Below are 257469 nucleotides of genomic sequence, written 5' to 3'. Positions count from 1 at the left end.
ATTTACAGATGATGGTCTTTACTCTTTTTCCATTGATTGCTTTACTTACAACGATAAATTTATCTATTGGAGTTGTTAATACTGTAAGTATTCTCTGTTGAAGAATTAATTTATATTAGTAGGCGATTTGTTTCAGCAATAACTTTTGAACTACATTTGTATATGTAATTTTTAAATTGCAGAAATTTTTACTATTTATTTAAAATTTATATAGAAAATATACATACATATATTATATATATCATTTGATATAAAAGTTATTGACGAATAAATGTGTTCCGCTACTCTTTGCATGTTCAACAGATTTATTGAATTTATTCTTAAAAGTGGTTTTCTTGTAGCAAAATATTTCTTTTGGCAATTTATATTGGATTTTTCACATAACTTTTAAATATTTTATGTGCATTACAATTTGTGAAATACTAAATAGTCAAGTTAACGAAACAACGCTTATGATGAGCAAATTATCAACTACGTTTAAAGGTTCAGTATCACATTTTCATTTTATTTACACTTCAATCTGATATTTTAAATTAATATAATAATTAGGGCCGCCGAGAGGGGGGTTAAGCTGGGGTTAAAGTTCCAGGGCCCAGACTACTTGTGATATTTATATTATTGATATTTTATATTATTCCAAATAATAATACATATATTTCTTTAATGCTAACTATTTATTATTTTTCGATTCGCGCATTCTTTGTCTCGTATAATTCTGTTATATCATTGTCTTATTCGATTATTTAAAAAAAATAGCATTTAACATATAGGTATTTTTTTAATAGTTCTGATAGATTTTTCGCATAATAAAAATATATCTATAAGGTTTTTTTTTTGGTTTGTCATATGGTATGGAATTATTTTTCCAGGGCCCAGGATTCCTTTCGGCGGCCCTGCTTATAATACAAACTAATAATTATAGTTTTTGAAATGAAGTATATGTGTATATACATACATACATATAATACTTACGTATATATTAAAAATATATCTTTATAAATTTCAGCTAATGCTGAAACAAGAATTTTAGAAAGAATTTCAATCCAAATCGCCCGACGAGACTTACGAATTGTTTCTTGTAATCTTCTAATAATGGATTATCCTTTATTGTTTGACCTTCTTACAGCTCTGTGCTCATACACTATCATTTTGTATCAATTGACTTACAGATATCAAACATGAATTATTTAACTTATGTATAAACCTTATTGATTTTGTGCGTACATATGAGCCATTACAATTGTAAGTGGCACAAGTCCACTTTTCATAATTTCAAGAAATATTTCGCAAAACATTAAATATAGTGTTTTGTGTTTAACAATATTTAAAATTACTGGTGGCCTGTAATACGCTCATTCTGCTTTTCCAAGATTCCGGGCATATCGAATTTAAGAGAAGTGATAACAATTTGTGAATTGAGTCAAACAGAAGTAGTGTTTTTGGAACTGAAAATTGGACTTCCGCCACTTCAGATAAAACGGCTCATATGTACATATGCTACAGCATACACATACACTGTATAGAGTGAGTAAGATTAGTTGATGGGTACAATTATACTTTATAAATTATGAATGGCCAATTCTTGGGATGCTAGATTATCTATTTGTAGTTCTCTATATTTTGTTTTAATGATAAGGAAGTAAAGCTGTTTATGTTTTTATTTCAAAATCCTTTTTTTATTTTGATAAATCAGGGCTACCCATATACATATGTATGTACATATGTATATGGGTACATATGTATGTATATATATATATATATATATATATATATATATATATATATATATATATATATTCTGTAAGCCTTAATATGTATATACATTGAATAAATAAATGCCATAATATGAATAAATACAATTTAATCAATTTGAAAGTGTATTCATGGATAATTGAAAACAATTAACAAAACATCAATATTGTTTACCGGGCGTTCAATCAATTATTTAGGGCACTTTTAGAGTAGTTTGAATAACTAGCTTGAATTTAATTGAGGGTTCCAAATGTAATATAATATTTAATTTTTTTTTGATGCAAAAATATTGCACACTGTTTAAAGTAACAATTTTTTTTATGTAAATAATCGTTACAGAATATATGATACTGAATTTGATAGATAAAAAAACCATATTATCTTTGGAAATATTACCCTAATTTCAGCGTGATGTTTGGAATACAAAAATTGAAATTGAGGGAAAATTGAGTGGGATGTACAAGGCTTTCGCTATTTCCAAAGCTTTGAATTGTCTATGCTCAGCAATGTAAAACAATTTCATTACAAAATAAAATGCCTATGCTTCTTATTGTCTCTTGTTATATTTCGTGTTCAGTAACATTGTTAGGGAATACTTATATATGTACATATGTAGATGACACTGAATATTATATTTTTCTGTCAAAGTTATTTTATTGTAGGTTTTTAGGGTGATACCCGATTTAGAAGCGGCTTGCGTTCGATTCAATAAGTTGTTGATAGTTTCTCACACTTAACTATTAGTCATTAACCTTTCCCTTACGGTGCCAAAAACATCCGCACGCTCCGATGATATGTATTTTGTACACATACATTGACGTAATTCGTAATTATATTACGGAGGAATACAAAAATTATGAACCTCGTATCTATTGCATTTCATATCGATATTCCCATATTAGAGTCGAGTTGTAGTAAATACATATCACAGGGGAGGAAAGGTTAAAATCATGCTAGCCTGTACAGGTTTTTCAATTTCATATTTGTTTACAATGATTCCAATTTTCTGCCTAGTCATAGTAATACAATATTAATAAGATTTATATAATTATTATTATTTATTTCATCATCATTTGTTTCTGCAGCATAAAACTAGTTTTTTATACTTAGTTTTCATGCTTGATTTTAATTATATTGTTGCGTGGACGTGAAGAGGGGGCCTCCAAGATCGGAGAGAAAGACGCAGGAGGATTGTAGAAGTCGTTTATTGATCTGCTCTCGTCGGCGCTCCAGTTCGGAATGGTTTCCAGGCCGAGAGCGCCCCATATTTATACCCGTTGGGCTCAAAAACTATTGGCCGATGAGTCAGGCGATGCCATTGGCCGTTGCATACGGCTCATTCATTCGTAGAGGCCATTTTGGCGGGAACGAGAGGTCAAGTGATCTGCGCTAGTAAACCATCGGTCCACGAGCGCCACTCACCTAATCTCTACGTTACAATATTTTATGGTTTAATTATAAATTAAAGGTTATTGAATTAGAATCTGTATATGTGCGACAATCCTAAACAAATAGAAATGACTTTATAACAATGAATCTCATCGAGAATTATGTAATATGTCGAAGATGATTTGGGTAGAAAATTGCCATTTTTCTTTTTTGTAGTATTATTTTTTTCTGCGTATTTAAAAAGCGCATTGACTTAGGTACGAAAGTTTTTATCGTTTTATGTGGTTTTCAGACACTTGTTGTAGTTAGATATTTAAAAAATCTATAATTTGTTTGGTGAATAACACAAGGTTGTCTGATTAGATTATTATTATTAAAATGATAATGCATAATTTTTGTCATTGTTTCCAAGAATTATCAGAGCAGATAATTGATCGAAATGTTAACGTTTACGTTGTAAACGTTTATCAAAAGGATATAAGATAACAAAACATTCCATATTTTCAAATCAAAATACATAATTTGAATTCCGCACAAAATTTTATATACTAATTAGATAAATATAATAGTAAAACCGTGTATGCTTGTTCAGTTAAAAATAGAGTAAAAAAAAAAATCACTAAAAAAGCTTGTGTCTGTTTGTAGTATCTCAGTGACAATGCAACCTATTGAAATTGTTTTACAATTACATTTAAATATATGCGTCACATAGAAATGCGTTGTTTTTTTTTTATATCTAAAAAATCAATTTAGATAGGAGTATTGTTTGGAGCGCATCATTATCGTAATTGTAGTAAAAGCGTAATTTGTGAACGAACTTTGTCTTCTTAAAAAAAGTGTTATATATTATTGATGTGACGTTAAGTTACTAATCGTTATGAAACAGTTATTTTGTATTAATTGTCTGAAATATAGAAAAAATAAATTGAAATTTTTAAAAAATTCGCTCATTAAAACTAAGATTATATTAGTGATGTAATAATAATCAAATAACCAAATATCTCTTTTATTTACATTAAACTATGTTTATACAATAATACATAAAATAAACAAAAACAAACTGAACGCAAATGTAGGGAAACTTACACAGGACAAAGGCTCTGCTTCCGGTTGTTTGATTTTGTTCAAATTTCTTTATAAATATAAATTTTCAGTTTTATTCATTCAGTGGTGAGGAAAATATCGCGTGGTCACAACATTTTTTTCTTTTCCGAGTGGAAAAGTTCGAATTGATTAAATTTAATGATCTTTTTGTTATTATTACATTGATATAAGGACTATGTTTAAATTTTCTCGTGAAGAGCAGGCATATTTAAAGGGTCGAAAAATGGAACAAGAGTAAATTGCCACTTCCAGTTGATGGGTGTTCAACAAATTTTATATACAACTTGGTATTAAGAGGGCTGTACACCCGAAACCTTAATTTTGTTGCCGTTCCTTTCTTCAATATATATATATATATATATTGAGTGAATGCGACAGTTGCGCTTCGACCAGATAATACGTATTTTAAATCGACAAAATCGAGGTTTCGTATTCTCCTATTTTCTCCTCCAAAACTAGACCAATTTTTAAAAAAATTTCATCATCGGTATGAGAAAGATATTTTCTGTGCAACTATGCGCGTATTTTTTTTTAAATCGACCGTTAAATAAGCACGCTTGACTCTTTTCGTGGGTGTAAAAAAGAAGCGATTTTATAGATGTTTGGCAGCTCCTGGCTCCTATAAAAAATAACTAATCAAAAAAATAAAAGCACAGATGCATGCCAATGCTGGATATCTATAGCATATTAAAAAATAATTTCTCTAGTGCCATAATTGAGGAAGGAAGAAGTGTAATACGTTTGTATGGACAAGGCGCTGATGTCCAGCCCTCTTAAGCTTAAACTTCTAGATATAAAATTTTAGTTTAATACACTGAAAGGTTTCTGAGAAAAACAACTTCTGGTTGAGGTAAAAATAGTGTATACAATTTGTAATTTTTATTACACGTTTTTACTACTGATTTTTAATTTGAAAATATAAAATCAATGCTAAATTTGTTTTGAAAGAAATATTTTAATTTGAAAATTCCCACCTGTTCAATAGCAGTAATTGTGTGCTCGAGATAAAATCTGTAGTTGCGTAAGCGTAAAACTCGTGATGCTGATTAAAGATCTACCATATGGCGAATTTGGAGTATTTTTATATGACAATCATTAATTTAACGACTTGTTGTTGTTGTTATTATAATAACGAATAGATTCAAACTATGTCCACACTTTTTTTCCCCAAATTATGTATACAGTGGGTGATCAATTGAGTATTAAGTGGGTGATCAATTGAGATTTGTACTTGAAACGTGTTCCTGGTATCGACTAAAATATCAATATGTAAATAAATCAAATATTTGATAAGCCAATGTTTGTAGATATCTGACGTCCCAAAATATTTTACTTAAAATGCTACGTCAACTTGTTAGTCATATTTGAATACGAAGAACTTGGATTTTTTTATGTGTATTTACTTTATTCTTTGAAATACTTATATTCGTTATATAAATATGTACATACTTATATAGATTTTGTCGTTTCACGAAATAGTCTATCAATTATATATGTATTATAGAATACTAGCAACAATAACACATGCAATTCCCGTTCCCGTTCCCGTTCTCGTTCCCGTTCCCATTTGTCAAACACACACACACAGACATTCATTTTTATATATATATAGGTGGAAAATATGGAAAAAATAATACATGGTTCAAAATAACAAAACATTAAATGAACATTATACATAATTATATCGTCCCAATTTGAAATAGAAAAATCTTAATATCGAAAAACAATCGGATTTTGGATTTATGTTGAAGAAAATGAATGTGAAAAATTATGGTAGATACAAGAATTCAATTACATGGCTTCATTTTTTCAAACAGTCGACGTTTAAAATCAATTATTACCTGTCGTTACCTTAAAATTAGGCCCTTCGAAAATCAACCAGATAAATTTGAATTATCAGTAGATACTCAAGTCTGTCTAATTCTCTTAGTACTCGTGTACATATGTACATACATAATATCAGTGGTGTAGTGCTAAAATTTGAGGTGCCGGTACGCTCGATTTCGCACAATTTTTACATAATTAATTTCGACTCTATTTAAACTCCTTCAGATTTAAAAGTTGAAAGACTTTTTACATTACAACAAATATCACATCCAATATTATTAGACTTACATACATATTAACCAGGGATATTTGCGTTTTTTTTCATCCCACATCTCCGTATTCCAAACATCTGGCCAGGAAGACACACATATCGCATCACTATCACTACTATCATTTATTACATTTATACTAACAGATTCTTAATTGATATTATTTTCTTTATTTGACGCAGCACTGTTTTCAGATTCATTTAATTTACTTCGTTTAGCAAAAAAATTTTGTATCGAACATTTCTTTCGTTTTGAAGCCATTTTTATTTAAGAAAAATATTTTTATAATTTTAAATCAAAATTAAATACGTATATTGTAAATGTGTAATGCAGAAAAAATCAATATTCAACATATGGTTAAACTACTTAATGACTAAACATGAATTTTAATTACGGCATAAAACTATTTAACACTGTCTCTAAAATATTATTATTATTATTATCACTGTATTATTATTGAATAGAATTAAATTAACTAATTTTAAAATAGGGATTAACAAGTATATTAAATATTTAAAATAAGTAGAAAAATATTATCGCCCGTTTAACTCAATGGGGAACGAACTAAAGTATCATGTTATTTGTGCCATATGCAGAAAGTTTCACATTTTTTTTCTACTTGAGAACACCCACCCTTATCCCATTACTCCTTAATTTATTGTGTAACTTGTCGTGACCTTACAAAAAAAAATCAGACCCTTTTTTTGCATTGTGCAAGAAATGCATCAAGTGTCATCCATCCTCAAAGCAAAATGCGTCATCTTCAAAGCAATTTTCGCACGATGATGTATCCTTCATTTGAAAATAAAAAGGTCCAGGTCCAGGGTTTTGTTAATGGATCCATGAAAGGGGACCAATATTTAAAGTACGTAGAAAGCGAAAAAAGCGAAAAAAATTTTTCCCAAAAATCTTCACATGATCAACAAAATTCGACCATCTAACTGAGTCACTAAAAAACTATCTTAATTTCTACCGAATATCTTTTCACTTTATCTATGTACATATATATGTACGTAATAACAATAGATAAAGTTTTGTGATCATGCGAAAATTTGAACCAGAATCGATCACTGATCACGTTAATATACGAACGTTCGGAAAAATAAACGTTACACATCTGTTTTTGAGTACAAAATAAAGTAAAGGGGACCTTTCTCACGATTCTCTCTATAGGATGAACAATTTCTAAGAATTTTACCCAAGGCATACCACTTAAAAACCAGAATATACTTGTTTCGAAATAATAAAATCTTTTTTTTTCAAAGCACATAGCAGCGATTATTTTATTAGTTACCCAAAAGTAACATACATAAGAAATAAACGTAGATCCATAGTATCTCATCAATAATTGAATTCATAATATTCACACTATTCCTTGATTTAGGGGGGCGAGTGCCCCCATATGCCCCCCCCCCCAAATTACGTCCCTGAAAAAAATGCATAATATTTTCAATTAATGTTAATCGAAAATCGGGATTTTGGGGAGGGGGCCCCTATCCTATATTTCTATATACATGGATGTGTCTAGATTAGGAATAGATTTTAAATTCGGAAACTGTTTAAAATTGTGTATTTAAATCTTACTATATCGTCGAAGCATAATCAAATGTTATTTTGAAAGTATGAAGTAAATTTAAATCGCTGGTTGATGATGAATCGTCCTATCAAAATTGTTTTAAGCAATTTAGTTTATATTATTCACGGAATTTTTTTTATTCCCATTTTTATTTCAGTAGGTAGTTATTACATATGTAGCTATTGGTATATGCATAATCTTGAGGTTGGAAATAGGCCCGGCAAAAGGGCCCACGCAAATGTTGAAACTTACATTTCGAGCCTAATAAAAAAAGTTAACCGATCCTTGTGCTGTTAAAGCAGGTATTAGTTGTTTGTGTATATCGTAAGAAATTTGTTTTGTTGAAATGCCCAAACTTTAGGTCCCAAAGTGCAATATCCTATAAATTTTTACACTCGTGAAATAATTAAAAAGTTATTTAATTTTATTTAACAGTTATTTAACAGATAGTGGGGCCCACATGCCATCGGGCATGTTCGCTTGTATGGCCAATCCGCCACTGCATATGTACATATTATATTGATAGCCTTTTCTTCCTAGTATTATTTTACAATGAATTTTGATTATTGATTACATATGATAAATTCTCAACATTATCACATTGACGTGTAGCGATTACGTTTTGAATTCTGCCTATTCAAGTTACAATGACAACGCGCTAGTTGTTTTATAAATTCAGAAGTGGATTGGTGTTTGCTGGATACGCACGTGTCGAAGAAAGAAACTAACGTTTCTTCACAAGTAAGCCACTTACGTAAACTATCAATAGATACATACTATTTTATATGATTTATTAAATTATGTTTAATTCAAAATTATAATTTTATCTTGATTTATTATAAAACAAAGCTTATTATTTGAAATAAAAATAATAATATATGCAAAACTAGGGTACCTTCTCCAAAAAACTTTTTCCGAAACCGATCAAAGTAATAATTAAATTGATTAATAAATAATTTATTAATTTAATTGATCTAATAATTTTTTTTTATTTAGAAATTAACTCAGATAGTTACCTTATTTGGTAAATTTAATATAATATGCCGCTAATTAACATGTCTTAGATTATTTTTTGTGAATAAAAATGTAAATCAATCGAGATGACACATAAAGCTTGTATTGGTATAAATTAGTAAATATATAGTTTCGTATTACATAATTTAATATTTTTCTTAATCGTATTCAAAATGACAACGATTGACTTCATAAAATTAGCATAATTGGAAACATATTTAAGTTGAAATTCAAATTATTATTAAATTAAATCAATTCCACAGTTTAATTTTCTATTTTTGGCGATATTAGTGAAGTTTCCTGTTATTCATATTAAAAGCATTAACAGTTAAAAAAGACAATACCCCGTATGGTATAGTTAGAAATATTGAAATAACGTTATTATTAAGATTTCATACAATTTATACAAAATTTTATGCAAATGATATATATTATTTAAAATGTATATCACTAGGTTAATGATAATTCCTAAAGATTTGTATGGTGAATAAATTGTAATGTTGCATATTTGTAATATGTATATGTATTATGTTTCATGGAAATTCATATCTATATTAAAAGGATACATCTGTCTTTATTTACAACATTTACAACACTAGCAATATCCCAATATTAATAAGTTGATAATTCATATCAGTATATCGATTTTTTGATAAGAATTTAGTAATTTAGTAATTTTGATAACAAAGAATGAGAAACAAAGTATCCATATTAAAATTTGCATATTTTCAGGCGGTAGTCCCGCCGCGGCGGAGAGTTTTGACTCTTGGGACCAAAAGAATATAAACTAATCAAAATGGGCGCTGAGAATAAAATGAAGGACTTGGATAAGAGCCCAATAGAAGCGTAAGTACTTATTATTACGTATAATATTGTAATAACAAAGAAATATTTTTCAGAATCGGAATTTTCCAGATCAACATAAATCATACATGTTTTTTTTTTACTTTTCCAGGAATTTGATTGATTAGATTATTAACAATTGTAACGTATCTAAGAGATATTATCTTAATTGGTATTTGAAAATTTATACATATTTTTTTTGTTAGTCGTTTTCATCTTTTTTTTGATTTTTAAATGCTTTTTATTATTACGAAATTATGTTCACAATACATCTTATATCTATTTTAATAGCTACTGATCTACTGATCATTTTATATTTTACAATTTAATTTAATTTGGTTAGTAATCATAGTATTATATTATTCTAATGTTAATCTACAGCATAATAGGAAAAATAGCTCAAAAACCTGTTTACAATCCTTGTTTTCATCTTTGAAAATACTGAATGGTACGATGTTTGAAAGTAAATTGTGATATTGATTTCAAACCTCCTTTACGTTTCACTTACTATTACAATTAAGAGTACTTTTTTTATATCTCTTATCTTTTATGTTTAATTTTATATCTTGAGACTGCAAGATACAAATAAATATAAAATAGAAATTTATTTATTTCAAAAATGTAATTATTTATGATACATAAATGTATTGCCTATTTTAAAAATAAACTCTTTTAATGATTTCAGAACATTTTTAACACCTAAAAAGGAAAAAGGAAAAAAGAAAATGAAGGATAATGACAGTGACACAGATAGTGAAAACGAAAATGAAAATTTAGCCCCAGCCTTATCATATTATCAATTAGTAATTCTTTTTTTGTCAATTTAAAGTCTATTATTAAGTATTTTGAAACATGACATAGTAAAATGTTAAATTATGATTTTAGTTTCGATTTTCCACCGCAACTGACAAAATTATGATTGGACTTGCATTTTTGAGCGCTACTGTTACGGGACTCGTGGCTCCCATCAACACTATTGTATTTGCAAACTTGACACAAGCCATGATCTTTTATCAATTACAAGAAACAAAACCTGAAGTAGCAGAGCTTGTAGTGCCGGCTGACTTTAATTTTCAGCATGAGATATTTTTGTTCGCTATCAGAAATGTAATTATGGGAGCTGTCCTATTGGTTTTCAGCTATCTGTCTACCATGTTTTCGAATTACACAGCTCACAATCAGGTACAATACGTTTGTAATCATTTTCTATTTATTACAATTTTTTAAATGCTGCCTTGGTTTAATTGGGCCTAGTGAAGATATCATCTATGTTTTTAAAGGATGAAATATTATACAAATAAAATTAATCTCATCGTTCAGAATTCATATAAATATAATTGAAACAATTTTTAGATCTTTTCCATCAGAAGAAAATTCTTAGAGGCTGCTTTAAATCAAGACATTTCCTATTATGATCTAAACGAATCTGGAGATTTTGCTTCTAGAATGACAGAGTACGTACTATTCTAGAAAATTATTGTATTCTTCTACATTATGTAGTATATTTTAATTTTTAATCTTATTTTAGTGATCTTACTAAGTTGGAAGATGGTATTGGTGAAAAGTCAACAACTTGTTATCACTACTGGATATCATTTACTGGTTGCATATTGATGGCTTTCATCCGAGATTGGGAATTGACGTTGGTTTGCCTCGCATCTTTCCCAATAACTCTCATTGCAGTCGGTAGTGTTGGTGTGGTGAGTGGAACATTTCAAACAATTCATTAAAATAGTGATCCACAATCGAGCCAACTACATCAATTCAATTTGCTTAAGATATCATCCAGATTGTCGAAGAAGGAATCGGTAGCTTACGGTTATGCCGGAGCTGTTGCTGAAGAAGTACTCGGAGGCATACGCACAGTTGTAGCCTTCGGTGGACAAGAAAAAGAAGTCAAACGTTTCAAAGAGAATCTTATTGATGCAAGGGATATCAATATTAAACGATGTAATGATAAATTATATTTCATGTCTTGAAATTTAATAAAAATGACTGGTTGGTAATATTATATATTATGTTATTTTTACAGGTTTCTTTACTGGCATTGGTCTTGGAGTTTTGTATTTCTGTATTTATTCAACATATGCGCTTTCATTTTGGTATGGAGTTGGTATGGTACTTAAAAATCCGACTGAGTATCCCGTTAAACTTATGGTGTCTGTAAGTAGATTGATATTTTTTTAGTATTAAGGTTATCTTTGCACATACATGTGTACATATATACATAATTTCAATTGCATTGCTTTTAAAGGTGTTCTTCGGTGTGCTAATGGGTACTATGAATTTCGGAATGTCTACTCCTTTCATTGAAATTTTTGGTGTGGCCAAAGGAGCAGGAGCGAAAATATTCTCAGTAATTGACAGCATTCCCTCGATTGATCCGCAAATGGATAGAGGTGTGCGTCCGACTTCATGCGAAGGTAACCTTTCTTTCCGAAATATCATCTTCAACTATCCTTCTCGTCCTGAAGTCAAGGTGAGCACAAAAATAATTGATTTTATGAGTATCTACATACAAACAGTCACATTGAAACAACTTTATTTATTTGTTTTCAAAGATTTTACAAGGACTTAATTTGGATATTGCCAAAGGACAAACAGTCGCAATTGTAGGAGGATCTGGGTGTGGAAAATCAACATGTATACAGCTTATCCAGAGATTTTATGACCCTATGGAAGGAAGTGTAAGTGAATTTTCATCAACATAAATTATACACATTAATTTAATGCTATCAAAATATAATTTATTTATTAAACATTACATTTTGGGCTACGCACACTGACATATATATATATATATAAACATATTAAAAAAAATTCTCTAATAACATAAACAACTAATATTTATCGAGTGACTTTTTTGAATAATTGATTAAAACAACAAGTAAGATCTTCCTTCATCATTTCAGTAGGTGGGTTTGGCTAAAATACAAAATAAAAATCAATATAATGTTAGTCTTGCAAACTGATAAGATTGTGCTAAGCTACCTGTAAAAATGAGCATTCAGGTGGCATGTGAACAAATTGTTCTGTACTTAATTTCATATAAATATTAGAAATCCATCTGTTCCAAAATACTTCAGCCTGTCTCTCATCATCCCATATGCCCTCACTCGATGTCCACCAAACTGCACAACCGAAAATTCCCATCTAACAATAATAAACATTTTCACAAAGTTACATATTCAGCTTTTATCATATCACCTAAACAAATTTACAACAGTCAATACCTTAATGAGGAATATTAAAGTATTCCTCGTCAGCGACGCTTGAATGGTTTTATTGGTTTGAGGTTTGTCACTATTTAGTTGGAATTGGGTTGGGATTGCCATGTCACTATTTAATATGATTAATGGTTCCTTTGCAACGGGCTTCATTTTACCAATATCTGTATCCACAGTTTTAACCATTGACGGTAGTTGCCCTCTCGGAGGGCAGATTGCTACCATTTTGAGACGTTGAGTTGATTTACTGTCTGAAATCATTGATATCGTTTACTATAGTTTGTTTGTTTGAATTATAATTAAGATCTTATTATAATTTGCGTATATGTCACCTTTAGATTGTATTTTTTCACTAAGATCTTTACATATAATAGAACAAGTTCGAAATTGCCTCACGTCCTTAGTTATCAAATGAATATGATTTAATCTCGAGACAATTGATTTTACACTCATATTTAGATAAGATATGGAAATTTATTGAAATCTTTAAAAATATAATATATTGAATCAATTTTGCAGGTAAAAACGGTAGTTAAAGAAAAAAAAGAAATTGTTTACGTTGGATACAATTAATTTTATTTAAAAATTATGGTTATAAGAGACTTTTTCTCAACTATATACATGACATACATTATACATATTTTATCTTTAATTTATAACAGGAAGGCCTAACAGGTAACTCCAATGTGCCTTCCTGGCCAGAAACATTGTAAATTTGATACAAATATTATAAGTATTATACAAAGTACATAAATACATATCAGTTAACATCCACAGAGACATCTATGTATGGTCAAATTTGTAAATTTGCATCATTTTAAAGCATTTCAGTAAATAAATATCAAGTTCAGAGACATTTTATGGTCAAATTTGAAAATTTGCAGCATTTTATACAATTCAGTGAAATTCGAGATTGCTGAAAACTCGAGCTTTTGCCAGAAAATGGGTAAGGTTGCCAATTTTTTGGAACCGTTTCAATGAAAATTAGATAAATTGACAAACCCTGATAGGAAACGATCGACCAGTGGGATTTAAATCCGTGGCCAATCTGTTCAATGCATTATATGCTAACCACTAGTTTATTCTGCTGGTTTTCTGGATTATGTTTTCCCAAACTGAATTGCACATATTAAAAACATTTTATAGACATTGCTAGATTGATTTATGCGAACGGAATTAATACTATTAAAAATTTTATACTTAAAGGTATGTCTTGACAATAATGATCTGAGGGATTTGTCTGTATGTTGGTTGAGGAAAAACATTGGCGTTGTTGGACAGGAGCCAGTTTTATTCAATACAACAATTGGAGAAAACATTCGGTACGGCTTTGACGATGCGACACAAAAAGACATAGAACACGCAGCACGACAATCTAACGCTCACGACTTCATAAAAGTGTTGCCAAAGGTAAAAAATATCGATAAAGACTATATTTGGATTGTATTTTTTATATATTAAAAATTAATGTTAAATTACCTGTGTAGGGATACGACACATTGGTCGGCGAGAGGGGAACTCAGTTGTCCGGAGGTCAAAAGCAACGTATTGCAATTGCACGTGCATTAGTAAGAAATCCAAGGATTCTCCTATTGGATGAAGCCACATCTGCTTTAGATAACACCAGTGAAGCTAAAGTGCAAGCCGCTTTAGACAAAGTATGTGAAATTCATATCGTATAACACTAGTCAAATTTTTTTTTTATGTAAGAATCGCTTGCAAATAAATATCAACAACGCAAGTTGATGCCTTATGATGCTGACAGTTTCTAACAAACCGATACTTTTTTTAAAATGACCCTCATACATTCCTAATTATAATACAAAATGTATATAATCGATTTTTTTGATTTTTAAATGCTTTTTATTATTACGAAATTATGTTCACAATACATCTTATATCTATTTTAATAGCTACTAATCTACAGATCATTTTCTATTTTACAATTTAATTTAATTTGGTTAGTAATCATAGTATTATATTATTCTAATGTTAATCTACAGCATAATAGGAAAAATAGCTCAAAAACCTATGTACAATCCTTATAAATGCTCATACTACATCTAATACATAATATTAATTAAAGTCTCTCTAAAGTCGATGACCTAAGGCAGATTGTGTTTAGGTAATCTGTGTGTTATACCTGAAGGGTATAGACATTTTGTTGTAATCACCGAGACTCTTCACAAGTGTGTTAGTATGGTTAAGTATATAATCGAATAACATGTACAATGTATGTATTTTTTTCAGGCAGGAAAGGGACGTACTACTATTATAGTCGCTCACAGATTATCAACGATCAGGACAGCTAATTTAATTGTCGCCTTACATGAAGGAAAAGTTGTTGAAAAAGGCACACACAATGAATTAATTGCTTTGAAGGGTCATTATTACAATCTTGTCATGGCTCAAACTTCTCCCACTGCTGGCACTGATAAATGTAATTATTTATTATATACATATATGTATATTAAGTTATATGTAAGTTACACAATTACTAATAAAATCGTTTTCGTTCAGCTGAAAGCGCTGTCGTCTCTACCATAAGAAAACCGAGTATCTCGAGTGTAGCTAGTGAAGATGAGGATAAAATTGTTCCACCGGAATATAACGTAAGAATGTTCGAAAAGATTATACATCAAATTTTTGTGTTTGCATGCTTTGTAATGGATATTTCTTTTCTAGCCTGATGAAGAGGATGATCCAGCCGAACCTCCACCTGTTCCATTCAGTAAGATTGCGGCACTCAATAGACCTGAGCTTAAGTACATGATAGTGGCTTGCATATGTTCATTTATCATGGGATCAGCTATGCCAGTATTTTCGGTTCTCTTTGGTGAAATTATCGGGGTAAGTAATTTTTTCATAAGCTAAGTACTCTATTTCAGTGTATTTGTCGTCTTATCCATTAGGCATATTTTCTTTTAGCTATTTTTACTTGACAGATTGTAATGAAATTGTATTATTGATGTCTTTTTGACTTAGTTTAGACTACATATGTATATCTTTACATTAACTTGTAAACCTTAAAATTGGGTTAAAATCTATATCTCTGAAGGGGTGTGAGCATGTTGTAAGATTGGGAACCATTGCTCTATTTGAATGATACTGAGCAACAACAAAAAAAAATACGGAGTAGAGACTATTCAATCTTTATTAAATTTGACCCATTTGAGTTGAAGAATGGAGAGCGCATCACTCCATCTCACTCGCCCACGCTCACTTACGAGCGATGAGCAATTAATATTGTAATTTAAAATCATTTACAGCTCGAATTAGTAGATTCAGATTAAATAAAATAATATTGAGGTTGAAAACCAACCCTTGTAAACATAGTGAAATATATAACTGGTCCAATAAATGCATGATAATTTTGTGACTTTTAAAAATTTTCCAAATAATTATTTATACGTATTTTAAAGCCACAAAATATCACAATCAATAGAAAATACACCCGACTATTGATATCAATATTTACTTTTGATACGGCAATACTAGATTTTGAGTTGAAGACGTTAAAAGCTAAAATCTGTAAAAACTGCACATTTTCATCACTCATATCTCATAGACGAAAATATACAAAAATCATTGCCATATTCGAATTTAGTGAGTCAAATTTAATAAAGATTAATTAGTCTCCGCTCCGGTAAGTAAATTAACTGCCACTTCCGGTTGACGGATGCTTACCAAATTTTATACATAACTTGGTATTAAACTTATACTGATAGATATGAAATTTCAGTTCAATAAACTAAAAGGTTTCCGAGAAAAACATAAAAAACCTTGATTCTCTAGATTAAAAGTACTACTTACGGTTCATATAAAAATTATTAGGTTATAAAATTTATAATTTTTATTACATGTGAAAAAATTTCAGTTCGATTCAGTTAGCGGTTTGGGAGATAATTGAATTCAAAAATTTAAAAAAATGGGGACACCTATAAGAGTACCATTTCCAGTCAACTTAAAAATTAAAAAAAATTTACGTCGTGTCCATAAGAATTTCAGTAACCAATACTAAGTTTCAGTTTGATAGGACTAACGGTGTTCAAAAAATCCCCAAAATACACAGACACACACACACATTTTTTCTAGATCACGAAAACGTGATCAGTGATCGATTCTGAGTTCGAATCAGTCAAAATCTCGAGTTCGAATTTTCGCATGATCACAAAACTTCATCTATTGTTACTACGTAACATAGATAAAGTAAAAACGTGATTTTTTTTTTTGTTCCTTAGTGTAATGAAAGCTAAATAAAAATTAAGATATTTTTTACAACTTTATTGTTCTTGTTCCTTTCAGTCCTTCACTTCGTTTGATAGAGATGAAATAGAAAAAACTACCAATTTGTTTTGTATAGTATTTGTTGTGGCCGGAGTCTTAACTGGCTGTGCTACGTTCCTTTCGGTAAGTTGATCTCAAATAAAATCAGGACTTAGAATGTACCAGAACACAGTTACAGTTTCTAATCTAAAGAAACCGCAACTTCAAATTCAATAATTTTATAAATATATACGATTAAGAGGGCTGTACACCCGAAACCTTAATTTTGTTGCCGTTCCTTTCTTCGATATATACATATATTGAGTGAATGTATATATTGAGTGAATGCGACAATACATATATATCAATATATATATATTGAGTGAATGCGACAGTTGCGCTTCGACCAGATAATACGTATTTTAAATCGACAAAATCGAGGTTTCGTATTCTCCTATTTTCTCCTCCAAAACTAGACCAATTTTTAAAAAAATTTCATCATCGGTATGAGAAAGATATTTTCTGTGCAACTATGTGCGTATTTTTTTTTAAATCGACCGTTAAATAAGCACGCTGCACTCTTTTCGTGGGTGTAAAAAAGAGGCGATTTTATATATGTTTGGCTCCTAGCTCCTATAAAAAATAACTAATCAAAAAAATAAAAGCACAGATGCATGCCAATGGCGGATATCCATAGCATATTAAAAAAATAATTTCTCTAGTGCCATAATTGAGGAAGGGAGAAGTGTAATACGTTTGTATGGACAAGGCGCTGGTGTCCAGCCCTCTTAATAACTTTTTGTAATTTTGAGACAAACTGATTTTTTTTTGATTTTGTAAAATATTCATTTTAAGCCCTGAGTATCTTTTAAATATATGTACATGTAGGTAATCTATTTAACACATATTTTAAACTTAGATATACATGTTCGGCATCGCTGGTGAAAAGATGACTGAGCGGCTTCGTTATCAAGCTTTCGAAGCCATGTTACGTCAAGAAATAGGATGGTTTGACGACAAAGCTAACGCGACAGGTGCTCTTTGTGCCAGATTATCTGGTGATGCTAGTGCCGTACAAGGAGTAAGTAGTTTCAATTGAAAGATTCAGATCAGCATTGTATTATAATTTATATGTGTGCATATATTTTTTATAACAATAAGTGTGTAATTAACGATGACGTAAAATTATAGGCTACAGGTCAGCGTATCGGAACCATTGTTCAATCAATGGCCACATTGTGCTTGGCTATCGCTTTGTCATTGTATTTTGAATGGCGTCTAGGACTTGTGGCTATGTGTTTCATGCCTTTCACTCTGGCAACGACGATTTTGCACAGAACCGTAGCCGTTTCAGAAAATTTCGGATCATCAAAAGCAATGGAAAAGAGTACAAAGGTTATATATCATACTCACTTTTCTTATGATCAGGATATGGGGTAACCGAAGCCTATTTCTTTTACAATTATACTTAACATTTTCAGTTGGCTGTTGACGTCATTAGTAACATTCGAACGGTGGTATCATTAGGTAGAGAAAAAATGTTTGTCGAACAATTCGTCGCGGAACTTGAGCCAGCTATGAAGACAGCAAAGAAGAATACTCATTTCAGAGGACTGGTATATGGCGTGGCGAGGAGTTTGATCTTTTTTGCATTTGCCGGCTCGATATACTATGGCGGCTATCTTATCCAATATGAAAATGTGGAATACAAGAATGTACTAAGGTTGAGAAATTCATTTCACGTTCATATACTGTACATAGAAGCAGTGGCGTAGCTAGAAATTTTGGGCCCTGATTGCAAAAATTTCTCTCCCACTTCCTGGCCAGTTTGTTCGCTCCTGATTATTTCTTCGTATGAATCTCGTAATTTACTAACATTCTCCAAACCCAAAGTGGTTTCGTCTAAACATTAAAGTAAGATCTCGTTTCTGCAATATTTTCGTACAGGAGCGGTTACACGCCTGATTTGTTATTGACACGCCTACTTAGCTTATACATATGTGTATAGCGGTAATTGGACTATTCGTCACATTGGGGTGGTCACAAAGACAATTTTTGCCATGAAAATCGCGAATACACAATATTTGGCACTCAAGTTCTCGTTGCTATGATAGTTATCGTTAGTATGATGGACTTTTCGGCTGCCAGATGTTCCGTTATAGAGATTTTAGTGACTTTGTGACAAGTAATTTGTGACCAGTAATCACTGAACCGTGTATAGCTGTGACGTACGGTGAAATTGTTTCATGGTGCCTACGGACTAAACCAACGACGTCTTCTGGCCCAACTTTTAAAACCAGTAGCGAACAAAATATCAAAATAAAAATTAAATTAAATATCAAAATTAAGCTAAAGAGCGAGATTGAGCTAAAATTAGATCATCGTTGATGTTTTGAATTACAACAATGTTTTGAATTACGACGATACGCATTTACAACCAGAGAAATATTATAATTTCTCTGCTTACGAGCGAAAAAAAATCTTGTTATTATTTCTTAAAAGTCGTCACGATATGCTACTGTATTTCGGCCGTCGATTATACATTTGATAAAAAACCGTCGGTGTCAGTTGTCGGTGTTTTGTCAAAGGTTTTTTTTCCTTTTGTCGAAATAAAATTAATAATCACACATTATCCGATAAATTTTACCTCCGAGATGGATTTAATTATTTGATTTATTTCGACGAGAGAAACAATTGAAATTTCGATTGATGTACCGACAACGCAACGGATTGGCGACAATCGTTGGATCATCCATACTATATGATATATTCTCAGTAACTGTGCTTTACGGGGATGTAAAAATAATAATTCTTTGATTTTTTTTCGATCTTAGTGCGTATCTTCGTAAGTCAAAACATCTTCGTAAACAAAAAGTCGAGGATTACCTGTATGTGATTGTTGATGATCTAATTTTAGGTCAATCTCGAAAATTTATTTAAATTGTGCATGTTCTGTTTTAACTTTCAATATTTAATTTTAATTTTAATATAATGATTATAATTTTATTTTGATATTTGCATTTAATTTTAATATAATAATAATAGTTTTAATTTTGATATTTAATTTCAATTTTTAAATTTAATTTTTATTTCGATATTTTGTACGCTACTGGTTTTAAAAAGTTGGCCCAGCGACCGTTCGTTGGTTTAGTTCGTACGCACCATCATATCGAGCATGGGCCGTGATGCTTTGCATCACTCTGCGCAATGGTAGCTACGCCACTGCATAGAAGTATTGGATTCTAATTTATGTTTAAATTTTGCAGAGTATCCCAAGCGTTGATCCTGGCTACCATTTCAGTGGCTAACGCGTTGACTTTCGCTCCAAATTTGCAGAAGGGAGTTCAGTCTGCGAGCAGAATAATGTTCTTGCTGAAGAGACAACCTAAAATTCAAGATCCTACTACAAATTCCAAAGGAGACTTTGTAAGTGTCGCATTGAAATTTGCCTCGCAAATTCTTTCCAGAGCCCTAACTTTTACTCTATACAATTTCATATCTCGGTATCCTTTGTAAAATGAGACTTTCTGTTGTATTCATAATAATATAGGATGCTGAGGGTCGTGTTAAATACACAAACGTCGATTTTGCCTATCCGACCAGACCTCTCCTTCGCATTTTAAACAGTATGAATTTAAATGTGGAGTGTGGTAAAACTGTGGCACTCGTCGGTGCCAGTGGTTGTGGAAAGTCAACGTGCATTCAACTGATTCAAAGATTCTACGATCCTCTCAACGGAGACGTGGTAAGTAAAACACGCTCACTTTGAAATAATTACTATTAAAATACTATATTTATTAAAATGCGTTTCTATATAATTTCAGAAATTAGACGACAATCCGATACATGAATTGAAATTGAGTTCTTTGAGAAAGAACTTGGGAATAGTATCTCAAGAGCCGATACTGTTCGATCGTACAATTGGGCAAAACATTGCATACGGAGACAACAGTCGTTCGGTGAGTCAGCAAGAGATCATCGAAGCTGCAAAACAAGCAAACATTCACAATTTCGTCACATCTTTGCCGATGGTAACGTATTATTAATATATATGTACGTATATTATCTGGGTAGTATTCAGCAATGCTAATAATTATATATATTTTTTATTAAAAGGGCTACGAAACAAGGTTAGGTACTAAAGGAGCTCAATTATCAGGTGGACAAAAGCAGCGGGTTGCTATTGCCCGAGCTCTTCTCCGTAATCCTCGAGTACTTCTTCTGGATGAGGCCACCTCAGCTTTAGATACAGAGAGTGAAAAGGTATTTTATTAAATATTTAACACTGAGATAAATGATGTATTGAATTCGGGTTTGGTGCAAACGATCGACAAGCGCCAGACAGACTGAGCCACAGATTAACTGGATGGCTGCTTTAAACGCAATTCTCGACTTCACGAATGATAGATTGCACATCAGATGACCAGTAACCTTTCGATGTGCACAGATGCAATTATTAAAATTGAGTTGGATCTTTCTGGCGAGTTTAAGCTATACACCTGAAACCTTAATTTTGTTACCGTTCCTTTCTTCGATATGTATATTGAGTGTATGTATATATTGAGTGAATGCGACAATATATATCAATATATATATATATATTGAGTGAATGCGACAGTTGCGCTTCGACCAGATAAAACGTACTATAAATTGACAAAATCGAGGTTTCGTATTCTACTATTTTCTCCTCCAAAACTGGACCAATTTTTAAAAAAATTTCATCATCGGTATGAGAAAGATACTTTCTGTGCATCTATCGGCGTATTTTTTTTAAAATCGACCGTTAAATAAGCACGCTGGACTCGTTTCGTAGGTGTAAAAAAGAGGCGATTTTATAGATGTTTGGCGGCTCCTAGCTCTTATAAAAAATAATTAATCAAAAAAATAAAACGATAGATGCACCCCAATGGTGGATATCCATAGCATATTAAAAAATAATTTCTCTAGTGCCATAATTGAGGAAGGGAGAAGTATAGTACGTTTGTATGGACAAGGCGCTGCTGTCCAGCCCTCTTAATAAGGCAAAATTCAGAACTTAGTTATCAGGAGCACAGAACGTATACAGGGTATGTGTATGTCGGGACTTCGGGTAGATTTCGCTTAGTGTAAGTGCGAGCAGTGCGCACGCATAAGGTACACGTGTCGTTAATCTGTGATTCAGTCTATCTGGCGCTTGTCGATCGTTTGCACCGCATCGATTGAATCCAATTTCTACAAAGTGTTTTCCTTTTAGGTTGTCCAAGAGGCGTTAGACAAGGCCAAATTAGGCAGGACGTGTATTACTATAGCTCATCGGTTGAGTACGATCCAGGATGCCGATATGATCTGCGTTTTCAACGAGGGGAAAGTGACCGAGTCGGGCACTCACGCAGAGCTGATGAAGTTGAAAGGAATTTATTACAAATTACAAACACAATCTCAACGAGTTATTTAAAACTATGTATGCTTTAGTGTGATTGTGTTAACACTGTGATATCTACATACTTAAGAAAATGGTTATATTTACATATTATGTACACTATTGTTAAGTAATTCAGTTATTTGTGAACAAAAAAAGTGGCAGTGATATTAATCTAAAGAATATACATTTAAATTTTTTTTGAAAATGGAAATACAATTTCAAAAACAAAAAACTGCCAATTATTTTTGTTTTTGATATTGTTAATTTATTTTAGATTTAATCTTGTTTCTTCATACAATTACGCTCCATGCTTTGTGTGATTTCTTACGTATTTATATATATTATATAGAATAAAAAATAGTGAAAATTGATATACACTCATTTTTTAATATAATACAGCCACCCCCACTCCCCTCCCCCCTGGAAAGTCATTCTTTACTAGTAAAAAATTTTGCCTCCCCCCTGGGAAAAGCTGAAATGAAGCCCCTGGTTATTTTGTTTGTCAATTTTACGTTTCAAAAAAAAAATCGGCCTACAGCGTATTAAAATCGCATTTTTTAATTATGTATATAGTTTATATGTATTTTCCTTGTACATTCTGCAAAAAATATAATTCGTTGACAATATTAATAGTCATTTAAGGGAAAAATGATTAAATATTTGAACGTGCAACAAATTTTTTTATATGAGGGGACAATTTTTTTGCGGAGCCTCCCTTTTTGAGTCCTTAAAAATATGGACAAATATACAAACACTGTCAATGTTATATAATATATTACAGTTTTAATTTCGACGGTTTACTATACATATGCATGTGCATATAATGCTATATGTAGGAATGTATTACATGTCAATAATAGTATTCAACAAGATTTACATATACAACACTTTTATATGGAAAGTTTTATCATAAACAAATTCACTTATATTCAGCTCATTGTTATTGTTATCTAGTTGTAGAGCAGGCGACGACTTGGAGAATTATTACAATACTCAAAGAAATTAAAGTATATTTATGAAGATCCATTTTACTAAAGAACTTAAAAAGCAATAAGTTTTATACAAATATATAATACTTTTGATAATAAATCAACAATTTAATCAAAACCAAATATATTATTAAATTGAAATTTAAGAGTCGTTAATGTTAATACGGAGTAAATTTGCTGTGCTCTCGTGTCCTAAAACAACAATATATGTAAATGTGAAACTCAATTAAAAAAATATATCATAAAAAGACAATTACATATATTTTACCATATTTAAGAGCATATTCGTAGGCTGAATACAGAGAAGAGGTAGGTTCAGGATCAGCCCCTCTGATCAATAACCACCGCACGAGCTCATTGTGGCCGTACCGAGCGGCAAGGTGAAGAATGGTATTACCGTCACACCTTGGAACATTCACTGGACAACCTGAACAAACACATAAAATCATCACACACACACACACATCCTCAACGATATAATCGAACGATCTACAAGTTCATACCGGCATCTATCAAATATTGAAGAGTTTCGAAATTGGAATTTTTGTTCGAGATCACCGCATAAGCCGCTAGATAAACGGGACTATCGCCGTAAGCGTTGCACATGTTTAAATCAGCACCATTCTTATCCATATAATGTACGAGATCCAAACAACCGACCACACAAGCTCTCTGAAACACATACATGAATATTAGATAAATAAACAGTTTTATTTATATGGAATATTATATATGAATACATTTATTTATCATATGTTAACAAATCACTTAGAAAGTTAATGTTCATAGTTTGAAAATGTGCTAAATTCATTGTATATTTGTTTAAAATACATTTTATTTTTTTTTACATAGATATCTGTACTCCACCTAGGAAAAAATAACCCAAATCTTTCCTACAAAATAAACAACCTTTTCCTCAATTGCGTCCAATACCAATTAGACCTAGGTATCATCACCACTTGCGACCTAAAATGGTCTGCACATATAAATCATATTGTCAACATCACTTTTGTATGTTATAAAGCGGGTATTCAATTTTCTAAATTTAACTATTTTATCAAAAATATATAAAACTTTCATCAGACCTAGACTAGAATGCGCTTTTAACATATGAAATCCTCATTTTAAAAAGGATAATGCTTGTATTGACAGGGTTCAAAGGAGAATTACAAAGATTCCTTCTGAACTCAAATCACTTTCTTATAATGAAAGATTGAAAAGAATGAATCTCACTACATTGGAGACGAGAAGAACTAGAGGTGACTTAATCGAAGTCTATAAAATTCTTAATAATCACTATAATTGTCATATGTCTAATCTTTTTACATTCAACATAAACACTCACCTCTGAGGTCACTCGCTTAGACTCCAAAAAGATAAATCTAATACATAAATTGATCAGAGATTCATTCTTTTCTAACAGAGTGGTTTCAGTTTGGAATAGTCTTCCCAATGATTTAGTAACCTCTGATAATATTAATATTTTTAAGAATAAACTTGATACTTTTTTTAAAACTAAAGGATTTTTGTAATTCTTCTTTCCCATAATCGTATTTCTGTTTTTTCTTTTCTTTCTTTTATATATTTTTCTTTTTCTCTCTTTTTATTACACAAATTACTGTATTTAGAGAGGCTGAAGAACACGAAATTCATATTAATTCATTAATCCATTCAGACATCTATGGATTTAGACTCGTACATAAATTTTTACATATTGTACATAAATCAAATTCAGATATTTGTGGCAGCGGGTAGGATGATTTTTGCCAATTTGAGGAACCGTTTCAACAATGAAAATCAGATAAATTGGCAAACTCTGATAAGAAAGATCGACTTGGAGACACGAATATCCAAGTCTAACTAGCTGTATTAAAGATTAGCACAGGATTGAACCCGGTAATCTCTCGGTGCATAAACTAAACACCGAGTCATACTGCTGGCTATGTATTGTATACAGAGCTGATATTGATACGATAATACCAAATGTATATTACAAGGAAAGGAGTATATCCATGTGGTGGTAACTGGTGATTCACGGCAGACGGGTGTTGTTCCAGAACTTTAATACACTCTTGAACGTATCTCGGTTTATCGACGCTTTTCTGAAAAATATATTTTGCATTTAATTAGTATTTTATACATATTGATAAAACTAAATACATACAATATAATAAATACATATATTTTGAGGCAAGTTTAGCATGAAGTAAATATTATATATATGTATGTTAGTCAGACTAACATGTGCCATGTAATGTAATTTCATTAGGATGCGATCTTGGAAATAAGAGGGCAGATGCTCATCTGCGATGGAAGTAGTCTCTTCTGTAGGAGTCTTGGTTACCAGTTGTTTTGATGAGGGGCCATTTTTTTTGTTGTTATAAAACTTGTATAATTTTCTGAGTAACCATAATAATGTTACTACTAGAATGCTCCCGATTGAAAATGATATCGCATATAATTCATGGTGTTTGAATTTGGAGAGAAGTTCGTCAAAAAATGAGATGGACTCAGGCCTTGAAGTTCGCCAACGCATCTTCGAGCGCCAAACTCCAATTCCCGCCAACGGTCACTATCAAATACAAACCATAAGCTACCTAACTAACCAAACAGCTGTCCACACACATGTCTTTACAGCCATCTCAACTTCATTAAAATTGTTTTTTGTTTTGTGTTTAATTATCTAGGAAGGTAGGTCTATTGAAGGATACCTATACCTATTTCTATTTAAATTCTTTTTAATTCAAAATTTTATATTGGCTGCTAAGATTACACAATATTTTTAACATTTAATTTTATCATTGAGTTCGCTTCTTTTACGATATTTGATTGTTGTTCAGACTATGTCTGATGATCGGCTTTCGTGGCCTTACGACCCACGATTTGGCCGATATATTTTTGTGCTGGCCACCCTGACACAGTGGTTTGCCCACAAACTGACAGTTGTCGATAACGGTTTGGTGCGTAAACACTGCGGTGTTTACGGGGCCCTTAGCTCCTCGCCACCGAAATCACCAGCTAGAGGCTGGTGAGGGTTGTGACGATACTTGGAGACCAGCTCCAGTATCCGTCCGGTGTGCACCAGAGGAAGCCTGGTCTGTCTTCGTCCAGAAGGCAGACAACTCAGCTACGCGTGGCTAACCTCAAAAAGCACGCGTAGTTTCTTTGTTGACCCCCCCCCCTCTTTCCCCCTGTTTGCTCTATGTACATTCAACGTGGAAATATAATCATTGTGATCAGATTTACGACCTGTTTTCATTATTATATAATCCCGCCTCTTTTCCACATCACGCATCCCACGCGCACACTACGAAAGAGAAAGGGACAGAGCAGAGCAGCCATCATCAACAGAGACCAGACCACTGACGACGAAGGAGGGCACCGTGAGGAGACCAGCCCCGCCTACACTTACCACGAGCTATCTCACAAACCGACTTCAGGTGTCTCTCGAGTTGAGGACTCCTGGCGTCTGTACAATTGTGTTACTTATTTGCTTATCTGGTTTTTAATATCTTTAAAGCTCACTTCATAGGGATTTTGGACAATTAATCTAATTCTAGAATCAAATTATTTCTCCATATTATTTACATTCTTTGTTGGTGATGATTTTATTATTATAAAGGGGATGAACGAATGAGACGACTGGCATGTTGAATGCACGTGTTTTATTTATGACAGCTGAAGGCAGAGTGAGGTAGCTAACTCCGAACACAATCGAGTTGGTCCCCACTCGCAGGGAGGTGATCAAACTCGACCGTGTCGTATAGCGAGCCGCCACAATTACAAAGGGACTTATTTAAGCTAAAGAATCCAAAGATATTATCAAAACACATCTTTGAACTGATGGGTCCACCTTACGGCACAAACTCTAAGTTGATGAAGACTCGAAAAATGATAAAATAACTGAGTACGTATAAGCTCTAATATTAGGAGTGGGGGGGGGGGGGAGTAAACGCGTGTATGAGTAAATATAACGCATGCGTATTACTTTCCAACCTGGGATATTCTCCTGGTACGAGTTGATTTTTCGAGTTCATATTTCGAGTCTTCATCAACTGAGTTTATGCTGTAAGGGCCACCAATGAACTGATATTGGAGAATACAGTTAGGGCGAAAACACACTGAGTGGTACGTGGTTCGTGTTTTTTTTTACATACTTTTAAACATGCGAAAAAACGCGGCACTCCTAGCCCATATACATGGTACACGGTCCCAAAAATCACACTCTGCAGTGCTTTTAGTGATATTTTATCCTTGCTTGACAGTGATCGATAACGGTGAATCACATATTTGAAGAAATGTAAAATAAACACATGTACTCCGCACGCGCAACTGCACCAAAATTCGATTTGGGGAACACCCACTGTCACAGCATGGAGCCAAGTGTAGGAATCTAGCACAACTTGTGCTATTACATCAAAACCAGCGATCTCATCATCGATCCTGTACAAACATGCATAACTCAAGGGCAACGACTCTTTCGACCATTCCAGAAGAAAGAGTTCACCGCTCGATCGTAAAACGAACGAAAACCAACAGTGATGTCATCAGTAGAGGTAGGACCGGAAGCGCGCCGTCTATTGTTCCAATATTGTAAATGCTTTGTAAAAAAGGTTCGGCAAACCTTTAACAATGCATTTACAACATGTGAACAATGAAAAGCGCGCTCTGGGTCCGCTCTTTAGTCATCAGGATACCCTAACACGTGTCTGAAAAGTCGACGTCCTGGCACGCTGACCCCAGAGCTATAAACTACACGTGTACCGAGCACGCGCCTCGAAAATAGGTCAACACGTGTCTCTAACACACGTGTCCTGGAAACGAAGACAAAGCATCTGCGCGCGGCACGCTCCGACCTAGAACGTATATAAAGCGACGCAGCAGCTCCCAACACCAGAGTGAACCTCTGGAGTTCAACCAGATCATTTCTCCGAAGCTCAACCTCTTCGTACATACAAAAACCATTGTAACAATTGAGCAAAAATAAACGATCCTCTTTCAAAATCAACTGAGTTTCCATAGGCCGGGAAACGGTCGAAACCATTAACCCGTCCTATACAAGGACATGAAGTTCCGTACTATTTAGTGTGTTTTCACCAGAGAGATGTAATAAGAATAGAGGGGCCCTTACGAATAAATAATTGTTGTCAATTTTACGCAGTACGTCTCTATAAATACGCTACATCGCACGGAATACAATCGGATCAATTTACTTATAAAAATGTATCCCATGTTGTTTATTGTGTGTTTTTGAATGTATTGTGCAATTTTTACCGATGCTTGCCCATCTTGCGAGTAATATAAACAAACAGAGAAGTTTTTATCAGACATATGTACGTCGAGCACCAAGCGTCAAATACAACTGATGCTAAAATTATTTAGATCTGTCCGTGGACAGAATATCACTTGACAACAAAAGAACACCTAAAGCCACTTATATTAATATTACATTTCTCTGGTTTTCACCCTTAGTCTATCGCGACGGTCTCACAATTGTTCATAAGTCATTTATTTATTTACATGTACGCCATGTACGATAATGTGAGCTTTTGACGACTTTTAGAATAATTTGGGTGAATAAATAGAATGATTACAGCAAATGAAGACAGTTAAAGGTATGTTCATACTTAACAGCACTGCACGGCTTCAGCACTGCACGACTCCGTTTCAAATATGTCATTTTATTACTTTTCTATTCATATCTACCTACACGTCGCGGTCACGTCACGTTCACAGCACTTTGGCCGAGTGCAAGGCAAAATCGGCTTACTTATACATTACAGGCCATGACGATACGGCGCAATATTGCTTACGTCGTATTGTCGAGTACTTACAATATGAATGCATACACTTGCATTCGTAGCTACGCGTCAAAATACAAGTCAGCAAAAATGTTTCGACGTTTATCGAACGAAAAATTATGTATAATCGCGCTGTTGTTGGAAGAAGAAGCTCAAGAAGGCAATAAAAAAGCACGGAGGCGTTTTGATGTGCATCCATGTTAAAAAATAGAAAAACCGAAGGAGAGTTTTGGACACTATATAACGAGCTTGTGGATGATGGACAAAATTTTTTTGAATATTTCCGTAAAAAATTTAAAATATTTTTTAAATATTTGCGCCAAAACCATGTCGAAAGATTGAACAGCTGTCAATTGTCACTATCGATAATTGGTCCAAAACAGCAAAGCGGCAGACTTATGGCACGTAATTCGCGTGTATATTTCCACGATGGCCAAAAAAACGGATACGATACGTTGACGGATGTTGCTGTAAGGTATGAACAGGAAATGACGGGTACTGCTGTAAGCCTGCCGTGGCGTAAACGTGACGGTTGGTATGAATATACCCATACAAAATGCACCAAAGAATACTTTTCGTACGGCCGGATACCTGCTGAAGTCGGTACGTGCTGACTAGGTATGAACAGACCTTAATTGGGTTCGGTGATTACTAGTCAAATTTGAACCGGTCGCTCTAGATCGGTCACACGTGATCACCCGTCACACTAAAACTGGTCACACCCTAAAATCGGTCAACCAGTTTTCTCGTGACCGATTTTAGGGTGTGACCAGTTTTAGGGTGTGACCAGTTTTATCGTGACCAGTTTTAGTGTGACGGGTGATCACGTGTGACCGATCTAGAGCGACTGGTTGTCCTCTAACTGGTTCACATATGACTAGTAGTCCGTTTACCGGCAATTAATATAATTAAGAATAAGTAATAATATTGCGGGCTTTGGTCGTATTTAGTGAAGTTATTTTATTTTTTGAATTGTCATAATGACATTTGGTAGCAGAAGAGACTGAAATGCGATGTCTGCTTGCGGCAGTTCTACTGTACGCTTTACTGGTAGGTCAGTCTTAGCTTTTCCATCCATCTAACACTTGACAATTTCATCCTTCGATTTTAAGTTACAACAAACAAAATCATATGATGTTTGTTTACATTAACATTTTTGACCTTTGATCATTATTATTGAGTTCAATGTCTGAACCTTTTATGTAATATCAACGGAAGTTTCAAAGCGAAACTCACAATTACTGTAACTATCAACTGTACCATTTCAGATTATGACTCTAACACCCCTGTAAAAATGGCAAGAACGGCTCTACTTGTGGTATCAAATTTGTCTAAAATTCCCCACATCCTCGTTGACGTTTGTAAGCACGTTTCCCAGACACTTTATATTTCGGTTTCCGATTCTTCTGTGCCTGTATTCTCGTGCAGCAGTCACATAAACGGAATATATCAACAAGTATGGTACATTTGTGTGTTTGATTGATTTCTAATTCGATCGGTTTTTAATGAATATTTTTTTATAGGCTACTAAAGTATGCAACGAACTGGATATACGAGTGTTGATTGGAAATATAAAAGATTCCAATTTGAAGAAGACAATCGTTACGCACAATCCGATCGATTTGGTCATTATTGACAATCACGTCGGAGATTTTGCCTTGAATCACATATCGAAGCTGCAGCATAATTTTTCCACATTAAATATCGGTAACCTATATTGTGTTATTTTTATATATATCTGTTATTTCTTTTATTGTTTGTAATTTCACAATTCACTTATCTTACATAATTGATTGACATGTTTAACTGGCTTTTCAACCTCTGTAAGATAATTATATTTTCCGATAGGCGATATTGTTAAAAATGTATCACACGAAGTACGAAAAGACGGCAGTGACGGTAAATCGTACGACTATGTTGCATTAGGGGGAACCTTTGATAGACTTCACAATGGTCATAAGATCCTTTTATCTGAAGGTGTTCTCCGGGCGAGTAAAGGACTTACAGTCGGTGTCACTGATGTTAATATGATAAAAAGTGAGGCTTTACTTACATATTTTCCAGCACATTTTTTACTAAACTATATTTAGTATCACATCATATTGCCGTTTATACATTTGTTTCTAATAGTTATCATCATGTGTTATTATCTCTCACATTAGATCTCGTTAAAGGAAGTATTTCATTTTAGACAAAAAATTGTGGGAACTCATTGAACCAATAAATAGTCGGATAGAAAATTTGAGACAATATCTCATCGATATAGATCCGACATTACAATATAACATTGTGCCAATACAAGATGTTTACGGGCCAACAAAAGATGATTCAAAATTAAAGGTGTGTTTTGAAAAAAATTACAAACTATAGATTTTGTGAGGTAGGCTCTGAACTAACAATAAATCAATATAATAAATTAATTTTTAATACAAATTGTTTAAAAAATTTTGAATACCGAATACTTCACTGATTTTATTCCTTGCTGTGATTTATTTTAATATTCAATACATGGTTTAAAAAGTAAAATTTTACTTTTTGTTATATGTATGTATAATCACTTAAAAAAAGCATACTGCATTTTTTCATGTTTGTCAAAAGTAATGAAATATTATGCGACTTGTTAAAAATTTGTTTGTGCTAGTATTTTGATGGATGTTATCAAATTTCAGTTGCTGGTCGTTAGTCAAGAGACAGTAAAAGGCGGTGAGATGGTAAATAAAAAACGCGAAGAAAATAAATTAGACCCGCTTGCCGTGTATTGCATCGATTTGGCAAGCGAATCACAAAATACGATTCCCGAAGAAGAGACAAAAGTTAGCTCTAGCAATCGGAGATTGCGTCTATTGGGAACCGTTATAAGAGAACCCGTGGTAATTCTTTTTAAGTATTCCATATGAATAAAGCAGAATGTTCGTGTATTTATGTGTAATGATATATCATTTTGATAGGAAAATCCCCATTTAGATAGCTCTCCATATGTGATCGGACTTACGGGAGGGATTGCGAGTGGAAAAACGAATATAACAAAGAAATTAGGGTAAGCAATTTAAATCATCATATATATTTAATTTATACCAGGTAACCCCAATGCGCCTTCCTGGCGAGAAACATTGTACATTTGATACAAATATTATTAGTATTATACAAAGTACATAAATACATATCAATCAATATCCACAGAGACATCTATAGTCAAATTTGTAAATTTGCAGAATATAAAACTTTTGCCTGCGGCAATAAATATAGCGAACAAGCCCTGTACCTGGCACCTTTATCGCGAATTTGGCAATCGAGTTTTCGATCTTAAATACAGATTTTAATATTTACTCAAGTAACCATATATGTTAATTAACACATAAAGTATTTTTTTAAACAATAAAATACTTAATATATCCCGTAGTTTTGGCTTAATTGTCAAATAATCATTCTTCATACAATTGAGACGTATCGTCGCCATTGTTCAACAGACGTGACGTCACATAAACGAGGTTTCAGTATGGTTCCACAAAAAACTAATTTTCACTGGTATATATTCATTTTAAGCAAATTGAATAGATGGCATTCAACTCTCAGTAGTATATTCAACCAATTTTGAACCGTAAAACAGTTGAAATAGGCGCACATAAGGCTCAAAATCCCGTGCAAAGTTCATAAATTCTATGGAAGACAGCCGCGCTACAGACTTGTCGCGCAAAGCTTCCATAGAAGACGGCTGCGGGCAAACGGTTAAACAATTCAGTGAAATTCAGCAATTATATATCAATTAACATCTTCATGGACATTTATGGTCAAATTTGTAAATTTTCAGCGTTTTATACAATTCGAGATTTTGCGAGAAAATGGTTAAGGTTGTCAATTTGTTGGAACCGTTTCAATGAAAATCAGATAAATTGGCACACTCGGATTGGAAACGATCGACCTGGAGTCACAAATCCAAGGTCTGGCCAGCAGAAACCAAGTGGGATTTGAACCCGTGACCACTCTGTTCAAAGCATTATATCCTAACCACTAGTCTCTTCTACTGGTTATAACATGCTATAATCAGAGAGATGTAACAAGAATAGAGGGGCCCTTACAAATAAATAATTGTTGTCAATTTTACGCGGTACGTCTCTATAAATACGATACATCGCACGGAATACAATCGGATCAATTTACTTATAAAAATGTATCCCATGTTGTTTATTGTGTGTTTTTGAATGTATTGTGCTATTTTTACCGATGCTTGCCCATCTTGCGAGTAATATAAACGAACAGAGAAGTTTTTATCGGACATACGTCGAGCACCGAGCGTCAAATACGACTGATGCTAAAATTATTTAGATCTGTCCGTGGACAGAATGTCACTTGACAGCAAAAGAACACCTAAAGCCACTTCTATTAATATTACATTTATCTGGTTTGCTACCAATGTTTCCTTTTGGCTAATAGATGGCGCCAAGTCTCTGTGCACTTAGCGCCATCTATTGAAAATTGATTTAATTCATTAATCTTTCTATTGGTGTGTTATATTATCTATATGTAGGTAGGTAGGTAGTTTTTACAATTTTTTTTTTCCATATTGAACAATTATTTGAAAAAAATTCGATCGTATGCAGATCAAACACAGGACCGACACATTTCTTTTAATTTTTTTTTATTTAATAACTTAATATGCCAACACCCATGCGATGATATTTCATCGGGTACAACACTAGTTTAATATAATTATGTATAATTTTTTAATAATCTATTTAATTTGTAGTGAATTAGGTGCTGGTGTTGTAAATTGCGATATTTTGGCGCATGAGCTGTATATGCCTGGGACTCCGATTAACGCCACGATTGCTGAAGTTTTCGGATCCAATGTCATAAATGAAAATGGGGAAGTCAATAGAAAGAAGTTGGGCGAGATTGTATTTAATGACCCTGTATGAACTGTTTTTATTTCATGGTTTTTTTTATCGTGAGCCAATTTTATGTCAAGTTTGTGTACTTTTCAGTCTCGTTTGATAGAGCTGAATAATTTGTTGTGGCCTGCGATAATAGAAGAAGCTAAAAAGCGTGTCCGAGCTTTAGGACAGCAAGGGTATAAAGTCGTCGTCATGGAAGCGGCAGTTTTAATCCAAGCCCGTTGGAAGGAGCACTGTCATCAAGTTTGGACCAGTATTATTCCGCCGGAAGAGGTATATATTTGTTATGTTACTATTTTTTAATGAATGTTATATGTTTTAAATGATTGATGTTTGGTTTTAAGGCGGTCAAGAGGCTGAAGGAACGTAACGGGTTGTCGGAACAGGAAGCGAAAGATCGCCTTTCGTCTCAGCCGTCCAATTCTGAGCAAGTGGCTAATGCCAATATAGTGTTTTCTTCTTTTTGGAGCTATGAATTTACCTCTTTGCAAGTGACCAAGGCGTGGGAAAACCTATTGAAGTGTATAGATAGTAATAAATGCCAGAGTAAATATTGATAGTGTGTACAATATATATGTTATTTTTGTTGAAATTTCAATGATCTAATTAAGGGCGAAAGCACACTGAATGGTATGGGACGGTATGTGTCCTTGGCTTCCTGCTGTGCACGTGCAGAATGAAATATTTTGGAGGTTGCACGCAGAGAAGCGCCCTATCGAATATATTTCTTGTTTCAATAACACGCGTACCGTTTCCATAACATAACACATATTGCCGGATGCTAGCTGTCGCCATGACGCTTTCATGAAAACTTTCATATACGATGTTAATTGAATAATATGTAACTTGAATGATCAATTTACTTATAAAAATGTATCCCATGTTGTTTATTGTTTGTTTTTGAATGAATCGTGCAATTTTTAACGATGCACTTGCCCATTGCCCTTGTCCAGAGAAGATTTTATCAGACATACGTCGACCAACAAGTATCAAATACGACTGATGCTAAAATTATTTAGGATTGTCTGTGGACAATCGTCACTTGACAACAATGTAACGCCTAAAGCCACTTCTATTATTATAACATTTCTCTGGTTGCACGTGTATCTATATATATACAAACAACAAGTTTCTCTTACATTTCTTCAAATATGGGATTCACTGTTATCGATCACTGTCAAGCAAGGATAAAATATCACAGAAAACACTCCAGGGGGTGATTTTTGTGACTTTGTACCATGGATATGGGTTAGGGGTGCTGTATTTTTTTCGCATGTTTGAAAGTATCTAAAAATAAACGCGTACCACGTACCACTCAGTGTGTTTCCGCCCTAATGTTCATTTTTTTATTTCCATAAATGTTTGTATAATTTTTGACTATATTTTGTTATATGTATATACGTTGAATTTTTTATACCTATATGATTATACTATAAATATTATTAAATTTTTATGAATAAATTTCTGTTTTCGATTTTATATGAAAGATAATTTTATTTTTTGTTTTATACATTTTATATGAAAGGTAATTCTTTTGTTTTGTTTTATACATTTTACAACATTCAAATTATTTTACACATACAATTCAAAATTTACAACTCAATCAAGCGTTGAACATGTGATATTTTATTTAGAGTATTTTTTATTTTATCTTTGTCCATATAATGAGGGATTGGTATAATCAAAAATACGTTGTCTTGGAAAAATTCGATGCAAACAATCAAAAACTTTTATTTGCAATAACAATCCACATAAAATAATAAAAACAAGCCTCAATAGTATCTGTTGGCATAGTTGTATATTAATACCAATTTTTCTGTCACACACTACTATTTACATCAAAATGGTGTTAAAAGTTGGTTTGATTTGTTTTCTCGCCATTTTGTCAGGTGAACAAATACACTGCACTGATAAAAATAATGACGAAGCGGCCATTTCAGATACTGTGGTATTTATTGAATTTATTAAATGTGTTGTATATTATCTCGTGTAATATTTACACTTGACATTTGCTTCAGATTTATTTACTCATACAGCACCATTTGAATCAAGATAGATTAACGATCGTTCTGTACGGTTTGCTTCCTCAGAACGTTTACGAGGAATTATTTTCAATGAATATCGACGTAGTTGTGATGAATGGTCACGAAATCGATCCCAACAGCTTTAGTATAACTGTGCCGAAAAATCAAACGGACAATTATGTGCAACGTCAGCCTAGTATGGTAGTAATTTTTGCAAATGATGTACGAGAAGTTTCAATGGCAATCATTAAACTTTCAAAAACTATTTATTGGTGTATCGAATGCAAATGTATCGTCCATTGTGCAAACCAAGTCAACATAGAGGAAGTCTTTTATTTACTTTGGTGGCACAAAGTTCTGTACTGTGTCGTTTTAAAGCATACAGATAATGGTGTAGTCATTTCGGAGTTCACTCCGTATGTAACGTCGATTGACTATTTGAATGAAAATCAGTACGGATGTTGGTCTACATAAGATACTGAAGATTATTACATTGAAGATGTATCACACATTGGCTGTGAACGTTCATGTATATCTTTAGATTTCGATACATTTTCAAAGACAAGATTTCTTCAAACTTGTATCGAAGTATTCAACAACAAATTTAGTACAGATCTGGTCGTATTCAGGGATAGAACGGTGAATCTTAATGGATTTAATTTCAGTTTAGTCGGCGTTCACATCCCACCGACTATGTTAATCGATGAAAGCAAATCCGGCATCAACAAACTCTCCGGAGTAGATGGAAATACGGTTGCAATTATTTCTAAAAAGATGAACCTCACTCTGATACTCATTGAGAATATAAATCGAAACAAACCTAACATAGAGACTTGGCAGAAAAACTTCCTAGACGTTGCATTTAGACGACGAGACTTTTCGGCAAATCCAATATATGCTCAGAAATCAATTTTAGATTTTACGTATCCCGTAACAGGTAGTGGTTTGTGTTTCATCGTACATAAATCTGGTGTCACTTCTCCTTGGGTAAATTTGATCGGCATCTTTGAAAGTGGAGCTTTAGTTATGGTAATAATAGTCTTTCAAATGACCTGTTTAATATATTACTACTACTTGTTAAAATCTGGCAGTGGCCAATATTTAAACAACTTAATACGCAGTTATTTGTTTGCACTACAACTATTTATCTCCTCACCTGTTACATGGTCAGATAAAAAGAATTCAGTTCGTATTTTTGTATTCATTATATTTTGGTTTCCTTTCTTAGTGAATTTCATATTTCAAGGAACCATTGTATCGCTTCAGACTAATCCAAAATCGATGCCAGACATAAATACGTTTAAAGATTTGTACAAATCTGATATTCCAATACAAGGGATAGAATCACAAGATGCAGTGATGCCTCCAGAGTCTGATATGTATCGAGCTTAATAAGAGATTTATTCCGATTAAAGACATGTACGAATGTGTCAATGATGTACGCAATAATGTGAATAAAGCGTGTTGGATTGATTGCGGCCTGGCAAATTTTCTGAAATGGACTATCAGGGACCCCAACGGAGACTTCTTTATCCATATCGGCAGTGAAAAGGTTCACAGCTTATATACTGGGTATCCGTTCACTCGCTCTTCACCATTGAAAAAGAGGTATGAGTATTACATCATCCAAATAGCAGAGAGTGGATTAATTGTCAAGTGGCAAAAAGGAATGACTCCTAAGGTAGTAAAAAATGTTACAAAGGCAAAAATTTTGAATATGGCTGATGTCAAAGGATGTTTTTATTTGTTGATTTGTGGAGAATGTATATCTGTTTTAATATTTTTCGTTGAAATATTACTGAATAAATTTAAAAGGAAAAATTATTTGAATGTTTTATTAAATTTTTAAACATTCCATTATATAGCGAAGAATGTATGCATATTAAATTTACTTATTGATATACATTCAGATTAACCAAAATATTCATAATTTATATTTCTTAAGCAAATACACATTTTTTTTATAATTTAAGTTTAATATTATTTTTTCCAAAGTTTCCTCATTTCTGAGTGGTGATATATATAAATAGCTAAAATAAAAGAGGTTAGTAAAAAAAATCAATTGCGTTTTTCATGGAAGTACTGCTATTCTTTTTGATTCTGTTTCCTCTAAGGTCATGTATTTTTATTTTATTTTTATTTTTACATACATTTATATACCAGGAAGGCCTAACAAGTATGTAAATCCCAATGTGCCTTCCAGGCCGATTATAAACTAATAATAATTTTAACAAAGCATCATAGCGACATCTATGGATAAATTTTGTCAAATTTTTGTCAAAATTACATTTTCGGAGAATTTTTTTTATATAAATCGTCAAATTTCAAGATGCTTAGAAACATTTATGGACAAATTAGAAGCATTTTTATACGAGTCAGTGAAATTCAAGATGCGAGAAATGGGTAAAGGTTGACAATTTGTTGGAACCATTTCAATGAAAATCAGATTAATTGGCAAATTCTGATAGGAAACGATCGACTTGGAGTCACAAACCAAGGTCTGGCCAGCAGCAACTATTGCTAACCACTAGTCCACGCTGCTGGTTAAATATGTACATGTACATATGTATGTTACACTCAATTCGTGATATTACTCATTTCATGTAATTGTTAAAAAAAAAGCTCAGTTCATGAACGGTGCAAGTCAATTGCTTTTTTCATGAAATCAATTATGTACTTTTTTGCTGCCTTTTTTTGCAGTTGTGGTGTCAAACGAAAATCTCAAGACTATTCATCAGTCAGCTACTTATTCTTTCCGGCCATTCCAGCATCTAAAAGTATTCTTTGTGTATATTCAACTCATTTATGTACATTTTGTTATACGTATATGTAAATAAAACAAAATTGGAGCATTCTTTTTCAATTATGAAACTATCTGATAGGATGTCGTCTACATATTTAATGTTAAAAAAAAGATTAAAAGATTTATATCATATAATTATATGTAGATTTGGCCTACATTGCAATATCAGATAATACGTTGAAACACTAACAGTAATGGAAACAAATACAATATGTATGAAATTGCTTCGAAATGAAGAATCTGATAAAATCCTAATGTCTTCATTATTTAACGGGAATAATACCAAAAATTATTCACCGTTGAATATTTCTATCCGAACCTTCAACTGGAGTAATAGTCGCGATGGAACCACTCATTACTGTATATTTGACTTTTATACTCGTAATGGTGGGTGAATCAAAAATTGCCATAGAAGACGATTCAAACTATGATAGAACATTAACAGATACTGCGGTATTTATTTTTAATTTATAAATATAATCATAAATTAATATGTATCTATTTTTAAACAATTTTTTTTTATTATTATTCAGATTGAAATCCTTTCTAAGCATCATTTTAACCAAAATAAATTAACCGTACTTGTTTATGGTTTGCCGTCGATCCTTTTTTATAGGAAAATATTCTCATTCAATATAGACATAGTGTTGATGAGCTCGTTAGAAAAATATCCAAATACATTCACAATAGAAGCGCCCAACGATCCGACTGAAAACTATATACAACGTCCGGCCAATTTGATTTTCATATTTGCTCAAAACTTCACGGAAATCACAAAGGGAATTGTAGACATGTCTCAAACGATGTACTGGTCGGTCAAAGCAAAATTCATAGTTCACACACGCGAAAGGTCAGAATTATCTAAAGTATTCTACCTATTCTGGTGGTACAGCAGTTTGAATTGCATCGTCCTCGAATACGACACCGACGAGCGAGCAATGAAGATATCCGATTACACTCCATTCGTGGCAGACATGGACGATTCTAATGAAAACCAATTTGGTTGTTGGTCAACGATGAACCTGGAGGAAATGTTTGAAGGCGACATGGCGCCTTATATTCATTGCAATCAAACGTGCAGTGGGCTGGATTTCAACAAACACTCGGAAACCATGTATATTCAAACGTGCCTCGAGTATCAAACTAAAGCGTACGACTCCCCGTCGGACGCTTTCAAAGATAAAACGTCGGATTTAGGAGGTTACGCTATATCACTGTTCGTTGTACATTTTCCACCATTACTAATAATCGATCGTAACGAAACAGGTTTACGCAAATTCAAAGGTAAAGATGGATATATAGTGCAAGTTATAGGTGAAAAAATGAATGTGTCTTTCAAATACCACGACCCCGAAGGACCGAGAATCCCTCCCACATTTCAAACATGGGTTGCGGGTTTGATGGATCTATCATACAGGAGATTCGATTATTATGCGAATACAGTCTATCTATTGCCATTTTCGTTTCCTGCTTTGCACACGTCATACCCTGCGGAAGGAAGTGGACTATGCTTTGTGGTGCACAAAGCTGGATTTATTCCGACGTGGGTAAATTTAGTTCACATGTTCGACACGGGTGCTCTTATTATGGTGACAGTTATATTTAACATGACGATGCTCATTTACTTCCTTTTTCTTCTTGACGCTAATGATAAGAAATATGTTGACGCTTTGCTAAGGAGTTTTTTGTATACGATGCAACTGTTCCTCTCGGCACCCGTTAACTGGACGGATAAGAAGAATTCCCTGCGAGTCTTTATATTTATTGTGTTTTGGTTTATTTTCGTAGTAAACTTCGTGTTTCAAGGCACTATTGTATCTTTATTGACGATGCCTAGAACAAATCCTGAAATAAACACGTTTCAAGAACTTTATGATACTGGTTTACAAATAGAAGGATACCCGTCACCAGACGTTTTACTTCCACAAACGTCGGATTTATACATAGGGATTAACAAGAGGTTCGTGGCAAACGAAGAGATGTTTTCTTGCTTGAATAAGCTAAGACGTAAAATGTCCAAAGCTTGCTGGATGGACTGTATGATGATAAAAGGTTTGGAGAGAACTTTTAGAGACGACGAGGGTAGAATGTTTGTACACATCGGTCAAGAGCGAGTTCACAGTCATTATTTAGTGCATCCATTGAGTAGAAACTGTCCGTTGAAACCCAGGTATGATCACTATATAAAGATACTGTTTGAGAGTGGACTTTTGGACAAATGGAGAGGTTTTAAGACGATGGATGCTTCAGATACCATGACAGACAATAAAAAGTTAAATTTAGAAGATGTTCAAGGATGCTTTTACATATTGCTTTTCGGATATTGCATATCACTCATTGGATTCTCGATTGAACTCTTCATTTACTTCATATATAATTTTCATGCTATTATAAGAAAGTGTAAAATGTTCATACGTTGCCGTATTTGCAGAAAAAACAAAAAAGCAAGATTTAACAAATGAAATACATTTAAATGCTTTGAAGTTTATTATAAATCAAATAAAATAGGTTTATTTAATTCAGTGTATAATATAATAATACATTATTTAAAGGCACATAAATACATGGACGGCAGAGATTATGTAAAGCTTGTTATATTACTACATAAACAATGATATATATTTTTTGTAAGTGTAATGTATGTATACTGTAGTCATAATCATAAATAAAAAAAATTATGTAAGATGAGTATTTGAGATGTTTTATTATGTATTATATAATGTATATGTTACAGTTTAAGTGTATCTTCTAGTTGTAATATATTTTGACTAATTGGAATATATTTCATCTAACCTGGTACCAAATTTCGGTATAGCTGAAGTGTATTTTCAGTTGTAATATATTCTGTCTAACCAACGTAAGTTGATTCATATGGCAAATTACATTCCAAATGGTCAAAATATATTACAACTGAAAATACAGTACAACTATAAGTTGTAGTTGTAAGAAAACGTCACTCGACTAGTAAATTGAGTTGGAAAGTCACATTTTTGTTTTGAGCACATTCTTAGAGTTATCGCAATACGGTAATCATTACCTTTATTCGTAATATCTAGCAAATATTAACGCATTATTGAATTCTAAAGCATTCGTAAAAATATCACAGTTGTCAAAACTCAACTGTTATATTACAACTGGCGCACGTTGTAGTAAGTATATTTGTGCTTGAGATATATAATTCACTAGTTGAATTGTTTTCGAATATGAATGATCTAGAATTTTAGTTGGAATATATTATAACTGAAAATACACTTCAACTGTAACATATTGTTACGTACACCGCCGAGTAAGTGCAATCGGATTAGGCCGAGTAGCATCACAGAGACTGTGTGACCGTTATAATTGGTTTCAAGGATTATCTCCAGACTAAGTGCAAGTAGACTAAACAATGGCCACCGAATTGGCCGCAATTGGTCCCTTCTCAGAAGTGACCGATAGCGTGGGACTGAGTGTCGTGGGAATACATATCCGGGTACATGCCTAAACAATAGGGAGGTAACCGGACGTCGAAGATACCCTGAGCGACCTATCCATTATAAGGCGGTACTTAGGCGATATCAAGACATTCTGGACGGAGCACTGCCAGTGTGTGTATCTCCTTAATCACCGATAAATGCTGTGAAACAACTTGGATCCGCCACCCACCCCTACGCAACAATATAAACAAAATGTGTTTGATACATTTTTGTGAAAAAATTGATTTATACTAAGACTAAATAAAATGATCAAATTCGTCTAAATTATTTTGTGACATAATTCAAGTTTATCATCATAATTCTACTTTTGAATCATTGAAATCAGAAAATGTCGAATTTTTCGGTGGATCTGGTGGTCCATTGGGAAAGTGTGATTTGAGGACATCATTAGGACAAATCTGAAAAATAAAGGAATTTTATAATGCTTTTAATATGACACATACTTAAGTTTTTTTTTTAATTATTTTTACACTCACAGTCATGGCCCTCACTTCGGCAAAATTGAAATCTTTAAAAAACGCAGTCTCTTGAAGAGTTTTCAACGTTCTCAGACGACAAATCGGCACTGGATCTAGGAGACGTAGAAGCAGTCGCTTTGCGGCACTGCTCAATTCTAGACCCTCAAGGACATCACCTTCAGAATTGGGATACTGAAAATAAAATGAACACATTTTAACAAAAAATATAATTGAACATTACAACACATCTATATATGTATGTATATATAAAAATAAATGTCTGTGTGTGTCTCGGATAGGCTCCTAAACCATTAAACCGATTAAGGTCTGTTCATGCCTAGTCAGCACGTACCGACTTCAGCAGGTATCTGGCCGTACGAAAAGTATTCTTTGGTACATTTTGTATGGGTATATTCATACCAACCGTCACGTTTATGCCGCGGCAGGCTTACAGCAGTACCCGACATTTCCTGTTCATACCTTACAGCAACATCCGTCAACGTATCGTATCCGTTTTTTTAGCCATCGTGGAAATATACACGCGAATTACGTGCCACGAGTCTGCCGCTTTGCTGTTTTGGACCAATTGTCGATAGTGCCAGTTGACAGCTGTTCAATCTTTCGACATGGTTTTGGCGCAAATATTTAAAAAAAAAATTAAAAAAATTTAAAATTTTTTACAGAAATATTTAAAAAAAATTTGTCCATCATCCACAAGCTCCTTATACAGTGTCCAAAACTCTCCTTCGGTTTTGCATGCGTTATTGTGGCATTGCAACGCATACTGGGTTCAGCTAGTATTATATAAAATATGTATGTAAATTAATACTTTCGATATAATAATTTTTTTATACACTACAGTTAGATATTTTTAACAGAATATTAATCATCACACTTTTAAGGACATTTAACCTTCATCATATGTACAAAATAAAGAATTTTTGCGAATCATCTTATTGTTTATAAAAAGTAAAATCATCTAGACTAAATATTCTCGTTAGGAACATTTCTTATAGTGTAACATGTTTGCCCTAAAATAAAACAAAAATATATACGAAAAGGACATTGATCCTTTTTTAACGCAATGCCTGATGTAAATTGGAAAAACCTTTAAAAGGCTCTGAAACCCTATTAGGATCTAAATTAAGGCACTATGAGACAGTATAACAAATTTGGTGGTCTTGAGTTGAAAACCGTAGATTTGAAGAAACATTCATTATTTTTACAAACCTTTACGTTTCACATTAAGACGTCATTTTTTATATCTCTTATCTCTTAACCGATCGTTTTCATACTTTGCCATATTGCTCATTTTGGTCATCAATATACGTTAATGTATCGTCTGCCATTATTATATACAGGTCTTCTACAGGTCTAGAAAAAACACTCTTCTACCAATATATACGCATTGCTAACAAATGCGTGCATTTTGTGGCGTAGTGATTGTGTATACCGGTAGAAACATAAATTTTAAATGGTTCGTTGACTATTTCGAAATTAATAATAAACCTTACTGATGATTCGGATGCCGACGTTGATTAGGATATACATATGTATGTACTGAGTGATATGGAGATTTATTTATTTTTATTTTAAGTTTGGACCATTGTGGTATTACCGGAGTCCCTAATGCGCCACAATGGTCGAAAGAATACGGAGAGACGATAAAAATAAAAATATATATACATACATTTATACAATGTTACAGTGAAAGCATATTTCAAGTGAAAATTTATCAAACAATGAATTTACAACTTAAAATTTAACTCTAAAAACCCAATTTTTTTTTACATACATACATATATACAAATATACCAGGAAGGCTTAACAGGTAAACCCCAAATGCACCTTCTTGGTCCACATAATTATTACATAGATACATGTAAATCTAAACAATATCTGACATCTATCGTCAGATGTTACAAATATCGTATTAATACGATAAATAATGATGAATAACTTTCATGTAACAATACGAATTTTTATATTCGATAAACAACCACAGAGACATCTATGGGGAGCAATATGGCGAAACCTAAGATATAACAATAACTAAAGATTCGCAACAGAAAATTGGGAAGGAAACGCCAATTTTACAGGAATCGTTTTACAATGAAAATCAGAAAAATTGGCAAATTCTGATAAGAAATGATCGACCTTGACAAATCAAGGTCTGGCCAATAGCGAGACTTAGCGGTAATCGAACTCGTAACATCAAGTACGAGATAATTTAACATTCACCAGTAGACCACGCTACTGGTTAATCTTAAATGAATAGGGCCAACCCTTACTTAACCTAACCTATCCTAACCCTTAAATAATACCAACCCTAACAATCTAATCTTAAATGAATAAAACCAACCCTGAAAATGTAACTGGTTATGATTTCATTGAAACGTCAGTGAAAATATATTTTCACTTGATATATAATTTCACTGTGACATATACATATACAGACAAAAAATACGTTTATACATAATCATAAAAAAATAATAGCAGGTAAAGTAAAAATATCAAATAATAAAATACAAAGTAGGGAATGTCTCGCACCTATAGCCAGCTCCAATATATTTACATGTATAAGAACCAGCCGCAAATACAAAATATGGACCGGATGGAAGAGAGAAGATCAAAATTCCACTCATACATCACATTCAATTATGAAAATAATGATGAGCGCAGGCTACCCGATAGCCTACGCTCACTGAGGTGGAAAATATCACATGCAGGCTCAGCAGCAACGATTTCATTGAGAAGTCTCACAACTGATGCTACTATGTTTTTTATGCTCCTAAATGGTTTCCTTGATTGTTCCGATTTACTGAGTAAGGTTGGTTTCAAGATCCCACTTAGGTATTCTAGACACGTTGCACTCTTTTCACATAATCCTTTCAAAACCAATTCCCTAAAATATTCCTATCTACAGCGTGTTTATCGTATAATTACACGGGGAGCTGAATGAGGTTGATCTATTCGGTATTTCCTTACATCAATTCAGGACTGCCATCAGGAGAGTCTTGATTGATTGCACCATTTCTATTTCTATTTCTATTATATAATATATTCTTCATCGAATTATATTATATCACTTTATGTTTAATTATGGATTGTCCTATTTAGTCATATTTTAGTTTGTATTCTTTTCTTTTTCATTTGTTTGTCTACATATATGTACTAGATATATTATGTATTTTGTAAAAATCTATAATTGGGCTCAGATTTTCTTTTGTTACATTTATTCTTTATTTTTATGAATTTCTACATCTGAGGCCTGTTGATTTTTACTACCCTCTTATACGTTTCACATGGTTTTCGTTTAAGAAGTCATTTTTTTTAAATCTCTTATCTCTTATCCGATCGTTTTCATACTTTGCCATATTGCTCATTTTGGTCATCAATATACATTAGTGTATCATCTGCCATTACGTTGGAGATGAAATATCGTATATAATGCGTTTTAAGTGTCCGCTTTTTTAATAAATAAATAGCTCTTGGAATATGAGCCATTCGATAAATAACTTAAATGATTTGTTATGATTTGATTTAAATTCATTATCTTTTTTTTTATTGTAATAAAATGTTTAATTCATTGCCTTTGTATTCATTGGTGAAATATTGTTTTTTTTATTATTTTTACCTACATACATACGTACATGTGTACCCGGTCTCCGTGACGAGACAGAATGTTAAATTACAGAAAACGCAAATATCGGAAGGCAAAGATCGAAAAAAAAGGGTGCATGGTAAACGGTACATACTCACTTAATTTGCGCGAGCAGGATACAACAGGAACAAGAGGAACAGGCTTTTCCTCCCGTATTAATGTGCGCGCGCAGAATACGGAAGGAAAAGCATGTTCCTCTTGTTCCTGTTGTATCCTGCTCGCGCAAATTAAGTGAATATGTACCGTTTACCATGCACCATTTTTTTTGATCTTTCGATTTTCGATCTTTGCCTTCCGATATTTGTGTTTTCTGTAATTTAACATTCTGTCTCGTCACGTAGACCCATGTGTACCATATAATAAAATTGAACAATATTTACTGCTGGCCTAACGATGTTTCTGCCGGTATACAATTTACGCGCATTCGTTTTCAATACATACACAACTTATTAATAGATAAGACTTCGTGAACTAAAAGATCTGTGTACCTATGTATGTATATAATATAAAAAGAGTCTTGATTTTGTAGATATGGATACTATTCTACTATTTTTTTTTTCCGTTTTGACTATGGAACACATAATATCTGTTATTCACCGGTCTCGAATGCAACCCGAGGAGCACCAACGAATCTTCCAGTCTTATACCACATCTAACATTGGAAGTGTTACGAATTTCCTGCCGAAATTGAAATGTAATGAGCGGTGGATGTGAATAAATTATTGGACGAGTCGCCAGGCATTCTTTCTTCTATCAGCAGTGGCCGGCTTCGTTCAATTTATGTCATTGTCGACGCACCATTATCGTAATTGGATAATGTGGTCCTGGTCTCACAAGTGTCGGTAGCGAGCTGCAGCAGCAGCAGCACCACCACCACTATCTTGCCACTTCCAGAACCTTCTCCCGGGAAAATTCGACCGGTCGTGACCTGAACACGTGGACCACTATCGTCTGTTCCGTAGAATCGTAGATCAATCATAAGTACTTGTGGCTATCGTAACGTAACGGTAAATTAGCTGAATTGCGCAACCACACACATTCGATGCACAAAAACCATTGACCCGATTCGTTTCGATTCGAGAGAACAACCCGCGGCCAAGGGCACACAATGTAAAACACTGAATAAGATATACAGTGTACTCTCGATTATCCGGGTGCGGATTATCCGTGCTTGAAAAATATTAATTATAATTTGTTTCTTATATGATAATGAGATGCACCGATTGATTGCGACCGTTAAGAGGGCTGTACACCCAAAATCTTAAATAGATATATTTTTAGATTAGCCGAAAAGCATTTCTTTTTAAAGAGAGAAATGCAAGTATTATAGCATTAATAATAACTCGCGACAATAGAGGGTATAAGTTATACGGCTGTTTGCAAAATAAGGAAACATCTGGAACAAAGTGGCGATTTCACTTTCTTCCAGATGTTAGACAAGCAAAATGGTGACAAGATATGAGCGGAGTATTTCAAAAAGCGTGAAAAATCGATTGAGCTGAAGAAAATTGAGTCTTTCATTATGTCCATCCCTGCAGTAATGCTTATATCAGAAAGAGTATTTAGTCACACAGTGTGTGGACGAAGGCCAGGAATAACATGAATATCGACTTAGTAAAGGCGGAATTGCAAATAAGACCTCTTTTACTCTTATGTATATATATTTTTGTATTCGAATAAAGGAACCAAAGTAATATTTTCCGCATGTAAAAACTATAAAATATGTTCCGAACGAATAAAAAAAATAAATAAAAATTGAGTTTTGAGCTATTTGTCCCGGAATTGTCTCAGAAATAGTTGGCAACCCTACTTAAGAGGGCTGTACACCCGAAACCTTAATTTTGTTACCGTTCCTTTCTTCGATATATATTGAGTGTATGTATAAATTGAGTGAATGCGATAATATATATCAATTTATATATTGAGTGAATGCGACAGTTGCGCTTCGACCAGATAAAACGTATTTTAAATTGACAAAATCGAGGTTTCGTATTCTCCTATTTTCTCCTCCAAAACTGGACAAATTTTTAAAAAAATTTCATCATCGGTATGAGAAAGATACTTTCTGTGCATCTATCGGCGTATTTTTTTTTAAATCGAGCGTTAAATAAGCACGCTGGACTCGTTCCGTGGGTGTAGAAAAGAGGCGATTTTATAGATGTTTGGCGGCTCCTAGGTCATATAAAAAATAATTAATCAAAAAAATAAAACGATAGATGCACCTCAATGGTGGATATCCATAGCATATTAAAAAATAATTTCTCTAGTGCCATAATTGAGGAAGGGAGAAGTATAGTACGTTTGTATGGACAAGGCGCTGCTGTCCAGCCTTCTTAACATGCGTGTTATTTGAAACACAGAAATGTTTTTCGTTACCTTTTTAATGTTTATTACTATTGCGTCAATTCTTTCAGTTGCTTTTGATCATCGAATAAGTAATAAGTGCGTGTATTCAGAGCAGATTTTTTCGAACATATGTACGTATGTTTAATTATTATCAATTATAATGCTTTGTATGAAATTATTTTCTTTGCTATTAACTCGAAAATATTTCAGATACATACCTGTTAATATAATAACATACCTGTTCGAAATATATGTAGTTAAACAAAAAAATAAGTTAGAGGCGTTCGCGAGAGATTGTGATAGTTCTGCAGGTCCTTCGGAATGAGAAAGTATGAAAATGTCAAGATACGAAGATTTGGTTCCAACTATACTCCAACTATTTATTTATTTATTTATTTATATATATTTTAGCTATCAAGCTAATTTAAAAAAAAATACATCTTAATTATTATACTTAACTCTAAAATTTATAATTAACTTATATGTACTGTCCCTCACAGAGGTGTCTCTTCGCACCTCGCAGGAATGCATCCATGTTTTTAGCAGACCTGACGCACTCAGGGAGGGCATTATACATGAGCACACCCCTGTGAAAAACACCCCCAGCCGTCTTATTCTTTCTTACTCTACTTACAACTAGTTTGTCCTTATTTCTAGTATAAAAACTATGTTTATCTCTATTCCTTATTATATAATCATCAAAATACTTAGGTAATAACTTATGATCTAACTTATAAACAAAAGACAATGTACTAATATTTAGACTAATTCTAATACTCATCCATCCTAATTCATCTAACATACTTCCAATACTCTTAAATCTACTCACATTCAAAATAGCTCTCATAGCTTTATTCTGTATTTTTTGCATTTTTTCTAAATCTTGGCCACTAAACAAATTAAGCACAGTGGCACAATAAACCACATGTGGCAAGACAATTGAATTAAACACTAAAATTTTACTTTTTTTACTTAAAATATTTCTTAATCTACATAATACACCAACTTTTCTAGCCATTTTTTTTATTATATAGTCAGCGTGCATTTTAAAATTTAGTCCTGAATCTATGTATACACCTAAGTATTTTATATTTTCAACTTTTTCAATTAACTTATCATCAATTCTAATTTCATTCAATATAGTTAAACTATAGTTAAATAAAAATTAGCAGAAGGAATACCAATTAGCGGTCAATTGTGTATGGAAACAGCCTAGTTTTTGCATGAAAAATTAGGATTAGTAGACAACTTCAATACTTCATCTGGCTGGTTGATTAGATTTTTTTATATTTTGGAAACAGTAGAACTATATGTAGTAACGGCCACACATCTGCTTAATTATAAGCGTTTTTCTTAATAAATAATGAGTATTAAAATTATGAAACAAAAATTTGTGTTGTTAATATGATATTATACTCGAAACCAAGTCAAAATTTGATGATTCGGATTATCCGTGTTTTTCAATTATCCGTGCCCTCCCTCCCCAGCATTAGTCCGGATAATCGAGAGTGTACTGTATTTTTACTTTAATTCCTAATACCGTGGATTTAGCGCAGATTTCTGTAAAGTTTCATAGAGCACGACTTGGCTGTTCAAACGACAAACAAACCGAATCAATCAAACAAAAAAATCAATATTTGTCTGTCTGTCACGCATGCGTTCTTAAATTAGCGAACGATCGACTTGTAGTGAAATATCTAAGTCTGACTAGCAGCATTGCAGATAATATACTCGGAATAAATTCTTTTCAATCGAGGTCAACTCATGGAATTGAACCCGGTGACCTCTCGGTGCTAGGCAAAAGCCCAACCACCGAGCCATGCTGCTGGCTAATGACTTAACCAGCAAAATAGACTAGTTAGTGATTAGCATATAATGCTTTGAACAAAGTGGTCACGGGTTCAAATCGCACTGGTTTCTGCTGGCCAGATCTTGGATTTGTGACTCCAGGGCGATCGTTTCCTATCGATTTAATGCCTCTAGCGTTATTTCGGAGTCTCAATTTAGTCAAATTGAACCTAAATTGTGCTCACTAAGGTCGCAATTAGTACTTGAAACGCTTATTATTTTGAAAGTTTTGCATATTATGGATTATGACATGTCAATTTCAGACGAAATTATCTGAGCTGTATTATACAATAAATACAGTGAAACTCGATTATTACGAAACTCAGGAGACCGACAATGTTTCCTCGTAATAGTCATTACTTGATATATTTTTATTTTTTTTATTTCAATCGAACATGTACACTCGGCTTTACAGATCGCTCCAAAGCGACGAGTGTACTAAGACAGAGACAATACAATAATACAATCAATACAAGCAATGCGAATTCATAAAAACATCATGCACAGTGATATCTCTGGAGAAAATTTTGCAGAATTTTATTATAGAAATTGGCGAAATCACAAGTCGCTGAGTAACTTGAGATTTGCAAAAGAGATTGGGAAGGAAATGTCAATTTACAGGAACTCTGAAAGGAAACGATCGACCTGAAGTCACAAACCAAGGTCTGGCCAGCAGCGGGACTCGAACCTGTGACCACTCTGCTCGAAACATAATATGCTAAACACTAGTCCACGTTGCTGGTTATGTACATAGGCACGTAGGTAAATTTACTTGTTTTCAGTCTATGATGTGCCCAGGGGCGGCTCAAAGGTGCACCAGCCTAAGCACATTTCTTGGGCACCATAGGCAAGGGGGGCTGCGAGCCCCCCCCCACCTATATATTCAACTTAATTTTTCTACTCGAAGTAACAGTACTGATTGTAAAATATTATAATTTACGAGGAACGCAGGAAGTTGACTGTCAAATATCAACGAATCACGAAAAAAACTTGTAAAGCAGCAAACGTCGTCGGTACAAATAGTAATTTGGAATTGTATTTTATATAAAATACCGCTGAAACATATGTATATACACTGTATACAATTCTTCAATTCATTGTTGAATATAAATTAATATCCTCATTACCGAATTTATTCATAGTTATCCGTATTTCATTTTATTTTATTCATTTTTATACATAAAACGTGCCTATTTTTATTACTAGCCTCTTCTTACTTCACTTTCGATTTTTTCGTCTGACGAAATTTTGAATAAAATTTTGAATAAAATTTAATTTTTTGTTTTAATATATTTTTCTTCAATATAAAAGTTCAAGAACTTTCATGAAATTTTTTGTTTAAAAATTTAAGGGGGGGGAGGGGCACTGAAACCAATGTACATTTACCCTCGGGTAGGGCCTGGCTGTGCCAATATGAATAGACCTTAACGTGTATCCATGACATAACCTTAACTAAGAAGTAAACGATTTGAATGATTGAACATTTGTTATCAAAATTTATGCTGGAATCTATCGGCTCAAAATCGACAAATTCAAGGACAATTTCAAAAAACACAATTTTGCATGGCGCGAGCAAATTTTCCAAGGGTTTTAATACTATTTCCATACCTTCTTTGTAGTTTTACTTTATTTTCCAGTAATAAATTACAACTTCTGTCAATTGGGCTCTGTTTTCTAATCGGTTTTGTTGTACCTGCCAAAAACTTAATTTCGCAATATTTATACACGTCCCATCTAACGAGATAAATCTCGACCCTAAATTGAACACCAGCACACACACACACACACACACACGGTACACCGTGTAGGCGTCCTGACCATTTTCAGGCAGGTTTTTAATCTTTGTTTCACTTTTTTCCCCACCTTGGAGCATTGCTCCCCACCGTGCAATTTAAACCTTTAAAAATCCTATCAAATTTGCATGATATAGTGAGTCGATTCTAGGTATCTAGCCTTGTGGGACCTGGCAGCTAGGATTATAAGCATGACCTTGTTTCCTTATGAATTCCAGGAAATTCGGTGTCGATTTTCCTCAACGTATGGTCGTTGTGTGTAAACAAATCTGTTATGAGGTCTTCTGTAACATTAGACGATCTTTGTGGTTTTAAAGTTCAGTTGCTGAAGCACTGGTGTGTGTGTGTGTGTTTTTTTTTATGAAGCACTCCAGTAGAGTGCATCGCTTGCAAGAGCCGATGCGAGGATCTAAAAAAGGATGCACTTTATATGCGGCAAAAGCAAAGACAGGCTTATTATGGCGAGAGCTCGTTTCAGCTCGCAATGCTCGTCAATACATGAAGATAAAAAAGCTTGAGACGAGAAGACGAGGTATTTTTAGAAAACAGGGTGTATGAGGTAAGTAAGCGCCTTGGGGTCATTGCCGAGCCCGACATCAATATGTATAATATAAGAGGCGAATCCAATTAAAATGATTATACAATCTGCTCCATCGGGGTGTCGTGATAGACAGGTACAGATGGTGTACTTATATAATACGAGTACGAAGAATGGTTGACCGTGAAACTTGTACATGTACATGTACATACAATGTTACAAAATTTCTTGTTACTACAGGAAGGTGAAAATTTTCACCGAATTATGAAACCGTGATCATGACTGATATTGAATCTGTATGTCTTTGTGATTTTTCAGAAGATACTATTGAATTGCTGTGAATTTGCATCACCACAATAATACATTTATTTCCTCCTTTGTTGAAAGCGATTGACACATATGTGAAGCATTTGCAGATAACGAGTGAAGGATTTTTCAATTGAGTACCATTTTGTATGATTAAGTTAAAAGAAAATATTGTTTCCTCACATTATTTTCAGAAATAATGTGAGGAAACAACAGGGTCAATGAAAACTCATTAATGATGTGATATGATTTTCGATGTTTCGTCGGTTTCTTCATTTTTCAGTTGGCTTTTACCTGTTAAACCTTCTTGGTATATCTCTATATGTAAAATGAAATATTTGAATAATAGTCATTGAAGAGGGTTGGCTCATTTATGAAAAAAAAATATAGAAGAGGAAATGGGGTTACAAAACCTATTGAGTTTGAGATGCAGAATCGTGTCCCATAACACTTAAGACTAGGGTTGCCAACCGGCCCGGATTGGCCGGGATTGTCCCGTATCCCGGATGAATGCCCGGGATGAATTGTCCGGGAAATGTTGAGGAAACTATTACATTTATTTTTATTGAAATTTACATCGTGTACATAAATCCGTTGAACGTCCTTCCAACGTACATACAGTCCCAGGACAGAATATTAAGCCACCCCATTGAACCGCGTTCGCGCCCATTTGTAATTCACAATAAGATCTTTTGGGCTAGTTTTTTTTGTAAGCTCATCCTTATTTACTACTCTATTCACCAACAAAAAATAGTACATCATTATCCTTCAAAATGTCCTCAAAAATAAAAGTGAAATGAGTTAGCTCCTGAATTACGTAAAGCATAGATATACGAGCGTTTCTGCGAAGATTTTTTATTATTTCGTTAGCAACACCGTTATTTTTTCTTTTGCTGCAGCTTTACTATATTTTTAGGGTAAGTTGGTGATTAATGTGTAAAAAAATACTTTCATTTATGTTTTAAATTGCTTGTGAGTCTTAAGGGGGTATTCTAGTCTAGAAATTTGAAAATATCGATTTTTTTTTATTTATATTTTCAAAGTATAAACCTTTAAAAATATGTCCTTAAGAGGATTTTTCAAAATTCAAATTATTTTCGGAGATAAAGCTATTTTAGTGACGTGGCATCCAACCGGCGCGTAACGTTACCCGAAACTTTAAACGCGTTTTTCTCGAAACTACTTTTTCCAACGAGTTTGACATGATATCTCAAGTTCTAATGGACCAATTAACTTAAAATTTGGTGTGGGTCTTTTTTTATATATCCCTCTGTGGTCCGTAGCAGAATTATGTAAAAATTTTGTTTTTTAATATTTTTAAAAAATTCAAAACTTCGAAAAAAAGGCCAAAAAATGTTGCCATTTCGCGAAAATTTTTTTTTTATTTTTTTCCGAAGTACGGATCATAGCGACACATATTAATTAGGAATCTTTTCTTTTTTTTTTTTTCGGATGACTAGAAGGGATGGAATCGTGTCAAGATGGAGGCACCCTTTTTTGTACCTCCCCCACTTTACTAGCCTGTAATTTTTTCAATTTTTAATGTTTTTTTTTTCATTTTTGTTATGTATTATTGAAATATTAATAAACAAATAGTAAAAAAATGCATGGCAAAAATGTTTTTAGTTTTTGTTTTATTGAATTTTAAAAAACGCCCAAAATTTGTCCCTCTAGACTAGAATACCCCCTTAAATAGATATATTTTTAGATTAGTCGAAAAGCAATTCTTTTTAAAGAGAGAAATGCAAGTATTAATAAAAACTAGAATGTTTTATAAACATAAAATCGCGACAATAGAGGGTATAAGTTATACGGCTGTTTGCAAAATAAGGAAACATCTGGAACAAAGTGGCGATTTCACTTTCTTCCAGATGTTAGACAAGCAAAATGATGACAAGATATGGGCGGAGTATTTCAAAAAGTGTGAAAAATCGGTTGAGCTTATTAAAATTGTGTCTCTCATTATGTCCATCCCTGCAGTAATGCTTACCCAGAAAGAGTATTTAGTCACATGAAGTGTGTGGACGAAGGCCAGGAATAACATGAATATCGACTTAGTAAAGGCGGAATTGCAAATAAGACCTCTTTTACTCTTATGTATATATATTTTTGAATTCGAATAAAGGAACCAAAGTAATATTTTCCGCATGTAAAAACTATAAAATATGTTCCGAACGAATAAAAAAAATAAATAAAAATTGAGTTTTGAGCTATTTGTCCCGGAATTGTCTCAGAAATAGTTGGCAACCCTACTTAAGAGGGCTGTACACCCGAAACCTTAATTTTGTTACCGTTCCTTTCTTCGATATATATATTGAGTGTATGTATATATTGAGTGAATGCGACAGTTGCGCTTCGAACTGATAAAACGTGTTTTAAATTGACAAAATCGAGGTTTCGTATTCTACTATTTTCTCCTCCAAAACTGGACCAATTTTTAAAAAAATTTCATCATCGGTATGAGAAAGATACTTTCTGTGCATCTATCGGCGTATTTTTTTTTAAATCGACCGTTAAATAAGCACGCTGGACTCGTTTCGTGGGTGTAAAAAAGAGGCGAATTTATAGATGTTTGGCGGCTCCTAGCTCCTATAAAAAATAATTAATCAAAAAAATAAAACGATAGATGCACCCCAATGGTGGATATCCATAGCATATTAAAAAATAATTTCTCTAGTGCCATAATTGAGGTAGGGAGAAGTATAGTACGTTTGTATGGACAAGGCGCTGCTGTTCAGCCCTCTTAAGACACCAAATGGATCTAATGTCGGTTTCACACAAGACCAATGTATTCATATTGGGATACGACGCATGATCCAATGTTCTGTTTACGCAGACGATCACCCCTTTGAGCGACGGAGGTGCAAGTGCAAATCGCATCTCCAGGTATGTAGTTCTGTGATGCTATTTTTAGCGTTCTGCAATACAAGTGCACCATGTTTGTTACATAAATAATTGCGTGTTGTTGCGGATCGTCGGCCGGTCGGTTACCAGTTTGTTACGTGGCCAGCCGTCTTATTACGCTACTCGGATAGTCGCTGCTAGTGCTAGTGCTAGTGCAACGCTTGCACTCGAACCGCATTTCTGTACGTGCACACTGCACACTGCACAAACCATCAGGGCAGCTCAATCCCATTTTCATTTCCTACCTCTCTATTGGGAATGCTGGGATATATGTAGATCGTCGGAAACTATGAGATGAATTTGCTCAGTTAACCCTTTGAATGCTGACCAACGCCGATCGGCGTTTTGCCAACAAGTCCATGGGCCTGAAAACGCCGAAAGGCGTTGTATTTTAAGCATGTACAAAGTAAACGAGAATGCTACCCGCTAAGTCTTTCCAAGTAGCTTTCCACTACCCTAGATAACTATGTATCAGAATCAGAATGATATATTTTATTGTTACAAATCAATATACACTCGCCATTACAGATTTGCTCCAATGCGACGGGTGTACGTTAACGAAATACAGAATACATAAACAATCAGAAATACAGTAATACATACATATACAAGCAGAATATATACATAGCATATAACAATTAATCCGAAATAATAATCATAGAGACATCTATGGATTATTTTTAGATTTTTTTTTGTATACAATTTTTATACATATAATAAATACGAAATTATAGAGATATATATAGATTTCAGATTACTGTGTATAATTATTACAAATTATACACAGGCAGATTTTGTGACAACAGGATTAGATCTAATACCAATTCTCAGGAACCGTTTCAGCAATGATCAGATAAAATTGGCAAACTCTGATAGAGAAACGATCGATTTGGAGTCACAAAACCCCCAAATCTAACCAGCAGTGGCGAGGACTCGAACCTTTGATCTCAGTGGTGCTAAATATATACGCTACCACTAAGCCAAACTGCTGGCTAAGTAGTATCAAAAAGGTAGACTTTTTCAAGAGGATCCGTAAAGTGAGCTATTTTTACATGCTTTTTATTAGTTTCACTGACCATGTATTCACTTTGACAATATTTATGAGCTAATTTTGAACTACTTCCATTCTTTAAATAGCTTTGATATTTTACCGACAAGTGGGACTCGGCTTTTATTTAAATGTGCAAATGTCCCCAATATGAAGCTAGAAGCTAGAATCTGTCAGATCGACGCGATGACAGCTGGCTATCAAATGCGCATTCGTGACACCCCCACTTAACCTTTTGAGTGCTGACGTCTTTTCTGTTGAAAACCCACCACGCTGAAAATTTCGTCATCACTTCCAACTAGAATTATTTGGAAATCCAATTGAAAGCAGGTATAAAAATTGTAGTTAATCTAAAAAAACCCTAGATAACTACCGCCGAGGGTTTCGAATTTTGTAAAGGTGTGTTTAGACTCTCTAATATATCTTGCAACAATATAAAATAAACAAAATAAGTCATGTATGTCATTCATTACTTATTGACATGTCAATAAGTCAATAAGTAATGAATGTATTTTTCCAAAACTAGTTCCGTCTTCTTCATTGTTGCTAAAATGTAATGCTCACAATCTAAATGCCAAGACGCAACCTAAAATACTCAGCAGTTAGGGATTTCCATCGGGAAATTCTGCTATGGTTATAAATTCAGCAATTCCGGTGTAAACCTGTCTTTATAAACATTAACACGGATTACACGACCCATTTCAATGCATTTTTTTTTCAATGCTACCTGGAAAGGCTAAGCGGGTAGTATTCTTGTTTATTTTTTACATACTCAAATACAACGCTTATCGGCGTATTTCAGGCTCACGGACTTGTTAGCAAAACGCCGATCGGCGTTGGTCACCATTCAAAGGGTTAAGTTAGATAAATCGTCAAATTCTGGCAGCGTATAAAATTAAATGATTACTCAATTCCGGCCCAGGCCCTTCTCTACTGGTAAACTGGTTTATAGTTGGTCTGCTGTAGGAAGAGTCTTAGGAAAAATGTATCTGCTATCTCTTACACCGCATCTCGACCAATAGCATTTCGTGTAGACAGTAGAATATTGTACGTGTTAAATGCTATTGGTCGAAGTGGGGTGTAAACATTGGTGTAGTGCTAAATAAAAAATAACCAGGTCGGTGTTTAATTTTTACGACCCCCCCGCTTTTTTCCTTACTGAAAAAAAGTCATATCCTAATATTGGTAGTTCAAATATTTATAAAAAAAAATCGAATATTCTTACTTGTTGAAATTATGATGTATTTTTTTTTATATTTTATAAAAACTTCCATAATGCATCCTCTTCAACATCTTTGATTTTGCAAAACCCGTGTTTGTGTGTCAACAGCAAACATTTGCTTTTAGCAATGCTAAAACCATGTACATATTATGTATACATACAAATGTCAAAAAACTATCAAATTTTAACATGTTTTTTTGTTTTTGATTTTTAAATGCTTTTTATTATTACGAAATTATGTTCAAAATACATCTTATATCTATTTTAATAGCTACTGATCTACTGATCATTTTCTATTTTACAATTTAATTTAATTTGGTTAGTAATCATAGTATTATATTATTCTAATGTTAATCTACAGCATAATAGGAAAAATAGCTCAAAAACCTATTTACAATCCTTATAAATGCTCAAAATACATCTAATACATAATATTAATTAAAGACTCTCTAAAGTCGATGACCTAAAGCAGATTGTGTTTAGGTAATCTGTGTGTTATACCTGAAGGGTATAGACATTTTGTTGGAATCACCGAGACTATTCACAAGTGTGTTAGTATGGTTATTAGTGATTCTGTCATATAATCTACTGGTTAGTTTGTTGGTAATATCTGTAACAAACGGAATATTATATATGGCATGCAGTTTTTTCAAGTTAGTATATATGGGTGTATTATAAATTATTTTTAGGGATTTATTTTGTATTACTTGGAGATTGGAAAGATTAGTATTCGAGGCGTTATTCCATACAGGTGAAGCATAGGTATTTTAACATGTGAATTTAGAGATGACTATTAATTTAAGCTGAGTTTCCTCATTTTATCCATCCTCAAGTGCGTGTGTTCAAATAATGTTTTCTTTCGAAGTTTTGAGTGGTTTTAGATAAAAAAAGCCAATACATTTCACTAAACGTCCTTTAAATTTTGAATGTGCTCAGATTATACCATTCGATTGTGGTCATCGAGTGTTAGAACGAGAGTCTGCTTACAATATTTGGAATACAAGTGTGTTCCTACAGCGAATGGAACATAGCCAGGTAGCTACGTTGTGGTGTAATTAAATTCTGAAATAAAATATTGTATTCGGTTTGTAAGCTCTGTCCGTGGCTAGACCATCCGCTGACCGCGCAAGATCAAGGTTGAGCAAGAGGTGAGTTTTTAGCCCGCGGACGCAGGTGTTGCAAACTAGTCGATGCGCTTCACTATCTACCCTTGGGATTCGCACTTAAATGCACTAAATATCTCGAACATCGACGAGTGTGTACTTATTTTCCCCTAGACACGATCAAAATAGCATAAGAATCCAAAGTTGCATAATTTAAAAATTACTTGATGCCATAATACCGGGTCTACGTGACGAGACAGAATGTTAAATTACAGAAAACACAAATATCGGAAGGCAAAGATCGAAAATCGAAAGTCAAAAGATCAAAAAAAATAAATATCAAGAAAATAAAAATAATTTTAAAGGTCAAAATAAAATAATGAAATATTGTTTTAAAAAAAAATACTACTTCCGGTTAACGAATTCTGACCAAAACCCTACCAGCTCTAAGTTAGTACATAAAGGATAGAAATATAAAATTTCAGCTTAATACGTTCAGGGGTACGGACAGAGTAGTGGGCACAACATTTTTAACCTTTCTACGAGAAAAAAAATCCCACTTCCGGTTCATTAAATTAAGTAATTTTTTTTTATTTTTACTTAAAATTACTATTTTTACTATACACAATAAATATCAAGAAGCTTAAAACAATTTAAAAGGTCAAAATAAAATAATGAAAAAATAATGAAATATTGTTTTAAAAAAAAATACTACTTCCGGTTAACAAATTCTGACCAAAACCCTACCAGCTCTAAGTTAGTACATAAAGGATAGAAATATAAATTTTTAGCTTAATACGTTCAGGGGTGTGGACAGAGTAGTGGGCACAACATTTTCAACCTTTCTAAGTGAAAAAAATCCCACTTCCGGTTTATAAAATTTAATAACTTTTTTTTATTTTCATCACATTGCTACAAGAATTATACTTGAATTTTTTTGTGACGAACACACATGGTTAAGGGGTCGAAAAAAATAGTGGAAGAAAAATTGAACAAGAGTAAACTGCCACTTCCGGTTGACAGATACTTACTAAATTTTATATATAACTTGGTATTAAGCTTAAACTTTTAGATATGAAATTTCAGTTCAATAAACCAAAAGGTTTCTGAGAAAAACATAAAAAACCTCGATTCTCTAGAGTAAAAGTACTACTTTCGGTTCAGATAGAAATATTTAAAAAATATAAGGTTATAAAAATTATAATTTCTATTATATTTAAAAAAAATTCAGTCTGATTCAGTTAGTGGTTTGGGAGATAATTGAATTCAAAAACTTAAAAAAAAAGAGGACACCTATAAGGAGAGGTACCATTTCCGGTCAACTTAAAATTTTGAAAAAAAATGACGACGTGTCGATAAGAATTTCATTAACCGATACTAATTTTCAGTTCGATAGGACTAACGGTGTTAAAAATATCCCCAAAATACACACACACACACACAGACACACACATTTTTTCTAGATCATGAAAACGTGATCAGTGATCGATTCTGAGTTCGAATCAGTCAAAATCTCGAGTTCGAATTTTCGCATGATCACAAAACTTCATCTATTGTTACTACGTACATAGATAAATTAAAAATGGTGCATGGTAAACGGTACATACTCACGTACATACTCACTTAATTTGCGCGAGCAGGATACAACAGGAACAAGAGGAACATGCTTTTACTCCAGTATTCTGCGCGCGCACATTAATACGGGAGGAAAAGCCTGTTCCTCTTGTTCCTGTTGTATCCTGCTCGCGCAAATTAAGTAAGAATGTACCGTTTGCCATGCACCTTTTTTTTATCTTTCGACTAAGGGCGGTTTCAGACTAGCGTTTTTTTCTGCGCGTATACGGTCGTTTCGGCATATGCGCTTACACGCGCGCTACTTTTCGCGCTTCAAAAAACCGGACGCGCGTACGCGGGCTTATTCCGGCATTTTGGTTCGAACCAGTAGTGGTGATTTAGTATCAACATGGATAATACGAGCTTATAAGCGCGTCTACCCTCGTACGAGTTGCGCGTATGGAAAACGACGCGCCTATACGCGCCTACGTGCACTTCAAAAAACGAGATTATACGCGCGTATAAAACGCTAGTCTGAAACCGCCCTTGAGATCTTTCGATTTTCGATCTTTGCCTTCCGATATTTGCGTTTTCTGTAATTTAACATTCTGTTTCGTTACGGAGACCGGATCTAGTTATATGTATGATAGTATTATATTGAGATATCTACATATAGTTGATTTAATGCATGAAAATTTATTTACGAATTTTAAAATATTCGGTTGGTTTTAAATGTAAAAGTATATTTATTTATAACTAGCTGAACCTGGCATGCGTTGCAATGCCAGAATAAGGCATGCAATTCCCGTTCCCGTTTAAAGTGATGGTTGGAGCTATCTAACTCAACTAACGTCTCTTCAACGCCGTGTCGTCATAAACCAACTGGTAACGTGGTTACCAACAAAAACATTTCCTTGGCTACACAATGGCGCTTCATACTTTCGCGTCGGTAAAATCGTAATTACGAATATTATTATTGAGATGTTTTTTCACAGTAAGCTTCCCGGACATGCATACAACAAATCCTGAATTTTCGATCGTAATCGGTTGAGTGGTTTAGGAGTCTATACGAGACAGACAGACAGACAAACAGACATTCAATTTTATATATATATATATATACATAGATCTTTCATGTCACAAAGGCATATTTCAAAATTCGTAGGTTTTTTTTATGTATAGGAAACAAACCAGCAGCGTGGACTAGTGGTTAGCATATTATGCTTTCGAGCAGAGTGGTCACGGTTCGAGTCCCACTAGAGTCCTGCTGCTGGCCAGATAATGGTTTGTGACTCCAGGCCAATCGTTTCTTATCATATTTTTCTGATTTTCATTGAAACGGTTCCTGTTGGCATTTTCCTTCCTGTTGGCAAAAATTGGCATTTTCTTCCTATCTCTCTTGCTAATCTCAAGTTATTCAGCGTATTGAGGTTCGCCAATTTGATTATAAAATGCTGCAAAAATTTCTCCTTTAATGTCACTGTGGACGTTTGTATGAATTCGCATTGTATAAAATGCTTATTTATATTGATTGTATTGTATCTGTGGAGGCGAGTGTTCATGTTCTATGAAATAAAATTAACATAAAAAAAATGCAGCGGTATAGCTCAGTGGTTGCGTTTATGTTTAGCACCAAGAGATTATTGGGTTCGATCCCGGACTAATCTTTAATATACTGCTATTTAGACTTGCATGTTTGTGAGTCCAAGTCGATCGTTTCTTATCAGAGTTTGCCAATTTTATCTGATCATTGTTGAGACGGTTCCTTAAAATTGGCAAAAAATCATCCTACCTACTGTCACATATCTTTTGTATTAATGTATAATATTGTTACGTACGCCGCGGATTAAGCGAATAGAATCCCAGAGACTATGTGACCGTTCAAGGGTTATCTGTTATCGGATTAACTAAGTGCTTGAACTTAGACCAGCAGATATCTGTTATCGGATTAACTAAGTGCTTGCACTTACTTCCAGGATTATATCTGGACTCTAAGTGCATTTAGGCTAAACAATGACCGTTATTAGGCTTTTCTCAGAATCGGTACGGGGAGACCCAATGTCGTGGAAATACATATCCGAATACGTGACTATACAACAGGTAAACAGATTAGACGTCCTGAGAGATCGACCCTTTATAAGGCGGTACGTAGGCGATATCATGTCATTCTGGACTGAGCACTGACAGTGCGTGTATCTCCTTAATCATCAATAAATGCTGTGAAACGACTGTTGGCCTTTTACTTGGATCCTCCACCCACCCCTACGCAACAATATGTACAATTCGTAAAAACGTATATACAAGTCTAAAAATCCGTAGATGTCTCAATGGATTATTTAATTAATTAATTGTTAATTTCGTGTTCTTCGGCTTTTTGAAATACAGTGATTTATGTCATAAAAATGCTGCATTGTTTGTAATTAATTGTCCAGGAAAGCGCATTGGGGTCTTCCTGTCAAACCTTCCTGGTATATATGTACCTATGTATGTAAAAATATGTATGTATGTAACTAGCAGCGTGGACTAGTGGTTAGCATATTATGCTTTCGAGCGGAGTAGCCACAGTTCGATTCTCACTATTAGCTGTTGTCCAGACCTTGGTTTGTGACTCCAGGTCTATCGCTTCTTATCAGAGTTTGTCATTTTTTTTGCTAATCTAAAGTTATTCGGCGAATTGAGGTACTAATTTCTATAATAAAATTATGCAAAAATGTCTCCATATATGTATGTCACTGTGGATTATATTTGTGTGAATTCACATTGCTTGTATTAATTGTGTTATTGTATTGTATATGTATGTATAAGTACACTCGTCGCTCCAAAGAGCGATCTGTAAAGGCGAGTGTACATGTTCGATTGAAATAAAATAAAATAATATCGTGAGATACAAAATACATATGCGTATTCGTAGATTAATTCAAGTGACTAAACAAAAAAAGAATCTATGTAAAATATATAATATATATGTAGATTGATTATTTCAATTAATAAATTTCATGAATAAAGAAAAATCGATATTCGAATATATAAGCATTGATTTTTTTTTATTCATTCATTTCAAATGAATTTAAATATGTATATGATGATATTGATTTCCCGGAATTATCATTAAAACATAATGTGTTTCACATTACGAATCGTGCGAATAAATACCAAACTGAAATCAATACAAAATATAATAATAATCAAAAGCTGTCTTCCACTGTCAGTAAAATAGCAAGCACGACTCTTAACATATTTTTTTTTTAGTTTTCCTAGAAGCATATTCGAAATGCGAAGTCGAATCAAGGTAAAAATTATTACATAATAAAAAAATAGTTTTGGAATCCTTGGAATTTTAATAATACACTTACACACATACGACTGACTATCAGTAATAGAGGTGCAACAACTATAATGATAAACCGAGTATTGTTGAATTCAGAACATACCATCGAGCTTACTAACCCGGAAAACGTCGACTTGACCTCTGACCAAAATATACATATACAATTAAAACGTACGAGAGAATCATGATTTTCACGAACACGTCGCAAACTATCAATAAAGCCAGATTACGATGATGAATAACCATAACGCCGAATATCTACTAGTGGAAGTGTTAAAAAATTGCGCACGCTTTGGCGTCAATACGTGAGCTATCAATCATCATCGACAACCGTTCATAAATACAAATGTGTTTTAATTACACTGAAAGCACTCGCTGATAAAAATAAACATAATAATGAATTAATATTTATTAATTTACATACATATTATAAATATACTGGGAAGGTCTAACAGGTAAATCCCAATGCACCTTCCTAATACGTCCCAATACGTCCCGTATATACGGGACATGTCCCGTATTTCACTACTCAGTCCCGTATTACAATTTGTCCCGTATTTATCCCGTTTTCTCCCTAAACTTTTCTCCAAAAACAGACGTCGATTTCTTTAACACTGCTGTGGAATACATTGATAAGTGGTCCCAATCATTCAAAAAATTTAATGCTTTCGATTGGATGACTCTCAAGCAAGTTCCTGAATGGGAGGAAATATAACGAACCGTTGAATATTTGCAAGTAAGGAACATCGATGTTGGAAACAATGAGCTTCTTTTCAACCAGTTCGAATATTTAAAAGATTATTTAAATAAAAATAATACCAACGAAAAGTGGGACAACGCTGAAATTGAGTATGGAAGAGAAATGGCTGAAGTTTTTTAGAGATACCAAGCATATTGAACAGAAGTCATGTTTAATAAAACTATGTGAGTATATATTTGCCATTCCAGCCCACAATGCCAATGTGGAAAGAATATTTTCCCTGCTGTCAACACAATGGTCGGATGAAAGAAATAAGCTGGCAGTTGAGACAGTTGAGGCAATTTTGGTTTGCCAGTATAATTTTAAAATGACTAGCGCCCAATTTTATCAACATGTAAAAGAGGAAAACGATTTAATTAAAAAAGTTAAATCATCGTTAAAATACGATTGGGCTAAAAAATACTATTTTTTTTAAAATAAACTATTACCTACCTACTTTTCCATGTTTTATTTATGTAGCACTTAAATGTCCCGTATCAATGCTTGACAATGGCAACCCTAATTATGTATTTATTGATTTTTGACAATTTTTTATAAATGGCCAAATTTCGAGATGTCGTTAACTCGAATTTTGCCAGAAATAGGACAGGGTTACAATTTGTCGGAAGTGTTTCAATGAAATGAGATAAATTGGCAAGCTCTGATAGGAAATGATCGACCTTGGAGTCATATATCCAAGGTCTGGCCGGCAGCTCAGCCAGGGATTGAACCCGTGATCACACAGTTGAAAGCATTACACGCTAGTCATTGATCTATGCTTTTCGCTAAATCAGAAGCAGTAAGAACACATTTGCATGATATAGTACAAGTAAATTTTTTATCTATGACGTTATGTCAGTGGTGGGGGGCGCGACTCACATATGTCTTAAGAGTAGACCTCATATAGGTCTTAATTTGTTGCTGATTCAACTTTAATATACATAAATGTATACAGCTATTAAAATATTAAGATTCTTAGTACGACTTAAAATTAAAACCAACTTAAAGTAAGTGCTTCGAGCTCTACATATATATATACATATAAATTAATGTGAATGATTGTAAGAAGCATTTTTCCATTATATACATATGTAGAACCCCAGTGATATGAAAATTTACGGTCGCCATCTTTGGCTCTATTCTAGTGGCTATCTACATACTGGGAGCTCTAGGCTATATGTAATTCTCTTGAGTCACAACGTAGAATATTATATGTACATACATACATACATATATCTGGGAAAACATTTCTTCAAATTTCTGGTCGATTTGGTGAGCAATCCTCAAATTCTTGCAGAATTGAGCTTCAATATTACCAGCCAACTTAGGTGAATTATATGCTGCAGTTTGTTCTCTTCTCCTGTAGCACGTAACAAATTAATAGCTTCGTCATCTGTCGCAAAGGGCATCAAGCTGCTCAGCTATATAGGTATAAGCTTGGATTTGTTTGATCTAAAATATGCTGGAATTCTTGAATTTGGGATCGTAGATGTTTTTTCATCTCAGTGAACGTCGATTATCAGAGATTATTTTAACTTATTTGTCTGGTAGCCTGCGCTCATCACTATTTTCATAATTGGATGTGATGTATGAGTGAATTTTGATATTTTCTATTATATTTGGGCCTCACTAGAATGTATTGTATTTACGGCTGTTTAAAACACATTCGCAATGTTTCTCCTTATATATTTTTAATTATTAGTATATGTTTTTTGACTACTCATATTATTATTTGAACTTTTGCTGCAATTGTTTTATTATGTATCGTATCTAATATGTATTTTATTTCTGTATAATTAATAAATTTTTTGTTTCACATTCATTATATTTTCGACTATTGTGGCGTATTAGGTAATGCCAAAATGGTCCAAACTTTAAATAATAATAAATAAATATATGATGTTACAGTCCAAGTATTTACTCTAGTTCGTTCATAAAAATACTAGTTTGTTCATGATCGAACGAAATGTACACTCGGTGAGGAACATACATATGTATGTGTATATGTATATGTATATGTGTATGTATGTATATGTGAATATATATATATATATATATATATATATATATATATATATATATATATATATATATATATATGTATAGGTGTGTATGTATGTATATGTATATATGTGTATTTTTATATTTATGTATGTGTATTTGTGTATACGTGTAAGTATTTGTGTATATATGGATGGTGTACATATATGTTTATATAATTGTCTTTGGCCAGGAAGGTGCATTGGGTTTACCTGTTAGGCCTTCTTGGTGTAAATTAAATAAAAATATAAAAAATAAAAATAAAACGTATATAATATATGGCTAGACATAGTGACGCTCTGGAGGAAGGGCACAGACACAGAGTGTAGATAATTTTGAACATGTAAAAAAAACGCTAGCACGCCTGGTCTATGCCAGGCCAAACCTCACTCCCTGAAGAGTTTTCGGTGATATATTTTCCTTGTATTGACATGGGACAGAGTGATCGATAACGGTGATTCCCATATTTGAAGAAATGTAGGAGAAATTTGTCGAAATAATAATATCGTACGATTAACAGATGTAATAATGACAAGGACACGCCCATTCACAGATGGAGTCTCCTGGGAATGCCGTGCCGTACGATTATGTGTGTCAAAATCATCTCCATTCTATAGATAGCCAAAGATACATATGTATCATTGGAGACTCTTCTAACTGTATACCTGTCTCAAATCATGAATAGGAAATTTGGATGGTGTATTTTTGCATTCATTAGCCAATAACCTCTAAATTAACCGAAATTCGCATAAATCAACAATTTTCCAACAATATTTACAATCCACAACATCTGGGATTTGAATCTTCCACATAAACATAAATTTGCCTGAAATATACGCGGCATTACCGTCGACATGGCTCTCAATACGCAAACGCAAATAGAATAAAAATTCTGAATAATTTTCAACTGTTTGAAGCCACGAGCACAATAGACGAGGACGCACAAGTCATAAATTAATTAAAATACACAATAACGGGTTTCAAAGCACCCAACTTTATATACGTATGCGCATACAGTTTGTGTGAAATTTTTCATGGCTATTCGAGACGTGCTAAATTTTCAGCACGAACAAAGTAATGTAATGGAGATGCAGCTGTGCGAGTGTAATGATTTAATGGCAACCAATAAAACAGTTTAAACCCTTTGGCTGCGCTGCTCGCTGACCCTTTGCTCGAGGGTGAAGGCCGGTCAAAACTGGACAAAGGCAGGGCTGCTTCTTTCCAATACATCTCTCATACATATAAATATTAGAATAATTCTTGTTCTGATTCAATCGAAACGATGTGCGATGTGATTATGATGATTCACGCGTTATATTTAAAATGATTCCATGTTGGAATTTGTGTGTAAAATCACCTGAATAAACGCTAATGGAATTCAACAGAATGTTTTCAATGTGATAACTTATTTTATGAATAATTTTTCGACTTTTAATGGGATATAAACGAAGCTGAAGGCATTAGCGGAACTAAAAAACTTAATTTCTAAATGCTCATCATATTATAATAATTTTATCACGGACGATGCCTGGTTAGGGATTGCGATTTACCGTCAAATTTCATAAATGGTTAATGATTTCTCCTACTACTAGTATACCCGTATTTACCGGTAAATGAAAAAATCGTGGATTAGATAACTGAATGTGTTTACTTTTCCTAAAAACGTTAACCTAGATTGAATCGTAAGTAATCAAAAACAATTCTCATGTAAATAATGTATTAAAGTAAATTCGTAATCATAAATATTTTTTTTAACCAATCATATTTATTTATTTACAGTTTGGACCATTTGAAAGTTTCGATTATAATAATTTGAAACAACCGTCTGATCGCTTTAATTACGATTTGGTTGCTCTGTGTTGCCAGTGAATTCATCAATTTAAAATTGCCACATTTAACACTGAAAATAAACAAATTCCAGACAACCTAATACAGAATACGCCATTTGAATTAGCTTCTGACTACCGATTCAAGAATAGTGAACAACTATTCAGTTAATGTTAATGAATTTTATAATATTATTGATAAAGTAACCATTCAACTTTCATGGAATGCAGTTACTGAAAAACTATTTCAGTTTTCTTCAACCTCGCAATATTATAAAAACATCAAAAGCAAATATGTTGGAAAATTGTTTGAAAAAAGTTTTCTCAGAGGAACTTGATGCCCAGCTTATTTACGTAACTTAACTAATGAAATAAGATTTGACTGAAAATATGACCATAAGAAAATTTTCAGAATTAGTCATCACAAAATACAATTGCAAAGTAAATATTCAGAAGTTTATGTTAATTTATATTCTACCAATAACAGTGGCAAGTGTTGAAAGGTCTTTTCAAGAGTCAAGAGTAAGTAGTAGGAATATTGCCTAAACGATTAGCGAAGTAAAAATACATAGAATAGCCTTGTAATAAAAAGACTACAAAAGAAACTCTATCGGACAATCAAGACGCATTACTGGCCAAGTATCAAAACTAGAATTTAAAAACTTATTAGTGATTTCGCAAATATAATATTTAATCAAGAGAGAAGAAATTTTAAAAGCTTACAATTTATTCTCTTATTTACTCTATTATGAGAATATTTAATTAAAAGTATGTAGTTAAAATTATGTCATTTCATATTTTTTTTAAATAGTTACGTAATTTGTGCATTAGGGCCAGGGTTGCCAGATTTCCAAAATTACAGATCGGAACATTCACTATTTCGAACGATCAAAAAAAAAAAGAAGATTAAAAGAATTAATGAAGAAATTAAGAAAAAAATATTTTTAATTAAATTATAATGTAAGTAAATAAGTACGTTCATATGTATATATGTATGTAGAAGAGAACACATAAAAAATTTATAATCCCCAGGTATGCCAGTTATTTAAATATATTGGATACAGGAATTACATTTCGGTTTAAATGCAAAAATTTATAAAATCGAAACAGTTTTACTAAAAGATTTTTTCCTACGTTATCCTTCATTACAATTTGCATTAATTCAGCTTCTACGGTTTTTAATAATAATCTGTCTCTCTCCTTTCTCCATCCAGGCTGCACTCATTAGACTAAATATTATTTCGCAAATTGCAATGGAATGTAGAATCGAGATGTGGGCCACAATTTTGTACAAATTATTGCAAGCGGAATAATTATTGCAAGCGTTATTTTCTCGTTTGCTACAGTAAAAAATTGTTTAATAAACAGACATCTTAGTATAGACAGTCAACATTGCAAATAATCTAATATAAAATTTCGAAAGAGACTTTGTATATATGTAACCTTCGTTGGGAGCTTTATAAACAAGTCAAAGTTTCCACGACGACATGGGGACGAGGGACGGGCCTTCGCCCCCAGGGGACGCCGGGGGCGAAGGCCCAGGGGGGCGTCGAGGGCGAAGGCCTGGGGGGCCGCCGGATTCTGGTATAATCTAATATATAATTTCGAAAGAGACTTTGTATGTATGTAACTATTGTTGGATCGTAGAATCCGTGACGTTAAATTTAATAAAAAAAACAAATGAATAAAAAAGGAATTATTAAAATAGATTGTTTACTATGAGATAGGCCATTTTTAAGCGGTTTATATTACAAATACCGAACAAAGTCTTCTTCAATTGAAGAAGATTTAAGATTTAATGGAAGATTTATCGATTTTTAGCATTAGTATTTAATGCATTAAGATTTAATGGAGAAAACAAGACTTGAATGGATTGGATTGATTGATTCTATTTACGTACATTTTTATGTCGGGATTTTCAGAGACAATGTGGGACTCGGGATTTGTCTGTTGAACTGGGGGGATGCGGTGCATCCGCTCTAAAATCGCCAGACAAATTGAACGACAGATTAACGGACGGCTGTTTTAAATGCAATTCTCGTCTTCTCGAATGATAGATTGCACATCAGATGACGGGTAATCTTTCGATGTGCACAGATGCAATTATTAAAATGGTAATCTGTGCACATCGAAAGATTACTCGTCATCTGATGTGCAATCTATCATTCGAGAAAACGAGAATTACGTTTAAAGCTGCCGTTCTGTTAATATGTCGTTCGTTTGTCTGGCGATTTTAGAGCGGATGCACCAAACCCGAACTGGGGACAGTCCCGCTCAAAGAGGGACGTCTGGCAACCCTGATTAGGGCCCAAAATTTCTAGCTACGCCACTGACTTTATGCAAATGTACGTGTTTTAATGATATGAAATCGAGAACATATGTATGTATGTATGTAGATATAGAATATGAAAATTTCAGGTTGCCAAAATGTTTTAATGGTTACGAGAGGTCAAGTAATGTAATTTTTAGATGCCCGGTTGGTTGTGATGTTAGCGAAGAGGTTCTGGGGAGTCCAGAGCGTAGTGCTCCAGGAGGTGGAGATGTTAAAAGCCTTGAAGGTCTGCGATGTACGGGTGCTTCGCATAAAACAAAAACCGCATGCAAACGCTATAAAAGGGACACGAGTCGTAAAGTTGCGTTGCCTGGCGAAGGAATTGTGGTCTGACTGCATTCGAAACGAAACGATACCAAAAGTAAATAGTACATGCACATATTGTATATATGGTGGATACTCGCAGCTCGTAGGCACTATGTATTTATTGGCTTTTCTCGCATGTTCACTTTCGTTCGAGGAGTCTGCAGACATTATCCGCCGATTGTTTGGGCAACCAACAAAGGTAACCAACCACCGACAAAGAGTGCTTTTGCGGTTTGCTTAAATTATAAAATGAACGCTTTTAAAAACCGACGTGTATGTGTGTGTGCAGGTGTGTATTTACTTTGTAAGTGCTGGTGGTTTGCAAGGGTTAGTAAGTAAGCAGTTGGAGGATGACTTGCGCTGAATTATGTATGTAAATGAAGAAAAGTTGTGGTTTCATAAAATCCACAAATGTCTAGAAGAAGTAAAGCGGATCATTGACGCAGCGATTTGCCGGACAATCAATTGGGCAATTTATATCAGAGACAATCGCAGCGATTCATCGTAACTACAAGCTATTACATAATATATATATATATATATATATATATATATATATATATATATATATATATATATATATATATATATATATATATATATATATATATGTATATGACATTGCCAACTGGGAAGTGAAAAAAGGACATTTTTCAAAAATTAGAATTACATATTCGTTCAAAATAAAGCACAAGATAGTTTAGAACAGCGGTTCCAAATCTCACGGACTACTAAATTCATAAATTGAAATTTCATTAAGAAAAAATCGTGATTTCTTAATTAATCATATTCAGCATATTTAACAAAAGAGAGAACAAAATAAATTTATCAAAAATTAATACGATGCAGTATTTTCAAACGTGGCTAATTTAAGGATTGTAAATAGGTTTTTGAGCTCTTTTTCCTATTATGCTTTAGATTAACATTAGAATAATATAATACTGTGATTAATAACCAAATTAAATTAAATTGTAAAATAGAAAATGATCAGTAGATCAGTAGCTATTAAAATAGATATAAGATGTATTGTGAACATAATTTCGTAATAATAAAAAGCATTTAAAAAAAAAGAGTGCAAAAAATTTCAAATGATTTATGAAAGAAAAATAAATAAATATAAATTAATTGCTTTCAGCCATTTTATTTTTTACCAATGGGCACATTAAACCCATAATATGTATGTTTAAAAGTTTTTACTCCATACAGAAATTATGGAGTAAATACATACAATGGCGTAGCTACCTCATAGCAAAGTCATGCAAATTAATATAGAGGTACACTCAATATAATTTAACATTCTGCAACTTAAAAATATCGAAAGAAATAAAAAATCGAAAGCGAAGTAAGAAGAGGCTAGTAAAAATGACTCCAGTCATACATTTATGTTGCTTCACCTTTATTTTACGAAGTACAAATGTGAAAAGGTCAAGCAACAAACTATTTGTGCTTATTAAACCATAAAAAGCATTTAAAAATCAAAATCAAACGTGGCTAATACGATATTTTTTCGCCATCGTAATGGCTGATGATACCTTTACTTATATTGATGACCAAATTGAGCAATATGGCAAAGTATGAAAACGATCGGATAAGAGGCTAAATTTTTCCTTAATAGTAATCGTAAAAAGAGTAAGTAAAAAGAGGTATGTAAAAAGAGGACATGTTGTCTTGAAAAGATAACATATACATATGTACATATTTCCAGGACTATAGGGAATGCTAGACCTAACACTGTTCATTCAATATGTAATTCAACATATTCAATCTCCAAAATCGCTAGCTATAATCAGGGCGGTCGAAAGGGGTAGGGGAAGTTGGGGTTAAAGTTCCAGGGCCCGGACTACTGAAGGGCCCCGTCTTGGGACGTTCGACTGATCGATATTGATATTTTATATAATTCTACTTAAAAATACATGTTTCTTTAATGCTTATTATTTTTCGATACGCGCATTCTTTGTGTCCATGTGAAATCGTACCTGTTATATCATACTTTTTTATTTGATTATTTCAAAAAATTGTTTAATAGGATTTCCTTTCTATCACTCAAAAAAAGATTAAAAGAAATAGTTATTTCTAATAGTTAATTCATATATACTAATTTTTTTAATATAATACACCCCCCCCCCCTCCCTAGAAAGTCATTCCTTACTGGTCAAAAATGTTCCGGGAAAAGCTGAAATGTAGCCCCTAACTATTATTGCATAATATTATATTAAAAATCGATGCAAATGGCGTATTGTGGACTAGGTTGTCTGGAATTTACTTATTTTCAGAATTAAATGTGGAAATTTGTAATTGATAAATTCACTGGCAACACAGATTAACCAAATCGCAATGAACGCGATCAAACGGTTGTTTCAATTACGATCGAAACTTTCAAATGATCCAAACTTTAAATAAATAAATATGATCAGTTAAAAATAAGAAATAAAAAAAAATAAATGTATTTATTATTACGAATTAAATTTAATGCATCTGTGTACATATATAACATTATTCACCTAAGATTTATTTTTAATAATTACGATTCAATCTATGTTAATATTTTTAACGTAACGACGATTTTTTTTTCATTTACCGGTAAATTCCGGTATACCAGTAGTAGGAAAAATAATTTACCGTTTACTGGTTTATGAAATTTAATGGTAAATTGCAATCCTTCCTAATCACTAAGCTACATAAGTTGCTGGTGATACCGCTTAAGTAATGAGAGAGTAAATAGATGGCACACGGACTTGTCTGCTTGATATTTACCCTGCGATTTTAAGAAGGAGGAAGTTTTTAAATCGGTTTGAAACTACAGTTAGAAAAAAAAAACATAAAATTTCATATAAATTTGTCCAACCAAAGACAGTACTCATTTAATTGCTATCGATGGCTTTATGTTTTTTCTAACTGTAGTTGTAGACAGTTGTAAACCATTTAATTTATTTTTAGTACACTGGATTTTCCGAATGAGTTATAGTTCAATAAAACTATCATAGATATCGGCAGTTAAAATACATAATTTATACTTCGTTTCGTTCGACACCGTTAATTCTTCCGAGAACGTGATCTTAGAATTATTTTTATTGATTATTTTAATGAGATTTCTTTTCGTGTTGGCGTCGGGCCGTTTTCACAGAGCGTGATTTCAATTTGGGAAAACCAATCGAGATAGTTCCGAACACCTCGACAAATCTGACCCGATCTGAACCACGCGAGAGACCCTTTCATCTCGGACAAGTGTGCACAATGCTTTATTTACGCCTATTGCAAACACGTAACCCAAATAGAACCGACTCGGTCGCACTGACATTCAAGTAAAATATTTCGCCGGGTAGAAAGCAATCGTTACCCAATTATTTGCGAACAAAAACGAGATAAAGAATGCATTGCCGAGTGCGATAGGACTTTGCCGATGGGTTGTCTTGGCCACTGGGACTGAGCTAAGTGTTCAATCGAAGTACGATGGTAGGAGATAAAGTCAGTTTCGTATATTTATTTGCAAACTTGACGTTTAGTGTGTGTTTCATTATTTACCTCATATATTTTATGTGATATATGTATGTATGTATGTGTCTGTAAGGCCGGACGCACTGTGTTGTTTTATGCATCTGCAAAGCATTATTTACAACCGCCATTAATGCGAGCCGAGAGGATAGGGGTGGGTGGATGTGCGAGGGGGAGGTAAATAAAAAAGGAGAAGTTATCCTATGGTCAAATAGCCTTGGTGGTTTGTCGTCCCTTTTTCATTGCTGCCTTTTCTAGTCACGTTTTCAAACAGGATGGGGGTTTATAGATATTTAAAAATATAAACATACATACATACATACAATGTACATATATGAGATGTCCTATGAATGCTTTAGATTAGCATTAGAATAATATAATACTGTGATTACTAACCAAATTAAATTAAATTGTAAAATAGAAAATGATCAGTAGATCAGTAGCTATTAAAATAGATATAAGATGTATTGTGAACATAATTTCGTAATAATAAAAAGCATTTAAAAAAAAAGAGTGCAAAAAATTTCAAATGATTTATGAAAGAAAAATAAATAAATATAAATTAATTGCTTTCAGCCATTTTATTTTTTACCAATGGGCACATTAAACCCATAATATGTATGTTTAAAAGTTTTTACTCCATACAGAAATTATGGAGTAAATACATACAATGGCGTAGCTACCTCATAGCAAAGTCATGCAAATTAATATAGAGGTACACTCAATATAATTTAACATTCTGCAACTTAAAAATATCGAAAGAAATAAAAAATCGAAAGCGAAGTAAGAAGAGGCTAGTAAAAATGACTCCAGTCATACATTTATGTTGCTTCATCTTTATTTTACGAAGTAAAAATGTGAAAAGGTCAAGCAGCAAACTATTTGTGCTTATTAAACCATAAAAAGCCATTTGTATTCAAGTGGGATAATTAATCACGTAAAGCCAGTATTAAAAAATACATTTTTGTAAATATATATGTAAGAATCATGACAAAATTTTGCAAACTTTAAATTGTTGAGGATGGGGTGGGGGAGGTATTTGAATAAATAAATAAAAAAAATTGCATAAGGGCCCGAAATTCCAAGCTACGCTAATGTATTCATAGTTAATTTAGGTTAAAAAAACAGGAAAAGTCTTCACAAATGGCAACGATGTTTAGCGAAAAAGGAAACGACAATTTTCTTTAATAATCAGTACCACAAAAAAAAATAATCAAAAGTCTCGACACAGATTATCTAAACACAATCTGCTTTAGATTGTCGACTTTTTAGTATTTAGTTAATATTATGTAAAAAAAATGTATTATGAACGTTTATAAGAATTGTTTTTGAGCTCTTTTTCCTATTATGCTGTACATTAGCAATATAATAATGTAATTATATAATTACTTATTATATAATTGTAAAATATTATTATTAATGATTAGTAGATCAGTAGCTATTAAAATATATATAAGATGTATTGTGAACATAATTTAGTAATAATAAAAATCAAATCAAAAGTCTCGAGGTTGAAATTTCTTACATTGATATAAAGTAACTATATGTAAATAGTTTATGATAAGTTTAATTTAATACTACAAAAAATTTCAAAACTCGATAAATATAGATGATCTTTAGTTATCACTTAGCATAATATGTATGTATGTATATGGAAAACATCGTTTTTCTCTATTATATTTAAATTTTATAAATTATTTCACTGAACATTACAAAAATAGACAGCATATTTAAAAATAATATCTGGTTAACGCTTTCAAATATATAAAACATGTGGTAGAAAATTCTTATTTTCCATTAACGTTTGTATGCGCAAGTAAATATGTACGTACATAGACATGTACATATAAAGTGCTTTTAACTTTTTTTTGCACACCGACGTTTCAACTGTCACAACATTACTATCATTATTGACATTGAGATAGAAAGCTTAAAAAATTTCACCAAGATCGTGACCTCGGTGAAATCCCATTATATTTTTTTCGAATTATTCATTTGCAAATCGAAAGTAAACTAGGCCATACGGCGACATCGGAGAAGAGGTAGTACGACACGTGGGAAAGTGTTGCATCTGTCGTCTGCCAAATGGATTCTTAAAACTAATGCAGATTATTTTTTTGCAAACAAAGTCCAATGAAAACCGTTATCGATTTGCATATCACGTTGATTCGCAATTAACATCGACGTGGCGCCTCGCTACGCAACTCAATACGTACAAATATATGTATATATGTAAGCAGAGCCAAGCTTATATACATATACTACATACATATGTACATATATATTTATGTTAAGTGTACGGGCGGCTAATTTTAGGGGTGGCCAAAGACCAAAAAGCGTTATAAAATATAATATACGTCTATAATAAATTGAATAGATGGCTTATATATTATTCGAATATATTTTACTCTTATCTTGGTTAAGGAAAAATAAGTGGAGAAGAGAGGGTAGGGCGGCGGGGGCAGCAATTTTTAAAATAAATGGAATACTTCGAAGGCAATAAGCAAATTATGTATTAATATCGTTTTAAAGGTCAATGAAGTCTAACTGTAAGAACCTCCACATAACGCCACTAACTCCCAACGAATACAGATAAAAATAAACAAACAAAAATTGTTATGTATATAAGATTCCTGTATAATTCAAGTGATATTCCATTTTTTCTATATAAATAATCACAGGCCCATTGACTGAAAGTTTTTTGACATATTTTAAAAACATTTCTTGCGGCTTAGTTCTATGTTTTTAATTATTTGCCTGCGGATGACCGCTATAGAAGTCATGAGTAAAATGGCAGTAGTTAAAGTGGCGCGATAAACCGGGTTAACAAAATACTTCAGGTGTCAATTGACATATTTGATGACTTGAATAGATCCTACAATATATATTTTTGGTTGAAAACTCAATTTATAAATTCGCTAAAAATGCACGGCGAATTTTTCCACGGGCAAAGGGTTAATAAAATATATAATATTTGTAAATGACAGAATTGTAAAAATAAATAAACTATTTTACTTGAAATTATATTTATATATAAAATTTTCAAAAACATCTGTTGCAGAATCTTAAAGTTTTGGATAAAAAAAATACCCATAGGAGTGGGTAGTTAAAAAATATCCTTAAAAGCGGGGCGCGGTAAAAACCTAGATATGCCGCTAGGATCAAGTATAAATTAGATATTTACAATGATAGGTAACTGTTTCAACGCTTTTTTATAGTTCAGCGAAAAATGTATGTCAGATTAAATTGATTAAATAAACTGCGGCACACAAAACTTTTTAAAATAAAATAATTAATTTGCTAACTCATATCTTTTCGTAAAATGATCAAAAAAAAACGAAGAAATAACTTTTTTTAATATTTTATTTACAAAATATTAAAATATTTATTTACAAAAATTCAATATTTTATTTACAAAAATTCAAAGGAAGAAAAATTTTAGGTCACTAAGTCTGTGAAGTCATTGAAAGGGGGGGTTAAAGAATATTAATAACTGTGGAAATCCAAAGATTTGTTAACAGAAAAATTTAACAGTTGATTCTCCAAAAAGGACGACGTTTTCTTTTTATTTTGCTATACTTTTACAAGTGAAGAGCAAAAAATGAAGTTCAACTATATTAATGGAGTCATACTTTGAATTCTCTTTCGTGTGACAACATTATACGTAGGTATATATGTATGTAATACTACATATGTTTATACTTCTGTTGTTACAGAAACAATTTTCTGTAAGTTGATATCCATTTCTTTAAATGTAGTATTCAACGATATTAGTATTTTTTTTAATTTTTCACGCATTAACACGTGGGTCATTCAAAAAGCCTTCTTCGCTGTGTCTGACCCACGGGTCATAGGTTAAGGTTAGCATGCACTAGTTAAAAAATGATTAAATTGTCATCTTCTACATACATACATACATTAATGTAACGCGTCAAACAATTTAAATCGTTGTGGCGCTCCACCGAGTAAACAACGTCTACAAGCGCTCATTTTACTCCACGGCTTATGTCTCCTGACAACCAAATCCTACATATGTACATATATATTATACTTCCTCGCCAATACATTTTTATGATATAAGTTGATTTTTGTGAATATGGATTAATTCTGGGGGGGGGTGATATATGTATGTATGTGCACACGAGTGCGAGCCGTCAAATTCCTAGGCACGACCTTGTATGTATGTATGAACATACATACATATGCATACAAACGTAGCAAGTGGCGAACCAGAAGTGACGGATCGCTGTGGGGTTGGACGAGTGGCTCTATCAGGCTCAGGATCGATTATGGAAGCTGAGAAAATAAGTAAAAAGTGGACATCAGCGGTCTGGACTGGTTGGTCGTTGGCGCCACAAATACCCGTGATGGCTATTACGAGTTTTGCAGCGATTATGTCGACGGAAATAGCAAAGCGGGTTGCTGTGGTCACTCTCCTATCTGTGGTCTATCGTCGGGGCAGTTAATCTGCCTACAATCCAGATTGAGCCACAAGGTAAAGTGCTCCACTCTAGATAAGCATCGATATGATTGAAGTCGAAGAAAAGTTGTGGAAAGCTTAGAAATCGTATAGAAGAGATATATATGAATGTAGCAGTCAATTCGGCGAATGGTCTTAAACTATGGCTTGTCATTTAGGAAGAATGTAGAGCAGGCTGTGAGACATTCCATCTGTACAAAGTTTGGTCTAATCATCAATTCGATTATACTCGATCCGTTTTTACGAGTAGACTACGGATATAGAGCGTGCCTTTTCCAGAAATCGGGGTGGTTTGGCTCTATTTACAAAGCTAGAGTGCAAAAAAAAAAGGTTCGGCGAATATTTAACAAAGCATTTACAACAATTGAACAATGGACGGCGCGCTCTGGGTCCGCTCTTTACTTACGAGAACCGAATATGCTGTCGCATTCGTGCAATGTGTTGTAACATTTCTTATTTAACTACTAGCTGAACCCGGCATGCGTTGCAATGCCACAATAACGCACACAATTACCGTTCCCGTTTCTCGATGTGTTTCGATAAGTAAATGTTTCAGTTTCAAATTAATACTTAATAATCAAATTGAGTTACGGTAATGATAATTTGTCGTAAAAACGCAATTGTTTGTTTATTTTACCCTAACAACGCAGGTGGCGACGCAATGATACTTGTTCCTGTTTTTCCCGTTTCCGTTCCCGTTTTTAGGCGATTTTTTTACAAAAACCATCGGACATGCACACAATAACTAATGTAAGTTTCATCGCAATCGGTTGAATGGTATAGGAATGCATAGGTGACAGGCAGACAAAAATTTATTTTTATATACTTAGATATGATATTATTGCAATATAATTCAATGCAAGGTCTTTTATAATATTACTGTAAGTTTTTCTGTCCATAACATGACGTTGACAATTACTTTTGTCTAAAAATTATATTCAGCCAGCAGCATAGCTCGGTCGTTAAGCATCTGCCTAACACTGAGACGCGCCGGGTTCGATCCCATGAACTGACCTCGATTGAAAATAATTTTTCTGTAGTGCTGCTGGTCAGACCTGGATATTTGTGACTCCAGGTCGATCGTTTCCTATCAGAGTTTGCCAATTTTCTCTGATTTTATTGTTGAAACGGTTCCTAATTAAAAATTGGCTTAAATCCTTCCTACCTAATATGTATGTCACCACTATTTGAGTATGATTAATGTACAATAAAATTTTTGTACAATTCATAGATATCTCGTTAATTTGTGAGTTTTCAGTGTCTTGTAATTCAGCGACTTGTATGTATAGTAAAAATGTTGTATTGTTTGTAATTGGCCAGGAAGGCGCATTGTGGTTTACCTGTAAGGCCTTCCTGGTATAAAATGTAATAAAAAAATAAAAATAAGTTTCCATTACTATAAAATATAACTAATATTTTTAATTACGCATTTTATATTTAAATTTTATTTATATTTCAAAACACGAAACACGAAATCAAAACTTACCGAACGCTATATACGCACGAACAATGTTGCATTTAATGACCATAATAATGCAATGCAAAACTGAAACGAAATGAAATTGGCCATCGCGAGTCAAGTGGGGGATGAATGCTATAGCATGTACATTTTACGTAAGTTTCATGAGAGATCGGTTCGAATATGAAAGGAAAAATTTCATCAATTAAGTAAAAGTCCGATTCTTCTCCTAGAATCAGTTTTCCATAAATGGAAATAAATTTCAAAAAAATACTGTAAATACGAATTTACATATGTAAGCCAGTTCTCCTTGTGGATTGGGGTCTGATGTGAGATTAGCATATTCTTTCTTTGTTTTGGTTCAGTAATGAAACGTCGCATACCACGGTTTTCGGTTTGTGTTTTTAATATGAGGCGACCGTGATGCGAATGCGATACGAAATGTCAATATGACAGTGAAATTTTACCAGTTGCCAAGACAAAACGAGGACTTCACAATATGTACACATTATATGTATCCTTAACCCGAAAACGTCGCAAATACAGAGAAATCTTGCAAAACTTCGATGTCATCTGCTCGTTTTTTTACATCTACTTGCGTTACGAAATCCCACGTACATATAATATATCATTGTTTAATCTTTACGTGAGTACGATCTAAATTTGTAAAATTAATATTAACATGTGAAAGAACGAGCATCGTTAGGTCAAAGTCAGTGGCGTAGCGACCGCGCCTGCAGACCCCGTAATGCAGACGCGCCTTTTTCACTAATTTTTAAACTTGTGTAATTTCTTTGTGGCTGATTATTTAAAAACCTCTCTTATTTTATTTTATGTACATAAAGCTGAGAATTCTCTTATTCTTGTATGTATGTATTTTTTCAGTATTTAAACAATAAAACAAAATCACACGAGGCGAGAAAACCAATAAAACTTAAAAATTTATAAATTTTGCGCTGTCAGTATTAACAGGTGAGAAGTTTTTAAGGAAAATTCACCATCATTCACCAGTTACTTTAAAAAGATTGTGCCCGACTTGTTGGTCCTCCAGATTAGATTCCATCAATGCACTTTGAGATACATACATATGTATGTATGGATATCATGAACAAAATAATTAAATCCTTTGAATCGAAAAAAAAATCAAATCGGCGCCTATGAATCGAAACAATAAATAAATCGAATGTGTTCACGAATCCACCAACTAGTGCTTCCAATCCCGGAAGGTTACTTCAGCACCGGGATTGCGGTGCTGGGAATTGCCGATCCCGGTATCCCGGTGCTAGCACCGGGATTTCAAACGTATAAGAAAAAAAAGTTCAATTGCATGTTTTAATATTTCAAAAATGTTCAATTGCATTTTGCAAACTCTCCCGATGTTTCACGCAAAAAATACTCTCATATTGGCGTACTAATTTTGAGAGTTTAGCTACATTCTTTAAATTTTCGGTTCGCATCCATAAATTAAAATAAAAAGATTAAATAAAACACATCCGAAAATGTAATTAAATAAAGTAAAAATCATCGCTTTGATTCAGTTTTTTACAAATAGTTTGTACCGAAAAAATTGAACAAGACACTGCCACTTCTGATTGACGGATGCTTACCAACTTTTATACATAACTTGGTAAAATTTCAGTTCAATAAATTAAAGGATTTCTTAGAAACACATAAAAAACCTTGATTCTCTAAATTAAAAGTACTACTTTCGATTTAGGAAAAAATATTGGAGTATAATATTAATAATTTCTATTTCAAGTAAGAAATTTCAGTCCGATTTGATGAGTGGTTTGGGAGATAATTTAATTCAAAAACTTAAAAAGAAATAGGACACCTATAAGGGTATGTACCATTTCCGGTCAACTTAAAAATTTGAAAAAAAAATTACAGTGTATCGATAAAAATTTCAGTAACCAATACTAAGTTTCAGTTCGATAGAACGAACAGTGTTCAAAAAATCCCCAAAATACACTGAAACACAATAAACATACGGACACTCACACAGAAACACAGACACACACACACATTTTTTCTAATGTGTGTGTGTCTGTGATCAGTGGTCGATTCGGAGTTCGAATCAGTTAAAATATGCTTCAAATATCATTGCGGTTGAGCACAATATCTGCGACACAATACAGGCTGTTCATACCATTTCATGGAAATGGCAAGCTGGCGTCGAAACGGGTGGCAAACAAATGGACTATAACTGTCATTGTTCATCCCACCATTGTTCATTATATAATGTTGTTTTATGTATTTTTCCATATTATTTTTGTAAAAATAATATTTTTAAAGAAATTTCTGCCAGCACCGTAATCCCGGTATTCAGACTAATTTCAGCACCGGGATTCACAGTACCAGAAAACACCGGGATCCCGGGATTGGAAGCCTTACCACCAACCAAGATTACTTGTTATATATACAAATATGTGTCGGCTTAGGGTAATTCATGTCATGGCACATATGATGTATGCCAGTGGCGTGCGGTCAAATTCTCACTATTTTCGTGACACAAGAGGATGCGGTATGACGTCACAGCATCCTCTTGTATCCTACTCACGCAAAAATAAATAAAGTTGTGCGATAGAAACGGAAAAATTTCCACCACACGCCACTGATGCATGTATGTATTTAATAAAAATAAAATAAAAATACATATGCATGTGCATACATAGGTTATGTATTATAAACGAATGGGAGAGACAGACATCGAAAAGTTTTTCTTGAATTTCATTACATTGAATCCGGAGGTTGTCTTGGGTTACGTGTCGCAAGTTACTATTAGAGGTTGCTCTTTTAGGGGTCATCAACCGTTCGAAACGAGTGCATCGGCTTCGGAAAAGATTGCTAAAAGACAACTGCATTTTTTTTCGTACCTGGAGTGTCGAGTGCTAATCCATTTAAAACTTGCCCAACAAATTTATGCACAATCTCTCCCGCACGAATGAGAATAAAACGAACTACTCACTCGGCGTAGTTTCGGCGTTTCATTTTATTTATTTATTTTTTCGATCATCGTCGTCGGGTCGTGGACCGCGACCAGAATACGATCGAATGTTCGATCATCTTTTTAACGAGCAATTTTTTGATATGTAACGGCTCTGTGGCCATTGTTAATGGCCGACGTCTAAAAAACGCACGAACAAAATAGACGACTGCAGTTATGGGGAGTTCATCTCGACTTGTTCAGCCAAAAAAAATAATCGCAATCAATGGAAAAATTGAACCATCGAAATACGAAATGACCATGAATATATTGCATTTTTCAAAACGTATAAAAATAAATTATACAGGAAGCTGAATTATTAATATTATTATAACTGTAATTTTCTTTATGCATGTGTATATTATATTACGTAAATGGAATTTATTGCTTGATTGCAAATTTAAATACTGCAGCGTTTGTTATTTATTATGTATATTTTTTTTTATGAATTTACATGTAGGTACGTGTGCATACATGTTTTTTTTATTTAAATATAAAAAAACATATATTTCAATACGTCATGCACTATACCTATATAAATTACTGATTGATTGACAAAGTGAGTCACAGTTTTGTTACAGGACACAATGCAATGACAAAATAATTAAGTCGTTGATTATTCAAAGCCAATTTGTTATTGACATTGAACGTTGAACCTATTGGATGATTACGAATTGATATGTTTTAAATGGACACTTTCGTGCTTTTACACACATATTTTCATCTAGCACAACAAATTTCCCGGCGTTGTTCGGACGTGTGAAAAATATCTTTATTATATTTAACTTTTTCAGAATTTATTAGAGAGAAATATTTTAGAGAGGGCCATTATTTTTATTTGCAAGGCGAAATGTTTAAGAGATGGTCATTTGCATATAATGTCGTGATAAATACCTAATTTGTCTGGAAAATTTAATATAGTCGATATACAGTACTCTCCCTTATAAATAAAGATATTTTTAAACTTTTGCATTTATGTATATGTTACAGACCAAGTGTACCTATGTATGTATTTACATGTCGTTCGTTCTACACAATCAGGCCAGTTATACTATACACAAAAGAACAAATTGACAAACGAACTAGTCTGTTCATGCACAAACTATTAGGCATAAGTATTAACAATCGTTCGCTCTATCTCCCATTCTGTCTTCTATGTATGCGTACTTTGGTTTGAATGTTTTAATAATCAGCGGAAATGGGAATTATAGCAACGTTGCAATGCGGTTTCCACAGGATGTCCCATTTAAATACTTGGTGTTCTGACACCTCTAAATTTTTGACAGGGAATCTATTCGAAACTCCTAGTGGGAATCTATTCGAAGATAGCCTTTGACTTTTAATACTTACACTGAAACCTATAGTTCGTATATGAACAAACCAGTATGTTCATGAACGAATCGGAGTGAACTCTCGGACTGTGACATACATATACATATGTACATTAATAATAAAATTTATTTATTTATGTAAAATTTGGACCATTGTGGCATTACAATAATTCGTAATGCGCCACAATGTTCGAAAATATAACAGAAAGAAATAAAAAATATATTACAGCTCATCCGATGTAACGTGAGTTTCATGCTACATAGATCAATAATGCGTAAAACAGACAATGATCACTGGACATTGATGTATAATACACTAGATCCGCCCTCACGCTTTATACTGGTCTGATACATGGCGCATGCACAGTTTCTCGTCGTAGGGAAAAAACCTTTTTTTTTTTCAACTTCCCCGCTAGTTAAACCCCCCGCGCCCCTCAGTTAGTGAAGACAAGATCTCCGACCAAAATCACACGTCAGGGCCCATCTATGTGTATTATATATCTATGTTACTGGATCAACATTTATTAGATATGTACACTGAAGACGTATTGTGAACATAATTTACGAACAATAAAAAGCATTTAAAAATCAAATCAAACTTATGTATAGTAATGAAATACCTAGAAGAATATTGTTTCCTTTTTTTATCGTGAAAATTTGTTCAATTTGTAAAATTTGCATCGACCATCCGTCCGTCCGGTAGAAAAAAGCTTCCATTTCGCGGTCGAATCGACCGTAGAATTCCAATAAGCTCAAGTATTATACATATATTATATTGCGATTAAATGATCTCGCCTCTATTCAGCGCAGAGTTGTTTATTTCTCGAGAAGAAGCCTTCTTCTTGAAATTTACAACGCGTGTATATCTTACATGGCGCATTTTAATTGCGAGATTCCCTAACGATAAATTCAAACGCAATATTATATTACACACGATCCCAAAGGGCTCTTTGGATACTAACTCGAATGGATATTGAGAATTTTCAATAAATCTAATTTTATTACACCTATAACACTATACATACAAGTGGAAACCCCGAGTTTTTATGTTTTTTGCATACATGTGTATGCAAATTGCAATAATGACAGTCATTTGATGACGCTTCAAATATGTACATTTAATTATTTAGCAGCAAAGCTCAGTCGTTAAGCTTCTGCTTAACACCGAGAGGCGCCGGGTTCGATCCCATGAGCTGAACTTGATTGGAAAATAATTTTTCTGAGTACATCTGTAGTGCTGCTGGGCAGACTTGGATATTTTGACTCCAGGTCGATCGTTTCCTATCAGAGTTTGCCAATTTTCTCTGATTTCATTGTTGAAATGGTTCCCGTTTAAAAATTGGCTATAAATCCTTCCTACCTATTATGTCACCATTATTTGAAGTATGATTAAATGTACAATAAAATTTATGTAAAATTCATAGATGTCTCGTTAATTTGCGAGTTTTTCAGTGTCTCGTAATTCAACGACTTGTAATAAAAATGCTGCATTGTAATTGTAATTGTAATTTGTAAATGGCCAGGAAGGCGCATTGGGGTTTACCTGTAAGGCCTTCATGGTAAACATGTAAAAAATAAATAAATAAATAATATAGTATACTAGGTATTTTACCCGCCTTCACTCAGTATTTGTAATATAAACAGCTTAAACATGGTGAATCTAATAGTAAATAAAAACTAATATTCAACCATATCGAATCGTCGATATAGAAAACGAATTTTTCGATTACCAACAAACCTTACATACATACAAAGTATCTTTCAGATTATAATTCTAGTTGTTTTACCCGGCTTCGCTCAGTATTTGTAATATAAACAGCTTAAACATGGCGAATCTAATAGTAAATATTCCTTTGTTTTTTTATTAAATTTATTTGAATCGAAAAAAATATATATATATCGAATTGTCATCATAGAAACTTTGCTTTGTTTTCGATTTCCCCAACTAAAAATACTTTCAAGCATACAAAGTCTCTTTCGAAATTATATATTAGATACAGCATTAAAGATTATACTCAGAATAAATTCTTTTCAATCGCAGTCAGCTCTCGGTGTTTAGTATAAACGCAACCGCCGAGTCACGCTGCTGGCTAATGTCTAACTGAAACAAATAGATCAAGTCTTTCAACAACTCTGATTATGTATGTACGCAAATTGCAAAGTATCGGTAGATCGCACAAAAATTAGCAAGTACTTCTGCTCCATTGAACGAAACACGTGTAAGGCGTATGCCACATTCGGGTAATTAGCATTTAGATATATTAAATATAATTTCAAGAGTCAGCAGAATGCCTCGGTGGTTGCGTTCATGTTAAGCGCCGAGAGGTTCTTACCGGGTTCGATCCCGTGTTAATCTTTAATGCTGCTGGTCAGACTTGGATATTTGTGACTCCAGTTCAATCGTTTCCTATCAGAGTTTGCCAATTTATCTGATTTCATTGTTGAAACGGTTCCCCCATCAAATTGGCAAAAAACCATCCTACCCGCTATGTCACCAATATCTGAATTTGATTTATGTACAATATGTTAAAAAATATCTACAAGTCGAAATCCACTGATGTCTCTATGGATTAATTTATTAGTTAATTAATAGTAAATTTCATATTCTTCAGCTTCTGGAAACTCGCGCTTTATTGATGATTTTTTTTGCATCATCAATTTTAATTATGCAATTGATATTTAATTCCGAATTCGTGCCGCCTAGATGTCATTGAACATAGTGATGACATTTAACAGTTGCTGTCCGTAAAATAACAAAACCGACCTTAGCCACTGTTATTATAATCGGGTATACATATAATAGCATAGCATATGACTGATAAATAAAATCATTTAGTTTAATTAACATTTTAATTGTTTAATTCTTCTCGATTGTAATTATATCGTATTACGCAGCAGAAATTCCACCTACGTATAATACTATATCAGTGTCTATTAAAAATTTAGCCAAAATTAGGGCAATTAATATATTTGAATTTGTGTCAGTGCGTATGCACGTACAATGTAGGTATTAATACCGTATTTGGGTCAGTGGTACATTTTTTTTGTGACAAGAAAATATCGGACAAGTACAAATAAAAATCATTATGATATCTCAGATTTAGGATATGAATTATTGACAGAAGAAAATAAATTTGCTACGATACAACAACGTACATTGCACAACAAAACAGCGTAAAATTTTGTATTTTTCAATTAAATGTTGTGTACATATACAGGTACGTGAGGTGAGTCAATAATAATTAATCGATTGTAATCCAGTTGTATCTGCTTCTGCTGGTAGTAATATCAGTTTTTGCGCACATCGCTAATGTCTCATCACTGCTGTTCAAGTTTGAAGTTGCTAAATTAGTTCCACTGTCGGCTCCATACAACAAACTGATTTTATCGTCAAGGTCAATAATACATTGTAAATGCTAAAATCATTTCCTCCCTTACTAACACCCATGGAAGAATCCTTTGGGGCAGCCTCTTCAGGTACGATCAACTTATTAATGTTTTTAATATTGACCACGTGAATTCACATGACTAGAATGTCAAGTTGAATAGAAAGAGTGACTTTTTGCTATTTTTTTCGTCCTCTTGGACCAAATTATCTAATCATGCTGTAGGGACTCGACAAAAGTTAAATTTGTATTTATTTAACATATGTGGCACAGCAGATAGACCCAAGGAGTTTGACTTAAGGTACATACATATATGTTTATATAAATTAAATGAGAAAAAAAAATAATCAAGACAACAATAATAAAAATAAGAGAGGAAAAAGTAAACAAGAATAAGAAATGACGAAATAAAGGAAAATACAAAGTGATAAAAAATAGAACAGTAAAATGATAACTAAAAAAAAATAGATATAGGAAAAGAAGAATTACAAAAACCCTTTTTTAATATTTTAAAAAGCTTTTTTTTATTACATTGTTGGGAAGACTTCCAAACTTCAACCACTCTATTTCTTTCAGAAGGAATCTCTTATCAATTTGATCGATTTTTCATTCTAGAGTCTGAGAGAGTCTCCTCTAAGATGAACATAAAGAGGTAAGATTATTTAATTGTAATGATTATTTAATATTATCGACATGGTCGAGTTTGGGTCGCCATCATGCGACTTGACCATGTTCGTGACTACACTTTACTTCCTTCTCAATCATCATATTAAACAGTCGTGCATTAAACCACACCGTCATTTCATTCCTTTCGTCCCCCATAATATGCTTTCATACGGTTTTGTTACAAAAAGTTTATGAATTATCAAAAACAAGTTAAAGTTTTCACCCTTTTTTTGGTGTTTATTATTTAAAAAACTTTCACCTTAGGCGTTCAATTAACATAAAAATTTGTAAATTTGATTTATGTTTTTTTTTCTCTTCAAAATGTTTTTTTAATTCAGGGGACCAAAGCCCTCCCCCTGGCTACGGCAATGATATTATCAATAGTCTGTCTCTGTTGGAATTATTTATTTATTTAAATTTTGTACAATAGTCAAAAATATAACAGAAAAGAAACAAAATAATAACTAAATAAATTAGACATGACAAAAACAAAACATTTAATACAATCATAAAAATAATAAGGTATATAATAGCGGATAATAATAATAATTATCTCTTTGGAAGATTGAATAGGAGAGGAATGCGATGGAAGTGAAATACTCCTATGGACTTTTAAAATCTTTAAGCAAAATAGAGTTCATACAGTTAACGGATTATCAATATATGTATGTACATATAAGCATGATCACGATTTCTATAATGCAAAAATTCGTATCCGATCTGAAGTAGAGCTAGTAGTCTGTTGCATCACGTTTGAGGCGAATAGAAGAACGACTTGGCGCCATCGCCCCGCCTAAAGTTGGTCACGCCAAAACAACAACAAACAAACACGGCCATCAAAGGATTACTAAAAGAGAGACGCAAAAGAAAACGGCGATGATCGAAAACAACAATGGCAAAAAAAAAAAAAAAAAAAACAAAAACCAAACGGCTGAAACTAGTCTAGGAACCGCTGGAGCTATGCGAATACGGATACGCCGAATATGTTCGTTGACCGTGATGCATATCAAATATGTTTTGGTAAGTAAGTAAGCTCGACAGCAGGTTCTGATGACCCACTTTGCTCGAATTCCGTCTAAACTTCGATCCGATGACACGCGGTGACCGTGAGCTCCAATTATAAACATATAACACACACACACATACGGCAGTCAGTGGTCAGGTTGATATTTCCGACGTGTCCGTCCATCCGTGATCTGATGATTGTTCTGGCTCTGCTCCTTCAACTGGTGTCCTTTCGCGCCGAGGTCACGTCTCCCGTCCCATCTGCTTCTGTTTAATCCGTTCGATATGTGCGAGTCCTTCTGGTGCGAGACGAGTCGCACAATTCAATGAGACAACGTGTCCGAATTTATATGCACCGTGTTGCACAGGTACCATTGCACTTCCTCAATGGAAGTTGGGTTCAAACGAGAGGTCGTGTGTATTTTTATATCGATCGATTCGAGTGGGAGTCGAACTTGTCGACGAAAACGGTCATCTAAAAACGGTGAAGAACAGGTGTTCTAAGCATCTAAAGGTCACGGAATTTCATGATTAAATAGCCGGCGTCGCCCAGCGGCGAAAAAATATATACGACCGAACTGTCTTCGATCTAAGTTATAGTCCTACATATGTGCAGTTAATTAAACTTTGCAATACATAGTGGAGTATTCTTTCAACATCGGGCTCCTAGCACTATTTTTTTTTTTTTGATTTTTAAATGCTTTTTATTATTACGAAATTATGTTCACAATACATCTTATATCTATTTTAATAGCTACTGATCTACTGATCATTTTCTATTTTACAATTTTAATTTAATTTGGTTAGTAATCACAGTATTATATTATTCTAATGTTAATCTAAAGCGTAATAGGAAAAATAGCTCAAAAACCTATTTACAATCCTTCTCCTAGCACTATCAAAACCCATCTAAGGACTAAATTGGGACTGAAATAGTATGTATGTATACCTACATATACATATGTATTACAGTCGAAGTGTATTTTCAGTTGTAATATATTCCAACTGGCGTTTTAGGTCATTCATATTCGAATAAAAATCAACTATGTAGTAAATTAAATATGTATAAGTATAAGCGGAAATGAACTTTCAACAATGTGCGCCAATTGTAATATAACAGTTGAGTTTTGACAGCTCTGATGTTTATACGAATGATTTAGAATTCAATAATGCGTTAATATTTGCTTACTAATACATATTACGAATAAAGGAAAAGAGTGTCATTAGTATTACGACAACTCTATGAATGTGTTCAAAACAAAAACGAGACTTTCCAACTCAATTTACTAGTCGAGTGACGTTTTCACGAAAACCTAACCTTTCCATCTAATCTGGTACCAATTTATAGTTGAACTGTATTTTTCAGTTGCAATATATTTTGACCAGTTGGAATGTAATTCGCCATTTGACTCACTTACGTGGGTTAGACGGAATATATTCCAACTAGTCAAAATATATTACAACTCAAAATGCACATAAATTATAACGGTAGTTGGTACCAAGTTAGATGGACTATATTCTTACTATTAAAAATATATTACAACTGGAAGATACACTTCAACTGTAACATACATATGTATACACCAAATTTGAGAGTCTATATTGAAAACTGTGAATTTGCATAGTGGTTATACAAACATATATAAATTTGCATATGTAAGTAAAAATAGATAGCGGAAAAGTATTTACAGATAATGGGAAACAGACGATGTTGAATCATAACGGGAATTATCAAATCCAGGATTAATAAAATGGTGAGAGTGAAAAGGTGGAATCAAAAACGTAGCACTGTTATCAGAAAAATCTTAGAAGTTAATTTATTAAATTTTTATCATGCATAATTTAACTGAAAGGATGAGTTTTTAATATTTTTAATTTAAAAAGTATATTTTTACCATGGTGTCATTACGGGATTGCCGCAAGTCAATACATATGGCCAACTTTGTACATTAATTTAAAATTAAATTCAAATAATGGTGAACCAATATGGCAGGAACCGTACAAACAATGAAATCTGATAGGAAAAGATCGACCTGGAGTCACATATATTCAAGGTCTGGCCAGCAACACCAGATCAGAGCTCTAACCCATAACCCCTTAGTTGCTAGCTTTATACGCTAACTGAGTTATGTTGCTGGTTTTAAGAATTTAGTTCAAAAGTTAAGAATCTAGTTAAAAGGTTGAGACTTCTATATTTGCAAGGTCCAGCAGCAGTCTAGGATAGATTCTTCTGGAAGAACCTTATTAAATGTTGCTGAGACCGCGATCCAATCTTTAGTAAGAGATACTTTAATTGCTTGCTTAGGTTATTGATCCGGCTATTTAAATTTTATATCTAACATACATACTAACTTTCAAACCATTTATAGTAGAAAAGAAAACATGCTGTTTGATTAATGAATGGCATGATTTTCCATCATATAAAAAAGCATTTGTATTGAATATTTAACAATTATATAGGATTGTATTTTTTTTTGCACAGTTAGTCAATATGATTCTGCGCGTCTGATTTGATATTAAAATCATTTGATATTTATTTACATATCAGTGACAATACAGAATATTCGATCGCGACACTGTGACCAGACGGTGACCGGAAAAATGCACTCGAGATATGTATTTGCACTCTCAAGACATCCAAACTTTCAAAGATCCTCAAGGAGAACTAACGCAATAGAATTCTACAAAAAAGCGTCAAGGGGTATTTGGATGTTATCCGAGGGTGCTAACCTTTTTTTTGTGAAATTCTATTGCGTAAGTTCTTTTTGAGCGCCTTTGGAAATTGACTTCTCGAAACTGCGCTACTATTCACTGCAATTTAGTGCATCTTTTCGGGAACCATATTTTACATACATATACCAGGAAGACCCAACAGGTAAATAATGCAGCATTTTTATTGGAACAATTTAAACGTCCATTTTATGAAATAAATGTGCATTTAAAAAAAATCTTCTTAACATTTCTGTAATTTGTGTGCATTTCTAAATGACAGATACAGATTGCATTAGAGACTTTGCTTTGATCATTGAAAAAAATATTTGCTACTTGAAAATCGGATGTTTGCTACTTAAATGTGTATTACAATGACCAAAATACGAACCGACAACGACCAACTCTTCTCTCTACTGGATTCCTTATTTTTTACTCTTCGGCTCGCGACCTTCAACACCTAAAACCTTAGGGCTGGGCCGCACTGTGCAACTTTGTCGGCCGACTGTGTGCAACAAACAAGTTGACGGGAACCGTGACCAGACATATAAGCATAATACAAATACTATATATATACATACATAAGAAAATTAGCGAGACATCTATGTTGAATTATACATTTTTAAAATCATATTAAAATAGTGGTGACATAGTGGATAGGATAGTTTTTGCCAATTACTTTAACAATGAAATCAGATAAATTGGCAAACTCCGATAGAAAACCATCGACTTGGAGTCGCAAATATCCAAGTCCGACCAGCAGCATTAAAGATTATACTCAAAATAAATTATTTTCAGTCGCAGTCAGCTCACGGGATCGAACTCGGCGACATATCGGTGCTTAGTATCAACGCAACCATCGAGCCACGCTGCTGGCTAATGTCTAACCGAAACAAATAGCGCAAGTCTTTGCAACAACTCTGATTATGTATGTATGTAAATTGCAAACTATCGATAGATCGCACAAAAATTAGCAAGCACTTCTGCTCCATTGAACGCAACACGTGTAAAGCGTATGCCACATTCGGCTAATTAGCATTCAGTGTCCGCGTCGCGACGCTTGTAAAGTAGATGTATCTAAAACAGATGCAACCCGATCTGTCCGTCTGTCCGTCCGTTATTCTGCGTCGGGTCGCACATAAACACACACGCAAAAAAATCTATTCGGATCAATGAACCGGTGTCGTGTGCGATCCCAAAATGGAAGGTGCATACGATTCGGAATACGAGTCTCAAGAAGCTGGTGTCGTTCTTGTCCTCAATGTGAATCCTCGCCGAAGGTTTCCGCACACAATCGACTGCCTCGAGACCTTCTGTCATCGCAGAATCATCACAGGCGCAATTAAAATTAGATTACGTTACCAACGCTCGTCCGCCATGGAAATTGTCGACTTCCATAGCCTACGATTATTTTATTTCAAATTAGACACTAATAAGTTATTTCGTAGCTGCATAAACTTTAACAATCGGCAAAATCGCTTTGTTAGAAAACGATTAGGAAGTAAATACGTTTCAATAATAGCCACGGCGTAGCTCGCTGTTTAAGAGGGCTGGACAGCAGCACCTTGTCCATACAAACGTACTATACTTCTCCCTTCCTCAATTATGGCACTAGAGAAATTATTTTTTAATATGCTATGGATATCCACCATTGGGGTGCATCTATCGTTTTATTTTTTTGATTAATTATTTTTTAAAGGAGCTAGGAGCCGCCAAAAATCTATAAAATCGCCTCTTTTTTACACCCACGAAACGAGTCCAGCGTGCTTATTTAACGGTCGATTTTTAAAAAAAATACGCCGATAGATGCACAGAAAGTATCTTTCTCATACTGATGATGAAATTTTTTTAGGAATTGGTCCAGTTTTGGAGGAGAAAATAGTAGAATACGAAACCTCGATTTTGTCAATTTAAAATACGTTTTATCTGGTCGAAGCGCAACTGTCGCATTAACTCAATATATATATTGATATATATTATCGCATTCACTCAATATATACATACACTCAATATATATATCGAAGAAAGGAACGGTAACAAAATTAAGGTTTCGGGTGTACAGCCCTCTTAAGCGACTGTCGATAAGAAATACTTATTGAAAATAAAAAATAAAATTACATAGGGGCACAAATTTTTCCGTTTACCTCAGCTCACAAAATTATTATACAATAAAATAAATAAAAAGCATGTATTGAAAATTATCGAGTGCTCTCATTCGTGAAAATTTCCATTACGAGCCCTGTTTCGAACCCTTGCAAAATCCGGAACAATTTAAAGTTGATACTTTTGAGAGAATAGACGGTAAATTTTGTGTTTTCGAATTGAAAATTTTAGATTTGTATAGCGGACAAACAAACAAACATGACTCTATATATGTATGTATATGTTACACCGAATCCATGAAATTGTCTATTACAAGCATTCGACAAGAGAATTGCCGAATGCGTGAAAAATGCAAGCACGTTGCCCAGTTCACGGATTCCGTAAATTCTTTGCCGAATGCGTTAACTGGACAGCGTGCTATATTATAACCAAGTGTCAAAGTGACAGCTGAATAAGAATGTTTAATTTACATATTATTATGTATAATATGACTACATACATATGTTTCACTGTTAAAATATTGATCAAAATGTATAAAAATGGCATTAATTTATGTACAAGTCATGTGAGATGATCGAAACATATGTATGTAGTCATATTATACATAATATGTAAATTAAACTAAATTAAACATCCTCATTCAGCTGTCACTTTGACACTTGTCCACGCTGTCCAGTTCTAAAAAACAACACCGGAGCGCTGCTGTCTATTTGCCGACTCCATGCTTTGAGCAGACAAATTCTTGCCGAATACACGCATTCGCCAAAGAATTTACAGAATCCGTGAACTGGGCAACATGCTTGCATTTTTCACGCGTTTGGCAATTCTCTTGCCGAATGCGTGTATTTGACAATTTCACGGATTCGGTGTAACATATATACAGTAAAAGAAGGTATACCTACTTTTGCGAAATTATTAATAAGCTAAATTTGTATTCGCAACACAAACTTACCAGGCATCTCCCAAGTCGAAATCGGTTGGCAACTTGTTCAACTTGATTCAAGATAGAATGTATACAGAAATTTTTCAACTTGTATTATATTAATATTTGGCGTCGAATTCAATCTTATTACTGACCACATGTACATATCTACTATTTAAGTCACTGAATGCACTGAACTGAATGAACCTTGTATGAACTACATTGCTGTGATAACTCAAGTACACATATCTAGATACATACATTAATAAATATCGACGTATTGACATTGGAAAAGTTAACCCGCCGAACCGCAACCAATCGATTGCGTGAAAAAGAGCAAATAATGATCCCAGTGTGCAAACAAAAGGCTAAAAAGTCGTCGAACGGAAGGCACTTACTTGACAAACAAATAGGTACCTAAAAACAATGTGAACGTGTCTAAAATAAAGAAAAACACAAACCTGTGTATAAATCTCACGGTTTTTGCGAACACAAATAATCGTGAAAAGCACTGAATGGATCGACACGGATGTCTTTGAGAATCCATTTTTCGGCCGGGACGAAATTTAGCAGTTCACCCTGGCAATGTGAAGGTCATGTTCACAATGTTAGATATGTACTCTGCGAGAGTAAAAAAAATACTGGATACCTTATTCATGAGTAGTTAGATTTCAATGGCCAGTGCAGATTGATTAGCTCGCTTCATTTTTTTTTCACAACTAATGATGTTTAGCCTAACCCTAAATATCGCTTCAACGATAAAGTTGAAATAATTTCAACGAATAAAAATTGTACGAAACATGCTCAACGATTCAAAAGAATCACCGGATCGATTATCTAATAGAGTTATATTTAAAAACCGTATATACATATTATAAAAAAAAATGTATATACATATTATAAATATTATAAAAATTTACATTCTTAATATTTATTACATTTATGGAAATTTGTGGGTCACATTTCAAGTCTTAAGAAAATTTGCAATCCAAAACGATAAAATAACCTTTTTCGGTAAACACAATACAAACAATTCTGGAAGTTTATACAATGGATTTTCTTTAATACTGACAGTAAATAGTCGTATTGTGGAAAGTTTTCAAAAGATAGAATGGCGACATTTTTCAATTTTCAGAATATCTAGATATTACATATACAAATATGTATGTACGTAGTATAATATGAGCATGATTAGATATTGAATTTTCCGAGAAATATATGTGGAAATAATGTAATAGAAATGTTCGATTTTGGAAATGTGAAGTAATTTATAAACGACATTGAGGGCAAGACAAAGAACTACATACATACATAGTAGCCGTCGTCTCGTGCATAATATTATGAAATTTCTCGAAATTCCTCTAAATTTTCATCATATTGTAACTTGGGAGCATGGGAGAGAGTAACCACTGTCTAAGTGAATTCGTGGGTGAACAATAGAAACCCCGGATTAGGCTAACGGGACTCAGTAAGTGCCCGAACAAAGGATACGTTGGGGTTCTCACAGAACGGGGCAAGTGCAGGTAGATCTACGTGCCTAGACAATAGACACGCCAACGGAGCAGGTATTCTATGCTGAGAAACATGTTCTTTATAAAAAGGTACACACGGTAAATCAGATTATTCTGGAGTGAACGGTAGTTACGTTTGGAACTCCTGAATCGTTGAATAAATGCTGTGAAGCGACTTTAGCCTTTCATTTGGATCCTGAACCCACCCCTAAGCAACAATATTATTATTTTTATTTCAATCAATGATGCACACTCACAGATTGCTCTAAAGCGACGAATAAATCAACACAGATTAATAATTATTAATTATATATACAGGAATACACCCATATATTTACATTAAACGCGACATATATGGTTTTGCAGCATTTATACAAATCACCGAAATTCGAGATCGATATTTTACGAGAAAATCGGAAACGATTCTCAATTTGTTGTAATCGTTTCAATGAAAATCAGATAAATTGGCAAACCCTAATAGGAAACGATCGATCTGGAGCCACATATCCAAATACTGACTAGCATCAACCGGTGGGATTTAACCCGTGACGACTTTTTTCGAAAGCATCATAAGTTAACCACTAGTCTATGCAGCTGATAAGTACAATTTAGATATGTTTTTAAGTCTCGATAAAAACATATCGAAGGTTGCTTGAAATGCATACAATATAATACATATGATATCGGTTACTTGAATCTCGTAATACGTATAATAAATATAAGTATGAACAAATTTATGCCTATTATTTTTCTAAAATAGCTTCCAAAAAGCCTATGTCCATAAAATTAGCATAGGTATGTTAAAAAATATTATAATTGCAACAAAATTTGTGAATAGATAAAATAAGTGCATAGATAATTACATACATAGATACTTAAATTTGGAATTCTTCACGAAGGTCAATTCATGATTTTCCGAGTTTCCGATCGCAGAGCGTTAGGCATCGAGACGCCTAAGGCATTTAAGTCAAAAGACGTTTCAAGGCCTTAAAGTCGAAAATGAAAAAAAAAATCAACATAATTAACTACTCATTAGTGCAAGATTACACAACGTATCGCACAGTCACACGAAAACACATTTCGATCGATGCTTCTTAATTTTTTCCAACTACATACATACGAAGAATTACCGCGTGATCGAGGCCTCTAGAATATTCTATCAAAGGATCGTCAAATGCATCCGTTTCGAAGTAAAGTGAAGTGGATGTGCGAACTCGGATGACCTCACCCCGTTTTGTAGTGCAACAGCGACAGTCGATATCGCGTGTGACAGATGTCTGCTGGTCGAATACTGATTACGGTTTTAAGTTATCAGGAATAAGCCACCAACTTAGTTCCATCACTTCCAATTGAATTGCAATAGATGCGTGCCAACGAGGAATTGACTTTTTCCAATAAAATTAAATACGTGTGTGTGTGTAAGTACCGGGTTAACGATAATAACAAATGTCAAACGTTTGAATCATACTTCGTCTGCTTTGATTTTTATCTACTTTCTTTAAAAAAAAGCTTGTGATAAGATGAAATAAAGTTCACAAGGAAAAGCAGTCACATTTTTGGTCGACCATATGTACAGTCCCTGTCCAAGAAATTACGGACACCTTGCAAAAATCACAAATTCTGCATTTACTAGTATATTAAAAACAAATATGTATTTTTGTTGTAACACGGTTTATTTGCAAAATAAATACATATAATAAAATACAACAAAACAATAAAATAATTAATACTTGCACTCACAATGAAAATTCAAAATGCAATGTAAATGTTGTTGAAGAGATAATTAAAAATTTCTACAGAAACGCACATCTTCACTGATCGAATTTCAGGAGCAAACTATTTCAATTTTGTTTCACATTCTTTTGTATAACAGTACTACATACAATCTTTTTTGTGTGAATAAGGTAGGTAATAAATAGAGGTAGGATAGCCAAGGGGCCGCTCATTGTTCCATTGTTGTAAATCCTTTGTAAAAAAGGTTCGGCAAACCTTTAACAATGCATTTACAACATTTGAACAATACGCGGCACGCTCTGGGTCCGGGCTTTAGTAATAAAGAGGCACATACAAAAAAAATGAACCCAAAAGGGGCTGCAGTGAGTAGTTTCTGACCGTTTCTATTGCGCGCAAAAGTTTAAAACGGGTGTCCGTAATTTCTTGGACAGGGACTGTATGTATTTACCTATATACATATATATATATATATATATATATATATATATATATATATATATATATATATATATATATATATATATATATATATATATATATATATATATATATATATATATATATATATATATATATATATATGTATATATATATATATGTATATATAACTAGATGTTTTACCCGGATTCGCTCAGTATTTGTAATATAAACAGCTTAAACATGGCGAATCTAATAGTAAATATTCGTTTGTTTTTTATTAAATTTATTTGAATCGAAAAAAATATAAAATTCAACCAAATGAATTGTCGTTTTAGAAATTTTGTTTTGTTTACGAAATTCCCAACCAAAGATACTTATATACATACATATATACATACTTAGATAAATACACAGTCTCTTTCGAAATTATATATTAGATTTTCACAATAAGTTCTAACCGAGTCAATACAAATGTATGAAATTTTAATACGAGAATTTTCCGAACCTAATGAGATTATTAATTGCACTATTTGTATTTATCAAGAGAAAAAATATAATATGTAAATTAGCCCGGAGCGAAAAACAAGAATTTTGAATTTTAGACCTAGTAGAAAATTTTGTCGCATCAAGGAAACTTCAAATAAAAAAAATTCACGGATTTTAAACAATATCCTGTTAAATCGACAAATAATTCAAAAAGTAAGCTTTTTTCATTTTTCGGGATTATTCTAGATTTTACTACTTAAAAAAAAAATAAACGCTCCATATTCATATTTTATAGTTTATTTGGGTCGAATATGACAAGTTTTGGCTGATAGATGAGGATTCAAAGTCGACGTTTCGCTCAAAAGGTGTTTGTATGGGAAGCGCTATTTTCAGAAAATCGTCATCTTCTTTTTCAGTATATTTTAAATCTGAACACAAAAACCGACCTTTACGACATTTTGGTCGAGATTAATCGGTTGGAAAGAGACACAGGATATTGTTTAAAATCAATAAAAAAAATTATTTGATGTTTCCTTGATACGACAAAATTTTTTCACTAGGTTTGTCGATGAAAATCCAAAATTTGCGTTTTTCACTCCGGCCTAATGTACATACATATGTAGGTACATTAGGTAAAATAACGCCCAGACATTCATAGAAAAATGAAATTAGGATATCGTTGAATTGCTTACTATTTATTATGAGATAATTTAAGGCAGAAACAAATCGGATATAAAAAGGATTTTATTAAATCCAATCAACTCTAATCATGAATTTGTATTACGTATGTATATGTAGATTTCAAAATTGCGCCGCATTATAATTTTTTTTAAACTATGAATACGCATCAATCTAATCTTGTTTCAATGAGTGTTTCACCAAATTTATGTATGTAAATTTGCACTAGATGCAATTATACAGGACTGAAATTATTCTCGTAGAAATATTTCATACATTATGTTGTTGAGGTCTTTATTATAATGATCAAACTTATTCAGGGTTTTCGAATTATCCGATTCCTGATTGTGGAAAGGCACTTGCTGATAAATGTCAATCCTAATATCCCGTGGAGTGATTCTAGATTTATACAAAGCCTCTAAAGAAGACATATAGCTTTCGAGATACAATTGTTATTGAATTGAAATAATCAGCGAAATCTAACCTTGTGAACAAAACATCAATACTATTATGTACATACATATATCTGATCTCACCCCGTATGTATGTATTTATGTATATGTATGTATATATATATGTAGGTACAAACCGATTAGAAAGCTTTATCCTATACTACAGCTACAACATAATGTTTTAGACCAGTGTTTACTCATTTTTTTTCACGTCTCCTTTAGCAGCCCATTTATATTTCTTATAAAATTTATTGTAAATTATTGTAAAAATAAGAGAGCAAAAAAGTAAACAAGAAACAGAAATAAGAAATGGGAAAGAAGAATTACAAAAATCCCTTAAGAGGGCAGTACACCCAAAATCTTAATTTTGTTACCGTTCCTTTCTTCGATAATATTGAGTGTATGTATATATTGAGTGAATGCGACAATATATATATCAATATATATATTGAGTGAATGCGACAGTTGCGCTTCAACCAGATAAAACGTATTTTAAATTGACAAAATCGAGGTTTCGTATTCTCCTATTTTCTCCTCCAAAACTGGACCAATTTTTAAAAAAATTTCATCACCGGTATGAGAAAGATACTTTCTGTGCATCTATCGGCTTATTTTTTTTTTAATCGACCGTTAAATAAGCACGCTGGACTCGTTCCATGGGTGTAAAAAAGAGGCGATTTTATAAATGTTTGGCGGCTCCTAGCTCCTATAAAAAATAATTAATCAAAAAAATAAAACGATAGGTGCACCCCAATGGTGGATATCCATAGCATATTAAAAAATAATTTCTCTAGTGCCATAATTGAGGAAGGGAGGAGTATAGTACGTTTGTATGGACAAGGCGCTGCTGTCCAGCCCTCGTAAGTTTAAGAAATGCATCAAGCTTATTCTTAAAATCATTAAGGTTATCAGAAATTACAATTTCATTGGGAAGACTATTCCAAACTGAAACCGCTCTGTTTGAAAAGAAGGAATCTATGATCAATTTATTAGATTTTTCTTTTTGGAGTCTAAGCGAGTGACCTCTGAGGTGAGTGTTTCGTTGAATGAAAAAAGATTGGACACATGACATTTATAATGACTATTTAGTATTTTAAAGACTTCGATTAAGTCGCCTCTTATTCTTCTCGTCTCCAGTGCACTGAGATTCATTCTTTTCAATCTTTCGTTATAAGAAAGTGACTTAAGTTCAGAAGGAATCTTTGTAATTCTCCTTTGTACCCTTTCGATACATATAGCATTTTTTTTAATGAGGATTCCATATGATAAAAGCGTATTCTAGTTTAGGTCTGATAAAAGTGTTGTATATGTTTGATAATATTACATAGTTAAGTTCATAAAATTGGCCTGCCTCTCATCCTTGACAGAAAAGAATAATTTGACGTGTACAATAGTAGTGATTTGTCCATTTTACGTCGCAATCGTACAGCAGACAAGTCGCGCATCATTTTCATCGAGCGGAACGGCCCACGAGCGGTTATCTAAATTTTGAAAAGATGCAAAGATGACCTTACGGTTTTTTCTGGTTTCGGTTCTATTTGTGTCCACCGATCTGGCTATTTATAAGCGAGACGATAATCGGATAATCCGCCTAGTGTATGTTTATAGGAAATGATATGGCGAACGGCATTCCCGTGCCGGACGTGAACCAGTTTGGTGTCTTCGCATCGCATCGTCGTCTGAAATTTACAGCTACGACCAGTGGCCAGCATTTATGGCTGCCGAGTGATGGCCATCGCACGACAAGCTTAATTTCGATAACATTCCTTGCCTAGCCGGCCTCTAACTGTATCTAGGAATATACATAATACATCAAGAGTGCATCCAAAGACAAGACGTACGCACAAAAACTGCGCAGAAAAAATTGATGGCGCCGAAAGATGCGCCACTATCGAGTTCTACCGACAATGGTTAATCATACCCAAACATAAGTACATATATTGGTTACATTGCTTATATGTTATTTTGAATGCAATTCCATCCAATAGTCTAGCTGTGTTTTTTTCTCCGATCGTTTGCCATCAAAGACTGAAGAGATCGAACAATGAAAAAGAAAAACTTTAAGTGAGCAATATATGTATGAGCTTTAAGACGATGCAGCTTGAATTTATTTTAATTTTTTTACACAAATGCAACGGCAATTGTCGTAGTAGCAATGGCAACAATAGGTATATCGAATCGATATACTGGTATATACAGTCTTTCACTGTCTCAAAATATAATTAAACAATGAAACAGAAGCTTTAAGTTATGTTTATTTATGTATTTAATTTTAAGTTTGGACCATTGTGGCGATATAAGAGTTCGTAATGTGCCACAATGGTCGAAAATATACGGAGATGAGAGAAAAAAATATAAGTACGTATAAACAAAAACAAAAAAACCAATAGCATTATAATAGATAGATACATTAAAAAGTATTAGAAGTATGTTAGATGAATTGTGATGGATGAGTTTAAATCTTAGTACATTGTCTTTTGTTTATATAGCCAGCAGTTTGGCTTAGTGGTAGCGTATATATTTGCACCACTGAGGTCAAAGGTTCGAGTCCTCGCAACTGCTGGTTAGATTTGGGGGTTTTGTGACTTCAAATCGATCGTTTCTCTATCAGAGTTTGCCAATTTTATCTGATCATTGCTGAAACGGTTCTTGAAAATTGGTATTAGATCTAATCCTGTTGTCACAAAATCTGCCTGTGTATAATTTGTAATAATTATACACAGTAATCTGAAATCTATAGATATCTCTATAGACATCTCTATAATTTCGTATTTATTATATGTATAAAAATTGTATACAAAAAAAAAATCTAAAAATAATCCATAGATGTCTCTATGATTATTATTTCTGATTAATTGTTATATGCTATATATTCTGATTGTATATGTATGTATTACTGTATTTCTGATTTCTGATTGTTTATGTATTCTGTATTTCGTTAACGTACACCCGTCGCATTGGAGCAAATCTGTAATGGCGAGTGTATATTGATTTGTAACAATAAAATAAAATAAAATATGTTAGATCATAAGTTATTACCTAAGTATTTTAAGGATTATACAATAAGAAATAGAGATATATGTACAAAGTTATTATACTAGAAATAAGAACAATTTAGCTGTAGGTAGAGTAAGAATGAACTAAGAAGAGTTTAGTAATAAAAAAGAACACAGCTGGTGGTGTTTTTCACAGGGGTGTGCTCATGTACAATGCCCTCCCTGAGTATATCAGGTCTTCTAAGGCCGTGGATGCATTCTTGCGAGGTGCGAGGAGACACCTCTGTGAAGGACAGTGCATGTAAATTTATACATACAGTTTTAGAGTTAAGTAATAGCAGAAAAAGTCAAAATATCTAATAACAGAATACATAGTAGGGAATGTCTTGCATCTACAGTCAGCACCGAAATAAGAGCACAAAATATTCCACTCATACACCACATCTGATTAAGAAAATAATGTTGAGCGCAGGCTACCAGTCAAATATGTAGGTTAAAATAATCTCTGATAACCTACGCTCTCTGAGATGGATAATATCACATTCAGGCACAGCAGCAACGGTTTCATTAAGAAGTCAGATAGCTCTTGGAAAAGGAGCCATCCCATAAAGAACAGTGTGGCAAGAGTTACAGCTATCAAATGATGATTTCTACCACGCACTATTAGGGACATAATGTCCCAACTGTTTCAGAAACGACGGGCATGACGTATTAACACGTAGAGGCTGGAGAACAAAACAAATTAATGAGAAGTTTCTCAGAAAATCAAGGAAATTATACCCCAAGCATGCTCAAAAGGAAAGGAGTAGCGTAGAGATATGGGTAATACCCATACTCTTTCAAATGTATATAGGCAACAAACAAATGCTTTTTGCGTATTCTCAATCACTAGAGAGTAATTTGCTTCATCCAGATTCCACACAATCGCATTATACTTTAGCTAGCTTCTTTACAAGCAAGTTGAAAAGCAAGCGAGAAGACTAACATTAAAAGCGGAAAGGCAAATACCGAAAAGCAAATTTCGGAACTTTATTGTAACATGGGTAAGATCTACGAGTTACCAAATAACTTGGCTTTACATGGAAGGAGCAAACTATGATACATAGTATGCATACTAGGACAATGTCTAGAGATCTATTATTATCAGCTCCGTCATATATAGATGTTACATGTATTGCACTAAGCAACCCATCCAAAAAAAATTATATCATTGATGCGTATTAACAATTGCGAAACACTTTAGATTTTTATTCAATCTTAGGACACTACAAATATTGTCGGAAAACTCGTTTGTGGTCCTGATATTTCGAGACTAACTTATTTATTAATACATAACTTATCTTTACAATTATATTTGCCCATGAAGTTTTCATTGGAAATATTTTTTCCTTCGGTGGTTTCCTAGACAGTGAGAATGGGGAAGTAGCATTTCTACATTTCTACAAGAGCCTCTGCACAGAGGTCATAAATTTGTATTAGTATGTGGATGAATAAAAAAAATTATGTTTCACTAAACGTTAACCATTTTAAATAATGGACTGAGTAGAAAAACTATCTGGAAGCTTAAATACGACACGTGTGAATAAAAACATACCCAACAGATACGAGCTCCGTAGCCGGTCAGTACTCTCCCAATCAATACTAAAAATACCAATTTCATTCATCCATATGTAGCTTTACGCGAATCTGACCTCACTTAAATAAATAAAATAGTATACATGTTTAAAAAAGTTCAATGTGATTTGGAAGGTGGTTATTTAACGCCCTTGACATTTGCCCATTTGTCATACAACTACTGCGTCATCGCTTCTCCAACAATAAACACCTTTTTAAAGGGGCTGGGAATGCGCGAAAACGAAGGTGTTTTGAATATGATAACAGACATATAATACAATACAGGTAGAGTCACGATCAGGCAACGCCTGGTAGCATAATATAGAAGGCGAAGTAGAAATGCAGCAAATATGTAACCTTCGACGAGTTCAGCAATTCACAATTCAATTATAACGATGATCAAGATATACATATGTATATCTACGGACTAGTCTCTCGTAGGGTGTAGCTACGGCCTTTTTCGTGGTCGGAGATGCTACGACAGACCTTACGGAAGACATACATACATATATCTCGGGTTAATTTTCGATACAAATATCATATTGACAAAAAAATCTAAGTTTCGTCCTTTTTTTATACAATAAAGTACATAATAAAGCTCATTGTTGAAAAATTAGATTTGATCATAATATCCAGTATATTGTTTATTAATATTTTAGTCCTTGAAATATAACGACTAATACAACTAGGATCAGCTGTTCTTTGTATTATATTCTTACATAAATACATATATATATATATATATATATATACGTATATGTTGACGAGCAACATACATAGCTCAGTGGTAATGCTTTAAAATGAGGGGTCATGGGTTCATTCCCTAGCCCGGAGTTGCTAGCCAGACCTTAGACATATGTGACTCCAATTCGACCGTTTCTTATTACAGTTTGCCAATTTATCTGATTTCAGTGTTGAAATAGTTCCACCGTCCACCTATTACGAATAAAGACTTTTTGTTGTCTTAAATCGGTGCTAATTCAATGCCAGAATTGAGCTATGACTAGTCCGCCATTACAATGTGTCGCGTAATTTTCTCGGAATGAAGTTTAATGTTTGTGAATGTTTTAATTGGATTGTTTATTTCTATATGCTGAGTCAAGTGCCTATTCAATCGACAGCCTATGCAATTTCTCGCAAATTTTATAGTATCTGGAATCTTTTGATTATTATATAAATACTAGTGTTGTACCCGATGACATATCATCGTTTGGGTGTTAGCATATTATGTTATTAAATAAAAAATAAAAATAAAGAAATATGTCGGTCTTGTGTTCGATCGGCACGCGGTCGAATTTTTTTCAAATACCTTTTAAATATATTTAATTTAATATTTAAATTTAATTGCTTAGTACGAAAAAAAAAATGGTAAAAACTACGTAGGTACCTACATATGTACATATAAACAATATAAAACACCGATAGAAAGATTAATTAATTAAATAAATTCTCAATAAATGTTGGTAAATTCTCAGCCTAGAGGAAACATTCGTAGCGATCAGTATATATACAAGTTTTTTCCTTTTATAATATCTTCGTATACGTTTTGGCAGTGGCTTAGCTGTGTATGTATGTCGAGTCGAAACGACTATTAGGGTGAAATCAGACAGCGATGAATGTGGGACGTGGTTTTTTTTAGATACTTTTAAACATATAGAAAAAATGTGGCGTTCATGGGACGCGTACATTGGATAACGATACATTCGACCTGCATGTGTGGTTGAAATTGTATGGTAGTATTTATCCTTGCTTAACAGTGATCTATACCAAAACGACCCTTTAGACCATTTTCGGTAAAATTGTAACCTAGCCTGACAGTAATCGATAACGGTGTATTCCATATTCGTTATCGATTCGTACGCGTCCCATGAACGCTACATTTTTTCTATATGTTTAAAACTATCTAAAAAAACCACGTCCCACATTCACCGCTGTCTGATTTCGCCCTTATAGTACGGCGAGCGTTATCTCGGAAAGACAGACACACAGACAGAATAGCGATATTATATATATGATGCTACCCGCTCTGTAAAATGTATGTATGTATGTATTCTTATCTGTATATCGAATCAGTTCATATATGTATACATGCGGTCTCCGTGACGAGACAGAATGTTAAATTACAGAAAACGCAAATATCGGAAGGCAAAGATCGAAAATCGAAAGATCTTAAGTCGAAAGATCAAAAAAAAAAAATGGTTCATGGTAAACGGTACATACTCACGTAATTTGCGCGGGAATGATATAACAGGAACAAGAGGAACAGGCTTTTCTTCCCGTATTAATGTGCGCGCGCAGAATACGGGAGGGAAAGCATGTTCCTCTTGTTCTTGTTGTATCCTGCTTGCGCAAATTAAGTGAGTATGTACGTGAGTATGTACCGTTTACCATGCATCATTTTTTTTTTGATCTTTCGACTTAAGATCTTTCGATTTTCGATCTTTGCCTTCCGATATTTGTGTTTTCTGTAATTTAACATTCTGTCTCGTCACGTAGACCCGTCTCTATGATATTATATACATATAATTGTTTATCTATGTTTCTAATTGGCCAGGAAGGCGCATTGGGTTTACGTTTACCTGTTAGGCCTTCCTGGTATATGTAGCTAAATAAATGTATATATGTATTTATATTCATGTGTATGTATATATGTGTGTATAAAAAGTGTGTGTGTGTGTGTGTGTGTGTGTGTGTGTGTGTGTAAAAAGACAATTTGCTAGTCGTTGAGAAACAGCTACGACAGATAAATTACCATAGACTTGTTTGGTGAGTCTTTACGCCAATTCCCACCGTAATAGTAGACAAAATAGAAGAAATAATCAAAGATGGCGCCAGAAAGGCAGACAGACAACCGATGCACCTCAATTCAGCTTCCACTAATCAATATATAGCAAAATATGACATAGAAAATAATAAAAAAGCGCGAATTGCGTACTAGCGATGCACAATTGCTTTGTGGCTCCAGTGATGGACAGGCACATTTACAAGCGGAAAGAATTATCTCACAAGGCGTATTAAATCTTTCCTACGTCAAACTTTGTCTAGCGAAAAGTGGCATAAGACGTGATTACGTAAAAAATGGCTTTATTCCACGAAAGGCTGATGCGTCATCCAAGTTTCGACAACAACAAAGCAAAAAAAAAAAAACAACATACGTACATTTATTTTGCACGGACTTCGTTGTAGATAAGATCCATTTCTTGGTACGAGGCGCCAATTTCGTATGCAAATCGATGCTAACCGTTCGATTTACATCTATTTCAAGTTCACCGTTTACTACCACACAACGATGACTCGATAACAATGTCGATCAACAAACAAGATTATGTATGTAAATACATACATAGATAAAGTAAAACAAAAAACAAAAACACAAGCGTAAAAATATTTCGTCATTAGACGCAGTCGACAATTGAAAAGACAATCTTCCAATAAAGAATTCCGAGAAGCACCAATTTACCGTGTGCAACTGTAGTCGGAAACATTCGAAATTTAACCGTCGACGAAAATTTTCATGATCGAAAAATAAAAATTGAAATTTATCGCATTCGATTATGCAACGGCCACGTTATCGCTTTATGATGCAAACTTGAATAAAAATACGAAATAATAAAAAAAATCCGGAATGCCATTAAGCTGCCCGTCAATAATAAATTTTATTTTAATTAAACAACGTGATGCGTTTTTGGCATAGATAGAATTTTTAGCATCCAGAGGCGCAAATGGTCGCTATCTTGATTAGATTGATGATACTAACATTGTATACGAATAGATATTGTGCGTCGTAAACAAGGAAATACCACGAATATTTAAGTGGCACTGTTCCAAATCGTAAAATTGCATACCTGTTGCGCATTTGACCGATTGAACCTTATCAAAAAAAAAAAAATGCAAACAAGACAGATAAATAAATAAAAGGATACCAAAAGGACACGACGTGTCATGGATGACTGAATTTTTAGCATTTTTAAACAACGAGGAAAAAACAAAAAAAAAAACGAAACGATTCGATCCGACATATTTTTCATGTCGATTGCCTATTTATGTAAAAACCTAAATTAAAATACATAGTTGTAATAAAGTCGTAAAATATCGATCGTTATTATTTAATTGAATAATTTAGTGGTCATCCAGTCATAGACAGTGAGTGTCAAAATAATTCACTTCTAAATCGCCAATATATTTGTATTTATCTCTCTACCTAGAATTTATCTATTTTTGATTTTTTGTCTTTGAATATACGATTTCTTTAATTAATTCATTACTTATAAGTATAGATCGGCGGTTGAGTTGCTGCCATAAAATAGCAATAGACCTTTCCATTGTCCAAGAAAGCAGGAGCAAAAAGAATGGTTGACAATATAAATTGACAAGAGAAGTTGACAATAGTAAACCATTTTAGCCGTCTAGCATCTTGTCCGCCGGTCTCTACTTATAAACAAACATTGAGCGGTCTATTGTTATTTGACGAGCACCCAGCCAACTCCGAAAGCTAGTTATATGTAAGCAGAGTTCGACGGAGAGACGGACAAGTTTCTTTTGCTCACAAAAATTGTTCACTATTGCCAACCTTTTTTTGCTCTCTTGCTTGAAAGGAAAATAGTGAACCATTTTTTTGTGGACAAACAAAATTTGTCCGCCGATCTCTGTTTATAAGCAGACTTAGGCGGCCAGGATGCTTTAACCCACAAATAATCGTAAGTGAAAGTAAGAAGAGGTATGTAAAAATGTTTCCCTATTGTCAATTACTATTTTCAACCTTTTTTTTGCTCTTTTGCTTTGTAAGACAATAGTGAACCATTTTTATAGGTTAAAGCATCCTGGCCGACTAAGTCTGCTTATAAGTAGAGTACGGACCCAAAGCGCGCCGCTCATTGTTTAATTGTTGTAAATGCTTTGTAAAAAAGGTTCGGCAAACCTTTAACAATGCATTTATAACATTTGAACAATGAACGGCGCGCTCTGGGTCCAGGCTTTACTTATAAGTTATAATCAGAGAGCGGCGAACAAATTTATTTTGCCCAAAAAAAATGGTTCACTATTGTCAACCATTTTTTTACTCTCTTGCATTGTAGGACAATAATAATTGACAATAGGGAACCATTTTTTGTGGGCAAAAGAAACTTGTCCACCAATCTCTGCTTATAACTAAAGAGCGGACCCAGAGCGCGCCGTTCACTTTTGCACTCTAGCTTTTTAAATACTTTTTTTGCACTCTAGCTTTGTAAATAGAGCCAAACCGCCCCGATTCCTGGAAAAAGCACGCTCTCTATCCGCTCTCTACTTATAACTAGTCTTCGGCGTTGGCTGGGTGCTCGTCAAATAACAATAGACCGCTCAATGTTTGTACAAAGCAAGAGAGTAAAAAAGCATGGCGACAATAGTTAATGACCATAGTGAACCATCTTTATTGCCAAAAGCATCATCCCAAGGCCGATCTCTGCTTATAATTTATAAAACTAAACAGCGGCGTTGCTTTTGGCACAAAAGATGGTCAATAACTATTTTCAACCATGCTTTTTTGCTCTCTGGCTTTGTACATAAATCGAGCGGTCCATTGTTATTTGACGAGCACCCAGCCAACGACAAAAACTAGTTACAACTTATAAGTAGTCACCGGAGTCTGAGGGGGCCGTGTATTGTTCAAAGGTTGTAAATGCATTGTTAACGGTTTGCCGAACAATAGATAGCACTGTGACTATCCTACCTCTACTTATAAGTGATGACCTAATTAAAGAAATCGTATATTCAAAGACAAAAAATCTATCTATGTATTGGTATACAATGGTTAAATCAGTGAGTTTATCTCTGCACTTGACTCAGCGAATAGAAATAAACAACCAAATTAAAACATTCACAAACATTAGACTTCATACCGAGAAAATTACACGACAAATTGTGATGGCCGACTAGTCATAGCTGAATTCCGGCATTGAATTAGCACCGATTTAAGACGACAAAAAGTGTTCATTCATAAAGCTGACGAGCGAGTGCATTCAAACTATTAAATATAATAGATGTGCGCGTCGAAAAGTGCGTGGACGCCATTATGCGACCCGACACAAGATGGCGCTGGCAATTAAAGTGACGAGTGTGTGTGCACTGTGCACGCACCCGTTCGCGATAAGGCACACACTCTTCGAGCTATGGCGCTCACGCACAACAAATGGCGAAGATTTGCCACGAGATAAGGGGCCTGAGACTCGATTGCAGTTGGAAATTCCTGCAAGTCCGTTGCACTGGGGTAGCCAACCAAGAGATGCGCACAAAGGGTTACTCGGACATTTCCAAGATGGCGCATTACATACATATATCGTTTGCAGTGACCATAACTACATACATATGTATATTATTATACGAAACTGGGCTTTTTTACAAACTTTTTATTATTACTGCAAATGAGAATTAAGATTTTTTTTTATATATTGTACATATATTCAATTCCGAACGAAGTATATTTGGAAGAATATTTCTGTAGTTTTCCACTGAAATAAATACTTTATTATATAATCCAGCTAATACAATCAAATTGAAAAGTATATAAAAAATAAACACATTTGTTTTTGTATTTTCTTGAAAAACACAAAAGATCGAACCCTAATTATTCGAAATTTCATATAAAAAATATGGTTTTTTATTCTTTCAAACCCATATCAAATTTTTCTTCATTTTTTTCCCAAAAAAACTGAACTTTAAGTCTATTAATACATTAGTGGTCCTCACTCAGTTAAAAAATAAAATTTTACCGCACAAACATGCTGATGAACTTGAAGATTCAGCAGGAATTATGTACATATATCAGTGTTCGCGACGCGAGCTGCATTTGGGCTTAGTTAATTTTTCTAGTCTTATCTTATTGTTCGTTTTTTATTGCAGTTGACAGGGGTCTCGATATAAAATATTATTTTTATGCAATATTCCGTGGAACGCATCTATTGCATACAAAGGGTTCCGCGACAAATCACTCACGGATTTTACACTCAACGGTTTATAGTTTTTGATTGATGCAATGACACATGTATCAAATCATATAGAGTTCAAATTATGATCACTGCAATCGTTTGTAAAAGTCAGATCAATTATTTTGATAAATCTGCGGATTTTCAAAAGCTTTTATTTAGTTTATAGTACCGGTAGTACAAAAAACTTGTTTTCGGTCAAATACCGGTATCGGTACTTTCGGTATTGTAATCCCTAGTGACAACAACAGAGTGTATTACCCATATTCGTTTTTTTGACAATGCTTTATATTGAGTGTAAAGTCCGTGAGTCGTGACACCCATAAAAAGAGACCGGAGTGTAATAGACTTTTACAAAAACAATTTTAACAAATTAACCAGCGACGTGGACTAGTGGTTAGCATATTATGGTTTCGAGCAGAGTGGTAACGGGTTCGAGTCCCACCAGAGTCCCGCTGCTAGCTACACCTTAGTTTGTGACTCCAGGTCGATCGTTTCTAATCAGTGAGCCAATTTTTCTGTTTGCATTGCATTGCAAAATCGGCATCTCCTTTCCTATATCTCTTGCTAATCTCAAGTTATTCACCGTCTTGAGGTTCGCCAATTTGATTATAAAATGCTGCAAAAATTTCTCCATAGATGTCACTGTGAATATTTGTATGAATTCGCATTGAATAAAATGATTATGTATATTGATTGATTGCAATCGGCGCTTCTGTTAAGGCGAATGTCCATGTTCTATTATGTTAAAAAAATATACAATTCAATACAATATTGAAACATTCTAATCACATGATTTAAATCATAATAGAAAAAAAACTGTCACGTAGCTCACTATTTTAGCGTCAATAGATAGTATTGTATCAGCTTCGTGCAAAAACAGTGCATTAGTTCAACATAACGCATTAACAACTGCACATTTTCACAGACAAGCATACATACATACATAATAGATACAATGTACAAGCATATTTACATATGTGAAATATAAAATATTTGAAAATCGTCATTTATAAGTCGTTAATATATGTATTTATGTATATTACCTATATAATAGCGAAATTGTTACTAACCGAAGAGTCGTTTTAACGAAATCGAAGTGAAGACTTTCCATTTAATAATGTCCAGGATGGAGTTCGCATGTGGTATGAGATGTTTGACCGGGTCATTCCCGCGATTGACATTCACCACGTCTGACTGACGAACGTAATGGGATTAGAAAGGAGATTAATCAGATACGAGGACCATTATTATGATCCAGCCGAATCGGGACACCGCCGAAAATTCGTCTGCATATTTACAATGCAAATTTAACACGTCAATTGGAGAGCGACATCTCACTACTGAGAATCGGCCATACATATAAAATGTACCTTACTCAGTAGTAGCAGACTGGTCGAAAGCTCACAATTCAACATTATTCAATATTAGTTGTTTTACCCGGCTTCGCTCAGTATTTGTAATATAAACAGCTTAAACATGGCGAATCTAATAGTAAATATTCATTTGTTTTTTATTAAATTTAAATTTGAATCGTCATAGAAATTTCGATTTGTTTTAGATGTTACCAACCAACATTACATATTTATATACTTACATACAAAGTCTCTTTCGAAATTATGTATTAGATTCTAACGAAAAGAAAATATTAACCAGCAGCATAGCTCGGTGGTTGGGTCTTTGCCTAGCACCGAGAGGCACCGGGTTCGATCCCGTGAGTTGACCTCGATTAAAAATAATTTATTCGGAGTATATTATCTGTAATGCTGCTGGTCAGACTTGGATATTTGTGACTCTAAGTCGATCATTTCTTATCAGAGTTTGCCAATTTTTCTGATTTCTTCCATTAAATTGGCTATAAGCCATCCTACCTACATATTATGTCACCACTATTTGAGTATGATTTATGTTTTATTTAAGTTAAAAATTCATAGCTTTCTCGTTAATTTAGAGTTTTTCAGTGTCTCAAAAATGGGGTACCATTTATTTATTTTCATAATTTGCATTATTTTCGGTGCATTAAACAATCTCGTATTGTGCATCGAATAAAATATTTTGGTATTATAAAGGGGACCATTAAAAAATATGAAACGATCGTTCGAAAAATTAGATTTTATCATTAGAGTAGACACAAAATAAATAAATAAAATAATTACGAATGTATTTTTAAATAAGCTAGATAGATAAAATTATATAAATAAAATAAATAAATAACAAAAAGTGGCAACGTTGTAGTCTTTTTAAACTGTCAACTGTCAAAAGTATCTACTTTTGTTTACGTATTACGTATGAATATGAATGATGATGTCTGGTCGTAGAGTCGAAGCCAAGGTTGTATGTAGGTGTCGAAGGTCGCAAGCCGAAGAGTAAAAAAGAAGGAGTCCAGTAGAGAGAAGCGTTGGTCGTTGTCAGTTTGTATTTTGGTCATTGTAATACACATTTAAGTAGCAAACGTCTGCTTTTCAAGTAGCAAATATTTTTTTCAATGATCAAAGCAAAGTCTCTAATGCAACCTGTATCACACATTACAGAAATGTAAAGAAGCTTTTTTTATTTCATAAAATGTACGTTTAAATTCCTGGTATATGTATATGAATGTAAAATATGGTTCCCGGAAAGATGCACTACATTGCACCACTGAATAGTGGTGCAGTTTCGAGAAGTCCTAACTTGCGCAATAGAATTTCACAAAAAAAGGTTAGCACGCTCGGATAACATACAACTACCCCTTGACGCTTTTTTGTGGAATTCAATTGCGTTAGTTCTCCTTGAGCATCTTTGAAAGTTTGGATGTCTAGAGAGTGCAACTATCTCGAGTACATTTATCCGGTCACCGTAAAATATAGAGCTAAGCTAAATAAAGCAACCGTTATATTTCAGAAGATCCAAATCTTTAAATTATACTAAAATGATTTTTTTTTAAATGTATAGCATTTCGAAACTTTGATGATTTTTTATGTTCATTATTGACAAAGCGATTTGGAATGTGACCTACCCTTACGTGATGCTTATCATACTAATACAACGTTCAGCGTCCGAGTTATGTGTTATCAGCCAAACAGAAAAAAAATCTACAAGACAAGGAAACAAACCGAATGCATTTACGTAGAGTCGTCTGATGGCTTTGTTTGGACGTTTTGAAATAATGATTGATGAACGTTTGCTTTGAAGAAATATATGTATGTGAAACATGTGTTTTATGATATGTGCATATTTGCCTTCCGACCTGTCAAATCTCCTACACGAAGTCCTTAACGCGTTAATTGCCGAAATCATTCAGTGAATGTTGATAATATGATTCCGATGACACGCTTGATTTATATAACACTCGGCATGCACATTTTTCAAACATACATAGTAACAGCTCAATTCAACGACAAACTCCACGGATGTCATAAAAGATAAATATTTAATCGCAAAGGCTTAACCATTTGTAGTTTTGGGTCTCTAGCTGTGAAATTTTTCGTAGTTAGAGATGCCAAAGATAAACCATACTCGAGACATGTCCTTAAAACACAAGCGATAAGCCCAATCAGGATCACCCGGCCAATATTGTATTGTGTTACGAACAAAGTCCTTATCTGTTAACTGCTACAAAACTACTACGATGGACGGAAGGCAAGAAACTTATCTGCCGATAAATCTTACGTTATGGCCGTAGCCAGGGCGGGGGGGCTATGAGGGCGCCAGGTCCCCCCTAAATTAAAAAATAATATACCAGTGATTGCCACGACAGCTATTTTTGGGCGTAAACGTTTTTTTTTCTTTCCTTTACATCCTTTCAAAAGATATAAATTTATTGACTGTTATTCGTCCTTTATTAGCCAAAAAAAGGGTTCACATCCGTTCACAGGTTCAAGGCTCCCGCGGCCCACTACTGTAATATCTAATATATAATTTCGAAATAGACTTTGTATGTATGTATGTAACTATGTAAGGTTTGTTGGGAGCATCGAAAACAAATCAAAGTTTCTATGACAATATTTATTTTTATTGATTACTTCTTACTTTATCTATGTACATATATGTATGTACGTAGTAACAATAGAAGAAGTTTTGTGATCATGCGAAAATTCGAACTCGAGATTTTGACTGATTTCATGATCTATTTTTATTTTAGTGTTAACCATACATATATAATTCACGTTACACTATTTTGTAAAATAAAACGCTTCTTAGTAGATAGCATCTACATATCTAGGTGAAAGCGAATGTACCAGTAAATATGCAATGAGATTTCAAAAACTAGTAAAAAAAATTTCGACTGCGGCGCGTACATCTTACTTTCTGACCATATTTTTTAAAAATTAAAATTTGTATTATATTAAATTAAAGTGGCACTTATTTTTATATAATCTAAAATTTATTTTTAAATTACCTAAAAATTATTTTTAATTCACTCAAATATTATTATTAAATATATATTTAATAAAATTAAATATATAGAAAAAAGCCCCCTTTTCTCATTTCCCATTTGGAAACCCTAATATAATATACCTAGGTAAGTTTTATTTTCAATGTTCATATTCTCCATTTTTTAAACAATTTTGTAAAAGGTAAATGTTGAAGAACATACTAAGAAAAAACATTCAAATAAAATGCTTAAAATGTTTTGCGCTTAACAATATTTAAAAAAATACTGGTGGTCTGCAAAACGTGTATTCTGCTTTTCCGAGATTCTGGACATATCGAATTAAAATAAGTGATAACAATTTGCGAATTAAATCAAGCAGAAACAGTGTTTTTGGAACTGGAAATTGGACTTTCAAACATAACGGCTCATGTGTACATAGACGTGATTGGAAAGCAGCGGTGAGCGAGGTCGATTCTCGCATGGGTCTCCTCCTGTATTTGCGGTGTATCGTTAATCAATCACCTCGTTAAATGGACTCGATTGACTCGAAACAAACAAAATTACAGTTGACACAGCTGCGTTAGATTTCGCACTGGTGCGTCACATTTTGCCAAAATTGACCGACGAAGGGTTCGTCCGTTTTTTAGCAATGCTACAAGACCACATATCCCCGGCGAGATGCTGCAACGCGGGGGTTGAACGACCGCTGATTTAACGATCAAACACTTGGCCTTGAAGACCACCACGACCATTATGATGATGATGATGATGATGATGATGATGACGAGTTGCAATGGATCCGAGTCGAAAGTCAACAAATGCACCGTCATTCCCATCGGCAAATATGATCCATTTTCATAATGCTTGCATGTTTGATCAGTTGTCCATACTCGAGCCTGACGAAAACGAAACGATTGATGTGAAAATTAGTCCTGTTGCATTCATATGGAATAAGGTCGGCTGTGATAATTTGAAATTTTAATTGAAAATATACAAAAATTAAAACGATAAGTGCATGGTCACATCTGCGAACAACATTTTTAATATATGACCTAAAAAATGAAGGTTTTCTCGTAACCCAGAAGTTTATACCTATGTACATATAGTATCATTGGGAGTCTGAGGATAGATTTCGAGAAAAAGGAGGTCTACTTTATATATATAATTTTTGCTTCTTTATATATCCATATATTTATCCATATAAGTAAACCCGGCCCTAGGACAAGTGGCACCCTTAAGCAAATTGGATTTCAGAGCTCCTCCCCCTTTCCCCTCCTTAATTTTTTTAAACAATAAATGTTATAAAGTTTACATGCTGAAGAAAAATTAGAAAAAAAACAAAATTTTATTCAAAACTAGCTGAACCCGGCATGGCATGCGCTGCAATGCAATAATAACGCATGCAATTCCCGTTTCCGTTCTCGTTCCCGTTCCCATTTGTCGGAAAAACGCAGGCAGCGAACACATTTGAAATTATTGCGTTGCAATGACACTCATTCCCGTTTTTCCCGTTTTTTCCTGTTTTTTTTTTCAAAGTAATCTTCCCGGACATGCATACAACAAATCCTGAAAGTTCCATCGTAATCGGTTCAGTAGTTTAGGAGCCTATTCGAGACACACACAGACATTCATTTTTATATACATATATAGATATAGATATACACGTTTTATGTTCAATCGTATATAATATTAAGAAAAATGAATAAAATAAAATTTTCAATAGGATCATGTTATTGTGGAACATAGCCAGCAGCACGGACTAGTGGTTAGCATATCTTGCTATGGTCAGTGTGGTTATGAGTTCGAGTCACACTGCTTGCTGCTGGCCAGACCTTGGTTTGTCGTTTCTTATCAGAGTTTGCCATTTTTTCTGATTTTCATTGAAACGATTCCTGCAAAAAATTGGCTTTCCCTACCCATTTCTCCGTTATATTATTTTATATATATTCTCCGTTATATTAGTTATATTTCAGGATTCATCGGGTTTCTCTCAATAGATGTCTCTGTGGATGTTTATTGTATACATTCGTATGTTGTATGAAAATGTTTATTAAACGTATTGTATTCGATGTTTATTGATCGCATTGTATACGATGTCATGTATGGTTTCGAATTATGCAATGATTATGTATTAAAAAATATATATGTATAATTTCTTAATGTCTATAGTACACTAGTCGCATTGGAGTGATCTGTAATTACGAGTGTACATTGATTGATTGAATAAAAAAAAAATTAAAATACGAAAATCAAATTTTGAAACTATCTTTGATCAAAAAGATTTGAAATAAAAGTTTATTATTGATGCAAATTTCCAATATTCAATACTTCCAATATTTTGCTAAGCGTCACGTTTCAGCATAATTTTCATCATAAGTTATTTCATTAAAATACAATTCCAAATAAACATTTGTGCTGACGACAGTTTATTGTTCGGGAAGTTTTATTCGTGAGTCGTTGATATTTGACAGTCGATCTCCTGTGTTCTTCGTAAATTATAATATTTTAAAGTTAGTATTATTCCTTCAGGTAGAAAAATTAAGTTGAATATAAAATATTTTATAAGCCAAATATTGAACCAAAGTTTCAATAAAGTCAAATTTAATTTTAAAAGTTAATAAAAAAAAAATTTGGGTGCCTAGTCTGCTGCCCCTTTAATCCGGCCCTCCATATAATCCACTCTTGCCCAGTTGAGTATCTTTTCTTGAATCTAGGACTGTTCATCAAAGGAACTATCCATCAAGGAGACAGTTCATGAAAAGGACGGTTCATCAAGGAAAATAATTCTGTAGATGAATGGTCCTTGATGACCGTACACGAATTGTCCTTTGATGAACAGTCCGCATCCGTGGCAACCTGGCCTAATCTTATGAACCGAACAGCGCAACACTGCAATTAGAGAAATTTCAATAGCAAATTTGCAATCAGTGAGTCCGAATTAGTAAAGGTCATTAAATTAGAAACCAAGCGTAAAAAAACATTAAAAAAAAATGTTATCATTGTTCATCAACAAAATAGACATGCCAAAAACTTACGTCACTTTTGACAACCGATAACTAATGATAGAATACGTGCAGATTGCACAAATATACACTTTTTTTTACACAAACACACACACACATATACGGTCTGTGCACTTGTTTAAGAAAAACATGTTTATTTAAATATATACTGGCACTTGGAATGCACCCACAATAACCTAATCCTAATGTAAAGTGCAATAATTAGATATGCGTCGACTTCATTGAAACAATGAGTGTATTGATCAATGAAATGCGATGATGACAATTAGGTAGGAGTGATGCGATTATGCATTGTTGTTAAGTTTCCATTGATGTTACGATAGTCGCACATATGTACATACATAGTTAATCAATCAATCGCGATACAGTCAAGGTCTACATACATATGATGATTTAATTTTACCATGTTTTCAAACTGCACCGAATTGACTTTTTCACTTTCAATGTTTCACATACATTTGTAATTTTATGGGGAAAATGATTCACAATTATACAAATACCATTCATTTTCTTAGACACGAGCTTTTTCATCATTGAGGTTTTCAATCATTAACGAACTCATTCAAAATTACATCTGAATGTGGTGTCTGATCGAAGCCATGACAGCTAGATATCCAATAGCGGCTTTCAACCGCCCCTTCGCAAAACACTTCAAAACAGCCATTCACCATCCACTGCTGGATGAAGGCCTCTCCAACACGCTTCCACTCGTCTCTATTTTGCGTAACTCTCATCAATCTCACTCCACACATTTACGTAATTTCGTCTACCTATATTCCCTGTGGTCATCCTTTCACCCTTTTGCATTCTCTCGGGTACCATTCTAGCACTTCTTTTGTCCACCTTTCATCCATTCTTCTGGCCACATGGCCCGCCCATTGTCATTTCAATCTCTTCACTCTATCCACTATATCCAAAACCCTTGTCATACTTCTCACCCACGTATTCCGTTTCTGGTCTTTCCTCGTTATGCGAAGCATACAATTTTTAGAATAATTTAAACAAAGAAACATGGATACATCTATGGATAATTTTTTTTGATAAACTTACATTTTTAGAGCTTTTTCTTTTTATAAATCGACAAATTCACAGCATTTTCATACGAATCAGCGAAATTCGAGATGCTGAAAACTCGAAAACTGCGAGAATTGGGTAAAGGTTGCCAATTTGTTGTAACCGTTTCAATGAAAATCAGATAAATTGGCAAACTCTGATAGAAAACCATCGACCTGGAGTCATAAACCAAAGTCTGGCCGGTAACAACCAGTGGGACTCGAACTCGCAACCACTATGCATTTCTACATCTGTTGTCTGTTGATTTTTCATTATTGTCTGTTGAGTTATATATATACTTTTTAATTCACTTAATGATTAATTTCATATTATATGGATGTAGCAACCATATTATACTAAAAATCGAGGGATAGCTCCATCATACATATGTATGTAGGTGTCTTAAATTGACAGAATCATATATGCATATAATATCGCTATTTTGTATGTCTGCGTAAGTTAACGCTCGCCGTACTACATATAACAGTCGTTTCGATTCGACATATGTATGTAGATCACAGCTAAAAACTGCCAACAAAATGTCCGAATATAATAACAAAAGAAAAAAACTTATATGTATACTGTGTTTGCTATCAATGTTTCCTCTAGGCAAATTAGTCTCTGAGCATTAAGCGCCATCTATTAAAATTTTATTTAATTAATTTTTCTATTGGTGTTTTATATTGTTTATATGTAGGTAGGTAGATTGTTTTTACCATTTTTTTTCATACTAAACAAATATAAATATTAAATTAAATATATTTAAAAGGTATTTAAAAATAAATACGACCGCGTGCGGATCGAACACAGAACCGACAATTTCTTTTATATTTTTATTTATTTAATAACTTAATAAGCCATAACTAGAGACACGTATTTTGGGCATTTTGCTATTAATGCTTAATTGATGCTAAAATTCGGAATAGATGCTAAATTCGTAAAATATGCGAATAGATGCTAAAATAACAAAAAAAAGTGAAATTTGCATAAAATTGATAAAATTAATAGACAATTTAGAAGGGTCTTCCTATCCCTTTGTCCATTTATTATGTGAAGAAATTGAGGGGATAAAACAGAGCTTGCAGTTTACCATGGACGGTGTTTTTCCCGTCGAAACCAAGCAACTGCTTTTGTCTACTACTGTAAACAAAAGAAGACAGTTGGAGCTGTGAATCCAAAAGGCTGCTCAAAAAAGCGTCTTAAAACTAGACTCGCACTCAAGACTAAATAAGACAAATCTATTCCTCCGAACATTGAGTAAACTATTCAATCCATCTGTGGCAGGTTCAAAATCTAATATTAATGTTAAAGAAACAGTTTTTGTTCTTTAGAAACCTGCCATTGTTTAATGTATTAACGGAGGCTCAATGTTTGGAAGGATATCAGCACTTTTTTAGGCAATTAATAGAGAATATAAAAAGTGAATCCACGCCGGATATATTGCTATTATTGATGGCAACGAAAATTAAATATGAAGAGTTTGGTTGTGCAGCTCTAAAATCCATTTGGTGTCCCGTCAACAGTGTGGACGCTGAAAGGTATTTTAGTAAATACAATATAATTGTTACCGATCGTCGCACGAATCTCAAAAATAATCTGTAGAAATATGCTCCATGTTGAGTTTTAATAAATTTTAATTGGTATTACATTTTTATTTTCATGATTTTTGTCTTTGTATTTGTATATTCATGTTTTTATTTTCATTATAATTTTAATTCCAAAACATTTTTGAATTTTTCTATTATTTTTTTATTGTTGTGTTGTCTTTAAATTGTATATATGTATATAAATTTTATTAAAATTCATCATATTAATAATTTATATTTGAACTCATAACGCTAGAACATAAAAATAGACGCTAAAAATTGAACATTTTTAATGCCCTAAAACGCTAAAATGCTAAAATTGACAAAAATAGATGCCCAAAATACGTGTCTCTAGCCATAACCCATGCGATGATATTTCATCGGGTACTACTATATAACACTAGTATATCATAAATGCAACGCATTGAATGACACTACTAAAATATGAACAAAATTCGATACGGATTTTACAGCCAAAAGCATTTGATACAGACAACAATGTATTGAGACAACAAACAACTTGAGTTTAAAATCCGACTAATACATACATATACATATATATTACCATAAGTGTTCTAATCGTAATTACACACCACGACACAGCTCACCTTGTTCATGACACTACATGAACATACGTTTTGAAATCGACAATTTGCCTAACTGTTACATTTGATACAAACAACAACGGTCCACGATTACCTTTAGTTACGTTTACTGTTACACGGTTCAAGAGGTGACCGGAAGTCTTTAATCTCGCACGCACGCGCGCCACCTTAAGCGATATTCAAATCTCCAACCGCTCATTAATAATGCATAATTTGACGAAGACATTATACACGAATTGACGCACTCGCTCGGCCGATTTGCATTGTTTGCAATTATCGGGTTTAGATTCATTTATACGAACTCTATGTAGTTTAAATATTTGCGACGGCGGATGCTACAACAGCTGGCTTGTGTGTGTACTAGCAAGTATTCCGGGAACTTATTAATTGCCTCTAATTTACATTTTGTCGTCACAAAGGCTTCGATTCCAATGAATTTATTGAATTTGCGAACCTGAAATATGGTCGTACATACATATGTAGTCGCTCCCGGCGCCACATCTAAGGACAGAACTTCAAGGTTCAATTACGCGAAGACGAATGTGCCTAAATATAATTTACATACATGTACAAAACCAATATTGAGAGTGATGTGACAACAAACATGTGCCCTAGAATAGTCGTTAGAACTCGGTGTGTACAATGTATTTACATACAAATGTATGTATGTACATATGTAGGTATATAATTCGACGAGATTCTTCATATGTGAAAATTACTGCTAACTATAATATTTTATTTTACATAGATATATACCAGGTAGATCCCAATGCGCCTTTCTCGACAATTAACTACAAACATTGCAGAATTTTATTGCATAAATCGCTGTATTTCGAGAGGCTGAAGAACACGAAATTAGCAATTAATTAATTGATTAATTAATCCATAGAGACAGACATCTATGGATTTATACTTGTACATACATTTTTACATATTGTACATAAATCAAATTCAGATATTTATGACATGACGATTTTTGCCAATTTGATGGAGGAACAGTTTCAACAATGAAATCATATAAATTGGCTAACTCGGATATGAAACGATCGACTTGGAGTTACAAATATCCAAGTATGATAGCAGTATTAAAGATTAGCAAGGAATCGAACCCAGTAACCTCTCTTTGCTTAACATAAACGCAACCACCAAGCCATAATGCTGGCTACATATGAATTTAATTCCAAATTGTTTTATATAAATATATATTTAAAAGTTAATGATGAACATAAAGTGCCTAAATACTTCTGAAATGTTGATGAGATTCCGAGAGATGTAGCCCATTGATGGAAAGATTTTTATTTTCGAAGGATTTGTTTTCAGCAATCTTTCTGCCATAGTTGTTTTTCAGTGACTTTTATGCCAATAGATGAGGCTTTTCTTCACAATAAAATACAATCAATCGAGTAATCAGAATGAAATATTCACAAAAAGATTAAACTTTCTTTCAAAGACATATTAAATAACGATTCGAAAGTTTTGTTTTTATTACGTTCGGTCGAAAGTTTTTTTTCACAAACACTTTTTTGATCTCAAAATTTCATTTGAAAACAATTTTGTTCTTCGAAAAAATATTTTCTGAAACAGGCGAAATATTTTTCTCTCAATAAGTCCCTCTTGGGTTTTTCGTAGACTCTCTAGCTATGGCAAATTTCGTAAGCAGAGATGCATCAGCGTTCTAACTAGCAAATAATTACGACTTTTAAAAGAAGACAAGCGTCTTACGAGAAGGTTTTCCTAATCGATATAATAAATTTTGAAAACTTTAGAAAAGTATTCGAAATCGCTTCATAATCCATGCAATCGTCCCTTATGAACGAGTTTTATATATAAAATACAAAAAAATATGAATTTTCGTCTTAGAAAGGAAACGATAATAATTGTAATTTATTATTCATTTATGTATGTGCGTTTGTTATTATTCCATATGAGTATATACAGAAAGTGCAGTTGGTTTACTTTGAACGAGTCAACATGGTCATAAAACACAAATGGTAAATTCGTTTACTATTGTCAACGTAAAATTTTATCAATTAAAGTTGTAATCAATATTGAGGCATCGTATATATGTATGTATATATTTCAAGAAATGTTATGTCTACATAAAATTAAAAACAATGCCACAAAAAACAAACTAAATTCAAATATAAAAATCGTGGGAACGAAACGATTTTACATTAAATTAGTAATTCATGCATATTTTTTGAAACCAACTTATTAATTAAATAGATACCTTATCAAACCGGAAACTACATAGACATATACTTAATCTTTATTAGACAAAAGTTGTTTTTATGTCAAAACATTGTATAAAAGATCTCATGATAAATATTGTACGCATCATCGATAAAAATATTGGGTATGTCCAACCCTATGATTATACATACATGTTATATTTGTAGAATGTAATTTGTTACATAAGATACAATTCATATATGTACATACAGAGGTGGATATTTTTCACGAACACAATACTTATCCAATGACACTTGATATATGTACATACATATATGTAGATTAAGTAAAAAGATTTGCAGCAAAAACAAATACAATAAGTTGTAAATCAATTTGTATGTACAAGCAGTGGCGGACTGGCCATACAAGCGAACATGCCCGATGGCATGTGGGCCCCACTGTCTGTTAGAAAATATGGGCCCTCAGTAAAATTAAATAACTTTTTATCTATTTCACGTGTGTAAAAATTTATAGGATATTGCACTTTGGGACCTAAAGTTTGGGTATTTCAACAAAACAAATATCTTACGATATACAAAAACAACTAATACCTGCTTTAACAGCCCAAAGATTGGTTAACTTTTTGTATTAGGCTCGAAATGTAAGTTTCAACATTTCAACGTGGGCCCTTTTGCCGGGCCCATTTCCAACGTCAATATTATGTATATAACAATACCTATGTTACAACTACCTACTGAAATAAAAATGGTAATAAACAAATTTCCGTGAATAATATAAACTGAATTGCTTAAAACAATTTTGATAGGACGATTCATCATCAACCAGCTATTTAAATTTACTTCATACTTTCAAAATAACATTTGATTATACTTCGACGATATAGTAAGATTTAAATATACAATTGTAAACAGTTTCCGAATATAAAATCTAATCCTAATCTAGACACATCCATGTATATAGAAATATAGGATAGGGGCCCCCTTCCCAAAATCCAGATTTTCGCATGATCACAAAACTTTATCTATTGTTATTACGTACATATGTATGTATGTATGTACATAGATAAAGTGAAAAGACAGTCGGTAGAAATTAAGTTAATTGATAGTTTTTTAGTGACTCAGTTCGATGGTCGATTTTTGCTGACCATGTGAAGATTTTTAGAAAAAAATTTTCGCCTGCGGCGCTTTTTTCGATTTTTACATAATATTTTTTTATAATTATTTTTTCAAATATAAGCTTATTTTTTTCATATTTTATAACTCAATAAGGTGTATTCAAAGAATATTTTCCATTTTTATTCCGATATAAAAAGATTTTTTGAAAAAAAATTCAATTTGACCAATCTTTGCCAGCCCAAGAAAAAGCTGAAATGAAGTCCCTGATTCTTTTATGATGCATTCTATTTACCTAGGACAAGGGTTAAAACGAAATATACAATGTAATTTATGGATCTATTTTGCTTTTGCCATTTTTCTTTTACCTTAATTTGTTTATTCCCATTTTTGAAAAAAAAAAATTTTTCCCTTGATTTTTAGCGTGATGGAAAGAAGAAAATTTTGTTATATGAGGGGGGGGGGGGGGGGCAAATTTTTTAACCCTGGGGGGCCCCTTTGACTCCTGGCATGCACTGATTTCAGTCCCAGTCCGCCACTGTGTACAAGTAATACAAAACAAGCAATCAATGGTTTCAGCAAGTCTGAGCTACAGAGCTATGTAAGTACTTATGTGCAAAATATTTCGAAAGCAATAGTGCAGTTGTTAAGTATGATTTTTAAAAACCGTATAATTTTATGATGAACTGACTTTTAGCACTGTCACAATTTTTTTCTACGAATTATATGTAGGTAAAATATATCTTGAGCAATCCAAATATTATCGAAATCAATTTCTAAGAATTTTTTTTAAATGGGTGAGCATGATGGCATCTGCAATGGATAATTCAGTCACGGTCATAAGCATTCGAGTTAAATTATACACAACATAACAAAAATCCAACATCTATAATTCATACAAAATTTGTCGAGTGAAAATTTTCATCAATCGAGTTTATCAGCTTATAAACAATAATATGTACATACATAGGTGGAATATTTAATGTTTAGAATACAAATTGTATGACTAGGTTTCAGTTTTATAGAAATATCACAAGGCAAAATTTTACGAGAGTTCTTAAGTTGTGTGAAGTTTATCAACCATTATATTATGTAAACCAATGTTATTCTGCAAATATTTCCATTGAATCGCTTAAAAGCTACCATGACATTTATAGCTATAATATAAAAGTGGGAAAATATATATTAAAAAAGAATCAATATGACTCTAGAGGAAAACCGCAGTCATTTTCGGTTATCAAAATTGATTTAGATACATATCGCATCTTTAAAGGGTCAAATTTCAATTAAAATTTTCATTTAACATAGATGTGAGCCGTTATAATTGAAAGTGGCGTATATCCATCTATCTTCACTTCGAGAAATATTTCGCAAACATTAAATATAATGTTTTGCGTTTAACAATATTTAAAAAAAATACTGGTGGCGTTTAATACGTCTATTTTGATTTTCCGCGATTCTGGACATATCGACTTAAAATAAGTGAAAACAATTTTTGAATTTAGCCAAACAGAATTAGTGTTTTAGAAGTGAAAATTTGACTTCTGCAACTTTCAAATATAACGGCACATATATGTATACATACATTGTATACATATATATTTCATCAAATATTTTAAACGCTTGAAATTATACATATGTACATCGACTGTTACCGACCAAAAAAAGATAAACAAAAATAAATGTTATTTTTTTTAAATAATATTTATACGCCACGCCGTTCAAATATATGTATTGATATTTTCAACAATCGATTTTGAAATAATTATAAATCGTACATTTTGAAAACGCACAAAAAATACATCTATTAAAAACTACTTGATAATACATATGTATCGAAGATTTTTCGCTACAAAATCAATAATTTACATAGCTTCAAATGGCAATCAGTAATAAAATATTTAGGAGTAACGTTCGATAAAATAATGAGATGGGCACCTCACATTGAGGCAGCGAAATGTAAGGCGATGCGGGGTACATCCTCAATATACCCAATATTAAAGGTCATAGTTCTTTATCAACTCAAAATAAAATAAAATTATATCACACGCTCATATTACCATTATTAACCTATGTTTCAACTGTATGGAATAACGCCTGGAATACTAACCTTTCCAAGCTCCAAATAATACAAAATAAATTTCTAAAAATAATTTATAGCACACCCATACATACATATACATATATACTAACTTGAAAAAACTGCATGCCATGAATAATATTCCATTAGTTACAGACATTACTAACAAACTAACCAGTAGATTCTATGAAAGAATCACTAATAACCGTACTAACACACTTGCGAAGAGTCTCGGTGATTACAACAAAATGTCTATACCCTTTAGGTATAAACACAGATTACCTTAACACAATCTGCTTTAGATCGTCGACTTTAGACAGTCTTTAATTAATATTATGTATTAGATGTATTATGAGCATTCATAAGAATTGTAAATAGATTTTTGAGCTTTTTTTTCCTATTATGCTGTATCAAAAAATTCCATAGTGTCTAACCCGTCAAAGATCTAAAGTAGAGTACCACGAGATAGTATACCAAATTTGGCGGTTCTGAATTGAAGATGGTAGATTTTCCGGATGAATAAACAAACGTGTAGTACATATATTTGAGGTTACCTATATTTTTCAAAAGAATTGTAAATAGGTTTTTCCTACTATGCTGTACATATTAACATTAGAACAATATAATACTATGATTACTAACACAATTAAATTAAAATCGTAAAATAGAAAATGATCAGTAGATCAGCAGCTTTTAAAATATATATAAGATGTTTTGTGAGCTTAATTTTTAGTAATGATAAAAAGCATTTAAAAATCAAAACACGGCTTCAAATCCTTTCTACAAAATACAACGCAAAACCACCATAATATAAAGTAAAAAGGCATCCTTTCGAGGTCGTCAAAGCGTACGTACAAACAATCTGAAAACAAAACCGAAGAAGAGAATCGGCAAAGTTGGCAAAAACGCGATTGCAATTTCGGAGACGTACTCATCATACGCGGTGACGAGTGACGTCGGCGTGCAGTGGTCAATGGTGTTGTGGGCTGAGGTTGAGGATGAGGCTGCGGCTGCGGCCGAGGAGTGAGGAGTGAGGAGTGAGGAGTGAGGAGGTGTTTGTTGGTCAGTACGAGTACCAACGAGTACCACAGTGATGATGCGCCCCCTCCGCGACTCCGTGACGGCGCGGCGTGTCCCTATATAAGAGGCTGCGCCGCGGCCCCGCCACATCACACCACCACCGGACACCGCAGCACCCCATTGGGAATCCGCCACCCGTCACCCTAAACCCGTCTTACACACACACACTAACAGGTAACTACGACGACGACCCCACCGACCCACCCACCCCCAAATGTGCATCCTAAGTGACCAAAGTGCATGATACAGCCATTTCCTGACAAAGTGAACATATCTGTGAATATCTGATATACATACATTTAATATATCGATCGATCTCATTGATCGAACGATGGCTGTATCATATATTTTCGTTTCTTTCGTATTCTATTAGACATATGCAATATACGGGTTGTAATAATTGTAATAACCTTATATATACTACATACACGATTGTTCCGAATCCTCAGTTCAATTGTATGCAAGTTATTTTAAACATTATATTCTACTATGTAGTGTTGGTATTGAAAAGGAATTGATACGTAATTCAAGTTAAAACTTTTATATATTGTATTGCTAAAATAATTATACGCCATTTTGCAGTTCATACAAAATTAAGTATGAAAATGGGAACAAAACTGCATTAAAATCACAATTTAGCCGAGTCCTTTTTTCTCCCATAGAAAACATCATCTTGAAAGTTTTCTACATCAAATTGCATTATTGATAAGTGTTTCAACTAGAAATATAGTGTTCCAAAATAACGTGAATAGATTCTTGAATTTGTTTTGAAAAAAAAAAAACAGTCGTCGCATGCAAAAGTCGACTTATCGATATAAAAGTTTTCACTGCAAATTTAGTCATATTTAAAATTCAATGTTGCTAAAAGTGTTAAAAATTAACTCGAATACAGTTTTCTTTGTCTTGGAATCGCTCAATATCGTCGTCAGCATAGAATGAAAATCCATTAACTGAATGAACCATTGTTTCGAGTAAATTGTGTATAAAGACTTTCACGATGAAATCAGTATGATGATGAGATTTAAAAATAGCTAACATTGTTTTCATTATTGGTAATAATTACTTTACATATCATATATTATAAATAAATATGTTTTTCTCTCAATAGAAAGAAAATTTCACTACTGCAATGTAAATTAATCATGAAAAATTATATCAGATAATAACGGATTTTCATTCTATACAGACATTGAATACATTTCTAAAATATACATATACATACTTAATCTACATACATATACGAGCATGTGTATCTATATTTCATTGTCATTTCAATTCCTAAGAACATACCGTCGAATTAATACCCGAAATAGTTTACGAAGGTCGAATACGTATCATATATATACAATACATACAAAGAACAAAATGTTTCTTTAGAACGATTTGCATAAACATATTATAGATATGCATAAATTAATTAAATCAAATGCCAAACTTTCCTTGCGTAATATCAACGAACTAAAATTTGAATCGAACCAGGAAAAGTCATCTTAAAATATTTTAGCCGAAGAATTTTTGCATCTTTCGTATAAATTAAACGCGTCCTTCGACAAATTCCATCAACAAAAGTGCATTGGAAATAATGCACCGTTTCATCTTCGATGCACGCTGACATTTAAACCGTTAACGACTCGTATTACGAAACGCGCGAAATGTTGAAAACGTTTCCCAACGTGCCGCACACACGTTCGATATTACATTAATTATACACATGCCAAAAAAAAAAGGAATATCGAGCGCTAATATATACGATTAAATCCTTACATAACAAAAGAGAGATGCACTCTAGCAATAAATCTGTAGTTCGCATGTGAAAGCTCAATTTTTTCAAGCGTTATTTTGAAAGTCAAATGGATTTAAGAAAGCTTCCAGCGTCAAGACGATTATGTTTAAATAATTTGTATTCAAAATACGTATATGTATGTATATACAAATTGCAAAATGATGCGGAAGCGATAATAAACGAATGCAAAAATATCCTAAATTTTTCTTGTTGGATTTATATAAAAAAATAAATAAATAAACAAATAAAGCGGAAGTGATTTCTACACTGTATATGTAATTTGTAATTGAAAAGTTTCGTTTGAAATTTTGCGGACCGCGTTGTTTTAGGCCGATCGTCACAGTTTCGATAACAAGGTCGACAGAATCTCTATGTATGTATGTACCTACACAGTACATACGTACATACAATGGCAGAAAAAAAACAGACACGCACAAAATCAGGCGCCTGTTGTAAATGAAGCACAATGGTATAATGAGCCATCGTTGGCATTAACAAAAGACAATTCGTACGATTGATGGTCAATGGTGGTGATTCACCGGTATTATCGTTCAACGGTCGACAAACATACACCATCTTGTTTGATTGCAATATTTTACACCGGGCACAATTTACACTGCTTGTGAAATAGTTTTTGAACTTTTTAACTATTATAATCATATTACATACCCTTTCTTTTGAATTTTTATACTCGTCATTGCCTTAGTAGGAGTTTAAATACGGGTATAAAGCTGCCTATGTACATATGTACATATATTCAAACACTAAATTTCTTCTCATATATGTGCAAACGACTGTATCTATATTCTATACTGTACTTTACTCAGGAAAAAGCTCAAGTTACTATGAACGAGTATATTTATATATGCACATTTATCTGTTCATTGAAAAAACAGCACATCAGATATTATATTTTCATTCAAAGTTGAACGTAATGTCAATACTTTAAATCCGTTTGTAACGTTTTATCAGATTTCCTAAAGACGCATTTCCATAGTCTACGACCCGACGTCGATATCTTATATCATTTCCGGGGCATTTTTTGGCACTGCAAACATTTTTTCACTCTTTACATTCAATAATACAACATTTAACGACGATATTATGACAAATATTACATTGAAAAAATGTTTGAAGACGCGACGTAGCAGACTACGAAAACATACCTTAAGTCAAATTCAAGCGTACGCATTACGGAAAGGATATTAAAACGAGCTTAAGGTATTTCAACAGCGAAATGTGATTATTACCGGTGATCGATCCGACGGCCATGAAAAGGCCGATTAGCATAAATACGTTTACCGCGATCTGAAGCGGTAAAACGGGTCCGGAGAGAAACAAGCTGAATGAAAAGCTTCTCAATTGAATAATTTACAACGTGCACGCGCTATTACGCTATGGCTATAAATTAAGCTCGCTTAGCCCGCAACCGGTCCGGATTGCTCAACACCAGACCCGACCCGACCCGACCCGCCCGGAGATTTCGGCTCCGGACACGGACAAAGAAAACTGGAATCGAAAATAAAATAAAATATTCAAAAAAAAAAAGAAAATGTATCGATAAATGCGTGTACTTGGGTAGGAGTGCGAGCACGCGTTCAAATTATTGTGTAACCGTCTTTCAACTGTTGACCAATATTCGTAACTGTAAACCGCAAACCCGACTGCGACTGGTAAAATAATACCATGTTTCGGTTTTGAATACATTTAAAAAAAACTGGTCGGACATACCTATCTGCCGATCGACGACACTTGACATTGTTTTTACGCGCGCCTATCGATGTTACATAAGTTTCAAACTGATGTAATAATCGCGCGCTATTAAGTAATATTGACTTGTATGCGAAGTTTCGGTTACAGTTAAACCATTAATGAATGAATGAATGCATTATTATTACATGTACTCAACAACCTGTTTCTAATCAAATTTTGATAAAAATTTCCGCATATTTTTAGGCTAATCTGTTTTGAAAACGATAGACATTCAAGGATGTCTTCAAATTAAATTTTAAACAATACTTTTAAAATCATTTGAATTTTTACACGCTTTACATACTATTCGAAGTCGATAATAGTAAAAATGTACATAGTTGAAACCATATTCCATGCAGATATAAAATATTCACAATTCCACCGGTATTTAATTACATGCATTTCCACATTCAAAGCTAATTTAATTTTTTTTACATTAAAAACTATTTTTCTTCACAATTTTTTTAAAATTTCATTTAATCGAAATAGAATAAATATATTTGAAACATCTAATTATAATAACCGACTATTCCAAGGTATTAGTAATCTATGACCGCTCACATTGATCAATTCATTTTTATTTTTTTATTGTCTTACATACAAGTATGTATATAAAACTTTATTAGCATTTGAGCGCCGTCTTCGAGGAATTGGATTATTGGAGTCCTTTCAAGTATAACATTGGCATTTGAGTGTCGTCGGTTTAATGCGACAAATACAAGACTTAATAGGAAAATTGGCGCGGAGACACCGACGAGCGGACAAGCGGACAACTCCCACGTGCATCGGTCAATGTGACGGACATACACACATTAACATATATATGTATATCTACATTATTGACGTTGTAAATAAACAAATCAATTAAAAAGTTTCAATACGACGTCGCACTCAAAAGCGGCACACGTGTAATTCAAATTGCTCGACCGAAAATAAGTCAAAAAATAATTTTCATTTTTTAAACATTGTATAATATATACTATATATATATATATATATATATATATATATATATATATATATATATATATATATATATATATATATATATATATATATATATATATATATATTTTTTAATAATTCGCCTGACAAATATTTGATGAATGGCACATTTCTCAAAGTCACCATCGAACGGCTTCATATTAATATATATATATGTACGATAGCATATGTGTTATTCGCCATATAACTACTATATATTTATTACTTGTCTTGCCGCGATATTTGCCGACGGAGCAACTGTAAAAACAGCAGTATATTACGCCGACGGCGACATTGTACGTATTTAGACAGCACAAATTTAACAAATATGTTTTTTCGTGCGAGAGTTTATTCAATCGCACGTACGATTCGTGTTAACTTATGTATTATATAGGTTGGGAGCGAATGCCGAGCGGCTTAGAGGTTAAATTGGGCTGCATGGAATTTGCATGCATTCGCGACACGCACGAGACGAACGATGCACACGTATCGCAGGAAATTAGCACTCGACACGAATCCGCGACGACCACGTGCCCCGTTTGCAGTGAAAAGGACAAAATTTTAAATGGATTTTTCAACTGGCTGCGTTATAACGCTAAATTACTACGTACGACCTGATTAGTATTTCGTTCAGAGATGCCGATTCGTCATCCTCGCGAATAGACGTAGTTTGGCATAAAAAGCTTCGAAGCGTTCTAATATAATATTGTATAATGTCGATAGTTTACCCAGTTTCGCACGGTTGGGGTTAAAGAACGGCTAGGAAGTGCGTTTGCATCGTTCGCGAATGCAATTATCTCCTAAAAACATAACACAAACGGCGGGAATCGAAACGAGTTCCTCCGGTTAGACAAGCTGCCCGAGAGGTGTTTGAACTTGACACGATCGCCCAGCTCACATAACATCCACACACATGGGCACATACTATCTTCTTACCATTACGTTTTTTTTTTATTTACTTCTCGAAATCGATCATGCAACAGAAACATGATTCGCTCGCACGAAAATAAAAACCCATCCGAAATAACGGGCAAATACGCGATTGCAGAGAGATTGAGTGCACGGGCGCTCCTACGCGAATCGCTTTTGTGATCAGTCTCAATTGGAAGATTAGAGTTGCATCGAACGTTTTGAAAAGGGTCATCTGTCATTGTCACACACACACACACATACGATAATTGCACATGTCCGCAATGTCATTCTAACATTGGCCTTCGTCTCGACAATAACTTTCTAATGTGGCCGAACGAAAGTATGGAAGATATGTACATATGTAGTCGGAATTGCGCCCTTAGGAGACGACTACGCTCGCAACTACTTCAATTGGACAACGAGCGGGCCCTCATTACATCTTATTGCTAATATCCGTTTCTTGTATGGTCGTCTGGCATTAACTCTTGTGTTTTATGTTGTTCGCAGGATGAAGATGTTATTATTGTCCCTGGCATTCTTAGCCGTCGCCTATGGTATGCCATTGGCGGGAGAGGCTGAAGTACCAGCCATCAACGATGGCTACTCGTCGGTGTCCGAGGAAAAGCCAATAGCCGCTGCCGAGGTATCGGTCAAGTCAGCGGAAGAACCCGAAAATGCGATCAAAAACGAAGCTCCCATTCCTGCTGCAGTGGAAAAATCTGAACCAGCACCCAAAGCTGAAGAAAGTCCAGCTGCTCCAGAAAAGAAAAAAGAGGAAGAAAATAAAGTAGAAGAGAAAAAAGTAGAAGAAAAGAAAGAAGAGGTAAAGGCCGAAGAAAAACCAGCCGAAGACAAGCCAGCCGAAAAAGTAGAAGAAAAAGTAGCCGAGGCCCCTAAAGAGGAAGTAAAACCAGCCAAAGAAGCTGAGAAGGAAGCTCCCAAGGAAGAAGTTAAAGTAGCCGAAAAAATTGTCGATGTCATTGAAGCTGCTAAAACCCCAGCTGCCATTGCCGAAGAACCGATCGCCTCTGATTCGAAATCTGTGATCCCAATCAACGCTGAGCCTGCAGCAGCAGCAGCAGTAGTAGCAGCAGCAGTAGCTCCGGCCGAAAAGAAAGAGGAAGCAGCCCCAGAACCAGCCATCAAAGTTGTCGAAGAGCCAGCACCAGCGGTCGAAAAACCCAAAGAGGAGAAACCCGCCGAAAGTACACCAGAGAAGCGCGAAGTAGTCAAAGAGGATGCTCCAAAACCAGCCGAAGACAAGCCCGAAGAACCAGCCGTAATCAAGGAGGAGAAAAAAGTTGAAGAGCCGGCCAAGAGCGACGAGCCCGCCAAGCCCGCCGAAGTAAAACCAGTGGAGCCAGCAAAGGAAGAAAAAGCCGCAGCCCCCGTCGAAGCTATTCCTAAAGTTGCCATCGCCGCCGAAGACGAAGCCGTCCGAGTAGTGAGAGACACAGAAGAAGAAAAGATTCCAGAGGTAGCACCAATCGCCGACGCCAAGTCATCAGAATCCTCCGAAGAAGTCAAGAAAGAAGAAGAGAAACCAGTGGCACCCATCGAAGCCGTAAAGGAAGAAAAGAAAGAAGTAGCCGCAGAGCCAGCGAAGGAAGCCGAGAGCAGCAACGAGTCCGTATCAAAGGAAGAGAAGAAAGACTCGAGCGAAGAGAGCACCCCAAGCAAAAGAGAAGTAGAAGCCGAATCTAAGCCACTAGCCGACGAACCCAAATCAGCAGAGAGTTCAGAAGAGAAGTCAGCGAGTTCGGAAGACAAGAGCAACGAGTCAGCGGAGGGAGAGAAGGCGAAGAGCGCCGATGAAAAGTCACAAGAAGCATCCAGCGAGAGCTCCTAAGGGCGAGTGGAGGGCGGAGTCGCCGGGGGCCCCGTCGCAGCAGCTCCCACCTACTTAAACCAGCCGACGGGGAGTCCGCGCGACCGCCCGCGCCTCGCCCCTTCATTCTGTAACTTCGAGTCATTTTAGCACACATGAGCGTATGCTCCGTACGCCTGCCCATCTACATATTTATATATATATGTAATAACAACCACTCACAACAAACAGCCAGTTCATATGTATTTCGGGCAACGGCCATATATACATACATACATATGTAAACCGACCGGTTTGGACTTTACCACGAAGTGACAATCGATTAATTGGAAAATTTCGCTAAGGACTCTAATTCCATCTCATCAACAAACAGCAAATCAACGACAACAATGAATATATGTCATATGTGTATGTGTGTGTGTATGTATGTACACGTGCGTGTGTGTATGTGTGAGTGAGAGTGTGTGTGTTTGTGTATGTGTGTGCGTGTGTGTATGTTATGTGTGATTGTTCGGTTGTGTGAGGGCGTGAATGTGTTGTGATGTCGTTAAGTTATATCAATCGACATCACTATATCTGTCACTGCAACAATCAACTGTCATTTATACATAAACATAAGGTTATGCATTGCGTTGTAACTATTTTCCAGTGTAAGTTATTTTAAGTAAAGCTTTGAAATAAAAATTCGTTTTAAAAGTATATCCTTTCATTTGAATTTTCAACCCGCTAAACACCACACGAATGGACGCACATATTGTCTGTTTTTTTTTTCTTCTATTTGAACTATTGACTCCAAACAAACAACATTATCATTTTTTATCGAATGGCATGTCGCGCACCATAATCAACACACTCTACATAAATAAAAAACATTCAAATAATTACCATTGTAATATTACTAATATGTAAACTATGCGGTTAAATAAATAACCGATTAAAATACTATACAACTTTCCGACCCACAAAAATGAATGCCTAAAGATTAGTAAGTAAGCTTCACTCTGTCAGTTCAGTGACATCCTTTCCCGTCAAAAAAATGTGATCTGATTTTGAACCATTTCCACTCTTCAAATCGATTTGATATCTTACCAACATACGGGGGTTAGCTAACATTAAAGTGAGCTAATTTCTCCGACATGAAGCTACAGAAGATTAATCACTAACGAACTCATTAAAATTTACATCGGAATCTTGTGTCAGATCGAAGCGATGGCAGCTAGCTATCCATACTCGCATTTATGCCACCCCATTGCAAATATTATAGATAAAACAGCGGGGAAAAGCTACTTTTTTCACTATCTATATTTATTTTAATTGCATTTTACTAATCACCCACCAAATACCTGATTTGTAGAAAATTGCAAAACAGCTCAAGATTGCGCTTCTAAGACACACACTTACATATATACAATATCAAAAACAAAAATAATTACACTATTACAATAATTATTATTTATTTACATATATGTACATTGGGAAAGGCGGCATAGCCGTTATCGGGATGTCCCTGAGCGACATCTATGGTATTAAACATGTACATATATAAATTTTGAAATCATATTCAAATAGCCGGTAGGTAGGATTGTTTTGCCAATTCGATGAGAAGCCGTTCCAACTCTGATAGGAAACGATCGACTTGTAGTCACAAATATCCAAGTCTGACCAGCAGCATTGAAGAGTATACTCAGAATAAATTATTTTCAATCGCAATCAGCTCACGAGATCGAAACCCGCGACCTCTCGGTGCTTAGTTTCGACGCAACCACCGAGCCACGCTGCTGGCATGGCTTGATTGGATTCAGACTTTTCTAAGATCAGTCGACTGATATGTATTGACGTAATTCGCTTAATATTTCGAAATGAGTTATTAAGCGATAATCTATGATAGTTGATTAGATGAAAAAATGCCCACTAGTACACATACTAAGAAAAGTAATTCAACAACATATCAAGTACATTTGTAGGGCAGACCATTATACAATTTTTCTTTACCTAAAGATCCAACGGCAAAATTTTCTATCATGCACATGTATGTACACGTACATATGTATTTATGTGGGTGGGTATAAAAAAAAACTAGACAGTGTCACAACTCAAAACGGAGCAAAAGGCTCAAGCCACAAAACTATCCATAAGCCCATTATTACAAATGCAATCTTACCACATAATCCTAAAAAACGATTACCCAACAAATCTACGCACACAAAACACTGAAAACCATTCAAAGGTGGCCCTGCTGAAAAATCGCACACTTTGAGCGACACGGTCAGTGGATAAGAATAATAATCACAATGCAATTAAAATGATTCGATTTATAACAATAAATCGCAATGCGTATTTTGCATTTGTATCATTTTCAAATGCGTAAAAATACAAACACACACAAGACACGCAATATGTATAACGTGGCTGGTGAATGGGACAATTTGTCTCCACTCGATATTTACATACACACATACATATGTATGTAATGTAATGTAATACGTAATTAGTGTAGGTACGCAGTTGACGTCTGTTTTGTGTATGGACACGCCAGCCGGTCCCAAGTCCGGCTAATCAAACAAAATTACAAAAATTAATTTCGTTGAGTAATTTAATCAATACACACATACATACATACACATACCCCCCACACGTGTACATACATACATATGTACATATGTATGTATATACATACTTGAGCAATTTAGTCTGTTTACGAAAGCGTAAACAATTCAATGTAACGAAATCTATAATAAAAAAAAATCAGACATGGCCGTATCACTATTGCGGTCTCGATCCCGAATTGCACTATAGTACATAGGATGACGAAATGCAATAAATAAATAGCAAATGCACACGATTCGGATAGACGGACGAACGGTGACAAAAGGTGCAACTAACCAGTGTTGTGCAAAATTCTGAAAGAAATTGTGTACTGGTGAATGTTTTATTTATAGGTAAAAGAAAATCTATCGGTTTTTATTATTATTGTATGCTATAATGTACAATTCCGTTGCTAGAGAAGGATCATTGCAATAAAATTTTGACTCATTTAGACATACTCAATTTAATAATTGATTACTGACTTCGAACGGTCAATTATACGTTGGTACTTTAATTGAACATAATGAAATGATTTTTAAAAGCTTGGTAGATCTGTTACGAGTTATAGGAATTGCAATTTACCGTCAAATTTCAAAAACCCGCTAAATGATTTCTCCTACTACCGGTATACCAGTATTAACCGATAAACGAAAAAATATTTTCGTGGATTAAATATAAAACTGAATGTGGTTAGTTTTCCTAAAAACTTTAACCTATCGTAAATGAATGAAATAATTCTCAGATAAAAAATGTCATACATGCATTAAAATAAATTCGCAAAATAAATAATTTTATTTTTTAACCAATCATATTTATTTAAAGTTCGGACCATTTATTCGAAAGGGTCGATCATAATTTGAAACAACCGTCTGATCGCATTCATTACGATTTGGTCGGTCTGTGTTGCCGGTGAATTAACGAATTTAAAATTGCCACATTTAATATTGAAAATAAACTAATCCAGAATACGCCATTTGCATCGATTTTAATGTATGTATTTATATGTAATTAATTCGCGATAAAATGGTGTCCGGTAAAATCGCCGGTTAACTTTAAAATTCACCGGCATGTTTACCTGTTGTGAAATTTTGACGATTTACCGGTATTGCAATATCCCTAGTTAGTTCCATGAAATTCCTGCCCGTCAAAAATTGGTGATCTGATTTTGAACCACTTCCACTCCTTCGACTATATTTCGCTTCGATATTTTACCGAAATACGGGGATTAGCTAAAATTAATCCAAGCTTATGTCGCCGGCATGAAGCTAGAGTAGTTTGAACATTAACGAAGTCGTTAAAAGACCGAAGCGATGACAGCTAGCTATCCAAACGTGGCTTTATACCGCCCCTTCACAACTCAATTAAACAGTGGTGAAAGTTACTATTTTCACGTGAATGATTTTCTAACTTTATAGAAGACATTTTTTTTTAATTCATACTTATTCATGCGTAGACGAGTCGCTCGGCGGTAAAAAAATTGAACGCATGAAAATACTATTTTAAAAATTCTAAATATGGCGACGTCAAAGGGATTGAAAATATGTATATCATACATATGTATATGTACGCAACAAAAATCGAGGCGAACGTAAAAAAAGTTCGATTTGATTTGGTTAGATGTATATAATGATAAGATAGCGGAGACGGGACATAAACGAGTCCCAGAAAAACTAGTCGAATGGCCACGTCTACTCTTATAGCCTCCGGCATGCAACAGGTTAGAGCTGGCGCCAAAGAAAACGCCGACCTTAGGACTAAAAATAGCAGTGGATACATCGGGATGAAGATATTTCTGCAACGTGTCTTAGAAATTCACTAAGGATGTGCCGTCAAAAGGTCAATAATTTAAAAACAAAGTGAAGATAATCATCAATTCAAATTTAATCATTACGTTTGATTGTACATATATACATACATATGTAGTAGACGCAAGCTCTGAAAAGTTTTTCAACAAGTATTGCAACCTCTCAGTGTTAATGCTTAACACTGAGAGGTTGTCGGGTTCGATCCCTTGGGTAGACCTCGAATGAAAAGAATTTATTCCGAGTATTATCTGTAGTGCTGCCGGTCAGACTTGGACATTTGTGACACCAAGTCGATCGTTTCCTATCAGATTTGGCAATTTATTGAAACACTCCTCATCAAATTGGCCAAAACCATTCTACCCACTATGTTACCACTATTTGAATATAATTTCAAAATTTATTTATGTACAAGTTTAATACCATAGATGTCGCTCAGGGGCAACCCGATAAAGACATCATGTGAAGATATAAAATTGGGTCCATCGGCTATGCCGTCTTTCCCAATGTACATATTTATGTAAATAAATAATAATTATTTTAATATTGTAATTATTTTTGCTTTTGAATTGTATGTACTTATGTATGTAAGTATGTTTCTAGTAATTTAGTGGCGTGAGAAAATATAAAATTGAGTCATCGACTCAAAGTATAAATAAATAGCACAAAATTAAAATTAGAAGTAATAAATCGATCTGATGATCACATTCCTTATTACTAGAGGTAGGATAGTCACCGTGCTATCCATTGTTCGGCAAACCTTTAACAATGCATTTACAACCTTTGAACAATATACGGCCCCCTCAGGCTCCGGTGACTACTTATTACAATAAGTAAATAAAGGAAGTATGTTTAACAAAGCTTGTAATAAGGAAGCTGAAAAAAGCTTGTAATAAAAAATACAGTATGATTTACAAACTAAGGTATATTTATACTAGCACAGCACGTAACCAGCAGTACGAAAAGTATTCGTTGGTACATTTTGAATGGAAACATTCATGTCTAACGTGGCGTAGACGTAACAGCAGTAGCCGACAAAATCTATTCATACTATACAGCAGTAAAACTGTGTGCTGTGTGTAAAAAGTGGTGGTGTGAGTAGAGTTTAGACATTCAGTCGAAGCAGAGAAAAAAATGACAAAAAATTTATAATCATTAAATATTTACTAGTTGTTTTACCCGGCTTCGCTCAGTATTTGCAATATAAAAAGCTTAAACATGGCGAATATAATAGTAAATATCCAGTTGTTTTTTTATTAAATGTATTTGAATCGAAAAACATAAATATTTAACCATATCGAATCGAATTTTGCTTTTTCAGAACACAATGAACAATGTTGATAATTTGTTAAGAATAAAGTCATTTTCCTTGTATGAAACGTAACTAAAAATATTTTAAGTTCATTTTTTTGGAAAAAAATAAATATGTAGAGGGGGGGGGGGTTAGCTTCCTGGTGCCCCACCTGCTTTTAAAGTCCGCCGCACACCTGGGTATAGGTATGTAGATCATGTCGCGTAAAGCGTTATTCGCAGCAGCGAATAAAACATTTGCAAGACATTTGTGGACAAATTTGCAGCATTTTTATACGAATGAGCGAAATTCGAGATGCTGAAAACTAGAAAATTGCGAGAAATGGGTAAAGATTGCCAATTTGTTGGAACCGTTGCAATGAAAATCAGATAAATTGGCAAACTCTGAGAGGAAACGATCGACCTGGAGTCACAAACGGGGTCTGGCCAGCAGCAATCAGTGGGACACTATGTTCGAAAGCATATACAGTACACTCTCAATTATCCGGGCTAATGCTGGGGAGGGTGGGCACGGATAATTGAAAAACACGGATAATCCGAATCATCAAATTTTGACTTGGTTTCGAGTATGATATCATATTAACAACACAAATTTTTGTTTCATAATTTTAATGCTTATTATTTATTAAGAAAAACGCTTATAGTTAAGCAGATGTGTGCCGTTAGTACCTTTAGTTCGTACTACTGTTGCCAAAATATAAAAAAAAATCTAGTCAACCAGCCAGACCAAGCATTTACATAAGTTGTCTACTAATCCTAATTTTTCATGGAAAAACTTGGCCGTTTCCATACACATTTCACCGCCAATTGGTATTCCTTCTGCTCATATTCGTATCTTGACATTTTCATACTTTTTCGTTTCGAAGGACCTGCAGAACTATCACAATTTCTCGCGAACGCCTCTAACTTATTTTTTTGTTCAACTATATTTCGAACAGGTATGTAAATCTGAAATATTTTCCAGTTAATAGCAAAGAAATTAATTTCACACACAACCAGTGGCGGACTGGCCATACAAGCGAACATGCCCGATGGCATGTGGGCCCCACTATCTGTTAGAAAATATGGGCCCTCAGTAAAATTAAATAACTTTTAACTATTTCACGTGTGTAAAAATTTAAACGATATTGCAACTTTGGGACCTAAAGTTTGGGTATTTCAACAAAACAAATTTCTTACGATATCCACAAATAACTAATACCTGCTTTAACAGCCCAGGGATCGGTTAACTTTTTTTATTAGGCTCGAAATGTAAGTTTCAACATTTGCGTGGGCCCTTTTGCCGGGCCCATTTCCAACGTCAATATTATGTATATACCATTACCTATGTAACAACTATTTACTGAAATAAAAATGGGAATAAACAAATTTTCGTGAATAATATAAACTGAATTGCTTAAAACAATTTTTATAGGACGACTCATCATCAACCAGCGATTTAAATTTACTTCATACTTTCAAAATAACATTTGATTATACTTCGATGATATAGTAAGATTTAAATACACAATTTTAAACAGTTTCCGAATATAAAATCTATTCCTAATCTAGACACATCCATGTAAATAGAAATATAGGATAGGGGCCCCCTCCCCAAAATCCCGATTTTCGATTAACATTAATTGAAAATATTATGCATTTTTTTCAGGGACGTAATTTGGGGGGGGGCATAGAGGGGCACTCGCCTAAATTAAGGAATAGTGTGAATTTAGAAAATATGAATTTAATGATTAATGAGATACTATGGATCTATAAATGCTACGTTTATTTCTTATGTATGTTACTTTTGGGTAACTAATAAAATAATCGCTGCTATGTGCTTTGAAAAAAAACAAAACAAAACTTTATCTAATGTTATTACGTACATATAGATAAAGTGAAAAGACAGTCGGTAGAAATTAAGTTAATTGATAGTTTTTTGGTGACTCAGTTTGATGGTCGATTAATGTTGACCATGTAAAGATTTGTGGAAAAAATTTTCGCCTGTGGCGCTTTTTTCTCTTTTTATTACATAATATTTTTATATAATTACTTTTTCAAAAATAAGCTTATTTTTTTCATATTTTATAACTCAATAAGGTAAAAGCCGTAAGGTAAAAAGTAAAAGCCGCTTTTATGCCGCATTCTATCTACCTAGGACAAGGGTTAAAACGAAATATACAATGTAATTTATGGATCTATTTTGCTTTTGCCATTTTTCTTGTACCTAAATTTCTTTATTCCCATTTTTGAAAATTCTGTTATATGGGGGGGGGGGGGGACAAATTTTATTAACCCTGGGTGGGCCCCCTTTGACTCCTGGCATGTACAGATTTCAGTCCCAGTCCGCCACTGCACACAACGTATTATAATGATCAACGTATTATAATAATGATCTTTTTATTAATCTAGAAAAATGCTCTATTTTAAATTTCACTAGAAATAAGTCAATTATTACTAATCAATATCAATTAAATCATTCAATCCTTAACACGTCATCTTCTATTAAGGATCTTGGTGTAATACTCAATAATAAACTAGATTTCTCTGAACATATTTCTTTTATTACCAACAAAGCATTTAAATCTCTTGGATTCCTACTCCGCTCAACAAAACCCTTTGATCCCATATTAATTGTATTGAGAAAGTTCAACTTAAATTTATTAAATCCTTACGCTACCTTTTTCCTACCTATACCCATTCTACTGTTTCCGACATTTTAAAAATCCTTTCTTTAAACAATCTTTCTGTCAGGCGACGACATTCTGATGCTATATTCTTCTTTAAGCTCATAAATGGTTTCCTTGATTGTTCTGATTTACTGAATAAGGTTAATTTCAGAATCCCAGTTCGATACTCTAGACGCGTTGCACTCTTTTCACTTGATCCTTTCAGTACTAATTCCCAAAAATATTTTTATCTGCAGCGCGTTTATCGTATGTTTAACGGGGAGCTGAATGAGGTTGATCTGTTTGGTATTTCCCTACATCAATTCAGGTCTAACATCAAGAGAATCTTGACCGATTGATTCATTTTTTCTCCTATTCTATTTTTCCAATATTTCCATTATTTTTATACTTTAGTTTAGTTATGTAATGTGCTATTTAATCATATTATAGCTTTCATTCTTTTCCTTTTCATTTGTTTATTTTGTATTTACCTTTTTCATTTGTTTTTTATATTTGTAAATTTCAATTTCTTCTTATATTCTATCTTATAACCTTTTCCAAATATTTTAATACTATAGTTTAATTATGCAATGTACTACATATTTTGTCATGCCTTTATTCTTTACTTTTTAATTTGTTTTCCTTATATTTATCTTTTTCATTTTTGTAAAAATCTATTATTGGACTCGGATGTTACATATATTATTTATTTACTTTTTGTTTTTTTTATACCTATCTCTGTACATCCTGTCTGTTGATTTTTCAATTAATAAAATAAAAATAATTGATAATAATTAAACATACGTACATATGTTCGAAAAAATCTGCACTGAATACACGCACTTGTTACCTCTTCGATGATCAAAAGCCACCGAAAGAATTGACGCAATAGTAAAATAAATTTAATAAAAAATGACTTCTTAAACGAAGACCATGTGATACGTAAAGGAGGTTTGTAAAAAGGATGTCACACGAAAATATTTCTGTGTGACATCATTTGTTTCAAATAACACGCATGTTTACGGTCGCAATCAGTCGGTGCGTCTCATTATCATATAAGAAAAAAATTTAATTAGTTTTAAAAAATTAATTATTATTTTTCAAGCACGGATAATCAAGAGTACATTGTATGTTAACCGCAAGTCCACACTGCTGGTTTAATGATGGATAAAAATCATTCATGCCAGGAATCGTTATGTCGTAAAGGCGAAATAAAAAATGAAGCAGGTTCAAGTGGACCTTCTCAGGTTACATACATACATACACACGTAAGTCTTTTGAGTCGAGTCGAAAAACAAATGGAAAAGTGTATGGAAGTGCAACTTCATCCTCTACATACATACTTCAGCTATAACGATTTCATTAAAAGGCTCGTTGTGTCTGCCGCACACAGTATAGCTTTATTACGCACACAACAAAGTATCGGCGGAAAGTGAATAAGACCTGATCGGAAGTACATCAGGTACGAGGGGCCGGATCAGTAGTTGTAAGAACAGCATAATAATTGCGCCGGAACAAGGGGCAGTCACGCAGAGCTGGATGCCACCGCCTCGGGCAACAACAGGTTAACGTCCTCTATTCGATCCTCGACAGATAGCGAATTACTTCATCAAACGTGAAGACTTACCTCTCTAACTAAAATGATGGAACTATGTACTCGAACAGTACCCAGAACTTTAACGCTTTGAGTGCTGGCGTCTTTTTCGCCACGCCGAAAATTTCGCCAACATTTCCAACTAGAATTATTTAGAAATCTAATAGAAAGCAGGTATAAAAATTATAGCTAATCCAAATAAACCCTAGATCACCACCCTAGATAACTACCGCCCAGGATTTCGAGTTTTGTAAGGGTGTGTTTAGACTCTCAAATATATCTTGCAACAATATAAAATAAACAAAATAAGTCTATTATAGAATTTTATTTCCAAAACTAGTTTCATCCTCTTCAATTGTTGTTAAAATGTAATTCTCACAATCTAAATGCCAAGCCACAATCTAAAATACTCGGCAGTTAAGGATTTCCATCGGGAAATTCTGCAATGGTTATAAATTCAGAAATTCCGGTGTAAACCAGTCTTTATAAACATTGACACGGATTACACGACCCATGTTCAATGTTTTTTTTTTCAATGCTACCTGGAAATGCTTGGCGGGAAAAATTCTTGTTTATTTTTTACACATTCAAAAAAACAACACCGATAGGCGTATTTCAGGCTGATGAGCTTGTTGGCAAAACGCCAATCGGCGTTGGTCAGCATTCAAAGGGTTAATGAATGTATTTTTCCAAAACCAGTTCCATCTTCTTCATTGTTGTTAAAATGTAATGCTCACAATCTAAAATACTCAGCAGTTAGGGATTTCCATCAGGAAATTCTGCTATGGTTATAAATTCAGAAATTCCGGTGTAAACCAGTCTTTATAAACATTGACACGGATTACACAACCCATGTTGAATGCATTTTTTTTCAATGCTACCTGGAAAGACTTGGTGGGTAGTATTCTTGTTAACTTTTTTACATACTCAAAAAACAACGCCCATCGGCGTTTTCCAGTTCCATGGAATTGTTGGCAAAACGCCGATCGGCGTTGGTCGGCATACAAAGGGTTAATGAATGCATTTCTCCAAAACTAGTTTCATCTTCTCCATCGTTGTTAAAATGTAATTCTCACAATCTAAATGCCAAGCTACAATCTAAAATACTCAGCAGTTAGGGATTTCCATCGGGAAATTCTGCAATGGTTATAAATTCAGAAATTCCGGTGTAAACCAGTCTTTATAAACACTGACACGGATTACACCACACATGTTCAATGCATTTTTTTTCAATGCTAGCTAATTGGAAAGGCTTAGCGGGTAGTATTCTTGTTTATTTTTTACATACTCATAAAAACAACGCCGATAGGCGTATTTCAGGTTAAAGAGCTTGTTGGCAAAACGCCGATCGGCGTTCGTCAGCATTCAAAGGGTTAATGAATGTATTTTTCTAAAACCAGTTCCATCTTCTTCTTTGTTGTTAAAATACATATAATACATATAATCTAAAATACTCAGCAATTAGGGATTTCCATCGGCAAATTCTGCAATGGTTATAAATTCAGAAATTCCGGTGTAAAAAAGTCTTTATAAGCATTGACACGGATTACACCACCCATGTTCAATGCATTTTTTTTCAATGCTAGCTAATTGGAAAGGCTTAGCGGGTAGTATTCGTGTTTATTTTTTACATACTCATAAAAACAACGCCGATAGGCGTATTTCAGGTTGAAGAGCTTGTTGGCAAAACGCCGATCGGCGTTGGTCAGCATTCGAAAGGTTAATGAATGTATTTTTCCAAAACTAGTTCCATCTTCTTCATCGTTGTTAAAATGTAATGCTCACAATCTATGTAAATGCAAAGCCACAAACTAAAATACTCAGCAGTTGGAGATTTCCATCGGGAAATTCTGCAATGGTTAAAAATTCAGAAATTCCGGTGTAAACAAGTCTTTATAAGACACGGATTACATGACCCATATTCAATGCAGTTTTTCTAATGCTACCTGTAAAGGCTTAACGGGTAGTATTCTTGTTTACTTTGTACATGCTCAAAATACAACGTCTATAGGTGGTTTTCAGTCCCGTGGAATTGTTGGCAAAACGCCAATCGGCGTTGGTCAGTATTCAAAGGGTTAACAAACAACTGCGATTCATGCTGGTTGACTGCTGAATGGGTTATAAATACGATTATTTTAGTATTCAATGGGTTCAGCTGACAAGATAAGGGTTATATGTGAATGGTTATTTTATCCCGTAGGCGTGAAACTATATAGTGTGGGTGTTGAAGTGAGGGGAAACTTTTTGTCCTAAAGTAAAAGCAATGGAAAAAAAGACTCACACAATCAGTTAGCATTCTGCAAGCGATGACTCCCAAGGACCACCAGTCGACGGCATGGCCATAAGGTTCGCGATTTGCTATCTCCGGTGCTGAAAGAAAAACGAACTGAAATAAGTATTGTCGAATCAAACTATATATGTATGTATGCATTCAAATAAAAACAATAGGAATAGAAAAAAATGATAATAATCAATTCAATATTTACAATCGCCATTCATTCACACCCAATCACTCGTATTCAAATATAGTATAATTTAAAAATTATTCAATCAAAAATGTGTAACGAATACTTATCTTATATTGCTCATGAGTGAAGAATGAATCTTCTGTTGTAAATATTGATTACATTGAAAGTGTTTACACTTAAATATAATATCACAGGGAAACAAATGAACACACATAAACAAAAGGGATTAGTTTTAATAAAAAAAATACATCAATTTCAGTGATTGTTTTAATATTTTTCGAATTTCTTTTTTTTTACACATTCAAAAATAAGCATTATAATTTTCATTGATTGAAATAATTTCATTGACGAAATAAAATTTATACACATATTCGTCAGTCGCTTCAATTGCCGACTTAAAATTTTGAAATTTTCTAATTATTATTAATATTATTATGTAATTGATTTTGGACCCTAATCTAAGATATCGGAAAATTATCCTGTTAATATTTCGACACATATGCATGTATGTATATAGTAGGAAGATTTGCGAGCTCAGAATTTGCAAAATTTAAAACAAAAATTATACATATTGTACCACTAATAAATATCACTTTCAATATATAGTAGCATAAATTATTTACTATACGATGAACTAAAACTATTAAGTAAATCTTTATTTGGTACTGATAATTGAGAAAAATGTACACTAGATTAATATTTACCATACTTAAAATATTATACAAAATTTACTAATGAATAAGATAACAGTCTAAGTATTTTATTTTTAAAAACTATGTACGTATATATACATAGACTACTTATATAATATAAATTTTGTGTTGGGGTATATATATATATATATTTATATTTTTTTTTATTTATTTATAAAACACTTAATATAATATTTCCCTTGTATATATCTCAGTGTAATAATCTGTACATTTTTGGCACCTCATACGGTGCCATAAGGCAAACATTAAATTTCTAAACATATAATATTATACATACACAATTAATGTTAATGGTTATATCCATATATCTATCACAATTTCAAGACAAAAAAAAATACAATAAATGAAAAAACTACATAGAAAAATAATATGTATTATATATGAATGTGTAAAAAATAAATATAATATTTAAAATTAGTTTTTTTTTATTACTTTGTATCGAAAACCCATAGTATGCATCACAAAAATATGACTTAAATGCATAAAAACATACCAAATCACCAGAAGGATTCTGAAATTATTATTGCATAAAGATATACATAGTTTATTCTCTCACTAATACAATTTGAACTCTTCTACATCACATGAATGAAATTAATACATATACAAAAAAGAATTTTTATTTACATACACAATGAAATGTTAATTCACTAATATTAAGTAAAAAAAATAGTGAAAAATTGACACCTAGAAAGTTTACAGTTAGAAATATTACTAAATACCAAATTTTTAATTGTAAAAAAATTGTCAAATATTAAAAAACATCAGCTTGATTTCATATAAATATTAAATAATCAACTTAAAGATTAATCACCGCTCTACCCATTACGGATTCTTTTCTCCACCAAATTTCTATATCCTGAATTTCGATGTATTGTATAAGTATTTAAATTTACAGACTACTTTCCAAAATCGCATCTGTTCCACATATCAAATTTACACATTGTAACTAACAAAACGACATATTATACAAACAAAAAAAAAGTCAACAATTAACCGACACATATAAAATATAGGAAAAAATCAAGCTCTCGCAGTATAAAAATGTACGCTAAGTCTACTTTAAGTAAAAAGTACATAAAAAGAAATCGTTTACATATTCACATGTATGTATGTACGTATGTTCTACAATTCTTGTATATATATATATATACACACAAATCGAACAAAACTACACGAATGTACGAAATATACCCAATAGTATGTACAAAATCAAAAATCGATATGACACAACCTGTCATGACAGAATACTCAATCACAAAGCGAGCGTTTCTCTGATTAATTTTTTCATAGTGTTACCGACGGTGGACGCGGAAGGTCCCGCCAAGTTGTAGTTGAACTTGAACAGATACGGTTGTACGTCTTCGTAGGACGTATCGAAAATTAGGTCCAGATCGGTCTGGATGGGCACAGACGGTACGTATTCGTGCCTGTTGATGACTTCCGTCACATAGAAGACTTTGTCTTGGAGCATTTCGCCGACTTTCTCGCGACACACCTGCCGCTCGTCTTCGCTGTGAAGATTGATCAGCTCCAAACGAACGGTCCACACTTCCCAAGGTATGCACTCCGGTTGCAGGAACCAATGTTTGCGCTTCTTCTGGAAAAACTCTAAGCTAATTTGCCCGGTGACGGCTCCGTCTGTGCCTCGCAATAAATTTGAAAAGCCCGATATCTCTTTACGGACTACCTTATCTAGACCTTTCGAAGAGCAACACACATAGGTGAAGTCTATAAAATCGCAATCTACATCTGTATATCCGATTGTTCCGATAGAATAACCACCTTCTCTATTATACATGAACTTTCCGAACGATCTGTGGAATAGTATCGTATGGAATATGCTAGCTATAGCTTCGTCCACCTGCCTACCTTCCATTGTAAGAGAGAACACTTGTGATCGAGCATTCATTTTGAGGTTTTTTTTCTTATACTAACAATAATCAAAAATTATCTTAATACAAATTTTTATGACGTGCATACAAAATCACTCGGTAACAAATTCAATTATATTCTTTTGTGTAGTGAAATATAACAAATAGACAAATCTATAAAACAGATAATTGTGTACCCATATAATGTAGTGTACCACAAAGAGTTGTGGTTCGAGATCCGTACTTTAACCACTTCGACAACCCGAAATCGATCAGTTGAATGTGACCGAGAGCGTTTAAAAGAAGATTTTCAGGTTTCAAATCGCGATATATTACACCAGCATTGTGTAAAAAATCTGAAATATAAAAAAGAAAAACATTTAAATTATTATATTTATTATTATGTATGTTTCATACGAAAAAGGAAACTAGTCATTACCCAAAACTAGCGCTATTTCAGCTACATAAATCTTTACAAGTTGCTCGGGTAATTTTTTATAAGTTTCTAACCGAGACAAAAGTTCTCCACCAGGTATATATTCGGTCACTAAAACACGAGAAAAACCATATTAAATACATTGAAAGCAATAAAATGATAATATTTCAATATAAAAACATACCTATAAAAAGCCTTTTGCGACTTTGCCACTTGACACTGCTTGAAACAATAAACGGATTGTGTCCGCAAACTTCTTGAATATGAACTTCGTCTTTCACTTGCTTTATGGCACCATCAGATATAATCTGTTGTAAAGAACGAAATTTTAATAGTAATAAAATTAATTGTATGAAAAACAGTCATCATCTGAATAACTGTATATATTTTGACATCGTATAAATAAAAGCAAGTCATTGTTATCACTAGCAAAACTCAATGAATCAGAAAAATGCGTGCAGACTGTATTTAAATACGTTAACATAAATTACCTGTGACTTTGATAGAACTTTCAGAGCCGACAGTTCGTCGGTTTCAATATCTTTAACTTTATACACTTTACCAAAAGCGCCTTGCGATATTGTATTCAATAGTTCATATTTTTTTGTCTGAAAATCAGAGTTGATTTTAAACTCTGGTAAAAACAGCGATTCAACATATGGCACAGGCCAAGCAGTTTTACTAGCTAAAAGTGGGCTAGAAAGTGTCGAATTATTCCATCTGAAACGAATAAATAATGTTTTAATATTAAAAATGTCACTGAAAAATCATCGACGTATGATATAGTGTATAAAATTAACCTTCGCCTCGAGATTCTCGACCACGGACGGGTAGAGCTGTTACCAGAATAGTTACTAGCAACTGTTGCAAATGATCGGCCACTCAAATTTCCTCCAAAGCTCGAAAAACTTATCTAAAAAATTAAACAAATAAAATCTTAATTATTAAAAGTTCAGATATTTTAAACAACCAGCAGAATAAACTAGTGGTTAGCATATAATGCTTTCAACAGGCTTTGGTCACATGTTCAAATCCCACTGGTTTCTGCTGGCCAGACCTTGGATTTGTGACTCGAGGTCGATCGTTTCCTATCAGAGTTTGCCAATTTCATTGAAACGGTTCCAAAAAATTTGCAACGTTATCCATTTTCTCGCAAAATCTCGAATTTTTAGCAATCCCAAATTTCACCGAATTGTATAAAATACAGCAAATTTATTAATTTGACCATAAACGTCTTTGTGGATGTTAATTGATATGTATGTATTTATTGAATTTCGCTGAATTGTTTAAAATGCTGCAAATTTACAAATTTGACCATAGATGTCTCTGTGAATATTAATTGTTATGTATTTACGTACTTTGTATAATACTAATAATATTTGTATCAAATGTACAATATTTCTGGCCAGGAAGGCGCATTGGGGTTATCTGTTAGGTCTTCCTGGTATAAATTAAATATTAAAATATAATAAAATAGAGAAAATTTTACTTAGTTCTATATACAAATCAATACTAATTTGTTCTGTATAAGTATCATAGTTTTGAATTTTGGGAAGGAGTCAACTTTTAATGGCTTTTTGGGTCGAGTATTCATTTAATATGTTAACAATTAGTGTATTAATCATAGGTATAAGCAATTAAAATACAATATGCATTGTATTATTTGTAATATGAATATTTCAATGACAACAACAAATGTACACACAATTGAAAGAAAACTTTATTTATGACCTGATAATTATACATAGCAGCAGGGACTTTTAGATAAATAGCGTCCATGTTGTTTTCAATATACAGTTACTTTGTATAAACATATAAAATAGTATATCTAGACACTATTTTATCAGTATATTAAACATTAATTTGTTATAAAAATAATAATATGAATCATAAATAATAGAAGTTGAACTGACTGAAGTATTTCTATATGCCTATGAGAAATGGTAGTTTTTTTTGTATGCATAGTTTGGGTACATTTATCGCAATATAAGATCTCCTTTATATAGAGTTTGGGTTTGGCAAAACATATACAAAACTTAGGTCAGCAGAAATACTGACCCTACAAAAGCAGGTAGAAACCCTTTAGACAAAAGAAAATTGGGCAGTTGTAAGGAAAAAATAAATGTGGTGTTGTTTTGTATTAGTGTTATTGTAATTCGAGAATATTTAAGGTGTGGAAGCAGAATTGAAAGATGTGTCTTTGATCATAAAGGTTGAGACTGAGCTAATTAAATGTAATTAAAACAACTTGATATGAGGCTCGTAAACATTAAGGTAGAAATTTATCAGAAAGCGACACTTTAATGACGAGAAATATTTATGCTTTTGAAGATATTTTCATATAAAGTTTCTTGAAAGGTTGATAAATTATAAGTAGTTTGACTTAAATTATTTATTTTTCGTAAAAAATCAATCTGGAAAGTAAATTTGATCCATCTTAACATTTCAATTCAACAGGCTCTGCTTCAATTAATTTCAATTTCAAAAAGTCGGGATTTTCAGAGGTAATGCGAGACTCTGGATTTGTCTATTGAACACAGGGCAGTCCCGCTCAAAATAGGGACGTTTGGCAATCTGAATCGTTGAATAAATGCTGTGAAGCGACTTTGGCCTTTCATTTGGATCCTGAACCCACCCCTACGCAACAGAAGTAACTGCCAATTTAATTGAAACAAGGTTATAATTCAAAAATGTATATAAAAAATGCAGATAAGACGAAACGATAAAATGGCGTGTCGATTCGAAATCGAAACGAGCATAAAAATTGTATAAAGTTTATTGAAAGGTTGATAAATTATTTATTTTTCGTACAAAATCAATCTGGAAAGTAAGTTTGATCTATATTCTTTGTTATGGCTAGAGATAATCTACGCGTCCCTGCAAATAACAACACAAATCCAATCAGTGTTGAAAGCAAAAAAAAGCTTGTTAAAGCATGTATTGTCTGAGAAATCGACAATAGTGCCCTATATTTAAAAGGGCTGGACACCAGCGCCTTATCCATACAAACGTACTATACTTCTCCCTTCGTCAATTATGGCACTAGACAAATTATTTTTTAATATGCTATTGATATCCACCATTGGGGTGCATCTATCGATTTATTTTTTTGATTAATTATTTTTTATAGGAGCTAGGAGCCGCCAAACATATATAAAATCGCCTCTTTTTTACACCCACGAAAAGAGTCCAGCGTGCTTATTTAACGGTCGATTTTAAAAAAAATACGCCGATAGATGCACAGAAAATATCTTTCTCATACAGATGGTGAAATTTTTTTTAAAATTGGTCCAGTTTCGGAGGAGAAAATTGGAGAATACAAAACCTCGATTTTGTCAATTTAAAATACGTTTTATCTGGTCGAAGCGCAACCGTCGCATTCACTCAATATATATATTGATATATATTGTCGCATTCACTCAATATATACATTCACTCAATATATATATCGAAGAAAGGAACGGCAACAAAATTAAGGTTTCAGGTGTACAGCCCTCTTAAGGCCATTTTGTTATAAAAATCCGAAATTGTATACGTCAGCATAATTGAACTAGCACGTAAGTTGAAATGTTTAATGATAAAATGCAAAAAAAGAGATAAGACTAAAGAATAAAAAAAAAGGAATGTTTACAAATTGTAGGTTATGAAAATGGCGGATGGTGCGAACATATGATGGCGTTCGCGTAGAATGGAAACAGCTGGCGAGCCGTTGCAGTGGGTGCGAGGCCACCTGTCGATTGCAGACTGCAATGCAAACCTAATGACAGATATGCAAATTGCAACGTAATGCATTCACCAGGGGGTGGGTGGGTGGTTGGGCAAATGCGTCGCAGAAAACAACAACAAAGCAAAGGCGGGGTGGGGTGGGGTGCGTACTCTAGTATAGTGTTGTCGAATGAGTAGAGAGAAAGATCGTCGAGTGCGTATTTAGATGCGTGCTTACCTGTCGAGTTTGCGGTTGCGAGTGCGAGTGCGAGTGCGAGGGGGGCGAACGAGCGGGGGGTGGGTCGGAGAGGGAGAGGGTGGAGAGGGTGGAGCGCGTGGAGCGGGTCTCCTCGACGCGTCTGGAGGCAGAAGTGCAGGTGGAAGTGGCAGAGCCCATCGGCCGCCAACACTGACAGCTGCATCCACACCAACACCATCGACATCACCGCACCTAACCTCGCCATATACGGCCATCTATTTTTATTGTGGGTCTAGCTCACGGGACCGAAGGTGAAAAGTCCGAAAAAGCAAAGATCGAAAATCGAAAGATCAGTAGACATATAGCACGACTTGTGATATCATCTATTTCCCTCATCGAACTTAATCTGTACAAATATGACATCATCGCGTCCTCTTCTCGTACACGAAAGTTAGCCGTGGCCGCAATACTTCATCCAGATTATCCATAAAGGCGATTCGACTCGCTCTAGATACGCAATCACGAGTACACGGGAAATCCCAAGGAGCTACGCAACTACGCATCAAACATAGAACACAAAGGAAGACCTCGACCCCGTCGGAATCTTCCAGAACGTGATCTCACCAGCCCAGCTACGCGTTGCTCAAGCAACACCTTTATTTTTTTATTTTTTTAATAGTTTTGGACCATTGTGGCATTACAGGAAGAACCTAATGCGCTAAAATGGCCTACAAAAGATATAAAAACAAGTAAAATATAAATAAAGGAAAAAAGCAAAAGCAGAAAGCATGGTCAAATAAAATATGGAGGATGAACGAATGAGACGACTGGCATGTTAATGCACGTGTTTATTATATGACAGCTGAAGACAGAGGGGGTAGTGGCTCTCCGAACCCAGCCGGGTTGGTCCCCACTCGCAGGAAGGCAACCAAACTCGACCATGTCGTATAAGCGAGCCGCCACAAAAATAATAAAACAAAGTAACAAAAGGAAAATAATACATCAGAGAAAAAAAAAGTGTAAAAATCAAAAATAAAATCCATAAATCCCATTCTTTGTTTACACTGAAAAAAAAAAATTTAAAAAGTACATAAAAATTTACAAAGGAGAAAGAAAAAGTAAAATAAAATAAAACAAAATATGAATAAAATAAATTAAATCACAGCGAGGCCCAAATGGAAGAGAGTAGATTAAGATTCCACTCATACATTACATTCAAATTAAGAAAGTAATGATGAGCGCAGGTTACCAGATAAATATGTTAAAATAACATCCGATAATCTACGCTCCCCAAGGTGGAAAATATCACATTCAGGGACGGCAGCAAGGATTTCATTGAGAAGTCGAATAGCTCTTGAAATAGGAGCCATTCGAAAAAGTGCATCGTTTATAAACCAGTGCATCGTCCCCAGATGCCAGTGAGCTTCAGGAACTCGACCTAGCTCGTTTCAGTGAATCCTTTACCTACTTCGCTGTACATACAAATACACCTGTATTAATCGAGTAATAAAGATCCTCTTCAAAATTCAACTGAATTTCCATATGCCGCGAAACGGTCCAAAACCTTCAACCCCCCTATAGATCTTAAGTCGAAAGATCATAAAAAAGGGTACATGGTAAACAGTATATATATTGTATATATAATATATATTTTATTTTATTGTTAAAATCAATATACACTCGTCATTACAGATCGCTCCAATGCGACGAGTGTACGATAACGGTCAGAAATACAATAATACATATACAATCAGAATATATAACATATAACAATTAATCAGTACAGAAATAATACTCAAAGAGACATCTATGGATTATTTTTAGATTTTTGTGTACAATTTTTATACATATAATAAACACGAAATTATAGAGATATCTATAAATTTCAGATTACTGTGCATAATTTTTACAAATTATACACACAGATTTTGTGACAACAGGAAATGATCTAATACCAATTTTCAGGAACCGTTTCAACAATGATCAGATAAAATTACCAAACTCTGATAGAGAAACGATCGATTTGGAGTCACAAAACCTCCAAACCTAACCAGCAGTTTGACGAGGACTCGAACCTACGACCTCAGTGGTGCTAAATATATACGCTACCATTAAGCCAAACTGCTGGCTAATATGTGCGTGCGCAGGATACGGGAGGAAAAGTCTGTTCCTCTTGTTCCTGTTGTATCCTGCTCGCGCAAATTAAGTGAGGATCATTAGGGTGACACCACTGACTCGCTATTCGGTCAACATGCAGAACGGGGATAACGTATAAATTGTGTGTTGCGTGTTTAAATATGAAAAGATGATGCGTAGAGATTCGTGTTTTTTTCGCATTTTGCGATGGATGCTAAAAATGCTCAAATGATGCTAATTTAAACGTTTTTGTCGTTTATTTATGTATGTTCTCATATTACTATAGAAATTATATGTGTATCTATATGGAGACTGCGTCCTGTCAGTTGTAGATTGAGGAAGTATATGTGTGCTGGAGAGGATGATTAACACAATGTAATTTTGACGAGATTGTTTATTTAGTTGTAAGTTGTACACGTCCATATATGTAGCTTGAGCGAAGGAGATTAGCACGAGTCGGTCTCTCGACTTTTGTCTCGAAGTTCTCTGGATCGACTCGTTGACTGATGATTGAATAGGAACTTTGTTGACCGAGGAAAACATCTGGTGCATGGGAGTTGTCGTCGCACATGCAAGGGCTGTCCTTTGTTCTACATTTTTTGTGAAGAGCACTTATTTCGTATGGTCATTGTCGGGTGTGTCGAATTCGTTGTAATATCGTGTCTCCGGATGTGCATTTATACACATATTTGATGGATGATTGATGATTTCCAACATTACTATTTCTTAAAAATTATCGTTTTATTTTCTTTTATCGTTTTATTTCAATTGTGTTACAAAGAATTGAAATTGATTTTTATTATATCCGTTGAAACGAAAATGTTAAATTTGAAAAAAAAAATACGGGTCTCTAACGATGTAAAAGCTATGAAATTTTGGTTCGGTGATTAATCCGCAAAAAGCGATCTCACGCACTTCACTAAAATCTCGATCACGGAACATCTGGCACCAAAAACCTTGAAACCAAGCGAAATATTGTACTAACGAGAACTAGAGTGCCAGATATTCCATATTCGCGATTTTTGTGGCAACGATTGTCGTGCGTGCGATCAAAATTTGCGCAATAATCCGTTTACCGAATTTTTATATCATTTGAGATACAGATAATTTTCATTTATAATTAGATTACAAAAATATAGCGCGGAAAGAGCGATGGAGGACTTTAAATCGACTTTAACAAAGTGATCTAAACCAGAGCATCGTAACCTCTGGATATTCGCGGCACACATTGTTTATGACTCGTAGAGTTTTTCAGCTACGTACATACATATGTACTTCATTGGCAGTCGCTAGTTATTCCGTATATGCATAGGTGACAAAACGCTAACTAACATCGGTTTTCTCACTCACACGCGATCTCACTTGCACGCATTAGGCCGAAGTGCTGTTCGGGGAACAAATATTGCCGCGACACACAGGTTAAGATGCTCTGATCTTAACTCTAACTCCATGGCTTTCATCGACGATTAAACTGGAAACAAGCAAGTAGCGCGTTGTCTTTGATTTCAGTAAGTAAAAAGTGGAAATGAAGATCATGAAAACGGTAAACAGATTATTTTGCACATTGCACAACAATTGCTACAAAAATCGCGTATGATAGTTCGTGTGGGTAACTCTCAATGGGGCCGTCCACACACAAGATATCAACTAACGATATTTACTGAATCTAGTAAATACCGTGCGTTGGAACCAGAGCATCTGACACTGACGTCACCAGTTCTAAGTCAGGTGCTCAATATCAGGAGCACATGCCAGACGCTCTACACCCCTCTACTTCTCCGCTACCCCGCTTGTTGTGTAGCGGACGCGTCGACCAGTATGGAGATTTCAAAAAATCAAATTTTAGAATGCCACGAGTATATGTTGTGCCTAGATATATTGAATAAAATAAATACACGCGAACGAGGCGCACAACCAATCAACGTGAAGTGGTCCACGTGGACTAAAACGTTTGACTAATTAAAGCAACAACGATACATTCTGACCAATGGGTGCATTTTAAACTTCCGCTATAGAGATATGGCGTGACGCCCGATCGTGTCGAGGAGACGTGGAGAAGCTAAGAAGTAGAGGGGTGTAGAGCAGAGAGATGTAATAAGTATAGAGGGGCCCTTACGAATAAATAATTGTTGTCAATTTTACGCGGTACGTCTCTATAAATACGCTACATCGCACGGAATACAATCGGATCAATTTACTTATAAAAATGTATCCCATGTTGTTTATTGTGTGTTTTTGAATGTATTGTGCAATTTTTACCGATGCTTGCCCATCTTGCGAGTAATATAAACAAACAGAGAAGTTTTTATCGGACATATGTATGTACGTTGAGCACCAAGCGTCAAATACGACTGATGCTAAAATTATTTAGATCTATCCGTGGACAGAATGTCACTTGACAACAAAAGAACACCTAAAGCCACTTCTATTAATATTACATTTCTCTGGTTCGAACCATAGATCTAGAATATACATACTAGATCCGCCCTCACGTGCTATACTTGTCTCCCTTTTAGCGCATGCAAAATGGGTCTACGTGACTTGACAGAATGTTAAATTACAGAAAACGCAAATATCGGAAGGCAAAGATCGAAAATCGAAAGATCTTAAGTCGAAAGATCAAAAAAAAAAATGGTGCATGGTAAACGGTACATACTCACTTAATTTGCGCGAGCAGGATACAACAGGAACAAGAGGAACATGCTTTTCCTCCCGTATTCTACGCGCGCACATTAACACGGGAGGAAAAGCATGTTCCTCTTGTTCCTGTTGTATCCTGCTCGCACAAATTAAGTGAGTATGTACCGTTTACCATGCACCATTTTTTTTTGATCTATCGACTTAAGATCTTTCGATTTTCGATCTTTGGATTCTGATATTTGCGTTTTATGTAATTTAACATTCTGTCAAATCACGGAGACCGATGCAAAATACATGGCGCATGCACAGTTTCTCTTAGTAGGTAGGTAGGTACCGCTGCGTCGTAGGGAAAAAAACCCAACTTCCCCGGTAGTTAAACCCCCCGCATCCCTCAGTTAGTGAAGACAAGATCTCCGACCAAAATAACACGTCTGGGCCCATCTAGTGCATTATACATCAATGGTTGGAAAGTCATATTTTTGATTGGACCATATTTTTAGCTTTATCGTAATACGGTACTCATTTACCTTTATTCTTAATACCCAGTAAATATTAACGCATTATTGAATTCTAAAGCATTCGTAAAAACATCAGAGCTGTCAAAGCACAACTGTTATATTACAACTGGCGCACATTGTTGAAAGTGTATTTGCGCTTGTAGCTTATATACTTAACTAAGTTGAATTGTATTCGAATATGAATGACCTAAATCGCCGTTCGATTCACGGCATTTACTAGACCTAGTAAATATCGTTAGTTGATATCTTGTGTGTGGACGGCGCCAATGGATGGAATTTTCGGGTGCAAGATGTTCCGTGATCGAGATCGCGTTTTACGGAATAATCACCGAACCCATGAAAAACAGTGAACGATAATGGGCGTAAAAAGTGGCGTTAAGCGAATCTAGAGAACGATCGACGGAGAAAAGCAGATAGACAGATAGACGAGTTCATAGTCAGTGTGCTGGTCGACGGCTGAAAATGCAGTCGCTGAAGAAATTGAGTGCTGTAGCAGCGCTGGGGGCGAGATCCTCGTCAGCTACTGCTGGAGGACACGGCGGTAACTTCTCTCGATCCTGATCCTGAAAATACCGACATCCCACTCTTAACCCTCCGACACACTGACAGTTACATAACCGAAGAACACTCCCTGCTAATGTACAACCTGCATATCCTGCAACCTGCAACCTATTAATATCTATCAATTTATTAATAAAAATCACTCTATTGCCACATATCTACCATCGTTTCATTCCATTGATGATATATTTTCTTCTCGTCCACTTTTAAGGTTATGTGTTTCGAATCAATCAGGCATACCTAAAGTGACCATACGTCCCATTTTGAACCTGTCCCGTTGTCTCCGAGCACAGCTTCGGGACGTCGAAATGTCCCGTTTTCAAAAAGAGAGCAACACACGGTAACAATTAAAAAAAAAGTATCTGTGCATATGGCACAAGAATAAATAAAAACTAAAGCTGCTGAGTTCTATAAGATAAGCACATTAATATTTGGAGCAGTGGACTTTGTTCTTTGAAGAATTAGTAATATTTGAATGGGCGGATTTAACCAAATTACCCACGTGGGAAGAAATTCAAGGTGTAATGGATATATTGATTCAAAAGGGATTTATTAATTGTAAACAAGATACAGAAGTATTTGATGAATATTCACTTAACTATATTACACCGCAAAAAGTGACAGAATGGAACATTGGGAACGTTTCTATCGAAAGTTGTTGAAAATAATTTAAATCATAAAAACTTTCGTATAATTATTGAATATATTTTATGCCTGCCCGGAACTAATGCACCCGTAGAAAGAGTCTTCACAGATTTTTTTTTGATTTTTAAATGCTTTTTATTATTACGAAATTGTGTTCACAATACATCTTATATCTATTTTAATAGCTACTGATCTACTGATCATTTTCTATTTTACAATTTAATTTAATTTGGTTAGTAATCATAGTATTATATTATTATAATGTTAATCTACAGCATAATAGGAAATAAGAGATATAAAAAATTACCACTAACACGAAAAAACGCAATTGCAAGTCGCAGTTTTTAACCTTTCCACCGCGTACGACTACTATACATGTCCTAGCGAACATGCCCTCAGCGCGCGAGACACGCATAGATGTCTTGGAAGTTCCAACCTGTTTAAGAGCCGTCTATTGTGTTAAAATTTTATAACTTGGTTGAAAATATTACTAAATGTATACTTTACCAAATTCAATAGATGGCAGTAGTCAAAAAAAATAAATATAGGTTGTAAAATTCAAAAAAATATTACAACCTATATTTATAGTCGAAAACGCGATAGCAAAATCCGCAAAAAAGCAGCCGCGTACAGGGCATGTTCGCTAAATTTGGTGACGCGGGCAAAGGGTTAAAGCGATGTTGTTAATTAAAATAAATTTTAAGAAATCCTGCCAAGAATTTCATGCTTATTTAAAAGCAAACCCAGTAATACTTAAAAAAATTTGTTCATCAGAAAAATATAAAACAACATCATTTTTTTATGTTTATATTATTCATTCCTGTTCATTTCTTTTCTCCATCAACATAACTGTTCTTTTTATTAATAAATAACAACTATGAAAAATTACTCGTTTTCTTGAATAAACATATGTACTATTACGTAAAAATTGGTAGATGTCCCGTTTTGAGGACAAAAATAAACGATCACATTAGGTATACCACTCTTTCATTCTTTTATCGACAACATTCAATTTCCATAGCAATTGGCGCCGTCCACACACACGATATTTCCATATCCAGTTCCCATATTGCAACCTGTGGTTGCTATTTAGGAACTGGATATGGAAATATCGGATGTAGATATCGTGTGTGTGGACGGCGCCATTGGCTACGTCCACACTACAGATATTTACGAAATTTGCCATAACCAGTTCCTAAATAGCAACCACAGGTTGCAATATGGGAACTGGATATGGAAAATTTCGAAAATATCGGATGTACATATCGGTAGTGTGGACGTAGCCATTGATTCATTTCATTCATTCAGCATGTCATCAAGATTGTGTAGGATTAGTCATAGTACGAATTGTTCGGAGGTAATAAATGAACATTAAAATCTAGATCCAACATTGAAATCTGAGGACATCTTTTACTGAAAATGTTTCCACTTCAATAATTCAAAATTACTATTTCTGATAAGTGAATGTTCATTTACACTTAACAGATTTTCGGAAAATACCTACACATATGTCCGTCATTGATTTGTGAGTAATTTAAAATACAAATACTTACCATTTAATCATAATGTTTGAAGAAGACTTCTTGTATATGTGTATGATAGTGCAAGTATGCAAAATTTTCGCCTTTTTATTACATACCTCCTTTACGTTTCACTTACGATTACAATTCAGGAAAAAGTTTGCCTCTTATCCGATCGTTTTCATACTTTGCCATATTGCTCAATTTGGTCATCAATATCATAAGTAAATGGATCCTCTGCCATTACGATGGTGCAAAAATATCGTGTAAGTCGCGTTTGAAATCTACCCGGCGAGATAGTCGTTGACGTTTATCCACCGTTGGTTTATTAGTTTTAAACATAGATGGCGGTAGTAAAATAAAATTATTGGTATTTATATTCAAAATAATAATTTCTCAACGATTTAATATAGTCTGTTTTTAATTGAAATTCTGTTTCACTTTCAGGTGGTGCCGATTTTTGGAAAAAATTATTCTACTTTGGGGGCTTGCCAGCTATCGGTTTGGGTATGATCAACGTGTATGTGAATTTGGAAGAGCCCCAACGACCGGAGTTCATTGCTTATGATTATTTGCGCGTTCGTAATAAGGTGAACCTTTTTTTGTTAAATTACTTAATGCTAAACAAAATGTTACATCTTGCATTACATTTTAATTATTTTTCTACTTTAGCGATTCCCATGGGGCGACGGAAACAAAAGCTTTTTCCACAATCCTCATGTTAATGCACTTCCCGATGGTTACGAAGAAACCGATCACCATTAATATGTATAATATGTTGTATAATTTAACGAGTCAGCGGCAAATGTGTGTTTCTTAGCGGAATGCTTACATAATGTAGAAAAAAATGTTTATTTCATAATTTATTTGTTCAAAAAATAAACTTACAACTCCATTAAAATTGTTTTTACAAAGTACAACGTTTTTTATGTATCTGAACAAGATTCCTAATTATTTATATATTTTAATTGTCTAGCTAGCATTTATTTAGATAATTAAACACTTATCAACAATTCAGTTATAATAAACTGTAAAAAGTATACATACATGAAATGTTGCCTATACAATATGTCAAAATGAATGATTCATCTTTCCTTAGATACTAAGGATAAGATATTTCAGAGAATGTATCATTTTTGGTTATAAGAAGCAAATTTTAATGTGTATGTTTTATTTTTAATACCTCTCAAATTAATAATATCAAGTAGTGTCTAATAAATATTGAGTTGAACATCACAAATCAAATGAGAACCAAGCAAGATTCTTAAAAACATTCTAACTTGTTAAATTACGCCACTTTAACATTGAGGAAGCGACTAAATCAATGTTTTGAAATTAAATACACTTCACATAAATTTAATGATCTAATCCGGAAACATCTCCACCTTTTCTATAATCGGCATTGGCGTGAATACCAGTTGCATTTTTATAAAGACTGCAAATAATTGAACCTCTGTCTTCATAACGCTCCAGTTTGTGACCTATTTTCTGAAGTCCTTTTAGAATTTGCTAAGAAAAATAAAAAAAACGTAAATTTTTATTCAGAATATTATATTAAGAGCGAGTTTTCATGTTGGATCAACCTTTGTGTTTCCGTATTCGTATGAAACTTCCTTCGGTTCCAGTTGATGATGTATTCTCGGTGCATCGACGGCTTGCTTTATGGTTTGCTCGAACCAAAATGTTCTCATTATAACCTGAAATTAATAAACGACAACTGCTGAAGAAGTATCAACTATTGATGTTGAGTTATGTGTGTGCGTTAAAATCTCACGAGTGCAACGGCAGTGGTAATTTTGGTTCCTCCGGAAGCTCCAATGACCATTTTCACATTGAAATCTTTGTCGACAATTATGCTCGGACTCATCGAAGACATAGCACGCTTTCCAGGTTCGATCAAATTAGCCGGAGAACCAGGGAGTCCGAAAATATTTGAAAATCCGGGGGATGAAAAATCGTCCATGCAACTGTTCATGATAATACCTGTCTCTTTAGTTGTGAAACCTGCGCCAAAACTAAAAAAAATCAATGACATAGTAATGATGCTGTATTTTATATACTATGCTGTATTTTATGCTTACTAAAAATTTATTGTGCTTGTAACGGATACGGCATCGCCATTTGGAGCTAATACTGATATATGAGCTGTTCCACGATCAGCTTTGTTAATGAAATTTGCGCCGTAATGTTTCGATTCGGAGAAGGTTTCATTGTCGTGGATTTGAAGTTGTGTATTTTTGGCAAATTCAGCTGATGTTAAATTTTTTAATACCTACGATAAAATACTTATGGTGAGAAGTCTCGAAAATATAGAGGAAATCGATAAGTCGTATGGATTTGGTTTACATCTGTTATGTTGACAAAATCCATGTCGCCTAGTAGAGTTCTTTGTGCGTATGCATATTTGAATGCTTCTATGATTCTATGGTAAGTAAGAATCGACGATTCATCACTGGCGATACTTCCTTTATTCAAATTATAATTACTTAAAATATTTAGTATAAATCCTAATATGGCACCGCTTCCGGGTGGAGGAACTGTAAATAATTTATCTTCGCCAAGCGATGTATTTATCGGTGGACTCCATTTGACTCTGAAAGGGTAAAAATATCATCAATTGTAATTATTATTTTAAAAGATTTTTAAATTTATCAAAAACTTCTTGTAAAGGTCTGTTCATACCTATCCAGCACGATCCGTATCCTGCAGGTGTCATGCAAGTGCGGATAGTATTCTTTGGTACATTATATGGACGTATTCATACTCCATTCGCGCATGCGCATTTACGCATTCATGCGCGTCCATATAGAATGTACCAAAGAATACTATCCGCACTTGCATGACACCTTCAGGATACGGGTCGTGCTGGATAGGTATGAACAGACCTTAAATGGTACTAGTTGCAATCATAAAAAGCAGATTGAAAGAGAAACACCACAGCTATTAGCCACTGAGATTTTGAAGTTTAAAAATAAAGAGTCTTGTAATAATATAAAGAACTTTTGTGTATTTGATGGTGCTCCTGTTACACTATTAACTACTAGTATTGTGTCGTTTGCTACCAATTGGTGTTAATTTATTGTTTTAGCTTAACAGCTACTTATAGGGCCGGGTCACACCGTGCAACTTTGTCGGCCGACTAGTTGCGCGACACGAAAAAATGTATGGAAATGTGTGCGACAAACAAGTTGACGGGTGTGGCATGTCCCATCTACCAGCATACATTGGTCTGGTCGCCCTCAACCAAGTCGCACGGTGCGGCCCGGCCCATAGCGTTTTCATTGTAACGAGAGAAGAAGCGGAATTAAAGCTCAAAAAATAAATCGTACAAAATTGCATCGAATTGGCTGATTAATGTTGTGGCATATGCCAAAAGGAGCCGCCGTTATAATTGGTTTTCGAGGTTTATCTCCAGGCTTAAGTGCTGTCGGCTAACAATGGAGACCCCCGAATGGACTTAGTGGTCGGTAACGGCACCCAGCCACTTCCCGCTCGAGTTCTCAGAACTGACAGCGCGAAAGTGTGGGACTGCATGCTGAGACAGTGGGACTGCATATCTATTACGTGACTATAACAATAGGTAAACAAACGCGTCGAGGAAGATGCAGTGAGCGACCTGCCTTTTATAAACAGGTACTTAGGATATACCAAGGCATTCTGGACGGAGCACTGGCAGTGCGTGGATCTCCTCAATCACCCAATGAATGCTGTGAAGCGACTTTGGCCTTTTATTTGGATCCTCCACGCACCCCTACGCAACAGTATAATACAAATCGTGAAAGAAAAGTAAAAAATCTAAATTGGATAAAAAAATTATAAATATTTAGGGGGGTGGGGGGTGGAAATGACCCATATAAATAAAATTCTTCTTTTTATATTTTTAACAGTATTTAAATTCATACCAAACATTAAAATAAAAATTTTAAATATTTAAATTCATTTAAACGGTAAGTGAGATTTTTTATTTAAATTGACTGATTCTGGAAGCCTTTGAATGGCTACGTTTACACTACCGATATCTACACCCGACATTTAGGAATTTTTCCATATCCAGTTCCCATATTGCAACCTGTGGTTGCTATTTAGGAACTGTTTATGGAAAAATTCCTAAATATCGAGTGTATCGGGTGTAGATATCGGTAGTGTAAACGTAGCCATTCAAAGGCTTCCAGAATCAGTCAATTTAAATAAAAAATCTCACTGAATCGAAGGGAAAATTATATCACAAATAAATATATTTCGGATAAATACTCAAAAACGCCCAAGTGGATGGTAAACGGATTATTTCGCACATAACGTGTGCGAGATCGCTCGTGCGGAATAATCACCGACCCGGATGGATTTGTAGAAATTGAATACCGGCAATGGTTATAAAATGCGTTGTTACGGCGCGCGACGACTGACATATAACGTGGCTGTCAGTTTGACAGTTGGTGGACTACGTAGTGTTCGTCTATTTATTGGCCTCATAAATGTCATGAAAACTTAAATCATGGACTCGGAGCAACAGAATATTGTCGACTATGTCGGTGACTATCACAAATATTGGTGGCAGCAAGTTTACCAACGAGTATTGGGCGGAGTTGTCTTCATCGAAGACTGTTTAGCGGAATGTTTGCATTGGGACGGTGGTCTTTTTAACCTGGTCGACGCTGGGGCCATTTCTGTCAAGTGCTTATCGTCCTTTGAGGTTAGTTACTCTCGCATAACCAGTACCATTCGTCAAGAAACACCCACCCCTTGTTAGAAATTTCATTGAAATGCGTATTGCTTGTACGTATTATCAAATTTTATTTAATTATTATTCATGTCATATGTAAAAACAAATGATTTTATTCGCATTTTTATATAAAAAAATAATACCGAGGATAAGATCCCAGACAACGACTGGTACTTGTTACCTAACAACCAAACAATTTTTAATACTGATTATTTTAGAGTGGCGATGAGAATCAAAAGAAAGCGGTATTTATAACACGCGGTACAAGCGCCAATTTGAATTCCATACAAGAAATTTTACTGAACAGTCATTTTGTCAGTTGCATTTTGATAACCAACGCCGATTCCAATATTCTGTCATCCGAATCTGACGTCACCTACGACGAATTAAAAGAGACCGTAGGAAAATGGATGTCAAAAAAGGTATTTTCAATACGACGCATATGCAACTTGATAATTACTTGAAATATAATCGCTATTTTTATGTTTTAATGAAGGAATGTATGGTAGAAATCGTACATACGCCGTTGTTTGGCGTATCTATTACAAATAACATATTCATTACACCGGTGTTCAGTAAGCTGTATCCGAAATTTGGACACGGCCTATTTCCAACACAAACGTCGATGCTAGATTTGCATTCACTATTATTGGACGACAAAAATGAAGTGAGAAGACTAGCCTCGTCGATAGATAGCTTTTTGGAATATCTCGGAGTGAAAGAAGACATTTTTTACTTGGGACCCTTTAGTTCAGTGCTGGCAGGAGTTTTAGAACACTTACCGTCGGGCACACGAAGAAAAGTAGGTCATAATTATGCTTAAATTTTCTAATAACATTTAAATTATTAATCAAATTTTTAATTAATACAGAATGCTTCTGGACAAGCTTCGATAGTATTCATAGATCGTACGTTAGATATTTGCGGCGTGACTACGCATAGTTCGAACTCAGTTCTGGACAAGTTGATGACTCTATTGCCTAGGTTTCCAGGTCACTCTACCGACCTTGCTGTTGACATATCTCCACTCTGTGAAGCAGACATGTGGGTATCTGAATGTGTTTTAAACTTTTTTGTATGTGTCTATAACATAGATGTAGAATATACCTAGATATGCCATTACATACAAATTTCGTTGGAGATCTTGTCGCCACTAACTGAGGGTTTAACTAGCGGGGAAGTGGCGAAAAAAAGGAAGGAACGCAGCGGTCGGCAGTGGTCAGCAACCAGTTTATGTACATATGTACATGCACTGAAGTTTTATTTTATTTATAACTCTATTTTATTGGACACTCCGCGTGACAGTAAACCAAACTAATAAAGCCATATTAAGAAAAAAATATTTAGCTATACACACTATATTAAACTACAAATGTATGTTACTATAATAAAACCATCATTAACTATTACAATATTTAAACATTAGTAACTTCCACAAGGATCAATTTTAAAGCTGACACTTTAATATTTAGTTCATTGTTTGTAGGTTTAAACTTAATGTCGATTTCTGAATTTCCTTCAGTGCCAACAAGATATACGCGTGCATTTAGTGACACCTATGGTAGAGGTTGTCGGCCGCTGTTCCTTCAATGCATAGAAGACTACATACATCGCGCCGATATTTCATTATATGTTAAAATACTACTACAATTGAAGACATTATATGTTAATTCTTACTTATGATATGTGATGCCATCCGCCTTTTTATGTTTCCTTGAGTAATTGTAACACAATTTCACTAAACACGTTGGCATTTTCGAAAAATATCAATCGACCTTCCTACATAGAAGCTAAATAGCTACGGAGAGAGAGTGTGCATGATCTGTACTTTTTTTTGTGTGTGCATGGTCCGACAGGGTGATCGGCTTAGAGCGTCAGGGCGTATCTATGGTATTCTATATCTATGGTCTCTAATAAATTATTTTTATAGGGTGACCATTACTGACGACGTTCATTTAAGTCCAGGCTGCATCGTACATGTAGACAATGAAAGCAATCGGCAAAATTTTGAATACTTTGTGAACAAAACTCAAACCGAGGTCATGTTCGGTCTATACAGTAAACTCATGCGAATAAATAATATGAGCCCGGGGAAATTTCCACCGAGAGTTACGGCTCAAAATTTAGAGAAACTTATTAGCACATATAAAGGTGATTGTCTATTATCTGTATTATATGTATGTATAAACTTCAGTTTTCTTCACATTTCATACGATGATTAATATTCAGGTAATTATAAGATCATCGAAGCAAACTCGGGTCTTTTGCAACAGTCTCTGGGAATTGTACAAGCACTCAAGTCTCCCGACGTTCAACAGATTGATTTGTTGATGTGTTTGGAGAAACAAGTTTTACAAAGTATTACCACGAGTAGAGATTCCACTAGTGTATTATCTCAGGTTTTTATATTGATATATGTGTAGTTTAAAAAATATTTATCATTCATTCATTCATATATATGTACATGAGTAAATCATCGAATTGTTTTCAGATAAGTCACATTATAAAATCATGGAAACAAAGAGGATTGTCTTTAGAGCGTTTGTTGTCCCTTCTCGTTTACATTTATTCTTTGGCTGGTGGATATATCACTTTTTCTGAGGCACAGGAAAAAACCTTGCACGAATCCTTAAGCACTGCTATATACGAAAATAAAAACAATATTACGTCTTGTTTTGAAAGTTTAGACGATGCTATTCACTGCAAAGAAGATGCCGACTTCTTAACAGACTTTATCATAAATAGATTAAAAGATTTGTCAAAACTCAGAGATAATTTGACGAGGTGCGTTTTAAAATTTGGTTGTGGCTATTTGCAACAATTTGAAAATGTTGGCAAAAATTTTGCCAACATTTTCAAATTAAATATGCCCAATATTAAATTTGATTTACTTTTAGGTATAAATCGGTTATCAATGTGATTGACAAAGTTTCGCCATCTGAGTATAAGGGAGTTTTACAGCAATTGATTGGTGATATTGTGGATATCAGACGACCAGATATGCCAGATTTGAAGTGTAGAACGGCCGGTCTTAAAGATTTTTTGTTAAGTGGTTTCAAGTATGTTTTTTTCAACTACTCTTTACAAAGTATGATTTTAGGCGGTTTTTTTTTTTAATTTTGTTTTAAAATCCACAGCATTCTCATGAGTACAACGTCTAAAAATGCACAAAATATTTCTAAACATCCCTTCGATAATCCACTTGTGATTATTTACGTTATTGGTGGAATCACAGCTGAAGAATGCTTCAAGATTCATCGTGATATTATGATCAGTGGAACGGATATCAATGTTATCATAGGATCTACTTCATTGGTAAATCCGGTAGAGGCAATGAAGCAGGCTTTATTTATTTAAAAAATTGCGAACAATCAGTAACCGTAAAAGAATTGCTCTCGAAAGCTGTGAAGATCTATTTATTATATGTATTTAATGAATATTAAAATAATTCCATTATAAATATTAAATGAATAAAAATTAAAAAATTACATACTTGTATTGCTCGAGATCCTCCCTTGTAATAATACTGCCAGCTTCCTTCAATTCTTCGGCAAATTTTGTAGCAAGTGAGCCATTGTATAATTCATTTCCACCTTTTTCTGCTATTATTTTTAATGTATTACAATACGCCGTACTTGGTTTAATCGTTTCACCTTTATTTTTCAATGTATGTGTGTTGTTATTGTAAAACATTTCTCTGTTAAAAAAACAACTTTACATTTTAATACGAATAAATAGTATACATATATATAAAATTTACGAAGTGGGATCCTATCATATTTTCATTATCAAATTTCACTATAAATAATAATGTAATTTTAATTAAATTATTCTGAAAGCGTTTAAAAAAAATAATAATAGCACATCCATTGAATGCCAATGAGTCAAGTTCCAGTTTTAGATGTAAAAAAATGAACATTAAAATGGAACTTTTCATGCTAAACATTGAACATTTCCTTGCATATACATTTTATTTTTTAATATTAAAATTTTTTTATTACTTTCTTTGTATATTATATTAAACTAGTGTTGTGCCCGTTGATTTCAGAAAGGAATTTATACACGGATTAAAATAAAGTTATATCATACATATGTATATATATAATATCGCTATTCTGTGTCTGTTTGTCTGTCTCTGTATCTGAGATAACACTCGCCGTACTATAATAGTAGTTTCGTCACAGCTAAACCTCTGCCAACAAAACGTACGAATATAACAACAAAAGAAAAACTTATATACATGTATATATATATATATATATATATATATATATATATATATATATATATATATATATATATATATATACTGTTTGCTACCGATGTTTCCTATAGGCAAATAGACGGCGCCAAGTCTCTGAGCATTTACCGCCATCTATTGAAAGTTTATTGAATTAATTAATTTTTCTATTGGTGTTTTATATTGTTAACATGTACATAGGTAGGTAAGTAGTTTTTACCATTTTTTTTCCATATCAAACAATTAAATATAAATATTAAATTAAATATATTTGAAAAAAATTAGACCGCGTGCTGATCGAACACAGAACCACACATTTATTTTAATTTTTTTTTATTTAATAACTTAATATGCCAACACCATAGAAGTAGAATGCATAGAATGGTCATTGTTAACAAAAGTATCGTCTAAAAGCGAGCCATCGAAGAGAGAGACGGAAAGTCAGAAGAGAGACAAGAGAGAGAGAGAGAGACGAAGTTTGGCAAACAATGAACAAACTCTGCCGCGCAGAGTTTTTGTAGCAACATTTTTGGAGGCTGAGAGCGATTTTATGCATTCTACTTCTATGGCCAACACCCATACGATATTTCATCGGGTACAACACTAGTATTATATATAAACATATAATGTAAAGTAATTTAAAGGCGCACGTATGAATCATAAAAAGTTGAGTGCGCGCATTACACGCTCACCAATCCAACCCGTTGACCCGTTCGAAATCATGAATTAATGCGTGTGTGTCTGGCTTCGTGGATGTGTGTAAGTGTGTACGCTCCCGTCGCTCGGCCTGACGTCGCACATATCAGATGCTCCACACACCCCCCCCCCCTCCCACCCACTTCACCGTTTCCCCGCATCTCTTCGACACGATCGCAAGTCACATCCCAATAGCGGATGCTTAAACTGCACCCATTGGTCAGAATGACGATACGCTCCTCTAATTGGTCAAATGTCGACGCGTCCGCCACATACGTACATACATACATACATACACACATCACGTCCGTTTTTATATATGTATATTATTATTATATTGAATATCTACACATTAAAGTATATATGAAATTCGAATGTTTAACTCGGAATATTTTCCCGTACGTTTAATATAAATAAGAACCTTAAATTTGAATCTCCTAAAATTCCTGCACTTTTTGGCAAACTGTCCCATTGGGATTTGGTCATCATGTACCCCGTCTCGCATAGTTTGAGGGTCGGCGCTATTAAATCTTTCCATGGTAAAACACCGAATCTTTGGTATGCTTCCCAATAGCCCAACAACTCTCCAGGCACCGCAACAGACAGCGGACCTGAAAACAAGAATTGATAACATGTTTTTGAACTACAATGTGTGTACATTAATTTTAAAATACACATGTATTCATTCGCAAAGGCGCAATATAGATATGTATGCATTATAAAAAGTTGTATTTATTTAAAATATGTGTATGTTTTATATTTATTTAAACAACATTGTTATTAGTTAGTGAAGACACCGCATCGCTATTCTGCATGTAAATTTACACAGATGATTCGGTATACATTTCAAAATTGCTATGACAATGTTTTCGAACGCTATAGTTTGTTCAACTGTGAACTACATATTTATTATTCTATAAAAAGAAAAGTCTCATCGATCCGTATGAATTCCTTTGTTATTTGTTGCCGATTCCTCGTTTATATCTTATCCATGCATATCACACACATGTATGAATTACCTTGTTTTGCAGCTTTCGGATTATCTTTGTACATGTCTTTGGATGCAGCCAAAGGAGCTACTTCGCGTGCGTTTAGAGTTATCGCTTGTCTTGTTGATTTCGTGTAAATAGTCATCAGAAATCCTCCGCCCAGGCCCATGCTGTGCATATTCACCACGCCGTTGCAAAACATAGCAGCTATCGTGGCATCGATGGCTGATCCATTTCGTTTCAGAATATCCCTGCAATACATTGAAGTAATGTTATGTTGTTGCGAAAGCAAACGAGGCAATAAGTCGATAAGAATAATCTGTTTGTTAAAAATAATATTCGAAAGCAACAATGTTTTGCTTATCAAATGTTTTGATACCAGGTTGGGGTTATTTAGGGTTATCCATTTGATTTTGTTTCCACGTGACACAATTCTGTTTGTGTATACATTTTAATGCAAAATTAATGATAAAAGTAATTGCTGTATCTCCGGAAACGGAAACTTTGGTTTACCAGGTGGGTAATAAATGTGTATAAATTTATTGTAAAAATAAATATAACAAACGGACGAATATTTGATTATAGTACAATCTTGTTATAAGGACTTTTAAGAACTTATATTATTATAATAAACTGAAATGGAAATTGCTGTTCAGTAATTTAGCTCAAGAATAATAATACATTATATAATATTTCGGAATTTTAGTGTATTTTTTTGCAATTAGCAATTAATACTTTGATAAATAACAGCAGAAGAAGTCGGGTGATAACAAATATGAAAATTTACTAAATGTTTTTGTTTTTCAACAAAAACAATGAAAATTGATAGCAGAAATAATTGATATTTAATCATTTCAATAATTCAAAATAAAAACATTTCAGAAATAGAGTTGTCTTTGTAATAAAAATGCAAAACAACTAGAACAAGATCTCCGAAGGTCACTTACAAGTGTTTTGTCAAACAAAAAAAAAAATCATTGATACGTATTTCAATATGAAATGCAGCTTCCGAATTTTTGATATTCGATTCTAATTAATATGCGTAGGAAAGTATGTATGCTCTATTGCCAAAAGCTGTCGGGCGGTTAAGTATAGTTGTTTGACTTTAAAACTGGTTTTCTCGTTCACAATGTCAAATATAAAGTGGAAAATTGGGCATAGGAGAGTGAGGTATAAAAAAATATGAAAACAATCATTCAACGTTTTATATATATTTTTATTTATACATATGTATGCGTGTGTATACACAAACGAAAATCTTAAAAAGATAAATCATCACATTATATAAAAAATAATGCTATAACAAATGACCAATTTACTCTTTATCAATAATAAAATACATCAAAAAAAAATTCACACTCATTCTACATAGATAACTTCAACTGCTAAATTTACCATTCACGCAATTTACAAAGAAATACACAAAAATATTCTTTTTTTAATATCACAAAAGTTAATATTGCACCGTGAGAAATTCGCGCAAACAAATCAATTTGCTTGCACTGTTTCACATCAGTCTATGCGACGACGTTAGAGGCTACAATAAAAAAAAAAAATTCGAGCAATATAATATTACCAATCAATCGCTGTAATTATGTAGATCTTCACACCGAAAAAAAGTGACTCCATTTTGTTTTTTCTTTTCAAATACGCCATTTTGGGCGTTTGGACTTAAATATTGCAACTAACGTCAAACAATCGTATTATTTTAACAATAATAACACAGTTTTTTTTATTACTTTTAATAAATAACCCCTCCCCTTATACAATAATAATAATAATAAAATGCAAACAAAACAAACGTCGAAACTGTTTTAAAGCGCTCTCATACACATATAGAGCAGACCTGTCAGACATTTTGTTTGTTTGTTTGTTTGTTTGCTGTTGTTGTTGTTTTTGTTTCGATTAAATTAACGTTCGACGACTAGTGGTGGTGGTGGTCTTCAAGGTGAACGCAATCGCCAGCACGCCGGTGCGCCATTACGCCTCTTCGCAAAACGGCACAATATTACGTCACCGCGTCGTTTCAACTCAATATTTATAAACACCGTTGTTAGGTTGGCAGCGGCGAGGATTAGGATTAGGATTGCGATCGGGATTGGGTTGTGGGATTGGGTTCGGGGTGACGGCAAGAAGGGGTGACTAGTTCTTGGGCTTGGTTTCGGTCTTCTTGTTCTGCTCCGTGTTGACCAACTTGGTGAGGATCTTGCGCGAGTGTCCCGACGGATCGTGGTGGTTGGTGTGGACGTTGACCTCCTTCTTGGTCCTCTGCTTGCCGCTGTGCGCCGAATGCACGTGCTTCTCCACCTCGTAGTTGTAGTGCTCGTACTCGTCGTAGTTCTCTTCGGCCATGGCTGCTATTTTGAAACGAAGACGCGCGAAGCAAACTGCGATGCAGGTCGTGTATCGACCGACACTGTTGCCAGCTGGCGGGGTACGTTTATATATACCTTTGCTGGCGCATGCGCACTATTCAACCTCTTGAGGCGCGCGTCAACAAAAAACATATGATAGCCGCGCGGCTTGGAAAAAAACGCACGCCTTTATTATTATTCGAGAGTCGTATTTTTCGGCGCGGAGTCGCAACCGCGTGGCGAAGACTGCGCCGGTCCATTTTGTCAAAAACCATGCACACAGCATAAACTTGGCCAAGTGTCAGATTGATTGGTGATTCAAGGTCAAATTTAGACACGGCGAGGCCTAAAGACAAAGACCTCGATAAATGCGGTCCTGCGATTGAATCCTATTGGATTCTGGTTAGAATGTTTTCATATGAAACCAGTGGCGTAACTATAAAAATTGGGTTCGGTGATTACACTGAGCAACAAAAAATCACGTTTTTGAGTATATACATATGAGCCGTTATATTTTAAAGTGGCGGAAGTCCAATTTTCAGTTACAAAAACTGTTTGTAACTGGAAAATTCTGTTTGACTTAATTCACATCTTGTTATCACTTTTTTTTTTTTTTTTTTTTTTTACATATATACCAGGAAGGCCTTACAGGTAAATCCCAATGCGCCTTCCTGGCCAATTACAAATACAAATACAGCATTTTTATTATAAGTCGTTGAATTGCGAGACACTGAAAAAACTGACATCTATGAATTGTACATAAATTTTTATTGTACATCAATCAAATTTTTCAAATAGTGGTGACATATGTAGTAGGTAGGAAGGATTTTTAGCCAATTTTTTTTTCCGGGAACCGTTTCAACAATGAAATCAGAGAAAATTGGCAAACTCTGATAGGAAACGATCAACCTGGAGTCACAAATCCAGGTCTGACCAACAGCATACTCTGAAAAATTCATTTTCATTCAGGGATAGAACCCGGCACCTTCTTGACGGTAAGCAGAAGCTTAACGTCCGAGCTATGCTGCTGGCTTTTAATCCAAAATGTCCAGAAAAAGCGTCCGCGCGAAAATGTCAAATGTCCGCGCGAAAAAGCAGAATAAACGTACCAAAATGTGATATTTCTCGAAATGAATTAAAGTTGGAATTATGCAACTTACATTTGTGTAAATATATATTTTTGTACATTTTTATAATAGAAAATTTAGAAATTTTATTATTTTTTTACTCCAAAAGTAACCAACTAAAATATAATTTTCCGAAATTTAAAAATATGTATATTCAAAAAAAAATTATTTTATTTTAAACGTGTATATTTTATCATTAATATTGTTCTAAATTACCCAATTATTAGAAGAATTAAATTAATATAATTAATTGAGTTAATGATGTGCTCTTTAAACCGATTTAAAATTTTATATGTACAGAGATCCATTCACTGATTTTACTTAATCATAATCGGTAATTTTACTAACTTTGACCCACTGAATTCGAATATGATAATTATTTTTGTTGGTTGGTGATCGTTTACGAGATATGAGCGTTTAAAAAAATGCGCGATTTTTACAGTTTTTAGGCTTTTGCAGCAAATGTTTTGCCGGGTGTGCGTGCTACCATTCAAATATATAGGTTTAATAAATGCATCTGGCAGCCGAAAAGTCCATCATACTAACGAGAACTCGAGTGTCAAATATTCCATATTCGCGATTTTCATGGCAAAAATTGTCTTTTGGGCGATCGCAATGAGACAATAATCCAATTACCAAAAATTGGGCCCGCATGCGAATGTTATCAAAAGTTCTCCCTTAATAGTTTTTTTTTTTAAATTAAATTGATGATTAACTAGCATAATTTAAATGTTCGTTTTCCTCGCCTTCAAAGTGGCAAATTCTGCAATTACATCTTTCAATGACAGTTTAGAAGCTTCTTCACGTTCAATCGATAATTTTGCTAATTCACTGAGCCTGAGTTGACTCATCGAATTTCTTTTACAGTATTTTATTAAATTTTATTTACTAAAGGTTCGTTCAACACTAGCGACAGTAACCGGCAATGTGAAAAAATAACAAAAAGGCCGTGTACACTTCAACGAATTCACTTTCTACAGAATTATATTTTGAAATTAACAAATCCGAAAACTGTTTAATAGACATTGTTGCATTAAGATCACTCCTTAACTAAGTTATAACTTGACTTCTAAGACTTTTATTTAAAAACCTAAAAGGCCCGCATGCACCGCATGCCCTTCAGGCATAGTAGTTACGCGCCCGTGTGAAACACTGTCGGACTAAAACATATCGATGTGCATATTTACTAAGACACTTAAAGTAGTATGGAACGCTGTATGATCGAGGAAAGAAAGGAAGCGGAACACGTTGGTGACAAGGGTACTAGGACATAATGAATAGAGTAAAAATACTGAAATGGAAATGGGCGGACCACGTGGCTAGAATAGTGGCCGAAAGGTGGACAAAAGAAGTGCTTGAATGGTACCCGAGAGAATAAAATGAAGGCCGCAGGGAAGTTGAGTTGACAAAATTAGGAAAATGTGTGTGGTGAGATGGATGAGAGTTGCGCAAACAGAGACGAATGGAAACGTGTTGGAGAGGCCTTTATCCAGCAGTGGATGGCGAATGGCTGTAGATGATAATTTACCAAGATTTTTTTGCTAGGGTAGAATTTCTACAATTTGAATAACAAAAATACATTTTCTAGTATTAAAATTAAAATTTAAAAGGCAAGTAAAATTTTCCACGTGGTCGCAATGATTTCTATTTCTGGTTATTTCATCCCACTCGAGAAAGGTCCTTAATCCTTCACATAAGAAGACAAAACCATCGCAGCAGACAAGTAAAATATGTACTAAAATATATAATTCATATTGTTTACGATTTAGAAAGTAAAGAAAGAAGCGTAGCGCAACACATGCCACATCATACATATCATTATATATAAATTTACAGCATTTTTACAGCAAACGAACGAATATATGTACATAATTCCATCAAACACAACAAGACATTGTTGAGGTGAATTTGTAAATTGCATGACAAATTCAGTTCGAACGAATACATATTGCGCATAACCGGTTTATTATTGCGCAATTGTCATCATCTCATCGCACATGTTCAAATTTGTACTATCAGCATGATAATATTATCGAGAATTTGACTTTCGTCGAACTATGATTATATACGATTACCCAATGTAAACATGAAATTTTGAAATATTTACATCTGTATAATATTTCACAAAATCGTGAAATATTTTTCAACGCGAAGCACTGAGTCAGCACATCAACACTAAGCGAATGTGTATCGATAAATAAAATATGACGATTTTACTGTATACTATCATACATATTAAAAATACTCTATCCTCACAATGTTTGTAAGCAAAGCGATGTATAGCAGGTGTCTGTATATTTTGGAGCACAATAAATCCTATGACCCACTTTTGTGCTGAAATTTAAAATTCTATATAGGAAATAGGGTGACCATATTTCCCAGGACGCAAAACGGGATGCTCCGTAAAAAATTAAAGAATGTGTTGCACGTCTAAAATTTTACACATTTTCCTTCAAATAACCATCTATATATACATACATATATAGTATATTGTTAAGGAATTATAATTTTTTGCAGAACGTTCATATATACAGGGAAAATAGAAACAAAAGAAAAAAAAAAGTTGGAAGTTTTTTCTTGAAACGTGTAAAATTAACAAACAAAATTACTACAAATTTTCCAAAAAGATACCGGTTTCTTTTAATTGAAAAATTTATGTGCAACTGAAAATTGTCATTTCTTCTTTTTTTTCTTACTCATTATAAAATAGTATTAACAGTAGGAAAAAATCCCAAGTGAAAATACGTACTTTTCACTGGAAGACTACTTAGAGGGATTTGAAAGCTGAAAAGTACTACAAATGAAAGATAAAATACCCGACTATAGATTCCAATATTCATTTTGAACAGGAAATTGACAGATTTTGAGACATCAACCGAACAACACCAAGATATAGACAAACCGCGCGATTTAAAAAACTCATATGTATGAATCTCGAGCCAATCAACATTTTTTATTACCAGATTCGTGTTCACTGGGCATAGATCTATAAGAAAACTCATATCTCGTCTCTGAACAAAAAAAAAGTCGTCATTTGTCGAACAGTGTAATATAACTTGGCAGAACGCACAATTCTTTATGAGAAGAAAATGAAACAATATAATTTATATATAATATGATATTGTATTTTACAGTTATTAAAAAAAAACATGTAAAGTGAATGATGTAACAATTTTTTTAAATGTTACTTTAAAATGAATATGTTGTATGTTTATTATACATATTGTACTTGGAAAACAAGGATAAATATGGAAATATTTATCACGGATAAATATGGACAAAACGGGACAAATCAAACAATTTTACGAAAACGACTGGACGAACGCAAAGCACGTACAAACGGTACTGTTCCATCCAAAACGGGACGCATGGCCACCCTACGTTTAACCAACTATATATATTACATATTGAAAAATAATATCGAAAAGTATACACGCGAGCGATGAAAATTTCTAAGATTGAACATGGAAGATTTAGAAAATACTGCAGCAACAATGTTGGTAGATGAAAAGGTGGACATACATACGTATTTAAACATTTCCAAACTATTTTCGACTTAAAGTATATTTAAAAAATTGCTTTACCACAGAAGCATGAAAATATGGAAAACTGAAAACGTATCGAAATATATCATATGGATAATAAATGGAATATTAAATCGAAATATAGATAAAATATTTTCTCAAATGTTACATAAAAGCACACGCAAAAATACGAAGCATAAACGTTTCACAATATATGCCGTGATGGTGAAATACTGTTGATGATGTATAAGGTACACTCATCAAAGTTATTCAGTGATAACAACATTGTATTGTGCGTAGACGTATTTTTTCAAGAGTACCATTTATCGGCCCAGCAAAATAGCCGTATTTCCAGACAAATTAGGTATTTATCTCGACATTATATGCAAACGACCATGTTTAAAACATTTCGCCCTGTAAATAAAAAGAGTGCCCCTATCTAAAATAGCTCGCACGACCCAATCGGTGTCCGCCCGGCAGTAACAAAAATAAAATTTGACAAAAATAAATACCGACCCTAACAATCTAATCTTAAATGAACAAAACCAACCCTAACTTAACCTAACCTAACCTAACCCTAAATAAATAAGTGTTGGCTGCTAAGATATTACGGGTTCGGTGATTATTGGTTACAAAGTGCTCGCCCAAAAGCCACTAAAATCTCTATAACGTAACATCTGACAGCCGAAAAGTCCATCATACTAACGATAACTATCATACTAACGAGAACTCGAGTGCCGAATATTCCGTATTCGCGATTTTCATGGCAAAAATTGTCTTTTGGGCGATCGTTATGTGACTAATAATCCAATTATCAATATTACGATGTGCGGACCATGAAGAGAGTGGGAATGGACAGGAGCGGGGCGACGCGCTATCATCTAACTGTCAACAATTATAATTTCACTGATAGGTACCAATGAAAATGTAATTGGATATGATTTCACTGAACTATACCAAGTGCAAATGTAACTGGTCATGCTTTCACTGAAAATTCAAATTTTATTTTTGCTACTGGCAACCCATTTGACGTCGATTGGGTCGTGCGAACTATTTTAGAGATGTTAATTTGGGTTCGGTGATTATTGGTCACAAAGCACTCGCCCAAAAGCCACTAAAATTTATATAACGGAATATCTGGCAGCCAAAAAGTCCATCAAAGTAACGATAACTATCATACTAACGAGAACTCGAGTGCCGAATATTCCGTATTCGCGATTTTCATGGCAAAAATTGTCTTTTGGGCGATCGTTATGTGACTAATAATCCAATTATCAATATTACGATGTGCGGACCACGAAGAGAGTGGGAATGGACAGGAGCGGGGCGACGCGCTATCATCAATGCGACGCGGAACCAATGAAAATGTAATTGGATATGCTTTCACTGAAAAGTCAAATTTTATTTTTGTTATTATTGGTCACAAAGCACTCGCCCAAAAGCCACTAAAATCTCTATAACGGAACATCTGTTAGCCAAAAAGTCCATCATATTAACGATAACTATGTATCATACTAACGAGAACTCGAGTGCCAAATATTCCGTATGCGCGATTTTCATGGCAAAAATTATCTTTTGGGCGATCGAAATGTGACTAATAATCCAATTACCGTTAATTTGACATTAAATATCGTTTGGACATACTATGTCGAGTAATTTATTATACAGCCGTGCCGAGAATATTATCCCGTTGTATTGTACGCAGACGTATTTTTTAAAAAGTAAGGGTATAATCTCAACTATGTAAATATGATTTTATCCTTTGAATGGATATTTTTCCATGATCAGAGATCCTTGTGTAATCGTTTTGTTTTTGTTGAGTCACAGACGAGGCGTAGCGAAATCGAATTGAACAAGTCGAGCATTCAACACGCGAGGTAGACAGCCGGCCATGACACTAATTGTAATCACGGTCTCTGTTTACACCGGTCTGCAGTGTCTCCTCGTCTGTGGCGATAAGAGGATGTTAATCTCGACGAATTTACCTGCCAATGTCTGAACATGGTGGTCCATCGGTGCACACAGCTCCAGTTTTGAAGGTGTGTAAGATTGAGTTGGACGCAGGTAGGGGTTCTTCTGGATCTGGCGGTGTGAACAGGATTTTTCCTTTCTTCGCTCCCGACACGGTGAAGTAGACAGCGAGAGCGATGCATAATATAATGATGAACACTATCACAATTATGTTGTACTTTTTGTTTTCAGGCCTGAAATAAAAACGTAACCAGGTGAGTAAACAGTGTGCAAGTATATATGCAAGTTTATTTATTTATTTTTTTACATATATAAGAAGGCCTTACAGGTAAACCTCAATGCGCTTCCTGGCCAATTACAAATTACAATTACAATGTAGCATTTTTATATAAATCACTGAATTACGAGACACTGAAAAACTCGCAAATCAATGAGACATCTATCAATTTGTACACAAACTTATTTATTGCACATTAATTAATAACAAAGTATAGGTGACATATCGTATAGGAGGGATTTTTAGCCAATTTTTTCCGGGAACCGTTTCAACAATGAATTTAGAGAAAATTGGCAAACTCTGATAGGAAACGATCAACCTGAAGTCACAAATCCAGGTCTAACCAACAGCATACTCTGAAAAATTCATTTTCATTCGAGGCCCGTCCCTGGGATCGAACTCGGCGCCTCTCGACGCTAAGCAGAAGCTTAAGAGGGCTGTACACCCGAAACCTTAAATTTGTTATTGTTCCTTTCTTCGATATATATATTGAGTGTATGTATATAATGAGTGAATGCGACAATATATATCAATATATATATATTGAGTGAATGCGACAGTTGCGCTTCGACCAGATAAAACGTATTTTAAATTGACAAAATCGAGGTTTCGTATTCTCCTATTTTCTCCTCCAAAACTGGACCAATTTAAAAAAAAAATCATTATCGGTATGATAAAGATACTTTCTGTGCATCTATCGGCGTATTTTTTTTTAAATCGACCGTTAAATAAGCACGCTGGACTCGTTTCGTGGGTGTAAAAAAGAGGCGATTTTATATATGTTTGGCGGCTCCTTGCTCCTATAAAAAATAATTAATCAAAAAAATAAAGCGATAGATGCACCCCAATGGTAGATATCCATAGCATATTAAAAAACAATTTCTCTAGTGCCATAATTGAGGAAGGGAGAAGTATAGTACGTTTGTATGGACAAGGCGCTGCTGTCCAGCCCTCTTAACGACCGAGCTATGCTGCTGGCTATGCTATTTATGGAGGGGAATGTTAAATTATTCATATATGTACATATGTCTAATGTGTAATTTATCTTTAGACGATTGCATAATGTGCACATTCAACGTTGGGGGAATATTACACTGCCAAAATGTGAATATTTCTGGGATTTACCTGGTGATTTTCTGTAAAAATGAACAAAAAAAAGTTGACTTAAAAAAGTGTTGAATATGCGCATTTTAAGCTTGGAAACCAATTATTAACAAGATTTGCTTCGTTTGCGGCCTTGGTACAATTTTAAGGGGGCTTTTCATATGCTTGTATGTTTGTACGTATGTAAAAATACTTAAAACAGTAAGTGAAAATTAAAGATTTAATTTGGGGAAAATTTAAATGCGCGTTTTATAAGACAAATGCGCATTTATCGTATTATCGAAGAAAAAAGCGTAAATCAAAAAGTATCTTTTTTTAGTAGAGACGATTGAAGTTTGAATGTGCTGAACACTTCCCTGCAAGTGAAAAATGACACTATTGGCCTGTGTGTCAAGCTTGAACTAGACAAATGACTTTCCGGACTGACGATATGTACATATGTACATATATCGTAAGCATTTTATAAAATTTGTGTGAATTAAAAATATATCATAACATTTAAAACATAGATAAAGTAATAAGTGTACTATTAAACAAATTTTCTTATATACATATTACAAAAAAAAACAACAATTGAAAAAGAATATCACTAAATTATAAAAACAAAAGAACACATAAAAAGTGTGTTCATTTATATACCTTCAATATAATATTTGTACACTTAAAAAAATAAAATAAGAAACAACCTCTGATAAATAAATAAAAAAATTACAAATCCATTGTTTTAATTAGGTCAGAATTTTAATATCAAATGCGGGCATTCGATAGGCCACTTTCTTAATAGAAAGAAATATAAGCCCACTTTAGGGGTCAATGAAGTCGACCAATAAAGCCCTCTACATTGGGCCACCACCCCCTCCCCCAACGAATACAGTCTGAGAGATTCTTTCGTCGGAGAAATAAAATAGATAATAAATAATAAATATAAAGCAACCTAAAATGAATGAAATGCGCATTAACACAGAGCATTAAGCATCTCGCATATATGTATGTACATATGTAGGATCGGCAACGTCTCAACCTGCAACCGTCCAAGTTGGCCCACTTTGTATAATAGGTGTTTAATCTTTATAACTGGCGAGTTAACAATTAGTGAATTAAACTGCAAATTTACTGTACATATGTACATAGTTGAAATCATGTACTTAGTTTTTCAATTCTATCTTAAACGGCACATTTTTTAATTGTTAAATGATCGAAATATTTGTTTTTCATTTCATACTTACTACAAATAAAATATCGCTCAATGTAACATTTCTTTAATGCGCAAATGATTCGTTCTAAGGAGCAAAGTTATTTTTTAAATGCACGTCTAAATCGTATCCATTTTATTTCTCTGCGTTAGTATAAAAAAATCTGTGTTTCATTTAACATTCAGTTTCGTTAAGATATTGGAATCGATTTTTTATCCACTTTAATCCAACCGATTTTCTTGAAATTTTGCGTTCATGCAGATTTACGTTGACAATAAAACATTCTATCAAAATTTGAGTCGATTTCTTCCTCGTTATCTACAAAGTCTTCAAACCGTCAGTGAAAGTTACATATGCTACATACTAAATGCTATCAGTGTATGTATTTACTTGGTTACCATATCAATAAATCAACATTCGATAGTTGCATTATAAAAAATTGTAAACATGTGGTGTTTTTGCAATAGTCGTGGGAATTAAACTATGTAACTTATTTAAAGTGTTTTTACACAGTACTATTTTTATTTACAAAAATTTAATTACATGGAGGTTTGAAGATGATTGCGCTTCCTCAGATAATAAAAGGAAATTCGTCAAGTTCGTTCGCGTAGATTTATATAATAATTTATACGTTTACAGAAAAGGTAATCCTAAACCTTGTATGTATTCACTTGTTCCTTCCATACATGGTCAATGATATTATCAATATTCAATAGATTGTATGTGATGCACTTCAATGAGGCTTTGCCTTGATTGCATGACTTTGTTCCAAATGGTGCAATTTGAATGGCAACCCAATGAAGCCGCGCTGACGGTAATTGGATTATTAGTCACATTGCGATCGCCCAAAAGACAATTTTTGCCTTGAAAACCGCTAATACGGAATATTTGGCACTCAAGTTCTTGTTAGTATGATAGTTATCGTTAGTATGATGGACTTTTCGGCTGCCAGATGTTCCGTTATAAAGATTTTAGTGACTAATGGGCGAGCGCTTTGTGACCAATAATTACCGAACCCGCGCTAACAATGTCGCGCTGAAATAGCCGTGCAGAACAAAAGCTAATTCCTATATATTATATTGTATATCCAATAAAAATTAAAACATACTCATAAAACAATAACAAAAAAAGTTTTTGCAAGAGGCTAATCAGGGGCTTCATACCTTAATATTTATGTAATACGTTGGTTTCTGATTTTAATGAAAATAATTGAAAATTATTTGTTTTCAAAAGTATCAAAAACACCGAACTCTAACGGAATATAAAGTAAATGCCGACAAAAGGCAAAATTAAAATTAACGTCCGATGCTTTGCTCAATATTTCGAGTCCTTAAAATAGTTGCGTTCGGTTGCATACAGTTAAATATATGTACGAGTCTTCTATAACTTCTGTTCTATTAAATCAAAATTAATTGTGTTGTTTTGCGCGGGACGGCATTGACAGGGTTGTTCTGCGCGGCAATGTCTTGCGCGGCTTTGTCGTGTCACCAATTAGAATATGTACATATTTAGGTGCCCGGTGCTGCCTAAATCTAAAATAACTCCCTGCTATTTCCATTGAATACAATTAAGTATGATACACACCTACCTAAATAATCATAATCAGAATGACAGACATACTTTTCTTTTACAATTCATTGTTTAAAATCTGTTGTCATTAATAGAATTTCAAAAATTTTAATTGCCAATGCTATAACAACGTAGGTGTGCTATTTGTTTACTTGTCATGTGCAATCAATGTTTTCTTATCACAAAACGTGCATTAAAACAATTTTTGATTAGATTTATTGTCACAGGCCAGTTCAAATGAGTATGTTTACATTTTTAGTATGTACATTTTAGTATTCAAATGAGTATGTTTACAACAACAATAATTAATGCTTTTCATACGATAACATACATATCTATTAAAAACAATGCATGCACAATGTTGCATATTACAAAGTGCAATAAAAATATTGTGCCATGTAATTTATGTACATATTATTATTACGTACGTACGAAATCATAATATGTACGTACGTACGTATGATTATAGTACGACAGGCGTGTTAAAATATAAAATACTAGTTGTTTCACCCGGCTTCGCTCAGTGTTTATAATATAAACAGCTTAAAAATGGCGAATCTAATAGTAAATATTAATTTGTTTTTTTATTCAATTTATATTAATCGAAAAAAAAAATCGACCTTCGAAATCGAAAAATCTGGCCTTTGCCCCCGGCGCCCCCCGACACCCCGGGGGCTCCCGTCCTCATGTCGTCATGGAAACTTTCCCAACAATTCCCAACCAACATTACATATTTACATACAAAGTCTCTTTCAAACACACTATCTAAAACTATAATATTGTAACGTGGGAATATGAGAGAGAGTATTCACTGTCTAAGTGCATTCGTGGGTGAATAATAGAGACCCCGGATTAGGCAAACAGGACTCAGTAATTGCCCGAACAAAACATACGCTAGAGTTCTCATAGACCCGGGCGAGTGTGTGCGTAAACAATGGACTCACCACGGTAGACCTTTACGTGTCTAGACAATAGATACATAAATGGATCGGGGAAGCTGTGGTGTGCAACTTGTCCTTTATGAGGAGGTACAAACGGTAGACTAGATTATTCTTGAGTGAGGAGTGGTTTGTTTGGACCTCCCGAATCGTTGAATAAATGCTGTGAAGTAACTTTGGCCTTTCATTTGGATCCTGAAACCACTCCTACGTAAAAATCATACATATGATAGCGCTATTCTGTGTATCCGTGTGACTGTGTGCAATAACGCTCGCCGTACTATAATAGTTGTTTCAATTCGTCATATGTACGATAATACACTGCCAGAAAAACATACGAATATAATACGAATATAATAACAGATAAAAAAAACTTATATATATACTGTTTGCTACCAATGTTTCCTGTAGGGCTATAAGTCTCTGAGCATTTAGCGCCATCTATTGAAAATTTATTTATTTAATTAATTTTTCTATTGGTTTTACAACACTTTTATTTTGAAGTTCTATCTTTTCAGAATACGTTTGTATTGTTAAATACAGTGCCGGCCTTAGACCCGATGGCCCCCTAGGGCAATTTTTTCTAAGCGCCCCTAGAAAAAAAATATATAAAATGGGTTACCATCCTCCTTTTACCGGGCTTGGGCCGACAGCAAAGGGGTTAACAAGGTTTCCCAAGCCTAGGTGAAGCTAAAAATAAATAAATAAATAAAATGATATTTCAGAAGTGATCTTTCGGAGCCTTTATTTCAGCAAAATCTTTAAAGTTTTCAATTGTTTAAAGTTTTCGCTTGAAAAATCAAGATTTTCAGCGATATCATTTTCAATAGATCGAGTTTCAAAACTGGAAAGTCTATTTTGTGACATTGTAGACCAGAGGTAAGTTTGAATTAATTTAAATTTCAAAAACAACGTTCACCACTTGCTAGTTTCAGGCAGTGTCGGGAAAAATTCGCTTAACAACCCAAATGTACGGATATAATTTTTGTAAATTATGCTGTTTTATAAAATTTAATACAATAAGTAGATTAATTTTCTTTGAACTTTATTTGAAAGAAAAACTAAATTATTAAGTTCTTAAATTAATAAGCCTTCACCCCATGAATAGAATTTGCAGAGTACAAATTTGTACTGTGCAAAAGTTTGAGCTTAGAAAGTAGAGGCCTTTGGCGCTCTAATCTAAAATTTTGTAGAACCTTTGGCGCTCTAATTTTAAATTTTAAAGCGTCTTCGGCGCATCGAGGGGCGCCCGATCCAGCCCCCCCTAAAACCAGCACTGGTTAAATAAACATATATATATATATATATATATATATATATATATATATATATATATATATATATATATATATATATATATATATATATATATATATATATATATATAGGACAATTATTTATCACTCTGTTCATATGTAAATACATATATACATACATACATATGTGTATATGTATACTAGTGGGTGTACAGGTTATATCTAGAGTTATGATAGTCACAGTGCTATCCATTGTTCGGCAAACCTTTAACAATGCATTTACAACCTTTGAACAATACACGGCCCCCTCAGGCTCCGGTGACTAGCTTATATCTAAAGATGATTTCAATTTTTATGGATGCATGTATAAATTGCATATACATATTATACATACATACATATGTATATATACTTGTTTACTTCAAATGTCCACATAATTGTATTTTGTAGATAACCTGATGCGATTTGCTATTATTAAACACGATTTAATAGTCATCATAAACATTGACAAAAAAAAAAGTGCTTTTGTTTAGTACATAACCTATTTTAACCCATCTCTATACAATAATATGTATTTATATTTATGTTAAATTTTGTGCACTGAGGTTACTGTCTCTGGTTTTGATGTTGATTAAATTTGCTTCGTTAAATTTTTTTACGAGATAAACTATAATTATTGTAAAATGATGATTTAATCATTAAATAGAAGCCGTCACAGCAATGAAATTAAAATACATACATGTATTATAACATTCAGATCTTAATCTGAATAGAGTTGAATAACATTTCGAATCCCCCAATTTGAATAATAAGTTAGTGTATAAATTTAATATTAACTTACTGTATGTATGTATGTATATTGTAGAATAATAGATGGCACTGTTTTAATATCAGAATAAATATTTAATTATAATGCCATCTATTATTTTGAATACTGAAACATTGAACTGTAAATTTAGGTGTGATACTTGGCTAAAAAAATTTTTTAAATACTTCTTATCCTGATTTCACTGAAAAACAAACATTTTTATTTAATATTTCAATCAGTACAAATGTCATGGCCTAATTTTGAGCTTTTTAAAGATTAATAAGCATTTATTCTTGCAAGTTGTAATTACAAATAGGGAGTAATTAAATTTGTTTCAGTAAAGTCACTTGAATGTGTACATATTCATTTAAATTATGCACTGTTATATGGAAAATTAAATATTATATATATTTCTGATTTAAGGATTGTAAATAGGTTTTTGAGCTCTTTTTCCTATTATGCTGTAGATTAACATTAGAATAATATAATACTATGATTACTAAACAAATGAAATTAAATTGTAAAATAGAAAATGATCAGTAGATCAGTAGCTATTAAAATAGATATAAGATGTATTGTGAACATAATTTCGTAATAATACAAAGCATTTAAAAATCAAAATCAAATATTTCTGAGTCATATTATGTGTTGTAAGGCGGTATTTTCATCAAAACTTCACTATCCACGATGAGAAATACCATTCCAAGTGTTTAATTGACACAAAATGAAACATATTTACACATTGTATAATATCTCACACTTTATATATTTTTTTAATCGCCTTCTTGTCATCGTCAACTTCATCCTCGTCGTTATTTTTCGACGTTTCACCAGTTTTGACGAGTCTCTTGTATAAGCCGATGTTGTATATGGGTCGGTGAAGACCCGAGCACGTTCTCATGCCTCGATATTGTCCGGAAAACCTTTAGATTTTCCATTTAGCCACACGTCAATACCGAACCACCTCATTGAGGGCCGACTGTCTCAAATGGACAACGCGAAAATGCAATCTGGTCGAGGAACGATTACAATTCATGTTTGCGAATGCACACTGCACTGGAGTGCGTTAATGGTTAATTGAGCGACGGGAGACATAACCTGCATTCGTGAAACGACAACACTGAAAATCGATAAGTTGGTAACACAGTTTCATCTCGGAAAATATGCTGAAATTGGCATGCGCACAACACGCTTTCACGAATTATTTAATACGAAATTGGATAAAACATGTGAAATCTCATCGAAATCACAATCCATTTATATCGAGTTTTCGACCAAAAATATTTATGTATTTATTATTAGTGGTTTTACCCGGCTTTGATCGGTATTTGTAATATAAACCGCTTAAAAATGACCAATCTATTTGAATAGTTTTGTTTTATTCAGCCAGCAGCATAGCTCGGTCGTTAAGCTTCTGCTTAGCGTCGAGAGGCGCCGGGTTCGATCCCAGTGTCGGGCCTCGAATGAAAATGCTGTTGGTTAGACCTGGATTTGTGACCTCAGGTTGATCGTTTCCTATCAGAATTTGCCAATTTTCTCTGATTTCATTGTTGAAACGGTTCCCGGAAAAAATTGGCTAAAATCCCTCTTATGCAATATGTCACCTATAATTTGTGATTAATTAATGTGCAATAAATAAGTTTGGGTACAAATTGATAGATGTCTCATTGATTTGCGAGTTTTTTAGTGTCTCGTAATACAGTGACTTACATATATAAAAATGCTGCATTGTAATTGGAATTTGTAATTGGCAAGGAAGGCGCATTGGGGTTTACCTGTAAGGCCTTCCTGGTATATATGTAAAAAATAAATAAATAAATAAAAATAAATTCAAATTTATTTGAATATTCATTTATTTTTGTTTTATTAAATTTAACGTCACGGATTCTACGAACCAACGATAGTTACATACATACAAAGTCTCTTTCGAAATTATATATTACATTCGCCCGCGGTGCCTTCGCCCCCGGAGCCTTCGGTGCCCCCCGGGGCCGGGGGCGAATGTATTTGAATCGAAAAGAAAATATATCGTCAAGAAACTGACATGTTTTTGACAACCCACAATACATACATATATATATATATATACAAAGTCTCTTTCCAAATTATATATTAGATATACATATATACCAAAAAGGCCTAAAGGTAAATTCCAATGCGCCTTCCTGGCAAATTACAGACAATGCAGCATTTTTAATACATAAGTCGCTGAATTTCGAGACACTGAAAACTCGAAATTAACGAGACATCTATGAATTTTAACTTGTACATAAATTTTATTTATGTACCCTTCCTCTCTTGGTCTCGACATCCTTCCCCAGGTAGATTTTTTTAAATAGAAACAATAAATTTACAGCTATAACTTCAATATAATAACTTAAGTGTTTACAGGACCGTGTCTCGACAGAAACTGACTGCGAAAGAGCTCGTCGAAATATTTTGATTACTTTTCAGTCCCCCTAATATTCATTCAACTAAAGGGTGGGTAGGGATACCGTTATTATCATAATTAGAAACTAGAAGATAGCTAGAGAAGCGTGGACACCTGGAGAAGTATGCAATTAGTGAGAAGATCTAGGGTTAAAAAGAGGTTGGCAGGGGCGCAAACAAGGGACGTTGAACTCATTTTACAAGAAGAAAAGAAAAGAGGGCGATGTTTTGATGCATTGACCGTTTTCATTCTGAACTCCGACCATCAGACCAAGAACCTTTAAAGAAGTAGCAGCAATTTATCAGGCTATCCAAGACAAGATTATCATATCTGCCACTGAAGATTATATTTTGTAAGTTTTTGACTTTGAGTTGGGGCGGGGAAGGGGGTGACACTTTGACTTACCACACCAGATTACACTAATCCTAGCGACGCCACTGTTCCCCCCTAGGACAAATCTAGGCTTTTAAGTTGTAAAAAATATATTAGGACCAATTGTTTTTTATACCAATTTATACCAATCAAGTTTATACCAATCAAGTTTTTTCAAAAAAATCTAGTTTCCAACCCGTTTCAAAAACCGGGAACGTCAAAATTTCAATTTTTACTCCAACATACACACATACATATATACGAATCTAATCGATATATAATGCGAATTTCCTGTTTTGTACTTACGTAGGTGTCGATGAAATTATAAAGATACAATACGATCATAAAACTTTTGCAATTTGGATGTGCAAATGTGCAACTTGGATGCCCACACATTATTTAAATATTTAATTTGCATCGAAATTTCTTTGAATTTGATAAGCGTCTACTCATTGTCGCATTTTCAGATGACGAATATATTGTAAATATTACCGGGCGGTAATTAAATAAATATAATACAAAAAATAAAATAAAATTTAACACAGGAAATAACAGTCACAATGCAATCAGTCACTTTTAACTTTGTGGTATTCCTTATAGAAATTATATTGTTTTAACAAAATTACTTAGTACAGTGGCCTTGAAAATAAACACCCAAGTTGTAAGAAACGAGCTCTACACATAAGTAATTTTTTTTTAAATATATATGCAGCTAATTAAATGTTAAAAAATTAAATTAGAACTAACAACTTGAGTAAATGTTCGGAAGAGGAACTCATTGTTGAGAAGTGGCTAGTATTTTGAGCTATTAGACTAAATGCAACATGGAAGTTCTGAAATGATATCTACCAATATGTGAAAAGCACTAGCGGATCCAGAAAATCGTCAAGGGGGGGGTCATCAAAAAATAGTACATAAAAAAGAGATCTTGTTAAAAGAAGTGGACAATAAAATTGGCGACTTATTTTTGGCATAGATAATATGGCTTATATTTGGCACTTTTATCTTACATTAAGCTTAGTCTGTTAGTCTGTCTACTTGAAAGGGCCGTAATAAAAATAATCGTGCAATTATGTAAAATAAAACATATGTGAAATGAAAGTAGAAAGAACTAAAATATATTTATACAAATCAAAATCTATTGTAAATGATTTTTTTTCATATTTATGCCAGATTTTGATTTGTATAAATATATTTTAGTTTTTTCTATTTTAATTTCACATAATTGCACGATTATTACATGAAATTAATAATTTGTCCAAGAGGGGGCCATGGCACCCATTGTACCCGGGGGAGCGCTAAGGGGGCCCCTAATCCACCCCTTAATTAAAAAATAACACATATTTCGAAAAAAAAAACGTTATATCCAGTGGCGGCTCGTGAGAATTCATAGGAGGTGGGGGGAGTGGGGGGGGGGCTGCAGTAGCTCGGGGTATGGTACCGGTGATCAAATGCAGACAAAAATACCATGTAATATACAGGGAGGCTGCAGCCTGCAGCCCATATGGACGGCAAAAATAGAATGCATTTGTACTATTCAGGGAGGGCTGTAGCCCGCAGCTCATATATACAAGCCGCCGCTGATTATATCAAATTTACAAATTTTTATTTAAATTCAACGCCTTAAGTGAAAGTTTTTTAAATAAATAAATACTTTAAAAAATCTGAAAACGTAAACTTGTTTTTGATAATTTGATTTATTTTTTAATTTGATACTAATAACTTTTGATAATTAGATTATTAGATTTCATAGTTCCTATAAAACCGTATGAAAACACGGTAGGCGTAATATTTTTTCGAAAAAGTAGCATTACGGGGACAAAAGGTATGAAATAACATTGTGGTTTAATCAGTGTCGGCCTTACACCCAATAGCGCCCTCGGGCAATTTTTTCTAAACACCCTTAGAAAAAAAAATCGCCTTTGGCGCTCTAATCTAAAATTTTGTATGGCTTTTGGCGCTTTAATTTTAAAATTTAAAGCGCCTTTGACGCATCGAGCGGCGCCCTAACTTATTTGGCGCCCTCGGGCACCGCCCGACCCAACCCCCCCTAAAACCGGCACTGGGTTTAATGCGAAAAGGAAGTGAAGTGGTAGCCATGATCGAATCAGTCCTAACTCGCAATATTGCAACCCAAACTCGAACATATTGTAATTTGATACAAAGGTCAAAAAAATACATAAAAATAATGAAAATTCGTCTATTCTATTTCTTTTAAATTATCTAATTTTTTGCAAATTCTAGGAATGAAAAAAAAACGCTTGAGGGGTGGGGTGCACATGTGTGTCCTTAAAAAAATCCTGACTACGGTTGTGAACACTATCATCGTGTTTTTTGGATCCCGAACCTAAAAATATTGAAGAACACTGCCATGGATGAAATAATTGAGCCCAATCAAGTAATATGTACTATCATTTGAAGGTCATGTTTGGAAGTTAAAACATTCGCTTAGAAATATTCGGCAAAAATTGCGTCGCTTCAAACATTTGTCTAATTATATGGATAACAAATTTGCCCTCGACTCTATATAAGAACTGTTTCGTTTTTTACCGGCAAGGTTTGAGAGTCCTAACAACGTACGGGTCTGTCCTTGTATAATTTTACAGTATCAGTAAGTAGTACTAAAATCAATTGAGACTAAGTGGTCAATCCTAATATTTAATATGTATTTACGACAACTTGTTATAATAGAAAACCATTACCATTGACAAGATTTATGTGTGTACTTCCATGTAGTATACATATGTACACCAAACAGAAACCATTTAAATCTCCACCCAATGTGATTGCACAAAGTTCAAGTAAACATTTTGAGTATGCAGAAACAAGTTATAATATATACATTATTTGTTGTTATTTTTTTTTCTTTTTACCGTGATATTGTAGGGCTGTTTACCGAAGCATACGAAACAGGACGAATCGGTTCGCTGGAATCCCACTGTTTGGCCATCTTCACCAAGTTCCGGATGATCCATCGGACACTTTCAGTTCCCGATGACTTTTCCCGATGACTTGATCAGTTTTCGCTTCGACACGACCGGTCTCGCACGGACTCTGACGATAATTAAACCGGCAAACCGAATGATGATGACCAGTTTTGACGTGGTGTGTGTCGAAAACGGGCGATTTGCAAATTATCATAATTGTTTTCCGATGTCAATCTTATCGGCTTGATATAGTTTATGATTTTATGGCATTGTCAAGTCTCCAAATGTGGGGAAGTCGTTTGTGTTTTATCAATTTAAAATTGAAATGTGTCAAATTGTTTGACGAACATACGTCTAAAATCTCGTAACAAATAAAAACTACAAACACGTTGTATTGCATTGGTTGAGGAAGAAATACCGAAATGAAATTTTATTAATCTATTTAGCGAATCGAAGGTTGCCAAAGCACGTGATTATTATTTTTAAGTTTTGCTAACTGTGAACAATTTGATATAACATATTGAAAAACAAGTATCGCTTCATTATGTAGTATGAGCCTATCATTTTTGGAGTGCTATGTACATATGTATATAACATCTACATATGTATGTATGTACTACAATGGATCTCAAACTTTGTATGAACATGCATAATGTTAAAAATAATTAAAACCAGGGGCGGATAGTGACTTTAAAAACAGGTGGGGCACGAGAAGACTACCCCCCCCCCCCTTCTTCTTATATTTTTATTTTTTCCGACTTTATTAACAAATTATCGACTTCGTTCATTATGTGTTCAAAATACATATATACTACGCCCAAAAAAATCCAGCGTGGCAACCACTGACTTACATATGTAGATGTTCATATGGTAAATATGATTATTTATATAATATGAATTTCACCTGCAGTGCATAGTTATGTTTGTTTTGTACATATTTTTTATTAGGAAATAAAGTTGAATCATATTATTAACGGAAAATTTATCAAGGATTCAAATAATACTTTGGATTAATAAAATATCCTCACCTGAAACAAAATCTTCTCTTCTTTTCTTCGCCTGATAAGGAAAATTCGTGTATACTCATGGTAACCACTTTTTTATGTTTACTAATTATCACTGCGGCTGAAAAAAGAATCATGCTTTATGACACATCATATGATGATGCGATTTTTTATTGTAGAAACTTATAAAGGTCTATTCATACGGTAACGTAGGAATTCTGGACCAATGTAAAGTGACGTATTCCGAGTTAACGGAATTAGGGAATAAATTTTATGGAGAATCTCAAATTTGTAAAGACTTCCTAGTTTATGAGAAATAACGTTTGTGAGGAATGCCAGGGCTACTCGGACTACTGCATGTCCGAACACTCGGCTACCTGCCTTTAAAATGAGGGTGCACACGGTGGACAGACACTCTCGAGCGAGCAGCGATTCCGTATGGACCTCCTGAGTCATTGAATAAATGGTAAGAACTGACTTTGGCCTATCATTTTTATCCCTGAACCTACCCCTACGCATCGTTGCAAGGCAACAGACCGACTCAGCATTGTACAGAAAAGACTAATTCTATTCATACTATACAGCAGCCCACGTTCAGTCAAGTTATGGCCGAGCGCAAGGCAAAATCGGCTTACATATACATTACAGAGCGCGACGATACGGTGTAATATTGCTTGCGTCGTATCGTCAATATTTCACAGCATGGCGTTTCCGAAAATATTCATATGCGCATGCGCACTTTCTTTAGTACGCGTGCACTCGCTATAATGACATGTACTGCTGTATAATATGAATCGATTTTTTCGGCTTCTGCTGTAACGTCTACGCCACGTACATATTACGGTCCATATAGAATGTGCCAAAGAATACTTTCCGTAAAGCTGTTTACGTGCAGTTGCCGCTCTGTGCTGTGGCAGTCTGAATGGACTTTAATATAAAATTCAGTAGGTACATTTATTAGAATACCGTTCGTGAAATGTTTGTAGATTAATCATTATACATATAAGTATATAAGAGAAATCAATGATTATTCCCTTCACCATGATGCTACAAACTTGAACTCGAAATTTATATTAAATAGAACGGAAGCCATGACAGGTAAGCAAGTAATCTACATAGATATTGTGTGGATTTGTTCTAGAAATGGTTAACGCTAGCGTGCTATTTGTAATCATCGGTCAATTAGAGAGGTAATGAGTAATGAAATCGTTTTCCGAAAGTTTAGATTACATAAGATTAAAATTTCAAGAAAACTAATCGATTTGAAATTGAGGGGGTGTACATACAAACTGAATTAGTCTTCAACTACCTTAGATTATTAATTTTTAATGGGTCAAACATCTAGTGTACATATATACATACGTACGTAGTTCTACGAAACCCTGCTCAATACTCAACTTTATAAATATACTAGTAGTTTTACCCGGCTTCGCTCGGTATTTGTAATATAAAACATGGCTATTCTAATGGTAAACATTTTTTTTTAAATTTATTTGAATCGAAAAAAATAATATTTCGTCGTCATAGAAATTTTGATTTGTTTTCGATGCTCCCACACAAACCTTACATAGTTACAAAGTTAAATTTTCCAAATTATATATTAGATTTAGTATAATATAAAGCAAAATAAATTTCGCATGCCCATTTTATGCCGATCGCAGAAGCTTTTGGATCAAAAAGTGGTTGAGCAATTAAAAAATATAGAAAAAATTATTTAAACTGAATCCATTATATTATAGTATGTACTATATAGTTCATTTCATTTACCATAGAACTATGGAATACATTGCAATTGGTGAATACGTATAATATACGACGCAACTTTCAAGCCAACGAAAGTAACATGTATGCTTACTTTTTGCACTGCATATTTATAAAAAAGAAAGAAAAATTTGTGTTCAATAACCTATATACAATGTTCAGACCCTGAAGTTATTAATAAAGTGTATGCAATGATTATAAGATGAGAGAAAAGCGTGAAGCTCCATGTTGTCTTCATGGATGAAATTGAGTATGCTTAAATGATTTTAGAGATCTTTTCATTTTTGCAATACAAACATTTTTGAATAAGGAATTTGCATATAGAATGTTTTTTAAGCACAAAGTGGTAATAACAATATTCCAAACACATCTGAAAGTCTAAAATAGTCTCAAGGTTGATGTATCGCTTAATGTTAGGGCTTACAATTATTCCAAATATTCGAATATTCAACTATACATATGTATGCATGTATGTATAGTTGAATATACATTGAAATATGATGTCATACATACATACATATATATATATATATATATATATACATATATATATATATATATATATATATATATATATATATACATATATATATATATATATATATATATATATATATATATATATATATATATATATATATATATATATATATATATATATATATATATATACAAACGTTCAATTGAAGTTAAGCATAAAATATACACTAGCCCAACATTAAAGCACGAACATTCTGTGTATGAAATTAGAAACACTTGACTTTTTCAGTCGAGTTTCCGAAATGGCAAAAATATTTCAGCACTTTGTTGATGACGTCAAGCCGTAAATATTATTTCTTTGATAGATTTTGAGTACTGCTATGGCCTTCATGACGAATCAACACACATGTGCATGTACATATATATGTACTTAAATTCGATTATAATAACATGAAGTCTCGCCAGAAACGAAACGAATCAATTTTCTTGAAATTTATACATCAATATATCGAAAATTTTAATTTTCCTCCGCATCATACTAAAATTAGAACGTATGTAAATACCTGAATTCAAATGTGTTTATATGTACATACATATGTAACTGCATAAACGTCGAATGTATTACATACAAACAATAGATAGGTAATTGTTAAGGAATATTCCAGACTGTGATGTTTTGTATTATGCAGGGCTGTGGAGTCGAAGTTGTGTAGTCGGAGCATTTCAAGCAGAGTCGAAGTCATAAATAAAAGCTTTTTAAAAATCAACCGACTCTAACTTCTTTTATTATTATTTTTAATTAATTGTGCAACGTAGGCAAAGAGGAGCCGCTGTTTTAATTGGATTTGAGGATTATCTCCCGCAGTGCAGTCGGGTGGCTAACAATGGAAACCCCCTGAATTGACTTAGTGGTCGGTAAGTGGTCGGTAGCGGCACTCGGTCACTTCCCGCTAGAGTTCTCAGAACTGGGAGCGGCATTTTCGCAGAATCCATACGAACGTGATCAAACGTATCGAGGAATATGCAGTGAGCGACCTGCCTTTTATAAGCAGGTACTTAGGCCATATCAAATTAATTTTGAAAGCAGCATTGGCTGTGCGTGAATCTCCTTAATCACCAAATAAAGCTGTGAAGCGACTTTGGCCTTTCATTTGGATCCTCCACCCACCCCTACACAACAATAGTATTGCGATATGGGTCAACTATAGTCTCTAATTTTACTGAAGTAAATCGACTAGTAAATTTAAATTTAATAATTTCTCTATAAAAATTATGATTTTAAATTACATTACAAACAAAATTGTTGAATTGGTCATATTTTGATGTGTTCTGACCAAATCTGATGTTTCCTCCGTTTCATACTTTTTTACAAGGCTATTCTATGTTTCACTTCGCTAATCGTTAAGGCAATATTCCTACATTCTTCTGATCATTTTAAACTTTGGCATTTTGCGCGGTTTGGTCACTGATAGAAATTTAAATCACATCTGATAATTCGATGGTGAAAAATAATCGAAAAAAACACGTTTAAGAATGCATACATTTTTTGTTGTGATTTTTTTTATTAAATTGATTTTTTTGTGTATGAATATCAAACACATGTACTATTTATATTTTTATTTATACCTGTTTCATTATCAATAATTCAATAAATTGGGTTACATATCAATTTTTAGTGATTTTTTTAATTCCTTTGATTTTTTATATTTTGAAAATCATTATTATTTTTAGTACGAATAATTTTATACGTTAGCAAGAAAAGTCCATCTTACTAACATCGTTCAAGTTGGAGTCGGAGTCGGTAAATTTTGATTCGACTTCACAGCCCTGGTATTATGGCAATTAAAAAATGATAAATTCTTGGAAAATAACACAATGCTATAAAATACACCTTGAAAAAACTTTGGCGTATTAATTTGTATCCGTATTTATGTAATATGTATGTTTGGGTGACTATTTAAATGTTTGGGTTAAGTTCAATAGCTAACTTTAACTTTCTAACAATAGCTAACTTTGACTTTCCGGTGCAACGATTATTAATTATTTTCAACTTTTGCCAAACGTTCTTTGGGACGGCTTCCTGCATTTATTCGTTTGTGTCGAACACTAGTTAATAATAAAAAATAAGAAAATAGAAATGGATAAAATACTAAAATGGTGTGACAAACCACTGTCTCAAATAAACTAACTCACTTTTAGAATCGACGAATGAATTAAAAAAATCGCCTACACATTAATCTGTAGATTTCAAAGCTTATTGAATTGTAAAAAATCTAATTTGACGGGCTGGAAATGAGTATAAAAAGGTTAAGGCCCGCTGCCTTAGAAGACAAATGGCTGGAAAACCAAAGATTTCCCAAACTTAGCATATTCTTAGCTTATAATGTTAAATATTTCTATTCTAATTCTAAATGTTTAAGATTATATGATTGATATCAATATTAAATTTATTGATAATAACCTAAACTAATTTATTTTCGATACACATAACATTAACAATTAAATAAATAAAAAAAGAACACTGATCAAAAACATCTGTATAAACCAAATATATTGAAACACGTTTATTTGGCATAATAAATTCCCAAATCTCTATCAATATATAATGTTATCATATTATGTATTTATATATAGAATGAGTGAAATGTGTTCAATAAATAAAAAAATACTATAAAGGGGGGGCATTGTGAACTGTGTTGTATGTAAATAAAGATAGTCCTGTCAACGATAGATTATCATATTATACGAATATCAAAAATGTATTCATCGAAATACGATTATTTTTAATTCTTACAAGCATAGCTGTATATTGTTTGATTGGTATTAATTTTCTACTATGATCTTATTATAATATTTGATGTATGTATTTGTGTTCCGAAATTCACCATTTGATTTTTTTTCAATTTATAACTTTAAATATAATATTTGAGACATAGAATTTGTTTTCATTGTAAAAAAAAAGCAAAACGAAGTAGCCATGTTTGTTAATTTGCTTGTTGCTATTTTTTTGTTTATTATCTATTATTATTACACAAATTAGATTCGTTATATTAACCGGTTTCACGACATGTGTAGGAGCGACCGTTGGAAACACCGATTGCCGTCGAACTAACTGCTTCCTTCAAGGAAGACGATGACGCTGATGACGTTTATGTCAGATATTCTCAACATTTCTTATATCGCAGCGTCAACCAAATTGAAATGTATCTTTATCAACGCTAAATAAAATAAAATTATATCGCGCGCTCATATTACCATTATTAACCTATGCTTCACCTGTATGGAATAATGCCTCGAATACTAACCTTTCCAAGCTCCAAGTAATACAAAATAAATCCCTAAAAATAATTTATAATACACCCATATATACTAACCTGAAAAAACTACATGCCATATATAATATTCCGTTTGTTACAGACATTACTAACAAACTAACCAGTAGATTCTATGACAGAATCACTAATAACCATACTAACACACTTGTGAAGAGTCTCGGTGATTACAACAAAATGTCTATACCCTTCAGGTATAAACACAGATTACCTAAACACAATCTGCTTTAGGTCATCGACTTTAGAGAGTCTTTAATTAATATTCTGTATTAGATGTATTATGAACATTTATAAGGATTGTAAATAGGTTTTTGAGCTGTTTTTCCTATTATGCTTTAGATTAACATTAGAATAATATAATACTGTGATTGCTAACCAAATTAAATTAAATTGTAAAATAGAAAATGATCATTAGATCAGTAGCTATTAAAATAGATATAATATGTATTGTGAACATAATTTCGTAATAATAAAAAGCATTTAAAAATCAAAAATCAAATTGAAATGTATGCATTGGTTATGCGTACTTATTATTCATTTTAGAAAGTCAAATATTTAGGTTGGTTATGTGCCAAAACCTGTTTGAAGATCTTTTTGCAAAGCAGATCGTGTTCACTCATTCAGTTGATATGGAAACGATTGTTTGGTTTGGTTTTATTTAATTCACTAGCTAAATAAAACGCAACTATAATACATAGTAAAGTATTATGTGCAGAGAAATGTTATAATAATAGAAGCGCCTTTACGAATAAATAAATTGTGTCAATAATGGGTTTGGTGCATCCGCTCTAAAATCGCCAGACAAACGAACGACAGATTAACAGAACGGCAGCTTTAAACGCAATTCTCGACTTCACGAATGAAAAATTGCACATCAGATGACGAGTAACCTTTCGATGTGCAATTATTAAAATGGTAATTATTAAAATTGAGTTGGATCAGTTTAATAAGGCAAAATTCGGAACTAAAGTATCAGAAGCACAGAACGTATACAGGATAGGTATGTTGTCGGGATTTCGGGTAGATTTCGCTTAGTGTAAGTGCAAGCAGTGCGCACGCATAAGGTACACGTGTCGTTAATCTGTGGTTCAGTCTGTCTGGCGCTTTTCGATCGTTTGCACCGCATCGGTCAATAATACGCGGTACGTCTCCATAACTACGATATAACTAGAGCAGTGGTTCTTAACCTTGTTGGAGGTACTGAACCCCACCAGTTTCATATGCGCATTCACCGAACCCTTCTTAATTGGTATTCTTCTTAATTGGCACCCGAATCATATGATTCGGGTGTGTGTCTTGACTTCCGCCGAACCCCTGAGACTGACTCATCGAACCCAGGTTAAGAACCACTGAACTAGAGGTAGGACCGGAAGCGTGCCGTTCTTTGTTTATTGTTCGCCGTGCATTGTTCATTTTTACGATGAACCTTTTTTTGCACTCTAGCTTTGTAGTTTGCTCTATTTCCTGGAAAATAGACCCAAAACGCCGTGTTTCCTGGAAAAAGCACGCTTCCGGTGCTACCTCTAGCTATAACACACGGAATACAATCAGGGTCATCACATATTCACTACATAAATTAAAGTTTTATTTTGTTATAGATTTATTTACAATTTGAGTATATGGTGGTGTTGGGCGTTGGTGGCCAATCCGTTTCTTTTCTCAGTTGGCGGATTATTTTTATCCACTTTTTTGTATTTGTCTGTCCTTGGGAACTCTTAAATTAACGTGTAATGTATAGTTTCAACAAAAATATGTATAATATAAAATGAACGATGTTTGTATTAATGTATAACTTAAATAATTGGTCATTAATATAAATGAGTATTCGGCGCCACCAAGAGAATGTTTTTACATTTATTTAAAAATAATTTTTACATTTCTCTGGTGCCACCCCTGAAATTTTATGTAGAATGCGGGCGATCGCCATGACACTTTTAAAAATTGTCAAACTACGATGTTAATTGAATAATATGTTACTTAAATGATCAATTTACTTATAAAAATGTATCCCATGTTGTTTATTGTGTATTTTTGAATACATTGTGCAATTTTTAACGATGCACTTGCCCATCTTGCGAGTAATATAAACAAACAGAGAAGTTTTATCGGACATACGTCGAGCACCAAGCATCAAATACGACTGATGCTAAAATTATTTAGGAATGTCTGTGGACAATCGTCACTTGACAACAATATAGCGCCTAAAGCCACTTCTATTATTATAAAATTTGTCTGATTATGTGTCACAAAGTCATTTTTTTAGATGATATCATTCAGGTGAGCTGATCACGTTGTTGAATATTGTCAATCAACTTCCATAAGCCAGCCGTATGGCTCGGTGGTTGCGTTTATGTTTAGCACCGAGAGATTACTGAGTTCAATCCCGTGCTAATCTTTAATACTGCTGGTTAGACTTGGATATTTGTGACTCTAAGTCGATCGTTTCTTATCAGAGTTTGCCAATTTATCTGATTTTCATAGTTGAAACGGTTCCTCAAATTGGCAAATGTCATCCTACCTGCTGTCAAAAATATCTGAATTTGATTTATGTACAATATGTAAAAATGTATGTACAAGTCTAAATCCATAGATGTCTCAATTAATTTTTAATTTCGTGTTCTTCTGACTCTCGAAATATAGTGATTTATGTAATAAAAATGCTGCAATGTTTGTAATTAATTGTCTAAGAAGGCGCATTAGGTTCTACCTGTCAGGCCTTCCTGGTATATATCTATGTAAAAATAAAAATAAAGTAAAATAATATCTCTAATATTTCCACTCTGATTTTCAATTCCTGGATAGCTAGAAAAAAGTCGCACACTCATAAACCAGGTCAGGCAATATCTTCGAAACAAGACTTACGTAGAATTGTGTGCAGTGTGCGTCTCTATTAATTCTAGACTTTCCATTCTAGACTCAACCATTCAGACTTTCCACTGAGAAGTTCCAAAAACTTGCAAACAGATTATAACGAAGAATATGATTGCTCGGCGTCTAGTATTTACACATATTTATCTCATCAGAATTACATTATCTTAACAATATAAAAAATACACAGTGAGTAAATCATGATATAATATTTTTAGTCAATGATAAAATGCTATATTTTGGTTTTATTAAGCTCAGTGATCCTCAAACTATGGTCCGTCGTCCTGAGTCTGCTTTTATGTCTGCCCCACATACGACTCTTAAAATTGCAAAAATTTCTATAACTCCAAAATACTCCTCTAATATCCGAAAAATATATATAATCTAGCCCAACCTGGTCCTTCAACACTTTCAGTCCAATAATATTATGTGGCCCAGGTGCCAAAAAGTTTAGAGAAGCCTGATTCAGCTAGTGAATTCATATTTATTTTTAAAAAAATATTTAGTTAACAGTAATTGCATACAAAAATAGCCTCAATGAACGGCATAGCAGGTGTTAATATATCACAAGTATTCATTGCAGTTATTTATTTTCAAAATATTCGAGAAAAGTATCAGTCTCTTGACTTGTATTCATCCTTTAAAAGTTGAAAATAAAATTACTATTTGAATAAAAATACCAATAATTTTATTTTACCACCGCCATCTATGTTTAAAACGAAAAATTGGATAAAAGTCAGGGACTTTTCAGAAATTCAAATTTTAAACGCGTCTAAAACGATATTTTTTCTCCATCGTAATGGCGGAGGATACATTTACTTATATTGATGACCAAAATTAACAATATGGCAAAGTATGAAAACGATCGGATAAGAGGCAATTTTTTTCCTGAATTGTAATCGTAAGTGAAACATAAATGAGGTTTGTAATAAAAATAAGTGATTCTGACTCGTCAGTTAAGATGTTCTGAATCGATTAGTAGTGAACAAGAGCATTATTGCGGGAACACAACGCTAAGTTATTTTCAATTTCAAAATTCTAATCTAATCTATCGATTCAAATAACTTTAATCAAATAACTTCAAAATACATTTATTTGAATCGAAAAAAATTAATATTGAACGACAGCCAATCATAAACGAATGTTTTTTTTATATATGTATAAGGGAATCGGAATTGGAACTGAAACAGGAATCCGGAACCGGAACTGAAAAAGAAATCGATATTGATATCGTCATCATAGAAAATTTAATTTTTTCGATAATGTCACGGATTCTACGAACCAAAACTTATATACCTATATACATACATACAAAGTCTCTTTCGAAATTATATATTACATATATATTAGATGTGTCTTATATTGGAGTGCCAACATCAGGGCCGTGGAATCAAATTCGATTTTAATTGTTTTTACATTTTGTGTTAGTGTCAATTTTTTCCTTGGATGTGTCGGTTATTTTATTGTAAAGGTGAAATTAGCTACGTCATTGAAAAAATAATAATTTATTATTTGTATTTTTAAAGCAATCCTAAAATTTTTAAAATAAATCAGACAATTAGATTTGTTTTACTTTTTATTATCATTGGAAACGAAACAAAAAACCACCATCAAAAAGTGATATTTAGTTGAATTTGGTTGTTATGAACGTATATGTACATACATAGCTGTTGCAAGATATCAGTTGTTACGTTGAATCAAGTCACAATCATTTTAGTTCAAGCGTTCATTATACCAGTGCTTCCCAATTACTTTCATGTCACGGCCCCCTAAATCTGAAAGAATTAATTACCGACCCCTAAAAAAATTTTTTTTCTAGTTAAAATGTTTATTTGGCAGTAATTATTACAATTATAATACACATATTTTGAAATTTATAAATTACAATTATAATACTCATATTTATAATACACATATTTGAAATTCTACGACCCCCAATTTGAGAAGCACTGCATTATACAATCGCTCAGTTATATGTATTATGTGATTTTATTATCTACAAATTTTATTAAGATATAATATGCAGTAATAAATTCTAACTGATTCTAATTCTTTAAATAGATGAGAATGGAAAATGTGCTCAGATAACACTACCATAGAGAAGTTGGCATACATGCAAATTTTAACTAATCAAATAAAACGATTCCTGTAAAAATTGCTGCCTTATGTTTCAAATAATCCATCATTCTATTGTATAATATACTTTTGTTTATACTTTTATACTATAATTTTGGTTAAGGGTGGGTGATTTGGCCAAATTAACATGGTTTAGTGGCTTGGTTCAAGGCTGGTTTACATTAAAGGTAAGATAAACATTAAAATTATTTGTCTATGTGCGGTAGACTAGCGAAGAGTTGAAAAGCTCCCACGGTAGGTATTTGGTGCAATTACGATGGTATTCTACGGTAGGTATTTGGTGCAATTACGATGTGAGTAAAATTAGGTAATATAGCACATTGGAATTTCAATATTATGGTTCCATGAGTATGGAATCCTAATATTACCCAATTTAAGTTTCAATCGTCAATTTTACTTTGATCGAGAAACCAACAGTTATTTTTCTTGTATTTTGCCCACCACTACTTGTATTTGCCCACCACTATATTATATAGATTTTAACCTTTATTATTTAAGAAAATAATAATAGTGTTAGCAAACAACGATTTTTATATGTACGTGAGTATATGTGGGTGAGTCGCTATTAAGAAAGTTCACTATAATTGTACAAACAATAAATCGTATTGTTTGTTCAATTGTAATCATTATTATAATTTTAGTTATCTAGTGGTTTCGCTCGATATTTGTAATATAAACCGCTTTATCTAATAGTAAACATTCATTTGATTTTTCATTAAATTTATCTAAATCGAAATAAAAAAAATTCAACGACAGCCAATCAGAAACGAATGGTTTTTTTTTATATATATATACATATATACTATTTATTTTACCCGGCTTCGCTCAGTATTTGTAATATAAATAGTTTAAACATGGCGAATCTAATAATAAATATTCATTTGCTTTTTTATTAAATTTATTTGAATCGAAAAAGATTTATTTGAATCAAAACTATGACGACATTTCAACCAATTGTCGTCATAGTTTTGTTTACAAAGTTCCCAAATAAAGATACTTACATACATACATATATACATACTTACATAGTTACATACTTACATAGTTACATACTTACATAGTTACATACTTACATACAAAGTCTCTTTCGAAATAATCTATTTTATATATAAATATGTATATATAAGAGAATCGGAATTGGAACTGAAACAACAATCGGGATCCGGAACTGATAAAGGAATATGGAACCGGAACTGAAACAGGAATCCGTAACCGCAACTGAAAAAGGAATCTGATACCGAAATCTAAAATGCCGGAATCGAAATTCATATCGACATCATCATCATATATATTATATTTTTTCGATAACGTCAGCGAATTCGATATCGACATCATCATCATATATATTATATTTTTTCGATAACGTCACCGAATTCGATATCGACATCATCATCATATATATTATATTTTTTCGATAACGTCACGGATTCTACGACCCAATACAAAGTCTCTTTCCTTAATTCAACTTTAATTAATGTTTTGAAAAATGAAATTATAAACGTATTTTTTTTAATTTATTATTTTATTTATGTCAGCCGATCAAATGAAGGGCACAAGTATGTGCACACAGGTCACTAGTATCACATAAGAAAATAAAATCAAAACATTTTAGCATTAATTATTTAATGGAACAAGAACAGTAAATAATAAACGAAAATATAGAAATAGGAATAATTTTAAACATAAATTTGTATATTTTTATACATTAGATTTGGCCTTCTGCAAGACTACTTTATTTTTAAGTATATGTATGTATAATCATACATTTGGCAACAGTTGAAATCATAATTTTCAATGCACTGTAGAATACTTTCAACTATATCTATACAAAGTCTATTTCTTACGTCAGTCCATTGAATGTCCATTAACAAGAATATATTCTCCACGCTACCATTATACCCTGGTATGGAGAAAATATACTCACACATGCAATATAAATCTTTATATTGTTCGGGAAATTCCATTTATATATGCGAAAATATAACTACCCATTTTTCTACAGCTATTTTTCCAATCCAATTTGGATATTATAATTTTTTTTTATAACACTGTGGTGGCCGCTGACTCATATTTGTATCATATTGGGTGTACAACGATTACTGGCCGCTGATACATATATGATTCACGACTGTCCAAACCGTTTCAGTCCGCTGATATATTTTTGTATTACGTTTTCGTCAATCGTTTGTGGCCAATGATACAATTTTGTATCACGTTCTCGTCATAAACGAAAATGTGATACAAAAATATATCAGCAGACTGAAAAATATATTCGCGCAGTCGTGAAACATATATGTATCAACGGCCGGTAAGCATTGTGCAACCAAAATGATACAAATATGAGTCAGCGGCCACCATCGTGTTCTATTATTTTTAATGTAACAAATATATGTCATTTGTTATAATATTTTTCGTATTTAAATATTCAACTGCCATTATAATATATATTTTCCAAGGTCATCCAGCAAAACACTCAATATTTTTTTAACCGTTTGCCCGCGGCCGTCTTCTATGGAAGCTTTGGGCGATAAGTCTGAAGCGCGGCTGTCTTCCATAGAATTTCTGAACTTTGTACAGGATTTTGAGCCTTAGATGCGCCTATTTCAACTGTTTTAAGGTTCAAAATTGGTTGAATATATTACTGAGAGTTGAATGCCATATATTCAATTTGCTTAAAATGAATATATACCAGTCAAAATTAGTTTTTTGTGGAACCATACTGAAACCTCGTTTATGTGACGTCACGTCTTCATACAATTATGAAGAATGATTATTTGACAATTAATCCAAAACTACGAGATATATTGTGTATTTTATTGTTTAAACTAATACTTTATGTGGTAATTAACATATCTGGTTACTTGAAGAAATATTAAAATCTGTATTTAAGGTCGAAAACTCGATTGCCAAATTCGCGAAAAAGGTGCCGCGTACAGGGCTTGTTCGCTATATTTATTGCCGCGGGCAAAGGGTTAATGGCATTGTCCATTGTTTCAAATAATCTGTCAATGTTTCATAAAGCTTTGCTACTTCTTTATTAAATCCGTCAATTTGTCCCTTTGAAATTGCTCAAAAAGTATGCATAATAGAATTTTTTTAAAACTGGGACTCTTGGGCGTCCCGAGAGGTTCGTTCGGGACACCGGGACCCGAGGCTTGAAACCAATGACAATCCCGATTAATTGGGACGCTTGGCAACCCTACATTTGTACGGTTTTTTCCCGGTATGAGATCTTTCATGTTTCAAAAGAGAAGATTTTGCAGTAAATGACATTAAACAGACATCACATTTGTGAGGTTTTTCCCAAGTGTGATATTTCATATGCGTCACTAAGTTGGATTTGACAGTAAACGATTTTGAGCAAATTTCACATTTGTGTGGTTTTACCCCAGCGTGAGATCTCAGGTGTATAACAAGGTTAGATTTTACAGCGAATGGTTTTAAACAAATGTCACATTTGTAAGATTTTTCCCCCGTATGACACATGAAATGTCGTATTAAATTAAATTTTTTAGTGAATAATTTCAAGCAAATCTCACACTTGTGTGGTTTTTTTCCAGTGTGAGATTTTTCATGTATTGCAAGAGTAGACTTTGCAGTGAATGGTTTTAAGCAAATTTTACATTTGAATGTTGCACGATTTGAATCAGACATATCTTGAAAATTAATTATATGGTCTGATTCAGGGCGTATGGAACATGTTTTATATGAAATTGTAGATAATAGAGGTTCTTCTGGTGGAATTTCAATATCAATCATTTCTGCTTTTTCATCACAAATTACTTTTCCTCCTCTCATCTGAAAAGTAAAGTAAACATTATATAATTGTGCAATAATTTTACAGCGAGTTAAGAAGATATTTTACCGGCGAATTTGTATTATCCATTATTTGAACGTTTGGCTTGGAACCGCTCTGTTCTAAAGCACTCGATTCCAATTCATTGTTAACGGTTGAATCATCAATGTTTTGTGGTGGGTTAGCACTCGACTCATCCTCCCATACTAAATTTTCAAGTATAACTTCTTCTGTCTTGATATCCAAACGCCCATCCAGTCTTTGTTTTGATGTTTTATCACTTTGAAGACAAACATTTCGAAAGCCATTCAATAATTCCAGATTGTTGACACACGAGAGGCATATCATATCTGGCAAGCTGTCACCTTCCCGAACCTGAAGATGATTAATATAGTAATGAGGCCGAATTCAGATAGCAATCGGTTAAAGGTAAGAGTAACTGACCTGCAGCTGACAACAGGTCCAAATGCGTTGCACCAATTGATGAGGATTGTCATAGATGGAGATGGTGGAAGCAAAACGAAGGCAGAGTCTGCATTCCATTGTGCAAATTCACTTTGACATATGATACAGCCACAACAAAAGTTTGACATCTTCTTCTTGAGATTTGGTCTAAATACAGATGGTTTTGTACTCACAAATCTCTTGCATTTTTATTTATAAATAATTTAATAATTATATATTCGTTGATTGTGCAACGCGTAGCTCGGCTGGTGAGTTCACGTTCTGGAAGAAGCCATGCTGCTGGCTTTGAATGGCGAATGGATGTTAATGCTGATGATGTTTTCTTAAAGCTTTTTATCCATTTTTAGAACAATATTTGGGAAATTTGGGTTTATATAACACTGAGCAACAAAAAAAATTACCATAGCGGAGACTAACCAATCTTTGACTTTTAAAATTCGCTAGACAATTAATTATAAGTATTTTAAAACAAAAAAATCCCAATCAATAGAAAAAACATCTGACTATTGATTCCAATACTTATTTTGAGTATGTAGGAATCTAGCACAACTTGTGCTATTACGAATCAAAACCAGTGATCACATCATCGATCCTGTACAAACATGCATAACTCAAGGGCAACGACCCCTTCGACCATTCCAGAAGAAAGAGTTCATCGCTCGATCGTAAACGAACGAAAGCCAACAGTGATGTCATCAGGCAATCACGACAAGATGTCCTGAAAAGTCTTAAACACGTGTCAGTCATTAACGCATGGCAGTCATTAACGCGTGGCATACGCCCGCATTCTCAAACGAACGACGTCCTGACGCTGACCCCATAAACCACACGTGTACCGGTCACGCACCTCGAAAATAGGTCAACACATGTTCCCAACACACGTGTCCTGGAAACGAAGATAAAGCATCTGCGCGCGGCACGCTCCAACCCAGAACGTATATAAAGCGACGCAACAGCTCGCAACGCCAGAGTGAACCTTTGGAGTTCAACCAGATCACTTCTCCGAAGCCCAACCTCTTCGTACATACAATAACCATTGTAACAATTGAAAAAAAATAACGATCCTCTTACAAACACAAACGGTGTTTTCTTAGACCGAGACACGGTCAACACATCTGTTCCGCGTACTTAAAGTACATTATAGGGGATGAACGAATGAGACGACTGGCATGTTGATGCACGTGCTTTTATTATGGAAGCCAGAGACGGAGTGCGGAAGCGACTCTGAACACGGGCGAGTTGGTCCCAACTCGCAGGAAGGTGACCGAACTCAACCATGTCATATAGCGAGCCGCCACAACATCAATACTAGGTTTTGAGTTAAAGACCGCAAAAGCCAAATAACTATAAAAATCGCGCGTTTTTTTAAACGCTAAAATAATTATCATATTTATCTCGTAAATGATCACTAACCAACAAAAATCATTATCATATTTGAATTCAGTGGGTCAAACTTAGTAAAGATTGGTTAGTCTCCGCTCTCCTAACTCAAAAACGTGATTTTTTGTTGCTCAGTGTAATTAATAAAAGTTAGTGATTTATGGCTGTAGAGTGTGTGTAAGTAAGACCAAGTCTAAAGTAGAAGGAAAATCTTTCGTCCCTCAATGTCAGCTGTTGTACATTTATATCTTCTGTCAGATGACTTTTCGCATAACGGAGTGAAAATTTTGACTTCGTTTTGCTCCAACTGTCTGCATCTATACCAATCCTCATCCACTGGTGCAACGCATTTGGATCTGTTGTCATTTGCAGGTCAGCTACACGTACTTTTGACCGTTTGCCATATGATTTCAGTCTCATTACTAACATGCTCAATTGCAGTTTCAGGAAGGTGATAGTATGGGAGAATGAGTCAAGTGTTACTTTGTGTGAAAAAATTGGCGATGTTGAATATCCATTAGAAGAATCTCTATTACCGACAACTTCAGATGAAACATCAACTACCCGTTCTAAAATCAATATACAACATTTGTCCCTATTGCAACTACATCAAAAAACATGCACCATTAAAATGTGAAATTTGTTTAGAATCGCTTGAAGCAAATTCTTTCTCAAAGATCTTATACTGGTGAAAAACCATACAAATAGGATATTTGTTCAAAATAATTTTTTGCAAAACCTGACCTATTCAAACATGAAAGATCTCACATTGTGGAAAAGCCATTTATTCAAAAGTCTAGCCTTAGCGGGAATAAAAGATTTCAGACCGGAGAAAAACCATACAACTGTGAAAATCGTTTAAAATCTCACACTGGAGAAAAATCGTATAAATGTGATATTTATTTATCACAAAATCGGACTTTGTGAAACATAAAAGACCTCATACTGGGGAAAAACCGTTTAAATCTGGCTTTTGTTTAAAACCATTCACTCAAAAGTTTGCCATTATCGGGAGAAAAACCATTTAAATGTGAAATTGGTTTAAAATCTTGCCTAGTATTGCATTTTTGATTTTTAAATGCTTTTTATTATTACTAAATTATGTTCACAATACGTCTTATTTCTATTTTAATAGCTACTGATCTACTGATCATTTTCTATTTTACAATTTTAAATTAATTTTGTTAGTAATCATAGTATTATATTATTATAATGTTAATATGTACAGCATAATAGGAAAAAAGAGCTCAAAAACCTATTTACAATGCGTAGTATTGCATGAGAGATATCATACTGAAGAAAACCCGTATAAATATGATATTTATTTAAAATAATTATCTCAAAATGGTACTCTTGTTATATATGTACTTATGAAATGTCCCACTGGGTAAAAACCATACAAATGTGCTATTTGTAAGTAATTCACTTGCGAGACATGAAACATGTCATATGAACTGGGAACAAACTGTTCAAATGTGATATTTAGTAAAATCATTTTCTCAAAATTATAATCTCACATAATATAAAAAATCTCACACTGGAGAAAAGCCTCACAAATGTAATATTTGTTTAAAATCGATCGCTGTAAAATTTTATCTTGCTATATATGTATTTGCGATGTCGTTCGTACTTGTATTGATTTTGATTTTTAAATACTTTTTATTATAACTAAATTATTTCCACAATACATCTTATATCTATTTTAATAGCTACTGATCTACTGATCATTTTCTATTTGACAATTTAATTTAATTTGGTTAGTATTATATTATTCTAATGTTAATGTACAGCATAATAGGAAAAAGAGCTCAAAAACGTATTTACAATTCTTATAAATGCTCATAATACATCTAATACATAATATTAATTAAAGACTGTCTAAAGTCGATGACCTAAAGCAGATTGTGTTTAGGTAATCTTTTCGTACTGGAGAAAAGTCATCCCAAGTGTGAAATTTGTTGATAAATGTAATTTTATGCGACATTTGAAATGTTATACTGAAAAAATCGTAAAATAAAAGTCTATGAAAATTTTCCAACATTGTGTTTATGTCTCTGATATTGATGATTTAACAATTCACAAGATTTGTTTGAATACAACAATGTATGATAATATTGCACATGCAAAACTGAAAATGAGGGTGTTATCGGCAATGAAGAAACTGCTTCCTCTTAAACGTAAGTCTCTACTGGACATCAAATATATAAACCGCTCCAGTGCAATTGCGTCGACACTGTCTAAAAGAGAAAAAGTATGCCAGTTATTTTTAAATTATTATATTAGTAGATTTATTACATTGTAAAGCATACCTAAATCAGTCGCAATCATCAATTTACTTATGTAGACAGTAGACTTTTCCACTTGATGGTGCAGTATTTCGCCTACCGTAGCAAATGAGAAGACCCGAAGAAAATTATGGACAACCCAAATGATGACGTTTGGTAAAAAATAATTCTGCTTTCCCTGTTTCAAAAAACTTCTAAAATTAGTTTTGGATTTTAATACATCACATTTATAGTATACTTTTTTTACCCGGCTTCGCATGGTATTTGTAATAAAAACCGTTTAAAAATGGCTAATCTAATAGGAAACATTCATTTTGTTTTTTTTATAAAATTTATTTCAACCGAAAAAAGTAATATTTAACGACAGCCAATCAGAAATTAAATACACACACACCACGAATGGTTCTTTTTTTATATATAAAAGAACCAGAAGTGAAACAGGAATCCTGATCCGGAACTGAAAAAGGAATCCGAAACCGGAATATAAAACGGCATCAAAATCAAAATCGGAATCGAATTCGATATCGATATCGTCATCATAGAAAATTATATTTTTTCGATAATGTCACAGATTCTACAACTCAAACTTTACATACATACATTATTAAACCTTACATACAAAGTCTCGTTCACAATTAAATATAAGATATTAAAAAATAAGGCAAAAACATAGAATAGGCTTTTAAAAAAACTAATTTCCTAATTAATTTAAAAAAAATAGCATGTATGTAAATACATTTTTAACAAAAGAATGAAGCATTAATTCACATCTTTATAAAAAAATATTTATATACGACATATTTATGTATGCTTGGTATACGTTTTTTATTTTTTTTAAATAGATATATAGGAAGGCTTGACAGGAAAACCCCAATGCGCCTTCCTGGACAATAAATTACAAACAATGCAATATTTTATTATTACATAAATCACTGTATTTCCAGAAGCTGAAGAACATGAAAAAACAATTAATTAATTAATTAATTATAGAATTAATCCATTGAGACATCTATGGATTTAGATTTTGTACATATTTTTTACAAATTATACACACAATAAATACAGAAGATTTGTGACAACAGGAAGGATGATTTTTTGCTAATTTTTGAGGAACCGTTTAACAATGATCACATAAAATTGGCAAACTTGAATAAGAAACTATCGATTTGTCACAAATACCCCCAAATCTAACCAGCAGTATGGCGGATCGAACCCACTGATCACTTGGTGCTAAAAATACCCGCTACCATTGAGCCATACTGCTGGCTTATATATTTGTGTAGAGATCTTACATATTTGTAGATGTTTTCTGATACCTATTGGTTTTGTTTAGGGATTATCCCAGACAGTTTTGTCCTGGGCAAAAATTATCTTTGACGCCTTTATATATTATTATTTTAAAACATGATTTTTATCTGTGTCCGCGAAATGCTCAACCTATTTTTGCTATGCAAATGCCGGACTTCCCCCATCTGGATCTGGGCCTGATCCCAAATAATGCATGATGAGAATTTAGAATTTAAACATAAATTAGTATAATTTGTGTACTTACGAAGTTTGCAATATCAACGTTTTTAATCAGTTGTGTATTCACGCTTGATAATAAGCAAGTAAATGACAAAATTGTTCCTAGTAGCAACTAAAAAGTTAATACATGTATGTAAAATTAATAATTATAGTAATAGTGAGTAAAACATTTGTACGAGTTGGTTTTTTTTTATTCTGATTACACTGAGCAACAAAAAATCACGTTTTTGAGTTACCAGAGCAGAGACAAACTAATCTTTACTAATTTTGACCCACTGAATTCGAATATGATAATGATTTGTTGATATTTGTGTCTCCTTTACAAGATATGAGCGTTTAAAAAAATGCGCACTTTTTACAGATTTTTGGATTTTGCGGCCTTTAATTCAAAATCTAGTATTGCTGTGCTCAAAGTGAGTATTGGAATCAATAGTCAGATGTTTTTTCTATTGATTGTGATTTTTTACTGTTGAAATACTTATAATTAATTTTCTAGCGAATTTTAAAAGTCAAAAATATATTTTGTTTTACTAATTTTTTCTCTGTGCTATTTTGCATATGTTTGGTCAGTTTTTTATTTCACCACGTTCATAAGGACTGGTTTTCTATCTCCATATTTTTTATTTTTATCTAAACGTACAAACTCAAGCGGTAATTGCTAAGAAATACTTTCGTTCAGTTTCCGTGAGCGTACACCAGAAACGTTGGTGCAAGCGGGACGGCAAGCGAGAGTCCGCCACTTATGCGCGTAAGTGGCGGACTTGCCATCTGACTATTGATTCCAATGCTCACTTTGAGCACTAGATTTTGAATTAAAGACCGCAAAAGCCAAAAAACTGTAAAAATTGCGCATTTTTTAAACCCTCATATCTTGTAAAGGAGACCCAAACAACAAAAATCATTATCATATTCGAATTCAGTGGGTCAAACTTAGTAAAGATTGGTTAGTCTCCGCTCTGGTAATTTTTTTTGTTGCTCAGTGTTATTAAATAATATTGTATGATCAAATAATTGAATTAAATAAAAACAAATACGACTCTTCAATTTTTAGTTAAAAAAATATTAATACCTTCAAAGAATGACATGAATTCAAATTAAATATAATGTCTGCTAGTTTGCTATACAAATCCAAGCATTCGGATATTCTGTGACTTTTTATCGGCTTATAATTTTTGTCTTCCCACAATCTCATCAATATTCCAATCTTTAATTCAAAATCTACGCTTTTTATACTCTCCATATTAACAATTTTTAATTCATTATTGAGCATCTCGAATCTTTTTGCCGTTTGATCAACTTCAACCGCTAAATAAAAAGCCTCCATATCGATAATTATATTGATTATATTAAACATAAGTAAATAGTGGTATGACCAGGCCAAGTAAGTAATCAAAACGTGTACACATTTATATAATGCAAGAGCTATTTGAAGTTGTATAAATGTCCAGAAGAAACTTTTATTCTTTGCTTCATTTGAATATCGGAAGATGTAATCAATGTCGATGATGGTTTTATAGTTTTCGATCACTAAATTCTGTTTAGATATTGTGCTCTGAAATATTGAAGTCACAAATAATATGAATGATAATAATTCTGCTATCAAAGCATTAAAAAATGTGGCCAGGGGTAAGTGGTTGAAATTTATGATGGAATTTTGTGTTATTGACCACAATGAAGCGATGGAAAGGCATATTGTAACAAATATAGCATACATCTTGTACAGTTTTCCAAGTGGGTGTATATTTCTATTCTTTACATACGCTTTTCGTAAACCAACTGTTGAATTAAAGATATTATTGCATTTCAGCATTGTTGGAATAGTTGTAAAGTCATTACTCATTTGTGCCATTGTTGAATACAATTCAATTTTGAGAATTGATGATATATTACATATATTTATAATGTACTTTGTGCTGTTTGTGAATGTTCCAAGGAATAAATGAGCTTGTACAAGATAGGTATGTCAAGTAAAAAAGTCGTACATTTAGTAAAAAATGCTTTATTCAATCAATATCATAATAATTCGATTAAGGAAATATTTACTTCTACATTACTTCAATTCGATTAAAATACAAACAAAACAGAAATGCCATTTGTAGGTACTCATTATTGTAATTTCACTTTTTGTTATACATAGTATAATATTGTAAAGATTTGTAATTAAAATAAAATAAATACATTTTTATAAAAATGACAAAATTGTGATTTGTCTAAAAAATGTATCATTAGTTTGGTTTCAAAGATTGTGATTGAGAAATTTGAAAAAGAATGATTCCATAATATGTCATAGTGCTGATTAAAATAAACATGTAAGAATAATCCATCCTAAAAAAGCTTAAAGCGGTGATGTTTAAATTTTTATTCATAACAAATCTTATAAATTTTTCCAAAATCTCCATTTCTTTGTCAGCTATAATTGGAATAATAAAAAGCTCGTAAAAATGTATTAACCTCCACAGATTATGTGTTATATACCATATAAAAAAATTCTACTTGCTAATTTCAGTCCATATTAAGCATTTACTGATGATATCATTAGTTTCCATAATTTCAGCATGCAAAATTTCACAAAATGTTGCAAATACCAATACAAAAATGATTTGCAAAATACACCAATACGAGTACGAAGTTATAAAAAATGGTTCCTGAAAATAATAGTCAATGCTTAAATATTTCAATTACATTAATAATAAATAAATACGATATTCCTTACATGTGTCTCCTTTAATGAGGATAATCTTAGTGCCATGCATTCAGCTTGAAGGAGCCCTATAAACCTCACAAACGACACACTCAATATCTGTAATAAATATATTAAATCAATTATATTGCATTGTTTTATAATGGTGAGCGGATGAAAACGGGCATAAAACATGTGCAAAACACGAAAGAAACCTATTTTTTTAAACTGCATATACATACATATGCGCCAGACAGACTGAACCACAGATTAACTGTATGGCTGCTTTAAACGCAATTGTCGACTTCACGATTGCACATCAGATGACGAGTAACCTTTCGATGTGCACAGATGCAATTATTAAAATTTAGTTGGATCTTTCTGGCGAGTTTAATAAGGTAAAATTCGGAACTAAAGTATCAGAAGCACAGGACGTATACAGGGTAGGTATGTCGGGACTTCGGGTAGATTTCGCTTAGTGTAAGTGCGAGCAGTGCGCACGCATAAGGTACACGTGTCGTCAATCTGTGGTTCAGTCTGTCTGGCGCTTGTCGATCGTTTGCACCGCATCGCTAATTTTGAATAATTCTTAAAATTGAAAAGCTCTGGAAAATAATATGGTATTCTTTTGTGTTCGCATTCTTTGTACAGATTTATCATATAACCTATGTTAGGGATGCCCAAACTTTTTGATCCCTGGGCCACATTGAAAATTTTTTAAAGTCCGGTGGGCCAAGAGTCGATTTTCAGTTTGTATCTTTAAAAAAATGGCGTGATTGGAAAGGTATAGGCTAAATTGACCCCTAGCTGAGTTGTAGTGAGTGGGGTTTGGAAGTTAGCATTTTTCACAGATGTAACTAAACATATGAATGATCTTAACTGAGACTCAAATAAAACCATTTTCATTCTAAATGATTTTATGTGAGTGGTGATATCAGGAAGAAGCTGGTTTTCTCCTTGAAGTTTTAAATTAACACATTCAGCCCGGCGCATGATTTCATACATTTGCCCATGTGGCGGCACTGTCACGCGTATCGGCACCCAATTACGCGTGACGGCATTAAATCACTTTATATAATGAGTTGTCCCTAAATCTTTAGAATTTTATAGGAATTCTAGTGTTGGGGTGCTCAATGAAGTGGAACCGTAAAACTATAGTCTGCTATAGAACTATCCGCGTGGCCACCGGTGGTACACGCCGGGTTGAACGTGTTAAAAAACAATTGTTTCGCTCATTTTGACTTAAAAATTTTACCACAGTCATCATTTCCCATTAAATTTGCAGTTGCAGCTTTGAGCGAGCTTAAAAGAAATTTTAAATGTAGATTTTCTGATTTCTGAAGCAATTTTAAATGTAAATCAGCTGCGACATCGAAACTTTATCACACGAAATGCAAATGGAAAATAATTAATTTGCATTGTAATGATGTTTTTAGAGAAAAATATGTAAAATTGCCATTATTGGGGGTTTATAAAAGTCTTCCACTAGTAGAATTTGAAAATTTACATAAATTTACTCAAGGGCTGTATTATCTGTATTTAGAAGTTCGTATATATGCGAAAAAACTTTTTCTACTTTAACTGACGAGCATCTTAAATCACTCCTGATAATAGCTACTAGTAAAATTGAACCACAATTAAATTATATTATTGGCAGAAAGGAACAATTTCATAAATCGCATTAATATTTTTTCCTACACATATTCAAATTGTGATTTTTTCTGTTTACATAATAATTATTAAAGCTTCGATTATACATGTGTATAAATGTTTTTTATTTTTATTCAAAATTTTTGTTGTAATTGATAAATGTTAAAAATATGTACATATATATATATATACAAAATAGAGTAAAGGTTAAATTAAATATAAAGGTTGATGGTTAGACGGAAAGGAAATCTATCCCGCATCTGCGGTCGAGATCTTTTCTCCTGCGGGCCAAATTTGGCCCGTAGTTTGGACACCCCTGAGCTATGTCAATCAAACATTCTTAGTTTCAATACATACTGTAAATCCAAAAGATACATTGATGTCGTCCACAATGTCGATGAATTGATTATACATGTGCAACAGCGAAATTATACTAAGTCTCTCACGTTGCAGAATATTATTAGAGCCAAACGGTTCCGTAGTTGAGCGTCCTTTCCAAATTTTCATTATTATACTCGGCTTAGAACAGAACTGCTCTGAATAGTATTTAAAGCGAATGTTTAAATGTTTACAACGATTAGCTGCTAAAGCAATACACACCCCCGCATATATTGTTTCCAAATCGACTACAATTTCAGAAAAATATTCTATAATTATCGCAAAAGCATATTTCCAAGCTATGTATTCTATTACACCGCTTGTGCATTTCATAATGTAAAAGGCAAAAAACACCAATGCCGAGTTCAATCTAAATGATCTGTTTGCAGCTTGAGACAATTTCATATTTTCATCCAGTGCATTAATATTGAATAGCAGCTTGGAATCCTTTTCATAGCCGTAAATTATGTTTTTGAATATGATAAGACATGCGCCGACATAAAAACTCCAGTAACTGAAAATGGTAACGCATGCCATACATGGTGATAATTCCATAAGAGTTGATGAAATATGTTTCCAAAATTCATAAAAAGCATACGCAATAATTAATACTATTAAAATAAATGAATATACTTTATAACCATTGCCAATTTTAGATATAGTATTTTCTTTACAAATTTTTGACTTTTGTATCCCAAAAGGTTTCATTGCAATTTCTTGCAGTTTTACAATCCACACAATATCATTGCTATTATTCAAATTGAAATAATCCATCAGTTTGTATAATATCACGTTCCAAAAGAGTTTTATATTTTTTTATTTTAGCAGGACATTCCGACAAATTTGATTCTATTCCGAATTTTTTACGTTTTCTTTCCTATTTGCTTTACACTTGATTTGAAACTAACATTGATTGATTAATAACATTTGATGTACATATGTACATATATGACAATTTGACCATTAAAAATATAATATTCATTAAATGGAAAAAGAGTAATATGAATACTATTTTATACGATCATTTTTTATGTAATTATCAAGTCAAACAATCAATCGACTATATAAAATACACACATGCGTGTCTGTGAATATGTACATACATAATATAATTATTACAATACTAATGGTAATATGTACTGTATTTATTCTGAATAAGAATTAAATTGATTGTTGCTCAGAAAGCGTATTGCGTCATATAATTTTTTCCAACTTTCAAAAGCTAGAAATATGCCGGGCAATTAGGCTAGTATTTTAATATCAAGCCTATAGTGGAACAAAAAAGAAAATTATAATTATATTATGATGGATAATTTAAAGTCACTGAATTTCTCAGATGAATTGTACAAATTGTTGCGTAGGGGTGGGTGGAGGATCCAAGTAAAAGGCCAAAGTCGTTTCACAGCATTTATTGATGATTAAGGAGATACACACACTGGCAGTGCTCAGTCCAGAATGTCTTTCTATCGCCTAAGTATCGCCTTATAACGAATAGGTCTCTCAGGACATCTTCGACTTCCGATTTGTTTACCTATTGTTGGACCAAAATGATGATGTGCAGTCCCACGCTTTGGCGTTATTAGTTCTAAGAACTCCACGGGAATGCGACCGAGTATCGCTATCGCCGCTAAGTGCAATCATTGTTTAGCCGACAACACTTAGTCTAGAGATAATCCTTGAAACCAATTATAACGGTCACACAGCCTCTGGGATGCTACCCGGCCTAATCCGATTGCAACTAACCGGCGGCTCTTTTTAGTATACGTAACAATATGTATGTAGTATGTATATGTAACATAAATAAATTTTACGTAATATATGTAATATAATTTTATGTAAATATATACATACATACATCCAACATCACTACATACCTATTATTATGACATATCTTTAATAATATTTATCAGTATGGTTTTTTTTTAATAATGTATTATATCAATACACACATTACATTTAAAGTGTAAACAAATTAGCACAATTAAAGTATCGATCAAGTAAATACATAAAATAAATATTTTCATTATGGCATCACTTCATTATTAGTATCAATTCATTAATCACCAAATGATACATTAAAAAATACATTTATTTGAAAATTAATGTACAAAGTAAATGTACAATTGTGCATATTTTATTTTATTAACTGTAATATAATTATATGCTGTAATATAATTTCAGACATGCAACGTTTCACCTCTTTAATTTTAAGTAATGCAATAAAAGCTGAAAAAAAACAGCGTGAAGAAATGACGGTATTGATTGCAGTGTACGGGATGTTTTGTAAAGTGTTTGGATTACAAAAATTGTCTCTTGAAAAGGAAAATGCAATTTTTTTGAATAAGGTTCAAATAATGTATACACTTTCAATAGGCATCTCGATTACATTGAGTATGGTTTATTATGCCTTTAGCTTTCATTCATCTGAACTAGAACATCAAACAACTTCTTCAGAGTTTGTGCATACTTGTTATGTTATATGTATGTGTGTAACATTTGTAACTATTAATATAAATACGTTGTTTACTTCTCGTGAGAAAGCTCTTAAAATATATAAATCAATGATCGCCATAGATAAGATAATTTCTTTTCAATCAGATAAACTTGTGATTGCGTTTAAAAGGAATATAATATTATGGCATGTATTTTATGTTTCATATAAATTTTGTCAAATTCTATATGACTATATAGCTTGGCAAATGGGAGCATATTTGATCATTTCTCATATGATGGTTGTAATCATAGATTTGGAAATATCACATTTTGTAATTGAGGTTAATATGATTGCAAGACGTGTGGAACGTTTAAATTTCTGTATTGAAAATATCTTTAAATTCAATGGAAAAACAAACGAAGAATTCAATTTAAAAATTCACACCAAGCAAGGATTAATATTGACAATGTGGAGGAATGACTATGGAAAAATTCTAAATGGAAATGATTTAACTGATTTAATTGAAATAAACAAAATTATACACCTCTATACGCTTCTAATTGATATTGTCAAGACTATAAATGAGTCTTATGGTATCATAGTAAGTGATTAAAAAGTTATATAGAATTATATGAAGGGCTCGGGGCAAGATAGTGTCAACCATCATTTTGGTCCAAATTTTTCTGAATATGCCATCTATGTAAATTAATCATTTTACATGGGATGGCATATTCAGTAAAATTTGGACCAAAATAATTGTTGACATTATCTTTCCACGAGCCCTTCATATGTACACACATAAATACAAATAATCTTATCAATTCACTATTTCAGATTTTATTAAATATAATATGCTCGTTTTTTGGAGGATTAACTACGATTTATGGAACTATAGCACCAGAGATAGTTGATTTTTATGTCAGTTTCGTTATAAAATTATTTTCATTTCAATATATGAGTTTTGTGAAATGAGAACTTCGATAACTTGAAAATTTCTACTTGTTTATTAATATTTTTTTTAGATTATAACATCATTTATTATATGGAGTATACATCAGGCCATTCGTATCATGAGCTATGCTACTGTTTGTGATATTTTACAATGCGAACTTGATAACACAAATATTTTATTGAACAAATTAATATTTCATAGACTTAGCGGTAAAAATAACTTCATACATATATTGTTTTGTTGTCATTTTCTTTCATTTTTAAACTTTTAAAAATGGTCAAAATTTTTTTAAAACATCTACCTAAATTATATGTATATAAACAAAAAAAAAAATACTAAAAATGTTTTTAATTATTTTCAGAATATCAAGAAAGTGACAGAATTTTGAATTTTTTAAAACTCGTCAACTATGAAGGTATTAAAATTTCAGTGTGCAATATTTTTACAATTAACTTTAGTTTTCTTTATAACTTCTTAGGAATTATTTTATCATACTTAATCATCATAAGTCAATTGCAAAATTAATTGTTAATAAATAAATCATTGTTTGAATTCATCTTTTAACTAAATTTTCATGTTCTTTATAATTGCGCAGTACTTTTATCAGTAATACAAAAATTTTGCGTATTATATTTATATTGAACTATTTTAGTGATGTTTGAATAATTATTAAATTGAATAATTGTGCCACGTTTGATTTATTTTCGTATTTGAATGATTTATGTCGATAGCTATAAGTAGAGACACGTATTTTGGGCACCTATTTTTGTCAATTTTAGCATTTTCACTTTGCATTTTAGCGTTTTAGGGCATTAAAAACGTTCAATTTTAGCATCTATTTTTATGAAGAGTTTAATTTGAAATTTGATGGATGTACAATAAAAATTTATGTACAATTCATAGATGTCTCGTTAATTTGCGAGTTTTTTCAGTGTCTCGCAATTCAACGACTTATAATAAAAAAAAAAATGCTGCATTTGTATTTGTAATTGGCCAGGAAGGCGCATTGGGATTTACCTGTAAGGCCTTCCTGGTATATATGTAAAATAAAAAATAAAAAAATAAAAAATAAATTTTAAATAATAAAAAATATCGATGAATTTTAATAAAATTTATATATACAATTTAAAGACAACACAACAATTAAAAAATAATAGAAAAATTAAAAGATGTTTTGGAATTAAAATTAAAATGAAAAAAATATTAATATAAAAATAGAAAGACAAAAAATATGAATATAAAAATATAATACCAATTAAAATTTATTAAAACTCAACATGGAGCATATTTCTACAGATTCTTTTTTGAGATTCGTGCGACGATCGGTAACAATTATATTGAATTTACTAAAATACCTTTCAGCATCCACACTATTGACGGGACACCAAATAGATTTTAGAGCTGCACAACCAAACTCTTCATATTTAATTTTCGTTGCCATCAATAAAAGCAATATATCCGGCGTGGATTCACTTTTTATAATCTCTATTAATTGTCTAAAAAAGTGCTGATATCCTTCTAAACATTGAGCCTCTGTTAATACATTAAACAATGGCAGGTTTCTAAAAAAAAAAATTGTTTCTTTAACATTAATATTAGATTTTGAACCTGCCACAGATGGATTGAATAGTTTACTCAATGTTCGGAGGAATAGATTTGTCTCATTTAGTCTTGAGTGAGAGTCTAATTTTAAGACGCCTTTTTGAGCAGCCTTTTGGATTCACAGCTCCAACTGTCACAGTAGTAGACAAAAGCAGTTGCTTGGTTTCGACGGGATAAACACCGTCTATGGTAAACTGCAAGCTCTGTTTTATCCCCTCAATTTCTTCACATAATAAATAGAAAAAGGGATAGGAAGACCCTTCTAAATTGTCTATTAATTTTATAAATTTTATGCAAATTTCACTTTTGTTTGTTATTTTAGCATCTATTCGCATATTTTACAAATTTAGCATCAATAGCATCTGTTCAGAATTTTAGCATCAATTAAGCATTAATAGCAAAATGCCAATATAATTAATAAATAAATATTTTGTGATGATTAGTAATCAAATTATAGTAACTGGGTAAGTATTGTTATAAAATGTAAACAAATTAGAGAGGTCCATAAGTAAGTATTGACAGCATTACTTAATTAATCAAAAAATTGTATTCTCATTACAATATCATTATTCAATTATCATTACAATATCAATAGTCACCCAACGAGATTGAAATCATAACCATTTGCTAATTAAAAACGCGTGAAATGTATGCTATGTAAAATATGTGAATGTTTTATTGTAATAATACATTTCATAAATTTAGCTACATATATTTTTACAAGCCTATTCTATGGTTCATTTTATTTAATTTCAAACATGAAACGATTTACCGATATATTTTTATGTAGAATAATCAAAAATGAAAAAATACTGTCGCAAGAAATGTCAATATTGATTAAAGTGTATGGAGTATTTTGTAAAGTGTTCGGATTACAAAAACTGACGTTTGATAATGAAAACGTGATTTTATTGAGTAAGATTCAAAAAATTTACGCAATTACAATAAGCGTACCGATTTCACTGAGCGTGGTTTGTTCTGTTTTTTATCTTTATACCTTAATTCAAATTTTAAATCCCGTAATGGTAATGCATTTTTTTTATAACATATCTGTATTTATATTATATGCGATATTGAACATAAACACTTTGTTTATTTCACCTGAAAAAGCACTGAAAATATATAAATCAATGATTGCCATAGATGAGATAATTTCTTTTCAATCAGAAAAACTTCTGTTTGCATTTGAATGGAATATAATATTATGGCATACTTTTTATATTGTATATAAATTTTGTCAAATAACATTTGATTGTATAGCTTGGAAATTTGGAGCGATTGGGATAGTTTCTAATTTAATGGTTATGGTCACAGATTTGGAAATATCACACTTTGTAATTGAAGTTAATATGGTAGCTAGACGTGTTGAACGTTTGAATTATAATATTGAAAAAATCCTGAAACTAAATAGAAATGTTGACCGGTATTTAAAAATTCACAACGAGCGTGGGTTACTAATGAAAGTATGGAGAATAAACTATGGAAAAATTCTAAATGGAAATGATTTAACTCGTACTATCGAAATGAGAAATCTCGTACGTGTATATACCTTTATTGTTGATACTATAAATGTTATAAATGAGTCATACGGTAGCATAGTAAGTTTGTTAACTATATAATAATGGTTGTGGCTATTTGCAGGTACTATATCTGCAAATTATTGGCTATTTGCAGGTACTATATCTGCGAATTGTTGGCTATTTGCAGGTACGATATCTGAGACAGGGGCAAAGCCTTCTGCGCATGCGCGTGAACTGTCACTGTCAGAGTGTTTACTGTTAAAATTTTGTTTTAAACCTCTTAAAATTTAGTTCGAACTCGTAAAGTGACGTAGAGTAAAAATATAATCCAAATTAGTTAATATTGTTGCGTAGGGGTGGGTGGAGGATCCAAGTAAAAGGCCAACAGTCGTATCACAGCATTTATTGATGATTAAGGAGATACACGCACTGTCACTGCTCAGTCCAGAATGACCTGATATCGCCTAAGTATCGCCTTTAAGGGATAGATCTCTCAGGACATCTTCGACGTCTAATTTGTTTTCCTATTGTTATGGTCACGTACGGATATGTCTTCCCACGACACGGTACAGGTCAATTCTGCGAAAGGACCAATACCAGCCAACTCGGTCGCCATTGTTTAGCCTACATGCACTTAGCTTATCGCTAATTCTTAAAACCACTTACACCGGTCTCACGGTCTCTCAGGACGCTACCCGGCCTAATCCGATCGCAATTACTCGGCGGCTCTTTTTAGTATACGTAACAATATTATTAATTGTTAGAAAATTATTATCATATACAACGTATAATACCTACATACAAGTACAAGCCGCGAACTAGCTAAATGATATAAATCTATTATAGTAACGTGCGAAATTTATTTGCCTCATGTATAATGAACGATTGATTAAACATGTCTAGCATACATTAAATGTAAGAAATTATAATCGGATTATTTAAGTTCACGCGCGTGCGCAGACGGCTTTGCGCCTGTCGAAGATATAGTACCTGCAAATAGCCACAACCTATAATAATTATGGTTCGGTGATTATTCTGCAAAAAGCGATCTCGCGCACGTCACTAAAATCTCGATCACGGAACATCTGGCACGCAAAAACTCCATCATTCGAAAGCTCGAGTGCCAGATATTCCGTAATTCCGCAATAATCCGTTCACCAATTATTATATAGTAGTAAAATATGTATAAAAATAATCCAATTATATAATAGTATTTACTTACCATTTCAGATTTTATTCAATACATTTTGTTTATTTTTTGGTGTACTGTCTACAATATATGGGCTTATTGCACCAGAGTTTTTTGATTTGGATTTCGGTGTAAGTATTGTTGTTTTTACAATTTGACATTTTGGAAATTGGAGTTTCGATAGTTCCCATCTTCCATTTGTACAGCGCAAATATATTTATTGTGTTTTTAGATTGTGATATCGTTGGTTATATGGAATATACATCAGTTAATTCGTGTAATGAGTTATGCTACTGTCGGTGAATTTTTACAATCAGAAATTGAGCGTACAAATACTTTATTGAATAAATTGATGCTCCATGCACTGAAAGGTAAATAATCGTTTTATATGTACATATACTCTATATGTGTACATATGTATGTATGTACTCACAGTGGCGTAGATAGAAATTTTGGGCCCTGATGCAAAAATTACATTAGGGCCCTTGATATTTTTATTAAATTCGAAATGAAATAAGTTTATGTACATATTTTACGTAATAAATATTCATATAATAGAAAAAGTAATAAAATAATTTAGAAATAAGCTCACCAATTTTAATTTTTCTTCTTTCTTGCTTTCGTATTCACTAATTAAATTTTTAACTTATAATTTTGCCGTTTGTTTATGTTCAATGGCCAACAATGCAGGATTATTTAGCCTTGATAGTCCGATAGTTTCTTTTCTAGTTTTTGATCATTTTTAATTTACTAAGAGATCTTTCAAGACTCAGCCACTATTATTGGTAAAGTAAATAAGCAGCAGGTAGAATAAAAAAAAGTTTTTTAAAAACATACCTCTTCTATAATTTTTATATAAAATTATTATTTTGAATAAAAACACCAATAATTATTTTTTACTAACGCCATCTATGTATAAAATTAATGACTACCAACTGTCACCGAGAATAAAAATGTTCGGACTTGAAAAGCTTCTTAAACGATATTTTATCTCTATCGTAATGGCGGAGGATCCATTTACTTATATTGATAACCAAAATGAGCAATATGGCAAAGTATGAAAACAATCGGATAAGAGGCAAACTTTTTCGTTAATTTTAAATAATTTTCTAAAATATTTTCTTCTTATGAATTCATAATATTGCGAGGTCCAAGAAAACTGAAATACTTTTTCACTGACTGCATTCTTTGAAAACGACTTTTAATTTGAACGGTTACCTTGTCAATAATGTTATAAAATACATTTACTCTGAATATTTGTTCAATGTTGAATCTGTAATCAAATGCCATCTCATCACAATGACGTTTAATGATATTTTGATGTTAGCTTTCAAAATCATCATTTAAGCCACACTTCCTGGCCATTTTTTTCGCTTCTGAATTTATTTCTTCGTATGAATTTCGTAATTTACTAACGTTCTCATACATATATACGATTTAACTCTGCGCAATGGTAGCTACGCCACTGTCAGTACACACATGCATGTGTATATAACTATATATATATATATATATATATATATATATATATATATATATATATATATATATATATATATATATATATATATATATATATATATATATATATATATATATATATAATATTTATATAACGTATTTAACAAAAGTAGAATGCAAAACATTTTTTATTTCAATTTTTTATTCGTTTATAAGGGCGAAAACACACGGCGCGAGATGTGGTATATGGAAAGTCGACAAGTTATCGATCACTGTCAAGCAAGGATAAATACAAGGATACAATTTTACCGAACACACCCAGGGGGTCTTTTTTTGGACGCTTTGTACTGGGCATACCATGGATTCATTCAAGGCATGCCCATTTTTTTCGCACGTTAGAAGTATCAAAAAAAAAACCACGTACCACGTCCCGCCGTGTGTGATTTCACCCTAAGAATCGTCAAAAATACCAACATATGTATACATATGTATGTACATACATATGTTAAAAAACATGTTTAATAAATTTTCAGAAAATCGGAAGAGTGACAGAATTTCGCATTTTTTAAAACTTGTTAACTACGAAAAAATTAAAATTACTGCGTGCAATGTGTTTGTAATTAATTATAGTTTTATTTACAACTTCTCAGCAATTATTTTATCTTATTTATTAATTATAAATCAATTGCAAAATTAATTGTATATAAAAATATTTTCTTCAACCACTGTTTTTCATTTTATAATTACACAATGCTCACTATATAAATTCTAATGTGTTTACGTAAATGGCATAAAAAACAACACACGTAAATACGAATTAATTTATTTTCAGATAATCAGGAAAATTACAGTATTTCAAATTTTTTTAAACTTGTACACTGCAAAGAAGTTAAAATTACAGCATGCAATGTATTTATAACTAACCATATTTTTCTATATAATTTCGTAGGAATTATTTTTTCATACTCGATAACTATACATCAATTCTAAATCAATAAATATTTTATTCAATCTTCGTTTTTCACCTGCACTATAATTGAAATTTATGTAATTGCACAAAAATGAAAATAAACCTACTATAGGCTGGGCTGTTTTTGTGATATTTGATAAAGGATTATGGAATAGGATAAACATGATCCAATCAAAGTAAAAATAAAATTATAATCAATTGTAAACATTTTGAGAGCATTGATTGATACATCCCTTTGATTAAGTAATTTTAAAAAATTCTCCAACATATTCAGCTCTCTACTATCTGAAAAAATCATAAAAAACAAGGACAAAAATATTGTATGTACATGTGTACATTTAATAAGTAATAAAATCCTGACCTGTTTTTAAAGATATTAACAGCTTGTTGATTAAAGTATTTGTAGTATTCATTTCAGACTTGAGAACTTCACATATAGTTGTGAATAATACCAAGAACATCATTTGTGCTATAAACCAGACAAATAAAATGCTGGTGGCGAATATTTTCTATAGAAGTAAAATTTCATTAATACATCTATTAATCAAAATTATGACTAACTATTAAATGCATCCTACGATTTGAAAATTCACTTTTATAAGCAATATCACAAAAATATCCGACCTCAAAATATTTTATTTATTATACAAAATAAGTTTTTTTTTATTGTACAAAATAAGTTTGTCTATTTATTATGCGAAATAAATAGAAAAACTTACCTATTTACGTATACATATGTATGTAACTAATGCATTTGTAAATACTATAAGTAAGGTTGTGACTATTTGCAGGTAGTATATCTGCTAATTATTGGCTATTTGCAGGTACTATATCTGCGACAGGCGCAAAGCCATGCGCATGTGCGTAAACTATCACTGTCAGCGTGTTTACAGTTAAAATTTTGTTTTAAACCTCTTAAAATTTAGTTCGAACTCGTTAAGTTACGTAGAGTAAAAAATATAATCCAAATTAGTTAATATTATTAATTATTAGAAAATTATTATCATATACAACGTATAATAACTACATACAAGTACAAGCCGCGAATTAGCTAAATGATATAAACCTATTATAAAAACGTGCGAAATTTATTTGCCTCATGTATAATGAACGATTGATTTAAACAAGTCTAGCATACATTAAATGTAAGAAATTATAATCGGATTATAAGTTCACGCGCATGCGCAGAAGGCTTTGCGCCTGTCGTAGATATAGTACCTACAAATAGCCAATAATTCGCAGATTTAGTACCTGCAAATAGCTACAACCATAAATAAATAGTGAATAAGTGGTGTGAGATTAAGCTCAATAGATTAAAATTATTTGAATTGTCGAATAGCACGGTTTTTGCTTGGGAAAGTGAAAGCTAGAAAAAGATTTAAAAAATATATGAAGTCAAATCCCAATATTGTATAATGACGAATATGTCATATTTATACATTTTTAATTATATCACTGAGCAACAAAAAATCACTTTTTTTACATACCGGAGCGGAGATTTATCAATCTTTACTTTTTGACGTTTAAAATTAGCTAGATAATTAATTATACGTATTTTAAAGTTATAAAAAATAAAAACAATAGAAAATCTTCCGACTATTGGTTTAAATACTTACTTTTGGCATAGCAATACTATATTTTGAATTAAAAACTGCAAAAGCCAAAAATATGTAAAAATTGCCCATTTTTTTTAAACGGTCATATCTTTTAAACGAGAGCAAGTCAACAAAAATCATTGTCATATTAAAATTCAGCGGTTCAAAATTAGTAATGATTGATGAGTATCTGGTTTGGTTATTATTTTATTGCTCAGTGAAATTAGATGAAGCTATGTATCAATATTTGACTTAACTCCTTAAGAGGGCTGGACACCAGCGCATTGTCCATACAAACGTATTACACTTCTCCCTTCCTCAATTATGGCACTAGAGAAATTATTTTTAATATGCTATGGATATCCACCATTGGGATGCATCTATCGTTTTATTTTTTTGATTAGTTATTTTATATAGGAGCTAGGAGCCGCCAAACATCTATAAAATTGCCACTTTTTCACACCCACGAAAAGAGTCCAGCGTGCTTATTTAACGGTCGATTTTTAAAAAAATACGCCGATAGATGCACAGAAAGTATCTTTCTCATACCGATGATGATTTTTTTTTAAAAATTGGTCTAGTTTTGGAGGAGAAAATAGGAGAATACGAAACCTCGATTTTGTCGATTTTAAATACGTATTATCTGGTCGAAGCGCAACTGTCGCACTCACTCAATATATACATACATATATTGATATATGTATACTGTCGCATTCACTCAATATATATATTGAAGAAAGGAACGGCAACAAAATTAAGGTTTCGGGTGTACAGCCCTCTTAATTAAGTAATTTTTTAAATAAAATTTTTATTTTTATTTAATGAAATAAATATAATATATTATAGTAATTATTATTTTGTATTATACTTACATCTTGAACAAGTAAATCAAACTGTAAAAACATATTGAAGCCTAATAGAAAACCAATAAATGTAATATAAGATGAAATGAGCATCTGAAATAATTAATATTGAATATTGTCAAATGACCAAAAGCACATTTGAAATTTAAAACAAATTTGAAACAAATATTTACTGGTAAACCAAAGCAAGAATTCACATATTCAATAACATTGACGAGCTGGTCATACGTGAACAATAGCTGCTCGAAACATTGTTTCACGAATGGCACTGTGACGAAGTTTTGGATATGTGTTTTCTTTATTTCCCTTCCAAATCTTCATCAATATAGATAACTTGGTGCTAAATTGATAAACATTGTTATCAAAATTAACCAAATAACTTTTCAAATGGAAATTCAGAATGTCAAAACGCTTCACTACAATACATATCCAAACGGCAGCTTGTATTGTTTCCAAATCGATTAGTATCGCTGTGGCATAAGAAATTAATATCGTTACGTTGCATTTCCATATTTCAATGTCTGATAAAATATTCAAAGCTTTCAGAGCTGCATAGATTGTCACCGATGTAATATAAAATAAAGACTTCTGTACTTGAGCGAAATTAAGTCCGCTATCTATTTCTTCGATTGTTTGATATGCTTTAATGCAAGTTTTGAAATCTATAAACGCGCTTTTTAAAATTACTACAAAACTAAAAACAATGGTGCCCCATAAGCTCATTAAAAACGTAATATATACACAGACTGACGTATTCAGCATTTCTCGAACATTTTCGTAGATCAAATGGTATATGGAGAAGAGTACAAAAACCAAAGATATTGTTAGTACATAAAATTGGTAAGCTCTTCTTATAGTCAATACCCCTTTCTTTGGATCCATTCTTAATTTTTGCAAACCGACAGGTCTCAATAGAATTGTATGAATTTTAACAATCCAATTTATGTCGCTTTCTTCACTTTTAAACTGCTGCTTAGTTTTCGAAAATAATAACTGCAATATATCCATATTTGATGCACACGTTTGTGTTCATTGGCGTCAATTTAATAAATGCATGTTATTAATCATTGTTATGTACATAGGTATGTATTTTTAATTAGATTGAAAAATACTTATGTTTTGACATCTTAATCAATTAATTAAACGGTTATTTCCAGAGAAATGTTATAATAATAGAAGTGCTTTTACGAATAAATAAATTGTGTCAATAATACGCGGTACGTCTCCATAACTACGCTATAACGCACGGAATATAATCAGGGTCAGCACATATTTACTACAGAAATTAAAGTTTTATTTTGCTATATATTTATTTACAATTTGAGTATATGGTGTTGATGGGCGTTGGTGGCTAATCCGTTTGTTTTCTCAGTTGGCGGATTATTTTTCTGTTTGTCCTTGAGAACTCTTAAATTAAAGTGTAATATATAGTTTCAACAAAAATATGTATAATATAAAATGAACGATGTTTATATTAATTAATATATTTGAGTATTCGGCGCCACCAAGAGAAATGTTTTTACATTTATATAAAAATAAGTTTTACATTTCTCTGGTGCCACCCCTGAAATTTTATGTAGAATGCGGGCGATCGCCATGATACTTTTAAAAACTGTTAAACTACGATGTTAATTGAATAATATGTTACTGAAATGATCAATTTACTTATAAAAATGTATCCCATGTTGTTTATTGTATGTTTTTGAATGCATTGTGCAATTTTTAACGATGCACTTGCCCATCTTGAAGGTAATATAAACAAACGAAGTTTTTATCGGACATACGTCGAGCACCAATCATTAAATACGACTGATGCCTAAATTATTTGAAAATGTCTGTGGACATTTCTCACTTGATAACAATATGACGCCAATGAGAAAAATAAGTCAACTATTCAAGTTGACGGTATCGTTCTATAAAAAAAATGGAAATGCTCCGACACGTGTATACAATGTTCAAATCAATAAAAACATGATATAAAATGTATTGTAACGTGGGAACATGAGAGAGTAGGTATCCACTGTCTAAGTACATTCGCGGGTTAATATTAGATTCCTCGGATTAGGCAAACGGGACTAAGTACGTTCTCCATACAAAGGATACGCTGGAGTTCTCACTGATCTGGGCGAGTGAGAAACAATGACTCGGAATGAAGAGTAGACCTTTAAATGCTTAAACCTTAAACGAGTGGTTGGCAACCTTTTGGGAGACTGGGAAATTATTTCAGTGTTGAAAATTGTATATGGTTAGTGGGTAAAAGTATAAATTAAAATTTTACGAAATTATTAAGAACAATTTTATTCATATAAAGTAAAATATACATCTATTTGATCAATGACTTATTTGTTTTTGAGTTTCTCAATATTTGGCACATAAGTAGTTCTTAAGTTCGTACACCTGACTTAAGTCAACTACCCGCGAGTAGTAGTTTGCCGACCGCTGGCCTAAACAATAGACAAATTAATGGATCGGGGAAGCTGCGCTGGGCAACTTCTCCTTTATAAGGAGGAACACACGGTAGATTATATTATTCTGGAGTGGGAGGTGGATCCGCATAGACCTCTTGCTGTGAAGCGACTTTGGCCTTTCAATTGGATCCTGAACCCACTCCACCCCGTATGCAACACTTAAGGAATTATGGATTAAATATAACATCTATATACATACATATATTTGTACTATTTTGATTGACTTTGGGTTATTTGAAAATTAATTATTGAGTAAGACAATAATGATCCAAACATATTAAATATAAAATTATAATCGAGGGTAAAAACATTAAGTATTGAAACACTGACGCTTCGATGACAGAGAAGTTCCACAAAATTTTCCAAACTTCGAAGCTCGTTACTATCTGCAATTAAAAATATTGACTTGTTGTAAAGCATAACTTTTTTACATATATACATACAGTGGCGGCTCGTCTTTAAGGGCAACCGGAGAACTGCCCTACACACCTGTCCCAATTAAAAAAAAATTGCATATTGTTAATTTCTCGTCAAGAGACATCAACTGTTTATTTATCCCGCTCATCACACTGTGAGAAAAACCGGTTCGTAATTCAGTTCGGGGCAGTCGCTTAAATGCCGTGGTCCCGTGGTCGCCAGCTTCAGTTTACCTGCTACTCTGGTACTTGCGAGTGGCGCTGTGTAGAGGGTAGACAGTCATTCGAAGCAGAGAAAAAAAGATCCGTATTACCGTATACAGAAGGTCGGTATTACTTGGCTGCGTTAAGCCCCGGTCGTCTATATTCTCTATACCAGGGTTTCCCAAACTATGTTCCGCGGAACACCAGTGTTCCGCTGAACCTGAATGGGTGTTCCGCGACAATTTGGAAAGGTTTTATATACACAACACTTCATATTGAAAGGCGAGTGATGATCATTATCAACTGATATTTATGACGTAAAGTATCTAGGTACAGGCGGAAGACCATATTTTCCCACACCGTGCGCATGAAAGAGATGGGGTATATTGTTTTCCCCTGACCGACTGACATTGGATTTTGGCAAGCACTGGTGACTAAAACATTTCCACAAATTTAAAAACTGTTATGGATGTTATCATTAAATATTTTTTATTATATATATATATATATATATATATATATATATATATATATATATATATATATATATATATATATATATATATATATTATATATATATATATATATATATATATATATATATATATATATATATATATATATATATATATATATATATATATATATATATATATATATGTATATATATATATATATATATATATATATATATATATATATATATATATATATATATATAAATGAATGTCTGTGTGTGTGTGTCTCGGTAGTAGGCTCCTAAACCACTGAACCGATTACGATGGAACTTTCAGGATTTGTTGTATGCATGTCCATGCGTTATTGTGGCGTTTCAAACAGTGGCGTAGCTTAAATTCCAGGAGCCACCCCGAAAAATATTTTAAGGCACCCCCCCCCCCCCTATATATTTATATTAGTAGGAGGAAGGGGGGGGGGGGTTAGCCTTCCCGTGCCCCACCTGTTTTTAAAGTCACGAGCCGCCCCTGCATACATATGTTTGTATGAATTTTTCACTTCAATTTACCAGTTGTGGAAGATACAATATTTTTTCGAATTATTGTATTTGTTGTTTCAATTTCAGATTTTAGGATTTCACATATCGTAACAATTGATATTATGTAAAGTAATTGCAGAACGCTCCAGAGAAATAAAATGGTCGCAGAAAATTCCTAGAGTAAAAAATGTGTTACTTTTTAATGTAATCTCACGATATGTCAAGATATATGTATACATTTAACAAATTCAAATCACATACGTCCATTTCAATTTCCAATGCTATATTTATAACGGATAGATTTCCAGTGAAACTGGAAAATATGGTGCCAAATATCTGTAATATATTATATGTACATATATATACTTAAAAAATAATAAAAATATATTTAAAAATTTAAATAATATAATATTTACCGCACTCCCAAAGCACGTATTAATATTTTCAATTATATCAATTAGTTGGTCATATATTTGCACTAACCAAATAAAAGCGTTTTTATTGAACATGTTTTCACAACAAATTGGTGGATAGTGAGGAGTGCTATTGAAATTCCAAATTTTCATTAGGATTGAAGGTCTTTGTTGGCATTGAATTACTTCATGATTTTCCATATCTAATTGAGTTTTTTGTAAATGAAAGTTGAGAACATTAAATCGCTTAATTAATATGAAAATCCAAGCTCCCATATGTATGGTTTCCAAATCAATTACTGTCACTATGAAACTTGCGAGGCATACAGTCAAATTAAAACCCCATGTCATAACATCCGACAAAGTTGTGCAAAATGTTATCATGAAATACAATAAATATGCAATCAACAAACAAACGCGAAATTTAGTCGTATCTATTTGCGAAAAATGTAATTTGTGATCTACGGTCTCCAGTGTTTTGAATGCTTTCATATAAGATGTGGAAGTCACAAATGCACTTTTCAAAATGATGATCAAGGCAAACATGACACAACCCCATAAGTTAATTATGGATATAATTTTAAAACAACTAGATGTTACTGTCCAATTTGCATTGTATGTATCGAAACACAAATGGTAGCTGAAGCTAATTATGATAATGACACAAACTGCTGTAGCATATATTCTATAGAGCATTTCATTTGGTAAGATGGTTTTATCTTTACTTATTTTCAACTTTTGTAATCCCAAAACTTTTGATATAGCACCATGCACTTTGTTTATCCATACCATGTCAGTGTCTCTTATTAGCCAGTTATAAAAGATTTTCATAGTTTCTAATATTTATTCAATGTTTTTGTATTACGATTTGGTTCGCGAAGTTTCGATTAATCCAAATTTCATTACGTGATGAATTCTCCACGTAAGTGAGAATTTACGTACATGGCTAATTGATGGATAAAGATTAATAATTTTACCGTTTCAAATTTTCATTAAGATCGAAGGTCTATGTTTATATTTAATTAATTGACGAATTTTGTTCCCTAAGTGCTTTTTTATAAATGAAAATTAAGAACGTAAAATCGTTTTATCAATATTACAATCCAACCCTCCATATATGTACATTTGTATATATATATCGTTGTGATTTTATTTTTTATTCATATTTTGTTTTATTTTATTTTACTTTTTCTTTCTCCTTTGTATATTTTTATATACTATTTTAATTTTGTTCAGTGTAAACAAAGAATGGGATTTATGGATTTTATTTTTAATTTTTACACTTTTGTTATTTTTTTTTTCTCTCTGAATGATGTATTATTTTCCTTTTGTTACTTTTTTTTATTATTTTATTTTACCATGTTTTCTGCTTTTGCTTTTTTCCTTTATTTACAGTTTACTTGTTTTTATATCATGTTTTTATATCTTTTTCAAATGTAGGCCATTGTGGCGCATTAGGTTCTTCCTGTAATGCCACAATGGTCCAAAACTATTAAATAAATAAATAAATAAATATATAGTTTCCGAATCAATTACACTGAGCAGCAAAAAAATTCTTATCTTAGTGGAAACTTATCAATATTTACTAAGTTTGAACCACTGAATTTGAATATGACAATGATTTTTGTTGGCTTTCTCTCCTTTAAGAGATGTGAGCGTTAAAAACATGTGCAATTTTTACAGATTATTGGCTTTTACAGTCATTAATTCAAAATCTAGTATTGCTGTGATGAAAGTGAGTATTGGAATCAATAGTCAGATGTTTTGTTTCTATTGATTGTGATTTTTATTGTTTTAAAAAACTTATAATTAATAATTTAGCGAATTTTAAAAAGTATACATGAGTACAGATCGGCTCCAGAGTGCAAAAATGGGCTCACCGTTGTCAATTTCTACGGTTAACCTTTTGTTTTGTAGTTTGCCCTCTTTCCTGGAGGGTAAAAAAACATTTACATTTACTTCAATAGTTCAAAAAAAATTCTATAATATGTAGTTATTTAGCCGCAGAAGTCATAAATGCGTCTTTCAAAATGATGACCAGGCTAATTATGTATAACATAACCCCGCACACCAATTAAGGATATCATTTTTAAACAAGTGGATACTTCAGTCCAATAATATATAACATAATAGAGATAATCTTAACATAATTTCTTAAGATTTTATTTAAAAATTAGAAATCATTCTAATGTGAAATTCTATGTACTTCCATACCACAGCAATCAGCTAATTTTGGAAGGCCTTATATCTCCGATTCATTCATTTGTATCACAGATTTTATTCCTGGATAGATTTTTGCGAATTTACCTGTTTTTCAGATATTTGAAATATAATTATTGAGTACGACAATAACGACCCAAGCATACTAAAAATAAAATTGTAATTAAGTGGGAAAACGTTAAATATCGAAATATTGACACTTTTATGGCAGATTAATTCGACAAAATTTTCCAAATGTCTGAGCTCGTTGCTATCTGAAATTTAAAATATTGATATGCCTACAATACAAAATAAAATATGTTTTACATTATATTAAATTTACCTGTTGTGGAAGATATCAATTTCTTTTGTATTATTGTATTCGTTGCTTCTATTTCGGATTTTAAAATTTCGCATATCGTAACAAATAACAACATGTAAATTAATTGCAGAAAACACCAGAGAAATGAGGTGTTCTTGGTAATTACCTAGAGATTAAAATCACAATGTAACCTTAAGTGAAAATTAAAAATTCTTAAGCTTTTATAATGTACTTTAGGGCAGAGTTTCTCAACCATATTTTTTGTGCCTCACCTCATATTTTCTCGAAAAAAAAGGACATAATTAAATGTTTTTTTTTTATATATTGTCTAAATTTTATAAACAAAATATAGAAGAGGTAAGTTTAAAAAAAAAAAAATTACATATATATTTTTACAACATCAAGACGGTTACGAGCTTTCGAGAGGAGATGCATAACTCGACTAAATCCAGATTCGACGATATAAGATATAGGAAATGCAGTGAAATTTTATAAACTTGCCTTTTCCCAAAGCTGTTGAAATATACTCGCAATTTCATTGCTGATCCAAAAAATGATCTGTTTTAGTTAAAATCTTACTTGTGCATTCATATTCCTTTGCAGATCTAAAAGACTTTCTTGCATTAATATCAATTGAATTCACACTAAATTACTCAATCTGAAATATTAAGATTTATAATATTGTTACGTACACCGCCGAGTAAGTGCAATCGGATTAGGCCGAGTAGTATCCCACAGACTGTGTGACCGTTATAATTGGTTTCGAGGATTATCTCCAGGCTTAAGTACATGTCGGCTAACAATGAGATACCCCCGAATGCACTTAGCGGGGGTAGCGGTAACTCGGTCGCATTCCGGTAGAGTTCTCAGAACCCACAGCGGTAGCGTGGGACTGACTTCTGTGGCCCATCTAGTACGTGACCATAACAATAGGTAAACAAACCGGACGTCAAAGATGCCCTGAGAGACCTATCCATTATAAGGCGGTACTAAGGCGATATCAAGACATTCTGAACGGAGCACTGCCAGTGCGTGTATCTCCTTAATCACCAATAAATGCTGTAAATCATGCAAATCTTCATGAAGCTGCTTCAAATGTTTAATGTGTGTATATGTAAAGATTATAATCTTGTATTTCATTAGAAATAGTAGCCAATGATTGAAATTTTGTTAACTCACGTCGTCCAATATTAGTTTTGAAGAGTGAGCTTCCCAAAAAAAGAAAATAATTACAGTTTTACACGTTATGAGCTTACAAAATATTCCTTGTAATTGTTTGTTTAACAAATTAAATTTCTCAAATATATGTATCTGATAAATAAACATATAAATATATATATATATATATATATATATATATATATATATATATATATATATATATATATATATATATATATTTTTAAAATCTTATTCTGACTGTGCCTCCCCTAGAGCTAAAGTAGAATTTTGGTTTCTGCCTCCTTTGAGGGTCTGGGCCTCCCAGGGGGGCCATGTGGACCCAGGTTGAGAAACGCTGCATTAGGGTACATCGAAAACACCGAATTTTGAAAATTGGAAACACCCCAAAATAGAAAATATGTTTTAAAAAAATTCAATTTAAAAGAAAAGATTTCAAAAATTCCATTTATATGATGAGGTGAATTAAAAAAAATAAACTGACATGACTGAAAAAAATAAAAAAACATAAACTGACCTTAAATTTAAAAAAACCCTTCGATAAAATTTACGATTTTCACATTTTCCCATGATACAGAACATCTTTTGCACCTAGGTGTTTCCGAATTCAAAAATTCACTGTTGAAGTGCATGCGTACATTCTATAAATCTTTTTACTAACATCCAAATCAATTTCAAGCACTACACAGATAGTGGATAGATTTCCAGTGAACATGAAAAATAAAGTGCCAAATATCTGCAATACAATATACATAATTATATTTTTTTTACTATTATTATTTAATAAAATTTATAGAAAAATAGTAAACATATGGAGTTATCTGGTCAATAATTAAATTATATCATATTTTATATAAATGTGTACTAAAATAGAAAAATTATATTTACTGCACTCCCAAAACACACGTTGATATTTTCGATAACATCAATAAGTTGGTCATATACGTGTATTAACAAAATAAAACCATTATCATTCAATGTCTCTTCATGACAAGTTGATGGATAAAAAGTATTGATATCGCTATTCCAAATTTTCAATAAGATTGAAGGTCTATGTTTGTATGTTTGCAAGTGTTTAATTTGTAAATAAAAATTGAGAACATCAAATCGTTTTACCAATATTACAATCCAAGCTCCCATATGAATAGTTTCCAAATCATTTATTACCATTGTAATGAATTGAAGAGAAATTGACACGTTTAATCCCCACATAAAGATATCCGGTATGATTAGCCCAATTTTGATTACGAAATATAAAAAATATACAATCAATAAACAGACGCGAAATTTGGTCGTATCTATTTGCGAAAAACATAAACTGCGATCCACATTTTCAAGTATTTGAAATGCTTTAATATAAGACTCGGAAGTTAAAAATGCGCTTTTCAAAACAACGACTAGGCCAAATATCACAGTACCCCATACATTTATCAAGGTTATTATTTTCAAACAAGTAGATGTTTCAATCCAATTTTCTTTGTCATCCAGATTTAACATTTGTTGCATCATAAAGATGAATCCAATTGTGATAGTAACACAAAGTGCAACGACATATCTCCGATATTGCTTTCCATTTGGTGATATGGTTTTATTATTATATATTTTTAATTTTTGTAAGCCCAAAACTTTCGATAGAACGAAATATACTTTGTTCATCCATATCATGTCACTATCTCTTTTCAACCAATTAAAGAAGACCTTCATAGTTTATGTACATACATATAATCTATTATAGCACATTAGATATTTTTAATATTATTTTATTTTTGTTACATTTCACAATTTAAACTATTTAAGTCGTGGATTACACAGCGACTAACAATATTTAGTCAAAATTGAATGAACATTACTAAGCTGGTAATTCGATTGAATAATTTATGACGCAATTAGAATTCCATTATTCGTAAGTTATGTATACAAAACTTATATGTATGTATGTATGTATATGTAGTATGTGCAGCTTTTTTAGATATGAATACATACATATATCCATACCAGTGGCGTGCCATGACTTTTAAAAAAGGTGACTAGGCATGGATAAAAAATATATATTAAAAAAGTATTTTTAATTTTTGAATTATAAACTGTTGTTGGAATATAGCATAACTTGTACTATACCGAATTGAAGTCGATGATATTGTTACGTACGCCGCGGATTAAGCGAATAGAATCCCAGAGACTATGTGACCGTTCAAGGGTTATCTGTTATCGGATTAACTATGTAAGTGCTTGCACTTACTTCCAGGATTATATCTGGACTCTAAGTGCATTTAGGCTAAACAATGACCGTTATTAGTTATTTCTCAGAATCGGTACGGGAAGACCCAATGTCGTGGAAATACATATCCGAATACGTGACTATACAACAGGTAAACAGATTAGGCGCCCTGAGAGATCTACCCTTTATAAGGCGGTACGTAGGCGATATCATGTCCTTCTGGACTGAGCAGTGGCAATACGTGTATCTCCTTAATCATCAATAAATGCTGTGAGACGACTGTTGGCCTTTTACTTGGATCCTCCACCCACCCCTACGCAACAATATCATCTGTTTCCCCCATATAACTCGAGCTGTACAATTACATCATCACGTCCTCTTCGAACACGTAAAGTCAACCTTGGCCGAACTACCTTAGTTTGAACTAGGGCTAAGACACCAACTCGTTCCAGATACGCAATCACGGGTACACTGGAACCCCAGGAGACGATGATCTCACTACATAACTACGCACCTTGAGGCACAGTACACAAAGGAAAATCTCGACCCCGTAGGAATCTTCCAGAACGTGATCTCACCAGCCAAGCTACAGAGCCTCTCAGAGAAAATCGATATTTTTGCGTCCCCCTTTCCTTTTTATAAGGCATTTGCTAATTTTTAATTCAAAACCATGGGGAAAAAATAAAAAAAATGTTACAAAAATTAATTTTTTATTTATTTTCTTAAAATTATTTTTAATAAAAGCTTTTCATAAGCACCAGCAAACTCAGGAATTAATTCGGGTTAATCTTTTTTATACATACATATGTAGATATGTACATATTATGTCCTTCGTTCTACATATGTACGTACAAATTACATACGTATTTTTTTTAATTTAAAATTTTGAGGTCCATTGCAGCTCCATCTTCTGCCCCCCTCCCCCCTCCCTCTGATAGAAGCTTTTTTTTAATCTTCATTTTTTTTAGAATGGGTGAAGGTTAATCACTTATATATTTTTATTTTAACTAAAATAGTACACATATAATTATTTATACTGCATTAAATAAAGGGTTGTGGCTATTTGCAGGTACTATATCGGTAATTTTTTTTATTTTTAATATTATTTATTTTAGGCTATTTGCAGGTACTATATCTGCGAATTATTGGCTATTTACAGGTACTATATCTGCGATAGGCGCAAAGCCTTTTACGCATGCGCGTGAACTGTCACTGTCAGCGTGTTTACTGTTAATTTTTTTTTAAACCTCTTAAAATTTATAATCATCATGTAAAAAATATAATCCGAATTAGTTAAAATTATTAATTGTTAGAAAATTATTATCATATACAACGTATAATACCTACATACAAGTACAAGCCGCGAACTAGCTAAATGATATAAATCTATTATAGTAACGTGCGAAATTTATTTGCCTCATGTATAATGAACGATTGATTAAACAAGTCTAGCATACATTAAATGTAAGAAATTATAATCGGATTATAAGTTCACGCGCATGCGCAGAAGGCTTTGCGCCTGTTGCAGATATAGTACCTGCAAATAGCCAATAATTCGCAGATTTAGTACCTGCAAATAGCCACAACCTTATTAAAGCTATGCTGATGCAAGAAATGTTATGATGTTTGATGATGAAACAGTGTTTGAGAAAACGAACTAATAACCTAGTTGAATAACGAGCTTTGTTTCCTAAGTGCTTTATTTATTAAGAACGTTAAATCCTTTTATAAATATTACAATCCAACCAACCATATATGTATGTATGTACATACATATATGTAGTTTCTGAATCAATTACATTGAGTAACCAAAAAAATTAACGAAGCGGAGACTTATCAATCAATACTAATTTTGAGCCACTGAATGATTTTTCTTGGCTTTCTCTCGTTTAATCCTTTGAATGCTGGCCAACGCCGATCGGCGTTTTGCCAACAATTCAATGAACCTGAAATACGCCTATAAGCGTTGTTTTTTGAGTAATTAAAAAATAAACAAGAATACTACCCGCTAAGCCTTTCCAGGTAGCATTGAAAAAAATGCATTGAACACGGGTCGTGTAATCCGTGTCATTCATTTGTCAACGTTTATAATTATTTCTGATTAATTGTTATATGCTATATATTCTGATTGTATATGTATGTATTACTGTATTTCTGATTGTTTATGTATTCTGTATTTCGTTAACGTACACCCGTCACATTGGAGCAAATCTGTAATGGCGAGTGTATATTGATTTGTAACAATAAAATAAATAAAGACTGGTTTATATCGGAATTTCTGAATTAATAACCATAGAAGAATTTCTCGATGGAAATCCCTAACTGCTGAGCATTTTAGATTGTGGCTTGGCATTTAGATTGTGATCATTACATTTTAACAACAATGAAGTAGATCGAACTAGTTTTGGAAAAACACATTCATTAATAGAGTTCTTTTTTTATTTTATATTGTCAAAGGATATCATATATATGTATAATAGAGATAATCTTAACATAATTTGTAACTGTGTAATCATTCTAAATATATAAGATTTTTATTAAAAAGGTAGAAACTACTCTGATGTGAATTTCTGTTTATTTCTATCGCACTTCCTTATTTATGTGTGTGCGAGCAAGATCAAGCATTCAGCTAATTCAAAAGGTCAAGCAATCAGCTGATTTTGGAACGCCTTATATCTCCGATTAATTCATTTGTATCACAGATGGCTCCCGATACAAATTTATGATTTTTTCGAATTTACTTGTTTTTCAGATATTTGAAATATAATTATTGAATACGACAATAACGACCCAAGCATACTAAAAATAAAATTGTAATTAAGTGGAAAAACTTTAAATATCGAAATATTGACATTTTTATGGCAGATTAATTCGACAAAATTTTCCAAATCTCTGAGCTCGTTGCTATCTGAAATTTAAAATACTGATATGCATACAAATACAAAATAAAATATGTTTTACATTATATTGAATTTACCTGCAGTGGAAGATATCAATTTCTTTTGTATTATTGTATTTGTTGTTTCTATTTCGGATTTTAAAATTTCGCATATCGTAACAAATAACAAAATATAAATTAATTGCAGAAAACACCAGAGACATGATATGCTCTTGGAAAATACCTAGAGTATAAAATCAAAATGAAAATTAAACATTTATTATGTATGTACTTAAGGGTACATCGAAAACACCGAATTTTGAAATTTCGAAACACCTCTAGGTGTTTATAAGATGTTTTAAAAAAAAATCAATTAAAAAGAAAATATATCAATTATTCCATTTATATAATATAATGAGTTGGATTGAATAAAATACTACTAAAACTGAACTTAAATTTAAAAAACCCTTCGAAGATCGGTAAAATTTACGATTTTCACAAGAATTTCCATGACATAGAAAATTTTTTGCATCTAGAGGTGTTTTTAAATGCCAAAATTCATAGTTTTCGATGGACATGCGTACATTCAATAAATCTTTTCACTAACATCCAAACCAATTTCAAGCACTATACTGATATTTGATAGTTCTCCAGTGAACATGAAAAATGAAGTGCCAAATATCTGCAATACAATATATTATACATAAATATATTTTTGACTATTATCATTTAATAAAATTTATAGATAATTAGAAAAATATTAAACATGGTTATCTTGTCAAGAATTAAATTATATTATATTTCTATTTATATTTTAAATATGTACTAAAATAGGAAAATTATATTTACTGCACTCCCAAAACACACGTTGATATTTTCGATAACATCAATAAGCTGGTCGTATATGTGTATTAACCAAGTAATACTATTTTCATGCAATGCATCTTCATGGCAAATTGATGGATAAGAAGTATCGATATCACCATTCCAAATTTTCAATAAGATTGAAGGTCTATGTTTGTATTGATTCATTCGATGTTTCAAATGAAAATTGAGAACATGAAATCGTTTTATTAATATTACAATCCAAGCACCCATATACATAGTTTCCAAATCAATTATTGTCATTGTAATGTATAGAAGAAAAATTGAGATGCTTAAGTCCCACAATAATATGTCCGGCATGATTAACCCAATTATGATAACGAAATATAAAAAATATGCAATCAATAAACAGACGCGAAATTTGGACGTATCTATTTGCGAAAAACCTAAACTGCGATCCACATTTTCAAGTATTTGAAATGCTTTAATATAAGACTCGGAAGTTAAAAATGCACTTTTCAAAAGAACGACTAAGCCAAATATCACAGTACCCCATACATTTATCAAGGTTATTATTTTCAAACAAGTAGATGTTTCAATCCAATTTTCTTTGCCATCCATATTTAACATTTCTCGCATCATAAATATGAATCCAATTGTGATGGTAACACAAAGTGCCACGACATATCTCCGATAATGCTTTCCATTTGGTGATATGGTTTTATTATTGTATATTTTTAACTTTTTTAAGCCCAAAACTTTCGACAGAACGAAATATACTTTGTTCATCCATATCATGTCACTATCTCTTTTCAACCAGTTAAAGAAGACCTTCATAGTTTATGTATAATCTATTATAGCACATTAGATATTTTTAATATTATTTTATTTAAGTTGTATTTCGCAATTTGAACTGTTGGAGCCGTGGATTACACAGCAATTGACAATATTAAGTCAACATTTAATGAACATCACTGAGCTAGTAATTCGATTGAATAATTTATATAGCAATTAGTATCTCATTAGTGTTGGCAATTTTTCATGTTCGTTAATTATGTACATATATAATAGTCAGCAGTATGGCTCAGTGGTAGCATGTATGTTTAGCACCAACTGATGATCGATTCCGATCCCGCTATACTGCTATTTAGACTTGGATGTTCGTTCGACTCCAAGTTGTAAAAGCTTTTCGTAAGCACCAAGAAACTCAAGAATTAATTCAGATTAATATTTTTTATACATACATACATACATTTATTCATATACGTACAAATTATGTATTTTTTTCTGTATTTAAAATTATGAGGGCTGTTTGCAACCCAGTCACATTTTTTTTAATTGTAAAAACTCTCCCCTATATATTTTTATTATACCTAAAATAGTATATAATTATTTATATTAATTAAACTTAAATAACACTGTTCGACAAATGACGACTTTTTTTGGTTCTGAGACGAGATATGACTTTTGTTTATTTATGCCCAGTGAAATCTGGTAATAAAAAATGTCAATTGGCTCGAGATTCGGAGTTATACGTGTTTTTTAAATCTCGCGATTTTTCTATATCTTGGTGTTGTTCGGTCGATGTCTCAAAATCTGTCGATTTCCTGTTCAAAATGCATATTGGAATCTATAGTCGGGTATTTTATCTTTCATTTGTAGTACTTTTCAGCTTTCAAATATCTCTAAGTAGTCGTCCAGTTTAAATCAAAAGTATGTATTTTCACCTGGGATTTTTTCCCACTGTTAATACTATTTTATATTGAATATTTTCTATTGAAACATGTTTATTGGGATAGTGTTCTGGCCACACTATTTTTTGTTTTCGTTTAAAAGGGTTAATTGGAAGTGTGCTGAATTTTAAATGGGTAAAATTGCGAGCTAAATACTCGTACTATTATTTATTCGTATTTACACGAATCTGAATTAAATTAATAGGGATAGTATATTAAATTGTCTTTATATGAGAATTAAATAAAATTCCACTTAGAAAAATCATATTTCAACTATTCTTGTCGATTGACAACAAAAATTCGTTTATTTCATCGAGGTAAGCCAGTTATCAATAGAATTTTTGTTATTAATCCACGAGAATAGTCGAAATATGATTTTTCTAAGTGGAATTTATTTTAGGTTTTATATTTTATTATGTCAACTCCAAAATTATTATTTAATTTCTCTGTTTTTTCTTATGTTAATTTCCAAATTTTATATATGACTACGTGTATGTTTTCCCTTTAGTTTATTACTACCAGCGGAAACCTATAATTGGTCTTTTAAAATGTATTTTATTATTTTTTCTGTTTTGATTTAAGACTGTTGGTTTTCTTTTTAAAATAAAATAAAATAAGAAAATAAAAAGAATAATTTTACAAAATATTTTTCGTATATGTTTATATTACTTTGATGGAAATATGTACATTAAAAATTGGTTACATGAAAACAATCATAGCATACATAATTTTTAATTGCATAATATACCCAAGACTTTTATTCAAAAATTAGAAAATACTCGTTTATTGAAATGAATTCGTTTATTTTTTATTTAAATGTGTGTGAGCAAGATTCAAAGGTCAAACGATCAGCCTATTTTGTCGGCTTTATATTCCTGATTAATTTATTTGTATCATAAACAGATGGCGACAGATACAAATTTCTGATTATCGTAGTTCCTAAATTTACGAATAAAGATATTTATAAAATTTGCTTGTTTTTGAGATATTTGAAAAATAACACTGAGCAACAAAAAATCACGTTTTTGAGTTACCAGAGCGGAGACTAACCAATCTTTACTAAGTTTGACCCACTGAATTCGAATATGATATTGATTTTTGTTGGTGGGTGATCGTTTACGAGATATGACCGTTTAAAAAAATCCGCGATTTTTACAGTTTTTTGGCTTTTGCGGTCTTTAACTCAAAATTTAGGATTGTTACGCTCAAAGTGAGTATTGGAATCAATAGTCAGATATTTTTCCTATTAATTGTTATATTTCATTGCTTTAAAATACTTCTAATTAATTGTCTAGCAAATTTTAAGTCAAAAATATATTTTTTTTACGGATTTTTTTTCCGTGCTATTTTTCATTTATTTGGCAAATTTTTTATTTTACCACGTTTATAAGGATTGGTTTTCTAACTCAATTTTTTTTTTATCTAAACGTACTAACTAAGGCGGTAATTGCAATTTAAATGCTTTCGTTGTATATATGGTTGTATCGCGTAATATGTTAGGGCAAGCGAGATGGCATGTAGTCCGACCGCTGTATTCTGTGAGGTGGATTATAGGAAAATTATATTTACTGCACTCCCAAAACACACGTTGATACTGTAACGTACGCCGCGGATTAAGCAAATAGAATCCCAGAGACTGTGTGACCGTTCAAAGATTATCTGTAACGGATATCTGTTAACGGATTAACTAAATGCATACCGTGCGACTGGTATAAGTGGGTTTTAAGGATTAGCGACAAGCTAAGTGCATGAAACAATGATTGCACTTCTCATACCGTGGGAATACATATCCGAATACGTGACTATACAGTAGGTAAACAGATTAGACGTCCTGAGAGATCTACCCCTTATAAGGCGGTACGTAAGCGATCTCAGGTCATTTCTGGACGGAGCAGTGACGGTGCGTGTAACTCCTGAATCATCAATAAATGCTGTGATACGACTGTTGGCCTTTTACTTGGATCCTCCACCCACCCCTACGCAACAATACTTTCGATAACATCAATAAGCTGGTCATATATGTGTATAAAAACCAAATAATACTATTTTAGTGCAATGTATCTTCATGGCAAATTGATGGATAAGGAGTATCGATATCAGCATTCCAAATTTTCAATAAGATTGAAGGTCTGTGTTTGTATTCAATCACTCGATGATTCAAATGAAAATTGAGAACATGAAACCGTTTTATCAATATTACAATCCAAGCTCCCATATACATACATAGTTTCTAAATCAATTATTAGCAGTATAACGACTTCCAAAGAAAATGATACGCTTAAACCCCACACCAAGATATCCGACACGGTGATCCAAATCTTGATGACGAAATACAACAAATATGCGATCAATAAACTGACGCGAAATTTGGACGTGTCTATCTGCGAAAAACACAAACTGCGATCCACATTTTCAAGTATTTTAAACGCTTTAATATAAGACTCTGATGTTAAGAATGCACTTTTCAAAATAACGACTAAGCCGAATATAACAGAACCCATTGCATTCATCACGGATATAATGTTCATACAAGTAGATGTTTCTATCCAATATCCATCGTTTTCCAGACAAAAAAGTTGCAACATCATATAGATGAAGCCAATTGTGAAAATAAGACAAAATGCAACGACATATCTCTGATAATGCTTTTTTTGGCGATATGGTTTTATCTTTGCATATTTTTAATTTTTGCAGTCCCCAAATTTTTGATAGATCGCCATATACTTTATTCATCCATATCATATCATTATCACTTTTTAACCAATTATAGAAAATCATCTTTCTTTTTCAATATGGTTCTCTTTAGTTGTTTATTTCATAATTTAAACCACCAGAATAGACTAGTGGTTAACAAATAATGCTTTGAACTTATTGGTCACGGTTACAAATTCCACTGTTTTCTGCTGGCCAGACCTTGGATTTGTGGCTCCAGATCGATCGTTTCTTATCGGAGTTTGCCAATTTATCTGATTTTCATTGAAACAGTTCCAATAAATTGGCAACCTTACCCATTATCTCGCAAAATATCGAGTTTTCAGCAATCTTGACTTGTATAAAATGCTGCAAATTTACAAACGTGATCATAGATGTTTCAATGAATGTTAATTGATATATTTTTACTGAATTGTTTAAAAAAAATGCTGCAAATACACAATTTTGACCATAGATATATGTGGATATTAATTGATATGTATTTATATTGTATAATACTAATAATAGTTGTACCAAATGTACAACGTTTCTGGCCAGGAAGGCGCATTGGGGTTACGTGTTAAGCCTTCCTGATACAAATTAAAAATTATTTGAACTAATTGGTTTATGGACCATCACACTTTGTGAACGTTTACGCGTCAATCAACCAAAAACAATTATCAAAACGTTTTCAATTTCACTTAGCTGATAATTCATAAAGCAATTAGTGTTGGTATTATTTCATGTACATATTATACTTACATATATATAACAAGATTAATGTAATTTTTTCTTGGTTTGATTAAAAACGAGCCAGACTTGTAGAAGACATTTCCATATTAAGCCAGCAGATTAGCTCGGTCTTTAAGCTTCTGCTTAGCGTCGAGAGGTGCCGGGTTCGATCCCTGGCCCGGGCCTCGAATGCAAATGAATTTTTCAGAGTATGCTGTTGGTCAGACCTGGATTTGTGGCTCCAGGTTGATCGTTTCCTATCAGAGTTTGCCAATTTTCTCTGATTTCATTGTTGAAACGGTTCCCGGAAAAAAAATTGGCTAAAAATCCTACCTACCTACTATGTCACCACTATTTGAAGTATGATTGATGTACAATAAAAATTTATGTACAATTCATAGATGTCTCGTTAATTTGCGAGTTTTTCAGTGTCTCGTAATTCATCGATTTGTAATAAAAATGCTGCATTTGTATTTCTAATTGGCCAGGAAGGCGCATTGGGATTTACCTGTAAGGCCTTCCTGGTATATATGTAAAAAATAAAAAAAATATAATAACATCCATGCATTCTCAATTAGAATATTATCTAATATATATTTTCGAAAAAAGACTTTGTATTAAGTATGTATGTATGTATGTAAGTATTTTTGATTGATAAAAGAACAAATGAATATTTACTATTAGATTCGCCATGTTTAAGCGGTGTATATTACAAATACTGAGCGAAACCGGGTAAAACAACTAAATGATAATTGAGCTTTCACATAAATCTTTAAAAAGAGGTATAGAGACAGTTGCTGATACTTACCACTAGTTATCATATACTTACATATGTAGACTTATTTGTACGCCTCTGTCGTGATGAAAGCAAAATATCTTATATACATTGCTTTTCTATAATTTTATATTATATTTAGAGATAAGTATACAGTGTATTGTAAAAATCAGCTGTCGCTTCATGAGTCATCTCCGGTTCGCAGACGATATACATAGTTTTAATAGCTCTTAACAGACCAACACCGTTGGACAGAGAAAGTAGGATTAAAAATTAACGTAGATAAGACCAAACTAATGTTCAATAACACTGTTCGAAAAAATTACGACTTTTTTTTCGTTCAGAGACGAGATATGACTTTTATTATAGATGCCCAGTGAACACAAATCTGGTAATAAAATTTTTTGATAGGTTCAAGATTCGGAGATGTGTTTTTCAAATCGCGCGATCTTGGTGTAGTTCGGTCGACGTCTCAAAATCTGTCAATTTCCTGTTCAAAATGAATATTGGAATCTATAGTCGGGTATTTTATCTTTCATTTGCAGTACTTTTCAGCTTTCAAATCCTCTAAGTAGTTGTCCAGTTTAAATCAAAAGTACGTATTTTCACTTGGGATTTTCTCCCACTGTTAATACTATTTTATATTGAATATTTTCTATCTAAACATGTATATTGGGATAGTGTTATGGCCACGCAATGTTTTGTCTTCGTTTAAAAGGGTTAATTGGAAGTGTGCTGAATTTTAAATCGGTAAAATTGCGAGCTAAAAACTCGTACTATTATTTACTCGTATTTACACGAATCTGAATTGAATTAATAGGGATAATATATTAAATTGTCTCTGAGTATTAAATAAAATTCCACTTAGAAAAATCATATTTCGACTATTCTTGAAGACATCGAAATGGCAATGAGCGGGCTACGTGGCTAAAAGAATGAATGAAAGTAGACAAAAAAAAAATTCTAACTTTTTTTTTTGTTTGGTACCCCAAATAATGCAAAAGGATAAAAGGAAGACCGCAATTGGGTGGGTGGATGAAATGAGGAAAATGTGTAGGGTGAGATGGATGAGAGTTGCACAAAACAGAGACGAGTGGAAGCGTGTTGGAGAGGCCGTCATCCAGCAATGGATTGTGAATGGCTGCATATAATTATAATGATAGTGTATTCATAATACTTGCATTTAAATTAAAACAACATTTCTCTATTTAATTTTTTTATTTACTACAAAATTATAAACAATTTACAAAATAAAATAAAATATACAATAAAAATTACAATAATATTAACAAATTCCGGTACATTGAATGAAATTGAATCACACGTATTGAAAAAATGTAAAAAAACCAAGTTAAAAAGCATATATAATATAAAATAAAACAAACCATGTATGACATACATTAAATGTAGTTACACACGAAGGACATAAACATTAAATAACACATTATTAGTTGAATTGTCGTGGATAGTTAAAGTTAATTTAACAACTCTGTTACCTA

The 257469-nt window shown here is 33.1% G+C and overlaps 10 protein-coding genes and 1 long non-coding RNA gene across 17 annotated transcripts; 6 read left to right on the top strand and 5 right to left on the bottom strand.

Annotated features, from left to right (window-relative positions):
- Positions 1-7102: 7102 nt before the first annotated feature.
- Mdr50 (Multi drug resistance 50) lies at positions 7103-23038 on the top strand. The gene is made up of 24 exons (XM_077430253.1): positions 7103-8658; positions 9664-9777; positions 10460-10577; positions 10660-10956; positions 11128-11228; positions 11303-11474; positions 11553-11724; positions 11807-11937; positions 12029-12253; positions 12336-12461; positions 14208-14411; positions 14489-14659; positions 15252-15441; positions 15522-15613; positions 15687-15851; positions 17307-17411; positions 18187-18348; positions 18459-18662; positions 18749-18990; positions 20534-20693; positions 20818-21012; positions 21092-21298; positions 21384-21530; positions 22501-23038. The coding sequence occupies exons 2-24, from the start codon at positions 9728-9730 to the stop codon at positions 22699-22701; spliced, it is 3837 nt and encodes a 1278-aa protein (XP_077286379.1). The 5' UTR covers positions 7103-8658; positions 9664-9727; the 3' UTR covers positions 22702-23038.
- A 386-nt stretch (positions 23039-23424) lies between these two features.
- Positions 23425-26278, bottom strand: LOC143911153 (uncharacterized). Its single transcript, XM_077429920.1, has 5 exons — positions 25900-26278; positions 25652-25759; positions 24161-24329; positions 23926-24084; positions 23425-23849 (listed from the first exon to the last, which is right to left on the bottom strand). Exons 1-5 carry the CDS (start codon positions 26191-26193, stop codon positions 23800-23802), a joined length of 780 nt encoding a protein of 259 aa, XP_077286046.1. The 5' UTR covers positions 26194-26278; the 3' UTR covers positions 23425-23799.
- A 4033-nt stretch (positions 26279-30311) lies between these two features.
- On the top strand, positions 30312-35829 carry Ppat-Dpck (Bifunctional Phosphopantetheine adenylyltransferase - Dephospho-CoA kinase). Of its 2 annotated transcripts, none has more exons than XM_077429914.1 (10): positions 30312-30508; positions 30727-30914; positions 30982-31165; positions 31307-31495; positions 31650-31798; positions 32128-32328; positions 32407-32495; positions 34203-34368; positions 34441-34623; positions 34695-35829. In XM_077429914.1, exons 1-10 carry the CDS (start codon positions 30472-30474, stop codon positions 34905-34907), a joined length of 1599 nt encoding a protein of 532 aa, XP_077286040.1. In that variant the 5' UTR covers positions 30312-30471; the 3' UTR covers positions 34908-35829. The 2 variants fall into 2 exon arrangements, with proteins under 2 accessions (XP_077286040.1, XP_077286039.1); XM_077429913.1 differs by having other exon boundaries at positions 30428-30512; positions 34695-35828.
- A 5813-nt stretch (positions 35830-41642) lies between these two features.
- On the bottom strand, positions 41643-157343 carry Atg101 (autophagy-related protein 101). Of its 3 annotated transcripts, XM_077429918.1 has the most exons (9): positions 157118-157343; positions 153975-154087; positions 153666-153894; positions 153359-153482; positions 153178-153285; positions 152936-153094; positions 149965-150053; positions 43130-43303; positions 41643-43051 (listed from the first exon to the last, which is right to left on the bottom strand). In XM_077429918.1, exons 1-9 carry the CDS (start codon positions 157274-157276, stop codon positions 42947-42949), a joined length of 1260 nt encoding a protein of 419 aa, XP_077286044.1. In that variant the 5' UTR covers positions 157277-157343; the 3' UTR covers positions 41643-42946. The 3 variants fall into 3 exon arrangements, 2 of the variants coding, with proteins under 2 accessions (XP_077286044.1, XP_077286045.1); XR_013260554.1 differs by lacking the exons at positions 41643-43051; positions 43130-43303 and adding an exon at positions 148271-148423 and having other exon boundaries at positions 148779-150053; positions 157118-157308; XM_077429919.1 differs by lacking the exons at positions 41643-43051; positions 43130-43303; positions 149965-150053; ... (1 more) ...; positions 153975-154087; positions 157118-157343 and having other exon boundaries at positions 151300-153094.
- On the top strand, positions 130313-138438 carry LOC143911151 (uncharacterized). Of its 2 annotated transcripts, none has more exons than XM_077429915.1 (2): positions 130313-130657; positions 136422-138438. In XM_077429915.1, the coding sequence occupies exon 2, from the start codon at positions 136423-136425 to the stop codon at positions 137761-137763; it is 1341 nt and encodes a 446-aa protein (XP_077286041.1). In that variant the 5' UTR covers positions 130313-130657; position 136422; the 3' UTR covers positions 137764-138438. The 2 variants fall into 2 exon arrangements, with proteins under 2 accessions (XP_077286041.1, XP_077286043.1); XM_077429917.1 differs by lacking the exon at positions 130313-130657 and adding an exon at positions 135097-135588 and having other exon boundaries at positions 135637-138438.
- A 5462-nt stretch (positions 157344-162805) lies between the features above and the next one.
- levy (cytochrome c oxidase subunit 6A levy) lies at positions 162806-166264 on the top strand. The gene is made up of 3 exons (XM_077429921.1): positions 162806-162913; positions 165546-165688; positions 165771-166264. The coding sequence occupies exons 1-3, from the start codon at positions 162835-162837 to the stop codon at positions 165861-165863; spliced, it is 315 nt and encodes a 104-aa protein (XP_077286047.1). The 5' UTR covers positions 162806-162834; the 3' UTR covers positions 165864-166264.
- On the bottom strand, positions 165952-203977 carry LOC143911148 (glutathione hydrolase 1 proenzyme-like). Of its 3 annotated transcripts, none has more exons than XM_077429911.1 (11): positions 203871-203950; positions 198623-198719; positions 184734-184952; positions 175774-175994; positions 175176-175365; positions 173312-173515; positions 167445-167691; positions 167180-167370; positions 166873-167113; positions 166682-166795; positions 165952-166607 (listed from the first exon to the last, which is right to left on the bottom strand). In XM_077429911.1, exons 2-11 carry the CDS (start codon positions 198679-198681, stop codon positions 166455-166457), a joined length of 1839 nt encoding a protein of 612 aa, XP_077286037.1. In that variant the 5' UTR covers positions 198682-198719; positions 203871-203950; the 3' UTR covers positions 165952-166454. The 3 variants fall into 3 exon arrangements, with proteins under 3 accessions (XP_077286037.1, XP_077286038.1, XP_077286036.1); XM_077429912.1 differs by having other exon boundaries at positions 198623-198736; positions 203895-203949; XM_077429910.1 differs by having other exon boundaries at positions 165956-166607; positions 203895-203977.
- Positions 169484-173305, top strand: LOC143911147 (sec1 family domain-containing protein 2-like). The gene is made up of 9 exons (XM_077429909.1): positions 169484-169788; positions 170037-170240; positions 170315-170620; positions 170690-170862; positions 171749-171969; positions 172048-172217; positions 172310-172602; positions 172716-172877; positions 172956-173305. The coding sequence occupies exons 1-9, from the start codon at positions 169591-169593 to the stop codon at positions 173173-173175; spliced, it is 1947 nt and encodes a 648-aa protein (XP_077286035.1). The 5' UTR covers positions 169484-169590; the 3' UTR covers positions 173176-173305.
- Positions 177613-179622, bottom strand: LOC143911155 (uncharacterized). The gene has a single exon (XM_077429922.1). The coding sequence runs from the start codon at positions 178093-178095 to the stop codon at positions 177886-177888; it is 210 nt and encodes a 69-aa protein (XP_077286048.1). The 5' UTR covers positions 178096-179622; the 3' UTR covers positions 177613-177885.
- Positions 196224-199072, top strand: LOC143911156 (uncharacterized). Its single transcript, XR_013260555.1, has 3 exons — positions 196224-197278; positions 197359-197468; positions 197554-199072. It is a non-coding gene; the product is annotated as an uncharacterized LOC143911156 (long non-coding RNA).
- Positions 203978-210703: 6726 nt separating the features above from the next.
- LOC143910636 (uncharacterized) lies at positions 210704-213585 on the bottom strand. Its single transcript, XM_077429198.1, has 3 exons — positions 213416-213585; positions 213041-213346; positions 210704-212973 (listed from the first exon to the last, which is right to left on the bottom strand). The coding sequence occupies exons 1-3, from the start codon at positions 213512-213514 to the stop codon at positions 212353-212355; spliced, it is 1026 nt and encodes a 341-aa protein (XP_077285324.1). The 5' UTR covers positions 213515-213585; the 3' UTR covers positions 210704-212352.
- Positions 213586-257469: the final 43884 nt, after the last annotated feature.

This window comes from Arctopsyche grandis, chromosome 4 (assembly GCF_051622035.1).
Source record: "Arctopsyche grandis isolate Sample6627 chromosome 4, ASM5162203v2, whole genome shotgun sequence".
Taxonomy (NCBI): domain Eukaryota; kingdom Metazoa; phylum Arthropoda; class Insecta; order Trichoptera; family Hydropsychidae; genus Arctopsyche; species Arctopsyche grandis.
This window is presented reverse-complemented; position numbering and strand designations above follow the sequence as displayed.

Excerpts from the sequence above, each read along its gene's own strand:
- Ppat-Dpck (XM_077429913.1), top strand. The coding sequence starts at position 30,467 with ATGCGATGTCTGCTTGCGGCAGTTCTACTGTACGCTTTACTGGTAG. Across the intron at positions 30,915-30,981 it reads TAAACGGAATATATCAACAA|GCTACTAAAGTATGCAACGA; the intron begins GTATGGTACATT and ends ATTTTTTTATAG. Across the intron at positions 31,496-31,649 it reads TGATGTTAATATGATAAAAA|ACAAAAAATTGTGGGAACTC; the intron begins GTGAGGCTTTAC and ends ATTTCATTTTAG.
- Atg101 (XM_077429918.1), bottom strand. The coding sequence starts at position 157,276 with ATGGGCTCTGCCACTTCCACCTGCACTTCTGCCTCCAGACGCGTCGAG. Across the intron at positions 154,088-157,117 it reads CGCAACCGCAAACTCGACAG|ATAAGTTTTTCGAGCTTTGG; the intron begins GTAAGCACGCAT and ends TTAATTTTTTAG. Across the intron at positions 153,095-153,177 it reads TGAAATAGCGCTAGTTTTGG|ATTTTTTACACAATGCTGGT; the intron begins GTAATGACTAGT and ends TTTATATTTCAG.
- LOC143910636 (XM_077429198.1), bottom strand. The coding sequence starts at position 213,514 with ATGGAATGCAGACTCTGCCTTCGTTTTGCTTCCACCATCTCCATCTAT. Across the intron at positions 213,347-213,415 it reads GGACCTGTTGTCAGCTGCAG|GTTCGGGAAGGTGACAGCTT; the intron begins GTCAGTTACTCT and ends AATCATCTTCAG. Across the intron at positions 212,974-213,040 it reads TGGATAATACAAATTCGCCG|ATGAGAGGAGGAAAAGTAAT; the intron begins GTAAAATATCTT and ends TTTACTTTTCAG.
- LOC143911151 (XM_077429915.1), top strand. The coding sequence starts at position 136,423 with ATGAAGATGTTATTATTGTCCCTGGCATTCTTAGCCGTCGCCTATGGT.
- levy (XM_077429921.1), top strand. The coding sequence starts at position 162,835 with ATGCAGTCGCTGAAGAAATTGAGTGCTGTAGCAGCGCTGGGGGCGAGA. Across the intron at positions 162,914-165,545 it reads TACTGCTGGAGGACACGGCG|GTGGTGCCGATTTTTGGAAA; the intron begins GTAACTTCTCTC and ends TTTCACTTTCAG. Across the intron at positions 165,689-165,770 it reads ATTTGCGCGTTCGTAATAAG|CGATTCCCATGGGGCGACGG; the intron begins GTGAACCTTTTT and ends TTTCTACTTTAG.
- Mdr50 (XM_077430253.1), top strand. The coding sequence starts at position 9,728 with ATGGGCGCTGAGAATAAAATGAAGGACTTGGATAAGAGCCCAATAGAA. Across the intron at positions 12,254-12,335 it reads CTTCTCGTCCTGAAGTCAAG|ATTTTACAAGGACTTAATTT; the intron begins GTGAGCACAAAA and ends TTGTTTTCAAAG. Across the intron at positions 15,852-17,306 it reads TCTTTGGTGAAATTATCGGG|TCCTTCACTTCGTTTGATAG; the intron begins GTAAGTAATTTT and ends TGTTCCTTTCAG.
- LOC143911148 (XM_077429912.1), bottom strand. The coding sequence starts at position 198,735 with ATGATTCTTTTTTCAGCCGCAGTGATAATTAGTAAACATAAAAAAGTG. Across the intron at positions 184,953-198,622 it reads AAGAGAAGATTTTGTTTCAG|GCCTGAAAACAAAAAGTACA; the intron begins GTGAGGATATTT and ends TTTTTATTTCAG. Across the intron at positions 167,371-167,444 it reads ATTTTGTCAACATAACAGAT|GTATTAAAAAATTTAACATC; the intron begins GTAAACCAAATC and ends ATTTTATCGTAG.
- LOC143911155 (XM_077429922.1), bottom strand. The coding sequence starts at position 178,095 with ATGGCCGAAGAGAACTACGACGAGTACGAGCACTACAACTACGAGGTG.
- LOC143911153 (XM_077429920.1), bottom strand. The coding sequence starts at position 26,193 with ATGCGTTGGCGAACTTCAAGGCCTGAGTCCATCTCATTTTTTGACGAA. Across the intron at positions 24,330-25,651 it reads ATGGATATACTCCTTTCCTT|AGAGCTTGTGTGGTCGGTTG; the intron begins GTAATATACATT and ends TATGTGTTTCAG. Across the intron at positions 24,085-24,160 it reads TCAATATTTGATAGATGCCG|GTTGTCCAGTGAATGTTCCA; the intron begins GTATGAACTTGT and ends GTGTTTGTTCAG.
- LOC143911147 (XM_077429909.1), top strand. The coding sequence starts at position 169,591 with ATGGACTCGGAGCAACAGAATATTGTCGACTATGTCGGTGACTATCAC. Across the intron at positions 172,603-172,715 it reads CTCAGAGATAATTTGACGAG|GTATAAATCGGTTATCAATG; the intron begins GTGCGTTTTAAA and ends ATTTACTTTTAG. Across the intron at positions 172,878-172,955 it reads TTTTTGTTAAGTGGTTTCAA|CATTCTCATGAGTACAACGT; the intron begins GTATGTTTTTTT and ends TAAAATCCACAG.